This window comes from Macaca fascicularis, chromosome 1 (assembly GCF_037993035.2).
Source record: "Macaca fascicularis isolate 582-1 chromosome 1, T2T-MFA8v1.1".
Lineage (NCBI taxonomy): Eukaryota > Metazoa > Chordata > Mammalia > Primates > Cercopithecidae > Macaca > Macaca fascicularis.
In genome coordinates this window covers 63,312,318-63,596,085 of record NC_088375.1, presented here as the reverse complement: position 1 = coordinate 63,596,085, position 283,768 = coordinate 63,312,318, and the positions used below count along the sequence as shown (strand labels likewise).

The 283,768-nt window shown below is 47.6% G+C and overlaps 5 protein-coding genes, 1 long non-coding RNA gene, 2 other non-coding genes and 1 pseudogene across 65 annotated transcripts; 5 read left to right on the top strand and 4 right to left on the bottom strand.

Annotated features, from left to right (window-relative positions):
• The first annotated feature begins 4,299 nt into the window (after positions 1–4,299).
• Positions 4,300–41,244, top strand: NUCKS1 (nuclear casein kinase and cyclin dependent kinase substrate 1). Of its 2 annotated transcripts, none has more exons than XM_005540610.5 (7): positions 4,300–4,525; positions 24,511–24,560; positions 26,308–26,413; positions 30,093–30,148; positions 33,490–33,642; positions 34,770–34,916; positions 35,955–41,244. In XM_005540610.5, the coding sequence occupies exons 1-7, from the start codon at positions 4,509–4,511 to the stop codon at positions 36,152–36,154; spliced, it is 729 nt and encodes a 242-aa protein (XP_005540667.2). In that variant the 5' UTR covers positions 4,300–4,508; the 3' UTR covers positions 36,155–41,244. The 2 variants fall into 2 exon arrangements, with proteins under 2 accessions (XP_005540667.2, XP_045251801.1); XM_045395866.2 differs by having other exon boundaries at positions 34,767–34,916.
• Positions 22,791–22,919, top strand: LOC123571078 (small nucleolar RNA SNORA72). Its single transcript, XR_006695249.1, has one exon. It is a non-coding gene; the product is annotated as a small nucleolar RNA SNORA72 (small nucleolar RNA).
• A 32,160-nt stretch (positions 41,245–73,404) lies between the features above and the next one.
• On the top strand, positions 73,405–97,488 carry SLC45A3 (solute carrier family 45 member 3). Of its 39 annotated transcripts, none has more exons than XR_012432273.1 (8): positions 73,405–73,476; positions 79,607–79,730; positions 88,262–88,378; positions 90,489–90,890; positions 91,757–92,542; positions 92,987–93,093; positions 93,241–93,506; positions 95,682–97,488. XR_012432273.1 is itself a non-coding variant. In XM_074034506.1 (8 exons), exons 5-8 carry the CDS (start codon positions 90,719–90,721, stop codon positions 96,117–96,119), a joined length of 1,662 nt encoding a protein of 553 aa, XP_073890607.1. In that variant the 5' UTR covers positions 73,405–73,476; positions 79,607–79,730; positions 88,262–88,378; positions 89,694–89,901; positions 90,489–90,718; the 3' UTR covers positions 96,120–97,488. The 39 variants fall into 39 exon arrangements, 26 of the variants coding, with proteins under 26 accessions (XP_073890607.1, XP_065396762.1, XP_065396796.1 ...); XM_074034506.1 differs by lacking the exon at positions 92,987–93,093 and adding an exon at positions 89,694–89,901; XM_065540690.1 differs by lacking the exon at positions 92,987–93,093 and adding an exon at positions 75,750–75,899.
• A 25,170-nt stretch (positions 97,489–122,658) lies between these two features.
• On the top strand, positions 122,659–219,494 carry ELK4 (ETS transcription factor ELK4). 3 transcript variants are annotated; one of them, XR_012432182.1, is made up of 9 exons: positions 122,659–123,018; positions 130,686–130,901; positions 133,774–134,646; positions 135,850–135,966; positions 138,274–138,443; positions 168,917–184,769; positions 185,641–185,772; positions 186,898–186,955; positions 215,338–219,494. XR_012432182.1 is itself a non-coding variant. In XM_045395829.3 (5 exons), the coding sequence occupies exons 2-5, from the start codon at positions 130,695–130,697 to the stop codon at positions 138,370–138,372; spliced, it is 1,296 nt and encodes a 431-aa protein (XP_045251764.1). In that variant the 5' UTR covers positions 122,659–123,018; positions 130,686–130,694; the 3' UTR covers positions 138,373–146,941. The 3 variants fall into 3 exon arrangements, 2 of the variants coding, with proteins under 2 accessions (XP_045251764.1, XP_005540657.1); XM_045395829.3 differs by lacking the exons at positions 168,917–184,769; positions 185,641–185,772; positions 186,898–186,955; positions 215,338–219,494 and having other exon boundaries at positions 138,274–146,941; XM_005540600.4 differs by lacking the exons at positions 122,659–123,018; positions 168,917–184,769; positions 185,641–185,772; positions 186,898–186,955; positions 215,338–219,494 and adding an exon at positions 123,145–123,259 and having other exon boundaries at positions 138,274–146,941.
• Positions 128,126–128,780, bottom strand: LOC102114900 (gamma-aminobutyric acid receptor-associated protein-like; annotated as a pseudogene).
• MFSD4A (major facilitator superfamily domain containing 4A) lies at positions 151,266–184,884 on the bottom strand. 2 transcript variants are annotated; one of them, XM_005540599.4, is made up of 10 exons: positions 184,599–184,884; positions 173,915–174,113; positions 172,950–173,210; positions 169,821–169,989; positions 168,975–169,090; positions 167,751–167,924; positions 161,677–161,824; positions 156,334–156,404; positions 154,934–155,054; positions 151,266–153,772 (listed from the first exon to the last, which is right to left on the bottom strand). In XM_005540599.4, exons 1-10 carry the CDS (start codon positions 184,826–184,828, stop codon positions 153,717–153,719), a joined length of 1,545 nt encoding a protein of 514 aa, XP_005540656.2. In that variant the 5' UTR covers positions 184,829–184,884; the 3' UTR covers positions 151,266–153,716. The 2 variants fall into 2 exon arrangements, with proteins under 2 accessions (XP_005540656.2, XP_045251752.2); XM_045395817.3 differs by lacking the exon at positions 172,950–173,210.
• LOC123570888 (U6 spliceosomal RNA) lies at positions 159,000–159,106 on the bottom strand. The gene has a single exon (XR_006695103.1). It is a non-coding gene; the product is annotated as a U6 spliceosomal RNA (small nuclear RNA).
• Positions 219,495–220,905: 1,411 nt separating the features above from the next.
• Positions 220,906–222,283, top strand: LOC141409826 (uncharacterized). Its single transcript, XR_012432218.1, has 2 exons — positions 220,906–221,028; positions 221,346–222,283. It is a non-coding gene; the product is annotated as an uncharacterized lncRNA (long non-coding RNA).
• CDK18 (cyclin dependent kinase 18) lies at positions 222,246–251,116 on the bottom strand. 16 transcript variants are annotated; one of them, XR_012432177.1, is made up of 16 exons: positions 250,779–251,116; positions 231,630–231,780; positions 231,298–231,440; positions 230,566–230,691; positions 229,727–229,783; positions 228,769–228,883; positions 228,487–228,581; positions 228,121–228,183; positions 227,043–227,166; positions 226,792–226,912; positions 225,904–226,320; positions 225,569–225,674; positions 225,433–225,475; positions 224,650–224,740; positions 224,322–224,399; positions 222,246–223,687 (listed from the first exon to the last, which is right to left on the bottom strand). XR_012432177.1 is itself a non-coding variant. In XM_074034280.1 (16 exons), exons 2-16 carry the CDS (start codon positions 231,757–231,759, stop codon positions 223,653–223,655), a joined length of 1,515 nt encoding a protein of 504 aa, XP_073890381.1. In that variant the 5' UTR covers positions 231,760–231,780; positions 250,779–251,116; the 3' UTR covers positions 222,246–223,652. The 16 variants fall into 16 exon arrangements, 9 of the variants coding, with proteins under 9 accessions (XP_073890381.1, XP_073890391.1, XP_065396654.1 ...); XR_012432176.1 differs by having other exon boundaries at positions 250,860–251,116; XR_012432178.1 differs by lacking the exon at positions 250,779–251,116 and adding an exon at positions 249,098–250,727.
• Between the last annotated feature and the right edge of the window lie 32,652 nt (positions 251,117–283,768).

Here is a 283,768-nt window from a genome sequence, read left to right as displayed (position 1 = left end):
ATAGTACAAATTGACCTAAGCTTAGCTCTTAATATTCAAAGTAGAGAGGAAGATGGGAATCTGGAGCAAAGAAATATACACTTGAGAAAATGAAGACAAGGGAAAATTTCCTCTTTAATCATGGATCTATCTCCAAGCAGGCTACTCAGCCTCTGGGGTTGTAGAGAGACTGACCTAATACACACAGTTCTTCTATCCCATCCTGTCTTCTAGAGTGGTAGTACAGAGAGAGCCAGCAGGTTGGAGGTAGAAGATTTAAAAATAAAAAATTTTTAAAAAATAAGACTTGGAGAAGCTTTCTTTAACTTCCTGGCAGCATCTCCAAAGAGTGGTACCCTTCTGTGGTCCTGTGCTCAGTGGAAGCAGTGTCTGTCTTTAGACCTGGTTAGTTGACTTTCATGAGTTCACAGAACTGGAAGTGCCCAGCACACAATGCTGAAAAATTTTTATGAAGCTCTCAGCTGCTATAGTGTAGCCCTTGACGGAAATGGGGTTTTGTTGGGTATATGGAAAACTCATCAGTCTTACCATCCCAGCACTGCCAGTTCTTACCCTTTAACATATGTGAAGGAGAAGGAAAATGGTACTTCTCAAAACAACTAAAATCATAGGGGGAAATTAAACACTGTGTTTAAAAGGCCATGAGATTTCATTTCCAGGGAAAAGGACTAACTCTGCCTTTTCTGTCTCCTGAGGCTTTTCTGTTTTCATAGTTTCTCCTAGTTTTTTACACGTATTGTACCTTCAGGGTTATCAGATAGTGCTTCTAAAACCTGACCTATCCTATGATCAGCGTCCTTCTTCAGTTTCCAGCAAAATGGTGATGGTTAAGACAGGTACACAGGGCAGATCACTAGGGTACAGGTTAGAGGGAAATGACCTTGGAGACCACATTCCACATTCTTTTGGCACTACTGGCCACAGTTCTGTATTTGTCCACTAAAAAGTAAACTCGAAATTCAAGTCTTATTTCCTCCCTGAGAGACGATGTTGATTGAAATACTAAGTGAATAAATGAGCAAATGGAAGGAAGATGTTAGCTGAAGCTGCAGTGAAGAGAAAGGTAGGATATGAGCCTGACCTTGGAAGGGGGAGAGTCTTCATTCAGTGGCCATTTGTATATTGGCCTTGCACTGCACTGTCAGACCAACACCCTGAAGATCTATTCCAAACGTTCCACCTGCCTGCAAATGTTGACTATGGTCATTTCTGTCCACTACTTAATAAATGAGTAACAAGAATTCTTCTGCCCCATCTCACAATACCAAATAATGATGTTTACTAAAATAATAACAATTTGGCCTAATAAAAGAGCCTCCAACAAAGCCACTTGGTGATCACTCTGTCACCCAAGTTTCTGCCCTGGCATTCTGACAATAGTAGGGATGATAATACACTTAGTCAAAACATATATGGAGCCAGGCACGGTGGCTCACGCCTGTAATCCCAGCATTTTGGGAGGCTGAGGTGGGTGGATCACTTGAGGTCAGGAGTTTGAGACCAGCCTGGCAAACATAGTGAAACTCCATCTCTACTAAAAATACAAAAAGCCAGGTGCGGTGGTGCATGCCTGTAATCCCAACTACTCTGGAGGCTAAGGCAGGAGAATTGCTTGAACCCGGGGATGGAGGCTGCAGTGAGCCAAGATCATGCCACTCAGACTGGGTGAGAGAGCTAGACTCTGTCTAAAAAACAAACAAAAAAAAAACCCATACATGGACACTCATTAGGATGGCTATAATAATGTTGACAAGGACATGGGGAAATTGGAACACTTGTGCATTGCTGGTAGGTGTGTAAAATGATACAGCTGATAGGGAATCCATATGGCAGTTCTTTAAAATTAAACAGAATCACCATATGATCTAGCAATTCCCTTTCTGGGTATATATCCAGAAAGGAAAGCAGGTACTCAAACATACTTGTACCCCCACTTGCCCAGCAGCATCATTCACAATAGCCACAAGGTGGAAGCAACCCAAGTGTCCACTGATGGATGAATGGATAACCAAAATGTGGTATATACATACAATGGAATATTATTTGATCTTTAAGAGAAAAGAAATGTTGACGCTTGCTACAACATGGATAAACCTGGATGCCATTATGCTAAGTGAAATATGCCAATCACAATAGGATTAATACTGTATGATTACACAAACATGAGATTCCTAGAGCAGTCAGGTTCATACACACAGAAAGTAAAATGGTGGCTGCCAGGGGTTGTGGGGAAGGGGGAAAGTGGGGATTTAGTGTTTAATGGGTACAGAATTTCAGTCTGGGAAAGTTCTGGTGTTGAATCGTGGTGATGGTTGCATAACAATGTGAATGTACTTAATGCCACTTAACTGTACACTTAGAGACAGTTAAAATGGCATATTTATGTTATGTATTATGTATTTTTTTTTTAACCACAATTTTAAAAAAAATGTGGGGGACGGGTGCGGTGGCTCACGCCTGTAAATCCCAGCACTTTGGGAGGCCGAGGCAGGCAGATCACTTGAGGGCAAGAGTTCGAGACCAGCCTGGCCAACATGGTGAAATCCTGTCTTCACAAAAAAATACAAAAATTAGCCGGGCATCGTGGCACACACCTGTAATTGCAGCTACTTGGGAGGCTGCGGCAGGAGAATCGCTTGAACCCGGGAGGTGGAAGTTTCAGTGCGCAGAGATTGTGCCACTGCACTCCAGCCTGGGCAGCACAGTGAGTGACACTCCATCTCAAAAAAATAAAAATTAAAAATATGGGTGACAGAGGGTGGAATGACATGGAAGAGACAAAACATATTAACTTGTTTAATACTTCACTGGTGGACTGTGCTATTCTCTTCTTTTTGAGAAGCCAGATTTTACAAAGGGAGACTTTCAGGAGGCAGATGTGGTGTGTTTTTTTGTTGTTTGGAAAGTGTATCTTCAGTTGGTTATTAACTGACTGCTCATTGGAGACTTTTGCCAGATGCGCCCAGATCATTAGTCCGTTTGAATCATCACGTCTTCCAGGCCCCGCCCTGCTCTCTGATAGGCTCCACCTTCACCCTGGGATGCTGTTAGTCAAGATGCTCTGAGAGCGCATGGTCACAAAACAAAAATGGTGGGTTTGACGGTGGTAGGGATTGACGTCTATTTTCGATGGCAGACTCAGTCTTAGCCATTCATATAGGAATCCTGAGCTCTGCCTTTGAGAGTGTTGGGCATCCAGCAAATACTCACGGATTTAAGTGAAATGATGTGCATTACTTTCAGTTATATGACTTCGAAGAGTCTTTGTTTTGTTTTGTTTTTCAAAGTACAAGGGTAAATCAATAGAACTGAAAGGGTCTTGGGCCAGCTCCACCCATCTCTACCCAGGGATGGAATCATCTTTTAAAACTTGAATTTAACAGTTACATAGCACTTACTGTGAGCCAGAGACTATCCTAAAGGCTTTTGATAGGTATGTCAACTCATTTAATACTAATAAGCCTATGGGGTTAGGTACCCTTGTTTCCCATTTTACAGATGAGGAAACTGAGGCACAGAGAAGGAAAGTTATACCACTATTAAGTAATGGACCTGGGATTCCAACTGAAATACCTTGTAGCCCCTGAGCTCATGCTTTTAGTTACTGTACACCTGACTCTTAAAATAGTAATGTACCAGACTGGGACTTTAATGACCCTGAAGTGGATCTCAAGGTCCAGAATGGAGAATGGAAATTGGGGGTGAAGATATTCATTGATTATGATCCTGCCTCTTTACTCCAGCAGCCTGATTAGGTCCCTGAGGGCTAATGCTGAAGCCAGGGTAAGGGGCTTGCAGGTTTAAGGTCAAATTTTTTGAACCTAAGGAATTTCCCTCCAATTCTGTAGCAGCCCCTTAGTGACGAATCTGCTACCTACCCCACAGGTTTTGCTATTAGAGGATTTTCTAGGTTATCAAGGCGGACGAGATGAAACACCATTAAACTAACACTGAGCAACGCTGAACTCTATACAAATCTTTTTTTCTAGTCTTTCTAAGATACGACCCCAGACGAATCTGCAACTCTGGAGTGGAAGCCAGGGGGCGGGCTAAGCAGCGACCATTTTTGTTTTGCGGCCGTGCGCTCTCAGAGCATCTTGACTAACAGGACCCCACGGTGAAGGTGGAGCCTGTCAGAGAGTAGGGCGGGGCCTGGAAGACGTGATGATTCAAACGGACTAATGATCTGGGCGCATCTGGCAGAAGTCTCCAATGAGCAGGCGTGTTGGGGAGGAGCGCACAAACCCTAGTGGGTTTGGTTGCACGGCGGCTTTGGCGCATTTTCGGCTGGTTTGATTCATCCATTTTGAAGAGACGGGGGAGCGGGGGGCTCGTCTGTTCCAGGAGCCCTGAACCAAAGAGCAGCGGAGTTTGAGGAGCCAGCAGCTCGGGGTTCGGCAGCAGCGGTCCCATCGGCTGAAGTTCGGGGGGGGTGGGGCGCCGAGCGCGCGGGGTGGGGGGGGTCCTGGTCTTTGGCTTCTCGACTCGGTCCTGTTTCGACAGCGAACATGTCGCGGCCTGTCAGGTCAGTGCGGAGTCTGAGGCCTGGAGCGGGTTGGAGGGGGCTGGGGGCGAGTGGTGAAAAGAGTGGGGGACAGAAGGCTAGAGTCGGTCATCCCCGGTGCCACGCGCGGCCTCCTCCCTTTCGGGGCCCGCGCGCACCCTTACGCGTGGGGGGCCCTGCTGGCGCGCGGGGGTGGCGGCTGCGCGCCCGTGCGCGCGCCCCTCCCCGCCCCGCGCCGCTGCAGGGCTCCGGTCTGCTCAGCTGCCTCCCCCACCCACCGCACTGGAGCGGGCGGGGTGTCCCTGAACCGCCAGCGCCGGAGGGGGAGGGGTGTGAAGTCAGCGCCCCCAAGAGGCCCCACCTCCTCGGGGCCGTCCCCTTGGAGCCAGCGCTGGGAGGCGGGCGGACTCGAGCTCCACTCCCCACCTTCAGCGAGGAGGGGCGGAGGCACCCGTATTGCCCCTTCCCCCCGCTACTGGCGCGGGGGTGGGGGCCCTGAGCCCTTTTTCTCTAGCGGACGGGGGTGTTCCAGGCAAAGGGGGAGGGGCAGCACACCCAACCGGCCCCGCGTCTGTCCTTCGGGGTCGCTGCAGGCCCCGCCTCCCGGATCGGGCCGAGCGTGGGCGGGACCCGTTTTTTTCCCCCCGGGCAGAAGTGAGAGTTCGGGACTGGATCCTGGAAAATAATGGGCTGCTGCCTCTCTCCCCACCTCGGAGTTTTGAGAGAGTTAACCCCAAAGTTCGCTCTTTCTCTCCGACTAGAAATGTCCTTCCTCGGGGAAATGTCCGTACTCAGGGAGGTGCGGGTTAACAGCACAGCCCAAATCCCGTGTGGTTCTCGTTCCACTCTCACCCGCGTACGCGTCTCGGGATATTTTTGTAACCCTCTTGTCCCCGAGTGACTTTAGTAATAAAAGGGCTAGGTTCGGGTAACCATCAGACTCCATTCTCGGAATTTCAACAAGTTTGCTATTCCCCCAGCGGTCGGTGGAATCGTCCTATGCCATCCTCCAGGCTATTGTATGGAATGTGCCATTTATGGAGGGGTGTGGTTTAGTCCAATCTGTTGAGGCCTTGAAAAGGAGAGCTGTTGCAAATAAATATTTTTAATGTAAGGAATTGGCTTCTTTGCATAGTGTGTTTTCTAAATAAATAGATAAAGGCTTAGTTTTTAAATGTTTTTAACAGTTGTTGCTTCCTCTTCATTCCAAGTTGTATGAGAAACGGAAGTATCTTTAATTAGAGTTCTAAAGAGAGGTTTGGGACCGTGGAAAGGGTTTTGTTCTACACCGTTTTGTCTCCAGACTAGATCATCCTCCAACTGGTGGTGGCATGGGACTGCATACTCCTACACACGGGGTGGGAATGAGGAGAAAGAGCTGCTGTTAGCTCTGTTTCAATCAGCATCTGTGGTAACTCACGATCTCTACTCTGAAAGTTATGCTGGCCTTTTGGTAAGGAGTCTAGATAGCTCTTTCAGAGTTATAGTATGCATAATTTCTTGGCATAAAACTTGACCGATGTATCTCATCAACTCACGTAGAATATTTTCTTTAGGATCAGGTAAAATATACAATAAAATAAAGATTTATTTTACCTGGATTGGATCTTTTGTCTTCTGGAAGTAATTACTGTGTGGTCAAATTAGGTTATTTTTCTCTACCTTTTAAACTTTAATTCACTAAGTTTTGATGACTTTATTTTATTGTGGTGACATTCTTATCTCATCTGCCTGAATTTGTTTTCCCAGATTTAGGTATTGGAACATGAACAGAACATTTTTACTGGAAAACTTGGATTTTTTATGTTACCATGTGGGGATATATATATTAAGCACATTCTATCAGTTTTTTGGAGGCATTGGGACTTCACAACTTTTTTCTTACTCAGTATGTTGTTTAAACTAATTTTGACCTTGTTTATTGCCCCTAATTGAAGAGTGAAGTTAATATGTGTGGGCCGGTTTTTTTTTTTTTTTTTTTTTTTGCCATTTTCAAATTATTAATTTCAGAGCACGTTGGTTACCGAGTATATTTTAGTCATAAATTCTCTTTGTAATTATTTTTTAAAAGAAGTCTTTATTCATGACCAATAATAAAGCAGAAATAATTAAACTTGAGTTTGGTGGTTTGTTAAATTTTGCAATAAAAAAGTCCTGACTTAGGGAAATGCTGTTGTTTCAAAGTATAATTGAAGAATCTGTGTTAGTGCATTTAACATCAACAAAAAAAGTGATAGACTTGACCTGATTTCAGAATCATCAGCTTTGTTTTAAAAACAAAAAAGCAAAAGTTGGAAAATATTGTCACTGTGTAGTCTTTTGGGGTATTTTTGCCCTTAGGCCTGTGTATAATTTTGGAGCTTTTCTGGTTCTCATTTTACAATATCCATTTTTATTTTAATATGAACCTAAACATTTTAAGAGCATTTGGAAGTGTACCAGTGGCACCTTAACATCAGTTTCCAAATGAAGGGTGGTATGGTGGACCTTTTGGCTACTGCATGGCTTAGCATAGACCTCTGTCTAGCACGTTATGTTTAACTTTGTTCATACAAGATTGCTGTCTTTACCCTTTGCAGTGGCTGACTTCTAAATGAGAGCTCAAATATTTTAGACCTTGGATTCAAATTAATACCTTAAAATTAGTCTTGGAGCTAGGAAGAGGTTTAGGCAAACTCACTTTATTAAACCTAGTTTAATGGGGACCTGAATAAGTGAGGTGCCTTGCATCACGAACTAGCAGGTGCAAATGTTGGGCCGAGAACCTGGATTTCCCAATTCCCAGTTCTGCTGGTCCCCACCCGCATGATCACCGTACCTTCTGCCCGATCAATATTAATGTTATTAGTGCTGATTAAAGAACATAGTGTATAACATTTTTAACTTTAAAGTACTTTCATGAGTCAGCTTTGTGAGGAAGGAAGGAAAATGCCGTTACTTCTAAGGGGTGAGAAAGAAAGCTCAGATTTACTGACTTGCCCAAACTAGAAACCAGATTTCTTGAAATTCAGCTTTGTTACATTCTCCAGAGATCCTCCTCCCTTACTGAAAGTGATCCAGGTTGCTCAAATCAATCTTTTTGCTTCTCCTTGTAACCTAAGTGTGCTTGATACCTTGTCTTTTAACACTTGAGATTGTAAGGAACCTTACCATTGAAAATTTAGATGTGAAAACATAAGCTCTTACAAGTTGTTATAAAATTTATTTTATTGTTTGTCATGTTTACAAGTAATGTTGAGAATTAACTGCTTTGCCAGGATTCCAGTTTGCTTTCTATTCAGAGAGAATTGTTTGGGCCATGCCTGGATTCTAAAAATTAATATTCTCTCCCCCAAAACAGTTAGTTTCAAGAAGTCCTCAGCTAAAGAGAAAAACTAGAAACTTGAAAATTCAAGGTAATTCAAAATTTGTTATCAAATGTGCACACAAAGACACAAGTTTAATATAGTTGTAGATGAGACTGGCTCATTCTCTTCTGTAGTCTGTATGTGTGTGTGTGAAGTGTGAGTTTATTAACCTTGGATCTATACTTCTTAAAATTACATGTCACTTTCCTCTAAAAAGACATAATTCCTTCAAAGACACGCCATCAAAGATACCTTACATAATTTACAACACCTGAATAATGGGGGAGTTTTTTTTTTTTTTTTTTTTTTTTTTTTGAGACGGAGTCTCGCGCTGTCACCCAGGCTGGAGTGCAGTGGCCGGATCTCAGCTCACTGCAAGCTCCGCCTCCCGGGTTCACACCATTCTCCTGCCTCAGCCTCCCGAGTAGCTGGGACTACAGGCGCCCGCCACCTCACCTGGCTAATTTTTTGTATTTTTTAGTAGAGACGGGGTTTCACCGTGTTAACCAGCATGGTCTCGATCTCCTGACCTCGTGATCCGCCCGTCTCGGCCTCCCAAAGTGCTGGGATTACAGGCTTGAGCCACCGCGCCCGGCCGGGAGTTATTTATTTATTTGAGATAGGATTTCCCTCTTGTTGCCCAGGCTGGACTGTAATGGTGCTATCTCGGCTCCCTGCAACCTCTGCCTCCCAGATTCAAGTGATTCTCCTGCCTCAGCCTACAGAGTAGCTGGGATTACAGGCACCCACTACCACACTCAGCTAATTTCTGTTACTTTTAGGAGAGACAGGGTTTCACCATGTTGGTCAGGCTGGTCTCGAACTCCTGACCTCAAGTGATCCACCCACCTCAGCCTCCCAAAGTGCTGGGATTATAGGTATGAGCTACAGCACCGGCCCAGCCAGGAAGTTAATTTTATAAGAAAAGTATTCACTTTTGCTCAACATACATGTAATTAATTATCTGAAAATTACAATGTTTAAAATGTTTTCAGAGTAACTTAACAAACATTGAGAAAAAGTGCAGAGTCAGGAACTGTGCTAGAGGTTTTCACTTTGTTTTATCCTTACTACAACCCTGTAACAACCCTGTAACAAGTATTTTTCTTTATCACCATGTAACATGACAAAACAAGCTTAAAGAATATGTTACAGTTACAGAGCTATAATAGCAGAGCTAAGGTTTGAGCCCAGATCCGAATACAAAACTAGCATTTTTTTCCATGGTACTAATCTTTCTTGCCTAGTACTCAGTGTGAAGATGGTCAAGTTTTTTTATTTAGTATCTCCTCAATGGTGAATACATTCTATATACATTGATTTTTAGCTCTCTGTATAAAACATTTTAGGAAAAACAGCCAAAATGTTTAACATGAGCATTTTTGCTCAACTCAATATTTAAAATAATTTTCAGAGGTACTTTTTGTTTTGTTTTGTTTTTTGTTTTTTTGAGACAGGGTCTCACTGTCGCCCAGGCAGTAGTGCTGTGGTGTGATGACAGGCTCACTGCATCCTCCCACCTCAGACTTTCCGGTAGCTGGGACTATAGCTGTGGCCCACCATACCTGGCTAGTTTTTTGTAGACAGGGTTTCACCATGTTGTCCAGGCTGAGAGAATTAACAGTACTAAGTTAAAAAAATAAATAAGCTAGAAAGAACTTAAGTCCAGTTCCTTCAGTTTACTAGTGATGACTTTGAACCCAAGGAGTTAGTGTAGAGGTAATAGGCCAGATTTAGATGGCATAAATATCCTTTTTACTCTTTGTATTTACAGTATTTGATTGTACAGAGAATGTTTAGAAGTCCACATTCCTAGTTTGAAACCATTGGGGCCATATGTGGTTTTAAATTATTGAAAAATTTGGAATTCCCAAAAGGTAATAGGATGCGTGTACTGTATAGTAATGTACCATCACTAGTTTAGAATAGTACTCCTATAAACAATCACATTAGTATCTCTAGTGAGGGCCGGGCGCGGTGGCTCACGCCTGTAATCCTAGAACTTTGGGAGGCTGAGGCGGGCGGATCACCTGAGGCGTTTGAGACCAGCCTGGCCAACATGGAGAAACCCTGTCTCTACTAAAAATACAAAATGAGTCGGGCGTGGTGGCAGGCGCCTGTAATCCCAGCTACTTGGGAGGCTGAGGCAGGAAAATCGCTTGAACCCGGGAGGCGGAGGTTGCAGTGAGCTTGCACCATTGCACTCTAGCTTGCACCATTGCACTCGAGCCTGGGCCACAAGAGCTCCATCTCAAAAAACAAAACAAAACAAAAAAATCTCTAGTGAATTTAAGAATTTTCATACAGATATGAAAGGCCTCACATTTAGGTCGTCATGTTTTGCCACCATGTAAGTTATGAAAATACTTAATTTTCAGAACTTTTTGGATTTCGAAATTGTGGGTTGGTGATTGAGGACATTTAACAGCATGAGCTGAAAAATCACTTCTTCGCTTAATAGAATTATCAATTACTGAGCAACTCTTAGGTGCCAAATAATTCCACCAGATACTTTATACATATTTCAAAATCATGCACAACTCTTCAAGGCATATGTTATCCTCATTTCATATGTTAGGCCTGAGGCTAGGATAAATAAAGTAACTGACACAGTTCACCTAACTATTAAGAGATGAAGCAGGAATTTGAATCCTACTGTGAACAACCCAAAGCCAGTTCGTGATCTTTTCAATGTGACATTGTCACAGGGTACACTTTGTCACAGTGTTAGCACATTTTGTCTCCTTTGGAGCAAGTTACAGTTCATAATAGAACTTTAGTGGAGAGGCCTAATTTTCTAGGGAGGAAGAGGAGAAAATGTGAAGAGATTAACGGGAGATACACCTGACAGAAGGAAAAACCAGTGGAATGTTTAGTGTGAGCCTTTGCCTAGAAAATGTTAGGTGGCATTGTTTTAAGTTTATACATTTCAAAATATGAGGGCATTTCCCCTTGACTAGGTGATTCCAAAGCCACCTAAAGGACAAAAAGGAAATGAGGGACTCATTTTACATAAAAATATGGATGCAAAAAATGCTAAACAGACTATTAGCTAACTGAAACCAATGCGTACAATAACTCACTGTCATCAGTAGGCTCTTGGAAACTTCTAACTTTAAGCAAAAGGATATACAGTAGACAGGTTCTTGAATAATGTTTTGTTACAAGGTTGATGAGAAAACGGTCTTGTGCAACATTTCGCTTAAGGCCCGGGTTTCTAAGAGCCTGTCGGTGACATTAAGTGAGAACTTAACTGTATTAAAAATATATGTGATCAAGTAGGGTTTGTCCCAAGAACAAAACAATCTGTTTCTGTGAGTCAACATATTGAAAGACTAAAGGAAAAACCATTGCATTTGAAAAAGGTGTAATGCCTATTGTAAAACTTAATGCAAATGGAGATGTTGAACTCCATTGGAGTAATAGTATTTTGCAGTTAATAAAGCATTTTACAATTTTCAAAGCTTTTTCTCACTGGTTTCTTCTAGCCCAAAAAACACCATTAGTTAAATAAAGCTAATTTTGAATAAAGGTTTCTGCTTTTTGGGGTTTTTTGGCTTATTTTCCCCAAAAATGTAATAGTCACCATACTGTGTAACTCTGGGATACTGCACCTGTTATAATCTATGTGAATGTTGTCTCTCTAGAGTTGTGTGATTTACAATCTGCATAGCCAAATGGTTTACTTTGGAAACTTTGAACTTAAAAAGTATTGAGCATGCTGAAAAGTGTTTAATTTGCATTTTTAAAACAATTCCTAGCTGTAAAAGGAAAGTGACCGTATTACTCTAAATTCAGAAGTAGCTATTTGAATTGTTGAGACTGGAGACTGCACCTAGGAGACTCGCATGTTGTGGACAATAGGAGGAAAGCTTGATTTATTTGTTTGTTTACTTTTTATTTTATTTTATTTTTTGAGACAGAGTCTCGCTCTGTCGCCCAGGCTGGAGTGCAATGGTGCCATCTCAGCTCACTGCAAGCTCCGCCTCCCGGGTTCATGCCATTCTCCGGCCTCAGCCTCCTGAGTAGCTGGAACTACAGGCGCCCACCACCACGCCCAGCTAATTTTTTTGTATTTTTAGTAGAGACGGGGGTTTCACCGTGTTAACCAGGATGGTCTCGATCTCCTGACCTTGAGATCTGCCCACCTCGGCCTCCCAAAGTGCTGGAATTACAGGCTGAGCCACCACGCCCGGCCCCAAGAGGAAACCTTTTATTTTTTAGCACAAGACCACTTTGGTCAAACTGGGCATCCCTTTGTTTTGTTGGGAAAAAATTATTGCTGTCTAGATTCTAGGAAGTGAAACTAATCGTTATACAGTTATACTGCCATGTTGTAAAATAACTAAATGGTCTTAATTATAAGTCTTTGAAACACTTTAGATGAAGAGGCCACAGGCTGCTTAAGAGTGTTTCAACTAGGTATTGCAGTTTTCAGGTGCTTCTTGGTATTATCTATTATTTGAATTGTGTATCTGTTCAGTTCTGTGCTAAGCAAGGCGATCTTCAGGGAGATTTCCTTTCCAGCTACCTTTGGTTGGAGTGTTCTAGGTCACAATAAAATAACTTAGGAAATGAACTGCTGAAGAAACTAAATATTAGCTCCACTGAAAGAGTAAAAGTCGGTCCTGCTACCTCTTACGCTGGGATAACATACAGCTGCTTATCTTCCAAAGACTTGCTGCAGCTCTAGAGATTCATAACAACCCCTCTTCCTTGAGTGACTACTGCTTTCTTACAGAGAAACTTGGTTCTGTAAAATCAGAGACTATCAGAAACTTTACTGTTTGGAATTCTATCAGTAAAAATGAAACATCACACTTTGTCAGGAAGATCTAAGTCATTTTGACACAGAGAACTAGCTTTGATTTACAACTTCAGAGCTTTGGATAAAATTCTGCATCTACCCTAACTTCTTTCCCAGGAAATAGGACCCTAGTTCCACTCTGCAGTTCAGACCTGATATTGATCCCTTTAACACAGTTCTGTGCTTATAGTCTATCAAGATACTGCTTCATTTATCTTAGTTCTACACTTCTCCAAACTTCTGTAACTTTTTCTGTTATGTGAGATGCTTCACACTTCTCTGATGCGCTTGTCCTTCATTGTATTCAGTTAATAAACCTAACTTTGTCAGGCTACAGGTTTGTCCCTAGCGTTTGAGTTAGACAGTTTCGAAGATACCACCGAGGTTTCCAAGATGATGGGACTCTACTCAGTAATTGCGCATCTGAGACCCCTTCAGTCTCATACATTGGAGGTTTCTCTGTCTCCAGTTGCATAGGTTTTACACTAAGCTTCCATTAGGAAAAATCTAACCTAGCTGACTTCATTTATCAAATACTTTATCTTATGCTCATTGAAATTTGTGTGTGACTTTTTTTTTTTTTTTTTTTTGAGACGAGTCTTGCTCTGTCGCCCAGGCTGAAGTGCAGTGGCGCGATCTTGGCTCACTGCAAGCTCACTTCCCAGGTTCACGCCATTCTCCTGCCTCAGCCTGCCGAGTAGCTGGGACTACATGTGCCCGCCACCATGCCCGGCTAATTTTTTGTATTTTTAGTAGAGACAGGGTTTCACCATGTTAGCCAGGATGGTCTCGATCTCCTGACCTCAAGTGATCTGCCCGCCTCGGCCTCTGAAGGCAGGATTACAGGCGTGAGCCACCACGCCCAGCAGTGTGTGACTTTAAAAGAAAACATTTTCCTATACGGTGAAACTGAACCTGGTAAGTTGTGAAATAAAGTAACTTGAGTCTTGGGAATAAGGAGTGCCTTGTAAGAGTTAATACTTATTCATAGGGCTAACCCATTAACAAGTTGGTAAAATATATATATATATACTTAGTAGGAAATTGTGATCTAGTAAATGTGTCTGGCTTAGTCATTCAGAACACCTTTACCCACCTCCGTTTTCTGCAGAAATTAGAAACATCCGATTTGAAAAAATTAGGAACTCTTTTCTATAATGCTATTGGGGATTTTGTTTTTATTTTTGCTTTCTCATATCTTGTGGCTTTGTTGTGAATTTTATATTTGTTTTATTTTTTTGAGACGGGGTCTCAATCTGTCGCTCAGACTGGAATGCAGTGGCCTGATCTCATTGCAATATCAGCTTCCTGGGCTCAAGTGATCCTCCCACCTTTAGTCTCCCAAGTAGCTGGGACTACAGGCGCGTGCCATCACGACTGGCTGATTTTTTTTTTTTTTTTTAGAAAAGACAGGGTATTGCCGTGTGGTTCAGGCTGGTCTCGAACTCCTGGTACTTGAGCAATCCTGCCGTGTCCGCCTCCCAGAGTGCTGCGATTACAGGTGTGAGCTACCACAACCGGAGGAAATTTGATATTTTAAATTGTGAATAGGATGGGCCAGGTGTGGTGGTTTACGCCTATAATCCCAGCACTTTGGGAGACCAAGGTGGGTGGATTGCTTGAGTCCTGGAGTTTGAGGGCAGCCTGGCCAACATGGTGAAACCCCGTCTCTACTAAACATTAAAAAAAAAAAAAAAAATTAGCCGTCTGTGGTGGTGCACAACTGTAATCCCAGCTACTGGGGAGGCTGAGGCAGGAGAATCGCCGGAACTTGGGAGGCAGAGGTTGCAGTGAGCCATCATCATGCCACTGCACTGCATCCAGCCTGGACAACAGAGGGAGACACTCTCTCAAAACAAAAAAACCTAAAGTAAATAATTGGATGATGTAATATACAGTCAAAACAATGTATTTTAGGCCAAAAGGAACTTAAAGGTCAAGATAAGTGAAGCTATTGTAAGAAATTACCCGGAGGTGGCCAGTGCAGTGGCTCACACCTATAATCCTAACACTTTGGGAGGCCAAGGAGGGCATATCACTTGAGTCAAGGAATTCGAGACCAACCTGAGCAATGGGGAGACCTCATCTCTACAAAAAAAATAAACAAAATCAGCCAGACATGGCGTTGCACAACTGTAGTCCCAGCTACTTAAGATGCTGAGGCAGGAGGATTGCTTGAGCTCAGGAGTTTGAGACTAACCTGGGCAATATGCCGAAACTCCATCTCTACAAAAAAATTTAGCCAGTGTTTGTAGTCCCAGCTACTGGAGTAGGGGGTGAGGTGGGAAGATCGCTTGAGCCCAGGAGGTCCAGGCTGCTGTTAGCTGTCATTGCAGAGTGAGACCCTGTCTCAAAAAAAAAAAAAAAAATTTGAGTTCTGTTCAGGCATTCTGCCCTCAAATGTTTTTACATGCTGAGAAAATCTTGCATGTGAGATTTCTTAATCATCTTTGAGGTGGGAAGAGTGGAAAGAGGTAAATGTTCCAAATTTTAAAGGGAAGGTAGCAGTACTTGGTGTGCAGCAACTTTAATTGCATCAGTTATTTGGAAGAGTTAGATTTGTAAAGACTTAGGAAAGGAAGGCTTGAGAAGCTGCATCAACAGTGGCATGTGTGGATTATAGGTTTGGAAGGACTTGAGTTGGAAAATTGCTTTTACCACTTAATGGCTTGCAGTAAAGTTACTTGGCCTTTTGAGCATTAGTTTCCTCAGTTAATTAGCTCCTCTTGTGACATTAGGGTGAGAATTAAATGAGAATTTAGACAAAGTAACTAGTATATTTCAAATATCTGAAGTAACTGCTGTTATAATTACTACTAAAAGTCACCGTGGATTTACACACAAAAAGAATATCTTATAGATCAGTAGTCTTCATAATGTTTGCTTTTGGAGGTAACTTAAACATTTGATTCAAATTTTATGTAGTTGTTTATTTGAGACAGGTTCCCCCTCTGTCACCCAGGCCAGAGTGCAGTGTGGTGATCTCGGCTCACACGGCAACCTCCAGCCTCCCGGGCTCAAGCTATTCTCCCACCTCAGCCCCTGGAATGGCTGGGACTTCACAGGTGCGTGCCACCACACCCAGCTAATTTATTTGTATTTATTTTTGTAGAGATGAAGTTTCTTCATGATACCTAGGCTGATCTCTGATCTCGAATTTATGGGCTGAAGCAATCCGCCCACCTCGGCCTCCCACAGTGCTGGGATTACAGGTATGGGCTGTGGACCACCACACCTGGCTCAAATTTTAGTATATGTGCTACTGAAGTGAGCACGCCTGGTTCAAATTTTAAGTATAATTTTGGGCCAGGCGTAGTAGTTCCCGCCTGTAATCTCAGCATGGTGGGAGGATTGCATAAGCCCAGGAGTTGGAGACCAGCCTGGGCAACCTGTCTCTACAAAAAAAAAAAAAAAATTAGCTGGGCATGGTAGTGTCCACCTGTAGTCCTAGGTACTCTGGAGGCTACAGTGAGCCACAACAGTCCAGCCTGGGTGACAGTAAAAGCCTGTCTTTTAAAAATAAATAGGCTGGGCATGGTGGCTTATGCTTGTAATCCTAGCACTTTGGGAGGCCGAGGCGGGCAGATCACTTCAGGTCTGGAGTTTGAAACCAGCCTGGCCAACATGAGGGAACCCTGTCTCTACTAAAAATACAAAAAAGTTAGCCGGGCATCATGGCGGGCGCCAGTAATCTCAGCTACTGGGGAGGCTGAGGCAGGAGAATTGCTTGAACCTGGGAGGCGGAGGTTGCAGTGAGCCGAGATCACTCCATCTCAAAAAAAAAAATAGATAAATACAATTTTGGAAGTAAAGTTTAGTAGTTTTCTTTAATGTGGAACTTTCAGTTTTTCACATTAAAATTCATTTTGAATGCTTATTGGGGAGGTAATATTGATAAAATCCAATTGATAATTACCAGTAAATTCTTAGAAAACCTATTTTGGCAGAACACAGGTTGGGCAATTCTGTAATGAGATAATTTTTAAAATATGATACTATAAGACAAACGTATACTTTTAAAATACTTTTGATTAGCTGTGTTCGATTTTATGATTCCTGGGAAGATTTTGTTCGAACAAAAAGTATTTACTGCTCAAAAGTTTAACTGTCACTGATTTAAATGAACTAATTTCCTTTTTAAAAAATTTATTAGAGCAAAAGAATTCTGCGAAAATACCGTGGTTTTATTTCAACAAGGATTTTGACAGCTTCACGTAAGGTCCTTGTAAGATGGAGAAATACAGGCAGAATGATAGTTCAGTGTGAGGGACTTTGCCTGAGCAGCCTTACCCAGAGAGGGCTGGCAAATAAATAGTTACCCTGGAAGACTTTCCACTGATGCCTGAAAGGGTTCTGTTCTTGGTGTATCTTATAATTAATGATATGGATGAGGACACTGATGGTGTGCTGATTAAATTTGCAGTTGATAAGAAGTTGGGGAAGATAAATAATATGCTGAAATAGCAGGATCAGGATATCAAATGGTCTTAGATTATGGAAAAGGAGGTTTTAGTCATTGGAATTACGATATGTAGTCCACTGAATGATGGAACAGTCCAAAAGGGAACTGAAATCTTGGATTGCATTTAAGTATAGAGTAGAATAGAAAGAGGAGGGTCATAATCCTGATCTGCTCCGCTCCCCATTCCCCATCTTTTTATAACCATATTATGTTTCATCCTGGGCGCTGCTTTAATATTTACTAAATCCAAGGTGGTATGGAGGAAAGCAGCTAGAGCATGAAGAGAGTACTTGAAATATGAGGAAGTGTTAAAAAGGAACCCTAGTATTTAGCTTCAAAGAAAAAGTGGGAATAGTCATATAAATTTAAGGAATGCTCTGAAGAGGAGGGGTTAGATTTAGACCATGCTAATCCCAGGAGGTAGAACTAGATAGAACCAGTGAGTGGACATTAGAGGCAGATTCATCTCATTGTAAAGAACTATTTAATTATTGGAATTTTCTTTCTTTTTTTTGAGACAGAGTTTTGCTCTGTCGCCCAGACTGGAGTACAGTGGTGCAATCTCGGCTCGCTGCAACTTCTGTCCCTGGGTTCAAGCTATTCTCCTGCCTCAGTCTCCCAACTACCTGGGATTACAGGTGCCCACAAACACGCCTGGCTAATTTTTTAACTTTTTTTTTTAGTAGAGATGGGGTTTTATCATGTTGGCCAGGCTGGTATTGAACTCCTGACCTCAGGTGCTCCACACACCTCGACCTCCCAAAGTGCTGGGATTACAGGGGTGAGCCACTACGCCTGGCAATTACTGGAATTTTCTTAGCATAGGCTGCCTTGGAGATCACGAGAGGTTCTCAGTCATTCCCTTCTAGGGATATTTGTTAACAGGATACAAGCTAAAGGTTGAATTAGATTGTCCAGGAGCTCTACTACATATAATACTCTCGGCACCACCATATCTCCCACCCCATTACCATCAAGCTTTGATAGGCTTTATGAATGCTTTAAACTTAAAAAATGGTTTAAAAATTTTTAGTCTAAATGGTAACCTGAACTTTGCCATGAAGTCAGAAATAAAAATAGAGAAGGCTGGATGTGGTGGCTCATGCTTGTAATCCTAGCACTTTGAGAGGCCAAGGAGGGAGGATCACTTGAGGCCAGGAGTTCAAGACCACCAGCCTGGGAAACAGCAAAACTTGGTCTCTACAAAAAAAATTTTTTAATTAACTGGCCATTGTGACACACACCTGTAATCTCAACTCCCCAGGAGGCTGATTTGGGAGAATTGCTTGAGTCCAGGAGTTTGAGGCTGTCGTGAGCTATGATCACACCACTGCACTTCATGCACTCCAGCCTGGATGACAGAGCAGACCCTGTCTCCAAAAAAAAAAAGGATATTTTGGTATTACATTTTAGTGAAATGAACAGGAAAACAAAGACAATCTTTCTGAATGATACTAGAACCGATACTTTTAAAACTTACGTATTTTTCAACAAAGTGATTCATCATCATATCCAAATAAGAGTTAGTTATGCGTTCAAAATTACAGTGGTATTCTGGGTGGAATGAGTTAATACTTATAAGTAATAATAGCTATTTTTGATATTTATATACCTTGCATAAATGTTCTGAAATGTTCTCAACACTCTTGTTATTCCTATAACAGGTATTGTTATTCCTGTTTTACAGATGAGGAGACTAAAGTTCAGTGAGGGGAAGTAACTTGCTTGAGGATATACAACTAGTAAGAGTCAGGACGTAAATTCAAGAATCTGTGTTTTTAACCTCTATGCTATATTGAAATTTAATGCTATCCTCCAGTTCTAGTTATTGATACTCATTTTACATTGAAGAGTTAGTTTAGCTTGACATTTAACTTAATACAATCATGTGTCATATAGCACCAGGGATACATTCTGAGAACTGCATTTTTAGGCGATTTGCATGTATTTCCACAAAACCAAATGGTATAGTCTCCTGCACACCTAGGCTGTATGGTATAGCCTATTGCTCCTAGACTATAAACGTGTATAGCATGTTACTGTACTGAATATTGTAGGTAATTGTAACACAGTGGTAGGTATTTATATATCTAAACATAGAAAAAGTACAGTAAAAATATGGAACAATAATCTTATGAGACCGTTGTCATGTATGCAGTTCACCATAATGTCATGCAGCACATGATTGTATTGAAGAAATTAGAATGTTTCTTTGTTTTCACCTAGAAATAGAACCTCTCATGCCCTGGGACTTATAAAATTCTTAAGTGCTGGATTTCTGTCCTATCCTCTCATTAGGAACAAATTCATCAAAAATGCATTTCAAGCCTAGACAAAGCAAGCCTCTAAATGGTGGAAATAATGTTATTTATATTATTTTGAATAAGCATCTTTAGAAGACAGGACATTGTTTGGGAAATGAAACTTTTTGTTGTTGTTGTTTTTTGTTTTTGAGATGGAGTCTCACTCTATCACCCAGGCTGGAGTGCAGTGGCAGAGTCTTGGCGCACTGTAACCTCTGCCTCCCAGGTTCAAGCGATTCTCGTGCCTCAGCTTCCCAAGTAGCTGGGATTACAGGCGACCGCCACCACACCTGGTTAATTTTTTGTATTTTTAGTAGAGATGGGGTTTCTCCATGTTAGTCAGGCTGGTCTTGAACTCCTGACCTCAGGTGATCCATCCGCCTCGGCCTCCCAAAGTGCTGGGATTACAGGCGTGAGCCACTGAGCCCGGCCTGAACCAAATTATTATGAGTCATTATGAGTCATCATGAATGGCCCTTGTTATCACAGATCTTTTATTTATTTAAGTTATTTTATCTTTTCCCTCTTTAGCATTTATGGATGACTATATTTGTTTCTGACTGATTGTCCTTAATAAGGCAGAATTGCTTCTATATTCAGAATTTGCTTTACACTGATTTTATGGTTTTTGTGATAAATGGCATTGTATGAGATAATTCTGGCTGTTTTCAGATCATTGAAAGTTAAAATATTTTGTATTTCAATGGAAGGGGGATAGTCTTTCAATTTAATTTTGAAATTTAATTTTTTATATAATGTCAATATAGTCTACATGGCATTTCTGTAGTTCTGTTTGTTGAAAAGTAGGATAGAAAAAAAATGTACTAAATAAAAAGTATCCTTTTTAATGTCTTAGGTTTAAAGTAACAAGTTACAGGCCAGGCCTCACAGCTGTAATCCCAGCATTTTGGGAGATTAAGGCGAGATGATTGCTTGAGGCCAGGAGTTTGAGACCAGCCTGGGAAACATAGAAAGGCCCCGTCTCTCCAAAAAAAATTGTTTTTAAATTAGCCAGGCATGGTGGCTGTGTGCCTTTCTGTAGTTCCAGGAGCTGAGGTGGGAGGATCACTTGAGCTCAGGAGTTGGAGGCTACAGTGAGCTATGATTGTGCCACTGCACTCCAGCCTGGGTGACAGAACAAGACCCTGTCTCGATGGATGGATGGATGGATGGATGGATGGATGGATGGATGGATGGATGGAAGATAGGTAGGTAGGTCTGTCTAGATAGATAAGGAGATTAAGTTTTCTGTTGTGAAGGGCAGTTAATTTTTAATGACAGATACTATGAAAAACAGTATTGTGATCATAATGCAGTATGATCATTTGCAATGACCATTTTCTGTATTATATTTTAATATAATGCCAACCGTTATATTTATTAATTTAATATTTATTATTTAATTTATTATTTAAACTTATTTAATTGTGTAGAATATCTTTTAAATTTGTCAAGCAACTTAGGTTATCAGTTCCAACAGAGGAAGAACTAAGTAAGGCCCAGAGGAATTATATGATGTTCTTGACATTCTAGAACCAGAACCCAGGATTCCTAGTACAAAGATTCTGTATTAATACCTTTCTTGAGTGTTTCTAGTGATAGAGTAAGGAAGTAGCCATTGTTAGCAAACAGTTAAAGCTCTTTATGTCAAACCTACACTTAATGTGGATTGCTGAAGCTCAGCTGTACCTCTACTACTCCTTTCACATCAAAGCCCTAAAGTAGCTAACATGTTTTCCCATTTTACAAGTTAAATATTCTCAATTTATTCATTTGTACTTCATATATCATTTACCATTCTGATTGTCCATTCTTATATAGTTTCATAGGATATATCTATTGCTACGTTGTACCCAGAAACTGGGTAATACTGTTAGTTGCCACCCCACAAGCATGAGATAAGCTAGAATTATACCTACAAGTTCAGAACCTGTATGTTAATTATTAGAGGATAAGATGTAAGAGTTCCTCTTCTAGATACCGTCCTTCCCCTGTTTCCATGACCCTCCTTTTTTTTAATCCTAAATAATACAGAAAATGGTCATGTTTGCATTATCATCATCATGCTATTTTTCATGGCATTTGTCATTAAAAATCACTGTTTTGCCAGAACATGGCAGGCATTTCCATATTAGCCCAAAAATATTAGATTTTTTCATAGTCATATTTTTAAGAAAGAAAATATATTTTTATTGTAATAAAATATGCTTAGCAGAAAATTTACCATCTTAACCTTTTTTTTTTTTTTTTGGAGACAGAGTCTCGCTCTGTTGCCAGACTGGAGTGCAGTGGTGCGATCCCTGCTCACTGCAACCTCTGCCTCCTGGGTTCAAGCAATTCTCCTGCATCATGCTCCCGAGTAGATGGCACTTACAGGCACGCACCACCACACCCAGCTAATTTTTGTATTTTTAGTAGAGACGGATTTTCACCATGTTGGCCAGGATGGTCTTGATCTTTTGACCTTGTGATCCGCCTACCTTGGCCTCCCAAAGTGCTGGGATTACAGGCACGAGCCACCACGCCTGGCCCATCTTAACCATTTTTAAGTATATAGTTCGGTACTGTTAAGTATTTGACATTGTTGTAAAGAACTCTTAATCTTGCAAAACTGAAACTAAACCCACTAAACAATAGCTCCTCATCCCCACTCTTCTAGCCTCTGGCAACCACCACTCTACTTTGTGTCTCTAGAATTCATCTACTCTAGGTCCCTCATGTATATGGAATTAATGGTCATATTTAAAGTTAGCTTCCCTAATAATACGGTATCTTTGGTAATATAAACTCAGCTTCTTACAATAAAATATATAGTTGGAGTATATTTAATGGTTGTGATTAAACTAAAGAAAAACAGAAGGTGGAACTCCGTAAGAGCCTTGTTTTTTTCTCTTTCTAATGCTGAGTACGTAACTATATCTTCCTCTACATATAAGCCCAAGCCATTTTTTCCATAATTCACCTCCATCCATATCATCTCCACATACTGTACTAGAAGGTGGACCAGTGTTTGCATTCTGACCATCCTGTCTTTGAATTTAAATGATGTCTTAATCTGTACAACCAAGAATATCCCTCTGCTCAGGTTTAAGTATAGGTGGTAGCATATATTTCTCTTAATTTTTTAAATTCACTTGATTGAGTTAGGCCTACAGTAAAAGTACATTTTTTAATCTAAGGCTCTTTTGCCAGGCAGGCTGTTTGGGTACTAACATGGAAGCATATATCTATCTCTCTCTAGAGAAGGAGTATTAAACTTTTAGATTTAGAATGCAAAGTACAAAAATAGAAATGAAGCTTTGTTTGAGATGTTAAAGGTACCTTACTTGCTAGGGAGTACTTAAAATCATTTAGAGTCAAATAGATTGTGCAAATATTCTCACTGTTTTGATTTTATAATAGGACAGGCTAACCATTCACTTTATTAAGATCATGCATATATCCCCAGAACTAGTTATTTCCCTAGGTCTAGTTTTATAAAATGCTGCTGATAAACCAGGTCTGTAAAATTGGAAAAGGAAAAAAAAGTTTAGAAACAAAAGAATAAAGTCAAATACATAGATATACATAAATTTGTGAGGCTTTCATAGTTTTTTAAATAAAGCATCTTTTGACTGGACCAATTAATTTGTTTCCTTCCCCTTCTGTATAAGGCTTAACATTACCATAATTTTTGTGCATTATAATGTAACTGTACTATACCTAAAAATTGCCTTTGCCTTGAAAAGCTTAGTAATAACCTTGTTTATCAAGTATACATATATATGTGTGTAGCAGTAAGAGTAAGATATCATTTACAATGTTAGCTTATAAATATGGTATCTTTGTATATAATGAATATATAGGTACATGGTGATTTGGTTCATTTTGCTGTTTTATGTATATTTGTTTGGAGAGATGGGAGATTGTTTTGTAGAAAAGAATGGTATTTGAGGCCAGGCGCGATGGCTCATGCCTGTAATCCCAGCACTTTGGGAGGCCAACGCGGGCAGATCACGAGATCAGGGGTTCAAGACCAGCCTGGCCAACGTGGTGAAACCCTGTCTCTACTAAAGATACAAAAAATTAGCCGGGCATGGTGGCGGTTACCTGTAATCTCAGCTACTCGGGAGACTGAGACAGGAGAATCACTTGAACTTGGGAGGCAGAGGTTGCCGTGAGCTGAGATCTTGCCATTGCACTCCAGCCTGGGCGACAGGGCAAGACTTCATCTCAAAAAAAAAAAAAAAAGAGAAGAAAAGAATGGTATTGGAATTATCACTGAGATGAGCAGTATGAGAATTGTAGCTTGACATACTTGTGGTTTACACTAGGCTTTCTTGTAACAGAAAGTTAAGTATTTTGGCTTGAGAAGTGGGGGCCCTTAAAAAATACTTTTTGGCTGGGTGCAGTGGCTCGTGCCTGTAATCCCAGCACTTTCGGAGCTGAGGCAGGATGACTGCCTGAGCTTAGGAGTTTGAGACCAGCCTGGGCAATGCAGGGAGACCCTGTCTACAAAAAATGAAAAAAATTAGACAGCATGCATCTGTAGTCCCAGCTACTCAGGAGGCTGAGGCAGGCGGATTACTTGGGCCCAGTAGGTCAAGGCTGTCGTGAGCCATAATTGTGCCACTGCTCTCCAGCCTAGGCGACAGAGTGACACCCTGTCTCAAAAAATTAATTAAATAATTTTCTTTTTCTTTTTTTTGAGACGGAGTTTCACTCTTGTTGCCCAGGCTGGAGTGCAGTGGAGCTATCTCAGCTCACCACAACCTCCACCCCCTGGGTTCAAGCGATTCTCCTGCCTCAGCCTCCCAAGTAGCTGGCATTACAGACATGTGCCACCACGCTTGGCTAATTTTGTGTTTTTAGTAGAGATGAGGTTTCTCTGTGTTGGTCAGGCTCATCTCGAACTCCCGACCTCAGGTGATCCGCCCGCCTTGGCCTCCCAAAGTGCTGGGATTACAGGTGTGAGCCACCATGCCCGGCAATTAAATAGTTTTCAAAGAGCTACTTCAGTTCTGTTTATGAAAGAGAAATGTGTGTTCTGATGTCTTAGAAAAATCCTACAGTTTTATGATTTTAATTGGAGTCTCTTCTTTCTACAGAAATAGGAAGGTTGTTGATTACTCACAGTTTCAGGAATCCGATGATGCAGGTAAGTTTTATGGTTTCAACAAATTGTAAGTTGAACCAGTGGAGGTTACCAGCTTATATACTTTTATTATGCTTTTGGAATAAGTTTTACTTTTTTATTTTAGAGTATTTACCAAAACCATGTCATGATCTGTGTCAACCAAAGCAAAAGTTGAACTTACATGGATTTTAACTTTTCCATGGTAAATCATTTATAATAAACATTAAACCATTTTTTTCTTACTTGGTTTTGGAGTCCAAAGTTTAAATGTCCAGTAATTCTGATATAGTGTTCATTACTTAAAATATCTCCTGCTGTCAGCCAGGCGCCATGGCTCACGCCTGTAATCCCAGCACTTTGGGAGGCCAAGGTGGGCGGACCAGTTGAGGTCAGGAGTTCCAGACCATCCTGGCCAACATGGTGAAACCCCATCTCTGCTAAAAATATAGAAATTAGCCGGGAGTGGTGGCATGCGCCTGTAATCCCAGCTACTCTGGAGGCTGAGGCAGGAGAATCCCTTGAACTCAGGAGGCGGAGGTTGCAGTGAGACGAGATGGCACCACTGCACTCAAGCCTGGGCAACAGAGAGACCCTGTCTGAAAAAAAAAAAAAACATTATTCTACAAGCCAGGCACAGTGATTCACACCTATAATCCCAGCACTTTGCAGGGGGAAAAAAAGCTCCTGCTGTTATTACAATAAAACTTGTGCCTTGTATTATGTTTTTACATAATAAAGCAACTAAGATGAGAGTCTGTTTTGTGAAACAGCTTTGATTTGTGAACTAATTCATCACAGAATGAGTGTTGTAGCTAAGTGTTAGTCGTAAGAGGTTTTTTCAGAGTTGTCTCCTTAATCTCACTACTTTCCAGATATGTTTACTATTCTTTTTTCTTTCTTCTTATTCTAACTTTTATTTATAAAGATAATATGTGCCCTTTGGGAAGACTTAGAAAATACTGAAAGATACAAAGAAGAGTAAAAAAAAGTAATGTGTAGCACTAATATTTATTAAATGCTTGCTACATGTCAGGAATTGTTTCAAATGTTTGTATTTCATATTTACTTAGAATAATCCTGTTAATATGTGATATACTGTTATTTTTATTTTGAGTATTTTATGTTATTAAAAGGTATTTGGAAAATTCCTATCAATGGTTATATAATATCCCATAATGGAATTTATAATGTTTCTGACCACTTAATAATTGCTGATGCTCTGGACTGCTTCCAGCATCTCGCCATCGTGTGTGTGTGAGTGTGAATGGTGCAGTAAACAGTTTTGGAAATAATTTCCTTTTAAGGTAGAGTCATTTTCGTTAGTTTTATAGGGCTTTTGAAATTGGAAATATTTTCTTCAAATGCAAGATTATGTTGTATTTAATACTTTAGTTTAAAAGTAATTTGCTTAGTAATAGTAATTGTGTTTACTTCCTGAAATGTTGGTAATACAACCATATTACGATAATTTTCAAATAAGTGTGAAGGTGTTGAAATCAGAAGGGGAGGGTATAAAATGATAAGAGAGGCTTAGCTAAAAATAGATGAAATATATATCATAAGGACTAGAGGGTAATATGCAAAAATGAAGTTAAGGTGATAGGACTTGGTTTGGAAATAATTTAGTTTTTTAAAACTGAAAGAAACTATTTGGGAAATCCTGCTCCTCTCACCATTTAAACAGCATGAGATAATTGTGTCAGTAAATATAGTGGTGATTTTAACATGCAAAAATCATAGTTAATTAAGTTTGAAAAACACTGTTTAGATGAAGATTATGGAAGAGATTCGGGCCCTCCCACTAAGAAAATTCGATCATCTCCCCGAGAAGCTAAAAATAAGAGGCGATCTGGAAAGAATTCACAGGAAGATAGGTAAGAGGCATTGTTTTTCTGTTCCTGCTTGTCACCGCTCTGAGATGAGAGTAGTCTCTGATCTCTAAATTGTTGGAATCTCATACTTTTGAAAAGTACTTACTGTCCACTTAATATTTTGCATATTTCATATTATCTCAGGCTGTGCTTGAGTATGTAACTTGTTATCTAAGGTTAATATTGACACTTTCATTGTAGTGATAACAAAAAAGAAGTGGTATATCCCATTCAGTCACAAATCACTGGCACAATTATAACTAAAGCTTGTAGAATCTTAAGTTGTATAGCCTGCTGCATTTTGCTGTCTCATAATCAATTCTCCTTTGTTTAAATAATTTAACCATTTTGGAGAGTTTCTTTTCCCTTCATTTTACAAATGAGTTGTGATTTTAACTATAATTTTGCCTCATAAGACCAGGATATTAGGAGGACACGGTGGCTTATGCTTGTAATCCCAGGACTTTGGAAGGCCTAGGTAGCAGGATCGCTTGAGGCCGGGAGTTTGAGACTAGCCTGGGCAATATAAGGAGACCACGTCTCTACACAAAAATATAAAATTTGGCCGGGAATGGTGGCACTTGCCTGTAGTCCCAGCTACTCAGGAGTCCGAGGCAGGAGGATCCTTTGAGCGCAGGAGTTCAAGGCTGCAGTGAGCTATGATTGCACCACTGCACTCCAGCCCAGGTGACAGAGCCAAGACTGTCTCGGGGGGGGGTGGGGGGGCGGGGGGAACAGGATATTGTAATTTCTGTCCGCTTAGTAAAGGTATACACACTCTCAAACTCGGTATAATGTAACTTTAAGACCTTCTTGGTGATAATGGTGATTATAGTGATGATGATGGCTACTGTTTATGATTAGTATGTGACAATCTCTATTATGTGTTTTACATACACTATCATTTAATTCTCACAACATCTCTATTTGGGTAAATATTAACTTAGAGGGGTTCTGTGATTTAACCAAAGTTATCCAGCAAATGGACAAACAGGTTTTGAAACCATGTCTGTTGGACTCCAAAGTACATTTTTTAACCATTAGAGCTCTATACCGCTTCCAAATAATACTGTTACAAATGAGCAGTTCAAATAAATGAAATATTTCTCACTAGTTCTCCTAAGAATCTTGGAGCACCAAAATCATTATTAAATTCATATATTTACCTAGTAGTTTTATTTATGTTGACAACCTCTAATACTTTTTTTTGCTGGAGCATTTCAGAAATGTGCTTTTAAGGAAAAATAATACAGAATTATACTGTTTGGAAACAAGCCATCTAGAGCTTCTTGGTGTATGTCTAACATAGTTGTTGTTTGTTTTTAATAGAGATGGGCTCTGGCCATGTTGCCCAGGCTGGTCTCAAACTCCTGGGCTCAAACAATACTCCCATTTCAGCGTCCCAAAGTGCAGGGATTACAAGTGTGAGCCACCATGCCTAGCCTAAAATAGTTTTTTGTTTGTTTTTTGAGACAGTCTCACTCTGTCACCCAGGCTGGAGTGCAATGGTATGTATGGTCTCGGCTCACTGCAACCTCCGCCTCCCGGGTTCAAGTGATTCTCCTGCCTCAGCCTCCCGAGTAGCTGGGATTACAGGCGCCCGCCACCACACCCAGCTACTTTTTGTATTTTTAGTAGAGATGAGGTTTCACAGTGTTGGCCAGGCTGATCTTGAACTCCTGACCTCATGATCCACCCACCTCAGCCTCCCAAAGTGCTGGATTCCAGGCATGAGCCACCTCACCCGGCCAAACAGTTTTATATGGCAGCCCAACTCAGAACTATTTTTCATTATGTTCATTATCTTATTTCTCCTAGGAAAGACCTGCTTTGTGGCATGTTATAATGTCTCATTTACATAATTAACTTCTAGCTTACAGTTTTTCTTGTTGCAGTCATTTGATTTTATTATTCTAAGTGCTGGAAGGATTGAAATAAATATAGGTTTTATTCCTATCTGTATGCCTTGTGTATTTATTCTCAGACCAGCACTCTGTTGATTTTTCTGTTTTCAAAGTTCAGCCTTCACTTAATTTTGCTGTAGTGGTGCTCAAAGATTAATGTAGTCTATAAACTCAATAAAAGAGGTAGAAAAAATAATATAATTCATCATTGTGTTAGAATTATGAATTTGGTGCTTATTTTGCATAAAAAACATTTATACAGAACAGTCACAGATTTCAGAATTATAAAGTGTCTTGGATTCAAGTTGCTTAGTAAAGGAATATGTTTGATCATTCTCTTTGCTTAGGAATCATGGATTCAGTATTTTCTCATTTGAGTGTGGTCTAGAGTATGGGGAATACCAATAATTATAAGACCTGCTATTTGAGAAAGGAAAACTTTGAAGGCAGTTTTTATGTGCGAGTTTTTGGTTTTTGTTCTTCAGAATTTTGCATGGAATCATAAAATTGTAGCACTGAAGAATACTAAATGATTTGCCTAAGCTCATACAACTAACTAATGACAAAGAGATAGACTACTAGGGGCTGGGTATGGTGGCTCACACTTATAATCCCAGCACTTTGGGAGGCCAAGACAGGTGGATCACTTGAGCTCAGGAGTTTGACACCAGCCTGGGCAACATGGTGAAACCCCATCTCTATTTTTAAAAATACGTAAATTAACAGAGAGATAGGATACTAGAATCCAGATTCTGGAGTTAAGACTTATGAAGACATAATGTGTTAGGTTGTGACTAAAAATTGTTTTTAAAAACTTCCCATTGAGCTTTGAAGCTCCTTAACATCTTATTTTACTTTGGAGAGTGATTTTGAGCTCACTTTTATTTTCTCCATGGTACCACCAGGCAGGACTATATGTTGATGTTTCTGATGCAAAGAAATATTGGAAGGAAATATTAATAGGGGATAATTCAATCAATTTATTTTCCATTTTGTTTTAGGTACATTTTTAGGCATATTGTAAGTTAGATAACTGAACTACAATTCCTGTTTCTGGTTGGTTTTTGGTTTTTTTTTTTTTTTTGAGATGGAGTCTCGCTCTGTTTCCCAGGCTGGAGTGCAATGATGTGATCTCAGCTCACTGCAACCTCCACCTTCCGAGTTCAAGTGATTCTCCTGCCTCAGCCTCCTGAGTAGCTGAGATTACAACCATGTACCACCACACCCAGCTAATACTTGTATTTTTTAGTAGAGACAGAGTTTCACCATGTTGCCCAGGCTGGTCTTGAACTCCTGGCCTCAAGCGATCTGCCTACCTCAGGCACCCAAACTGCTGAGATTACAGGCATGAGCCACCATGCCCGGACTACAATTCCTTTTAATAATTTTAGATATTTTAGCAGTTTTTCACATGTATATTTAGTGATCTTTTAGTATTTTACTATTTTATACTCTGCCTCTATTCAATAAATATTTTTCTTATTAAATATTCTTGTGAACCAAGCTTTGTCCGTAGGTGAAAAAATTCCAGCCTGTGTTGAGACACCTTCTTTTTTTCCTTTGAGTCTTTGGAAGCAGTAGTTTGTAACGTAGATAAAATTGTGCCTGTTCACCAGCATCCCTGTAAAGTAAGGAAATAAAGTATTCCTTAGCATTTGTTTGAACATTTTATATAGAAGAGGTATTTTTCACTTCTCAAGTCAGAAATCAGAGATCTGTGTTCACTTAAATTTTGAGCTAAGACTTACATGCATTTGCTTTTTTGCCTCCCTTTATAGTGAGGACTCAGAAGACAAAGATGTGAAGACCAAGAAGGATGATTCTCACTCAGCAGGTAGTAAACTATTTTAAATGTAAGAGGTATAATGCTATTTATATATTATTTTATTAGATGTTTTAATAAGCGATTTGTATGCCAGGTACTGTTGCAAATCTGGGATTACAAAGATGTTTCCATCTTCAAAGAGCTCCTAATGATTCTCAGTCCTGGTGGCTTATTACAGTCATCTATGAATCTTTTTAAAAATGCATATTCTGGGTCCTGTCCCAAAATTTCTGATTAAATAGATCTCAGTGGGATGTTGGGGCTTGGTTTTCTTTAAGTATCTACACATTATTATGCATGGTCAATATTAGAAATCATTTACATAAACAAAAGACATCAGACTAAATAGAATAATATATAAATATAAAACTTGGTAAAATAGAGGCGTTAAAAAGGGGGAGTGGTGGACTCTGGGTGGAAAAGCAAATGAAAGTTTCATTCCCACTGTTTCTAGCGGAGACATAGTCTTTTGAAACAGTAGCCATAGAGAAAGCTTTTTTTGTAAAAATTTTAACTTAAAAGAATTAGTATGAATTAATGCGGAGTTTCCATGGCCAAATAAAATGTTCAGTCCTGATGATTCTACTTGCTCTTGGTATTTATTTTTAAATTTAATCTTGTAAGAATTGAGATTTTTAATCCATATTACTTCCAGCCATGTTAGTTTTCACTTGCATTCCCTTGCTGTTGTCTCCCTGGATCTCCCTTTAAATGAGACTGCTGTTTAGCTAATACAAAGGGGAGAGACAAAGTTCAGCTAAATTCACTCTGCTTGGCTGTTTTGCTTTCCCGTCTGTTCAAGTATACTATCTGGCTACCTAAGTTGAAAAGAAACTATATTAATCAATTTTGCACTATCTGGTGATCCTGTGATAATATAGTACATGCTTTCACTCATTTGCCTTGTAAATCCTAATTTGAATCTCTTACACTTGCTAGTTTATTGAGTACTTCTGGATAAATAACTCTGTACTAGTATTAAACTAAGCTTCTACCAAGTGGGTTTAGTTTTGGGTCTGCCATGTCAGCTTTATTCTGTTTGTCTCTAGATGAGATTTTTAAAAGTGAAAGAGATGACTTGAACACTGACCATGGCAAGGCTCATAGGACTAGAAGTGTTTTCAGAAGAGTGACCACTTAACCTTGACAGAATAAGGGAGCCTAAAACTTCAGGAGAAGGGCTGTAGGTAGAGACTAATGCAAATATGGTTTACTCCAGAGGCAATAGGCTGGCAGCCTACCCTTTAACCAAATTTATTCACAAACACAACTGTGTGTTAAAAAAGCTTTTTTTAGGCTGAGCATGGTGACTCATGCCCACCATTCCAGCACTTTGGGAGGCCAAGGCGGGTGGATCACCTGGGGTCAAGGGTTCAAGACCTGCCTGGCAAACATGGCAAAACCCTGTCTCTATCAAAAATACAAAAATATGGCTGAGCCCAGTGGCTCATGTCTGTAATCCCAGCACTTTGGGAGGCCAAGACCGGTAGATCACCTGAGGTCAGGAGTTCAAGACCAGCCTGGCCAACATGGCAAAACTCCTTCTATACTAAAACTTTAAAAAATTAGCCAGGCGTGGTGGCGGGTGCCTGTAATCCCAGTTACTCAGGAGACTGAGGCAGGAGAATCACTTGAACCTGGGAGGCAGAGGTTACAGCGAGCCAAGATCCCCCCATTGCACTCCAGCCTAAGCAAGAAGAGCGAAACTCCATCTTAAAAAACAAACAAACAACAACAACAGCAAGAAATTAGCCAGGCATGGCAGCACGTGCCTGTAGTCCCAGCTACTCAGGAGGCTGAGGCAGGAGAATAGCTTGAACCCAGGAGGCACAGGCTGCAGTGAGCCAAGATTGTGCCACTGCACTCCAATCTGGGTGACAGAGTGAGACTCCAAATTTAAAATATATATATATATTATTTTTAATTAATAGACTCTAAGAATATGTGAAAGTAAATTTTTTATAGGCTTCTCCAAACATCTTTCACTAGTTGATCTAAATATGTATTTTAAAGATTTTCCAGCCGGGCACAGTAGCTCACGCCTGTAATACTAGCTCTTTGGGAGGCCAAGGAGCGTGCATTACCTGAGGTCAGGAGTTTGAGACCAGCCTGACCAACATGGTGAAACCCCGTCTCTACTAAAAATACAAAATCAGCCGGGCATGGTGGCACGTACCTGTAATCCCAGTTACTCAGGAAGCTGAGGCAGGAGAATCGCTTGAACCCGGGAGGTGGAGGTTGCGGTGAGGCAAGATTGCGCCATTGCACTCCAGCCTGGGCAACAAGAGCAAAACTCTGTCTCCAAAAAAAAAAAAAAAAAAAGATTTTCCTCAATCCCCTCTAAATTGAAATGGTCACAAGCCATTCATTATAAAGGATAACAGTTTGACATTATTTTAGGGTTTTCATGTTTTATGTCTTAGAATAAAGATTATTGGAAGACATTCTTCTTTCCCTCTCATACTATGTTAAGATATTTTTCTAACTAGCTTTTAAAAACAGTGAACATAGATTTGAATGTAATTGATAATTTTAGAGCAAAGCAGTGATGTAACTTTAAAGTATAGGAGTTATGTGTTCACGCTTTAATTCAGCTTAGCTACTGCTTAAAATTACATGTCTTTGTTGCTTTATATGTATTAGTGGGTACATAGTCTTGTCCAAGCTCATTCTTTATGAATTTAGGTCCTCCTTTATATATTTTGTAGAATTTTTTTTTAATTTTTATTTTATGTTCTGGGATACATGTGCAGGATGTGCAGGTTTGTTACATAGGTAAATGTGTGCCATGGTGATTTGCTGCACCCATCAACCCATCACCTAGGTATTAAGTCCAGCATGCAGTAGCTATTTTTTAGTGCTCTCCCTCTCCATCCCCCTACCCTGCCCCCTCCCTCGCCACAGGCTCCAGTGTGTGTTGTTCCCCTCCCTGTGTCCATGTGTTCTCATTGTTCAGCTCTCGCTTTTAAGTGAGAACATGCAGTGTTTGGTCTTTTGTGCCTGCATTAGTTTGCTGAGGATGATGGCCTCCAGCTCCATCCATGTCCCTGCAAAGGACATGATCTCCTTCCCTTTTTATGACTGCATAGTATTCCATGGTGTGTATGTACCACATTTTATTTATCCAGTCTATCACTGATGGGCATTTGAGTTGATTCCATCATTTTGCAGAAATGAAGGATAGAATTTGCCCTTTTACAATGAAATAAAGCTGCAGATTATATCCTATATTGGCCACTATGTTGGCTTTTTCAGTCAGTTACATTTTCAGTCAATTATTAATCTTTTGCACTATCTTGTCAAATACAAAATTCTTTAATCATTATGTCATGGTAATTCTGATATTGCAGAGGATAGTGAAGATGAAAAAGAAGATCATAAAAACGTGCGCCAGCAACGGCAGGCGGCGTCTAAAGCAGCTTCTAAACAGAGGGAGATGCTCATGGAAGATGTGGGCAGTGAGGAAGAACAAGAAGAGGAGGATGAGGCACCGTTCCAAGAGAGTATGTGAAGTTGTTTTGTGTACTTTGGTCGTTTGATCATAATTGTAGTTTGTGACCTTGGTTACTTTGGCATTTTCTAGGATGCTAAATGTTACAACCAGTCCCTTAAATTGGATAGATACTCCCTGTTAAAAGAGATGACTGTGTTGGTTCCTGTTAATATTTTAAAGGTTCAGAGATTCTCACGATTGCCCACCATTTGTAATGGTTGCACTCTTTATTTAATGATGTTTGTGTTCAAACACTGAATGAACAGTTGCTTAAGTAACAGTCACATTAGGCACTGTGATAGAGATTTGTATTTTGCCCTGGTGGAGGAGGTTGTAGACCTCTTTTCACAGAAAAAAAAATGTTCATAACAAAAGTTAGGTGTTTCACAGGTTAGTCATATTAGTTCATTTTTTTTTTTTTTTTCTTTTGAGACAGTCTCGCTCTGTCGCCCAGGCTGGAGTGCAGTGGTGCTATCTTGGCTCACTGCAAGCTCCGCCTCCCAGGTTCACGCCATTCTCCTGCCTCAGCCTCCCGAGTAGCTGGGACTACAGGTGCCCGCCACCAGCCTGGCTAATTTTTTTGTATTTTTAGTAGAGAGGGGTTTCATTGTGGTCTCAATCTCCTGACCTTGTGATCCGCCCGCCTCGGCCTCCCAATCTCCTCGGCTGGGATTACAGACGTGAGCCACGGCACCCGGCCCAGATTAGTTAATTCTGTGTATTTTTGTTTCGTGTTTGGTTTTCTTGTTTCACTTATTCATAATTGGACCAAAAAGGCCCTGTCGGTTCAGTTTTGTTTCCCTGGTCTCAACCAGTACTACATGGAAATGATGGAACTACCAAAAGTTATTTGATAGTTTCAGTTTTGATTCAGATCAGCTCTTACTCTTCCTGTTTTCAGTCTACTTTTCAAACACATCACTCATGTAACTCTCTCATGTAAGGTGCATGCAAAATCCATTTGACAACTGAGGCTGGTGATGACTCCAGTCAAATTGGTGCTACAGCTCCAAATAGAATCCAAGGGTGTTTGACTCCTATCCCACCCTCTAGTCATTCTTAGTACTCTCTTCCTTTTTCACTTGGAAGGATACGTACATTAAGTTAGACGTTGAAATTCTTCTTTCTTCTCAGAAGATTCCGGCAGCGATGAAGATTTCCTAATGGAAGATGATGATGATAGTGACTATGGCAGTTCAAAAAAGAAAAACAAAAAGATGGTTAAGAAGTCCAAACCTGAAAGAAAAGAAAAGAAAATGCCGAAACCCAGGCTAAAGGCTACAGGTAAGTTCTGGAGAAGTGAAATTAAATGTACTGCTTTAAAAATTTTGAGAAACATTATTTTCAATACAGAAATTCTTCATTAGGATTTGGCATTGACCTGATGTTTAGCAGGAATACAAGAAATCTAAAAGGGTCTTGTATTCTGCAACTGGAAGTATCTCTTATTAATAAAGACACTAGCCTGTTTAAGAGTCTAGTGGGCTTAGCCATGTTCTTCAACTATTGCCAGTACTTGAGCAAGATTTCAGAGAATGATCTATTTGTTTCAGACACAGTGGTAGAAATGCTGTATCATCATAGCTGTTACTGCTCTTTTTTCCTCACTGGTATCACAGTCTCAGCAGCCAGCAAAGACTTAATTGTGAAAATGCACAAACCTAGAGTAATACATTTAAGTTCCATGTTCTGAACTCTGCCCCATCCTCTGTACTATCAGAATAAAACCACACTTGATGACATGAGTTAATTTTTTTCTGCGCCCTAATGGGTTCTCCTAGTTGGAACTAATTTGTTAACTAAATCAGAAATCAATTTGCTTTTTGTGTAGGTGGTTTTATTCTGTTAGGTAGAACTAGTCATTGTTAAACTTCTGTTTATCACTTCCTACTGTTAGGAATGATGGAACTATCAAATGTTTATTTGATAGCTTTAGTTTCTGAATCAGATTAATTCTTTTCCTTCCCTCTTTTTGACCTGCTTTTTATAAACAACTTTTAGCATAAACAACTGTTAGTTTACCAAGCAATTAAGGATGTTGTGCACGTGCTTCTTCATTACAGGTATTACTGTTAACATCATAGAGTGTTGGTAAAAACTGATGGGAAATACTGCAACATAGTATAGTAACTTATGAACAGTTTAGAAATTGAGATAGATTTACTTAGGGATATATGCGCTCCCTCGTGCCCACCTTGATTTTTAGTAAGTTGCGTATTGTCTTTATAGATTTTATTCTTACAGATTGTTTTATTTTGTAGCTGACTTGTATTAAAGACATTTTTTTCTCTTCCCTTCCCCAAATTATTTTTCTATTTTCAGTGACGCCAAGTCCAGTGAAAGGCAAAGGGAAAGTGGGTCGCCCCACAGCTTCAAAGGCATCAAAGGAAAAGACTCCTTCTCCCAAAGAAGAAGATGAGGAACCAGAAAGCCCGCCAGAAAAGAAAACATCTACAAGCCCCCCACCCGAGAAATCTGGGGATGAAGGGTCTGAAGATGAAGCCCCGTCTGGGGAGGATTAGAAGTGATGATGGTCTGGGGAGAGATTTTATTAAAAAAAAAGAAAAAAAAAAAAAAGAAAAAAGAGGGAGGAAAAAAAAGAACCTACTTAAGATAGAACATGGTTTTGGCTATGGCTTGACTCATGGGCTTTCAGTGCTTTTTTCCATTTGTTGAAAGTAACATTTCTCTCTCTCTTTTTTTTTTTTTTTTAAAAGCAAACCATTGTATGTTTAAGTGTTTAAGTCACCTTTTTGTCTATTGGTCTCTTTGCCAGCCCTCCCCTTTCCCAATGAAAGCCATGTCAAATTAATCACTGGATTGACTGCTTCATCTTTTTGTTTTTAATGAAAGGTATACCACAGTTGTAAAGCAATAAGATTTGAGATGAACATTATTGAAACTTTGCTTTTTGCTAAAAAATAGCAAGTTGAATAGTAATCAAAAAACATAGATTTTAGTTCAAAATGATTGCTCCTTTACCTAGACTTTTAAAAAATCAGTTGTCATCTAATAGAGTTTATTTGTCTATAGACACAAGTATCAATATCTAAAAAAAATCATGACCTTAAACTTCCACTGATGAGGCAGGTAGGAGATAAAGATGAATTCTGAACTGTTACTAAAAGTACTCATTTTTTTACCTTGTGGGGAGGGTGGGCAGTGGGGTTACCTGACTTTATTTGAGGGTGTGGGCTTTCTTTTTTATTTCATCACTTGTTATCTCAAAGAGACTCGGAGCCAGTGATCCTTTTATCCTGCTACAGTCTTTAGGGAGCTAAATAAATAAATAAATAAGCAAGGGCCTCCAAAACTGAAATCACTCTTGATTTCATATTTCCTTCTCTAAATATATATGTATCCTGTTTTTTGGATAAAATTTTACCAAGAATCAAAAAAAAAAAAAAATACTCTAGAATTTAATCGACGAGATCATTCTACACATCACAGTGGATTTCTTTTCAAACTGACAATGGGTTTTAAGCAAATAAAGTTCCAGTTAATGTGAAACTCAGTCACAAAGAGTTGAGATTTTTCCTTTATGAGATAGAATTGACATTCTTCTATGCTATAAATGTGCATTCAGGTCCCATTAACCATGTTCTGCTTTTATTTGGGGCTAGAACATTTTCTTTTTCATATCCCGATCTTCCCATTTCTTCATAGAAATGTGATAAGAAGTACATCCTTGTGATCCTGCTGCTTCGTAGGGCACCACTGCACACACTGCCCTGAGTGCCGACCACCTCTGCTATAGGACACTATTTTCCTGGCCCTATTCTTCACTTATTTCCCATCCTGTCCTTGACTAGGAATATGTTAAATGCTGCTCCCATACAATTCAAGTTAGCTCTTGTCTTTTTAGTTGGTCCAACCCCTGCTTTACTGCTATGCTGCTTAAAGCAGGAGGGACTAGAGAAACCAGGCATTTTAGCAGGCCTGTGTGCAGTTGATAATAGACTTTTTGCATGCCTTATAAAAGCAGTCAGGAGATAGATCCATAGGTTTGATCCTTCACATCTGATACCAGGCGCTAATGGGAACAAGGTTTAAAGGGTCCTGGTATGCTAATAAATTGAAAAATTAGTGAAATTTAACTTCTGCCTTTTTTTTCCTGCCTTTTAATCTAGATTTGCTTCCTCAATATCCTACTTTGTGGTTTACTAGGAACATGCTTACTCTGATTTTTTTTAAAAAACACACAGTGGCAGAGTCATTTCACTATTGCACTGTGTGTTAAAGAATGAATAAGGAGTTTTCAGTACATGGCCAAAAATACAGGACTTGAACATAAATAGCAGTTGGATCATTCTCTTTCATGATGGTTAAATTCAGAGTTGTGAACTTTGTAATGAGGGTGTTAAAGATTAATCTGTTTGCCTAAATGGGTTTGTTCAGGTATCCATTTTTAACAAAGAGGTTTGTGTTCATATAGTAAAAGACCGATCAGTGTTTCCACCATGCACTTCTATTTTTTAGGAGTTTATAATTTTAAGTCTTACATTCCTAGTAACATGTGGGCTTTTCTTAGGTTATGTTTCGTGAAGATTCGGGGGGAGGGCGCTTTTAAAACTTCAGCCTCAATTGTTTGTGTAACAGTCTGTTTAATATATTAATCTGCACTAACATCTCTGTGATATACGCACATATTTTAGAGGTAATCATGTCTTCTAGGTTACTTGTGTGCATTTGATTGGGCTTCTTGTTTAGAGTCCCTTTTAAAATTAATTCATTAGATTGAAAAATGTACTCTATATTTCTGATAGACTGGACAGAAGGATCTGTGTCCCCAAGTGAGACAGGCTCTGAATAACCTTTGTTTTCTCCACTTTTTATTGATGATTTAAAACACTTTAAAAGTCTTCCCCTCAAATCATGCATGCAAATTGGAGGACAGTGGTGGTGACTCAACTGGATACAGGTGCTCAATAGTCAGGCTTGATAGTGATGTCAGAATGCACTACAAGCTGTAAGCCGATACTGACTGGCCATTGGCACCACCCTTGACTAACCTTCCTCTTTTTCTCTAGTGTGCCTATGGTGAAATGGCAATAGCATTCACTGTCGTATTTTGCAGTGCTCAGGAAGTGGGACGTTAACTTTGAAGGTGCTTGTTTGTATTAGCTCTGCTAGGTTTACCTCTACAACGTAGATTTCGGCAGCTATGCTGACTGACACTACATTCTAGTTCTTAAGATTTTTTTTCCAGATCCCCCCTTCCCCAGCTAGACATACGTAGCATACTTACACCTTATTCAATCTATCTGTAACCTGCTGCTGCTTTTAGTCCTCCTCACCTCAGATCGGAATCAATGGAGTGGGCCCAGAGGATACATTTTAATTCCAGTAATGGTAGGTAGATTTGTCTTGCTTTCTAAAACATCTCCCCGTTTCATATTTCCACTCCATATTGATTCCATAAGGGAAAATTAAAGGGTGTTTCCTCCTGTAGGGAGGTAATGTAATGAGTGTGGACATCTTTTAATCTTGAGGAATAGTAGTTGATTTCCCTTGAAGGAGCTTACATACTGACTGTTTCCACAGTAACCTGTTTGCCCCAGTTCAATCCTCAGTTTAATACTTAATTTGGTACTGGCTCAAATAGCATTTTCTTATAGATAACAAATCAAGAGTGAAATTTGAGGTTATACACCAGTAAAGTTTTTAACACTTGTGAATATGGTCAGCTAGACTAAACTTGATTTTTTTTTTAATGATTTTTTTATCTGTGAACATTCAGATAAGTGGATTTTCAAGTACCGGTTGGGGAAGGGAATCGTGCTTTTCTTTAATTACTTTTACGAGATGCTTTGAGTGTAAGACAAAAGCAGAAATAAATATCAGGAGCAACGGGGAAAGCTTTATAAAAGATCATGGTGGCCATTGTTGCAGCTTTGTAGAATGAGTGCTGGTTTGAACAGATCTTTGCCTGCATCATTGGTAGCTGCACTGAAAAGAAAAAACTTTCACCTTAAGAATTTGAAAGGGAAGAAACCTGGGCTCTGGTCTTCATGGCATTTAGACTGAGATACTTAAACAGAACAGAAGTAATATGCATTTCCTGCCACAGGATAGAGAAAATGTAACAAGCTGGTTGCTCTTGAGGTTAGAAAATTGTCTGTTTCTCTGTGGATGAAGCTGGATTTACTTGAAAATGGAGAGGTGGTTTATTGTTTGAATATTGGGACATCAAGCTATAGCCAAGTTTCAGTTGCAACCAGTTTTCCCTTTGTCTGGGATAAATTCGATACAAATTATTCTTTTTGAATCCTGAATCCGTAAATTATACTTTTTTTTTTTTTTTTTTTTTTCAAATTCACAGAATTCACAGTGGTGCTGACTGTGTAATAACCACTATTGGGAAAAATCCCGTAAACCTGCCTGTTGCCATGCCAATGGAGTGACTGAACTGGTGACATCTGTTTGAGCATGCTTTGTGTGGCTGGTAGAATGCCACCGTTGTGCATACACTTTGTACATCAGGGGTGAAGGGAGGGTTTTCTAGATTACTGGGGGAGGGTGAAATTGGGATTTTTTGTTGTTCCTTTTTTGATGGGGTGTGGGGGTATAGTACTCAGCTTATGCCCTAAAATAACATGTATAAAAACCCCTGAAGTATTGTGTGGGTGTGTGTGTGTGAGTGTGTGTTTGTATACGTCTGGCAATTAAAGCTTTGTCTTCTGGAACTTAGTGAATTCTTTTCTCTTTTTCCTCCAGAAGTATTTGTTACCAGATTTGTAAATAAGAGCTCTACTTAGTTTGTTTACCATGAACATGTTGCAGCAAACCTTATGCATCTAATTCCTACAAGGTTAAAGAAAGACTTAGACTTGCCAGGTTAAGCAACAGCCAGGTTCTCAGTAATTGGTTGCCTTGATTTATCTTTTAGACTTCATTTTGCCAGCTCTAAAACTCCCAGTTGCTTGATTTTAGTCCTTAATCTTTTATGTTCTGAGCAGGAAGGGTAAAAGACAGGAACCTGCTTTACTGTATTAACTAGTCCATGGGCTGAGACCGGGGCATCTCTTTTCTTCATACTGCAATGTTGCTGGATACATGATCAGACACCAGAGGGTTGGGCGTTCTTGCAATACCTTAACAGTGCTGAAATCTGCAGCATGGTACTAAGGAAGTTAAAGTTTGAATGTAACCACTTTATTTAAAGGGTTTTTTTCTTTAATTTAAATGAAATGAGGTTGAAGTGAACATGATTTTGTTGACCATGTTCGTGAATTATAGATGCAACATGCATTGGTAGAATCGTGTGATGGTCTTTTGTGATCCTTAATTTTTACATATCCCAGTCTCTGTATGTATCTGCATAGACAAAGAAAAAACAAACTCCTGCTTTGCTTTTATTGAAGGGTTTCCAGGACTGCGTGTCTGCTCCTGAGCTCTGTTTTAAGTATGTGTATCCTTTGCTTGTATTTTGTATTAAAAAAAATAAGAAAAAGAACCCTTTATTGTTGAGCATGTTGGCATAGTCCCCTTTATTTTTTTCTCTTTTTGGGACATATGAAGCAAGTTATTCTTTTTCTGTATCTTTTTTCTTTTGTAAACTTTTTTTTTGTTTTGTTTAAAAATGGCTTTATAAAAGGGCTTTTATAACCCAGATGTGTGCTCTGTGTACTTCTTGTAATACTTTAAAGCAAACACACTAACTTACACAGCTTTGATGATCAGCTCTCAGTCCAGCCTGACTTTGGGGGAACTTATTTCCCTAATAAATTATTTAGAAACTTTGTGACCCTCCCTGTTGTTGGTAAAAGATAAGCATGTCTTGGTTCAAAAGTCAATACCTCAGGATGGAATCAAGAAGCAGTGGATTTACCAGTTTCTGATTGATTAAGGGAGCACTGGACTGGGTGCATAAGGATTCTTAATTAGCGTTTTTTCTCATGTTTACATCCAAGGTTATGAAGTGTTGTGGAAAGCAAAGTTTAACAATCATATATAATAAAAGATAATGTTTATACTCAAAAACACACTTGGATTCAATTCCAAATACCCATAAGAACTACACTGAATTTTGAATTAAAGATTACTCCTTAGGTGGAGAATGTGGTACAAGATCCCTCTTTAGAACAGGGCTGATATTGTAGCTATTAGGGCTTTTTTCTTTTCAACTTTTCCTCTTGTTTACATACTTGCCTTGTCAGCTAAATACTATAAATGTAAATTTGGCTTTGAAATTAAATGCTTCTAGCTAACTTTACTTTTTTTTTTTTTTTTTGAGACGGAGTCTTGCTTTTGTCGCCCAGGCTGGAGTGCAATGGCATGATCTCGGCTCACTGCAACCTCCGCCTCCTGGGTTCAAGCGATTCTTCTGCCTCAGCCTCCCAAGTATCTGGGATTACAGGCGCCCGCCACCACACCCGGCTAATTCTTGTATTTTTAGTAGAGATGGGGTTTCACCATGTTGGCCAGGCTGGTCTCTAACTCCTGGCCTCCCAAAGTGCTGGGATTACAGACGTTAGCCACTGCACCTGGCCTTATTTTTCATTTTTTATATTTTTTTGAAATGGAGTCTCACTCTGTCACCCAGGCTAGAGTGCAGTGGTGCAATCTCAGCTCACTGCAAACTCCACCTCCCAGGTTCAAGCAATTTTCCTGCCTCAGCCTCCCAAGTAGCTGGGATTACAGGCATATGCCACCACACCTGGCTAATTTTTGTACTTTTAGTAGAGACGGGGTTTCACTATGTTGGCCAGGCTGCTCTCGAACTCCTGACCTCAAGTGATCTGCCCACCTCGGCCTCCCAAAGTTCTAGGATTATAGGTGTTAGCCACCCCTCCCAGCCATTTTTTTCTTTTATAGAGATATGAGAGTCTTGCTATGTTGTCTGGGCTGGTCTCAAATTCCTGGGCTCAAGGTATCCTCCTGCTTCAGCTTCCCCAGTAGCTCAGATTATGAGTAGCTGAGATTACAGGTGCAAGCACCCTACCCACATACATTTATTTCAGTTGTCTCAGGTTAACGTTGACTTTGGATGAACATTAACCATCTACTTTTCCTCATAATCCTTAGGTATTTTATGGATGACATAGACAATTTTATGTTTCAGGACAGTGCTGAAGAAAAATGCAGTCTGATTTAAAGAATTTCAAAAACCAACAAGTGGATAAACAGATAAAGAGAGGTAAAACACAACTTGGAGCTACCTAGACTCCTATCCATGAACATTGGTATGGAGTACTACACTGTAGTTGTGCAACACATATTACATTTAATTTTTCCAACAGTGTGAGTTCAGCAAGTGTTTGTTCTTCCAATTTTGTAAAAAATAATCTGGTTCAGTTTGAGGTTTGATGTGGCACCTGATGTAGCTAGTATGTAGTACAACAAGGGTTTGAATCAGTTCTGTGTGCTTTAAGTTATCACAGTTGTTTGTTCTAAAGCCAGCTCCATTTGGTATAAATGGGTCTGTTAAACCTTCTTCCTGGTATTGAGCTTTTGAGCATTTTGCTGTTCTCTCACATCTCCCAGTAACAGTGATACTTGAACCAGTCCAATGAGTTACATCAAAGATTTAATGGGAAAAATCGGAAACCATTGAGTAAGGAGATTTCTCATTGAATATTTCAGTTTGCTTGAAAATCCTGGTAACCCCTAGTTACAAAACCTCAAATTATTTAAAAGCTTTTGTTTTCTGATTATGTCTCATGATAGTGACTGTTGAGGAAAATGTTCATCATATTGACTATATAGCAGTTACAGTCTGCCAGTAGAGGGCGGTGTTTGTCCTCCATAGATAGTGGAGTGCTTGCTCTTCCCATCTCATTTTTAGATACTATGGGCTAGGCTCAGGACATTTTTAGATACTGTCAGCTAGGCTCAGTTGATACTCTGCAAGTGTATCAACACCTTGCCACTTACTTGGGTTATCGAAGCTCTGATCAGTGTACCCAGTTAACAACCTAGTGTATGTAGCAACAATCTTTTCTGAATTTTAAATAGGAAATAGAATTTCTTGATTCATGCGCATCTGTCCTCTTGTGGTGTTCCGTCTTTACATCTCCTAAGCCTATATGGATAACATCCCGAAATAAAAGTGCACACTGAAATTTCAAAATGCAGCTGTGAACTCTTTGCCCTATTTTGAAACAGGTGTTGTCTTTTGAAATTGCCTTCCAGCTCAAAAGCCTTGTTTCTTGCACAAGCAACACTGATAATGTGTTCACACACAACAAATACTCAGATTTGTTTTCAAGGTAATGTGGTAGTTTGTGTTCCTTTATCTTGATGGCATGCTTCTCTTTTCCTCCATTATCTTAATAGAATAGATAGGTACTCATTTTGACATGCTCCGGCTGGGTCACCACCAAGAGAAATCAATGTTACTCATGGGTGTGTCCCCTGGTTCAATAAAGCCCTGCACAAATATTGTGAAATAAATGCTGTGTTAAATCTGGGGCCAGGGAGTGAGAGGGTACAGCCAGAGTTCCCATCCTAATAAAGCAAATAATTACTTTAAAATATGATAACAAAATGTTGGAAATAATTGTTTGCCTTGATTTAGCAGTAAGCTGGCACCCAGAAGGGATTTGTTTAAAAATCTAATGTTAAGGAATAGGTCGATCAAGGAAGAGTACACATATATATTATTATTGGTAATGTTTTAGCTATTAAGTTGAATACACAAACCCTTTTATTAGAATGTGTAAGACCACCTCCTTGGCTGATGTGCAATGCAATGTGTCTAATAGTTACACTTTTTCCATCTTGGGTAGAAACAGAAATACATAGTCTATATGTAGTCAGAGCTCTCCTGATTATAAGAGATTGGGTAGATGGGTAAAGTAAGGCTCTGAAGGAGATAGAAAGTCATTGATCCAAGAAAAATGATGGCCTAAATTTTAGGATATGATAACTACCAATTTGGTAGCCCTACCTGATTGGATATCCGGTAAGAAGTATCCATAATGAACTGAACATGTGTAGTAATATAATTAACAAAAAATAAGGTGCAATGGCTCACACCTGTAATCCCAACATTTTCAGAAGCTGAGGCAGGAGGATCGCTTGAGGCCAGGAGTTCAGACCAGCCTGGAAAACAGTGAGATCCCATCTCTACAAAAACAAAATAAACAAATTAGCTGGGTATGGTGGCATGCACCTGTAATCCCAGCTACTGGGGAGGCTTAGGAGGAAGAATCACCTGAACCCAGGAGCTCAAGGCTGCAGTGAGCTATGATCGCACCACTGCACTCCAGCCTGGGTGACAGAATGAGACCCTGTCTCTTAAAAGATTAATAAAATAATAATTAACAAAAAATAGATTGTGAAACACTGGTGTTTACTAAAAAGTGTGTAGACAGTGACCCACACTAGATCCTCATTTTGTGGCTATAAATTGGGTCTCTTGTAGTTTACTAATTCAGCCTAGAGGTATACAAATACTGAACACTTTAAAAATATCGTTTTACTTCTGAGGTAGTTAGGAATAATGATATAGCAAAGCTCTTTTATAAGGCATTAAATGTCTTTAGGAATCAAAGACTCAATGGACGTCCTGCTTAGACCTTGGAACATAACCTGGGGCTTCAGTAACCTGACTTCAAATCTAATGCATGCCACATCTCAGTTACAAACCCCAGGCTCCCCCTGTTTTGTCTTTTCCTCCTACCGCTGACCTAATTTGCCCCATCTTGATTTTCCTTCTTGTGTGTGCGTATGTGTGCATGAATGCGTGCGCGCGTGTGCGCGCGTGTGTGTGTAGATGAACAATTAGTTTCCATGGGGTTAGTGTTTTTGATGCAAAAATACTGTTTATACATGAACTAGGTAGCCCTCGAGGTGGATGGGGAACCAGCTGTTCAGTAGAGAGCCACACAGTTGGCCTGAGTACAAGATAAATAGCATTCCTAAGCTCTATTGTAGGGAATGCTGGTATGACTTGAAGTACACAGGATATACACAGTATCTAATTCAAAAGAGTGGTTTTTGTGCTAGACTTTATAAAATGGACCAGTGCTGGGCCATTGGCAAAGCAAGTCAGTCCTTTTATCACCTTGCTTTCCCTCTTTCTCTTGCCATGCACTTAAGGGAAGCAGTAAGACCTCTAATATTTGGCTCTTGGGCTACTCTTCTCTAGAAGTCAACACCATTACGCAGTCATTGAGAAGCAGATAGCTCTCTCTCTGGAAGAGCTAGGTCTAAGTAAGGACACACTAATAATGCCAGACAGTGGAAACAGGAGTTCTTAGAGCATGTGTTGCTTCCACAGGTCACCTCTGAATTAGCCAGCAGTATTTATTGACAGTGAAAATTACGGTGACTATATTCCAACCAAAAACTGGGACCTGTGCTACAGTGAAGAGTTCTTTCATACTCCTCAACAGGAAAAACAGTTTAAGATATAGTTTGGTCTCATAATATTGGCATGTCTGGATATTTCTAAGGTTTAAGGAACTGAAGCAGGCAATGTTGAAAACTGGAGTATTCCAGGTAATGCATGTGAATAGTATGAAAAGTACTACAGGTGTTCCACAGCAGAGTTCAGAACAGCACATAGTGCTAACTATAGCATGAGTAGTCATTTGTTTTATTTGAATCCCCAATCACTTTTCCTTGTCTGATGACCTGCTTTGGAGACGCTATGTGGCTGGTTGCAGATGAAGTCAGATCAATCAACAGGGTGATCTTGGGCAAGTCAACTTATCCGCCTACCTCCCACTCTGCTCGCTTCTTCTTTTTATGTAATGAGGATTATAAGGGACTGATTCTCCTCTGCTTCAAAGGGACATTATGGGGCCGGGCACTGTGGCTCATGCCTGTAATCGCAGCACTTTGGGAGACTAAGGCGGGCAGACCGCCTGAGATCAGGAGTTCGAGACCAGCCTGGCCAAGATGGTGAAACCCTGTCTCTACTAAAAATATAAAAAAGCTGGGTATGGTGGCAGGCGCCTGTAATCTCAACTACTTGGGAGGCTGAGGCATGAGAATTGCTTGAACCTAGGAGGTGGAAGTTGCAGTGAGCCAAGATTGCGCCATTGCACTCCAGCCTGGGTGACAGAGCAAGATTCCGTCTAAAAAAAAAAAAAAAAAACAAAGGGACATTATGAGAATGAGTGAAGCCATAGGTACTCAATGCCTGGAACACAGGCTGTCTATGCACATGTGTTGCTGTTGGCATTGTAGACCAACTAGCCTCAAACAAAAGCAGCGATGTACCTCCAGGCAAGGTTTATGGGGGCTGAAAACCTCATTCCTGCAGAACTGAAATCCTTTTAGTTTTGTCTGTGAAGTATAAATGAGTTATTTATTAGTAAGAACACTCTTGCAGAAAGGTAAACTTTAACCAACTCACAGTATAGGATGGTTTTAGAGGGGAGGGAAGAGTGACAGGAACTTCCAAGTCACCTGCACTAGTAAAAGTTTTGTTTTGTTTTGTTTCTTCCCAGTGTGCATACACAGAATTATTGATTGGATCTTGAATGCTTCTTTAGCTTCTCATAGGAAAAAAAGAATTTTATCCAATGGTTTCAAACTGTATTTCAAGTTATGGGATATATATTACAAGTGAGAGAACATTCATTTTGGACTGGAAACCTGATTAGAAATACTTGTCAATAGCATATTTTCAGTCTACGAAATCATCCTATTTTTGTGTCCTTGATCTTTCAAGTTCAATACCAGAAAGGAAGCCACAAAACTTATAGGAGCCATGATTGGGGACAGAACCCTGCGGCTCAGCTGGGCTGTTATACTGATGAAATGTGACATCCTGTGTTCTCACAATACTGAAGCCTCACTAGAATGTTTTTTGTGGATGGCCCCTATCATGACGCCCTTACATAGACTGATAACATTTTGGCAATGGAACCCCAGGGACAAGCTATAAGATAGACACCGCCCTCATCCCCTGCAAATTCTCTTCAATCTGTGGGGAAGACCCAATTTCAACACAGTGAAGAGGCCTTTTTTAAATGTTTGATTTATGTAAGTTGAGTAAGAGACTGTATAAATACTGAAATTTTGGTCAGGAGCCTGTTATCTTGTAATACCCACTTCCTCCAGATTGCTAAGATCATCATGTGTGCTGCTTGGATAGATAAGATAACTCTCAGAAGTCTGAAGTTTCTCTTGTCATGTTATCTTGCTGAAGGAGATAGAACTAGTCATTTGGCTTTGGTAAAATTTTCACTTGTCTCAACACAATTTCTATCACTGAGTTCTGTTAATGTGCGTGACGCATACTTCCCCCTCATTAGGCCTTTTGGACAAGTGTCAGCATTTAAGGTCGTGAGAACTGGATTTTGTTCCCTCTTAAGAGGATGGTATTAAGAAAACTTCACTGAAAACTGGGATAGCATTTTTTCCTGAGGCTTCGCTTTCACAACATTCTTGTGGAGTCAGAATACTAACTTAGTTGGAGATAAACATACACAAGGCCGGTTCTCAGTCTGAAGACGCTCAGTGGTGAAGGAGTAGAGTGAGAAATAAGCAGCTCTGCTTCCGGAGCCCCCGTGTCTACCTACTTGACAAGCCAAGTTAGTTCTTGTTATGTCAATCAGACTTGCAAAGGAAGTTTCTCGTTTTGGGTTTTTTGCTCTTGATTTTTCCTGTTTTACCATAAGATTCTTAATTGAGAACACACATATTCATTTTCAAATCATTGTGAATGAAGAGAGGAGAGAGGCTAATAAGTAAATGCAACTGTTATACATATTGAGTATCAAGGTATTAAGAATTCTACAATTTGAGGCTGGGCGCAGTGGCTCACGTCTGTAATCCCAGCACTTTGGGAGGCTGAGGTGGGCGGATCATGAGGTCAGGAGATCGAGACCATCCTGGCTAACACGGTGAAACCCCATCTCTACTAAAAACACAAAAACAAAATTAGCCGGGCGTGGTGGCGGGGGCCTGTAGTCCAAGTTACTCGGGAGGCTGAGGTGGGAAAATGGCGTGAACCCGGGATGCAGAGCTAGCACACAGCCGAGATCGCACCACTGCACTCCAGCCTGGGCGACAGAGCCAGACTCCGTCTCAAAAAAAAAAAAAAAAAAAAAAAAAAAGAATTCTGCGATTTGATATTCTTTGATTGCCCATAGAAACGTGCTTTAAATCAGTGGTTCTTCAAATGTGGTCCCTGGATGGACCAGCAGTCTCCACATCAGCTGGTAGCTTGTTCAAAATGCAAAATTCTGGGTCCCACCCCCAATCCATTAAATCAGAAATTCGGGATGAGACTTCGCAGTTTGGATTTAACAAGCCCTCCAGTTGATTCTGAGGCACACTAAGGTTTGACAACGACTGCTGGTTTAAATCATGCCGAAGGATCAGCTGGACTAAATCCTTATTCTTTCCTTCTTGGAAAAAGCAACTTGGCCGGAGTGATGTTATTGAGACAGACCCATTATTGCACCCTCTGGGTTTGGTTTAACAACAATAACTAAATTCTATGGTTCCATCCTCATTTGCCATTCCTGGAAATAATTTTCTTCATTCTTGGATGGTTTCATCCCTCTGTTAGAGTCACCAGAGATAGAGCTGACCTTTTCCTCTTCGATGAATTCCACTGTCAGATGCCTCTTCAAGCATCTCCACTTTTTATCTTGTGACTTAAGAATCCTGGGTGCATTTGGACTTCCTATAGATTCAGGCCTTGGGGTTTTTTTCCTTCCTCTTTTTGAAAAGAAAACTGGATCCTGAAAATGTCTTTGAGAAACCACAGATGTTCATGTTCAAGAGAGGAGCTAAGAGAACATATACAGTATCAGCCTTTAATAATCTATGTCTTACCCTGGAGAAACTGTGGCTCTTATACTTTCTCCAACACTGTCTTAGTAATAACCGCAGCTCCCCTTTATTGAGGGCTTACTATGTTCAAGGCATCATCTTGAGCACTTATCCTGCCTTTTATCATTGAATCTTCACCACTGACCCATGAGTTACAGGTAATATTACTGTCCTCAAACTACAGAGGAAGAAACAGAGGTCTAGGGATGGTTAAGCAGCAAAGCCTGACAACCACAACTCTCTGCAAGCTTTTTGTTGACTAAGGTCAGCACCGATCAGCTGTATTTTGCTTCCCTTCACTTGCTTCCCAGAATATCGAGCCTCCAGCAGAAGCATCAGGGAGCAGTGAATTGACCAAAAATAGATGAAAAGAGAGATAGAGTGGGAAAAACTCTAGACAGAAAGTTAGGGAGCTAGGTCTGAGTTCTGGCTCCCCACTAACCAGCTAGGTCTTTGGGAACACAATCTCTCTGAGTCTCAGTTTCTGAGACTGTTAACCAGGTCAGTAACATCTACTTTTCAGGGTTGTCATAAGGATCAAACATGAAACTGCCCGACAAAAGACCTTGCAGTAATATCTTCACCCTGGGAGATAAGAAGTTAAGTGGACATCAGTAGCAGAAACAAGGAGCAGCCTTGGTTGCTGAGCCACAGTACCTTTCATTCTTGCTGCCGAGGGAAGTTCCCTTTCTCCATGTTTTCTCTCAAGGGTGGGATGATGGCGCAAACTGGGTAAATAAGGGGAAGGGAGGGCGGGTTGGAATCCTACGGTCCACCATGTCTCAGCGCTCCTGACTCCCTCTGTGCCTCCCTGGCTGCCTTGCTGCAGACGCTATCTGTTTATTTATACTTGTTCTGTGAACTATCTGGCAAACAACACGCTTCTTATGTACATTCTGATACTTGTGGATGGAGCCAGACAGAGGTCTCTATTGGAATGCCCTAACTTTCAGAAGGGCACCAACCAGGCTGGCCTCATAACATTCTCTTGGCTGGTCAGATCTCCCTGGTTAGGTGATGGGTGGAAGGCATGATGGAAATAATATGTAACTGGTACCCCCTGTGAGACACTGAATGTGGAAGCTCTACCCTAGGAAATGGGACCATAATAATAAGAGCTGGGCAGTGGAGTGGGTTGGGAGTACTGTGAACTCGCTCTTACACCTCTCTCTCTAATGCTGCAGTGGATTCCTAAAAAGGAGGGAGGGGCCGGTGGTGGGCTGTTGAGATGCAGAATAACCCCACACAGCTCTCTTGTTCCTTTTCCCTTGCTCCCTTGGTGCACATGACTTGAGTTTATTTGAGCCTTGGAGAGGAAGACAGGCCACACTGGGTATTTCCCATCAGTCAGCTTTTGGCTCGCCTCTGCCTCCCTACAGGGGCTTAGCAGGGTCAGAGTGTGGTGGAGAGGCGGGGAATTCACATCCACACATAGGTGGATAGACTCTTATTGTCAGCTTTGTAGAACTGCGGGCTCTGGGTCTTGCTGGGAGGTAGAGAACAGCTGATGGTGAATAGAAGGTGAACAAGAAGCATGAAGCATGAAGAAAAGGACCACCTCCCTCTAGGAACTCAAGTTGCTCACGGCTGGGGGTGGTCCTGCACCCACCATTCTGAAGGGAAATGGTGGAGGCTGTGATCTGAAAGAGGGCTTTGCGCCTTCGTGGCCTAGAAACCTCTTCCCTCCAACCTAGCTGTCAGGCTCACTATTTGCTTAGTGTAGGCTTTCAGAATAAACAGTGGCAACTAGGTAAACAAGGCTGTACTCTTTACTTACGGAGATATTGTTTTATTATTTGGCTGTGTTTCTCCTTTTTTTAAATATATATAAATGTGCCACTGTGGAAGGGAATGAAAGCTGATCTGCCAGCTAAATGGAGGACACATTTTTTGTTAGTGGGGAGCTTTGCTTTCATTTTTTTTTTTTTTTTTCCTTGAGAGAAGAAAAATCGACCTGAAGTGATCAGGAAGTGATACCTTGTTAAGTGGACAGTTTTGTGGGGTTTTTTTTTTTCCTGTGGGATGGGGAGGAAGGAGAAATTTTTATCCTAAGGAGTCAGAGAAATATTGGATTATCTAAATCGGGATTTCCTTTTTTTTTGAGACGGAATTTCACTCTTGTCACCAAGGCTGGAGTGCAATGGAGTGAGCCACCACCCCTAGCCTAAATCAGGATTTCGTAACCTTAGCACAAATTGACAGATAAGTCTTTGTTTGGGGGAGCTGTCCTGTGCATTGTAGGATGTTTAGCAGCAGCCCTGGCCTCTATCTGTCAGATGCCAATAGCATTCTCTTCCCTAGTCATTTTTTTGTTTGTTTGTTTGTTTGTTTGTTGAGATGGAGTCTCACTCTTTTGCCCAGGCTGGAGTGCAGTGGCATGATCTTGGCTCACTGCAACCTCTGCCTTCTGGTTTCAAGCAATTCTCCTGCCTCAGCCTCTGGAGTAGCTGAGATTACAGGCGCACGCCACCACACCCCACTAATTTTTGTAATTTTAGTAGAGATGGGGTTTCACCATGTTGGCCAGGCTCGTCTCAAACTCCTGACCTCGTGATCTGCCTGCCTTGGCCTCCCAAAGTGCTGGGATTACAGCCATGAGCCATCGCACCCGGCCTCCCTAGTCATTATTAAAAAAATAAAAAGAAAAGTGTTCAGACACTGCCACGTGTCCGCTGGGGAACAAAATTGCCTCCAACTGAGAACTACTGATCTAAATGTTTCCTACATTTTTTTTCCTAGTGATTTGGTCTTGAGTTTTTCATTCTATGGGTCTTATCAAAGAGCAAGGGACAAAGCTGGCTTCAGGGGAAGAAGCCCAACCCTTGGCCCCACTTGCCCTGCCTGGCTTAGGGAGCCCCAAGAAAGCTCTGCTTTTTCACCTTGACCACTGCAATCCATCTGGCAACCCAGACCTGGACTAGAAGCAGAGACAAAAGGGTCACAAGGAGGCACAGCACCTCTAGGAACGCACAACTAGGACTTATAGCTGGGGCCGGGCTTGCATCTGCCTGCCTCCTGCGCACAGTGCTCCTAATGCAGCAAGATTTTAAGGGGCTTCTATGCACCCTAGGGCACACTTAGTGTTTCTTGTTTGTGTTTAGCCTGTTCATGTGTATGGTAGAGAAATAGAGGGGCAGAGTGTGGAATTTTTGTGTGTTTGGGAGGGTGGGGGGCTGGAACAGGGGCTTCTCATCTCTCTGGAGCCCCTGTCTTGTCAATGCAGCAAAGGATGTGTTCACTCTCCAGGGTCCTCCCATTTCCCCGGGCTAATTACATGCCTCTTTAATGAAAGGAAATAGTTTCTCAGCTGAGCTGGGAAACCCAAGTCCCTGGTGCCCCCTCGTCATGGGTATCTGGGAAGGACAAGAAAGGAAGCAGCTGCTCCTACTCCTTGCCTTCCCCACCCTCTCGAGGGGTGCCCGGCCCCACCTGGAGACAGGAACCATTTCCTTCTGCCAGCAGGAGCCTCCAGACCTGCCACTGGGCATGGCCAGGACATGGATACGTTGAGAAAACCCAAGCAAAGGATGGGATTAGATGGTGGATACAGGCTGGATGTCAACCAGACCCCTGAGGAAGTCAAGTTTTTTATTCATTATTCACAGCCCCTTAGCCGCAGCCTGGGAGTGAGGGAGTGTGACTGTACCCCACCCCTGCTGTGTACAGCTGCTGGGGACAGAGCCGGCTGCTCCAAGCTTGGCTGGGGTTGGGGGCAGGGACACAGTGGGGAGGCAGGGGAGATTGGCTGAAGTCCCAGGACAAGGCTGCGAGATCTTCCTCTCCCTCCAGAGCCTCCCTCAGTCAGCACAGTCTCTGGGAGGTGGTTTCAGAAAACAGTCAGTTGGGGACTATAGGTGAGGAGGGCTGGGGAGAGAAGTTACCAGTCCAGGAAACAGCTGGGCTGCTGTTTCCCTAGAGAGGTTACTCATGGAGCAGATTCCAGGATGTGAGGGTTCTGGGCACCTTTCCTCTTTCCACTACTGGAGAGAGAGAGAGACCCACAGCGGTTCCATGGTCTCTTCAATACCTACAGTGAGATGGAAGCTGGTCAGCTGGGAGCCTGGCAATGTGGGATTACACAAGAGAAAATCTCTGGCCTCTTCTCTTTCAGCCCCTAACCCTCCCAAATACACAAAAATTTCATACTTTGCCTCTATTTCTCTATCATACACATGAACAGGCCAAACACAAACAGGAAACACAGGGCTATCCCGAAGTTTCTAAGAGCTTCCCACCTCCCAATTCTCCTTTAAAAACATAACATGTCAAAGTTGAAGAGACTGGGATTGCGGAAACTGGGAAGAGGAGTGACCTGAATATATGGTCCTTCACCGATCATTTAGCAATGTCTTCCCAGAAGAAAATCAGGACAGTCACTTGTTGTGCACTGATGGCATTCAGCTAGATAAGAGAAACAGGCAGAGGAAAGAAACCAGGAACACAGTTGAGAGTACAAGCCCTTTGAGGGCAGGAGACCTTTCAAGTCTTTTATGTTTGGTTGTTTTTTGTTTTGTTTTGTTTTGTTTTTGAGATGGAGCCTTGCTCTGTCGCCCAGGCTGGAGTGCAGTGGCGTGATCTCTGCTCACTGCAACCTCTGCCTCCCAGGTTCAAGCAATTCTGCCTCAGCCTCCTGAGTAGCTGGGATTACAAGTGTGCACCACCACACCAGACTAATTTTTGTATTTTTAGTAGAGACAGGGTTTCACCATGTTGGCCAGGCTGATCTCAAACTCTTGACTTTAAGTGATCCGTCCACCTCGGCCTCCCAAGGATTACAGACATGAGCCACCGCGCCTGGCCTCAAGTCTTTTTTTGAATTAAACATTTTATTGAGATCATTGTAGATTCACATGCACTTATAAGAAATAATACTGAGATATTTCTTGTATACTTGCCCAGTTTCCCCCATTGATGATACTTTGCAAAACTACGGTAAAATATCACAACCAGGATATTGACACTGATACAATCCAACAACCTTATTCAGATTTCCTGTTTTATTTGTGTGTGTGTGTGTGTGTCTGTGTTGAGTTTTATACAATTTCATCACCCACATGTGAGTATCCACCACCTCAGTCTAGATTCTGAACAGTTACTACACGAAGGGGTCCCTCATGTTGCCCTCTTATAACCACACTTCCTCCCTTCCCATTCTCCTTTCTGTACCTAATTCCTGGCAACTACTATTCTGTCCTCCATTTCTAAATTTTCTTTTGAAAACGTTCTATAAAGGGAATCATATGGCATGTGACTTTTAGGGATTGGTTTTTCTCTTGGCATAATTCCCTACAGATCCATCCAAGTCATTGCATACATCAAAAGTTTAGTCCTGGCTGGGCACGGTGGTTCACTCCTGTAATCCCAGCACTTTGGGAGTCCAGGTGGGCAGAATGCTTGAGCTCAGGGGTTCAAGACCAGCCTGGGCAACATGGCAAAACCTCATCTCTACAAAATATACAAAAATTAGCCAGGCGTGGTGGTGTGTGCCTGTAGTCCCAGCCACTCGGGAGGCTGAGGCATGAGAATTGCTTAAACCCAGAAGGCAAAGGTTGCAGTGAGCCGAGATCGCACCACTGCACTCCAGCCTAGGAGACAGAGCGAGACTCTGTCCCAAAAAAAAAAAAAAAAAAGATAGTTCATTCCTTTTTATTGCTTAGCAATAATCTGTGGTATGTTAGTACCAGAGTTTGTTTGAACATTCACCTGTCGAAGGACATTTGAGTTGTTTTCCATTTGGGGCTATACAAATAAGGCTGCTATGGACATTCATGTGACAGTTCATTTTTATGTGAACATCAAGTTTTTAGGTGTTTGTCTATCCAGTGACAGTATCATGCCGGGCACACATCAGATCTTCAGTCAGCGTTCCTTGGAAATGACTCAGGACAATCTGCTCTAGCACTGCAGTCCAGGTGGGAGTAGGGAAGAAAGCAAGAATGATGGTGGGGGGTGGTCGTTTCCACGAACAATGAGCCAAAAATCAAGGCTCAGTCTGAGGAAAGGATTGATCAAAGGATGCGTGGTCATCATTAGTATTAAGCAGTTGAGACTACAGGAGGCCAAATTACATATAGGGAACAAATGGTGATATATGGGTGAGAGTGACAGTGGACATGGCATGGGACAGTGAGTGAAATGATATACATGCAGGTCACAGGAATCCTGAAGTAGCTCTAACAGTGATGACAGCAGGGGCTTTGGGAACACCTTATTCAAACCCTGCGTCCACCACTTTTTAGCTGTGTGTTCTGGGCAAGGTACTTAATCTCTCTAAGACTACATTTTCTATTCTGTAAAATGAAGATATAATAGTATTTTTCTCATAAGAGTCCTGAGGAATGAGTAAAATAGGATACATAAAGTTCTTGACTCACAGTAGTCCCTGAATGAATATTAGTTTCCTTTCTGCCTGCCCTCCCTAACGGGAAGTAAAGAAGTAATAGATATTAGGGGTGCAGTGACTCATGCCTGTAGTCCCAGCAGTTTAGGAGGCTGAGGCAGGAGGATCACTTGAGCCTGGGAGTTCAAGGCCGCAGTGAGTTGATTGTGCCACTGCACTCCAGCCTGGGTGACAGAGCAAGACGCTGTCTCAAACAAACAAACAAAAAAAATAAGGCTTGATGTCTCACGCCTGTAATCCTAGCACTTTGGGAGGCTGAGGCGGGCGGATCATCTGAGGTCAGGAGTTCGAGACCAGCCTGGCCAACATGGCGAAACCCTGTTTCTACTAAAAATACAAAAATTAGCCAGATGTGGTGGCAGGCACTTGTAGTCCAGCTACTGGGGAGGCTGAGGCAGGAGAATCACTTGAACCTAGGAGGCAGAGGTTGCAGTGAGCCAAGATTGTGCCACTGCACTCCTGCCTGGGCAACAGAGCAAGACTCCATCTCAAAAAAAAAAAAAAAAGAAAAAAAAGAAAAAGATATTGGGGCTGGCTAGTCAGGAAAGACCTCTGAAAAGGACTTTGGTTTAAAGAAAGCTTGTAGGGGGCATATGAGTAAGACAGAGGACAGATTGAACTCAGGTAGGGAGACTGGACTCAGCAGTGGACTGAATTAGATACAGGCCCCCTCTGGAGCATAGGGTTTGCCTCAAAGCAGAGCAGGAATTCACAAATAGGGTTTGGCCCAAGGAGTCACTAGCTCAGTTACTGCTTGGCTGGGTACTCCACACTCTGTTTTTTCTGCTTTCAAGGTGAGCTTCTCCTTGCTTTATTAAAGGCCTGACACAGACAGTGGGCATCCCTCTTTGGAGCAGCTACTAGGGTGTGTTGGACAAGATGCTCGCCTGCCCCTCTCCTCCAGCCTGGCACATGCAAACCATCCACTCAACCACCCCTTCTTCAGATTCCAAACCCCAAGCAGCCAAAGTCCTTGGTCCCTCCAACGCCTTCCAGAAAGTTCCTGGCCCTGCCAGCCCTCCTCCCATGGCTACCTTTGATCTCATGAAGACACTTGACCTTTTGATCCCATCGTGGGCCACTGGAATGAGGGGGAAATAGAACCCTCCTTTCCTTGTTCCCACTCTTGTTTCTTTGGGACATGGGTTACCTCCCTTCGGGTCTTTTGGAAGAGAAGGGGATCACAGGCTCTCGAGTCTCTGTTTCCTGCTCTCATCTACTCTTCCTGCCTCTGGCACCTCCCAGCTCCTGACTTCCTCCTGCTTCCCCCTGGAGCCAGAGATGTGGGTGGGAAGAGCCCCTGGCCTTTGAAGCCAATGGTGGTGGTGACCAGGGACAATAGGCCACTGCACTCCTGAATGCATGGTCTGCCAGTTCTCTCTCCCATCATCCTTTGGGCCTCTGGTCTTGCCTCCTCCAGAGTGGGCATGGGGTAGGGGAGATAGAAGGAGGAAGATAGAGATAGAGTTTGCTTTGTATATGGCCAGTTTAAAAGAGCCCTCCCACCTCATTCAAGACCCTCCCCGCCACTCTAGTGGTCACAGCACATTTTCTGTTCTATTCCAAACTTCTTTGTGGCAATCATTACTTTTTTCACTGGTTTTATTGATCCCTGCCAAATTTATACCTCCCAAAATGACCTTTAAAAATGTACATTATGGGGCTGGGCATGGTGGCTCATGCCTGTAATCCTTGCACTTTGGGAGGCCAAGGCGGGCAGATCCCCCTGAGGTCAGGAGTTCGAGACCAGCCTGGCCAACAGGACAAAACTCCGTCTCAACAACAAAATACAACAACAAAAAAATTAGCTGGGTATGGTGATGCATGCCAGCTGCTCGAGAGGCTGAGGCAGGATAATCTCTTGAACCCAGGAGGCAGAGGTTGCAGTGAGCCTAGATCGTGCCACTGCACCCCAGCATGGGCAATGGGCAACAAAGCGAGACTCCCTCTCAAAAAAAAAAAAGTACATTATGGGTAGACTGGGCACGGTGGCTCATGCCTGTAATCCCAGCACTTTGGGAGGCTGAGGCAGGCAGGTCATGAGGTCAGGAGTTCGAGACCAGCCTGGCCAGCATGGTGAAACCTTGTCTCTACTAAAAATACAAAAGATTAGCCGGGCATGTTGGCATGCGTCTGTAGTCCCAGCTACTCGGGAGGCTGAGGCAGGAGAATTGTTTGAACCCAGGAGGCAGAGGTTGCAGTGAGCCAAGATCACGCCCCTGCACTCCAGCCTGGGCAACAGAGACTCTGTCCCAAAAAAAAAAATAAATAAAACATAAAAATAAAAATGTACATTATGGCCAGGTGCAGTGGCTCCCACCTATAAGTCCCAGCACTTAGGGAGGCTAAGGCAGGAGACTTACTTAAGCCAGGAGGTTGAGGCTGCAGTGAGCCATGATGGCGCCAGCCTGGACAACAGAGCAAGCCACTGGCTCAAGAAACAAAAATTTTTAAGTCAATTACATCATGTTGCTCCTCTGCTTGACTCCTTTTAATGTCTTCCTGTTGCGTGAGAATGAAATTCATGTGGTCTGGTTTCTGCCCACTTATCTCACCCCATTTCTGCCTCTCTTACTCTGGCTTTTTATTTATTTATTTATTTATTTATTTATTTATTTATTTATTTATTTTGAGACGCAGTCTCACTCTGTCGCCCAGGCTGGAGTGCAGTGGCGCAATCTCGGCTCACTGCAATCTCCACCTCCCGGGTTCAAGCAACTCTTCTGCCTCAGCCTCCCGAGTAGCTGGGATTACAGGCGCACGCCACCATGCCTGGCTAATTTGTTTTGTATTTTATTAGAGGCGGGGTTTTCCATGTTGGTCAGTCTTGTCTTGAACTCCTGACCTTGTGATCTGCCCGCCTCAGCCTCCCAAAGTGCTGGGATTACAGGCGTGAGCCACCGCACCCAGCCAAATACTTCGTCGGGTGATAAATGAATCCCTCTGATGTTGCAGTGAGACTGGAGAAGGCCCATTTGTGGGCAGAACGCTGACCTCAGAGACTAGAAAACCAAGCATAGGAACAAAATAAACCAAACAAGTGTAGGTTTGCATCCTAGGTTTGCCATATATTAGCTGTGTAATCCCAGACAAGTTACTTTACTTCTTTGAATTTAATTTTCCCCATCTGTAAAACAGAAATGCTATCGCTTGGCTTCTAAGATTGCAGTGAGGATGAGAGAATTACATGAAAGTGCAAAATAGATATAGATTAAAAACAATCCACGTGGTTATCCAGAGATAGTAAAATAGAGTCTGGTTGCCGTTACACACTAATCTCACCTCCACTCCTTTAATTAACTGTATCATGCTCTTCATTTAAGGAGGCTGCAATACAAGGCAACCCTGATGGAGGGATAAACAGAATGCCGCCATCCACAGACCAAATCCAGACAACCGCTGGGTTTTGTTTTGTTTGTTTTTTGTTTGTTTGTTTTGTTTTGTTTTGTTTTAGACGGAGTCTTGCTGGAGTGCAGTGGCACGATCTTGGCTCATTGTGACCTCTGCTTCCTGGGTTCCAGCGATTCTCCTGCCTCAGCCTCCTGAGTAGCTTGGACTACAGGCGCATGCCACCATGCCCAGCTAATTTTTTTTTTTTTTTTTTGAGACGGAGTCTCACTCTGTCGCCCAGGCTGGAGTGCAGTGGCACAATCTCGGCTCACTGCAAGCTCCGCCTCATGGGTTCACGCCATTCTCCTGCCTCAACCTCCCGAGTAGCCAGGACGACAAACGCTCACCACCACGCCCGGCTAATTTTTTTGTATTTTTAGTAGAGATGGGGTTTCACCGTGTTAGCCAGGATGGTCTCGATCTCCTGACCTCAAGATCCGCCCGCCTTGGCCTCCCAAAGTGCCGGGATTACAGGTGTGAGCCACCGCACCCGGCCACACCACCGGGTTTTGTATGATCCCTGAGCAATCAATGGTTTTACATTTTTAAGTGGTTGAAAAAGATCAAGAGAAGAAGAATATTTCATGACACATGAAAATTGTATGAAATTCAAATTTCAGTGTGCATAAATAAAATTCCATTAGAATACAGCAACACCCAGTCATTTCTGTATTATCTATGGCTGCTCCGTGCTACAAGCACAGAGGTGAGTAGTTGTGATGGAGACTATATAGCCCCTGCAATATTTCCCATCTGACTCTTTACAGATTCTAATAAGGAGCTTGTCTAAGAGACTGTGTGGTGACAAGGAGAGGACAGGCCAATCTCAGGGGACTGTTTCTCTTGGGGCTCTCTGCTGCATGCTTCAGAAGATTCTGTTTTACCTCTGGCTGCAGAGGCACTGCCAGCCTCCTGGAGCCCAGAGAGAGCTTGAGGGAGCTGTCCGCCTCCTAAGTGTTTTAGGGAAGGAGCCCCAGAGGGAAGCCCCCCCAGGGAGAACCCCCCATCCCCGAGCCACTTGCCCTGTGGCAGCTCCTCTGACCTCCCTTTTTCCTGGGCTTAGTTTTCTCCAGAAGGTAGGGAGGGTGGCATGGTTAAAGTGGCTGGACTTCCGGACACCAGCTCTCCAAGACAGAGGCAACCCACCCCAAGTGGGAGCCCTGGGCACCCTCTCTCCTCCCAGAGGCTGTTGCACATCTGCACTGCAGGCCCTATGTAGGCGGGCAGTCTGCGAGAGCCCTGGTAGATTATTCTTAGGAAAAGCAGGAGAGCCAGCCGCTTCAGGGAGGTGGAAACTCTGCTCCTAATGACAGGCCTCTCTCTCTAGGGAGCTTATAATCACCGTGGGAGGCTCCCCCTTCGTGTGGCAGAGACACCAGGGCTGATGGAGCCAACGACATTGAAGAAGGCTGCTGTGTGGCCTTGGGGGTGGGGTATGTGTGCATATTCACAGGGCTGTGCAGAGAAGGGACAGGAATTTAAATGCAAACGCAAAGGCTCTGTCCTTGCAAAGGCTAGGGTACTGGGGATGAACAGGAAGTTGAGAGTAGGAGGAAACAGTGGCTGCCCTCCTGAGTGCAGGGGCAAGGGCACAGTGCAGTGCAGGAGTGTGGCCGTGCAGCCAGCCCACCCCTTGAATGCCTCCTTCTTTCCCCTTGTCCTTCCTCCACCATCTCTGGGAAGTCTGGAGGGCTGGGCCAACCCCCACCACTGCCCTGCGCCCTCCAGGGAAGAAAAGTCCTGTTTTACCAGACTTCTCAGGTAACAAAGGTAGAACATTGTCCTTTCTCAGCATCCCCAGTTTCAAGCATCTGGCAGCCTCTGCCCCCTTGGGTCACCTTCCTTAGGAGTAGATCTGGATGAAGAAGTAGAAGTTGAGGCCGTGCTCCAACACTCAGTGGCTTCGTGGGCGAGTCACTACTTCTCTAAGTTTACATTTCCTTCATATAATAACACCTGTCTCCCAAGGTCATTGTGAGGACAAAATGACATGCTGCACATGAAACCACTTTGAAAACTATAAAGCCCAGGAAGGAATATTCATGTGAACAAGCTACGATCTATGTGCGCACACCTAAGCATGGTCACCCAGGCTGGAGTGCAGTGGCACGATCATAGATCACTGCAGCCTCTAACTCCTGGGCTCAAGGGATCCTCCCATTTCAGCCTCCCGAGTAGTTGAGACTATAGGCATGCCACCACGCCCGGCTAATTTTCAAAAAATGTTTGTAGAGCTGGGGTCTCGCTATGTTATTGCTCAGGCTGATCTCGAACTTCTGGCCTCACAGTGTTGGGATTACAGACATGAACCACTGTGCCTGGCCACGGGATTGAGGCTTCTATCACCAAGATGTTGTATCCAACCTAGGAGAAGTGAGTGAGAAGAGGAAGGCCCTTCCAACAGCTAGGAGGCCTTGGAGATGCTATCACGCCTGTGGTCTGATCTCAGCGTCTCTGACAGGGCCCAGCCTTCCTGTTCGACCCTGGCAGTTGGACCGTGATAGTGGTCTGCTGCCCCCACTCTGGTGCTGCAGCTTCTCCAGGGTCTTGGCCCTCCTCTGCTGCTCAGCTGTTCAAGGCAGGAAGGGTGGAGGTGAGGTTCTGAATGTGGTGGACTTCAGGTGCCACTCCCTTTCTCCTCTTTTATCCTTGGAAGGGGAGCTCAGTGTGAAGGGGAGTAGGCCCCAAGCTCTAGTCCAGGCCTGCCACTCAGTAGCCATGGAGCTCTTGGAAGTCACTTAATCTTCACTGCTTGAACCTCCTCCCATAAACTGCAGAATCGATTCCCTTCCTGTCCACTCTCAGAGTGCTGAGGAGCAAATGTGAGGCGCTTACGGAAGTGCTTTGAAAATGGCTCCATTTCCATGCAAGGGACAGCGATTTTCGTGGAATGGGAAATGGGGAAGCGGACACAGACTGGCGGGATAATAGGGACAGAAACAGGCAGCAGGCCCGAGCCAGGAGCTGGGGGACAGAGGGGGAAAAGTGTGGAGGGCCTGGGGAGCAGGGGGAAATGATTATTTAGTGCTCTATGTCAGACACTAAACCAAGCATTCTCTGATCCTCTCACAGCCCGTGATATGGACACTGTAACACCCATTTTACAGAGGAGCAACCTAGGCTCAGTGAAGTTCAGCAATTTGCCCAAAGTTTATGGCTAGTAAGGGCAGAGTTGACCAGCAAGCCCAAATCTGTCTGACTCCAGAGTCTGTGACCTTTACACTCCACCAAGTTTCCAGAAAACCTATTCTGGGGGTAGGCATAAGAGTAAAATGGAGATAGGAGGAGAAGAATTCACTGGAATACAAGAAGTGAGAGACAGGAAGTATTTCTACATGCCTGGCACAATACCTGGCCCAAAGAAAGTGCCAGGGCTACTGCTGGTCCATATAGTGCTTTTATGCAACTTAGAACAAGGTAGATACAACCATGAGGCATGCCTATTTGTGCCTGGGAAGTGAATCACATATACAACTGTACATGGAAGCCCTGGGAGACACACTGAAATTAATTCATTTATTAATTAACTAATTAAAAGAAAAAGAAAAAAGTCTAGGAAAAGAGGGAGTTAAACAATAAAGAATAACAGAATGGGAAAGAAGAAGAAAAAAACATGGGAAAGAATATATAAATGGAGGCCGGGCGCGGTGGCTCCTGCCTGTAATCCCAGCACTTTGGGAGGCCGAGGCAGGCGGATCACGAGGTCAAGTGTTTGGGCCTGGCCAACATGGTGAAACCCTATCTCTACCAAAAATACAAAAATTAGCTGGGCGTGGTGGTGTGTACCTGTAGTCCAGGCTACTCAGGAGACTGAGGCAGAAGAATTGCTTGAACCCGGGAGGCAGAGGTTGCAGTGAGCAGAGATCGTGCCACTGCGCTCCAGCCTGGGCGACAGAGCAAGGCTCCATCTCAAAAAAAAAAAAAAAAAAAAAAAAGGATATGTAAATGGGAGGAGTGTCACCGGGGGAGGAGTGTCACGGGGGGGGGGGGGGGGGGGGGAGGAGTGTCACAGGGGGCGGGGTGTTGTGAAGAAGGGAGGTAGAGGGAGGGCGCTCTTTGCTCCAAATGCAGACCAGGTGCCTTCTGCAGGTCCTCTAGACTCAGTACCCATGGTAAGCACACCTCGGTGTGACTGCTTGCAAGTGCTGCTTCATCTGTGGCACCATCAGCTCTGGCCAGCCAGGAAACAAATGGATGATCTAGCATTCTTTTTTTTTTTTTTTTCTTTTTGAGACAGAGTCTCACTCTATCACCCAGGCTGGAGTGCAGTGGCGCGATCTCAGCTCACTGCAACCTCCACCTCCTGGGTTCAAGCAATTCTCCTGCCTCAGCCTCCCAAGTAGCTTGGATTACAGACATGCGCCACCACGTCTGGCTAATTTTTGTATTTTTATTAATAGTAGAGACACGGTTTCACCATGTTGGCCTGGCTGGTCTCTAACTCCTGACCTCAAGTGATCCACCCGCCTGGCCTCCCAAAGTGCTGTGATTAGAGGCGTGAGCCACCGCGCCCGGCTGAATGTTCTAGCATTCTATCTCTTCACTTCTTACTGAACAAAGGAGGCATTATCTGACCAACATGACTGGATGGTGCTCTGCCACTACTTATGTCTGTTCCTTCTCCCTTTCCTGGCCCTGAAGCCCAGCAGAGGGACCCTTCCCACCAACTCCTTCTGTTCTTCTGGAGCTTCTTTTGGAGTCTGGGGCTGGTGTTCCTGCTCAGACACCTGGACTCAGGCCAGTGTCTCTCCTTCCCGCAGGCCTGGGGATGGATTGTGCAAAACGGTACTATGCCTTGGAGCGAGAGGTTAGTTCACAACCTAGTTATTAATTACTCACTTGCTTTTTATCTTGAGCATTGCATCAGGACCGTGAGAATGACTTTATAGCCACTTGAAGTAGGCAGTATCAGCTTCTTGCTCCTCCCTCAACCCCAAAGGTCCAGATACAGTAGTAAATCCTGCCAAAAGTTACTGGAATCCCAGCCATCCCACACAACTCCTAGCACATTCAGGACATCCCTTCCAGAATGGGAAAAGCTACTCAGCCAGGAGGACCCCCATCATCAGAGCCCTGCAGTGGGGCCTCCATATGCCATCTCACCCATCTATCATATTCAGGCTGTATTGCACTGGATTCAGTTGTGGGGACATTTAGGGAGGAGAAGGTAGAGATTTTACACCTTGCCTCAGATGCCCTGGGAAGTCCCTCCCCTAGTGTGATTCCCATCCGTCTTGCTGCAGTTCTAGTATTTTTCCCCTTGTTTGGCGCTCCTTGTCACTGGTTGAATAAATACTGTGAGCACACTTAATGGTGGGTGTAGCAGACTCCTCCTCCTTTTATTCCTATCTCGAAGTCAGAGAGTCAGCCCTACAGGGGAGAATGGGAATGAGACCTCTCGGCCTCTCCCCTTGCGCCCTCCTGCCCCTTGTTTGACCCTTTTATATTCCCCACTCTGAAGATTGTGGAGTCACAGCCGGCAACCAAATCCCTTTTGAGCTCCTCAGCCTCCTGATCTGGGCTCTGTCTGAGCCTGCTGCTGCTGCCGCCGTAACACACTGCTGAGGTGCAGATCTAATTTAGTGACAGCCAAGCCCTCTCCTCTGCTGCCCCACAGAGAACTCAGGGCTCTCAGAGCACACCCAGCTGATGGGGCCTCAGCTCTCATTCTTCAGAGATGCCACCTTAGGCAAGTCACTTGACCTCAGTTTCCCCATCTGTAAAAGGAGGTGGCACCTGCCCACCTTAGAGGTACTTGTGAGAATCAAACCTGACGACGTTTATTAAAGTGCTTAGTAAAGCCCTTAAGTATAGCACAGGGCCGGGCGCGGTGGCTCAAGCCTGTAATCCCAGCACTTTGGGAGGCCAAGGCGGGTGGATCACGAGGTCAGGAGATCAAGACCATCCTGGCTAACATGGTGAAACCCCATCTCTACTAAAAATACAAAAAACTAGCCGGGCGTGGTGGCGGGCGCCTGTAGTCCCAGCTACTCGGAGGCTGAGGCAGGAGAATGGCGTGAACCTGGGACGCGGAGCTTGCAGTGAGCCGAGATCGCGCCACTGCACTCCAGCCTGGGTGACACAGCGCGAGACTCCGTCTCAAAAAAAAAAAAAAAAAAAAAAAGTATAGCACAGAAATAAGTAATTATCTTTCACCATCACCAGCCAACTGGCCTCAAAAACTCAGCTCAGAACTTCCCCCACTCCACCCTGCTTCCTTGGATTTATCCCACTTAACTCGAATCATTTTTACCCTCTGGAGTTGGTTTGCAGCCTTGAGATTTTTGCATTTGCTGCCATGTTGCTGGGTCACATTTGTGTACAACTTTCTATTTTCCAGAGAAGACTGTCATCTCCACAAGGACAGAAACTGTATCTTATATGATCATCTCCATTGCCACACAGCATCACATTTAGGATTCTATACAGACAGAAGAATGAACAAACATTCATTGTGACCAAGTAAGGTGGCTCCCATGCCTGTAATCCCAGCACTTTGGGAAGCTGAAGAGGATCGCTTAAGGTCAGGAGTTCAAGACAGCCTGGGAGACATAGTGAGTCCTTGTCTCCACAAAAAAATTTAAAAAATTTGTCAGGCATAGTGGCACACACTTGTGGTCCCAGCTACTTGGGAGCCTGAGGCAGGAGAATCACTTGAGCCGTGATGGCGCCATTGCACTCCAGCCCGGGCAACAGAGCAAGACCCTGTTTCAAAGAAGAAAAAAAAGCTTTCTGCATTAAAAAAAAAAAAAAAAAAGAAGCTCAGAAGTTAAATGACTTACTCACAGGCATAAGGTTACTAGATCCTAGCACTGAGCCTGATTTGTAATTGTTATTTCCTTAAATGGTCATCGAATGAGAAATGAATGACTGCATGCATGGTACATGGCACTGGGTCTGTCTGGTTCCAGAGCACACAGTTTCTCCAGTGTAGCACACAGCTTCTCAGTGATTTTAGCTGGGGAAAGATCTCCATGGGAGATGTGGAGCTGGCAGAGCTCTGTCGCCTCTGGCTGTCCCTCCCCAGTCTCAAACTCCACCCTGTAGTTAGCACCTCAGGCATCTGAGCTTGGGAGTAGAATCCCTGGTATTCACAGTGACATAATCACCTCCTCGCTCCAGGCTTTTCAGAAGCCAGTCCAGTCACCTTGGTGTCTTTGCTATTTAGAGATTTATTGGGAGGTTGTCTGGTTCTATCCTGAAACCCTCAGGGGGAAGGAGATAGCATTACCTTTTATGCCTCTGCCTCTCAGCCTTGACTGAGCTCCACCAAGCAGCCTAACCCCAATCCCAATCTGTCCTGTAATTTCCGTTTCTAAAATATGAGCCATCACAGCATTTTGCTGCTGCCTCTAAAACATGAGAGGCTGAGACCCAGCTACTTGGGTCTTTGAGAGGGGATTGTGACGGGCTTCATTGGATTTCAGAACTGAAAAGGACCATTGTGTTCATTCGGCCTCACCTCTTACCTGGTGCCTGAAAGTCTCACAATGTCTCCATCATGCTTAATCTCTGCTTAAAGCCACTTGGGACTTGCCCCTTTGGGAAACTCCCTTAGACCTCTTCTTCCCTAACTTGAGCTCTGATCTGGCTTCCGAACTGTCTCCTCTGATGGAGGTTTGCCCTGCGAAGCCATTTCTTTTCAGCGTGGACTTTGCCTGCAGAAGAGCCAATACGTTTCCATGGCAAGAATGGGTTCGGCATTTCCCCACCTCTGCTTTCTGCTCAGCTAAATCTTTCTGCTTTGGAGGCCCTTCTGGTCTCTTCTCTGACTTCCCGCGTAGGTCTGGGTGGGGAAGGGGAAGACGCAGAAGGAGGTTCAAATTGGGAGGAAAGATCCCTTTACAGAAGTGTTTCTGATGTTCATTTGTCAGGGGGATGTTTCCTGAAGAAAGCGCCCTTGAAGGCCATGTTTGTTGTTGTTTCAAAATCTTCCCTGCAGGGGCAACACTCAAATCTGAGCATCACCAGCTGTGTAGTGAGGGGCTCATCTGTCAGCAGCTCCAAGGCTCTGCCAGCCTGTGATGACAGTCAAGGTGGGGCACGGGTGACCTCCAGAACTAGAGGTCACGGTCATTCCTAAGCTTGGGATTTGAGAGGGAAGAAGCAGCTGTCCAACTCTCCTTTCAGTGGTTTTAATTTCGTCCTCCGGTCAGGCGGAGTGGCTCATGCCTGAAATCCCAGCACTTTGGGAGTCAGAGGTGGGAAGATCCCTTGAGTCCCGGAGTTTGAGGCCAGCCTGGGTAACACAGGGAGACCCCATCTCTTTAAAAAAAAAAAAACAAAAAGAAGTCCTGTCCTCACAAAGTATCCAAAAGCTCAGAGTGCTAGGTGCTGGTTCTTTCTTCACCCCTTTCCAAACTCTGTTCCATCTTACTTCTTTTCACCAGACCCTCCTAAGTGTTTCAGTTAAGGAGGCTCCTGGGGCTGGTTCTCCTGTTCAGGTTCCTGATCTCTCCATGACTCCAGTCCTTTGGATGGAAGTGGAGTTTAGCAGTCCACACAGGTGAACACCCGCCATGGTGATCTCTCATTCCTCTTGCTTCCTCCTACCTTCATGTTATTTTATTCCTGCCCTTTAAAAATATTTTTTATTGATTATTTTATATTTACAAAAGCAATTTTTGATGCACATAGAAGACTTAAAGACTCGAAAAAGTTCTCTTAGCACTCCCTCAAAATTAAAGTCATTCTTCCACTCAAAAAAAAACCAGTATCCGAGCTGGGCGTGGTGGCTCATACCGATAATCCCAGCACTTTAGGAGGCCGAGGTGGGTGGATCACAAGGTCAGGAGTTCAAGACCAGCCTGACCAACAAGGTGAAACCCCATCTCTTACTAAAAATACAAAAATTATCTGGGTGTGGTGGCGGGTATCTCTAATCCTAGCTACTCAAGAGGCTGAGGCTGAGGCAGGAGAATCACTTGAACCCGGGAGGCGGAAGTTGCAGTGAGCCGAAATGGCGCCACTGCATTCCAGCCTGACCAACATGGAGAAACCCCATCTCTACTAAAAATACAAAATTAGCCAGGCATGGTGGTGCATGCATGTAATCCCAGCTGCTTGGGAGGCTGATGCTGGAGAATCGCTTGAATACGGGAGGTGGAGGTTGTGGTGAGAGGAGATTGCACCACTGTACTCCAGCCTGGGCAACAAGAGCAAAAACACCATCTCAAAAAACAAACAAACAAAAAAACAGTATCCACATTATGGTTATGTCTGTCTTTTCTTATAATATCCTCTCTTTAGAGATATACCTAAACAACTTTTTATCTTGGAATCATTTTAGATTTATGGGAAAACTGCACAGATAATACTAAGTTCCCACATGCCCTTCAACCAGTTTCCCCTAATGTTAACATCTTACGATACCATATTACAATGATCAAAACTGCAAAATTGGCCAGGTGTGGTGGCTCACGCCTGTAATCCCAGCACTTTGGGAGGCTGAGGCAGGTGGATCGCTTGAGGCCACGAGTTCAAGACCAGCCTGGCCAACGTGGCAAAACCATCTCTACTAAAAATACAAACATTAGTCAGGCATGGTGGTGCATGCCTGTAATCCTACTCAGGAGGCTGAGGCACGAGACTTGCTTGAATCTGGAAGGTGGAGGTTGCAGTGATCCGAGAATATGCCACTGTACTACAGCCTAGGTGACGACAGAGTGAGACTCTGCTTCAAAAAACAAACAACAACAACAACAACAAAAACTGAGAAACTGGCCAGACCTGATGGCTCACATCTGTAATCCCGGCACTTTGGGAGGCCAAGGCAGGAGGATCACTTGAGCCCAGGAGTCTGAAACCAGCCCTGGCAACATAATGAGGCTCCGTTTGTACAAAAAATGCACACCTGTAGTCCCAGCTATTCAGGAGACTTGAGGTGGGAGGATCGCTTGAGCCTAGGAGGTTGAGGCTGCAGTGAGCTATGGTTGTGCCACGCCACTACACTCCAGCCTGGGTGACAGAGCAAGACCCTGTCTCAAAAACAAAAACAAAAACAATACTGAGAAATTAACACTGGTGGCACTATTTATTAAACTACAGACTTTATTCAGACTCCACCAGTTTTTCCACTAATATCCCTTTTCTGTTCTAAGATCCAATCTTGTTGCATTAGTATATATATAATTTAAAATAAAACGTATATCCCACTGTACACCATTTTGTTGCTGGCTTTTTCCACTTACTAGTATACCATAAGGCCAGGCGTGTAATCCCAGCACTTTCGGAGGGATGGGATCCCTGTAATCCCAGCAGTTTGGGAGGCTGAGGTGGGCAGATCATTTGAGGTCAGGAGTTCAAGACCAGCCTGGCCAATATAGAGAAACTCCATCTCTACTAAAAATACAAAACCTAGCTGTCCATGCTCCCTTGAACCCAGGAAGCGGAGGTTGCTGTCAGCTGAGATAGGTCACGATTGTGCCGAAAGCGAGACTCTCTCTCAAAACAAAAAAAAAACCATAAACATTTCCCCAGGCTGTTAAAATTATTATTATTGGGCCAGGCATGGTGACTCACACCTGTAATCCCAGCACTTTGGGAGGCTAGGGCGGGCGGATCATGAGGTCAGGAAATCGAGACCATCCTGGCTAACAGCTGAAACCCCATTTCTACTAAAAATACAAAAAAAAAGTTAGCTGGGTGTGGTGGCAGGTGCCTGTAGTCCCAGCTACTCGGGAGGCTGAGGCAAGAGAATGGCGTGAACCTGGGAGGCGGAGGTGGCAGTGAGCCAAGATCGTGCCATGCCACTGCACTCCAGCCTGGGCAACAGAGCGAGACTCTGTCTCAAAAATAAAAAAAAAATTTTATTTTTCTTGAGGTGGAGTCTCACTCTCCATCTCAAGAAAAATTGAGTGCAGGCTGGAGTGCAGTGGCACGTTCTTTGCTCACTTCAACCTCCGTCTCCCAGGTTCAAGCAATTCTCCTGCCTCAGCCTCCCAAACAGCTGGGATTACAGGCTCCCGCCACCATGCCTGGCTAATTTTTGTATATTTAGTAGAGGTGGGGTTTCGCCATGTTGGTCAGACTACTCTCGAACTCCTGACCTCAAATGATCCACCCACCTCTGCCTCCCAAAGTGCTGGGATTACAGGCGAGAGCCACCATGCCTAGCCTATTAAAATTATTCTATGCCATCATTTTTAATGGCAGCATAGTGTTCCATTGAGTGGATTTGCCATAAGTTGCTTAGCCAATGGCTTATTATTCTACATTTAAATTGTTTCTAATTTTTCACTATTATAAGGAATGATGAGATGAAAAACTCTTCCACACTTCTGATATACACATCTCTGATTATTCTGCCACCAGAGAAATTCCAGAAATGGAATTGCTGTGTCCCGGGGGGCTCATCCCTCCTCCTTCCAAGTCCACAGCCAGGATTTGGCCCTGCTGCTGGCCCTTATGCCTGAAGAGACTGCTCACCCTCATCCTGAGGCAGACAGAGGAAGGAGCACAGAGAGCTCAAAGTGGACCACCGGCCCTGGATGATGGAGATGGCAAGAGACGGGAACAGCGAGGGAACTCCAGGTCCTTCATGACCTCTCAGGCTTCCATGAGGCCAACCTGATGCAGCTGGGTATCTTGTCTCTGTGGAATGAGAAGGATGCTTGCTCTTAGCCCAAGGACAATGAGGAGGGGCTGTGTGTGGGGCCGGGGCAGAGACTGCTAATGCATTTTGCCAGCATCTTTGGTTTCTCCAATATCCAGCTAGACTATTAGCAGTTCCCCAAGGATGGCCTTGCTCCTCACGTCATCCCCCATTTCCTATAAATGGGAAGTGGCTGGGGAGTAGTGTGTGTGTGTGTGTGTGTGTGTGTGTGTGTGTGTGTGTGTGTGTGTGTGTGGTGGGGGAGGGAAGAGAGAGGAAGGGAAGGGGCCGTGGTGGTTTTCCTCCAGCTGACCTCATGGAGAAGTGAGGCCCAGAGAAGTTGTTATTTGCCCAGAATACCACAGCATCCTAGAGAGTAGTATGGGTTTTCTCTGAGGCTCTGAAGTCACTGGCCAGGCTTGCTGAGGGACTGCTGCCTCTGCCTTGTTTCTGGGGCCCAGAGACTGTTTTTTTCTGTGTAATCAGGGGCTGTCGGGGAAGTAACTGGCCTGAGGAATTGCCTTGTTTTTTTTTTTAGACGGAGTCTTGCTCTGTCACCCAGGCTGGTGTGCAGTGGCATGATCTCAGCTCACTGCAACCTCTGCCTCCTAAGTTCAAACCATTCCCCTGCCTCAGCCTCCCCAGTAGCTGGGATTACAGGTGTGCACCACCACACCCACCAAAGTTTGTATTTTTAGTAGAGACAGGGTTTCACCATGTTGGCCAGGCTGGTCTCAAACTCCTGACCTCGTGATCTGCCCACCTTGGCCTCCCAAAGTGCTGGGATTACAGGTGTGAGCCACCACACCTGGCCAATTGCCTCCATTTTATCTGAAAATGGTACCCATCTCTTGGGTTATCCTAAGGATTCAATGAGTTAATACGCACAAAGTATTTAGAAACAGTGCCTGGCACAATTAGTAATGGTTAACTATTATTATTATAACATGAGGCTACATCAGCAGAAAGAGGGGGATTTTCAGAGCAGAGAGCCCTACTGTACCCTGTATTGGGTGGGGCCTGGCCAGCGCATCCACCTGGTTTGGTTGGGGGGGTGATTGGGTAGGGCCCAGGATCACTATGGGATCCAGGCTGTGTGCTCACTTCCCTGAGCTCTCCTTCCTCATCCCCTTGTCACAAGGCATAAAGCACAAGGGCCCCTGGAAAGAAGTGGTGGGAGGCAGGAGGAAGAGGGGGGCTGTTACTTGTCTGTGGTGGGACAACTCTCTCATGTTCCCCGTGTTCTTTCCCAAGCCCGCAAAATAACACCGTCCACTCTCTCCTGGCTCTGTAATTTTCCAGCTGACCTGAAATTTCCCCTGACTCCTGACCTCTTTCCTGGAGGAGAGGGGACACCAGCTCAGAGACCCTGGACTCCACCCTGGTCTCTCTGCTGGCCATAAGAGGGTATGCCGAAGACTTTGGAAAGCCATCGCTAGGAGGGTCCCCAGGTAGAGGCGTGTGTGCTCCAGGGAGGCAACGCTGAGACAGTTTTCAAGTTAAACTTGTTTAGTGACTCAGAAGGTAAATTCTTGATTTTTCTCTTCTCAACTCTCTCTGGCACCTGCTCTCTGTTCCCCACTACCACCAGGGTGCCACTGTTTTCCTCTCCCTTCTCTATCTCCCTTTCTTCTCTGCCTCCCTCTACCTCTCAATGGAAGGTGCCCTTAGATCATTAGGCTAACTCACACTTACAGAGGCCCAGAACATGGAAGGGACTTGGCCCACATCACACAGCTGTTGACACAGGGCCAGCATTGGAACCCAGTGCCACAATGCCCAGTCCAGGGCTAAGGCCAACCAGGTCTTCCCCTTCAAAGGCATCTTCCTGGGACTTCGTAGTATTCAAGTCAACGATCCATCTAAATTGGATTTCTCTCCACCCAATAAAACTCCATGGAGGAAAAAAGACAAAACTGCCCCCCACCCCCACCCCCCACCCCCAGGGCCAGCCTGGGACTCCACTTCTCCGCCTTCACCTGCACGTTTCTATCAAAGGCATTCTGGAACAGGTGTCTGTTAGGACCTTGCTCAACAGCTGACAAAGAGAACATTTCATTGGCAATTTATCATCCATTCTTCCCCATACACACTCTTAAGGAGAAAAAAAAAAATGGAATTTGGTTTTTAGCGCAGAAAAAGGGATTGAGTTAGCTCTATCTGCGTTGGAGAATAGCAAAGAGCAGAAGGGTAATTCGGGAACAATGTGACCTCTCCTTTGAAGGGATGGTCCTGGACAGACAGGGTGCAGCTCTGCCTGGAGATCGGGTGGCCAGAAAGGCACGCCTGGGTAATGGTCGCAGCAGACTGGCTCCCAGGAGGGGAGAGGAGGTGCCCTGCGAAGCCGGGTAGCTTTCACCTAAATGTTTGGTGGCAAGCGACAGAGGGGGCGGTGCCCTGCCCTAGGTAATGATAGGGCAGTCTGGGAGCCACGCGGGGGCTGCCCGTCGCGGTGCGGCTACAAAGCCAGCTTGGAGACCTCCCGCTTTCTTCCCCTGGGTACCAGCCCCACCCCTCTATCCCCCCTCGCAGCACCCCCCACCTCCGTCCCGCCTCGCCCCGCCCCCCTCCTGGCAGTCCCAGCGCGCATGCTCTCTCCCCCCGCGGAGTAACCTGGAGATTTAAAAGCCGCCGGCTGGCGCGCGTGGGGGGCAAGGAAAAGAGGGGGGAAACCAGTCTGCACGCGCTGGCTCCGGGTGACAGCCGCGCGCCTAGGCCAGGTAGGAGCGCGGCCCCTCCTCTCCCAGGGGTGAGGGTCCCGGCGCCGGAAAGGGAGCAGCAGTGCGCGGCCGAGCTCCGCGGTGTCGCGTGTTTTGCGCCCCGCGGGATGGGGCCGCGCCGTGGCCGTCCGGGGCGCTGCGCGCCGAGCCCCGCGCGAATCCCAGAGAAGGGCGCGTCCCACGCGCTCTGCCGTGGCGGGTGCCGAGTGCCCGGCGCCTGCACGGGTCCCCGCTGAGCTGTGCTTTCTTCCGCGGAGGGCGGGCAGGCAGGAGGTGCCCGCGCTGTCCCAGGCCGGGGGGCGGTGTGGGCGGGGAGCGGCCCCTCCCCGGAGCCCCGGGCCGGGTCGGGCCGGGCCGACGGCTGGCTGACCGGCCGCTAGCTCCTGTTGCAGCCTCCCGCGTCAGACTTTTCTTTGGAAAGTTGCGTTTATTTTCTTCTCTTGTCTGGGCTTCACCGGAAAGGGGCAGGATGAGCCACTGTGGCGCGCACAGTCCGGGACTTGGGGGATTGGGGACGGGGGCCGACTGCCGCGGCGCCGCGGGGTGCTCAGGCCGGGTTCGGCTTTCTTGAGGAAGAGTGAGAGAGTTAAGAGAGGGAAAGGGGACGGAGCCCTCTTGGACTTTAGACCTGGGGCGAGCTCTGCATACAGAGTTGGGGCTGGACCGTGTGTGTGTGTGTGTGTGTGTGTGTGTGTGTGTGTGTGTGTGTGTGTGTGTGTGTTACTGTGTCCCTTTTTCAGCCTCAGTTTCCCCCTCTGTGGGGAGAGAAAGGCCGCTGTTTTTTTCCTCGCCTCCCTGGTCTCAGGTGGGGAAGGAGAGAGTGCTGCAAACGGCAAACAGGTGTGATGTGGTGGTACCTGGGCATCCCGTGCAGCTTCTCAGAGCTGTAGGCCTAAGCAGGCTTGCTGGAAAAGCCCCAGGGACCTGCAGGTTTTCTCCGGAGTGCGGGTCAGGCCTTCCTGTAGTCTTTCGCTCCCCCTAGGCACTGCAGTCCTGTGAGTTGCTCTTGCCCTTGACCTCTGAATCAGTCTCCATCTTCCTGACAGACACTCTTGACCTGCTCAGCTTTTCCCCACCCCAGGGCATGTTCCCTATGCTTCCTCTTTTTCCAAGGGGCCAGAGTTGTGGGTAGGGAGGGGTTTGGCATGGTGGGTACCTGGTGAGGACTCGCCCTTCAGCTGTTACACAGACCCGATCCCAGTGGAGCAGGGACTAAGAATAGCCCAGCTGCTGTCTTGCTGCCCTGGAGTCTGCAGCCGGGCATTGCCAGTTGACCGGGGCCCAGAGTGACCCTTGCTGGGTCCTGGAACCTTTGCTCAGGGGTGGGGTTGAGGTCTTAGGGGCTTCGGACTACCTTTCCTGATGCACTTAGCAGATCTCCGTTCAGAGCAGAGACCACTTTGGTGTGGACTCACCTGCCCGAGGGCTGGGGAACAGGCTGGCCTGTGGGCTGGGAGTGGGAAGGGCCTGGGAGGCCCAGGCTAGAATGGAAGCCTGAGGAAACCCATAGAGCAGCACATTGTAGGGGTAAGTGGGACGTAATTTGAGGTCGCAGGCCATTCTGTTGGATCAGTCCCATTCCCTCATTCCTCCCTTATCTCCTCCCACCAGGCCTGTCGTGGAGCCAGGACTCTGTTATTCTGAAAGTGCTCAGAAAATGGAGCTTGAGTCAGCAGAATGAGTTTGAAGATAAAAATACAGCTGTGGATGAATGTACAGCTGTGGACAGATAGGCCCCAATTTAGTGGGTGTGTGTTAGGGGGAGTTTTCCTATGTATTCATGGAGTGTGTGGTGAACTTCGCCGTCCCTCCTGGCTCCCTGAATAACCTTGAAGGAGGAGGAGGAGTAGACAGTGATCCCTGGTGGTCTCCTGAGCCCCTTCCAGGCCACTGGGTGGTGGAGGGATAGTGGAGGCCTCCCTCCCGCTCTCCCCTTACCCAAACTGGAGCTCTCAGCCTGGGCAGGGCTGGTCTGAAGACTCAAAGTAAAGTTAACTTGAAGACTTTAAGCACTATCATCTGGACGTCACAGCCTGATAAGTCAACATTATGGATAAAAACCCAGACTATCAGATAGTTTCTTTTCTTTCTTTCTTTTTTTTTTTTAGATGGAGTTTCACTCTTGTTGCCCAGGCTGGAGTGCAATGGCACGATCTCAGCTCCCTGCAGCCTCCCCTCCTGGGTTCAAGCGATTCTCATCCCTCAGCCTCCCAGGTAGCTGGGATTACAGGCGCCCACCACCACTATGCCTGGCTAATTTTTTGTATTTTTAGCAGAGACGGGGTTTCACCGCATTAACCAGGATGGTCTCAATCTCCTGACCTCGTGATCCGCCCGCCTCGGCCTCCCAAAGTGCTGGGATTACAGGCATGAGCCACTGTGCCCCTCCTGAAAGACAGTTATTATATTAGCTGCTTCGCTAGGTGAGCTCCACCAGCTTGGCAAGTTACTTAACCTCATCCAAGCCTCAGTATCCCTGGCTGCAAAATGGGGATAATACTTACTGTATAGCTTTGTTAAGTAGATTATAACAGACATAAAATTTATAAACATATAATTACGTAATATATAAAGTCTAAAAATTATAGTTTTATTCACTATTATATATAGAGTACTAAACTGTGTGTCTGACACATAGTAAGTGCTCAATAAATGTTAGTACCAACTATATATTATATCAATCATTTGGGACTGAATGGACAGCAGTGCCTAGCCTGGGACTCTCTTCTTGGGCCTTGCTCTTAAAAAACAAAACAAAACTCTGCTCTAGACCTTATTTCTTGGGTAGCAAGGTCTCCTGGACTTTGAGGAGTCCGTTGAGAGATTGAGCTTTGGCAAAATGATTTGAATCTGGTTTCCTCTTGTGCGAGTTATTTAAACTGTTTCAACTTCCTCCTCTGTAAAATGAGGATAATAGTACCTACCTCACAGTATTTCCAGGATTAAATAAGCTGATGTAGGTAAAGCTCTGAGCACAGCAGCTGCTTGTAAAAAGAGCTTGATAAATGTCAGCTGCTGTTATTTGGTGACAATGGAGCCAATCATTGTGGTTTACACTTAGAAACCAGAGTTTCTTAGCAAGGGAATTAGCCCATAGATAACTGTGTGTAAGCTACGAAGGACACATCTGCAGTTGAACTTGTGGTCCTGTGCGAAGATCACACCAAGATTGGATGTCCATGTCTCTCGTCTACTACTCTGCTACTGTGTGACTTGTATTTAATTAGTGCAGAAACCCCTACCCAGCCTACCTTCCCAGAGTATACCCCTCAGGCTGGAAAAGGGTACCATGGACATGAATGTATATCCTGAGAAGTTAAGAACCTTCTATGCAAACAGTTATTTGTTGTTGTTTTTAGGAAAACTGCATAGGGAGGGTGTCCTGAAATTGGGATTCTGCTCTGTCCTCCCTCCCCAACCCTTAGGATCTTTTGCACTGTTCTTTGGTGTCCAGAAAAAAAAAACCCAGCCTAGCTTTCTCTGAACAGTTAGTGGCCCTGTTTGCTGGGCAGCAGGGGTGGAGACTGGACCAGCTGGTACCAGGCCCAGTGTCTTGAACACTGATGCCACTCGACTCCCAGCAGTAGAGCTGGAGTGTTGAGCTTTGTCCAGTGTATTAAGTGTCCCTGCTTGGGCTAGGGAGGGGGGCAGCTGGTGACAGAGCCGTCATGGGATGCTCCTGATCCCTCGCCAGAACTTCCTGTTGAATCCTTTTTTCTACTACATGGTCTGTGTTTTCCCCTCCACGGGAAGAAATCCACAGTTTTGCCACCGGCCCTGACTGACTTGTGGAATCTCTTGCTTCTGAGGCTGGACATGGGCCTGCTTCCCCTGTTAGCCTCAACTTCATTGCCTGTAAAATGGAGATAAGATTCACCTTGCATCGTTATGGTGAGGATTAAATGTGATGTGCATATTCAGCCAAGCGCCTGCACATGCCAGGTGTCCCATAGATGTTTGTTCCTTTCCCCTTCTTTGTTACTTCTGGAGATCACTTTCTGGGGAGCGGGGACCAGCCAGCAAGAAGGGGTTTGGAGGCCACCTCCTGGCACTGTAGTCTACAATCCCCAGTCACCATATCCAGGATAGACAGGATGCCCAGCCAGAGAGGATACCCTCGGGAGTAGCCAGCTCACAACAGCAGTTCTTGTCTTTCCCCTGTGGTCGCTGTGTGCCCCCCTGCCCCCTGGCCTTGCTAATCTCAAGTGTACTTTGAGTTGGCAAATAGTGTTCAAGCTAGGAGTGCCTGGCCCATCCCTAGGGATGTGGCAATTTAGATTCCCACTCCTGGCTCCTGTCCTTAGTGACCGGAGCACCCAGGTAGCTTGAACGTGGCCCTGCCTGGATCCCAGGCACACTGGTAAAATCACATCCGACGGGAATCCTGATTCAGCCTTACCCATAGGCCTTCTATTGGGCACCAACTTTTCTCAGGGTCTGTGCTTCCTGCTTTCCAGGAGCTGAAGCACTAGTGGGAAGGACTGCAAATCCGAGACCCTGAGGACTGTGGGCAGCCTCCAACCCTGGGGACTGCCTGGTTAGAGCAGTTGAGATTTAGCGGGGAGAGGGGATACTTGACTGCTTGGTTTCCAGGGGGCTGTGGAGGAGGTGTGAGATTTGAGCTGGGCAGGGCTCAGGTGGAAGGGAGAGGCAGTCCAGAAAGGGGAAGAAACCAGAGCCTGGTGACCACGTTGGAAGCAAAAACAAGCCCAGTGCTAATGAATTCTCTTATTTGGGGGCCCATGGAGGTATGCTGAATCATCTAGTGACACACAGATAGCCAGCCCAGATCTGAGATCAAAACCCAGTCTCATGATTTTGAGTCCGGTATTGTTTCCAGCACACCTCACTGGGGAGAGGCCAAAAGGAGGGGTGGGAGTGATTAGAAGTCCCAGGCTCCAAGGGCCTTGGTTTACAGACATACACCCTTTTCTGCTGTTGGGGCTCAGAAAACAATACCCCAAAGTGAAGGCCTCAGAGGCAAAATTTCTGTCTGACCTCCTGTCTCTCACCCCTCATTATCTCCTGAGGCAGGCCAAAGTGAATCCCTCTTTTCCAAGGCAGGTCATAGAAACTAGAACCCTTCTCCCCAAAGCCAGCCATATAACTTAAAAATATTGCTCTTTCTCCTGGCTTTCTGGGTAAGAACCGGCGATAAATGATCTGAGCTACCTTGTTTGATAGTAGGTAGTAAGGCCCTCATTGCAGAGGGGTCTCACCCCATTCCTGGGAGGAAGAGATCCTGCAACAGAGAGGCCGAGAGCAATCTGGACAGGTCTGGCTGGGCTTCACCATTCAGTCTATTAGCATTAGCTCATACCCTTTTTGTCCGATCACATTTCTGCATCCTATGTGTGCTTCCTCAAACCTAAGCATAAAAATGGATACTTAGGCTGGGCGCAGTGGCTCATGCCTGTAATGTCAGCACTTTGGGAGGCTGAGTTGGGTGGATCACCTGAGGTCAGGAGTTCAAGACCAGCCTGCCCAACAGGGTGAAACCCCACCTCTACTAAAAATACAAAAATTAGCCGGGCGTGGTGACGCACACCTGTAGTCCCAGCTACTCGGGAGGCGGAGGCAGGACAATTGCTCAAATCCAGGAGGTGGAGGTTGCAGTGAGCTGAGATCGTGCCACTGCACACCAGCCTGGGCAACAACACGAGAGCTAGTCTCAAAAAAAAAAAAAAAAGATACTTCACCCTGGGTTTTTGGGTTTTCATTTCTTTTTTTTTTTTTTTTTTTGAGACGGAGTCTCACTCTGTCGCCCAGGCTGGAGTGCAGTGGCCGGATCTCAGCTCACTGCAAGCTCCGCCTCCCAGGTTTACGTCATTCTCCTGCCTCAGCCTCCGGAGTAGCTGGGACTACAGGCATCTGCCACCTCGCCCGGCTAGTTTTTTGTATTTTTTTAGTAGAGACGGGGTTTCACCGTGTTAGCCAGGATGGTCTTGATCTCCTGACCTTGTGATCCGCCCGTCTCGGCCTCCCAGAGTGCTGGGATTACAGGCGTGAGCCACCGTCCCCGACCTTGGGTTTTCATTTCTAAAGGCTCTTGTGTCATGTAAAATTATGATCAAATAAATTTGTATGCTTTTCTCTCTCTCACTCTTTTTTTTTTTTTTTTTGTAAACAGCGTCGATTTTGAGATGGCATCTCACTCTGTTGCCCTGCGCGATCTCGGCTCACTGCAACCTCCGCCTCCCAGGTTCAAGTGATTCTCATGCCTCAACCTCCTGAGTAACTGGGATTATAGGCACGTGCCACCACACCCAGCTAATTTTTGTATTTTTAGTAGAGACAAGGTTTTACCATGTTGCCCAGGCTGGTCCCAAACTCCTGACCTCAAGTCATCCTCCCACCTTGGCCTCCCAAAGTGCTGGGATTACAAGCGTGAGCCACTGCGACCAGCCTGTTATGCTTTTCTCTTGTTACCATATCTTTCGTTATAGAAGTGTCAGTTCTGACCTTTATGATGGGGAGGAAAAAAGGATCTCCCCCACCCCCACACCTATATTGCATAGTACCTACCTGCTTATCCCCCAAGGCTAAGCAACATGGCCATTCCCACTAGGAAGCCCTGGAAGAACTGCATGTGCCCCCCACATTGGGTCCCCCCCATGGATTTGTGTCTTCACACTTGTGCCACCTCATTGCACACCGATTGCATTTTATCCCTTTTGCCAAAGGGAGCTGTGATCAGTTGTTTCTGTGTCCCCAGCACCTTCACAGCGAGCTTACGCACAACTGAGGCTCTGTGGTGGTGGGGGGGTGGGTGGGTGGGTTTCAGTGCTGTTTGACATTCCCGTAGTGGAGGTTAGGTTGCATGCACTGAGGTATACTTCTAAGGGTCAGCAAGCTTGGGATCTTGAAATCAGAAAATGAGTTTCTTTGGGGGCCCACTCTTTCCTTGCCCACCACTGAGTGACTATTTTTGAGAACACACTTTCTGAGTACTGAGTCTGACTTGGAGCCCTCTGTTTATAAATGGGACTGATCACAGACTCTAGGACTCAGATCTAATAAAGCCTTACAGGCCACTGCGTTTGAAACCCTAGAGGTGGGACATGGCAGAAGTGGAACCAGCACCGTGGTCTGACTCTTGGTCCAGGGCGCTGCCCATCTGTAGGTTTGCACAGATCCTTAGTCTCCTGGCCTCTTTCCTGTATACCTCACCTCCTAAGGGAGGCCAGGCTAAAGGGAAGAGTAGGATTGGCTGTACATGGATAGGGAGAGCTGTCTAGCCTGGCTGACTGGCAAGGGTCAAGTTCAGTAGGAGGAAGGCCATTCAGGCTTCTCTTTTCAGGGGCTGTATGAAAAGGCAGGATTGCAGGGAGGGAAGTTCCAAGTGGCCTGGACGCTGTGCCAAGCTCCCTCTTACCCTCCCATGTTCCTATTCCCCTACCTTGGACCAAGGAATTTCTTGGTACTGCTGCCCCACCTTGTAGGGAAGCATTTATTGTGGCCCAAGGAGAGAATTCAGTTACTAATTTCTGCCAGGAACAGAGTCCAACTCTGGGAAGGACTAGGGAAGAGGGCAGTTCTGCCCCCAGATGTCCTGGTTACTCAGCTTACTTTCAGGTGACCGCTGACCCTTGGCACTCTGTTGGTGCCTGAGAGTGTGTGGGCAGGTAAAGGTTGGGGTAAGTGCAGTTGGGCATCCTTCTCCACCTCATTCCCCTTGACTCATTGGTAGGAGGCCATGAAAGTCCAAATACAAAGTAGGGATTTTATATTCCTATTTCACAAGGATGAACATGAATGCCTTCCTGAATGCCTGAATGTCAGTGAGCCCTTAGGGGGTAGCTGCTGGTGAAAAATCACCTACCGGGGGTAGGGGGTGCATGTGAGATCACCTGGCTGCACAGATGTAAAGAACCTTCGGCATTATCCAGATTAGCTCTAATTTTACGGATGTAGAAACTGAGTCCCAGAGAGGTGAGATGGCCTGTCTAGGGCACACAGCTCTTAAAAAAAAAAGTGGCTGAAACAGGACTGCTGTCTCCTGGCTCCCAGTTCAGAGCACCTTCCAGCATTTTCAAATGGTTCGAATTTTCTGTTCAACCACTGTTTATTTGTGCAACCTTAGGCATGTTACGTTCTGAGACTGAGCTGTTCATCCTTGAATATGAATATTAAATACCTACCTTGGATTTGGAGTGTATGAATTATGAGTTATTGGAGAGAAGGTACAATATATCAAGTACCTAGCACATGCTAGACGCCCCTGAGGCAGTTAGTAGGGGTCGGCCACTGTGTTCATTTTCCCTGTGGATGGAAATCGTGCTGTCTCATAACTATGGGATCTTTGTCCCACCTTCCACCTCCCTTCTCAGCCTTCCTCCAGCAGGCAGGTCTGCTGCAGTGACCTCTCCTCACCTGTTGGGGCCAGCACCTGGGGAGGCAGTTGCATTCTTGGCATTCCTCTTGCTGCTAGGGGCTGGAAGAGGCGCTGGTGCGGTGAGGGAGGCACATGGGTGAGAGGGGAATGGAAACCGAGAAGAAAATGTAGTTGGTTTCCCCTAACCACGGCTGCTCCTGTTTGGGAATGAGAAAGCCCTTCCTCCATTGAGGAGGCAACCAAAGAAGTGGCTGCCAGGAACTTTCATATCCTGTATCTCAAACACACTCCTCATCTATAAAGTTGGTGGTGTTAATCTAAGTTTCCGTGCCTGTAAAATGGGTATACTAATTGTACCCACCTCATCGGATGGTTGGAAGACCAAGACGCATGGCAGAGTGCCTGGCATGTATTACAACCTCAATGTTGGTTGTGCGTTTTCTTTTCTGTTTTGTGTGTTTGTGGTTTGTTTGTTTGAGACAGAGTCACCCTGTTGCCCAAGCTGGAGTGCAGTGTGGCACAATCTTGGTTCATTGCAACCTTGACCTCCCGGTTTCAAGCAATTCTCATGCCTCAGCCTCCCGAGTAGCTGGGATTACAGGTGTGTGCCACTATGCCTGGGCCTGGCTAATTTTTGTATTTTTAGTAGAGACGAGGTTTCACCATTTTGGCCAGGCTGATTTAGAACTTCTTGACCTCAGGTAATCCGCCTGCCTCGGTCTCCTAGAGTGCTGGGATTACAGGCATGAGCCACTGTGCCCGGCCTGCTATTATTCACTGTGGATGAGGAAACTGAGGCATGGGAGATGAAGTTACAGGCTCATGCAATTCTAATAAGTGGTGGAGCTGGCATGCAAACCCAGGTCGGGCAGACTCGCAAACCCAGGTCAACCTGCAGAATCTGCCAGGGTTTGGGGACGTCAGGATTCAGAGGGTTGTGGTCCCTCGGGTGGAAGAGAGCTCCAGGTTGAAGAGCCCTGCTGGTCCTGGTTTGGAGGGCATGTCCAGTGTGACCTTGGGTCGCAGCTGTTCTCAGAAACGAAGTGTGATCAGGAGGCCCAGGTGCCTGGAGTCAGACTGTGTCTATATTGACTGTCACCATGGGATTGCCAGGTGACCCTTGCATGCTTCAGCCCCAGCTTAGGCTGTCTAGGACTGACTCTGGCCAAGGTGAGGGTCAGGCCAGCCCCAGAATCCCTGTCACTGGGTAGGAGAGGGGAGGGGAGGGCAGTGCTGGCTCCAGGGACTGCCCCTCTGTCCCTTCCCCTCCCCTTCCCCCAATCTCCTCTGGCATTTGTTTCCTTTCCAAAGCTGGACTGGGGCTCTCAGACAGGGCAACAAAAGCCACTCTCCACCACGCCACTGCCACCTGTTGGGTTTTCACACATTGGGGGTGAGTGGGGGGAGGGAGCCGCTGCCCTTTTCCCAGTGTCTGTGGTGTGCCCCCTCTGCCCCCCTAGGGCCTGGGATTCTCTTTGCTGCCCGATGTGATGGGCTCAGGAGCCGGAGGGGGTGGGGGCCAGCAGCAGCTGGAAGGGGAATTGAGTGGGAAGGGGCTGGCGCTGGCAGCCGGAGAGAGTTTGATGGATTACTCTGCAGGCCGAGAGGTTTCTCCCTAATCCCCCTTTGTGTCCCGGCCTGCAGCCCCCTCACCCTCTCTGACAAGCTGCTAAGCAGAAGGCTTCCAGTCCCGGTGAAGAAAAGGCAGCTCAGCAGGGCGAACTCTAAATCCCTGGCCTCCAGGCCCTGGGGGAGGCCGGGAGCAAGTCTGGGGTGGGGCTGGGCTTCCCCGTCCCACTGCTGGCCCTTAGTCTTTCTTAGGAGTCCCTGAGGTGGGGGGGCTTCCTTCTGAGTGGGGTCCTTAGGTGCCCCTGGAAGCCCTGTGAGGTTGTGAGCCTCCGCTCTTTCTGCAAATCACTGTTTTTCTCTAGGGCAGGACTGGGGAAAGCAGAGACCCTCACTGCTTTGGGAATGTTTGGCCCCAGAGAATGAAAGACTGAGTGGGTTGGGAGTCACCAAAGCCGTGGTTGTCTCATGCCGTGTCCCTCCCGCCATCTCCGTGGCAGCCCAAGCACACAGCACCTCTCACAAGGGATCTGTCATGAGGAGCTCATTGTCTCACAAGAATGCTCATTTCCAGGTCTGGCTGGTACAGGCTGTTTCTCGGGTGTCCCCAAGGCTCCTGTGGAGCTGCTGTGAGGGTGGGGCTCATGTGGGGAGTGCAGTGTACCAGGTTTCATTAGGTAAGCTGACAGCATTGGTCCCCTGGGACTGGGGCGAGTTGGGGGTGGGTAGTGGGGATGAGGGCTGGGGAACCCCCAGACCTGAGAGGTCCGCTTCCTGTCCCCAACCTAGAGGACCCTGGAGAGCTCAGTTTGGAGCAAGGTGCTGGGGTCGCCCTTTTCTGCCATCTCACCGACCTGGGGCAGGGCAGCCTTGGTGGGGTGTGTGTCCGGGAGGTTGGCCCAGGGTGACCCCACCCGCTTTCCTCCGCTGAGTCATTATTCCTCGTGCCTCGCCAGCCCCCGGTTTCCCCTTCTGTGGGGAGGGCTGCGGGGTGGCTGTGAAGGGGAGAGGAGCTGCTTCTGAGGAGCCTGGGAGAAAGCAGCGGGTCTTTGTGAGTGTGCAGGGAACACGCAGGGTCGCCGAGCCTGCGGGGTCGGGGTGGGGGCTGCAGCCGTTTGATGTGCCTGGGTGGGGTTTGATGCTGGCCTGCATAAAGAAGCCTTAGAATTGCTGCCTGACACAGGCCCGGGGCGGGGGCTGCCCCCAGCCTGGGCTTCCACTGGCCTCTGTCTGTCAGCAGAGGGAATCTGCTCCCCTAGCTCCACCTCAGCCGTGCGGGGTGGCAGGATCCCCTTTGAAAGCCCTCAAAGGCCTCTTTATGCATCCCCCTCTGACCCTCCCTTCCCTTAGGGAGCTACCAGGGAGTGGGCTCGGGTCGGCTTTCCTCCTCCTCTGCCACTCTGGCTTCTGTATTTTGGACAAAGTTCAGGCCAAGTTTGTTCCTGTTGCTCAGTTTCATTTCCCCCAAAACTCCCTGCTCGGGGTCTGGTCTGAAGTGGGGGCTTTCCAATCCAGGAGGGTTTATCTGAGCCTCTCACCACCTTTGAGCCCGTAGGAGTTGCTCCCTCTGGAGTTGGGCCTGGAAAGTCCTCGGTGTGTGGGGAGCACGTGAGAGGAGGAGGACTGAAGCCCTCACCCTTGCTTCTACTGCCACCCCTTGCTCTTAGCCATTCATTCATTAGGTCCCTTTTCTTGCTGGGGCCGGAGCCAGCCCTGGGGGTGTTACATATTGGGGTGCATAGGGGCATGTATCTCCCAGTACCTAGAGGGGAGCAGTGAGGATCCAGGTTGACTAACCTTGCCCAGGGCCCTCAGTCTCTCTGGGTTTTGATTCTGTTCCCCCAAGGATGAGGAAGGATGACCTGGGGCAGAGCTCCAGAAAGGTTCCCAGAGGCCTTGGGTTTCCTCCAGCTTTCTTGCTCTCTTGCCATTGCTGGGCCCAGAGAGGAGGGGAGATGGTTGGAACTTGAGAAGGACTTGTCCTAGAAGGCTGCCTGTTCCTTGCCTTTCTGAGAGGTCAGCCCCTCCACTTCCTTCCTCTTCCTGCCCACTCCTTGCCAGGTGAACACTGTGAGGCTGGCTCTTCTGATTGATCTTGTCTTTGCCAGACAAAGTGTTCCAGGAGTAGTGGGGCAGGAGGATTTTAGAAGCGTCTCCAAGACTGGAGGGTGCAGGGGAGAATAGGACCCTGTCCCCAGGAGGACGGGGGAGTTCCGCAGACTTGGGGCAGGAGGCGGGGTTCCAACACTGATCTGTCACTTGCAAGCTTTGGCAAGAAGCTTGCCCTGGGGCTGCTGATGGGAGTGGTGGCCAGGAAAGTGGTACTGAAAGACTTCTTGTTCTCTGACCTCCCTGAGCCTGAGAACTGAGAAAGGCTGGGCTCCTCCATTTATGCTCCAGGGAAGGCGGCCCTGGAAGGGGGATGGCAAGCCACTGGACTTAGTGCTCAGGAGTCCTCTGTGGTCTCCTTAGCCCGAGGACCCTGGAGTAGGGATGAAATGACAGGGACCAAGGCACTGGAAAGGATGCAAGGATAAGAAAAGGGGGCTTTGGAGGGCAGAGTGTGCTTATGGGCTTGGAACTCCTCAGGCAATTCTGAGCTGGGAAGAGTAAAGTCTGGGGGTGTCAAGAGGACTCTGGACCCCTGGGCAGAGTAGAACTCAAACAAGGGAGGACGGGCTCTGCAACCAAATACAGGGGTGCTTGAAGCCTGCCCCCTTCCTAGTCAAATCCTTTCCCCACCTGGCCTAACCCCTAGTTACCAGGTAAAGAATCTCTGGGTGGGGGTGGGGGGCATTGGAGAAAGACAACCCAGGAAGGGGGAAGCTACTAATGAGCTCTCTGGGCTGTAGGAGGATGGTGGGGGGCACTCTTCTCTTTACCCCTTTCTTTTGTCTTTCCCATGTGGGCTAAGAAGGATCCTGCTAATTCCTGGGGGGGCTGGGAACTGGATTAAGGGAGGGGCAAGGCAGGTGGGGTGATTAATGGTTGCTGGACAGCTGTGGTTTATTTTTATTTATTTGTTTTTTAGAGATCAAGTCTCACTCTGTTGCCCAGGCTGGAGAACAGTGGCACGATCATAGCTCACTTGCAGCCTTGAACTCCTGGACTCAGGAGATCCTCCTACCTCAGCCTCCTGAGTGGCTTGGATTATAGGTGCATGCCACCATGCCCAGCTAATTTTTATTTTTTATTTTATTTATTTATTTATTATTTATTTTATTTTATTATTATTATTATTTTTTTGAGACGGAGTCTTGCTGTCTTGCCCAGGCTGGAGTGCAGTGGTGCGATCTCGGCTCACTGCAAGCTCCGCTGCCTCCTGGGTTCACACCATTCTCCTGCCTCAGCCTCCCGAGAAGCTGGGACTACAGGCGCCTGCCACCACACCCGGCTAATTTTTTTGTATTTTTAGTCGAGATGGGGTTTCACCGTGTTCGCCAGGATGGTCTCGATCTCCTGACCTCGTGATCCACCTGCCTCGGCCTCCCAGAGTGCTGGGATTACAGACGTAAGCCACCGTGCCCAGCCTATTTTTTATTTTATTTGAGATGGAGTCTTGCACTGTTGCAGGGGCTGAGGTGCAGTGGCACAATCTTGGCTCACTGCAACTTCTGCCTCCCGGGTTCAAGTGATTCTCCTGCCAGAGCCTCTTGAGTAGCTAGGATTACAGGTGCCCGCCACCATGCCCAGCTATTTTTGTATTTTTAGTAGAGATGGAGTTTCACTATGTTGGCCAGGCTGGTCTGGAACTCCTGACCTGGTGATCCGCCTGCCTCCGCCTCCCAAAGTGCTGGGATTATAGGCGTGAACCACCTATAATAGCCAGGTGTGGTAGTATGCCCAGCTATTCTATTTATTTTTCGAGACAGAATCTTGCTGTGTCACCCAGAGTGGAGTACAGTGGCATGATCTTGGCTCACTGCAACGTCCACCTCCCAGGTTCAAGTGATTCTCCTCCTTCAGCCTCCCAAGTAGCTGGGATTGTAGGCGCACGCCACCATGCCCAGCTAATTTTTGTATTTTTAGTAGAGATGGGGTTTCACCACGTTGGCCAGGCTGGTCTTGAACCTCCTGACCTCAGGTAATTTGCCTGCTTTGGCTTCCCAAAGTGCTGGGATTATAGGCATGAGCCACTGTGCCCTGCCTATTTTATTTTTATTTTTGTAGAAACAGGGTCTTGCTATGTTGCCCAGGCTGTTCTTAAGCTCCTGTCCTCAAGCCATCCTCCCACTCCAGCCTCCCAGAGTGCTGAGATTACACATGTGAGCCACTGTGTCTGGCCTGCAAATTATTTTAAACAATAGGGAGCAGCCAGGACTTAGAGAATGGGTGCAGGTTTTGGGCGAGGCTGGGTCTAACAAAGTCTCTGTTTGCTCAGGGAGGACCTGGTCTCCTGAAAACCCAGAGCAGGTTAGCATTCAGGGCCCTCCCAGAACAAGGGTGGGGAGTGGAATGGGCTGGAAGCCTTTGGCCACAGAATCCCTCCTCTTAGGCTGGATGGCACTGCCTCTTGGTCTCTGTGCTGTCTCCTGCTTTCCTTCTTGGGGGCACTGTGGAAATGCAGCAATGAGGGACTCAAGTTGAACCTACGACAGCTCAGCTAAGACTGAGGTCTGGCCTTCACCTTCCTTTTGAAGACAGTATGGGTCAGTATTTTACACACCTTCTCATGCCACCTCCATAGGAGGCCCTGTGCCCCATCCCAAAGGGTGAGTCTGACCAGGATTTAGGGGAGGAGGCTGCTGGTTGCCCAGCCTTATCTCAATTCCCTTCCTTCATGATCTGCCAGCTGCAAAGCCCCTGAAGGTGGTGGTGGAGTGAACAGACCTTACCCAGGATTGATAGCCATCTAATTTTTTTTTTTTTTTTTTTTTTAGGCAGCGTCTCCCTCTGTCACCCAGACTGGAGGCAATGTTCTGATCACTGCACACTGCACCCTTGACCTCCCAGACTCAAGCAATCCTCCCATCTCAGCCTCTTAAGTAGCTGGGACCACAGGTGCATACTACCACACCTGGCTAATTTTTAAATTTTTTGTAGAAGGGGGGTCTCGCTGTGTTGCCCAGGCTGGTCTTAAACTCCTGGGCTCAAGTGATCCTCCTGCCTTGGCCTCTCAAAGTTCTGAGATTACAGGCGTGAGCCACCACACTTGGTCCTGATTTCTCTGTGGCACAGCTCAGAGCACCCACAACACGCTTTGTAACATGCAAGGCCCCATGGGGCTTAGTATTACGTGAAAAGATAAGAGAAGTCGAAGTGCCTTTTATTATGAGGTGCTGAGATTGGCAGAGGGCATGAGTGGGGCCTGGGGGTGGTCTCTGGTGGAGGAGACTGGAGCCAGGCCCTCAGCCACTGTGGTCCTTGCACCAGAGTAGGTGCCCTTCAGTAGCATTTATGGGATTGAATTAGGGAGGAGAAGGAAGGTGCTCCAGCCACGAGTGCCAGGAAGCTCTGTCCCCTTCCTCTGTTTTGGGATGGATGACAGATAAGGAGCCTCCTGCCTTTCCTCACCAAGGCTCACCCTCTGTAGTATCTACTCTTGATGTGTGACTTGGTTCCCTCTTTTGTAGTCACTTTTTCTTTTTTTTTTGAGATGGAGTTTTGCTCTTGTTGCCCAGGCTGGAGTGCAAATGCGTGATCTCGGCTCACCACAACCTCTGCCTCCCAGGTTCAAGCGATTCTCCTGCCTCAACCTCCCAAGTAGCTGGGATTACAGGCATGAGCCACCACACCTGGCTAATTTTGTATTTTTAGTAGAGACGGGGTTTCACCATGTTGGTCAGGCTGGTTGCAAACTCTCGACCTTAGGTGATCTGCCCACCTTGGCTTCCCAAAATTTATTTTTTTTGAGACGGGAGTCTTGCTCTATTGCCCAGACTACAGTGCAGTGGCTCATTGCAACCTCCACCTACTGGGTTCAAGCAGTTCTGCCTCTGCTTCCTGATTAGCTGGGATTACAGGCACCTGCCACCACGCCCGGCTAATTTTTGTATTTTTAGCAGAGACAGGGTTTCACCATGTTGGCAAGGCTGGTCTTGAACTCCTGACCTCAAATGATCCGCCTGCCTCGGCCTCCCAAAGTGCTAGGATTACAGGCGTGTGCCACCACACCTGGCTTTTCATAGTCACTTCTAAGCAGAGGTGACTGCAATGGGTGTATTGTCAGGGAGTAAGACTTGGAGGCCACTTGCTTGGCGGGGGAGATACAGGATGGTTCTCTTTGCACAGGAGGCAGGTATAGCAGGAAGGGGTGTGGGACTTCTCTGCTGAAAATTGAAAGGAGCACAGAAAAATTTCTTTCTCTGCCATTTAGGGAGCACAGAAGGGCTGCCCTGGAAGTGGCTGGGCATCCTGCCAGCTTGGGGGAGTCCCTGGTATCATTACAGGTGTTGCCAGGTGGTGTGGTTTCATGCCCCTGTGAGCTAGAGCCTGGGGACGGCTCCACTCTCCCATGACAGTTGGACAGTCACGTGTGGGATTGTTTCTTCCCCTTGAACATTCACCTCAGGGAGGAACTCAAGGTAGAGATTTTCAGGCCTCGGCTCATCCCAGGGAGCCTTCTCTAAGTTAAAACCCAACGTAACAAAACAGCCTCTCCTCCCTTTCCCCTTCATCCTGGTCTTTGGGGTTAGGGGTTGTGGTGCAGTGTGGCTCATGGCCAAGCAATGTGGAATAGGAAGTGTTACTCTAAACAAATGAGAATTGAACACCCCAGGTTTGGGGAGTAGAAAGAGAAAGGCAAACAAACCAGGCCTGGCAGAGGGTCTCCGGGGGCACCTTGCTAGCTGGTTTGATTGCTACCCCCTCCCCTCCCCAATACTAACAGGGAAGGGCAATTGTAGATTTTTCAAAACAGAGAACAACCAACATCTGTTTGGCTCTGGAGAGTGCTGAGGTTTAAAAAATCATATTTACCTTATTAATTATGTCAGCCTTAGGCTAATATTAACATGCATTTCCTGACTGGGCAGCAGGGGGTGGCACCTTGGTGGCAGGGCCAATCGCCAGCCTGTGAATGATCAGGATCCAGACAATTTAGAGCAAATCCTGGAGACCTGGCTCCCAGAACTTAACACCCTGTGTGCTTGTGATTGCCCCGCCCTTTTAGGATCTGAGTGATGAGATGTGTCCCCACTGAGGTGCCCCACAGCAGCAGGTGTTGAGCATGGGCTGAGAAGCTGGACCGGCACCAAAGGGCTGGCGGAAATGGGCGCCTGGCTGATTCCTAGGCAGTTGGCGGCAGCAAGGAGGAGAGGCCGTGGCTTCTGGAGCAGAGCGGAGACGAAGCAGTTCTGGAGTGCTTAAACGGCCCCCTGAGCCCTACCCGCCTGGCCCACTATGGTCCAGAGGCTGTGGGTGAGCCGCCTGCTGCGGCACCGGAAAGCCCAGCTCTTGTTGATCAACCTGCTAACCTTTGGCCTGGAAGTGTGTTTGGCCGCAGGCATCACCTATGTGCCGCCTCTGCTGCTGGAAGTGGGGGTAGAAGAGAAGTTCATGACCATGGTGCTGGGTGAGTCACAACATCCTCCTTCCTTCCTGTTCCAGATACGTGCCACCTGGGATGTGGGGCAGGCGTACCTCTGCCCTGGGAGCTGCTTGGAGGGAGAGGTGGTCTGCTGGGAAGGCATTGCTAGGCAGGAGGGTGACCCTGGGCTGAGGGGGCACACCAAGAGAAAGAAGAGAATATCAAGGACATACCCTAGTCACCTCTGGATCCCTGGTCCTGCACAGTGCCTGGCTCATAGGAGACACTGGAGAAAGGCTCCTAACCTTTGGCTAGCCCTTTTATAATTTACAGCGATTATCTCATTCAATGTTTACAACTACCATTTGAGGTGATCCATTTTACAGAGAAGGAAGCAGAGGCTTTTAAGAGGTTAGGTAAGCCTTAGCCGAAGCCAAATAGCAGCTGAACAGTAGAGCTGGGACTCCATCAAGGTCTCCCAGCTGGGGCTTGCTCCTACCCCTAGGACAAGGGGCAAGCTTCTGACTCTGCAGATAAATTCTGCAAAAGCCACAGAAGGCAAGTAGTCACCATTGTGTGACAACCCCTCACCCCCAGGGAGAGGTGTCCCTCTGAGGATTGCAGGCTCTGGAGTCACACTGCTTGTTGAAACACTGCCTCTTACCTTCCCTAGGTCTGTGCCTTTGAATAAGTATCACTTCTTAGTTGCTCCATGCCTCAGTTTGTCCATCGGAAAATGGGGGCATCTGTAATGCCTGTGTTATGAGGAGTAAATTACAGCATCCCTGGGAAGATGTAGCACAGTGTCGAGTACGGAATGTTACTTCCATCCTTCTCACAGAGCTTGGGTCCCCTTCCCCTTGCCCTTTACTTGTCCCAGCCATTGACTCATATTACTTCCCTTCTTGCAGGCATCGGTCCAGTGCTGGGCCTGGTCTCTGTCCCACTCCTAGGCTCAGCCAGTGACCACTGGCGCGGACGCTATGGCCGCCGGCGGCCCTTCATCTGGGCGCTGTCCTTGGGCATCCTGCTGAGCCTCTTTCTCATCCCAAGGGCTGGCTGGCTGGCAGGGCTGCTGTGCCCGGATCCCAGGCCCCTGGAGCTGGCACTGCTCATCCTGGGCGTGGGGCTGCTGGACTTCTGTGGCCAGGTGTGCTTCACTCCACTGGAGGCCCTGCTCTCTGACCTGTTCCGGGACCCGGACCACTGTCGCCAGGCCTACTCCGTCTATGCCTTCATGATCAGTCTTGGGGGCTGCCTGGGCTACCTCCTGCCTGCCATTGACTGGGACACCAGTGCCCTGGCCCCCTACCTGGGCACCCAGGAGGAGTGCCTCTTTGGCCTGCTCACCCTCATCTTCCTCACCTGCGTAGCAGCCACACTGCTGGTGGCCGAGGAGGCAGCACTGGGCCCCGCCGAGCCAGCGGAAGGGCTGTCTGCCCCCTCCCTGCCGTCCCACTGCTGTCCGTGCTGGGCCCGCCTGGCTTTCCGGAACCTGGGCGCCCTGCTTCCCCGGCTGCACCAGCTGTGCTGCCGCATGCCCCGCACCCTGCGCCGGCTCTTCGTGGCTGAGCTGTGCAGCTGGATGGCACTCATGACCTTCACGCTGTTTTACACGGATTTCGTGGGCGAGGGGCTATACCAGGGCGTGCCCAGAGCTGAGCTGGGCACCGAGGCCCGGAGACACTATGATGAAGGTAAGGCCTCAGCAGCCAGCAGAGGCTGGTGTGGGAGCCGCCCACCAGAGACGACACTTGGGGTTGTGTCTGGGCTGATGCCTCTCCATCCTGGCCCTTCTCTGTCAGGAAAGTGGGGATGGACCCAGTCTGCACACACAGCTCCTCACGGGTGTGGAACATCTCTGCCTGCAGTTTCAGGAGGGCCTCTGGCTGCTCTAGGAGTTTGATCAGAGTCATTGCCCCAGTTTGACAGAAGGAAAGGTGGAGCTTATTCAAAGTCTTGAGGGAGTGGAGGAGTCAGGGCTGGATTTTAGACCTGCCTGGTTCCAGCCGCAGTGTTGCCTCTCCTCCCCCTGACGACTTTCCAAATAATCTCACCAGTGCCTTCCAGGTGTCCTAGAATCGTCTTGAAGCCTATGGCCATCTGTCTTTGTGTTCCCTCTCACCCTCCTGTCCCCACAGCTGAGACTCCCAAGAAACCTTCGGACCACCTTCCTCTGCCTTCAGCGAGGGGCTTTGCCCACATTCTCTGAGGGTCAGGGGAAGAACCTGGACTCCCATTGCTACAGGTAGAAAGGGGAAGGGTGCTGGGGAGCAGGGCTGGTCCACAGCAGGTCTTGTGCAGCAGGTGCCTGTGGTCCCGCCTTCTCATCTCCTCAAGACTGCGCGTACCCTTCCCTGCCAGGCCCTGTCTGATGGCCTCTCTCCCTCTGCAGGCGTTCGGATGGGCAGTCTGGGGCTGTTCCTGCAGTGCGCCATCTCCCTGGTCTTCTCTCTGGTCATGGACCGGCTGGTGCAGCGATTCGGCACTCGAGCAGTCTATCTGGCCAGTGTGGCAGCTTTCCCTGTGGCTGCCGGTGCCACGTGCCTGTCCCACAGTGTGGCTGTGGTGACGGCTTCAGCCGCCCTCACTGGGTTCACCTTCTCAGCCCTGCAGATCCTGCCCTACACACTGGCCTCCCTCTACCACCGGGAGAGGCAGGTACTCATTGGCTGGTGGGTGGAGTCAGGGTGGGAGGAGTGGTCTGGGTTTTTGGGAGGCCCACTAGCCCAGAACCTGATACCTGGCAAGGAACTTGGGAGAAGGCTTCTTTGAATCAGAGAGGAAGCTCATCCTAGCCCCAGGGCCAGAGGCTTGGTCTGCAGAAGAGTGTAGATTAGATTCTGGGAATGACTTCCTGGGGTCAGGACTGTGTAGCACTTGAATGGATGATTGCAGGAAATGCAAAACCATTAGTGGGAATCCCGAAGAGTCAGGCCAGCAGGAGCTATAGGTTTCTAGGCTGGTTGTTCTATGAAGAGGCAGGGCGCTAGATCGGATGACCCCTGTCAGCCTCAGCAGATGGGAGTGGGAATGGTCCGTCCTTAGCAACACCTCTTTCTTCAGGGAGCAGCAACCTGACTTAGCCTGTGTCCTACTCTGGTCTGTAGATAGGGCGGGCTCCTTCCTACCCACTTCCTTTCTGGCTTTTCTAATTCCCTTTTCTTTTCCTGCCTCCCTCCTTTGTTCTTCCCTTTCCCCTTCCCCTTCCCCCATGGCAGATATCTGAGCTTGACACCTGACCCACTCACTTGGGGACTGTGTGAGTCGTGGGGACCTCCTGCTTGGTTGGCCCTACACTAACCAGCCCTCCAGGGGCTCCCTTCCTTGGGAAGCTACCTAACCCAGGCAGTGTGGTCACCCTGTCCCCTCCAGTGACCTCACTGAGCTACAACCCTGGGTGCTGGACTCTGCCTTGAAGGGCATGCAGTTGGGGTGTCCCAAGGGAGGAGGAGATGCAGGCCTGCTCTCAGAGAGCTCTCAGACTGTAGGGAAGACCTGCCCCTGCCTCTCACAGCACTTGAGGAGGAGTAGGTAAGTTTGTAGCTGAGAGGCTGGTTAACTAAGCAGGTAGCTGCAGGGGTGAGAGGTATGGAGGGGAGGGGCTAAGGTTTTGGTTGGGGGAGCCTGGTCCCTGAGACCCCTGTTAGCCCACTGATAACCTTCAACCTTCACTCTTCTGCTTGCCTGGGCTGGGGGCAGGGGGCTGGCATCAGCAGCCAGGCCTGAGTGTGTGCCATCGTGCCAGGGAACGTTCTGGGGCTAGCCATCTTTTCCAGATGCAGCAGCATGTCCATCCTCGGACCACTCCAGACTCCAGCCTTAGCAGACATTCCTGGGGTGGCAGGCAGGGAGGAGAAGTCCTGGGAAGCCCCTTCCTAACAGCAGCTGATGGCAGACTTGGCACTGCACGCTGTCTGCCTGTTCCTTTACCCACTTGCTGAGCTGTATGGTGAGCTGTGGGCTTCCCTGGTGTCAGGTTTGAGCTTTGCCATGGCTCCTAGCTCGCAAATGCAGCCAACTCAACTCTTCTGGCATGGAGACAATGTTGGATAAGACCTGGCCTTGTCCTTAAATAGGAGGCTCTGGGCCATCAAGGGCAGGGGTTGTGGGGATGCTGGTCGACCAGTCACTCTGATCTAAGTCAGACAGGAAGGAAGTAGGAAGCCTTCAACATTAGCACAGCTGGGGCTGGAGGAGGTGGGAAGAGGGGCATTCCTCCTGCTTGAGGTCTACTGGATTCTCCCTGCCCCAAGGCTGGGGACAAGGGAGCGCATGGCAGGGCAGCTACCCTAGTGGCATCTGGGATGCCAGAGAGGCAGAGCTTCTATGCACAGGGCAATGAGGATTTCCAGATGTCAAAGCGGAGGGCAGGCAGGAAGGAAGGTTAGGAGAGCCGCGTGGCGTTTGGGCTATCAGGGGCCCTGCCTTGGCTTTTGTTCCTCTATTCTGTGCATCTCCTCCCACCATCTTCATTCCCCCTGTGTCTTTTCCTTACCTTGGAGCTCTGTTCTCTCTTTGACTTGTGGTATTGAGTTTGTCTGCCTCTTACCTGTTCTAAGAGGCTAGAGGAGACCTAGACTTTGGGGTTCACATTTTGTCCCCGCCCCACCCATTACCCTTCTCCCACTCCTGAGGAAGGGTCCTGGTTAGACCTGCACCAAGTAAGGTCTTCATCTTCTCTCCTGCTCCTGATTCTCATGAAGCCCCATTGCCTGTGTTTTTCCGGCCCCTGGGGTGGAGGTGAGGGTCCAGTCTCACAGCTGGGGGGCATGGGGGGCCCAGTGCTGGGTACACACCTGTCCTCTTCCCCTTTCCTTCACCCCTCCGCCTTAGGTGTTCCTGCCCAAATACCGAGGGGACGCTGGAGGCACTAGCAGTGAGGACAGCCTGATGACCAGCTTCCTGCCAGGCCCTAAGCCTGGAGCTCCCTTCCCTAATGGACACGTGGGTGCTGGAGGCAGTGGCCTGCTTCCGCCTCCACCCGCGCTCTGCGGGGCCTCTGCCTGCGATGTCTCTGTACGTGTGGTGGTGGGTGAGCCCACCGAGGCCAGGGTGGTTCCGGGCCGGGGCATCTGCCTGGACCTCGCCATCCTGGATAGTGCCTTCCTGCTGTCCCAGGTGGCCCCGTCCCTGTTCATGGGCTCCATCGTCCAGCTCAGCCAGTCTGTCACTGCCTATATGGTGTCTGCTGCAGGCCTGGGTCTGGTTGCCATTTACTTTGCTACACAGGTAGTATTTGACAAGAGCGACTTGGCCAAATACTCGGTGTAGAAAACTTCCAGCACATTGGGGTGGAGGGCCTGCCTCACTGGGTCCCAGCTCCCCACTCTTTGTTAGCCCCATGGGGCTGCTGGGCTGGCCGCCAGTTTCTGTTGCTGCCAAAGTAATGTGGCTCTCTGCTGCCACCCTGTGCTGCTGAGGTGCGTAGCTGCACAGCTGGGGGCTGGGGCATCCCTCTCCCTCCTCCCCAGTCTCTAGGGCTGCCTGACTGGAAGCCTTCCAAGGGGGTTTCAGTCTGGACTTCTACAGGGAGGCTAGAAGGGCAGGGCATTTGATTCGCTCCATGCACTGGAATGTGGGGACTCTGCAGGTGGATTACCCAGGCTCAGGGTTAACAGCTAGCCTCCTGGCTGAGACATACCTAGAGAAGGGGTTTTGGGAGCTGAGTAAACTCAGTCACCTGGTTTCCCACCTCTAAGCCCCCTTAACCTGCAGCTTCATTTAATGTAGCTCTTGCATGGGAGTTTCTAGGATGAAACACTCCTCCGTGGGATTTGAACGTATGAAAGTTATTTGTAGGGGAAGAGTCCTGAGGGGCAACACACCAGGTCCCCTCAGCCCACAGCACTGCCTTTTTGCTGATCCCCTGACTCTTACCTTTTATCAGGACGTGGCCTATTGGTCCCTTTGTTGCCATCATAGGGACACAGGCATTTAAATATTTAACTTATTTATTTAACAAAGTAGAAGGGAATCCATTGCTAGCTTTTGTGTGTTGGTGTCTAAGATTTGGGTAGGGTGGGATCCCCAACAATCAGGTCCACTGAGATCACTGGTCATTGGGCTGATCATTGCCAGAATCTTCTTCTCCTGGGGTCTGGCTCCTCAAAATGCCTAACCCAGGACCTTGGAAATTTTACTCATCCCGACTGATAATTCCAAATGCTGTTACCCAAGGTTAGGGGGTTGAAGGAAGGTGGAGGGTGGGGCTTCAGGTCTCAACAGCTTCCCTAACCACCCCTTTTCTCTTGGCCCAGCCTGGTTCCCCCCACTTCTACTCCCCTCTACTGTCTCTAGGACTGGGCTGATGAAGGCACTGCCTGAAATTTCCCTCACCCCCAACTTTCCCCACTGGCTCCACAACCCTGTTTGGAGCTGTTGCAGGACCAGAAGCACAAAGTGTGGTTTCCCAGGCCTTTGTCCATCTCAGCCCCCCAGAGTATATCTGTGCTTGGGGAATCTCACACAGAAACTCAGGAGCACCCCCTGCCTGAGCTAAGGAGGTCTTATCTCTCAGGGGGGTTTAAGTGCCGTTTGCAATAATGTCTTATTTATTTAGCGGGGCAAATATTTTATACTGTAAGTGAGCAATCAGTATAATGTTTATGGTGATGAAATTAAAGGCTTTCTTATATGTTTATTGGCATGTGTTTCTTTTATGAGGGAAAGACCAGATCTTTCTTCAACATTCTTAACTCCCTGTTCAGGGGGCCCTTTGGCTTTTGGCAGGTTCACTTCCCAGTAGCCACCAGCAGGTGGAGGCATAGACCAGCATTCTTTGTGTCAGTTGCCAACTGGGTGGGGCCGTGCTGCACCTTGGACTGGGGGGTTTGGGAGTTGGGGAGAGGGGGTCTGGAAGAGTCTGAAGTGTGGGACAATGGTGGCATTTTTCATCGAAAAGACCCCAGAGTAGGGCTGGGTATGATGACTCACGCCTGTAGTCCCAGCACTTTGGGAGGCTGAGGCAGGTGGATCACTTGAGGTCAGGAGTTTGAGACCAGCCTGGCCAACATGATGAAACCCCGTCTCTACTGAAAATATAAAAAATTAGCCAGGTGTGGTGGTGTGTGCCTGTGATCCCAGCTACTCGGGCGGCTGAGACACGAGAATTGCTTGAACCCAGGAGGTGGAGGTTGCAGTGAGCCTAGATCGTGCCATTGCACTCCAGCCTCGGAAACAAGAGTGAAACTCTGTCTCAAAAAATGAAAAAAAAATAAAGGCTCCATAGTGTGGCCAGGAGATGGAACAAGCACCCATCACCCACAGCATGGGAACAGGGAATGCACTTGGCATGTGCACGATGAGGCTTTTGACCCTACTATGCATTGGTTCATGCCCCTTCCCCTCTCTTCCACCATCATGCCAGGCCCAGGTCAAACTCAGAGTCTTCCCTGCCCTGCCATCTCCCCAACGCCTCCAGCCTTGACTGGCTTTCCAGTTCCTTAAATTTCCAAGAGTTCAGTTCCGTGAATACCTGTGCAAGGGCTTGTTTTGCTTATTTTTTAAAAAGGTTCTACATTTAACTTTTTTGTTATGGCGAATTTTAAATGTACACAAGTAAGGAGCCAGAATATAAAGAACCAAGCTGCAACAGTTATTAACATTCTGCCCCTTTGTTTCATCTATCTGCCTTCCCTCCAATCCCCTAGGGTATTTTTAAAGCATGTGTCAGACAATTTAGTTTCACCTGTATATACTTTGTATGTGTCTCTAAGAAATAGGACTAAATTTTTAACAACTTGATCACAATACCATGATATCCCACAAAGTATACAGTAATTCCTTATCAATTATCCAGTCCATGGACAGTTTTCTCCAATTGCCTCAAAAATTATTTGGTTGGTTTGAGTCAGGAATCAACTGAGATAAACAAATTGTATTTAGTTGCTGTGTCTCTCAGGTTTCTTTTAATCTCTAACAGCTCTTCTATTCTTTCTTTCTTTTTTTTTTTTGAGGCGGAGTCTCGCTCTGTCGCCCAGGCTGGAGTGCAGTGGCGCGATCTCGGCTCACTGCAAGCTCCGCCTCCCGGGTTCCCGCCATTCTCCTGCCTCAGCCTCCCGAGTAGCTGGGACTACAGGCGCCCGCCACATCGCCCGGCTAGTTTTTTGTATTTTTTAGTAGAGACGGGGTTTCCCCGTGTTAGCCAGGATGGTCTCGATCTCCTGACCTCGTGATCCACCCGTCTCGGCCTCCCAAAGTGCTGGGATTACAGGCTTGAGCCACCGCGCCCGGCCAGCTCTTCTATTCTTTCAATGCTACTTATTGATGAACAATAATTTTTCCTACAGAATTGCCCCCATTCTATATTTGGCTAACTGTATCCTCAGAGTGGTGTCTAAGATGGTCCTCTTTTTTTTTTTTTTTTTTTTTGAGACGGAGTCTCGCTCTGTCCCCCAGGCTAGAGTGCAGTGGCGCGATCTTGGCTCACTGCAAGCTCCGCCTCCCGGGTTCACGCCATTCTCCTGCCTGAGTAACTGGGACTACAGGCTCCCGCCCGTGGTCTCGATCTCCTGACCTTGTGATCCGCCCGCCTCAGCCTCCCAAAGTGCTGGGATTACAGGCGTGAGCCACCGCGTCCTGCCGAGATGCTCCTCTTGAGCCAGGCACTGATTCCTCATGTCTGTGGTCCCAGCACTATATGGGAGGCTGAGGCAGGCAGATAACTCGAGCCCAAGAGTTTGAGACCAGCCTAGGCAACACGGTGAAACCCCATCTGTGCAAAAAATAAAAAGATACTCCTCTTTGTCCTCTTTTTTTTTTTTTTCTGTAAGATAATAAGAGCTAGGAGGTTGAATAAATTTAGATTTATTTATTTATTTATTTATTTATTTTTGAGACAGAGTCTTGCTCTGTTGCCCAGGCTGGAGTGTGGTGGTGTGATGTCAGTTCACTGTAACCTCCGCCTCCCAGGTTCAAGCAAATTCTTGTGCCTCATCCTCCCAAGTAGCTGGGATTATAGGCACGCACCACTATGCCTGGCTAATTTTTTTGTATTTTTTGGTGCAGACAGGGTTTTACCATGTTGGTCTCAAATTCCTGACCTTAGGTGATCACCTGCCTTGGCCTCCCAAACTGCTGGGATTACAGGCGTGAGCCACCGCACCCAGCCAGATTTTTTTTTATTTTTTGACAGGACTGTTTCATAAGTGGAGCTGGCATCATCTCATGTGGCACATAATGCCTTGCTGTTCCACTTTCAGTGGGTTCAGGTGATACCAGACTGATCTATTATACAGTTCGTTGGTTTATTTGGAGACAGGGTCTTACTCTGTCACCCACGCTGAGTGCAGTGATGCAATCATAGTTCACGGCAGCCTTCACCTCCTGAGCTCAAGCAATACTCCTGCCTCAGCCTCCCAAGTAGCTAGGACTACAGTGCGTACCACCACACCAGCTAGTTTTTATCTTTGTAGAGATGTTGCCCACGTTGGCCATTATAAAGTTTCTCGTTAATCTTTTTCCTAAACCATTGATGATCATTGCCTAGATTCTATTGCATTAGATATTGCAAAGTTATGATTTTCTAGTTCTATCACTCCTTAATTACTTAATTGGGTATGAGTCTTCCATAAAGAAAATGTTTTCCTTATTCATTATTTGATTATGCTAAAATATGGTTTGTATGGGAAAAGTATGATAAACGCTTGATACTTTCCCATCACTTACCAATTTTTGGAATAATCAGATGATGCTCTAACAGCTACTAAAGGTGATCAATGAGGTTATTGTTTTAAATTAATTATCATTACAAACTTGTGGATTTCATGCATTTGTGTTTCAATCCATTGCAGTTGGTATTGTTGAGGCTCAAGCTGTCCATCTGGGACCTCCTTCTGGATGTTTCCTGTGTTCTTTCAACCACTCCAGTAGCCTTTGATGTTTCCTTGATTTTAGGCACAAGATAGCTCAAGTTCAACTTGTCCATTTCCTGCCCTAGACATGGACTCGGCCATTTCTCAGTCTCTGGTGCATGTCAGAGACCACATTCTGAGTCCTAGGATTGCTACTAGTTTTTTTTTTTTTTTTTAAAGGTCTTTTTCAGTGGGCATAGCCAGGAGATGTTTATCTTTCAGAAACAACAAGAAGTAAGTTAATACTGATGTTCCAAGTCAAATTAAATATTGCAGGGTGGCTGGGCATGGTGGCTCACACCTGGATCCCAGCACTTTGGGAGGCTGAGGCAGGTGGATCACCTGAGGTCTGGAGTTCAAGACCAGACTGACCAACACAGAGAAACCCCATCTCTACTAAAAATACAAAATTAGCCAGGTGTGGCGGCACATGCCTGTAATCCAAGCTACTTGGGAGGCTGAGGCAGGAGAATTGCTTGAACCCGGAGGTGGAGGTTGCAGTGAGCCGAGATCGTGTCATTGGGCTCCAGCCTGGGCGACAAGAGCTAAACTCCATCTCAAAAATATATATATTTTGCAGGGGCCAGGCGCTGTGGCTCACGTCTATAATCCCAGCACTTTGGGAGGCTGAGGCGGGCAGATCACGAGGTTAAGATCATCCTGGCCAACATGGAGAAACCCCGTCTCTATTAAAAATACAAAAATAGCCATTAAAAATACAAAAATAGGGCATGGTGGCACACACCTCTAGTCCCAGCTACTCGGGGGGCTGAGGCAGGAGAATCGCTTGAACCTGGGAGGCGGAGGTTGCAGTGAGCCAAGATTGTGCCACTGCACTCCAGCCTGGCGACAGTGGGAGACTCCATCTCAAAAATATATATATGTGTGTGTGTGTGTGTGTGTGTGTGTATATGTGTGTGTATATATATATATATATATATATTTGCAGGGTTTGTATTTATTTCATTTGTATCAATTGTCTTGAAATTTTAGGTTCCTAGTCATATTAACATAATTACTTATATGCTTTATCATTCAGTCTACAGAAGTTTCCAAAGTGACAATATGAATATATTGCTGACAATAACACTAGATGGAGTCTTGCTCTGTTGCCCAGGCTGGAGTACAGTGGTGCCATCTCAGCTCACTGCAACCTCCACCTCCCGAGTTCCAGCGATTTTCCCACCTCAGCCTCCTGAGTAGCTGGGACTACAGGCACATGCCACCACACCTGGTTAAATTTTTTTTTTTTTTTTTTGTATTTTTAGTGGAGACGGGGTTTTGCCACGTTGGCCAGGCTGGTCTCGAACTCCCGACCTCAAGTGATCTGCCTGCCTTGGCCTTGCAAAGTGCTGGGATTATAGGCATGAGCCACCACGCCTGGCCTGTTTTAAACTTCTTATCATGGAAGATGTTAAAGATGTTAAATACCTACAAAAGCAGAGAGAAGAGTATAAAGAATGCCAATGTACCCATCATTCAGCTTCAGCAATTACCAGTTCATGGTCAACATTGTTCCATCAATACTTCCATACATTCCTCTTACATAACATTGAAGCAAATCTCAGCTATCATATTTCTTTAGGAAATAATTCAGAATATATCTCTAAAAGATAAGGACTTTTTTTCTTTTTCTTTCTTTCTTTTTTTTTTTTGAGACATAGTTTCGCTCTTGTCGCCCAGGCTGGAGTGCAATGGCACGATCTTGGCTCACTGCAACCTATACCTCCTGGGTTCAAGCGATTTTCCTGTCTCAGCCTCCCAAGTAGCTGGGATTACAGGCATGAGCAACCATGCCCGACTAATTTTTGTACTTTTAGTAGAGATAGGGTTTCACCATGTTGGCCAGGCTGGTCTGGAATTCCTAACCTCAGGTGATGTGCCCACCTCAGCCTCCCAAAGTGCTGGAATTACAGGCGTGAGCCACCGCGCCCGGCCAGGACTGCTTTTTTAAGTAGTCACACTACCATTGTCATACCTAAGAGTAGTAATTCTTTAAGGTAAGTAAATATCCAGTCACTGTTTACATTTCCCAGCCTCATAAATGTTTGGGGGTATAGTTTTTTTCAAATTGGAATCTAAGTAAATTCCATACATTGCAATGGGCTGATATGTCTCTAAAATTCTCTTGTAATCTTTTTTTGTTTGTTTTGAGAAAGAGTCTCACTCTGTCACCCAGGCTGGAATGAAGTGACGTGATCTCGGTCACTGCAACCTCTGTCTCCTGGGTTCAAGCGATTCTCCTGCCTCAGCCTCCTGAGTAGCTGGGATTACAGGTGCCTGCCAGCACGCCTGGCTAATTTTTTTGCATTTTTAGTAGAGGCGGGATTTCACCATGTTGGCCAGGATGGTCTTGACCTCATGATCTGCCCGCCTCGGCCTCCCAAAGTGCTGGGATTATAGACGTGAGCCACAGCGCCTGTTTCTCTTGTAACCTTGTAATCCAAAGTATGTCTTTGATTATTTTTTCTGTATTTGTTAAACTTGGAGTTTCTGTTAGACCATCTGCATTCCCATGGTAATTTTTTTTTACTGCCCCTGTATTTTCTGTAAACTAGTAATTAAAGTCAGAGACAACAGATTTGGTTTGCTTGTTTTTGCAAGAATACTTAATAGATTTGTACTTCTATATAAGGGAGCATATACTGTCTGGCTTTTTTTTCTTTTATTGAGACAGGGTCTCGCTCTGTCACCTAGGTTGGAGTGGTGGCTTACTGCAGCCTGACCTCCTGGGCTCAGGTGCTTCTCCCATTTCAGCCTTCTGAGTAGGTGGGACTGCAGGTGTGCACCACCACACTTGGCTTTTTTTTTTTTTTTTTTTTTTGAGACAGAGTTTCGCTCTTGTTGCCCAGGGTGGAGTGCAATGGCATGATCTCGGCTCAGTGCAACCTCCGCCTTCTATTATTTCTATCTGTCTATCATAGGATATTCTATCATTTCTATCTATCTATCATAGGATATTCTATCATTTGTATCTATCATAGGCTATTCTATCATTTCTATCTATCATAGGATATTCTCTCATTTCTATCTATCATAGGCTAGTCTATCATTCCTATCATAGGATATTCTATCATTTATATCTATCATAGATATTCTATCTATCTGTCATAGGATATTCTATCATTTCTATCATAGGCTATTCTATAATTTCTATTTATCATAGGATATTCTATCATTTGTATCTATCATAGGCTATTCTATCATTTCTGTCTATCATAGGATATTCTATCATTTCTATCCATCTATCATGGGATATTCTATCATTTGTATCTATCTATCATAGGCTATTCTATCATTTCTATCTATCACAGGATATTCTGTCATTTCTATCTGTCATAGGATATTCTATCATTTATATCTATCAGGATATTCTATCATTTCTGTCTATCACAGGATATTCTATCATTTCTATCATAGGATATTCTATCATTTCTATCTATCATAGGATATTCTATCATTTCTATCATAGGATAGTCTATCATTTCTATCTATCATAGGATATTCTATCATTTCTATCTATCATTGGATATTCTATCATTTCTATCATAGGATACTCTATCATTTCTATCATAGGATATTCTATCATTTCTATTTATCATAGGATATTCTATCATTTCTATTTATCATAGGATATTCTATCATTTCTATCTATCATAGGATATTCTATCATTTCTATCTATCATAGGATATTCTATCATTTCTATCATAGGATATTCTATCATTCCTATGTATCATAGGATATTCTATCATTTCTATCTATCATGGGATATTCTATCATAGGATATTCTATCATTTCTATCTATCATAGGATATTCTATCATTTCTGTCTATCATAGGATATTCTATCATTTTTATCTATCATAGGATATTCTATCATTTCTATCTACCACAGGGTATTCTATGATTTCTTCAACAAGTTCTTACCTTCTTCCTTGTACTCACCAGTTTTCAAAATAATGAATTGATTCCCTAGCATCCCCTGATGATGGCAGAGGTTTCTTCCTTAGTTTATGATGTATTCATGGATTTAAACATATTTGTTGTGTTTAAGTCCTTTGCAGTTGTTATCCCTATTCATGTTCAAATTGTCCCCATCTCTGGCCAGTGGGAGCCTCTTCAAGTTGATTTGAGTCCTTTTGACACAATCCTAAATGGTCTTTGTTTTGTTGTGTTTTGAAGTCAGTCTTGCTCTGTTGCCCAGACTGGAGTGCAGTGGTGCGTTCATGGCTCACTGCAGTCTTGACTAAGTGGTCTTTGAAAGCTTCTTTGCTTTCTAGCATGACTGGACGTGCAGGATTAGCTTGTATTTTTGCTGCCACAGACCTGGAATGAGCTATTTCTTTAAGGGTCTTTAGTTGCTTCTTGTGGAAATGGGATTTAGAGACCATAAATACCATGACCATCAGAAGTGTTTGTTGTTACTGAGTTGGTCATTGGTTTTAGGCTTTTTCTGTTGACAAAGCTAGGAAATGTGTGATTTTGTGTGTAAGGATCATGGCCTGTGACACAGGCTCAGGAGGCCCTGAGAACATGTGCCCAGGAAATGTTTTTTATTTTCTTTTTTCTTTCCTTTTTTTTTTTTTTTAAATAGAGGTGGGGTCTCACTATATTGCCCAGGCTGGTCTCGGTATCTTGGGCTTAAGCGATCCTCCTACTTCGGCCTCCCAAAGTGCTGGGATTACAGGCTCCAGCCACAGTGCAAGGCTGAAAAATGTAACTACATTGTGAGTTTGTATCGATATTTCCAATGTAAGTTCAGAACTGTGTATCTTCTATATACATGCAACTTCTCTAATCTCTCCCCCATTGAAACAGAGTTAAAGGCCTGGCCCAGAGGCTTTTGGTGTGGAGGTGGGTGTTAAGGGTGATGTGAGAAGTAAGAAGAACCACCAGTCAATCATCAGTGTCAGCCTTAATGTGGTAACAACACCTAGAACCTGGTCCACAGGCGCATTCATCCTTTCTCCCTGGGAACAGGAGCTGTCCTCACGTGTGGATGGTTTCAGTCCTGACACTCAACAGGGCACACAAAAGGAGCCTGGAAGTCCTTAAGGAACAGGAAGTTCGGGGGCACAGAGGAGCGTTTCTAGCACACGTTTTAAACAACTGAGACCAAAGCCAAGCACAGTGGCGAAACCCCATCACCACAAAAAAATTATCTGGGCTTGGTTGTGTGCACCTGTGGTCCTAGCCACTCAGGAGGCTGAGGCAGGAGAATCACTTGAACCCAGGAGGCAGGGGTTGCAGTGAGCCAGGATCACGCCACTACACTCCATCCTGGATGAGAGAGCGAAACTTGTCTCAAAAAAATAAATAAATATCCAGGACCGCTAAACCAGTTCAGAGGCAATTGGGACCTTGTATTGGTAGTTTCTTGATTTTAAATCACATTCCTCACAGAAACATCAACTTGCTAAGAAGTACAGAAGCGAGGAGAGAATCAGGAAGAAGAAAAAGACTTTAGAAACTGCAAGTAGCCTCAGAAATGTCACGTTTACTGAGGTCTCTCCACCTGGGGTCTAAGACAAGTGCAATCTGGCCCTTGCCCTTAAGGACCACTTAATTTAGGTGGAAAGGAAAAAGCATGTGTGAGTCAAATGTGCATAGATGTGTCAGGGAGGATGAAAGCAGAACATGCAGAACATGAGCCACAAATAGAGTTTAGAGGAGGGAGGTGCATGATTACTCCTGGTGGGGAGGAGGAGGGAGCAGCCCTCACTGCCCCATCATGCTGGGTCCTGCCCATCTCCCACAGGGGGGTGGAGCCCTGGGTTCTGGCCTGCATTTGAGGCTGGGAATTGGAGAGAGTGGGGCTGGAGGGGTACTGGATGGGCAATGCCCCATCCTTTGCACATTTCATGGGTCTTCCCTTCTGGCCTGGGATATCCCTCCCTGCAGAACCAGTTACAGAGAGATGGGGCAGTGGGCAGCCAGCGTAGGGGTGGGGAATCTCTCTCAGGGGAGCTTGGATCTAAGGTTACTCCTGGTGCTGCTGGGGAAAAAGCCCTTGGTTTCCAGGGTCAGATTTGATTACAGCAGCCTGACGGTTTTATCACCCTTGGCAGAAGGGCTGTTTAGAGCTGGGACTTTCTGGCACCCAACACTGTCACTAGATCTCCATGCACATTAGGGGCAGCTCGCCCTGTGACAGAAGCACTTGGCCCCATTCTGCCCCTGACTAGCATATGACCTTGGACAGTTACTCTACTACTGTGTGAACAAGTGAGGGTGTTAGCAGATCATTTTATTTTATTTTATTTTATTTTATTTATTTAATTAATTTATTTTTTGAGACAGAGTCTTGTTCTGTCACCCAGGCTGGAGTGCAGTGGTGCAATCTTGGCTCACTGCAAGCTCCACCTCCTGGGTTCATGCCATTCTCCTGCCTCCTGAGTAGCTGGGACTACAGGCGCCCGCCACCACGCCCAGTTAATTTTTTGTATTTTTCATTGAGACGGGGTTTCACTGTGTTAGCCAGGATGGTCTCCATCTCCTGACCTCGTGATCCGCCCGCCTCGGCCTCCCAAAGTGCTGGGATTACAGACCCAACTCTAGAATTCCAGGACCTCACTCTATACTCCCCTCCCCCAATTGACCGTTTAGCATTTTACAGTCCCTAGTTAATGCACTGTCCTTCTTTCCATCCAGTAATATCTGTCTACCTTCCTGTATGCTGAGCCTCATGTTAGTTCTGGGGCTGTGGCAATGAAAGACACACTGGCAGCCCAGATTCGGCTCTGAGGAGGCAGACAGGGAGCAGCTGCCTGCCTGCCAAGGGACCTGATCCTGGAGAGGCTCTAGACCCAGAGAACACGGCACTGGCTGGCCTCTTCTCAGTGATTTTATTGCAGTGATGGGTGAATAGTGTGCAGGCGGCTGCTACAGAGTGTACTCCTCCCCAGATTATGCTGAAACCTAACCCACAGTGTGATGGCATTGGAGGTGGAGCCTTTGGGAGGCGATTAGGTCATGAGGGTGGAAGCCTCATCAATAGGATTGGTGCCCTTTTAAAAGAGTTCCCTTACCCCTTCTGCCATGTGAAGACACAGTGAGAAGATGGCCTCAGCCTGCCTCAGCCTCCCAAAGTGCTGGGATTACAGGTGTGAGCCACCGCGCCTGGCCCAGTTATTTTTTTTAAAGTGGAGGACTTCTGACCCATCTCATCACCTTCTGATACACACCAACCAACCAGTCAACCAGCCATTGCTGTTTACTGGTTGATCCTTTCTCCCTGGGAACCTCCCTTTATACCTCCTAGGTATAAAGCACCACAGTATGTACAACTATGGGGTGAGTATGAAGATGTCTAAAACGCTGGCCTTGCTCTCTTTGAGTTCTCAGTTTTCCCTGTGGGAAAATAACACATGTTCAAGTGAAAAGTCCTTTATTTTTTTATAATTTTTATTTTATGATTATTATTCTTTTATTTATTAGAGATGGGGTCTCACTATGTTGCCCAGGCTGGTCTCAAACTCCTGGCCTCAAGTCATCCTCCGGCCTCGGCCTGCCAGGGTTTTAGGATTACAGGCATGAGCCACCGAGCCTGGCCAGAAAAGTTATTTCTAACAGCACAAGACTGTTTGATAAGTGCCAATAGTACACTGAGGTACAAAGTTGGGGGAAGTGGAGAGAAATTACCACTAGAAGGTTTTTAAAATAGGGATAAAAATGATTTCCTGGCCGGGTGCGGTGGCTCATGCCTGTAATCCCAGCACTTTGGGAGGCTGAGGCAGGTGGATCACCTGGGGTCAGGAGTTCAAGACCAGCCTGGCCAACATGGTGAAACCCTGTCTCTATTAAAAATACAAAAAAAAAAAAAAATTAGCTGGGTGTGGTGGCGGGCACCTGTAATCCCAGCTACTCAGGAGGCTGACGCAGGAGAATGGCTTGAACCCAGAAGGCGGAGGTTGCAGTGAGCTATGATGGCACCACTGCACTTCAACCTGGGTAACAGAGCAAGACTCCATCTCAAAAAAAAAAAAAAAAGATTTCCTTGTATGAAACAGCTGCAGAATGTTTTTGACATAATGAACTCTTTTGAAAGACATGAGCACTTCAATTGATTGTACATATATTTTCCTAGTCTTCATGCATTAGTCATTAAAAAAAAACCTCACCAAGTCTTATTGATTTTATCTCCTACATATCCCTCACATTGATTGTCTCATTGCCATCCTCACTGCTACTGTCATGGTTGGGCCCTTAGCATCTCTTTCTGGACTCACATATGAACCCATCCCTCTTCCTTTCTCCAGTAACACCTGTCCCTCCGCTGGGTCCACACCTGTACTACAGCCTGGGTTATCTGGCCGGAGCACTGAGGTGACTACAGCATGCTTGGGCTGGCAGAGGACCCTCAGGAAACTCATGTTTCTGCATGTGGCAAACAAGCCCTTCACGTGTGGCTTTGTACACCTCTTTATCTCCTTTGCCCACCACTCCAGCTCTCCCAGCCCCTCAAATTCTGCTTCAGCCATGAGGACCTGCTTCCCTCCATTCAAGCAAACTTTGCTCTTTTGAGCCTCAGTGTCTTTGCTGTTGGCTGCATTCTTTTCATGGAGAGGTCTCTGCCTACTGAATTTGTATTTATTCTCCAACCCTCAGCTTAAACATTTCCTTCTATGGCCTCTGAAGTTAATCACTCCCGCCTCAGTCTCCCCGTAGCATACTGCTACTGTGGTCCTCATGTTCACTGGGCAGAAATTTATTTGACTTCATCATCTGCTAAGTCTTTTTACAAACATTTATTAAGCAACTACCACATGCTAGGGCTGTGACAGGGTAAAGAGACAGATGCAGTCCCTGTCCTCTTGGATGTCCCCAAGCAGTGAGGGGGTTGGAGATATGCAGAGGCAATTATAGAATGTGTGACAGTGTTGTGATGGGGGTGCAGGCCTGGGGAAGTGGCTGCAGGGGCCCAGTCTCAGAGGGGTCCTGGGGGATCAAAGAGGGCTTCCCAGGAGAAACGATGCTTTTTTTTTTTTTTTTTTTAAGGCAGAGTCTTGCTCTTTTGCCCAGGCTGGGGTGAAGTGACTCGATGTCAGCTCACTGCAACCTCAGCTCCCCACCCCGGGTTCAAGCAGTTCTCCTGCCTCAGCCTTCCCAATACCTGGGATTATAGGCACGTGCCACCACGCCCAGCTGATTTTTGTATTTTTTTTTAGTAGAGATGTGGTTTCACCATGTTGGCCAGACTGATCTCAAACTTCTGACCTCAGGTAATCTGCCCACCTCAGCCTCCCGAAGTGCTAGCATTACAGGTGTGAGCCACTACGCCCAGCCATGACACTAAATTGATTTCTGAAGCCCAGGCAAGAATTTGCAATCTGGTCCTCCACCAAGATCTTCCGGGGAAAAGCTGTATCTTATTCATTGTTGTGTTGCCCCCAGTCTAGCTCTGTATTTACACATAGTAGGTGCTCATTACATTTGCTTGTTTAGTTAAATGAATTATTGGGCAAACAAAATGAATGGGCAAATGAAAACTGTATTACTTTTGAGCAAGTGGACAACCTCAGCTTAATGCTCTGGTTTCTAATATCAGGTGGCTGTGCCTAAGATAAAAGTTGTGTTTTACTTTTGCATATCATGTGGTTTACTGCAGTACTTTTTTGTGACCTTTAGATTCAGTTTAGTAATACTCTATGAATGATGAGTGGTTTCACAGTTTTTCAGATGAGTTTGTGGCTTTTGTTTCCGTGTGCTATAAAAAGCATAATTTTATTTAATTTATGAATATCTAGAAATTTTATAAGTGATATTTTCCTAAACATCCTTTACATTTTTCTTTCTTTTTTTCTTTTTTTTGAGACAGAGTTTTCACTCTGTCACCCAGGCTGGAATGCAGTGGTGTGATCTGGGCTCACTGCAATCTCTGCCTCCTGGGTTCAAGCCATTCTCTGGCCTCAGCCTCCCGAATAGCTGGGATTACAGGCATGCACCACCACGCCCAGCTAATTTTTGTATTTTTAGTAGAGACGGGGTTTCACCAAGTTGTTCAGGATTGTCTCAAACTCCTGACCTGAAGTGATCTGCCTGCCTCGGCCTCCCAAAGTGCTGGGATTGCAGGCATGAGCCACCGCGCCTGGCTTAAAATTTTCTTAATGTAGAAAAAAAAAAAAAAAAAAAGTAGCTGGGTGCAGTGGCTCATGCCTGTAATCCCAGTACTTTGGGAGGCCAAGGCAGGTGGATCACCTGAGGCCAGGAGTTCGAGACCAGCCTGGCCAACAATGGTGAAACTCCGTCTCTACTAAAAATACAAAAATTAGCTGGGTGTGGTGGCAGGTGCCTGTTATCCCAGCTACTCAGGAGACTGAGGCAAGAGAATCGCTTGAACCTGGGAGGTGGAAGTTGCAGTGAGCCGAGATCACACCATTGCACTCCAGCCTGGGCGACAAGAGTGAAACTCCGTCTCAAAAAAAAAAAGGGTGTGAATGGCAGTAGAAAGAAAGTGTAGGAATGGTGGGCAGGGGTGTTGGGGGAAGAGGTGGAGTCGGAGATCAAGGATGGGCCTTACCTTTCTTTATATCCAGGAGTTCAAAGAATTTGCCTGTCTGATGTCTCTTGTTCATGACAGGGCCAGGCCTTTTGAGTGGCTGTTACCTACCTCTAAGGGTATGATGATGAATTTTATGTGTCCACTTGACTGGGCCACAGGATGTTTAGATATTTGGTCAAATGTTATTCCGGATGTTTTTGGATGGGATGAACATTTAATCGGCTGACTGAGTAAAGCAGTTTGCCTTCCATAATGTGGGTGGGCCTCATCTAATCAGTAAAGTCCTGAACAGAACAAAACAGATCCTTGTGCTGAGTAAGAGAGAATTCCTCTTGCCTGACTGCATTTAAACTGGGACATTGACTTTTTCCTGTCTATGGACTTAAAGTATTGACTCTTCCTGGGTCTGTAACTGCTGGCCTTTGGACTGGAACTACACTATGGGCTTTCCTGGGTCTCTAGCTTGCTGATTTACCCTGCAGATCTTGGGGCTTGGGACTTGTCAGCCTCCAATAAGCATAGCCAATTCACTTTAATAAATCTCTTTACACATACACACACACACACACACACGGTTCTATTTATCTGGAGACTCTGCCTAATACAAGGTGACAGTGTTGTGATGGGGGCACAGGGGTTTGGGAATGCACAGAGGGCCCCTAGGCTTATTTACTAATATCAAATAAATCATCAATCCATAGATAGCAGAGCTGGGGATCAAAGCACTCTCTGAGTTTACAGATGAGGAAATTGAGGCCCAATGAGGAAAGTTCTTCCCACTGCACAATCCACTAATCTTACCTGTTAGCTGAGGATGGAATCCCCTTAATTGGAGACCATAATTAGAAATAAGACTTAAAATGGGAAAATTTTCATATGAAATAAATTCATATGAAAATATAAACAATTGGATGAATTTTGTTTTCGGAAGAGCAAGGTGCAATGGGGGAAGGCAGGGGCACAGGGTGAAAAGAGGACAGTCCCTATCCTCTCAGAGATCCCTGATCAATGAGTTTCAAAGATGCACAGAAGCAAACTATCCACAGTGAGCACAGTTTGGTTCTTGGAAGTGAGCATTCAAGACAATGAGAGACGGGGTACGGGAGGCGCAGGCCAGGCCCAAAGACCTTGCCTCTTTGTTACTCTGTTGAGAGCTGTCCCAGACCACTGTAGTCTATGTTACGCTGGGAAACTAAATCAACAGTACATATCCAGAGGGATGAATGGCTGGAGCTGGCCCAATGCTTAATTTCAGTGAGCTGGTAGAAGATTTCTGCAAACAGTCTAGCAGTAGCACTGCATTGCGTCTTCTTTACAATGGCATTTTTAGGCATGCCACCCCTTTCCTGGTTGTGTTATGGAAGTGGGGATCAAACCACTCCCTCAGTTTACAGATGAGGAAACTGAGGCCCAACGAGGAAGGCTCTTCCCACTGTACAACCCACTAATCTCACCTGCTAGCTGGTGGCAAAGTGGGCAGCAGGGTGTTTGGAGCAGTGAGGCAGCTGGTAGCCTATTTTCAAACCTGATGTAAAACTTTTTTTCTTTTTGCTTATATAAAGCTTATGACTGTTCATTTGGGGTCAATAGCTTGCAACAGAAAACCCATGCTGTGCCCAATCTGGCCATTATTGTCATTTTACCTCTTATTTAGAGCAAGGGCAATGGGCAAGATAGTAAAGATTCTTGAAATCCACTAGAGGATGGAGATATATTTAGTCTGGCAAAGAGATTCCTCAGGAGACTCAAGAGCAGTCTTCAGCTATTGAAAAGGCTGCTCTGAGGAGGAAGGGATGGAGTTGTTCTCTGTTCCCCAGAGATCAGAATGGGGCCAGGAGAGGTTACAGGAATACAGGTTTTGGTAGGCAAAGGGTCAAGGGCTCTGCCTTGGAGGTTTTGGAACATGGGCTGGATAATTGCTTGGTGCAGGGCTGTGAAGGAGATTGAAGCATTAAGGGATGCTTGGGCTACATTATTTTTAAGTACCTTCTAACCTTGAGATTCTCTGATTTGAGGCTGTGGACAATGGTAAATTGCTATGAATAGTGGCATCTGAAGAGGTTGAATATGACCGTTCATCCAACCAAACGGGTTGGTCTGTTGTGTATAAAGCACTCTGTTCAGCAAGAGACACTAAGGTCCCCATCTCAAGTACACACATGGCTATAATACAAAACAGAATGTTACGCAGGCTATAAAGAGGCATATACACCTCTCTTCCTCCTCTGTTAGATACAGAAGAGATGGTAATAATACACAGTTTGGAGAGCAAGGAAAGCTGTCATGTAAGAGGTGACTATTGCATCATTAATGCACCGTTTAAAAAAATTTAGGCAGAACAGCCTGGGTGCAGTGGCTCACACCTGTAATCCTAGCACTTTGGGAGACCGAGGAGGGTGGATCACCTGAGGTCAGGAGTTCAAGACCAGCTTGGCCAACATGGCGAAACCCCGTCTCTACTAAAAATACAAAAATTAACCGTGCGCGGTGGTGGGCACCTGTAATTCCAGCTACTTGGGAGGCTGAGGTAGAAGAATTGCTTGAGCCCAGGAGGCAGAGGTTGCAGTGAGCCAAGATCGTGCCACTGCACTCCAGCTGGGATGACAGAGACTCCATTAAAAAAAATTAGAACAAACGGATATGCTATAAAAGTGAGTCTCTAGTATTATTCAGGAAATTCTAACATGGATGGACCTTGAGGACATTTATGCCAAGTGAAATGAACCAGTCACAAAAAGACAAATACTAATGATTCCACTTATATGAGGTTCCTAGAGAAGTCAAATTCATACAGTGCTATAATTGGTTACTTATCAGTCTATTAACCTTAACTGAAAATGTCTTGTTCTTTTTTGTTTTGTTTTTTGTTTTTTGTTTTTTTTTTTGAGTCAGGGTCTCGCTCTGTCACCGAAGCTGGAGTGCAGTGGTGCTATCATAGCTCACTGCAGCCTCCACCTCCTGGGCTCAGGTGATCCTCATCCTCTTACCTCAGCCTCCCAAGTAGCTGGGACTACAGTCACATGCCACCATGCCCAACTAAGTTTTGTATTTTTTTATAGAAATGGGGTTTTGCCGTGTTGCCCAGGCAGGTCTTGAACTCCTGGGCTCAACTGATCTGCCCACCTCGGCCTCCCAAAGTGCTGGGATTACCTGTGTGAGCCATTGTGCCTGGCCCTGAAAGCATCTTATATTCCTCTTTCTTAGCACAGTGCCCGGTGTATGGCAGGAACTCATGAAATATTTGTTAAATACATAGGAACATTCACACGGGAGGAACAATCACATCTCATAGGGTAGAGGTGGGCAGTGGTCAGGGGAAGCAGGGAAGAAATAACATTTGAGAGCTGAGTCTTCCTTGAAGTGGGAATTAATCATTCAATATTTACTAAGTCCCTATTTTATGCCAGGCATTGGGCAAGGACCCACTGGATATACAGAGATGACTGACACAGCATTTATTTTTTCGGAATCCCATGGGATAGAGGAGACAATCTAGGCTGAGAGCACTATACAAACAAAAGGCTGGAGTCCTAAAAACACTTGATGTGTTTGCAGAGGATACAGTTTATGAGGGAGGGGATTAGGCTTAAAAAGGGCTAGACAGTAAAAGGTGAAAGTAGGGAACAGTGGAAGGTGATATGGCCTTTAAACTTTGCTGCTTTCAGGTCTTTCAGGTTACAGTTTGAACTTGATTCTGGAAGCAGCAGAGAAATCAATCACTGGCTACTCTTAAACAGCTGAGTGACACAATCAAATGTGTACTTCAGAAATTTTCCATGTGGCAATGTGGAGGATGGACTGGATTGCCTTGTTATTGGGCGACAAGTTAGAAGGCTACTGCAATAGTCCTAGCAAGAGATGATGAGAGGCTGGGCATGGTGGCTCACACCTGTAATCCCAACACTTTGGGAAGCTTGAGGCCAGGAGTTCAAGACCAGCCTGGCCAACATGGTGAAATCCTGTCTCTACAAAAAAAAAAAAAAAAGCAAAAATTAGCTGGGAGTGGTGGCACACACCTGTAATCCCAGCTACTTGGGAGGCTGAGGCATGAGACTCACTTGAACCTGGGAGGCGGAGGTTGCAGTAAGCCAAGACAGCACCACTGCACTCCAGCCTGGGCAAAAAGAGCGAGACTCTGTCTCAACAAAGAAAAAAAAAAAGAGAGAGAGAGAGAGAGAGATGATGATGAGAGCCTTGGGGACAGGCATGAGGAACAGATTAATGTGAGATATTCTAAAGGTACATACATCATCAGGCCATGGTGACCAACTGTCTGTGGAGGGTAAGGCAGAAGGAATTGTTGGGGATGACTGAGGTGTCTGGGTAACACTTTCAACTGAAACTGGGAAAGGGGATCTAGTTTGGTGTGGCAGGTATAGGTAATGAGTTCAAGTTGTATATTCTGAGATGGAGGTGTCATGAGGACATTCAGATGGAGAAATCCTGTAGGACACTGGAAACTTGGATCCAGAGTTCACAGGAGAAGTCAGGATAAAGGTTAGGGCTCATTAGCATCTGGGTGATGAATGAAGGCTTGGAGAGAATGGGGTCCCTTACGGGGAGTGTGTTGAAGGACAACAGGCCGAAGATAGAAACCTGAAGCAAGGACAGAACCTTCTTTCAGAGCTGGTAGAAGAGAAGTCCCAAAAGAGAGATAAAAACTGGTCAGGGAGATAGAAGAATCACGGAGGCCAAGAGAAGAGAGTGTTTCCAGGAGGGTGCCAGGAAGGGACAGCTAAGTCTGCTCTGGAGGTCAGGGGATGTGTACCTAAGGAGGCGACATCTAAACTGGTCTTGAGGAACAGCCGAAGACGGCGAACGGGACAGTGCCTGAAAAGGGAATGTGAGATTTGGCAATCAGGGTAGCTGTAGCCTTTACTAGGGAAAAGTCAGTGGTAGAAACAGCAGACAGATTCAGCGGGTTGAAGAGTGAGCAGAAGGTGAGGATGGGTAGGCAGGAGATACAAACCATTATTTTTTGAGGTTTGATACTAAAGAGAAGGAAAGGCTGATAATTGAAGGGGGAAGTTTTCTGAGAATGGGTGGGACTTGAGCATGTTTACTAGCAGAAGGAGAAGGAGGTGAGAGGCCAAAGGTGAGAGAGACAATAGTGGGTGAAGCAAAGGCCATGGAGAGGCAGAGGAAACGGGCTCCAGTGCAAGCCATGCTGCAATTCTCTATGCCAGGCAGTTTGTGCCTCTGAGCTCTGCCATGCCATTCCCTTCGCCTGGATGATCTCTTCAATAAACCTTTACTGAGCCACTCCTGGGGCAGGGATTATTCTGGAGCTGTGCTGCAAAGCTAAACAACCGGGGCTCTCTTCTCCAGAACTCATTTCAAAGGCTTGAAGAGACAAGCAAGAAACTTCAAGTCAGTGTGGACACTGCTGCAAGAAGGACCAGTACTGGACATGACGCGAGACACTGGAAAGTCCCAAAGCCAGTTTAGGGTGTTGGGGGACTTCCTGGAATAGGGGACATCTAAGCTGAGACCTAAAGTAGGAGACAGTCAGATGGGAGAGAGTAAAGGAGAAGACATTTAGGCCAAATGCCTGAAGACCATACCCTGGAGTGGTCAGGTTTGTTCTCTGGTGGGAACACGAAGATTGTCCTGATCTTCTCCTCCCTACTCTCAACATTCGTAGTTTTTACCTCCACTAAATACTCTTTCCTATATTATAGTGATTTTACCCCTTTATCTACTACTGGAAACTTCTGAAGAGACTGATCTTATTTTTGAATCTCCCAAAATATCCAGCACAGAGCTCAGCATACGGTTAATGCTTTAAAAATATTTTTTGATAAGAAATCTCAGGCCTAAGAATCCCTGTCATGGCTAATAAATTTTCAGAGGGCCATTGGTAGGATTAAGACATAGAGGTTAAAAAGGGAAAGGAAAAAGTATGCATAGGAATAAAAAGGGTTCAGAGAACGAGAGAGAGAGAGAGAGAGAGAGAGCTGGGAAAGGGGGTGGGGAAGAAGCAAAGACACAAAGATAGTGTACATACAGTGGGGAGGGATCCACTTACAAACCAAATCTAGCCAGAATTCTTTGCTCCATAAAACCTTGTCTTTGGGTATTTTCCATCATGGGGAGAACCCCTTATTCTCCCTCTACTTTAGGGGTCTCCCATTGGAATCTGATTCATAGATAAATTTGGTAAGTTACAGGCATCACAACTGCATCTTCTGAGAAGCAGGGAGAAGCTGAGAAAAGGAAAGAAGGGAAAAAAAGCCTACAAAACCAGCAAGTTTCCCACTTTACAGAGCAAGCCTAGATGGAACTTGAATTTTCTTCCCTTGAGTTAGAAGGAGGAAAGCTGGTAGCTGTGTCACACTCCTGAGTTGTGTACACAACTCACAAGCCAAATTCTCTAGCACAGCAGAACAATTTTGTTTTGCTGCTGGATATATAAAGCAAGGAAGAAAAAAGATGGCATTCCACCTCTTTGAATTAGCACCAAGTCTTTCAAACTCCACCTTTTCCAGGAAATGTTCTTTAATGCAGTAGGAGGTGGCAATTTTCCTCTCTCCAAACCCTCACTTTCCTTCCCTCACAGCAACACAAAACCCTGCTCAGAGCTGCACTTACATCTTCGTTTGTCAGCCTGCCTGCCTCTCCCATCATTTCTGGATCCTTAGCTGAATTCTTTGTTCATGTGAATGGGATAGCAAAAGAATTCTGAAAATGCTGAAGTCGTGGATAGCAATGATGGTCCCTGAGAGTGTCAGTGTTGCCAATGTAAGACTCAAAATTCCTAGAAGAGCAAATGCTCTTTGCGTTTCTTCTGCAATAACAGCATAGTTATCATATACTGGTGGTTCCTTAATTAATTTTAATTGAAGAATTTTTTTTCAGACAGTGATTATAAAATACACCAGGGAGGAAAAATTCTTTTGGCTTAAAATTCAGAGCAATATGTATTCTGCAGGGAGCTGGTCCAAACACCAGAATCTTAATATAAGAGACAGATTTCATGAGCTTTTATCAGTTAAGGAACACCTTTTCCAAAGGTGGCTCACGCCTGTAATCCCAACACTTTAGGAGGTCAAGGCAGGTGGCTCACCTGAGGTCAGGAGTTCGAGACCAGCCTGGCTAACATGGCAAAACCCCATCTCTACTAAAAATACAAAAATTAGCAAGGTGTGGTGGCACACACCCGTAATCCCAGCTACTCAGGTGCCTGAGGCAGGAGAATCGCTTGAACCCGGCAGGCAGAGGTTGCAATGAGTCAAGATCACATCACTGCACTCCAGCCTGGGTGGCAGAGTGAGATTTTGTCTCAGAAACAAAAATTGATATATTCTCTCTTCTTTCTCTATTATATATTCCATATCGATTTTTATAGGCCTAGAAATAATACATTTATCAAAGACCAGTAAAATTGAGGTTAAAAATGTTAAAAGAAAATAAGTAGACTGGGTATAGAGATCAAGAATGAAAATTATATGAAGCTATTTTCTGAGCTGTGTTTGTGACAGGTCATCAAACATATTACATAGTTGCTATGCCCCAGGGAGTAATTGCAATAACATGTCTTGTCATGCCCTCTCTGAGAAAACAATGTACTGTGTGGAGGTTACAGCAAGTCCTGAAAGATGGTGCCATGAGTTTACTTCAGTCTATACAGACCACAGGTACCTTGTTCAAGGACCTTCTGATTGGGTTTTCTCTGGGCCCTGAATACCTTCTGATTAAAAGCCTTATTATTGGGGATGAAACTTTTACTGGTTATATTTGGTAAAGTTTAGGACCTTAACAGGTAGTAGGGGTTGCCAGTGCTGCCAGATTCAATATACAGCTAGTCAGAGTTTTCTTTTCAAAGATAACTTTCCCTCTATCTAAGATCTCAGTCCACACAAATATAATAGCAATAGGGCCATTTACCAAGAGTTCAAAGCATCATTTCATCATCTGCCTTTTTTTTTTTTTGAGACACAGTTTCGATCCTGTCGCCCAGGCTGGAGTGCAGTTACGTGGTATCAGCTCACTGAAGCCTTCACCTCCCGGGTCCAAGCCATTCTTCTGCCTCAGCCTCCTGAGTAGCTGGGATAACAGGTGCCTGCCACCACACCTGGCGAATTTTTTTGGTATTTTAACAGAGACGGGGTTTCGCCATGTTGACCAGGCTGGTCTTGAACTCCGGACCTCAGGTGATCCACCCGCCTCGGCCCCCCAAAGTGCTGGGATTACAGGCATGAGCCACCGCAACCAGCCTACTACCTTTTTCTTTTAGTCTATCCATCACAGGCATGAAGTGAAAAGTATGTCTCTTTTATTTCTAAAGACATTGAAAGTGAAACCCAGAAAGGGTAACTTTCAAGCTTTGAGTTTAGGGAGACTCAAAGGCTAGAACCCAGATATCCCAGATTTTTTTTCTTTCTTCTCAGTCATGTTGCAATTTGCTCCACACTTATCCCCACCTGGGGTTGTGGGTGCTCTCTTTGACTTAAAAGATATCTCCTCTTGACGTCACGTGCAAGACATTGCTTGAAAGACGTAACAGGCAACTGGATGGCTCCATGCTTGCTTAGTCAGTCATAATCTGTGAAAACACTTCTTTAGGAAAAAGGGATAGTGACTGGGAGTAATGATGAAGCAGTGAAATAAAAGAGAGGGAAGAAGAAGTTGTCTTGAGAAGTAATTATCATAACTATGTGTTATAGGGATAGGAAATGTAATTAAATTAGGGGGAAGGGGTTGCAGAGCTGAGATAACTGCAATGATTAAGAAACAAAATCTAGGCCAGGCACGGTGGCTCACGCCTGTAATCCCAACACTCTAGGAAGCCGAGGCGGGCGGATCATGAGGTTAGGAGTTTGAGACCGGCCTGGCCAACATGGTAAAACCCCATCTCTACTAAAAATACAAAAATGAGCCGGACGTAGTGGTGCACGCCTGTAGTCCCAGCTACTCAGGAGACTGAGGCAGAAGAATTGCTTGAACCTGGGAGGCAGAGGTTGCAGTGAGCCAAGATTGTGCCACTGTACTCCAGCCTGGGTGACAGAGTAAGACTCCGTCTCAAAAAAAAAAAAAAAGAAAAAGAAACAAAATCTCGGGCAGACCAGGTAGAAAATACATATTTAAACATTTTAAGCCAGGCATAGTGGCTCACACCTGTAATCCCAGCACTTTGGGAGGCCGAGGCAGGCGGATCACCTGAGGTTGGGAGTTCAAGACCAGCCTGACCAACACGGAGAAACTCCATCTCTACTAAAAATACAAAAAAATTTAGCCAGGCATGGTGGCGCATGCCTGTAATCCCACCTACTTGGGAGGCTGAGGCAGGAGACTCACTTGAACCCAGAAGGCGGAGGTTGCAGTGAGCCGAGATTGCCCCATTGCACTCCAGCCTGAGCAGGAAGAGCGAAACTGCGTCTCAAAAAAACAAATAAACATTTTAATAAAACCTACAAATGTTCTTTGGGATGGCCCTGAGTAACTAAGGCTAAGATTAGGAATCCATGTATCTGGTGGGAAAGTGACCAAACAAGATAACGAAAAAGAGCACGGTCTTTTTGGTTGACTCTTTTTGGTTGACCAACGTAACTACCATGGAGTTTGCACAAACAGAACCATCTGTTGTGTGAGGAACCATGGAGAGAGATTGCGTATTTATAGAATCTTGAGTGGGAAAACCAGGCACATTAATTAACTTTTCCCCTCAAGTTCTCTAGTTAGAAATCCACTTTTCTTCCTTTCTCTTCTGTCAACATGTACTGCCTTAAAGAAAAAAAAAGTCAATTTAAAAGCAGACAGACTTGCTATGACTAATTTAAGAACTCCCAAAGCAGGCTGTTTTCCAAAAATACACTGCAATTGACAATGCTGTAAGCTCAGTCTAAAAGGGGTATGACACAACTACTGACCCTAAGGCTGAATCAGATGTTTACTGCCAGTTTGAACACAGCAGGGTAGTCTGCAAATCTCCACAACCCTTAACTGTTCTTGGTAGGAGGCTTTAAAATGAAATCTTTCTATAAACAAATGTTTCCAATAGGCATATCTTAAACAGCCTACTTTAATAATTTTTTTTTTCTTGGTTTTCAAGATGGAAGTTGTTGCAAGGAAAATTTTATGTTAGGGGCCAAGACTGCTAGGGCTTTTCAGATACCGTATGTTCCTTATAAAACATATGTCTTAATACGTTTGCATGCTTTGGTAAAATTTATTTTGGAAAGCTAACATCTTTTGGTAGAGTTGTTTTTTACAGGAATAAGCTACCTTTGTGGATTATAATTACTCTGCATTATGGAGGAGGAGGCCGGAAATCAAGGAAGTGATGATTCTCTTCCAAAAGCCTACAAAAGGATGACAGAATCACATTTCAGTGAGTTCAATTAACTATAAATTCAATTGTGGCGGCAAAAATAAATGACACCACTATTTACTGGGTATCTACTATATGCTAGGTACATAAGTACATTACGCCCTATATTTCATTTAATCCTCTCAGCAATGCTGCTTATTATCGTCATTTTACATGAAGAAACCGAGGTTCAGAGAGGTTAAGCAACTCACTACAGGTCACACAGCTAGTAAATGGTCACGAATAACCAGTAACTCAGACACTGACCTGGCTTTGGTTTCTTGTTAAACAAACATGTAATCTATTTCTTGGAGGTTTTGTTCAGCTGTCCTAATTTATGACTTTACATTCCTTCTGGTGCTAAACTGCTCAAGTAGCTTCTTGTACCAAGTATGACCTGATTCCTTAAGAATTTTACTTAATGAGAACCTCTAAGCGAGAAACTCTTGCTAGGTGTTTCATGCACCTTAGCTTCTTTAATCGTTACAACAACTCTGAGAGACTGGGTTCTCTCCATCCTTGTTTTAGAGAGGTTAAGGTTGCTTAAAATTGGTGAGTTAGTGAGGGGTAGAGCCACGAATGGATTTCTGGTCACTGCCTCCATCGCCATGGCAAACTTTTCCCACGACTCCAGCGCTCCCATTTGTTAGTCCCCAGGCTAGAAAGCCACAGTGCTAATTTAGTATTTATCAAGCGTTTGTAATGTCCTGGTATCTGGCACTTCGGTGAGAAAGCTGTAGCGACCCCAACTTCTAATAGCGAGTGGTAAGGCAGACGAGCAACACAGGAGGGAGGAGCCTCTTGCCAGAGCTTAACACCAACAGAAGTGGTCCCCAGCAGGTTGCTCCGCGAGCGCCACCTCTTCCCTCCAACCGAGGAGAACGTGGCGCGCCCCTGAGTAGTCCAACGTCCCGGCCCAGGCGGTAGCTTGGGTGCTGGCGCGTCCCGGACGGGCGCCTAAGGGAACTGGAAGCAACTGCACCGAACGCCGCTAACGGCGGCGAGACGACTCCAGGAGGCGCCCTAGCTGCATCCCCTAGCCACACCAAACCCGGGTTTGCGGGCAGCCGCGGCTCACAACACCCTTTCGGAATCGCGGCCCCTCCCCCCGGAAGTGACGTTGGCGACTACGGCGTCTGGGAGGGACCCAGGCGCAGCCGGGGGGTTTGAGAGTGGCGGCGGCCGCGGAGCGCCTGGCAGGCCCCGCCGCTGCGAGGAACGCCCCGAGCGCGCGCGCCCGGCGTGTAGCGGCCCCAAGACCCGCGCCGCCGCTGCCGCGTGCGGGGGCGGGGTGGGCGGGGCGCGAGGAGCCGCGGCGGCGGGAGATGCGGGCGGCTGCGGGCACCCGGCGGGCTCGGCTGGGCCGCCGCCGCGTTCTCCGGCTCCGCCGCGGGGGTCGCAGCGGCTGCCGCGCCGTCCTCGAGTTTCCAGCGTGAGGAGGAGGCTGAGGGCGGAGAGGCGCATCGTGTTCGAGGCGGAGACCGAGGGGGAGCCCCGCGCGTGGCGTCGGTGAGCGGCCAGCCCCGCGCACCCCCTCGGGATCTCGCGGCCGCAGCCTCACCGGCCGGGAGCTGGGACGGGGGCCGAGGGGTGCGCGGCACAACAGGAAGTGGGGGCGGGGGCCGGGCGCGCGCTCCTCTTGGGTCCGCCCCCGGCCGGCCGGGCACCGCGGCGCGCAGGTGGACGCCGGAGCGCACCGCTCAGCTTTCGTCGCCTCTTATTTGGTCCCCCGAGGTCCCGTGGGCGAAAGGTGGCGGCGATTTTTTCGGCGTGGGTGGGGAGGAGGGGAGCAATTCTGACTTTCTGTAGTGACAGGAAGTTGGAAAATGAAAGTACAGTAACTCAGTGCTTACCAAGGCCCGGTGAGGTTGCACCTCTTCCCCTGGACTTTGATCTCCTGTGGGGCACGCGCGGCCGTCCGTGTTTCTTCCTCTCCCCAAGCTCGCTAGTCATCCGGTGTCGAGTTTCATTTCTTTTGCTATTTCGCTCCAGCGGCCCCCCGCCCCTCTTTACTTTCCGCCTTGTGCACAGCTGCATCAAGGCTGGTAGCTTCGTTCCTGGGAAGATCAATTGGAAACATCTTTCGGGGCGGGATAGTAACTGGCCTTGGAAGGAAATAGGGATGTTGTTGACTGAAGTAGTCAAAAGTACACACTTGACTTTTTCTCCAGCTATTGCTCTTTGAAATTTGGGGAATTTAAATAAAGATTCTGGAGTTTTATGCCTCATCAGAATGGTCTGCCCATCTCTTTGGTTGATAGATAAGATCCTGTGTCCTCTTCCCACCCCCTGGCTTGGAAAACGGTGCTTCAATATTTAGGCTTGGCAGCGGTGTTTTCATTAAAATGTAGTATGATTCAATATTTTCCCTTCAGGAACACTCTTCTCTTTGATTTTACTTAAACATTAAAACTGCGTAAGTGGAATCTGTTCACTCCTAGTGAAATAGTGTCTTCAAGTTTTATTGTAAGAATATTGTAAGGACTGCAGGATCCTATACAAAGAGAATATTTTTTAGGAGCCTGTGTAGTTAAAAACGTCTGGTTACTTTTGGTTACTTTTTGACAACCGTGAGTATTTTGATTCGATACTAGGCTTGATACTTGGTTTTAAGTAGCAGGCTGAAGAAAATTTGGAGACTTTGTGTTTTTTTGGGTCTTAGCTACTGTCTCTGAAAAATAGTTGGGCTATGGGTCACCACAGCAACTGGACTGTGTGTATTATAAACACGTTTAGGGTGGAAAAGGTTTTATTTAATAGAGACTTCCTTTCCTTAATACATTACTTCAACATGCTCACTTCTTTCAATTTAGCACAGGGATTGGTCTATCTTTGAAGTGTTAAAATAGAATCAATTATGTTTTCAGCCTTTACCACCTCAAAAATCAAACTCCTTCATTTGGACCAGTTAAGTGTTTTCTTCCTTTGTTATAATTTTAAACTTTAAAAATTGCAATTGTAGAAAACTCGAGATTCTTGTGAGAAGGAAAATCAAGTAATTCTCCTTTTTTTTTTTTTTTTTTTTTGATAAGAATAAAAGGTTTTGTTGTGTTGTGTTGTGTTTTTGTTTTTGTTTGAGACAAGATCTCACTCTGTTGCCCAGGCTGGAGTGCAGTGATGTGATCTCTGCTCACTGCAACCTCCATCTCCCAGGCTGAAGCCATTCTCCCACCTCAGCCTCCCGAGTAGTCACGCACCACCATGCCCGGCTAATTTTTTGTTTTTTAGGTAGAGACAGGGTGTCAACATGTTGTCCAGGCCGGTCGTGAACTCCTGAGCTCGAGCTCCCTCCTTGGCCTCCCATAGTGCTGGGATTACAGGCATGAAGCCACCACGTAGTTTTTAATAACTGTCTTAGGGAATTTTTTTCTCCAGCCTTTTTTTTTTTTTTTTTTTTTTTTTTTGAGACAGGGTCTTGCTCTGTCTCCCAGGCTGGAGTGCAGTGGCGTGATTTCAGCTCCCTGTGGAGTCCGCCTCCCGGGTTCAAATGTTTCTCCTGCCTCAGCCTCCCGAGTAGCTGGGATTACAGGTGCCCACCACCATGCCCAGATAATTTTTGTATTTTTAGTGGAGACAGGGTTTCACCATGTTGGCCAAGGCTGGTCTAGAACCGCTGACCTCAAGTGATCTGCCCTCCTTGGCCTCCCATAGTGCTGGGATGATAGACGTATGCCTGGCCAGCTCTCTTTTATATCTGATGAAATCATTGAAGATCATAGTTAATACCACACTTTTTGAAACTAACATGAAGAGTTTTGACTTAACTATATACGAAGACGTTAGGTGCTTTTCAATCAAAAGAGTAACAATATCATAATTGAATTAAAATATTCCTTTAAAGTACCCACTGAAAATGTCCATTTTATATCTTTGTTTTTCTCAAAATCATTTCTAATACTTCAGTCTAAAACCTCAAAGCCATTTTTTCTTTTTTCTTTTTTTTAAGAGGGAGTCTCTGTTGCCCAGGCTTGAGTGCAGTGGCGCGATCTCGGCTCACTGCAAGCTCCGCCTCCCAGGTTCAAGGGATTCTTCTGCCTCAGCCTCCCGAGTAGCTGGGACTACAGGCGCCCACCACCACTCCCGGCTAATTTTTTGTATTTTTAATAGACACGGGTTTCACCTTGTTAGCCAGGATGGTCTCCATCTCCTGACCTCGTGATCTACCCGCCTCTGCCTCCCAAAGTGCTGAGATTACAGGCGTGAGCTACTATACCTGGCCAAAGCCATTTTTCTTTTGCTGTCCACAACCTTCTATCGTAGACACACTAGATGCTAAAGAAGCATCAGCATTTTCCACAACAGCTCAGTTCTACCCTAAAGCAGCCAACAGCTCACCAGCGTTTGACTGAATACATGCTGCTCCACTGATAACCAACAGGGAAGGTGCAAGTTAACTGTACCATCTGGGGAACACCTGTATTTTGGGGAATCTCCTTGAGTGCTCATTATGGGGACATTAATTTGTTGTTTTTGTCTTTTTAGATGTATAGCCGAGGCTTTAAACTTACAGGGCTCAAATGTTATCTACATGATAGGTATTAAGACTCTAGGATTCGGGTGTTGGAATTTTTTCAAAAACAAATGGAGTAATAGGCACCCCATTTGTGTAGGCTAGAGACTCCCATTCTCTTGTCTTTCCTTCATCTTCTCACAAATGGATTCATACTCCACCCCTAAAAGCAGTCTTATATGAAGGTGATGTCTGGAAATGTGGAAATTGAGTTCTTGGCTTAAGATAATATTTACTAGAAAGTAGTTTTAACAGGATTATATTAGAAATAATTGTTTAAGTGGGAAAACTGTGTTGTAGAACAGTAACTTGCCATCATTAGGCATCAGAAGGAAGGCCTATCAGGTAAACTCAGAGACATAACAGGGAACCCCTACCTGCCTCCACCATGCTTAACGGGTATAGTATAAAACCACTATTTTAGCCCCGCTTAAGTGAGGCTATGGGGAACTATGATTTCCAGTGGGCACGGTTATTTGGCATTAAGGTAGCACTTCATATTTGTGGATTATTATCGGTATCTAATATGTAATGCTTTTTTTTTAACAATCAGTCAATGATGTGAGTGCTTTTATCCATTGGGAAAGTGGTTTCCCTAATGGATAGAGTATGTGACTGTGATAAAAGAGACTTGGGACTCATGGCCTCAGCTTTTCCATGAATTCTCACTGTGGGCAGCATCTCTCCCTTTCTATCCTTTATTATTTTTGCATCGTTACTTTTAGATGACTATCTCTGTACAACCAGCTTCAAAGTGATAATCATGAGGATTATTGGAGGACATTCTCAGTGTTTCAGAAAAGTTATGGAAACTCAACTATTTTCCACTGCAGTTTCTTATCTCTGCCCTTTTTGGAAGTAGGCATAGTTGACCCGTAAGGATCCCATCTTCTGTGACGTTGTTGTTAGAATTAGTCTTCCCAGACCTAACTTTTGTAATGTTTGTTGTGTTGTTTTAAACATCTTTATTGAGATATAATTCACATACCATAAAATTCATCTCCTTAGGTGTAATATGCTGTGGGTTTTGTTCAAGCATCAACACAATCTAAGTTTAGAATATTTTCATCACCCCCAAAAGAAACCCTGTACCCATTATATGTCATTCTCCACTTCTCTTCCCCCTGCTTTTTGGCCCCCAGTCCTAAAGAATTACTCATCTATTTTCTATGTCTATGGATTTTCCTATTCTGGACATTTCATATAAGTGGAACCATACAATATGTGGTCTTCTGTGGACTGGCTTCTATTAGTCACTTGCATAATGTTTTCAAGGTTCTTCCTTGTGTGTGTGTGTGTGTGTGTCTGTACCTCATTCCTTTCTGTGGCTGGATTATACCCCATTATGAATGTGCCACATTTTATTCATTCATCAGTTGACGGACTTTTAGTTTGTTTCTACTTTTAGATGTTATGAATAATTCTGCTAAGAACATTACTGTGTAAGTTTTTGTATGGACATATTTTTCATTTCTTTTGGGTATATACCTAGGAGTAGAATTGTTGGGTCATGTGGTAAATGTGTCCAAAGTGTCTACACCATTTTACATTCCCACCAGCAATGTACAAGGGCTTCGATTTCTCTACATCGTTGCCAATATTTGTTATTGTCTATCTTCTTGATTATAGCCTTCCAAGTAGGCATGAGGTGGTTTCTTAGGTGGTTTTGATTTTTAGTTCCCTAATAACTGTGTGGAGCATTTTTTTTTTTGGTGGTCCCGTCACAATTTCAGTCCCTTCCAACTACCCCCCAAAAAGAAGGTAGTAAGAGGAAGGGATTGCTGGGGTTCTGAGCCCCTTGGGCGATCAGAAAAGGAACAGAAACCAAAACAACCACTGGATGTTACAGAGACTGACAATCAAGAAGTCTAAAGCAGAGTGGGAAAGGCAGGCAGAGAAAGGGGAAGAAAGGAGAAAGGAGAGGTACGAGATGCCAACTCCACCATTACCCATCCTAAGAGAGGCTGGAGAGAAAGCCTCAAACATTAAGAAGTGCCGGTCCTGAATGAGGGAGGTGGTGTTTGAGCTTGGAGGAGGAGGTCAAGAAAGGGAGGCCACCTCTCTTTGCAGAATGAGACCCCCACCTTCAGCTCAGGGGCAGCAGCATCACAGACCGTAGACACTTTCATCACTGTAGGCAACGTAGAGAAAGAAGTCTTCATGGTGTTCCTGGTAGAGCTGACCCATTGTGGCACTGGTGGGCAGAATGACATTGTTGACAGAGAAAAGCAAGGCATCCTCAGCTCGGAGATGAATTCGCTTCCGGATCAAAAAGTAGAACTGGGCCGGGTGCGGTGGCTCACACCTGTAATCCCAGCACTTCCGGAGGCTGAGGCAGGCAGATCATGAGGGCAGTAGTTTGAGACCAGTCTGACCAACATGGTGAAACCCTGCCTCTACTAAAAATACAAAAATTAGCTGGGCGTGGTGGTGGGTGCCTGTAATCCCAGCTACTCAGGAGGCTGAGACAGGAGAATCGCTTGAACCCAGGAGGTGGAGGTTGCAGTGAGTCAAGATTGCGCCACTGCACTCCAGCCTGGGTGACAGAGTGGGGCTCCATCTCAAAAAAAAAAGAAGTAGAACTGACCAACTGTGAGATCAGAAAGCACCAGGTATTTCTTTTTGTCCAGGTCTCCTATCCAAGCTTTGGGAGCTTTTTCTACTATCACTGGCACCCAGTCTGGGTATTTCGTTCCAATCTTCTCGCTCTGGGAGCAGCGTGTTTCTTGAACGGATGCTCTTCTTTGTACACGAACTTCATCCTCCCGGTAACCAGGCTGAACTAGGCTGGGCTGAGGGAACCTGGGGGAGCCAGGATGGGGGTGGTGGTGATAGTGGTGACATGTGGGCAGATTCAGCCAATGTAGAACATTTTTTTGTGTGTTTATTGGCTATTTGTATATCTTCTTTGCTATGATGTCTTTTCAAATTCTTTACTTTTTTTTAAAGTTGTAGGCGTTTTTTATGTATTTTGGATACAGGTTCCTTTTGTGATACATGGTTTGAAAATATTCTCCCATTTGGGGGATTGTCTTCTCACTTGATGGCATTATTTGTAGCACAATGGTTTTAAATTTTGATGCAGTCCAATTTTGATCTATTCTTGTAGTGTTTTTTTGTTTTTTGTTTTTTGTTTTTTTTTTGAGACTCAGTCTGGCTCTGTCGCCCAGGCTGGAGTGCAGTGGCCGGATCTCAGCTCACTGCAAGCTCCACCTCCCGGGTTTTTACGCCATTCTCCTGCCTCAGCCTCCCGAGTAGCTGGGACCACAGGCGCCCGCCACTTCGCCCGGCTAGTTTTTTGTATTTTTTAGTAGAGATGGGGTTTCACCGTGTTAGCCAGGATGGTCTCGATCTCCTGACCCCGTGATCCGCCCGTCTCGGCCTCCCAAAGTGCTAGGATTACAGGCTTGAGCCACCGCCCCCGGCCTCTTGTAGTGTTTTAATGGTATTGATTTAATTTGTTTTCAAACTCTATTCTAACCCATTGAGATCTTATTACTAGAGAAAGGAAGGTTTTCTGTTTTTGTTTTGTTGTATTGTGAAGTATTCAATCATAGGATTCTTAGGACACACTTACATGGATTTGGCCAGAGTTTCTGCCCTAAAGAATTCTTCCTAATAGAAAGGTGTTTTGAAATTCTATGAGGAAAATACCTTTATGAGAGAGCATTCCTTGCTGCTCCTTTGCCTAAACCAATGGTTATCTGCCAGGATGATTTTGACCCGTAGGGGAATATTTGGTAATGTCTGGAGATATTTTTGATGGTCTCAGTGGGGCAGGGGGTACTACTGGCATCTAGTGGGTAGAGGCCAGGTATGCTGTTAGACAAACTGCAGTATACAGGACAACTTCCCACAACAAAGAATTATCTGGCCCCCAAAACCAATAATGCCAAAATCGAGAAACTGTGGCCTAAATAGGGAGATCCTGAAACTTAAGATACTAAAAGATTTTTCTTCAACCCATGTCTTGATAATCACATAAAGGTTGCTAATGAAAGGAGAATCTTTGCAGATGGAATCCCTGTGGACAGAACAGTGACAGAGAAATTAAGAGAACACTTTGTTGAATTCAAAATGCTGCCAATTTGTATGTAAATGACATTTATGGTGATGGAAACCAGTTGGAGCAAAAGTAGGTTATTCCCTACACCTCAGCCCCTGCGCCATCCTGAGATAGACACAAACACACTCGCAGGCAAATAACCAAATCGGGTTGATTTAGACAGATGCTGGAATGGTGGTCTCCTGAGAGAATACAGCAATGAGATTTTAGGATTCAAATTTAACAACAGTGATTGACAGTCACTAGTGATTGACAATCATTGTCTTTTGCTATAATTTAGGGAACTAGCTTCTCCTCCTTGCAAGTTGCTTGTTGCTTAAGGCATTTCTTAAGCAGCGTGGCATCCTTAAGAGTTTGGACTCTGGGTCCAGATTGCCTGGGCTTAGATCTTAGCTTCACCATTTCCTTGTGTGATGTTGGACAAGTTACTTAACCCGCTTATGAGTCAGTTTTTTCTTATGTAAAATGAGGATGCAGTAGTATCTACCTTATAGAAATGTGGGGATGAATTCATATGTTTAGAGCACTTAAAACAGTGCTTGACATACAGTGTTAAATAGGCTGTTAATATTATCACATATCTTATCTATATTGTTTCAGCTCATTGCTATGGACAGTGCTATCACCCTGTGGCAGTTCCTTCTTCAGCTCCTGCAGAAGCCTCAGAACAAGCACATGATCTGTTGGACCTCTAATGATGGGCAGTTTAAGCTTTTGCAGGCAGAAGAGGTGGCTCGTCTCTGGGGGATTCGCAAGAACAAACCTAACATGAATTATGACAAACTCAGCCGAGCCCTCAGATACTATTATGTAAAGGTAGTACACATCCTGATCTTACACTATACAGAGAACCTCAAGACAAAAATGATTCCTTCTTGGCTGGTTGCGGTGGCTCACGCCTGTAATCTCAGCACTTTGGGAGGCCAAGGAGGGTGGATCACCTGAGGTCAGGAGTTCAAGACCAGCCTGACCAACATGGTGAAACCCCGTATCTACTAAAAATACAAAAATAAGTTAGCTGGCCGTGGTGGTGGGTGCCTGTAATCCCAGCTACTCAGGAGGCTGAGGCAGGAGAATCATTTGAACCCTGGAGGCGGAGGTTGCAGTGAGCCGAGATCGCGCCATTGCACTCCAGCCTGGGCAACAGAGAGACTCCATCTCAAAAAAAAAAAAGAATGATTCCTTCTTTTCTGTTGAGGTTATAGATACCAATGTCCTAGTTTATTTTAATCCAGTGTATTTTGTAGCAGCAGTTTGGAATTAGGATACAAGGTATAAATGTTCAGGCTGTATTTCTACCAAATCTTTCTTTTCTTTTCTTTTCTTTTTTTTTTTCCTTTTTTTGAGACAGAATCTCTCTCTGTCGCCCAGGCTGGAGTGCAGTGGTGCAATCTTGGCTCACTGCAACCTCTGCCTCCAGGGTTCAAACTATTCTGCTGTCTCAGCCTCCCAAGTAGCTGGGATAACAGGTGGCCACCAACATGCCCGGCTAATTTTTTATTATTTATTTATTTATTTCCTTAGTAGAGGTGGGATTTCACCATGTTGGCCAAGCTCGTCTCGAACTCCTGACTTCAGGTTATCTACCTGCGTTGGCCTCCCAAAGTGCTGGGATTGCAAGTGTGAGCCACCACACCCAGCCACCCCAGATCTTATTTATTAACTTATTCCCATTACACATATTTTATTCCTAATTACAGTTGTCTTTGAAAGAAAAAGTATGTACAGAATTGGAATATGACAAAAGCAATTTGAGATTCTTGAGGATACATAAATATTCTCGTGTGTGTCATAATTTACTTTAAAAATTGTGAAGCCTGGAGTAGTAGCTCATGCCTGTAATGCCAGCACTTTGGGAGGCTGCAGCAGGAGGATCACTTGAGCCCAGGAATTTGAGACCAGCCTGGGCAACACAGGGAGACCCCGTCTCTACAAAAAATAAAACAGCCTGGCGTGGTGGTGGTGTACACCTGTAGTCCCAGTGCTCAGGAGGCTGAGGCAGGAGGATCGCTTAAGCTCAAGTGGTCGAGGCTGCAGTGAACCATGATCACACACCGCTGCACTCCAGCCTGAGTGACAAGTAACCCTGACTTGGGGGAGGGGGGGCGTCATATATGTATATATACACACACATATATATCTACATATATATACTTGTTTTATATCTTAATTTTTAGTTTTAGTTTAACCCAGGGAATACAAATTAACACCTTATACCTTAAGTAGTAGTTGTTTATACACAGAGTTGGTTTTTTAGTTAAAATTGCTGAGATCTTAATTTCTTTCACTTTTTTTTTTTTTTTTTTTTTTTTTTTGAGACAGAGTCCCGCTCTGTCACCTGGGCTGGAGCGTAGTGGCGTGATCTTAGCTGACTTTAGCTTCTGCCTCCAGGTTCAAGTGATTCTCCTGCCTCAGCCTCCCAAGTAGCTGGGATTACAGGCATGCACCACCACAGCTGGCTACTTTTTGTATTTTTAGTAGAGATGGGGTTTCACAATCTTTACAGGAGGCTGGTCTTGAACTCCTGATCTCAGGCAGTCCACCCGCCTGGTCTCCCAGAGTGCTGGGATTTTAGGCGTGAGCCACCATGCTGGGCTCTTTCACAGTTAAGTGGTTGATCTTATCAGCTTTCCTGTCTGGAGATAAACTGGAATTTCTGAAGGAAGTAAGAACCTTAACAGATATTATGTTCTAAATTCCTTTTTTGCAGCTGGGCACAGTGGCTCACGCCTGTAATCCCAACACTTTGGAAGGCCGAGGTGGGTGATCAGTTGAGGTCAGGAGTTCAAGACCAGCCTGGCCAGCATGGCAAAACCCCATCTCTACTAAAAATACAAAATTAGCCAGGCGTGGTGATGTGTGCCTATAATCCCACCTACTTGAGAGGCTGAGGCAGGAGAATTGCTTGAACCTGGGAACCAGAGGTTGCAGTGAGCTGAATCGCACCACTACACTCCAGCGTGGGTGACAGAGCGAGACCTCATCTCAAAAAAATAAATAAGTAAATAAATTCCTTTTTGCTGACTCAGGCTGTGTATGGGTTATACCTTTGGAATTGTTTGAGATTGCAGTTCAGGGACTTCTCACCTGTACACATACTTGGTTGAGAGTAGTAAGCAATTAAAATTCTTCAGCTTTTATGTAACATACTCGGTTTTGTTAATAAGACATTGAAGTGTTCTTGCCTTAACTTCTCCATAATAGTAGGGACTGTGTTTGGTATGGCTAGATGAATTTAGGTGATTTTGAAAGTTTTAAGTAAGTGACGTCTAATTCTAAAATGGCAAACCTTATTACACCAGCTTTTTCTTTTTTTTTTCTTTTTTTTAGACCGAGTCTTGCTCTGTCCCCAGGCTGGAGTGCAGTGGCTTGATCTTGGCTCACTGCAACCTCCGCCTCCTGGGTTCAAATGATTCCTCTGCCTCAGCCTCTTGAGTAGCTGGGACTACAGGCGCACGCCACCATACCCTGCAAATTTTTTCTGTTTTAGTAGAGACGGGGTTTCACTATGTTGTCCAGGCTGGTCTTGATCTCCTGACCTCGTGATCCGCCTGCCTTGGCCTCCCAAAGTGCTGGGATTACAGGCGTGAGCCACTGCGCCTGGCCGACGCCAGCTTTTTCATGAACTATGGGATAAAATTTGTAAGAAAGGATAAGAATGCTGGTTTTTTTTTTTTTAAACCTACAGAATATCATCAAAAAAGTGAATGGTCAGAAGTTTGTGTACAAGTTTGTCTCTTATCCAGAGATTTTGAACATGGATCCTATGACAGTGGGCAGGATTGAAGGTGACTGTGAAAGTTTAAACTTCAGTGAAGTCAGCAGCAGTTCCAAAGATGTGGAGAATGGAGGGAAAGAGAAACCACCTCAGCCTGGTGCCAAGACCTCTAGCCGCAATGACTACATACACTCTGGCTTATATTCTTCATTTACTCTCAACTCTTTGAACTCCTCCAATGTAAAGCTTTTCAAATTGATAAAGACTGAGAATCCAGCCGAGAAACTGGCAGAGAAAAAATCTCCTCAGGAGCCCACACCATCTGTCATCAAATTTGTCACGACACCTTCCAAAAAGCCACCGGTTGAACCTGTTGTTGCTACTATTTCAACCAGCCCAAGTATTTCTCCATCTTCAGAAGAAACTATCCAAGCATTGGAGACATTGGTTTCCCCAAAACTTCCTTCCCTGGAAGCCCCAACTTCTGCATCTAACGTAACAACTGTTTTTGCCACCACACCACCCATTTCGTCTATACCCCCTTTGCAGGAACCTCCCAGAACACCTTCACCACCACTGAGTTCTCACCCAGACATCGACACAGACATTGATTCAGTGGCTTCTCAGCCAATGGAACTTGCAGAGAACTTGTCACTGGAGCCTAAAGACCAGGATTCAGTCTTGCCAGAAAAGGACAAAGCAAATAATTCATCAAGATCCAAGAAACCCAAAGGGTTAGAACTGGCACCCACCCTTGTGATCACAAGCAGTGATCCAAGCCCACTGGGAATACTGAGCCCATCTCTCCCTACAGCTTCTCTTACACCAGCATTTTTTTCACAGGTAACTCGCTCTTTATGGTATCACCATTGCTTTCATTTATTTGCCCTTTTAAGCAAATCCAGAATTTATACACTCAAGTTTGCTTTCTTTTACTTAGGTTTGTCTTAGAAAGGTTACGTGTGACTATCATGTGAAAGTTACCCCATTTCTCATCTTAATTAGGATTGCTAAAATAGAAAGTTTGGAGTATTTTCTTAAAAAATTCATTGTTCTACAATTAAATAAATATTTTGATTTTTCTATTTCCTCCTAAAGAAAGTACACACGCTCTCTCGCTGTCTCTCAGTCTTATAAAACTCGTTGGTACCTTATAAAACAGTGATAATCTCAAGTTAGAAAACAGTAGGTCCTGAGAACCGTAAGAAAAATGACCAGTGTGACGTTGAGTAACAAGTTGGTACAGTTACTTTAGCTATTTATTAACCTGCTCATCTCATAGAACATTTTAATAGATTTTTCCCAGGCCTCATTATTAAAAAAAAAAAAACATGTTGGTGTCTTGGTTACCCATTATTCCTCTGTACCTGAATTCCGGTTGGTTTTTCTTTTTTTTTTTTTTTTTTTTTGAGACGGAGTCTTGCTCTGTCGCCCAGGCTGGAGTGCAGTGGCCGGATCTCAGCTCACTGCAAGCTCCGCCTCCCGGGTCTACGCCATTCTCCTGCCTCAGCCTCCCGAGTAGCTGGGACTACAGGCGCCCACCACCTCGTCCGGCTAGTATTTTTTTGTATTTTTTTGGTAGAGACGGGGTTTTGCCGTGTTAGCCAGGCTGGTCTCGATCTCCTGACCTCGTGATCCGCCCATCTCGGCCTCCCAAAGTGCTGGGATTACAGGCTTGAGCCACCGTGCCCGGCCCCGGTTGGTTTTTCTATTTGGAAAAGACTTTATAAATGTTGACTTAAAAAGAGGTTAAGCACCAGAATCTCAGAATTTACCACCAAATAACTCATCCATGTAACCAAAAACCACTTGTACCCCTAAAAACTATTGAAATAAAAATTTAAAAATTTTTAAGTAGTTATTATCACCTTTATCTTTCTTAGCTTGTAAAAATCATTTATGAGTTGTCATGATAAAATTTCAGACTTGGAGATACTTGGAGTGGAGGATAGGGCAATATTTAGGTTTGGGTTATTTGTATGCTATTTCAAGGATAAAACATCCTGGTAAGTCATTCAGTGAATATTTTTGCTTTGTGTATTACAGACACCCATCATACTGACTCCAAGCCCCTTGCTCTCCAGTATCCACTTTTGGAGTACTCTCAGTCCCGTTGCTCCCCTAAGTCCAGCCAGACTGCAAGGTGCTAACACACTTTTCCAGGTAATTTTGTAAAAGTCTGTCTTCTGTAGTTGGAGCATGTTAAATGAAGAAAGAGGCAAAAAGGCAGGGTCCCACTATTCAGTTTAATCATTACAAAACTTCTATTTAATAAATATTCCTTTTTTATTTTTTGGGATGGCGTCCTCACCATGTCGCCCAGGCTGGAGTGCAGTGGCATATCTCAGCTCACTGCAACCTGCACTTCCCAGGTTTAAGCGATTCTCCTGCCTCAGCCTCCGGAGTAGCTAAGATTACAGGTGTGCACCACCACACCTGGCTAATTTTTGTGTTTTTAGTAGAGACCGAGTTTCACCACGTTGGCCAGACTGGTCTCCAACTCCTGACCTCAGGTGATCCACACACCTTGGCCTCCCAAAGTGTTGGGATTACAGGCGTGAGCCATTGTGCCCTGCCCAATAAATATTCTTTAGATTTATTTTTGAATTTCCAAATGTTAATTTTCTAGCTGGCAAACAGCTTGGATAAATACAGCAAAGTTTCATTTTCATTATTTACTATTACATTTGAGTTAGACCAAGAATTGTTCTATACTGTAGGAGATTTAGAGCCCACCCCATCTTTTTGTTGCTAGAAATTCTCTATTAAAAAAAAATTAAAAAAAAAAAAAAAAAATGGGCCAGGCACTGTGTGGCTCATGCCTGTAATCCCAGCATTTTGGGAGGCTGAGGCAGGAAGATCGCTTGACCTCAGGAGTTTGAGACCAGCCTGGACAACCTAAGGAGACCTTGTCTGTACTAAAAATTAAAAAAAAAAATTAAATTAGGCATGGTAGCACGTGCCTGTGGTCCCAGCTACTTGGGAGGCTGAGGTGGGAGGACCGCTTGAGCCCAATAGATCAAGGCTGCAATGAGCTATAATGGCACCACTGCACTCCAGCCTGGGTGACACAATGAGACCTTGTCTCAAAAAAAACAAAATCCTCTCTCTCTCTCTCTCTCTCTCTCTCACTCCCTGTCTCTCCCTCTGTCACACACACAAACACACACACACATTCACACATACACATACGGGGAAACTCTGCACATAGGTTCCTTCTTTTATTTAAGGATTTTTTTTGCTGGAATGCAATGGCGCTATCTCAGCTCACCGCAACCTCTGCCTCCCGGGTTCAAGCGATTCTCCTGCCTCAGCCTCCTGAGTAGCTGGGATTATAGGCATGCCCACCACACTAGGCTAATTTTGTATTTTTAGTAGAGACGAGGTTTCTCCATGGTGATCACTCTTGACCTCAGGTGATCCGCCCGCCTCGGCCTGCCTCCCAAAGTGCTGGGGTTACAGGCGTGAGCCATTGCGCCTGGCCCAATAATTTTTTTTTTTTTAATAGAGAAAGGTGTTGAAAATGGTACATCAAACACTCCCGTTTCTCCCTCACTCAGAATTGATAATCAACATTTTATATATACGGTTTTTAAAAAGTGAATATTGTATTATCTCTTCACCAAGGTGTTAGGAAAATTCTTGCCATTCCTAATAGGTTTAGCCATTATTTTGCCCAAAACACCTAGACGTTATAACTTAAAGACTTTCTTGGAGCCAATTCATTTACTTATTCAGGGTTGACTATCTCTGATTTTCTTATATTTTGTAATTTAACTTCTCATTCTTTTAGAAATGGAATGATAGGGAAAAAGAAGAAAATTAAAAATCTACTTCTGCTTTTTTTTTTTTTGCAAACATTTAAAATTATTGAATAGGAAAAAAAGTTGAGAATTTTTCATATGTTTTTTCATTGCCGCTCGTGAGCAGATTGAGTTATAGAGTCAGGTGAGACCTTAAGCAAAGTCTAGTGCTCCTATAGCTTCAGCCTGGAATCTCCCTATAGAGCTGGCCTCAGAATACTTGATGGGGAACCTTTTTCTATTACGAACACCCTCTAACTGTTCGTACCTTTCTGGATCTCTTTTTGAGGGTTTATGATTTGCTTCATAATTGAATTACACTCTATAGTGCATATTGTCATTTTCTCGAACTTTCTAAAACCTTCATTTGAGGTTAATTGTAAACCTGTGTACCTTAGGATGTGAAGGGGAAGGTACAGGTTGTTCTTTGTTTCTACTCCATCGAGGTAAGTTGGAGAATGTTAATATTTAATATGTTAGGACAAACGATTTTTGTTTTTAGTTTTTGTTATGACATCATTATTCTTTCATGATAAACAGCCACTGCCTTTGTCCTGTAAGCCGTTGCAGAAGGCTGTTGTGTTTTGCCTCGGGTAATAAAGTAGGACAGAAAGTAAAAGCTGGGGTTGAGTAATAGGATGATAACGTGTTTTATTTTATTTCTCAGTTTCCTTCTGTACTGAACAGTCATGGGCCATTCACTCTGTCTGGGCTGGATGGACCTTCCACCCCTGGCCCATTTTCCCCAGACCTACAGAAGACATAACCTATGCACTTGTGGAATGAGTGAACCGAGGAACAAAGAACAGAGAGACATTCAACATGATTGCATTTGAAGTGAGCAATTGATAGTTCTACAATGTTAATAATAGACTGTTGTGATTTTTGCCATTCCCCATTGAAAGCATCTTTTTAGGATTGTCTTTGAATAGGACTCAAGTTGGACTATATGTATAAAAATGCCTTAATTGGAGTCCAAACTCCACCTCCCTCTGTCTTTTCCTTTTCTTTTTCTTTCGTTCTTTTCCTTCCTTTCTTTTCTTTTCTCCTTTCAAAATGTTTTGAGCTTTGTGCTGAAGAAATTTGTGGTGGGGTTTAGTGGTTGTGCTTTGCAAGAGCAATGAAGAACAAAGTTACTCCTTCTGTCTGTTGGGACCCTTTGGCTAGGAAAAATTATGCTTAGAATCTGTTATTTAAAGAAATATTTGTGAAATGAATTGGTATCTTTAGGACTAAGTGTGCTCTGTAGAATGGCTTAAAATGAGCTGTTCCTAAGCAGGGGAAAAAGAAGGATCATTCCTATTCATACAAAGTAAGATTGGAGCAGTCATACTGGGGAGATTGTTTTGTGTGAACTATAACATGTGTAAGCAACTCCATGAAAAGGCATCTTGTTTACATTTATTCAGGGTGGGTCTCATAGCATATGTATGATCCTGTCTGAACCTGTCAACAGAGCATGGAGCTAGTCTATTTCACTGTAGAAAGATTTTTAGACCTGGGGTTTAAGACAGTTTTTGGAACACCTTGTGAGAATGTGGGACTTCACATCTAGCACAGAAATGCTGTTTGCCCTCTGGGTGGTATGATTATATGCCCATGGAATACAGCATGGGCAAGGATCACTTTTAGGAGGATGAACTTGGATTTTGAATATTTGAAACATCTCTGAGTAAAAGATTTGATCAAATAACTTGAAACAACATGTAGGGGTTTTCTCAATTAGAAGATAACCAAGTGAAGGACCCTGTGTTTTTCCTGTTCATTTTACCTCATTTTCTGCTAAATATTTATCACCTTTCCTTTATGTTTAAGGTTGTTAGAGGTTATGATAGTTTTAAAGATGCAATTAGGAAGGTAGAATTCAAAGCGAAGCCTCCCCAGTCAGTAGCGAAGTAAAGATGTGCTTATTTCTTTCAACTTTTTTGTTTTTTAAATGCTAAAGAACAGAGTTCATTTAGGAATGCTTATACATAGGGATTGGATTGTTCATATTAGTAGTAAAAAATGTAGGCCTTCTTCTCTACATTACCAAATTTTAAAAATATTACCATATGGTAATCAATGCCAGGTACAAATTTGTTGGTTCTCCAAACTGAATTGATATCAGTTCACAGTGGAGTCTTTTGAAAAATTTGGCATTAAAGTCCAGGATTAAATTATATGTTGTCACCATTTACCACCACTACTACCCTCCCCCACCAACCTCTCCCACTGGTTAAACTCGTCTTCTAACCCTGTAGAATCACATGAACTAAATGGAATGAAGGAGTAAGGACTTGAAGGCTCAAACTGACACTGTTACAAACTAGCATCTTCAGATGCATGGTATTTACTTTAAATGTGCTTATATACGTGTAGAGAAGCTCTTGTATAAGAAGACATCTATGCTAGCTAACTTAGTAGAGGGAACATATTCAGTGAGCTGCCTTTGTATCTGTAGTGTCGGAGACTTGTTACTGGTTCATTTGTGGTTATCAGCTGAAGGTTCTGTTCCTGAGATGTGCAATAGTAGTGTTGAAAGGTAGCGTTTAATAGTGATGGGGAACAGACATATTGGACTTTTTTTCCATATTGAATTATTTAGTTTGCATGCCTGTTTGAAATTGGACCTCTCAGCAGCACTTTGGAATAGTTTTATTAGGTTAACATTTTGTACATTAAATAAGTAGATATAGATGGTTGATTTAACTAGATGTGTTAAATTTTGAAAGCACAAAGGTATTTTATCTTTTTGAATTAAAGGAGAAAAGCCATTGATTTGTTTTCACAGATGGTATTTTTCATAATTAACTGTCTCAGCACAGAAGTACCTTGGAACCAAGGGCACCATTGAAACTCAGTTGAAGCAACTTCCTAGCAAACCATTTTAGTGAGTCCTTTTTGCATAAACCTATAGCCTCTGAGAGGTGTAAGGCTGTCACAGATTGGTGATCTGCTATCTCTTTGAGATCAACTAATTTGGAGAAATGTATGTGTGCGTATCGTTTTTTAAGTCAAAGTTTACAACCTTACTGCAGGTGTATGAGGCAGACAGTTCAGTTTATAGACTACCTCCTTCCTGGAAAAGTCTCAGCTTCATATTCTGTTGAATATGCGCAGAATTCTTAGTGTGAAAGGTGATGTACCACTTCAGATCAGTTTTCACTGGAGAGACTTGTATTCGGTAGCTGTAGCTCGTATCCATCCCTAGTCACTTTGCCAGGATGAATGCTGTTGGGCAGCAGTAGCCTAAGTTACAGAAGGGGAACAGATTGAATGGGGTTTTGAGACATCTCTGATATCTTAGCTTTCCTTCTGCTCCGGCCACTATCCACTCAGTCGTGTGCTAGAAAATGTTTAACAACCAGGATCTCTGGGGTGGTGGTGGGGGAAGCCCTGAATTTGTAGCATTTGCTGATTTCTTTGATATAAATTAATTACTCCCCCTGTGGCTGATTTCAAGCCTACCACCTTAGAGTTGAGAAGGGATGTGCACAGTTGGCTCAGAGCCAGTGCTGGCAAACCATTGCATTTACTCCACCCAAGAGTGGATTTTCACATAATTTCTAAAATAATTTTTCTTGTTTATATACTGACTTTTAAAAATACAAAATTAAAATCTCATGTCTGACTTCAGTGATCTTTTTCTTTTTCTTTTTTTTAGAAATGAGATCTTTCAGTAATCCTTTAATTTAATTTTTTAGAGATGGAGTCTTGGTGTGTTACCCAGGGTGGACTCAAACTCCCGGGCTCAAGTGATCCTCCTGCCTCAGCCTCCCGCATAGCTGGGCTACAGGCATGCACCACCACACCTGGCTTAGTCATCCTTCTTTATTAATGGTTTGTCACAGTATGTTTGTGATGTTGTATTGCTCATGGCATACTTTATGTGTTTGAACAAAGGTGGAAATTTTCATTGATTTTTTTTTTTTTTTTTAATTTATGCACAAAGAATCTAGATTTTGAGGACTACGGTAAGAAAAAAAAAGAATTAGAGGCCCTTAAAAGGTCAACTGTAAGCTTTTTAGAGTTAAAATATGAGTTTAATTTTTTCCCACATTTTGACAGTTGAAATTTTGATAGGGACAGTAAGCCCATGAGCTTCTATTAGGCTACTGGATTTTTTTTAACTGGAAAATTCCTTGAAGATTTACATACTATATTATAGACTTTAAAAGTCAAGACTGACTGAAGTAAATCAGAGGTTTGGAATTCTGGAGCTGTAACTCCAGGCTGTTGATAGTATCACTTCAGTTCCATTCACCCCTGCATTGTGTGATGTCCAGTCTGACAGCATTGTTTCATCCTGATCTCAGACTTTCTACCGTGATTCTCAAGTTCTTACAAGTGTCTCTTTATGTTTTTGGTGAATGTGAGCACAGTTAGAGCCACTCAGTACCACTTCTCAATACCTCTGAAGCAGTGGTTCAGAAAAGGAGTGTCCAGCCTTTTTGAACACACAAATTGATCTGTAAAAGTTATCAAACATAAAAACTTTCCCTATTAAGAATTCATATGGGTATATGTTAAACTATATACCGCTATACCAAAGTAATATGTCTGTTATAAAAAATACACAAAAATTGAAATGAAGGATGGCATAAAGAGTAAATCTTGAGGAGCAGTTATAATACTTTCTTTCCACACCCCAGTTCGTTGTCTTGTGCGTCCTCCAGAAGCATACGCTTTACCTAAAGACTGCTGACTCAGCACATTCCCAGTCCGATCTCCAAACATGTATGATGTTCCTCTTATGATATATGGAGAAATCCTAGAGATTTGGAGTTTTTCAGGAGAGCTTATTGTCCGCTTTTGAAATTTCACATTAATTCTTTTTGATAAATTCCCAGATAATCATCCATTACCATATGTATTCCACGGCTTCATTCATATTACTTTCGTCAGTCTGTTGTCTCTTATCTTCATGTTAGGTATGACTCTTTTTATTTTACTAGTCTGCTCACAAACTTGTTTGGGCCTTATGTTGTATTTTACCAACAAATTTAGAATTATTTCAAGTTGTTTTATGTTAAAATATATAACAAGTTACATTTTCTTGCTGCATTAATACGTTTTTTATTTTTAAAATCTGATATTGGCCGGGTACGGTGGCTCAAGCCTGTAATCCCAGCACTTTGGGAGGCCGAGACGGGTGGATCACGAGGTCAGGAGATCGAGACCATCCTGGCTAACACGGCGAAACCCCGTCTCTACTAAAAACACAAAAAATTAGCCGGGCGAGGTGGCGGCGCCTGTGGTCCCAGCTACTCGGGAGGCTGAGGCAGGAGAATGGCGGGAACCCGGGAGGCGGAGCTTGCAGTGAGCTGAGATCTGGCCACTGCACTCCAGCCTGGGTGACAGAGCGAGACTCCGTCTCAAAAAAAAAAAAAAAAAATCTGATATTTCAGCAACTGAAGGAATACTTTTCTTCATAGGTCTGTTCTGTTTTTAACCTCACTGACTGTATATGTTTTATTTACCCGTGCCAGGAATCTAGAATCGTGCTTAGGTGCCATTCTTAGGTGTGAAAACAAGTTTGGAGACCAATGCAGGTCTCTGTGCAGAAACCTGGGGCTCTAAATGAATTTACCAAACCAGTAGGAAAGTTAAAAAGACTACTCATGATGTAGTGTGTCATCTGAAGCTATGATAGAATATATTATTTCTAAAATAGTATTGAGAAGTTAATTATTCAGTCCATTGTAGTGTAGGTGAAGTGTGGAGGTCAGCCATAATTATCTTTCTTCAGCAGATACTCTGACGAGAGACCGGGTTCTATGGAAAATAGAATTATATTCTTGGTTTGGGATCAACAAATGTTGTGTTACTGTTTTAATTTTGCTGGCATTGCCTGAAACAAAGTACCCTGTTATTCCTCTTATGTCATCAGAACTCTGCTTACTGAATTTGAAGTTTTAATCTTAGAATCTAGAATTCTTGTGGCTGGTGGTATATTAAGAAAAGAAGGTGGTTTGATTTTATTTCTTGTACTTGGTGGAACCTTTTACTATAGGAGTCATGTTTTGACCTGTAAGCCGAGCAAATCTGAAAGGTGAATCATTAATGGTAGTATAATTGTTTCATTTGAAGCTGTCAGTTTCTTCAAGTCACTTCTCTGAAAAAAGTTGTGATAGATGGATAGCCTGCCAGAAAATAGCAATTTCTAAGGTGCTGCCATCCACACTTACTTATTGTGAAATATGAAAATCCAGAGTGGTTTGTGTGAGAGGGGAAATACTGGCTGTAAGCTTTCTACAGAAAACAGGAAATTCATGCTGTTATTGACATAATTTTAAAGGAAACTTTTAACAAGAATATTCATGAGGGATACAGTCAACATAGTTAATCTCTTGAGTGCTAACCATTTGAGTATAGTCCACATCAGGAAGTTTTATGAGGTTGAAAACTTTACTTTGAAATATTTAATTGGGAGACTAGACCATTTCTTTCCAAGTCATTCTGATTTATTGTCCTAGTAAATGTATGTGTATGCGTATATACTGATGTGTTGACTGAATGTGTGTGTGTGTGTAAATCTGTTTTCAGAGGGAACATACATTGATGGCTCCTAGTCTATTTTATACTAAAACTTAAAAAAATTTTGCTGCACTTTGCAGTTGCCACTTTTTAAAAGATTAATGCTTTGCACATTTCAGTAGGCCTTAAAGACGAATTGCTTGCCAACATTTTAGAAATACATTGCTTACATGTGACATACTCTAAACAAAGTCATCGTAAACTGTTCTCTTAGGTTCATGTATTATTGAGCAAATAAGGATGTCCTTTCTTAAAATTTCTACATTTATGTTTGCTTTTGTGTAAAATCTTTATTAGTTTGTGTTATAAGTTTCTCCAAGAGGAGGTTTATACTGGAAGCAGTATTTCTAAAGTACAGGGATTTGACCATGGATTGAATACAGTAGTGGAGGAATGCTGGCATTGTGGCCTAATTTATCCTTTTAAACTGTATGTCATTAGTATTAGCCAAAACCTCCGAGTAGAGTGTCTTGGGCTGAATGATCTTCTCAACTTCGCCTTGTTTCCCATCTCATAAAGGCTCCTTCTGGTTGTTTTCCCTTGCAGGGATTGTGAGTCATGCTCACACAGGCCTGGTGTCTTCTGGATGGGGTCAGGGAGGAGGTGGGGGTTTCCTGTGGCTAGCCCAGAGTTCTAGCCAATGGAATCATTCAAGAAGAATGCCTAAAGTTCAGGGGTGGGAATGCCATATATTGGTGTTAATCACTTGGCACTTTCTTGGGCACCAATATTAGCACTGTTTGATTTTTAATAACTGGAAGCACTTAATTATTTTTGTTTAATTTCAACTTAAGGATATTGAGGGTCAGGGAAGTAAGGTTTATTTCTTGTTTATGTTTTCTGGAATTTATAGGGTGTTTGTAGAAGGGATAAATGGGTTACCTAATGAGCCGTTCCTCTGGGCTCTCTAAGGTATGCCCTTTTGGCTAGGATATTTTACAATAATTTGCAAGCTTTTAATATTGTGCTTTGTAAAAATTAACGATTTTTTAAAATAATTTGCAATTGATAGATTACACTTAAATTTTTAAAGTATCCAATTTTAAGTTTCTTTTCCATTTGGTCATTGTTGCTTATTGTCTATTGTGTAGGGGACACAATCCTAAGATATTTCATTGTTTTGTTTCTTGGGGCAGTATTAACCAGTGGCCTTTGTATGTACATTCATTGCTTACATTTATTGTTTATGTGGTAGAGTAGCATTTTTATGAACTTCCCTGTTCAGTATTAGTGAAATTAACAGATGCATATATGTAAAGATAGAAAAGAAATGAATACAATTAATTTTTTATTTGTTGAGTCCTATTTATTTGTTTTGGCCCTGGATCTTTTCTAATCACAATTATATTTCTTTACTTTTGCCTTTGAGCATTTTCATTTATCTTTATGGGCAGGGAAGATTAAATATGAATTCAGTCCAGTCATTTTGTTACCGGTTGGTGTTAGTTTGAGGCAAGTAAAAATTTTTGATTAAAACTTAGAATTACGCCCTTGCTTTATCAAATAATCAAATTGGCTAAAAAATAAGGGTATGTAACTTTTCATTTTGAAGAACAAACCAGTAATTTTTCATGAGCCCTACTCGATCTTCTTTTAAGAAGACCTTCCTAAGAGACAATTAGGGATGAGTTTGATTAATGGGAAATAACTCTAGGTTAGATTATTTTAAATTTCATACACCCAGTGATTTAAACACAGTGGCAGTGGCAGTTTGTGAACCATCAAGTATGGACGTCACTTAAAAATTAAAAGATGTTTAATAATAAACTCTTAATTTTCATTCCACCAATCTGTAATTCAGAAGAAAAGCATATGTCTGCCATGGGACTATTGCAGTGCGTTCCATCAGTGTTAACACAGGACAGATGTGTTATTTTATGTATATGTCTTAGTTTGGGATATGTGGTAGTAAGAATATGTCAAGAGTGCTTTCTTCAAACCTGTCAGCTCAACTGAGAAGACAATTACTTCATTGTTTATTTTTTCCCTTGTTTTATTGAAATCTATATCTCATATCCAGTATCTAACACTTTGTAGAGATACTTACATATAATGTAAGTGCATACCTACCCAAAGGAATGGATAAGTGTTAAAGTGTTACTAATAGCTTATCTTAGTTAATTTCAGCACAATTTACATTAGGGACACCTAAAAAGCACCTTCAGAGTATTAGAAGCACCTTTTTTTTTTTCTTTTTCCTAAAAAAGCAATTAAAATGGTCACTGCTAACATTTATTAAAATTCATATTAGTTGATGAAACAGCTGGAGGGAAGCTGCCATATCACCTAGCTAAGCAGTCTGACTTACCTGTTGGGAAACAAAGAGATACTGCTCTAAGATTGAGTAGGATGATTGTAGCTAGAGTCTTGAATTCTATCTGTATGTGGCAGAGAAACTTTATAGAGAGTGTAGAGGTGAGCAAAAGGATGCGAAAGCACTTTGAGGGCTTTATAATAATATGCTGCTTGAAAAATAAATGTGTAGTTGATACTCAAGTGCATCTCCAGACATAGTAAGGGGTTGCTCTGACCAATCAGGTGATCATTTTTTCTATCACTTCCCAGGTTTTATGCAAAAATTTTGTTAAATTCTATAATGGTGATATTATGCATCTTTTAGGAAAGATATACATTTTTAAAAATCTATTTTATGTAAACTGACAGAGGAATTTGCTTTGTATAATGCAAGCTGGCTTTACAAAAGCACTGTAGCAAATTTACTACAAGTCTAAAAGTATACAGATATGTTAATAGATATATGTGCAACTAGATATGGACAGCAATTGTATTTTTTTAAATAAATATTTTTAACAAAATGATTTTCTGAATTGATTATTTATTTCCCTTCTCTCACATTCATTGAAGTGGTCTCTTTGCAGTCTCTGTATTACATTTTCATCCGTGCTAACTGTGGGTCAGGAAAGAGTTGTTTTCCCAATGGTTATCATTAAGATCTGGCCTTCAACAATTTGGTATGTATCTGCATTAAAATATTTAAAGTCTAGATTCAGATAGGTGGTGAACACGGGAGATTGTAAAATGATTGTAGACATAAAAGGAATTAAGAGAGAACTGAGTGGCTAGAAAAAATATTCACTATGCGAAATCTCTTATTTTACTTGAAAAATTTGTTTACATTCAAAAAGAGTTTTTAAAAATTTAATCAGCTGGGTGCAGTGGCTCACACCTGTAATCCCAGCACTTTGGGAGGCCAAGGCGGGTGGATCACCTGAGGTCAGGAGTTTGAGACCAGCCTGGCCAACATGGTGAAACCCCATTTCTACTAAAAATCCTCCCAAAATTAGCCAGACGTGGTGGGGTGTGCCTGTAGTCCCAGCTATTTGAGAAGCTGAAGCAGAAGAATCACTTGAATCTGGGAGGCAGAGGTTGCAGGGAGTTGAGATCACACCACTGCACTCCAGCAGGGGTGACAGAGCAAGACCCTATCTCAAAAAAAAAAAAAAAAAAAAAAAAATTAGAGGCTTTTATCTAGCCCTTGTAAAAAGCAATTTAGACTTCACTTAGCAAATTAAATTAGGCTTTTTCAGAATTGGGTCAAAATAATATACGTAAGGGAAAGTGGGTTGTTTTGTTTTGAGACGGAGTTTTGCTCTTGTTGCCCAGGCTGGAGTGCAGTGGCACGATCTCGGCTTGCCGCAACCTCCACCTCCTGGCTTCAAGCGATTCTCCTGCCTCAGCCTCCTGAGTAGCTGGGATTACAGGCATGTGCTACCACACCCAGCTAATTTTGTATTTTTAGTAGAGACGGGGTTTCACTATGTTGGTCAGGCTGGTCTCAAACTCCTGACCTCAGGTGATCTGTCCGCTTCGGCCTTCCTAAGTGCTAGGATTACAGATGTGAGCCACCGCACCCAGCCCAAAAGTGGGGTGTATAGGTGGCAAAATGACAGCAGAGAGAGCTGTTTCATATCTCTAAATGAAAATCACAGGAGGATAGAGTGACAGATTGTTCTGGGGCAAAGGGGGCAGTTCACTACCCTGGTGAAATGGGTGCAACGTCCCTTTGGTTGGTGGGTCAGTCAGCATGTGGGGCACAGTGAGGAGTGCTGCATGCTCCTAACACACTGCTCTCAGAGTATCACCTGCGACGGCAGCCCCATGAGGCAAAATCAGTTTGGGAAATGGGTTCTTCACAGAAGTTCAAAAGGGATTTCAGAATATAAAGAGTGCCAAGCCCTTCAGTTAAAAAGTCTGTTTAGGCTGTGCGCGGTGGCTCATGCCTGTAATCCTAGCCCTTTGGGAGGCCAAGGCAGGTGGATCACGAGTTCAGGAGATCGAAACCATCCTGGCTAACACAGCGAAACCCCGTCTCTACTAAAAATACAAAAAATTAGCTAGGCGTGGTGGTGGGTGCCTGCAGTCCCAGCTACTCGGGAGGCTGAGGCAGGAGAATAGCGTGAACCCAGGAGCCGGAGCTTGCAGTGAGCCAAGATCGTGCCACTGTACTCCAGCCTGGGCGACAGAGCGAGACTCCATCTCAAACAAAAAAAAGCCTGTTTAAGTCACCACCATTTTCTAACCTTTCTGACTGTTGACACTTCTTTTGAGAAGCCTACCTGTTTTGCAAGCACTTTCTGTGTTTCATAGTTGCAGTTAATGACAAACTAATACCCTAATATTGGGTAATTTCCCAGGGTTGGCATTATCAGGTAGGAGATAATAAGTAACAGTTATATGATTTTACACTGATTGTTGCTACAAAACACTGTACTTACTGGAGGACATCTTGTAACTGCAGGGGGTCAATGAAAATGACTTCATTTTATTAAATGAAACAGAAGTGGGCCGGGTACAGTGGCTCATGCCTGTAATCCCAGCACTTTGGGAGGCTGAGGCGGGCAGATCACTGGAGGTCAGGAGTTGGAGACTAGCCTGACCAACAGGTGAAACCCTGTCTCTACTAAAAATACAAAATTAGCTGGGCATGGTGGTGCATGCCTGTAATCCCAGCTACTTGGGAGGCTAAGACAGGAGAATCGCTTGAACCCGGGAGGCGGAGGTTGCAGTGAGCCAAGATCACGCCATTGCACTCCAACCTGGGCAATGTGACCACAAAATTTATATCTTCAGCCTTGACTTCTCTTTTAAACTCTAGACTTCTATATCTAACAGCCTTCTTGACATCCAAGATTGCATCATAAGATGATCATGTCCAAAATAGAACTCTAAATGTCTCCCCATGGCATTCCAGAGTTAAATGGCTTCATCATGTATCCAGTTACTTAGGTCAGATTCCTTCAGGTCATCCTTGATTCTTTTTTTGTTGGTTTGAGACGGAGTTTCACTCTTGTCACCCAGGCTGGTGCGCAATGGCGTGATCTTGCCTCACCGCAACCTCTGCCTCCCAGGTTAAACCGGTTCTCCCACCTCAGCCTCCCAAGTAGTTGGGATTACAGGCGCCTGCCACCACACCCGGCTAATTTTTGTATTTTTAGTAGAGACAGGGTTTTGCCATGTTAGCCAGGCTGGTCTCGAACTCCTGACCTTAGATGATCCATCTGATTCGGCCTCCCAAAGTGCTGGGATTACAGGCATGAGCCACCGTGCCTGGCTCATCCTTGATTCTTATCTTTCTCACCCTACACCCAATCCATCAGCAAATTCTGTCAGTTTCACCTTCAAAATATTGCTTGAATCCAGTCACTTTCACCACTTCCGTTGCTATCTACATTTCCAAGCCACCATTATTTTTTCGGTCTATTGCAGTTCCATGCTTGCCCCACAGTCTCTTTTCCATAGCAATCAGTGATACTTCACATATGTAAATCAGATCGTGTCATTTGCCTGCTCACAACTCTCCCAGTCATCTTATATCACTCAAAAAAACCTCTACACATACCATGACTTATCTGGCCTGTAGCAACCACTCCCACTTGTTCTGTGTGACTCTTCCTCACTGCAGTTGAGCCATACCAGCCTACTTGCTGTTCCTCCAGTACCATAAGCATATTCCAGCCTAAGGCTCTTGTACTTACTGTGTCCCCTGCCTGATAGGATGTTTTCACATACTTGGATAGCTTGGTCTTACATATCATTTAGTTTTCTACACAAATAGGACCTCCTTAGAAAGGCCTTCCAGAGCATCTCTCTCTCCTTTTTTTTTTTTTTTTTTTTTTGAGACAGAGCCTCACCCTGTCACCCAGGCTGGAGTGCAGTGGCACAATCTCAGCTCACTGTAACCTCCACCTCCCGGGTTCAAATAATTCTCGCACTTCAGCCTCCCCAGTAGCTGGGATTACAGACTACAGGTGTGCGCCACCACACCCAGCTAAATTTTGCATTTTTAGTAGAGATAGGGCTTTGCCATGTTTGCCAGGCTGGTCTTGAACTCCTGATCTCAGGTGATCTGGCCGCCTCAGCCTCCCAAAGTGTTGGGATTACAGGTGTGAGCCACTGCGCCTGGCCCCAGAGCATCTCTTGACATTCCCTATTCCTGCCCCCCTTCCCTGCTGTATGTTTCTTTGTGGTGCTACATTACCCCTCACCCTGTGGCATGTTACATAATTTGTTTGCTGTCTGTATGTCTTCACCTGCGGTATAATCCCTGTGAGGCAGGGACTTCTGTCTCAGTCACCACTGTATGTCTGTACCTAGATTAGTGCGTTGAACATAGCAGGTGCTTAACAAATCCTTTTTGACTGAATAAATGAAATTCACTCTAAAAGAACTCTATGTCACTGTGTCTTCTTTTAGTGAATCAGATGTGCCTGATGGGTTAGATTTCCATACACAAGTAGCAGAGGGAAATCTGAAAACGTTGATTCCACAGGATTCTGAAATGTCCAAATTCCTGAAAGGAAGTTGAGGAAGAAAGTCCTACTTGTGTAACTGATTGAGAAGTGTGTGGTGTAAGAATCAGTGTGCCTTTTCCTTATTCTGATTTTATGTAATAGGGAATAGTAGCACTCAGCCCTGCTATGAGAGGTTCTTCTTTTATTTAATTTTTTTTTCTTTTTTAAAAAAAATCAGTTTCCCTTGTGAGACAGTTTTCTTTCTTCTAAAATATAAGCCATATTAACTTATAGTATGAGAGAGACCTGTCTTTGGGAACATCAGGCCATTTGTTTCTGAGTTTATACAAGAGGATCAATTGTTCTTTGTAATGGATAACACACTTAGTAAGTTGAAATGTTTTATTTTAGGAAAGGTACTCTTAGATTTGTTTTAATGTTGTTTTCTGTATTAACAAATTAGTCACAATCAACTTCGATATAGCCATTGATTCTTCTTTCTAAGTCTGTATAAAAAGGATATTTTCTTGAAAAACCGCAAGAAAAATACAACTGCTTTTTCATTGCCCAGGTCAGTCACTCGCTACAGTCAGACTGCATTTAAATTAGACTGGCATCTAATACTTCTGAGTATTTACAAACATAATTAAAACTATACTCCTAGACCACCAGCTTTCAAAAAAGTTGGATCTGCTTGACTTGCAATAAATATGTACCAAACATGAATAATTTCTAAGCTGCTTATGAAGAGGTTTTAAAAATTACTAACATTTATTAAGCAGTTTCTGTGTCAGGCATATTGTGAGTGCTTTATACAAATTCGCTTAATTTTTTCAGAATTCCATTGAGGTAGGGTAGGTACTTTTAGAAATGCCATTTTACATGTGAAAAGTGAGGTTGGAAGAGCCTCAGTAACCTGCCCAGGGCCACACAGCTAGAAGGTGAGCCAGTGCTTGAGCCACGTTTCTCTTTCCAGCCAGATTCTCAGCACTCAGCTGTGCTGCTGTTGGTCACAGCTGGCTGACTGGACCAGGAAGAACCTTTTAGTGTCAGGCATGTGAATCACAGCACTTGGGACAGGTTACCAAGAACCATGATCACTTAATTTTTATATTTATACATGTACATTTGTATATACATAGAGAAGGTGCAGGCAAAACCATTTTACAGTTACTCTAACAGCCATTTGCTACTGCCAACAGTCTCAGGACTGATCCCTGTCTAAAGCTGGCAAGTTTACATTCTCCTTGTATCACTGCAGGATTTGCTCTGGACAGAAGCGGTAACTCCTGAACAAATTCTGCTTTCAGTCTACTACTGCACAGCTTGAATTGTTCAGTACGCCCAGCTTTTTGTGAAAGAAAAGGCCTTGCCATGGTATAAAGAGGTTTTTTTCCCCCTATAAAAGATGTAATATTTTTGGCTGGGTGCAGTGGCTCACGCCTGTAATCCCAGCACTTTGGGAGGCCGAGGCGGGCAGATCATGAGGTCAGTGAGATAGAGACCATCCTGGCTAACATGGCGAAACCCCGTCTCTACTAAAAATACAAAAAATTAGCTGTGCGTGGTGGCATGTGCCTGTAGTCCCAGCTACTCGGGAGGCTGAGGCAGGAGAATCGCTTGAAACTGGGAGGCAGAGGTTGCAGTGAGCTGAGATCACGCCACTGCATTCCAGCCTGGGCGACAGAGTGAGACTCCGTCTCAAAAAAAAAAAAAAAAAAAAAAAAAGATGTATCATTTTCATTAGGTATTTTCAGAAATTCTTAGTGCTGTTTCTATATCTTTTATATGCTAGTCAGTGTCAGTAAAGAAAAATGGAACATCCATCTCCTTCTCCCGGGCGATTTCTGGACCAGTTAGCCTTGATTACTAGCAGTGGTATGCTGGTAAATGTTTAAACACTGGCTCTCTGGGATCTGTAGCTTTTGCCAGTGTCCATGCTAACACTCCCACCTGGCTGATTGCAGGCTACCAACATGCTATCACCAAGAGTGGGGTTGGACAAGGTGCACAGTAGCACACCATCATACATCGTAATTCCACCACACAGGTACCATGGACAGAAATTACCTCAAGAGCAGCAAGATAAAATTAGGAAGTGATATGCTTTGAATATTTATTACCTTTGTTTTAAATGTAATTGATTTAATTATAAGTTTGTATGATTTGATTTTTAATAATGGCTGCATTTAATAACCAGCTGTCAACATGAAAATTTTACAATCAGCTTTTCTAAGCTGGTATGAGCTAGCTTAGCATACCACTACATTAGTATACCAAAGAGAGCAAGATTCAACTTCTCCTTTTAGTGTCTGAGAATATAGATAAGCTATTGATGTCTGCAGCGGGAATTTAAGGGACTTTGGACTATTAAGTGAAAAGCACAAAAATCCTTTGAGCATGCCAGAGAATAACTTGCAGCTTGTTTTGCTTAAATTGAAATATATCTACATATAGCAATGATCGTGGAGCTTTACAATTTCAACCTATTTTTACAAACTTCAATGAAGAATGATCTCAAACCCAGAGTATGGTCCATGCATGAGGTGACAAATGGAGTGAAGCACACGGCTGTCTCCTTCCTTCCCATCTGGGTATCTGGACAGCTCTTACCAACAGTCTGAACCAGGGAAGAAGGTAACTTGAGAAGCCAGGTAAATTTCTAATGATTTTGACCAGGTACCAGGACCCAATTTAATTTCCTCTACCCAACCAAGTTTTAGTGGAGAAGACTAACGGTCATTGAGAGCGCCTCCACCACCACCCAGCTTTCTGAAACAGTATGGTCGTGCTGGTGATCAAGAGGCTGAAAGTCTTCTCTTGCCTCCTTCACCCAGTTTTACCTCTGGTAGCACTCAGAGTTTTCCATTGCAATTGATCTGTCTTGGGTAGGAACTACAAAAGAAAAACAAAACAAACAGGTAGCATGTTTCAGCAGCTCTGATGAGATGCAGCGATGATTCATTCTGAGAACTTACCCAGTCTGTTTGTTTCTCTGCCATTCTGTGGCTCTAGAGGGAGCAAAGTGAAAAGTCAGACCCCCTAGTTCTGGCGAACAGTTGGTGGAGGCAGTTTCCTGAGACTACTGTCTAGGGCTTGGGGAATGTGTCTGTCTCCCATGAGTAAGGAACCCATTAAGTGTTACTCATTTAATATTCAGTAAATATTAATTGAATGTAGGTCTTCAATGAAACTCTGCACTGTGGGAACCAGTACTGCTGTCTCAGAAGTGAGGCTCTAGTTAGTGCTGTTTTGGGGGCCACCTTTCCTTCTGGGCCTTTGTACTGAGTGTTTAGAGGATGGATATGTTAACCTACTGAGAGCAGATGGTGGATGCCTGTTCCTTTAGTCTTTTCATGATTATTTTGCTTTTTATAGAGAGGACAAAGTCTCTGCCTGGGCACCTTCTCTTTAAGAACTGGCTTTGCACACAGCCGATACAGTCCCTGGGCACTTTGAAAGCAGTGGGCAAAAGGGCAGGTAAGGGCTCAGGGTTATGAAAATAGCTTTGGGACTCCCCCTGCCTGGGGTCTCTAGAAGGGAGACTATTCTTAGGAGTTGTCTCTGCCCTGAAGGAGGCTTTCTTTGCTACTTGGCCTGAAGGACTTCTTTTTGAAAAAAACATTTGGACTAGAATCAAAATCCTGAACTGCAAAGAGATGGCCAATTAGGCCGTTGGGCTGAGTTCCAGCCAAGGAGTCAGGCTCTGCCTTTCAGTGCCCTGAACAGGCTGGAAAGAGATTCTTGGCTCATGGTTCCGTGGTATGGTGGGATGCAGGAAGCCAAGTTCCCAATCCATGCCCCTCTGCTAATGGAGAAACCATGAGTCAGCTGACCCAGCTCTCGCCTATCTTAAGAGTCCAGCGCAGACAATCGTATGGAAAGCAGGAAGAGGGGAAAAGGAAGCTGTAGAAAAATAAACATTTCCTTGCATTTTACTTGGAACAGAGCAGCGTTTCTGGCACGTTAAGATCCATAGCATGTCCCCTGTTTCCCCCCACCCCCCGCCCCCGCTCTGTTTTCCTCCTCTTGTGTAGAAACAGATTCTTTCCTTACCTGATGGGAGTCCAGGGTGCATCCTGTGGAAAAACAGGAGCAAGATATAGAAGGTAAAAGCCAGGCAACCAAAGATCACGCCACAGACCAGGAAACTATAGCTGCCCTGAGCCTGGAATATCTGCCAAAGGGGAAAACACAGAGACACAGACCATTAAAACTTCATGTGGAAGGCGTATTGGAGGAAGCAGCCTTCTCCATCCTTGGCTGGTTTTTCAGTCAAGTTGAGGCCCGTCACACCAAGAGATGGAATCACGGGGAGGAGGGAGACCGTGGCCTTATTTCAAGTTATGTGTCTGGAGAAGGCAGAAGTCTTGCTCTAAGGCAGGGGCTGGACCTCGTGACCCCCTGCAGTCCCTTGGCAGCTCTGTGTTCTGGAACCTTCTGACAATCTCTATCATCACTGAAATTTCAGTCATACTAGGGTACTTCTATACCCATAAGCCCTAACCAGAACTTTGCAAAGGATATATTGTTTTAATCTTTTATTATGAGAATTTAAAACATGTTAAAGTAGTATATGGAGCTCCAAAGAACCCATCACTCAACTTTAGCAGTCAGCACCAGTTTCATCTGTGGCCTTGCGCTTCTTTTCTGCACTAGGTTACACTAAAGCAAGTCCCAGACATCATGTCATTTCAATGAGGAGGGTATGGTGAGATGTAGCTCTTTCTCTCCCTCCAGCAGGGCAAAAGAGGAGGAAAGGAGAATTGAGTCACGATGAGGGAGATTTTGGAGGCTGAAAGATCTAGATGTGAGGTCCTCTCTGTCAGTTACTAGAAGTGTGATTCACCTAGGGCAAGTTGCTAAATTCATCTGAGTTTCCATATCCTCTGTTGTAAAAAGGGGAATAATCTACATTATAGTATTCAATAAAAAGTAGATGTTAGGTTTTTTGTTTTTTTTTTCCTGGTGAACAAATGAAACATGGGTAGATTTGAAGAGAACTGGAAGAGTTGGCCTTCTCGGTCAGGGCCGGAGTTGGGCAGGAAGCCGGGCCCTCTGCAGTGCGGCCAGAGGCTGTGAGAGGTGGGGTAGGGAGTGGTGGGTTCCGAAGGGATGGAAAAAGAACTCTGACTGCAGTTCCAACCCATCTCAGGCTCTGAGAGCTAAATAGCATTCCCACGGGCCACCTCTGGCTCCGCTCCCAGACATGGCTTGTGTTTGCTTTGGACTTTTCCATGCATCCGTTCACATCTCCAGATCCCACATATGGAGACTCAGCTCTCGGGGCTGGCTTGGAAACGGAAACAGGTAACGCCGGCACAGGGGCCCTGCTGGCTTTGCAGGAGACTCAGGAAAGGGACAGTTTGAGTTCAGAAGGCGGCTATTTGCATCTTCTCACCTGTCAGAGGAGTGCTCCCCAAATGCTCCCCTCGCCCTTAAAGGTCCCCACATACCGAACCAACCAGCATCTGTAGCACCATCTCGCCAACTCCTGCCCCTGTCACCAGCACTGTGGTTGCACAGCCTAACAAAAAGAGAAGGTTTGGTTTGGTAAAGGCAAGTTAAGGAGACAGAAGTCAGTGTTACAGTCCAGGTTCTTGGCCAGGCGCAGTGGCGTATGCATTTTGGGAGGCACATCCTAGCACTTTAGGAGTCAGAAGTGAGAGGATCTTTTGAGGCCAGGAGTTCAAGACCAGTCTGAGCAACATCACAAGACTTCGTCTCTACAAAAAGTAACTTTTTAAAAAATTAGCCAGGAATGGTGGTGTGCACCTGTAGTCCCAGCTACTTGGGAGGCTATGGTGGGAGGATCCCTTGAGCCCATGAGCTGGAGGCTGCAGTGAGCCATGATCGCACCACTGCATTCCAGCCTGGGTGACAGAGTGAGACCCTCTCAAAAAAGGGGGAGGAAAAAAAAAAGCAAACTTAGGTTGCTTCTGGGAAACCTCTGGAAGATGGCATGGTGGAAAGGACTACTTTGGATTTCTCAGACATGAGCCTGTAACTTTGCTTTGGGAATGCCGAGGTCTTACTGTCATTTTGTCCCTTCCTTGTTCTGAAACCTTCAATTGCTCATCACTCTCTCAGGGTAGATCCCATCTTGCTTAGCCCTGGCATTCAGCACCATTCCCATTCTGACTGCTACCTACCTTTCTAGAAAGATTTCTTGATATCCTGAGACTCGCCCTCTGGTGCAGGCAGACTGGTGTCTTCGCTGTCCTGGCATTGCACTGACCAGCCATACGCTTTCATGAGTCTGGCAGCATGGCGCAGACCTTCAGAGCCCAAGCTTCAGAGTCAGATGGGTTCAAAGTCACATAGCCATGTGACCTTAAACAAGTTCCCTAACTTCTCTAGGCCTTGGTTTCCTTCTCGGTAAGATGGGCTTCACACATCCTTCACAGAGTTACTGTGTGGGTAACTCTGATGTAAGACATGCCAAGAGCCCGGCATAGGACTGGCACACAGTAAACTCAAAACCAGCCCAACTCTCTGCCCAAGCCCTTCAGCACTGCCTTCAGGATGAAGGCCAAGGGCTTTCATGTGGTTGCAGGGCCCTTTAGACTCTGCCCCTGCTGACGGCTCAGGCTTCTCTCTCCCCCTGCAACCCCCATACTCTCACCTCCAGGCCAACACACACTTTTACTCCCCACTGAACATTCCTCCTCCTCCTGTTTTCTGGTAAATTATCATTCACCTTTTTTTTTTTTTTTTTTTTTGAGACAGAGTCTTGCTCTGTCACCCAGGCTGGAGTACAGTGCCTTAGCCTCCCAAGAAGCTGGGATTATAGGCATGCACCACCACACCTGGCTAAGTTTTGTATTTTTAGTAGAGATGGGGTTCCATCATGTTGGCCAGCTGGTTCCCATTCATCTTTTAGGTCCTAGTTTTGACTTCCATCAGTAATGTTCCTCCCTGGTCCCCAAGCCTGGATGGGTTGCTTCTCTGTGCTGTGCTATCACCCTACACCTGCTCTCACCACACTGTGTTGACCAGCCAGCCCTCCCCACAAGGCTGGAAGCCCAGGAGAGGATGGCCATGCCTTGTCATATAGATCACTGGCATAAACCAGTGCTTGTTAGTAGCACAGCAGCTAACACATAGTCGACACTTTTTTTTTTTTTTAATAAAATGGTTGTCATCATTGTCTACTCTGGACTTCATGTTCCTTTTAGCTCGTTCAGTCTCACTTATGTTCAGACTTGTCTCTGTGCCTTTGCTCTCATTCTGTTCACTGCCCCACCCTGCCCAGGAATGCCTTTCCATTTTCCTCTCTGCTTTTCTAGATTCTGGGCCAGCTCACATCCCATCCCCTCTATGAAGCTACTTTTATTTAAATCAACACTGCCCCCTCACTCCCTTCCCTGAATTCCAGTAGCACCCAACTGTCTGTTCCACTCATTTGTTTAAGAAACTGAGGACCACTGGGTTCTGTGCTAACCACTGAGGATGCTCAGGTGAATACTAAGAGTTAACAAGACATTGAGTGCCTGTGAGCCAGCTTCGATGCTAAGTCAAAAGCTTTACATTTTTTCTGATTCACAAAACAATCATAAAAGGCAGGTATTTGCATCCTTATTTTACAGATGAGAAAACTGAGGCTCAGAGAGGGGAAGGAAGTGAAACTGCACAAGGTCATAAAGCCGGTAACTCTGGAGGCAGGACTGCCAGGTGTGCAGTTGCCTGCACAGCCCATGCTCTTACCCTTGTCCCTTGCTGGGGTCATGTTGTCTAGGAGAAGAAGCAGATAACATAGGTACAAAAGTCTTGAGATGGGTCAAACATGAGAGACAGGAGCAACGTCAAAGGGCACAAAGGGGAGGCACACCTTTCCAGTGGGGATCAGAGGAGCTTCCTGGAGGGGGATGCTTCCTGCAGTTGGGTCTGGAAGGAAGAGCAGGCAGATAAAGGGGCGAGATGGAGCGGGGAGGACGTTCCAGGCAGAGGGTTCACCACGTGCCAAAGCAGGCAGGTACAGAGCAGTTTTTGTGCTATCAGGGAATAGCATGTAATTTGTGGCTAGGATGCAGGTTTCGAGGGGAAGCAGGGAGAGAGAAGGTTGGAGAGAAAGACGCTCCATAGGTAGATCTGGAGGTTGTGATCAGCTCTATTTTCTGGGTTTTTTGGGGAACACTTCACATATTTGCATGTCATCCTTGAACAGGGGCCATGCTAATCATCTCTGTGTTGGTCCAAGTTTAGTACATGTGCTGCTGAAGTAAGCACAGCCCTGTTTTACCGTGTGGAGGGTGGCTTAGTACATGGTCCTCACCTCTGGCTGCACAGTAGAATCACCCAGCAGCTCTGGGTCAGTTGCATCAGACTCAGAGGTAAGGCCCAGTCACTGGGTTTTGGTACCAGAGCTCCAGGTGATTTTAACGTTCAGCCAGCTGGGTTAGATGGAGGCAAGACTGAAGACAAGGAGACAAGTCAAGACCCATCAAAGAAGGGATGGAGGTGATTAGAACTTGGAAAAAGCTGGGTACCATTAACTAGTCCAAGCAGGTCAATGAAGATAAAGCCCTTAAATTAGGCAGGGACAGTAAGAAATGAAGAGAATGGATTTGAGTGATCATTTGCAGGTGAATCAATCAATATCACTTTTTTTTTTTTTTTTTTTTTTTTTTTTTGAGACGGAGTCTTGCTCTGTCATCCAGGCTGGAGTGCAATCTCAGCTCTCTGCAACCTCCACCTCCCGGGTTCAAGCGATTCTCCTGCCTCAGCCTCCCAAGTAGCTGGGATTACAGGTGCCCGCCACCGCACCTAACTAATTTTTGTATTTTTAGTAGAGACGGGGTTTCACCATGTTGGCCAGGCTGGTCCCAAATTCCTGACTTCAAGTGATCTTCACGCCTCAGCCTCCCAAAGTGCTGGGATTACAGGCGTGAGCCACCGCACCCGGCCTCATTTATCATTATTAAGCTCTAACATTTGTTGATCACCTAATAACTCTTGAGTTTTGCTGTGTGACATGTGATAGCTACCTTATTTCATTACTTCATTTATTCCCTTGATTCTTGGAGACTGACGGGCGAGGGAGGAGTCTGAGGGCTCCTGGGCCCTAGCCCGTGGGAGCTGGGTGCGTGGCTGTCCTGTTGTTAGGACAAGCGGCAGGGAGAGGCTGTGTTTCCTTGGCCATGTCCCGTAGCGCCCAGCATGATGTCCTGAGTAGCAGAAAGACGGGTGAGTGAGGGGCTGCCTGGATGATGACTGGCTGATGCATTTTCTGCCCTCAGTTTTCACCATGGCCAGGATCTCTTCAGAGTCACGATGCAATGGAATTTATACCAGGTGTGCCCTGATTTGGGGGTGTTTCTCAGATGATGTATAGTACCCCCACTCAGAGGAGCCAGAAGCCAAAGAAACTCAGATGCACTTGAATCTCTAATTCACTCTCTCACAGGAATTGTCTTCTAAACTACAAATTAAACAGCGCAGAGAATGGTCTCACAAGCTCAGAAGGGATCTGGGAGGAAATGAACTGCTAAGAGGGTTATTTTCAGTTACTTTCACTTACTGCTTTAAACTATGCTTCTATTGTTTGAGGTTTTAGCAGTGAGCACATACGACTTATATAATTAAAAAAAATTCCATTTTGAAAACAAAAAGTGTGCAGCTTTATCATAGAAAAGATTTTATTCCTAACGACTGATGGTGATGTTATGTGCTAAAATTATCTGGGGCTTATCCCTCGATTTCAAGGATCCAGGCTGTGGATGACAGCTGGGTGCAGCTCTAACTGCCCTGACTCTCCCTGTACACCAACTTCCCCCACTCCTCTCTAAAGAAATTGCTCATCTTTTTTTTTTTTTTTTTTTTTTTTTTTGAGACAGTCTCACTCTGTCGCCCAGGCTGGACTGCAGTGGCGCAATCTCAGCTCACTGCAACCTCCGCCTCCGGGGTTCACGCCATTCTCCTGCCTCAGCCTCCGAAGTAGCTGGAACTACAGGCACCCACCACCACGCCCGGCTAATTTTTTGTATTTTTAGTAGAGACGGGGTTTCACCGTGTTAGCCAGGATGGTCTCGATCTCCTGACCTGGTGATCTGCCCGCCTTGGCCTCCCAAAGTGCTGGGATTACAGGCGTGAGTCACCACGCCTGGCCAGAAATTGCTCATCTTAATGCTGGTTTTCCAGCTTCTAGTGCGTCTCTGGTGATGTTCAAAACATAATTATTTTTAATTAACTCATTAAAAAAGAGATCTTTGCTATAGGCACTTGGGAGGCTAGGGAAAGGGGAGGGAGATTAGTAGAGAGAATTCGAGATTTCTGACATCAAAGAGGCTGTGTCACTCCTGAAACCAGATGTGGAGTCAGTGTTCTAATCCTCCATGTTTTTAACAACATCCACCACAGCCACGAGGCAGGCACGTACTGTTACTGAAAATTAGGTTACAAAATGCCTTTCCTATGCCATAACTTCTCCTGTGCATCTTTGCTTCTCTTTGAACTTGGCATTTCCAGCACATGCATATCGCACAAAATGTCAGCTGCAGGTCAGCAGACGTTACAATGGGCACAAAGCAGATAGAAAAAAGAAGCTTAACTGCTCTCTGTGGCCTGCAATCCCATCATTACGGGGATAATTTTGAATGGAGGGAGCCCAGCGGGTCAGAACGACCCCCGCTGTGAGCCTGCTCCCGCCAGAGTCAGGAGCGGGGCATTCATTTCTCCAGGGAGCTAGGGCAGCGTTCTCGCTGGGAGATGGTGCTGGCCTAGAAGAGCACAGAGAGGGCGCAGAGCGAGGCGGCGGCGCCCAGCTAGAGCGCGCCTCCTGGCTCGGGCCCGGCCCTCACCTTTGTACTGCAGCGAGTCCTCGGTGTAGGCCAGCATGCTGGGGAAGGTGCTGCTGAGAAACAGGCCCAGGCTTGCCGTCCCCACGAACAGAAAGACGACGTTGTAGGAGAAAATAAGCAGCACCAGGAACGTCACCACCACGCCGACCTGTCGCGGCAGAGGGGGAGGCGGTTAGGAATTGCGAAAAGCCGAGCATCCGTGCTGAGGAACCGCCAGGAGTCGGCGTCTCTTGACTCGGCGTTTCCTCTCTGGCCCCAGGAGCCCAGCTGTGTGACCCGCGCGCCACCCCGTGGACCGGGCGGGAACCGCAGTGTTCCCGGGACCGTTCTGACATCCGGAAGCAAGCGTGGAAAGGAGACTCCGCCTAGACATCTCCCCACCTAGACATCTCCCCACCTAGACATCTCCCCACCTAGACATCTCCCCTAACAGCTACGGCACACTCTGCGTAAGCGTTTGGCGACTGAGGACTACCTGTCCCCAAGGTCTCATCTGTAACCACGGGAACTCCACCCAAGCCAGTTTCATCAGCTCTCTCTGCCCTGCCAGCCCTGGGGGTAGGAGAGTCCTCTGTTTCTTTGTGAGAAGCTGCTTCTCTTCTGAAGGCCAAGAGTGCACAGACAGGAAGCCATCAGATAGCAGGGAAAAAGGGATGGTGGCAGCAGGGTCCCATCCTCTGGGAATCCTAGCCAGCTTCCCAGGGAGAGGGTCAGTGGCTCAGCTTGGCACCCTCAGATTTGACTCAGATTCCCATGGCAGATGCTAACCTATGATTGGAGACCCAGAAATCTTTTTTCTTTTCTTACCTTTTTTTTTTTTTTTTTTTTTTTTTTTTTTTTTTTTTTTTTTTTTTAGAGAGAGAGGGTCTCACTCTGTTGCCCAGGTTGGAGTACAGTGGTGCGATCTCAGCTCACTGCAGCCTCGACCTACAGGGCTCAAGCGTTCCTCCCACCTCAGCCTCCTGAGTAGCTGAGACTACAGGCACGTGCCACCACGCCTGCTAATTTTCTGTATTTTTAGTAGAGAAAGGATTTTGACATGTTGCCCAGGCTGGTCTTGAACTCCTGGGCTCAAGCAATCCATCTGCTTCAGCTTCCCAAAGTGTTGGGATTACAAGCATGAGCCCCCATGCCCGGACAAATCTTTCTAGTTCAGTCAAGGTCTCTGTCACTCAAGCATATTTTTGTTTATATAACCATATTTCTAAGTTCTTTAAACACGTTTTTATGTCTGCATTGAGTCACTTCTATGCAAGATGTATCTGGGAATAAACCCAGGCAGCACAAGATTTGGGGTCAGAAGACCCAGGTGGAAGTCCCGATGGTGTTTTTTACAGCTGTGGAACCCGGAAGTAGTTGATTGCTCTGATTCTTAACTTCCTAATCTGCAAAATAGGAATAGTTACAAAAGCCACACTAAAGAGTGGTGGTGAAATAATATAAATGAAGGGGCTCTGTAAACTGTGGTGCATCAGACAAATATGAGTCCTAGTGTTTCTCTGTGGGCTTTTCTTAGACATCTCAGGAGATAAGGATCTTCTATAGCAGCCTATGGCTTTGAGGTAAAAATCTCCTGGATGAGGACATCTGTTTATTTAAAAAGTAAGTACGGACTATAGAGCTAGGCAAGAAATCTCATCCAGCTCCCAACCCCTCCACTTCTGGGCATGCAGAAAGGAAAAGACTTTCAGAGAGTTGGGAGCCGATCCTGGGAGAGTTGCTCCAATTGGGAAATCAAAGGCGGTGCTCCTAATCCTTGAGGCTTTTACACTCCTCTAGCAGCCCTTTGGTCTCTGCCACAGGATCTGTTAGGTGGAAGGTGTTCTCGAGGCTCAGAGGCCTTACCCAGACAGACTTCCTGCCCTGGGGAGGGATCAACCACAAAACAGTGGCTGAAAGAGAGAAACACCTTCCCTTCACAATGGAAATGGAAAGACAAAAGACTTCTTTCATGCAGTAAAAATATGAAAGTAATAGCCTATCTGTGGTTCCAAAGGTCATGTCTTTCTTTGGCATGGAACATGGTCCCTGAGATCCATTTGTTCTTGCTGCCCCCTTTGCTCACTCTCTCAATGTTGAGGTGGCCCAGGATTCTATTCTGGCTCTTCCATATCCACAGTGCCCTGCTCCACGTTTCACCTGCCTCTACAGCAGGCGTGCTTACATCTATCCCTCTAGCCATGAGCTGTGTCCAGGACTCCGGACTTGCACCTAAAGTTGCCCCTTGGATATAGTCAGTCCCTGGATGACTAACCATGTGGCCCAAACTGGACTTTTAATTTCCTCTGCCAATCCTGTGACAGCATCCCAGTCATGCAGTTGCTCAAGTCCTGTGTCTAAGGTCCTTGATTCCTCCCACACCTGGGTCAGCAGCAAGTCCTGTCCATACCACCTCAAAAAACATGTTCAATCTTTGCACCGCTCCAGATCCATCCAGACTACCCGCAACCCAACCGCCTCCCTCTTGTGCCTGGACTACAATAACAGACAGTGCATGCTTAACTCTTGCCAGCTACAGTCTGTTCTTCCACATAGAGTACACTTTTAAAATGCAGTGCAAGAGGCTGGAGATGGTGGTTCCTGTCTAATTCTACCACTTCGGTAGGCTGAGGCAGGAAGGATCGCTTGAGCCTAGGAGTTCGAGACCAGCCTGGGCAACATAGTGAGACCCTGTCTCTATAAAAAATAAATAAATAAATAAATTTTAAAAATGCAATGCAAGCTATGTTAGATGGAAATGTGAAACATCATGGGACGCTTGTATAAGTGCCGTTTACTTCATAGCATGAATAAATGTATCTGTGAGATGCAAAAAAAATAAAAAGAAAATGCAATACAGACCTTTTTAAAACCTTCTATTGGCTTCCTGCCCACTTAGAATAAAATTCAAAGCCCGGCTTACAAAACTCTGAGGATGTAGCCCCTGTCTACTTCCCATCCTCATCTCTTTCTGCTCCCCATCCCCCACCCTGCCTACCATGCTTCCCCGAAGTTAGCCTCCTACCCGCTAACCCAGGCCTTTGAACGTGGGCCTTTGAACCTCAGCCAGGCCTGCTCACGTCCTGCCTTCAGGGGCTGGCACCTTCTTGATATTCAGTGTTCAACTTAGGAGCCTGGGACAGATGCCGGGGTTTGGAAGCCACCACTCCTGCTCCTCTTCCTCCACCTGCCTATCCCATGTACAAACTACATGCATTTCCAGCCAAGCCTCAAAGACTGTCACCCTGAAAATCCCCAGATTTGGGGACATTTTAAAGACACCCAAGTCTTATTTTAGCCTTGGTGATAGAAGACTAAATACAACCAGGGCGAACTATCAGCTCCACCAACTCTCTTCCCACGCGGTGTGGCCCCTACCTCAGCCAGTGACTCAGTCTGGCACTGAGCCTGCATCCCCACTGCCTACACCCCCTCACCCTCCATCTGTGCCAGGGCACACTGCCCTCCTCTGGCCGGCCATAAGTTCTCTGAAAGTAAGAACCTTGTCTTCCAGAACTTGGCGGCCTGCAGTTTGCAGCAAGGCTTTGCACACAGCACAAACATACTAAGTCAGGAAGTAGCTGTTGAGCTCCAGGAGAACGCTAAGAACAGGTGGCCATTAATTTAACCTAGAGAGGAATACTCAGAAATAGTCACAGTGAATATGACACAGGCACTTCGCATCTACACGGGAGAGGCTTGCTCAGGGCCACTCAGCTGCAGTTCCCAAACAGGGTGCCCACAAAAGCACCTGGAAAGCTTCCAAAACAACCCAGAGGCCCAGGCTCCTCTCCACACCTCCTAAATTAGAATCTCTGGGGTACAGGGTCCATGATCCTATTTTCTCTCTCTTTTTTTTTTTTTTTTTTTTTTTGAGATGAAGTCTCGCTCTGTCACCAGGCTGGAGTGCAGTAGCGCCATCTCGGCTCACTGCAACCTCCACCTGCTGGGTTCGAGCGATTCTCCTACCTCAGCCTCCTGAGTAGCTGGGACTACAGGCACATGCCACCACACCCGGCTAATTTTTGTATTTTTAGTAGAGATGGGGTATCACTATGTTGGTCAGGCTGGTCTTGAACTCCTGACCTCGTGATCCGCCCGCCTCGGCCTCCCAGAGTTCTGGGATTATAGGTGTGAGCCACTGCACCTGGCCTTTTCATGATCCTATTTTCAAAAAGCAGCTCCAGTGAATCTAATGTATTTGGGAGTCACTTGTTCTAGGACAGTGTTTTCCTAAGCTTGCTGGATGATGTAATTCCCATGGGGCATTTGTTTAATACATAGATTGCTATGCCTCCTCCTGGACATTCGGATTTAGTCAGTCTGGGTTGGGCCCAGGAACCTGATTTTCCTTTTTAAAACCCAGCACCCCAGGTGAGTATCTATGGGCAATGCCTAACACATGTGGATGCTTCAGACCTTTATTTTCCCAAACTCAGATTTCCACCCACTCTCCTCTGTCTTAGCAATTGGCCTTGTGTCTGACCCAGACAAGGAAGCCAGGGCTGGTCACCATGTCTGTGCCCTTCTTCTTCTGGAACCTTTCCCCTTTGACATCATTTTGCCCCCGCTCCATGGACAGGGGCCTTCCTCCTTGCTGAGCTTAGCGCTTCCTCCACTCCCACTCTCCATCCCACCTCCCCTCTCTCAGGGCCTTCCTCATTCAGTTACTCTCCCACAATGGTATTTTCACAGACCCCTCTTCCTAATAGGTGTCCTCCCTGTATCCTCTACTATAAACAGGCCCATGTCACCCCGAGTCCTGCAGAACACAACTCCCTTCAACTCAAAAATATTGACAAAGAGAAATGCAAATTCCTCCACTGCTCATCTCCCTCTCACCCTCAACCTCCTGAGTTTGGGTTTACCCACCCACCTCCCATCTACATTGAACTGAAATTTCTCTCTTGAGGGTCAACTGGCACAAGGTCAAATCCAAAGGCCTTTCTCAGGGATCATGATCTTTGTCTCTGAAACTGCAACATTATGTCCAAACCCCTTATCTGCTAGAAATTCAACAAAGGAAATGCTTTCTTTCCTGGGCTTAGTACCCTCATTGGGCTACTTGGAAAGGTAGTGAGTTGCAGTTACTAGAGGTGTTTAAGCAGACAGCGGACCCTTTGGAAGGGATGTTATAGAGGTGGCTCAGCCTGATGGGAGGTTGGACTAGACGATTTGGCAGGAGTCTGTAATGTGGACCCCTGTGTCATGGATGGTGATGTGTATGGACACCAAGGCAAGAGTCTTAACCCACTGCTCAGGCCCAGACCTCCTGCCTCCCAGGCAGATCGGTTCCTTGAAGGCCATCCTCCATGCCCTTCTGCCTACTTAAGAATCACCTAGGGCTGGGTAGAGTGGCTTACTCCTGTAATCCCAGCACTTTGGGAGGCCAAGGCGGGTGGATCATTGGAGAGGTCAGGAGTTCAAGACCAGTCTGGCCAACATGGTGAAACCCCATCACCACTAAAAATACAAAAATTAGCCAGGCATGGTGGTAGGCTCCTGTAATCCCAGCTACTTGGGAGGCTGAGGCAGGAGAATCACTTGAACCTGGGAGACAGAGGTTGCAGTGAGCTGAGATTACACCACTGAGCTCTAGTCTGGGTGACAGAGTGAGATCCTATCTCAAAAAAAAAAAAAAAATCCCCTAGGAGAGCTACAGAATGCAAATCCCCAGGCCCCAGCCCAAGGTGGTGACTCCAAAGGCTGCAGGATCCCTGGCCTCCATAGCTTTCCACTGACTGGAGGTCTCTAAGCAGCTGGGCACCAAGGTAAACCCAGGAGGACCAGGGCCAGCACTGGCTTTCCTCATCCTCGTGGCCGGTTGTCGGCTGGGAGGGGCTCCACACACTGCAGCCAGCACCTCCTACAGACCTTCCCTTTTATGTTTTAATGGTATAAGATCACAGGCCTAGAGAGGGGAAGAGACTTTTCGTGGTCACACAGGTAGGCTCCACCTCCCAGGCTCCCACCCCTTCCTCGTCATCCTCTCTCTCCTGTCTTCCCTCTACTCCTGAGTTCCCATCCTGCTGGCAGAGTGCAGGCCTCGGGTAGGGCCAGGAGGGGAAGTGAGAGGAGGCTATTCAGCTGCTTACCACGTTGATGAAAACCATGGTGGCTGGCTTCATTCTTGAGGAGATGGGAATGGAGAGGAGCCGGCCCAGTGTGATGAAGCCCCAGAAGAGGCTGGGGAGGTAGCCGGCCACCTTGTGTCCCACAGACAGGGGCTTCTCCACAGCATAGCTGTACACGAAGGCAGAATAGGCACCCTGTGGAGAGACCGGGTGCCGCTGAGCACACCTGCAGCCCAGCCAGACGACGACCCTCACAAAGGGAGCCCAGGCTGGCCACGTGTGGTGAGGGCAGAGGGAGGTCTGCCTGTTCCCGCTCCCAGAGGCTCAGCCAGTGCTGGGCTTTAAGCTAAGGCCACAGAGCACACTTTGCCAAAGTTGAGGACAGAACCCGGGGTGCCTTAGCTTACAGACTGCACCGCGGAGACCTAGGGGTTCCAGAGAGGTGGCTCTGGATCTCCATGGGAGTGCCTGCAGGGCCTGGGCAGACAGGCACTGCTCCCCACTTCAACCAGAGTAGAACACCAATTAAAAAAAAAAAAAAAAAAAGGTGTGTGCAAGCATCTGGTTTTACAGATGAGAAAGTAGACAGAAGTGACTTGCCCAAGGTCACACCAAGTGCTAGACGCCAACCAGTACTGGCACGAATACTTTCCATCAGGTCATCTAAGTTCTTAGGGCTTTTTTCTCTGGAGAGGCCATCATATGGCAATCAGTTGGTCAGCCATTTACGACTGCCCTAATATAATCCTAAGAAGTTTCTGGAAAAAGGTGCTGACTAACGTAACAGAGGTCACTAGTGGAATGAACAGCTGAGCCTAAATTCCACCTGAAGCTTGTTTACAACAATGGCTCAAGACACCCAGGTTTGTAATGTATTCCAGGAAGCAAAGTGCCCTAGCGTTTATATAGCATGACCTCTAATTGGGGAATAGGGCACCACCCTTTTAAAAAATGCAGGTAGCCTGTCCTTGACAACAAACCAGTTAGGCCCCTACCTATAGCACTAACAAAAATAAAACAAAAATAAAAAACAATTGGCCAAGACAGAAGCCTATAGTACCAACGCGCTGTGACTGATTCTGGAGACAGTCTCCCTAGGGCTTTAGATTAAATTTTTGAATCAACTGTACTCCAGGAGAGGTCTCCAGGAAACCTTCATGCTCCTCTCTTTCTCTTGCCTTTCCCAGACTGGAGTCTTGGGGTGAAGGGTCCCCCAATAGGGGGCGCCCTCTGAGGCAGGCTCACCGTCAACCCATCCGTCATGAACAGGACCAGGGCGGCCGTGATGTGGATGGCAAAGAAGGAATAAGGGGCTCCTCTGAGGTTCTTCCTTTGGCAGCAGCTGAACAGGTCCTCATGCCCTGCAGGAGGCACAGGAAAAACAGGGGTGAGTCTCAGCTTCTGCTCCCTCCCTCTGCACGTCCCAGGGCCATGGCTGGCAGTCAGAAGAGCCCTACAGGATGGGGCCCACTTACTACCTCCACTTTCACCACCTTTCTGTTAGGGACAACCCCTGTCCATCTCCCAGTCTGGGTGGAAGCAAGGCTCAGAGAGGTCAGGTGACTTGCCCAACATAACAAAAGGCAAAGCTGAGCAGAATGGAGGGTGGAGCCAGAAGTTTGCCTTCCTCATTCTCTTGGCCAGGTTGCACCATAAAAAAAAAAAAAAAAAAAAAAAGACTATCACCTGTGGCCAGGCATGGTGGCTCACACCTGTAATCCCAGCACTTTGGGAGGCTGAGGCAGATGGATCACCTGAGGTCAGGAGTTTGAGACCAGCCTGGCCAACGAGGTGAAACTCCGTCTCTACTTTAAAAATACAAAAATTAGCCAGGTGTGGTGATGTGCGACCGTAATCCCTGCTATTTGGGAGGCTGAGGCAGGAGAATCGCTTGAACCTGGGAGGCGGAGGTTGCAGTGAGCCAAGATCACACCACTATACTCCAGCCTGGGTGACGAGAGTGAAACTCTGTCTCAAAAAAAAAAAAAAAAAAAATCACCTGTGATTCTAGATTCCTTCTCTCTGGGAGAGGGGTTACCAAGGAAGCCTCAACATGAGGCTGTGAGGATGCAAATTCATCTTAGCCCCTACCTGGGTGTGACTGAAACTTTGGGGGCAGTGAGGAGGCATCTTCCTTCTCAGGAGGCTGTGTCTCCAAGGCAAGCTCATCAGCAGACAGAAGCAGGGGCCTCCTCTGGGGGCAGCAGGTCAGCAGCCGCTCCTTGGACAGCAGCATCAGCACAGCCATGGGCACTGGAAGCTGGGGAGCAGGCAGAGGGTCAGGAGAAGGCTCCCCCTTCCCACGCCTGACCTCTGCACACACTGCATGTGCATAGTCCTGGGACAAGACAGCTCTTTTCCAAGGGTGCCCAGCTAAGAGCTGAGCCATCCCTACCTAAGAAGCCAGGTGCCTTGACCAAGGTAGGAGTGGGGAAGCTTGGTGTAATTCCTGCCTGATCAACATACTCACTGCCCTGAAAAGACAGGTATTTGTCACATGCAAAGCTTAGACTCAAACTCTCTGCCGGCCCAGGAGAGGTGCTGGGGGTGAGCCTGCCGGAGCATCACACCTCACTCTCCTTCATGCTGGTGGGTCACATGATGCTTTACAAAGCAGCTTTGCTTTTGGGCATCACATCTCCACAAAATATGCTGGGGGATGTTATCACTTCGTCATAACCTGTTAGAACTGGAAGAGATCCGAGGGATAAACTAGAGACTGAGAGACTGCCCTGGTCACACAGTGGACTCAGGGCAAAGCCAGAACAGAGCCTGACATCCTGATTCTTCCAGCGCTGTCTCCACCTGAGGAGCCGCCTTGGTGATGTGTATCCTAGCAGGGCACAGAGGCTCTCCTCAGGGGCTTGAAAACAAAAACGTGGTCTCCTTTTGATTGAAAAATGCATGTTTACGAGCAGCCCATACACATAAGCCCAATGTTCGTCTGCTGCTATTTGTGCTAAATCAGAACTCCTTCAGAGCAGTGGGAAATGGCTCCTGCTTCTGAAGTTGCCTGGGGAAGCCTCCACCACCTCCCTCAGAGGCCCCTGCCTGTGTCTCACCACCCTGGCTGCCAGGAAGTACCACTTCAAGTCTAACTACTGTCCTTCCTGCTGCAGCTTCAGCCCAGTTCCTTTTGCTTAGGAAAGAGAAGAAGCCCAGGGAGCTGCGGATGTGTCCTAGAGGCTGGTGAGAACGCCCAGCTACTGGGGTCTGCACGGCCCATGGGAGAGGCCGGCAGGGTAGAGATGGAAGACCGGCAGACTGCCAGCCCTTGTCTGGTGCTGTTCTCGGGGAGCCCTTCCCTGCCCCTGGAGGCAGGCTGGCTCTCACCAGTATTTCCCAAAGTCACCTAACAGGAGTGAAAGACAAAAACCACCCCTGTGTTGGCACCTCCCTATGGTGACCTTGGGAGCCTTTCTGCACACTCAAAAAGACGTCAAGGTCAGATGTGGCCCCTGGCAGTCAGGCCTGAGTGGGGAGAGAACAGCCCCTGCTGAGCCCTAATGGGGGAGACACAGCCCTCCCTCCAGTGTGAGGGGGAAACAGGAAACCCACCCACAGAGGCCTGCAGTGGCGGAGTGCCTGAGTGAAGGCCAAGGGGAAACAGCTGTACAAGAGGCGTGATCACTCAGGTGGGGCTTTCCAGGGAGGTGGGTGCTGGGAAGGGCTTCACAGAGGATTGGCTGGCATTGCTGGCAGGAACACGCCTGATGTTATAAGAATTCCATTCAGGGAAGGCAGCCCCACCTTAAGTCAGAGAAGGACAGGTGGGGTGTGCATGTGTGTGTGTGTGTGCGCACCCTCATGAGTGTATGCACAGCCCCATCTTCCTCTGTGCTGGACTGTTTATTTTCAGACACAAACCAACAGAAAAAGTCCGGAAATCCTGCAGCAAACAAAGTCCCTCCAGTCTGCACCTCGTGGGGCAAGAGAGAACAAACCTCGGGCTTAAGCCGGACCTTCCGGCTTCCTGGTCTGGGAGTCCCAGCCTAGAGGTTCTACTGACACTGCTCCTTCCCTTCGCAGGTCCCTCCTGGAAGGACTGGATGGGCATGGGCTGGAAAGGGAAGGAGCAGAGGGAGAGGGTGCATTTATGAGAGCCCCTAGAGGAGATTCCTACAAAGGAAAGGAAGGAAAAGGACTGGTGATGAGGGGGCAGCCAGTAGATGGTCTATGCTGAGGGTCAGGGCTTCCAGCCGGGCTCAGCCCCCTACCAGTCCCTTGTCAAGGCTTTGAGTTGGTGATGGCATGACACCCCCCGCCGCCCTGCTGCTCATTGGAATGGTGGTCTCAAAGGCTCCCTTCAGTGCTATGTGTGTGGCATATTCTGAGGCTCAGCAGCAGCTGGGCCACTGCTCTAGTGCCTGAGTCCAGCCTACCTGCCCCAGGAGAGCTGAGAAGTCCACCTACTGCAAAGAGAGGCTCTAAGCCACCATGACAAGCAGCACGGTGCCTCCACCCCACAGCCAGGACAGTGGCCACTGGAGTCTTTCCACCCCCAGCCCCGGAGCCAGGGCTTCTCTGGTGTTCCCGACAGTCCTCCCCAAGCCAGGCGGATGTGGGTAGAGGGTCTCCCCACCTGACACTCTGGCTCCAGTATGGGTTAACATGAGAGATCCCAACTTGGGTTTGCAGAGCACCAGAGGAGGTTTCCAGCCAGAGGCCTGAGTCAGTGCTCACTTGGCAGGGGTGTACAAAGCGGGCCTCGGTATCTGACGCAGTCATGGAGTGAAGTGGTCTCTCACTGTTCCCACCACAGGCTGCCTTGGCAGGCAGGGCCCTTCAGAGGCCATCTTGTCTGTCCCCTAGCCTCCACAGGAGCCCCTGACAGCAGGGTACAAGAGAATCCCACCGTCGATGAAAGGCCCCAGAGAAAAACCTGCCACTTCCTGCCAGGGTCTGTCCAGGGCCCACTTTATCTGGCCTTGGAGAAAAAAACTAGTTTCCCACAGAGCCTCCGATAATTCGACAGTTGACCCTGATTTTCACTGCACTCAGCCTGCTCATTGTTTTACCTTCGTCGAGAACTGCAATCACAGGTGGAGTAGTGTGGGGGATCCCGGGGAGGATTAGTCCTCCAAACCTCCTGCCTCTGGGATGCACACCTCAGCCCCAGCACACTCTCAGCATCTGAAGAATCTGCACTGGGTGTGGGGTGGACTGGGATGTGTGGACTGTCCACTAGCTCCCTACCCGGCCCGCCCCAGGGACACTCACATTGATGAGGGCCATGATCCAGAAGGCATAGGACACTCGGGTCCCTGCCCCATCCTTTGGAGTCAGCCCCGGGAACGTCTGGTTGGACCAAGGCTTGGCCTCTACGTGGTGCTGGGCCAGCACCCTGGAGACATGGAACAGGTGGCCTCGGGAGGTGGTGTTGGCTGTGCTATTGGCAGGCAAGCAGTTGGCCTCAGACAGGAAAGGGTCAGCAATAAGGGGGCTCAGCAGAGCGCCAAAGCCCACGAAGAAATGGAGCACCTGGGGACAGAGGAGAGGTGGCGGGTGGGGACGTGGCTCAGTCTTCAGGCCAGGGAAGCAGTGGCCTGGCCTCCAGCCCAGAGTACCCACACTGAGCCTCCTCCCCCAGTTCCACCCTCTGCCCCATCTGGGGGCTACTGCCCAGCCCTGGAGTAGGGAGCCATGGGGGTAGGAAGCAGGAAAGGTGAGGAGAGGTGAGGAGTGACACTCCTTTCTCAACCACGCTGCCGGCCTGGGATGACTCGGGTGACAGTGCCCAGTTCCCTCCCCATCTCTATCAATCCCCAGCTGGGACTGATCCCCATGGTAGCATCCACCAGCTAACACCCTAAAGGGAAGGGGGCACAAAAAGGGAAAGGCTGGCTGAATCCCAGGCACAAAAAGGGAAGGACTGGCTGAATCCTGGGGGGAGAAGGAAGAAGAAAGGAGAGAGAGGGAAGGAGGGGAAGGAGAGGGGAGGCAAGCCCTGAGTCATACCCTCTTTCCAGTTCACAAAGAATTTTCTTTCCTGAGCGCTGAGGCTCCTGGGACACCCTGCAGTGAGGGCAGGGATCACTGCTCTGCTTTAGAGATGGGAGTCCAGAACTTACTAACCCTGCTGGTAAATGGCTCCCTGGGGGAGCAGGCTGAGAGAGACTGAGGGGGCCTAGGGAGCTCCCACACCTTCCCCAGCTCCCAGTCCTGTGCCTGCTGGCAGGGCTCACCTGGAGGAAGACGGCTGAGTCCTTCTGGTACATCCTCACCAGCTGCATGTTGGCCACGGTGTCGATGCAGCCCATGGCCAAGCCCGCCAGCGCCATAACTGAGGCCAGCACCTTCACATCGCGGCAGAAGGGAATGACGGCAAACACCAGGGAGATGGCCAGAGAGGAGGTGAACAGGGCCCATAGGGACTGGGCCAGGCTGCAGGAGGGAAGGGTGATGTCAGGGGAGGGGGCTGGAAGCATCCCCTCCCGCTTCTCCTCCATTCACTGGGTGGTCTGGGCAGCCAAGACATTTCTCCCCCTCTGGCAGAAAAGGAAGAGAGCTGAGGAAGAAGCTGCTCACTTATTAGCTGTGGGCAAGTTGTCAACATCTGCTCAGATAACAATCTACCTCACAAGGTGGCTGCAGGACAATTCACAAAGCCTAGCCACTATTATTCTATTGACAAACAATTGTATGTTATTTCCTTAAATCCTAAATGGTTTACTTAAAAGCAATTAAATGCAAAAATATTTCCCACCCTTTTCAGGGAACCTGCTTTGAGCATCCAAGAGAGCTGTGCCACAGGCATGCAACCGCAGGTGGGACCCGATGGAACCTGAGCCCAGAAGTCCCTGAGCTGGGCATTTCCTCCTGTGCAGGCATTGGCACTGGCTGCCCTGTGCCCTCCCCACACAGGAATGGTGAGGCAGCCACTACTTCACAGGCACCTGGCCTGAGCCACCCGCACCAGCGCCCACAGCCCAGGTATTCAGGTGATTTTGTGACCCCTGTAGCAGGCAGAGGTCTCAGGCTCCGTACCTGGCAAATGTGCAGAAGTGGGGAAAGGAGGCGCTGCGGCCATCCCCACTGAGAGGTGACTGTGTTGATCTTCCCCTTCTTCAGATAATAGAAATGCCCACAGGAGGCAGGGGGAGGGCCTGCTACCCTACCAGTGAATGAATGAATGAGTGAATGAGTGGATGAAGTGTCTCAGGCTCTGTCAAGGTCTTTTTAGGACACTCTGCGCAATAACCAGACTCTCAGAGAAAGGATTAAGCCTTGTATTTTCTGAGACCAGTCTGAAAGTCTAATGTCAGAGAGGAGAGATTGGGCAGCAGGAAGGTTCTGGAGGTTGTAGAGGAACTTTCTCAGATTATGAAAAGTGAGAGAGCCCCTGCATCAGCCTCCACTGTGGCTGCTGGACCTGGAAAGGTGGGAGCTGAGAGACGGAGGGGGAAAGGCCTCTCGGAGTTTCACACTGAAAAAAAAAAGGGGAGGGCCTCAGGCTGTCTTTCCAGAGCTTCTACCCCGACCCTCTTGGCTCTTGGCCTTGGTCCTCAGCCACCTCATCTTGCCCCATCTTTGATTAAATCCTCTATCAGAACGGCTCTGCTGATAGCAGCAGTTCGTTATTTTCTCTTTTCTTGTTTCCAGGCTGATCTGCTGGGGAGATTACCGATCATGACAGTCATGACCCCAGTGTGTTCCCAACTCAGAACTCATGCGGGAGGGGAAGGGGACCAACCTCAAGGCCAGCTGTTAGAAGGAGATGGAGGGAGAGTGCGTCATGGGGAGACAATGCTAACACACACCATGGGGCTGATGAAACAGCAGGCTGCTCATCATAGTTCTCTCTCTTTCCCCTCCCTTTCCCTGGACAAGACAGACTAGGCAGCCTCCTGGGTGGCCTGACTTCAGGGATAGCAAGAGGGTCACCTGTCTGCACTCTCAGAGGTCCCCCCACTGACGCTAGTACCAGGACACGACATTTTTACCACCTCACTTTGCGGTAAGCAGGGATGCCACAAGGCAAGTGCAAAAACTCCCTTGAAGAACTAGCCCATTATCATTATTGCCTTTCAGTCCTGCAGGGAAGTGGTGAAATCATGCATCCTGCAGCAAAGTCCTGAGGGGAACGGGATCTGGGATCAGTAAACTGACATGGGCAGGGGCTGCGCAGAGGTATGGGAAAGGAAACCAGGATAACATCGAGTGCTACTGTGGTCTGCTGACAACTGCTAACGTTTGTCATTTGGTGCATATGACAAGGCTGTGAGGCAGGCTTTGTCGTTGTGCCTATTTGACCCATGAGTAAACTTGGGCTGAGAAAGGCTAAGATAGCAGCAGACAGAGCCTGAACTCTAACCAAGGTCTTCTGGCTTGATAGTCCCTATGCTATGCTGCTTTTCCAAGGAGGAGTGTGTGTGTGCACATGTGGGTGCATGTGTATGGGTATGTGACCGAGTTACTCACTAATGGCTCCACTCAGAAGGTGCAAATACAGGAGGGGAGGGGAGGGAGCCACAGACCCAGCCAGGCTGGAGAGGGGAGCGCCAGCCGAGAATAGGAGGCCAGATTCTGCAGAGCGTTGAATGGCAGGGCTAGGAAGCACTGGAGAGCAGCTGCAGTCTCTAGAACATGCGCCGCTAACACCCCTCTGCGGGGGTTAGCAGAGCTCCACATGCTCTCGAGCATCACTGCTGGCTCCACCACCAGCTTCCCCAGGCATCTGCCTCCGCCTGTTCATTGTGGAAGCCATGCCTGGCCCTAAGTTCGGCCCTGCAGATGCTCAACCCAGGTTCCTGGACATGGCTAGTGACTGGCGCAGTGCTTGGGGAATGCTTGTCTTGCCACCCCACACAGGATGGCCTGGTAGAAGGGACTAGGCACTGCTGGGAGGCTGATGTGCGAGTTTTGCTAGTTTATCTGATAGGGGTGACAGAGATAGAGGCAGAGAAAGAATCATGTAGGGATGGGTTGCCAGGAAGGTGCCAGGTGCACAGTGGGGGATCAGGAAAAGGGGAAGGGGTCAGGAAGGACTGGAACGGGTCAGGAAGCCCTGTCCAGGTCTCATCTCTGTCCTGTTCGCTGCTCTTTGTCTCCTCTCACCTGTCATTCTTGAGAAGGACACTAGGTGCCCACTGGGGACATGGTCTGTCCCAGGCTCAGCCATAGGCAGGAGGGAGGAATAAAGAGAGAAAAGACGGAAAAGGGAGGCTGGAGAGAACCACGCCTGGGAAATCCCCTCCCTGCATCTCCCTGGGCTGTGATTTTAGCTTGATAGGCCCAGAGGTTAGGGCGATGGAGACCTGTTCCCAATAAATGGGGACATCTGTACCACAGGAAATCTTGTCTGTAGATCCCAGGCTGCCCACCCTCCCTAAATGCTTCCACAGGGCTGTGCCTGGGCATTCCAAACATCAGCCTGAACAAATTTCTTTAGAATGATATGCTGTTGCCAAGGAAAAGGAAGTTCCAGACACATCCCAGAGCCAGACTGAAATACATTTATTGCCTGTTTTAAATGGCTTGGTCAATAGCCCCTTCTAGGAATGTGGATCATTAAAAATTAGGGAATAACCATGTCAAAACAGTTTTGGCATCCAGGATGGAGTGGGATCTGGAATCAGAATACTGGGTTCTAGGCCCACCTCGGCCACTTCCCAGTCGTGTGGCTTGGGCAAGCCACTTACGCTTAGCCCCTCTGAGCCTCGCTTTCCTCTGCTGTAAAATGGGGATAACAAGCTCTGCATGAGGTTGAGGCTGCCAGGAGGAGTCCATGTGATGTGACATTTCATCCTCCTTTGCTCACTCTCTGGGATTTTCCCCTGGCCACCTGCCACCCCTCCCAGGTGCTCACTGCCTCCCTGCTGGCCCTGACTTCCCCAAAGAGCAATGTTGGGCCCAGAGAACTGCACTGAGCTGACAGGGTACAGAGACCAGTGCCAGCTCCCAGATTCCACCCTCCCAGGCCTGCCCCTATTCCTGCTGCAATGCCCTTTGGGGTGACCCTGGGAGGCTGGCCCAGGAACTGTTGGAGAGAGGTACCCCTGCTCCTGCCCCTTGTCCCCTGTCCCACTAACTCCCCACCCTGGGCAGCATCCCAGCTAAGGTGGCAGCAATGACATGAGTTCTGTCCCTCATTTTACAGATCAGAAAACTGAGGCCCAGATAGGGGAAAAGAGAGCAGTAGAACTAAGCCAGGATCCAAAGTCTGGGCTCCCAACCCAGGCAAAGCCAGCAGAGTGGAAGAGTAGCAGAGTGGCATTGATCTTCCCTCCCCTGGTCCTGGGCTCACAGGTTAATTCAGTCCAATTAGAGAAACAGCCTCACTTTCCCCAAGGCCCAGAGAGACCCAAGAAATAGCCTGGACAGTCTGGAAAACCTACTTCAGGAAGTCTCAGAAATGACCAAGTTACTTATTAATGGCTCCACACAGAAGGTCTAAGTGGGAGAGGGAAGAGGAGTGGAGCCAGATCTCCCCCAGGTGAGCTGTGGCTCTGCTGGAGTCGCCTGCCCAGCCCCTCTTGCTGGGTGACCTTGAGCTGCTGCTACCCCCTTCAGCCCCATGCTCTGCCTTTCCCACAGGGGACACATGATCACTTTGACCTGGCTCTGCCTTGGGCACCTGTTCTTGCCCTCCTGGTTCTGTGAAAAGAGGAGGGAATGGTTGGCTCCCAAACAGGGGAAGGTCTTGAGAAGTAAGATGCCAAGCAGCCCACTCCTGCCTGCCACCCCAGGGGTGGGGAAGAATGCTGCTGAGGCCCATCCCCCATGCCACCTTGGGTAGGGCCTGATGGCATTGACATTCTCTTCACATTTTTGTCCCAGGTGATCCCTCTGCCCAGCAGGGACGCTCAGGATATCTTCCTCCTGCCTCTCCCCTCCTAGCCTGGATAATCTCCTTCCTCAAAGGACCAGGGGAGAGGTGCAGAGAGCAGAACTGTGGAAGAGTCACAGATGGAAGTGTCCCTAGCCCCTATCCACGCCCAAAGGGGCAGCAGCCCAGAAGGAGATGGTTTGGGGACCTAGGACAAGAAACCAGGTGACAAGGGTCCCCCTGGGAGCTAGGGCAGGCGGGTGACTCTATCTCAGGCCAGGCTGATGGGGAAGGGGCCGCTGAGACTGAGGGTAAGGCCAGGAGTAAAAAGGCCCCCCTCTAACTTGGTCACCCCAGCCTTCACACTGATACCCCAGTTGTTCAGGACCCCATGTTAAAGCTGGAGAGATCCAAAGGGAGGGGCAGACAAACTGGTCTATGGGGAGATTCCAAGGTACGGCAGGACCACCCTGTTAGACTCTGAGGTTGGGAGCTGTAACTTGTGCATGACGGCATCCCTTGGGGCCCGCCTTGGTGCTGGGCACACAGGGCGTGCTCCTTAGATGTTGGCTGAGCTTGAACTTGCAGTCTGTTCAGTTGGAACACCTCTCCTTCAATTTCTTTGCATGCCTGGCTCTCTCCTGTCATGCAAGAGCCAGTTTTAATATCACCTCCCCAGAAACGGCTTCCTTGAGCACCTAGCTAAGTAGCCCCCAAAATGTGCCACTCTCCATGCTACCCTGCTTGATTGCCTCCATTTCACAATGTAAAATTCTCCAGAGTGTGGGCTCCATGAGTGCAGTGACTTTTACCTTGTCTGTTGTATTCACCCTTAAAACAAGTGAATACAACAGACCCTCCGGCTCAAGAGGTATTTGTTGAATGAGTGAATTAATGGGTGGGATAAGTTTTGAGATTTTTATTTTGGTTTTTGAGATAGGATCTCGCTCTGTTGCTCAGGTAGGAGTGCAGTGGTACAGTCACAGCTCACTGCAGCCTCAACCTCCAGGCTCAAGTGACCCTCCCACTCCCGCCTCCTTAGTAGCTGGGACTACAGGTGTGCACCACCATGCCCAGCTAATTTTAAAAATTTTTTAGAGACAAGGTATCACTTTGTTGCCCAGGCTGGTCTTGAACTCCTGCCCTCAAGTGATCCTCCTACCTTGGCCTCCCAAAGTGCTGGAATTACAGGTGTGAGCCACCGAACCTAGCTCTGAGGTTTTTTTAACTTAAAAAAATTGACATATAAATTATATACTATAAAATTCACATATTTAAGCATACAATTTAATGGTTTTTAGAATATTTGGAGTTGTAAAACCATCACTACAATCTACCTTTAGAGCATTTCTATCACCCCAAAAAGAGATCTTATATCCAGGCTGGGCGCAGTGGCTCACACCTGTAATCCCAGCACTTTGGGAGGCCAAGGGAGGTGGACTGCTTGAGGTCAGGAGTTCGAGACCAGCCTGGCCAACATGGTGAAACCTGTCTCCACTAAAAATACAAAAATTAGCCGGGTGTGGCAGCACATGCCTGTAATCTCAGCTTCTAGGGAGGCCTGAGGCATGGGAATTGCTTGAAGAAGAACCCGGGAGGCGGAGTTTGCAGTGTACCGAGATCGCGCCACTTCACTTCAGCTTGGGCAACAGAATAAGACTATGTCTCAAAAAAGAAAAAGAAAAAAGAAATCTTATATTCATTAGTAGTCACTCTCCATTCATCTCCACACCCTACCCTTAGCCCCAGGCAACTACTAACTTAGTTTCTGTATCTGTAGATTTCCTTATTCTGAACTTTTATATAAATAAAATCATATAATATGTGATCTCTTGTGTCGGTCTTCTTTCACTTAGCATAATGTTTTCCAGATCATCTGTGGTATAGCATGTGTCAGTACCTCATCCCTTTTTATGGCTGAATGATATTCCATTGCATGGATATACCACTTTTTTTTTTTCTTTTTTTGAGACATAGTTTCACTGTTGTCACCCAAGCTGGAGTGTAATGGCACAATCTCAGCTCACTGCAACCTCTGCCTCCTGGGTTCCAGCGATACTCCTGCCACAACCTCCCGAGTAGCTGGGATTACAGGCATGCACCACCATGCCTAGTTAACTTTTGTGTGTGTGGGTTTTTTTTGTTTTTTTTTTTTAGTAGAGACAGGGTTTCACCATGTTGGCCAGGCTGGTCTTAAACTCCTAACCTCAGGTGATCTACCCGCCTCAGCCTTCCAAAGTGCTGGGATCACAGGAGTGAGCCAACGCGTCCGGCCAATACACCACATTTTTGTTTTGTTTTCTTTTGACACTGGAGTCTCACTATGCTGCCCAGGTTGGCTTTGAACTCCTGGACTCAAGCGAGCATCCCACCTCAGCCTCTCAGGTAGCTGGAACAACAAGGCATCCACCACCACACCTGGCTGAATAGACCACGTTTTTGTCTGTCCATCCATCCGCTGATGGACATTTGGTTTGTTTCTACTTTTTGACGGGGATGAATAATGCTGCCATGAACATTCACGTACACGTTTAGTGTGTGGACATACATTTTCAGTTCTTTGGGGATCATACTTGGGAGTTGGGACCATATGACAGTCCCATGTTGAGACTGATTTTTAAAACAAGGACAATGTCTGGTGCTGGACACTCAGTAGGCTTTTGGCACAGGTTTGTTGCATGCTGATTGGTAGACAAGGTGCTGGAGGGAGAGGCAGAGGCTTTCTGGATAGGAGACCAACCAGGGCCCAGCTCAGGGGGAGAAGCTGGTTTGTCCTGTGTTCCAGGGACTGGAGGGGGCCAGCGTGTCTGGGGGTGGCCTGTACAACTGGTGTATGGAAGACAGGGTTTGATGCAATGGCCAGGAGCGAGTCATAGCTAAGTCTGGGGCAGGGTAGGATTGCATATTAGAAGGAATTTGAGGGAGAAAAAAAGAGAGAAAAAGAGAAAGAGAACAGGGCAAAGAGAGGAAGAACTTAACAGAGGAAGAACTCTGACAAACCCTCTGTGAAGAGAGCATAGGCTGGGGAGAGGCCAAGGTGAGGCTGTGAGAAGCCTGGGGAAGCTCTGAAAGTTGTTTACCTACGCTGATGCCTCCGAGATAAAGGGGTCTCCCAACTGCCTAGGGTGGTTAGACAGGTCCCCAAGAAACCAGGAAAAATCCCAATCTTTAATCTAAATACCCCTTCCCCTTTCCTGCCTGACAAAGCACATACCTACACACCCTTGCCAAACAGGTGGCTTTTAGTTTTTCTCTGAAAGAGTAAGCAAGTTGGTGCTGCCCTGAGCTCAAGTCTTCCCCTGCACCCACTCCAATAACCAAGGCTCTCCACCTTCCACATGTAGTCCTCCCAAAGTACATCCCTATGGAGGCATCCACAAGCCCCAATCAGCCTGCGCCCTCAGTCTGGGCCCAGCAGTAGGCAGGACCTGAGTAGGAACCCACGAGAAAGACACTGCCCCCAACTCTCCTCTCCCATGTGTCATCCTAAACTTTCCCCCACTCCCCCGCAACAGCTGGCTCTCACAGATTTGTTAAAGCAATCCCCCACTCACAAGTATAAACCAAGCGAGAGCGCTAGCTGCTAATCACTTAAGCTGCAAAGCACTTGCTTGCAGGGGTATTGCATTTTAACTGAGACATGGTCCCACAGAATCCAGCTTTAAAGCTTTGTTGCAGGGCTGGTGGAGCTTCTGTCGGCGGGGATGGGAGACTGTGATGAGAGCTGCCCAGAGTCAGCGAGGTGGAGGGAGACTGTCGCCTACACTCAAGGCCACCCCTGGACATCCCTCTGTTTCCACTGTATATCTGCTCTTCTCTTAACCAAAGGCAAGAGTTCTTCATGGCATTTTGTCTTGGGGGTGGGAGGACTGAGGTTCAGAATTTAAACCTCAACCACTGATAGGATCTACCCCACCCCCCAAAGATCTCAGCAGGAAGCCCCAGAGGGTCACCATTACATTCCTAGAAGTTGTCAGAGCTCAGGAACACCCAGCCCAAGAGCATCCTCAGGGCTACTCATCCCAAACCTGTGCCTGATCCGCAGAGTTTACACTGATTACTCACAAAACAAGAGGCATTGCCTAAGTATCTGTTTTACAGACAACGCCTGCGTTCAAATTCTGGCTAGGCCTCTTCTTAACAACCATGCGCTGTGGGCCAAGTTTCTTAACCTCTCTGTGCCTCCACTTCCTTATGCATAAAATGGAGATAACAGTACTACTTTGCAAGGTGGTTGTGAAGATTAAATGGGCTGATACATGTGAAGTACTATGAATAGTGCCTGGCACACAGTAAGTGCAGAATAAAGTTAGTTATCATTGTTACCATGATTTTTTTTCTCTTCTGTGAGCCAGTTCCTGCTGCAGGGTTCTCTCTGCTGCCTGTTCAGAGCCCCCTGTTGGGTAAGCAGTGCTGAGGGAGACACAAAGCTACCCCCGGAGAGATGGCCCAGCTGGGTGGGTGTGCATCTCTGCTGGTTTCACAAACCCTGCCCTGCCAACGTGTCATTTCAAATTATCCTCATTCCCCTTGGTGTTCTTTGCACTACATATGTTCTTTAAAAGTTCTAGGTAAAGGAGCTTTTGTAAGTCAAAGTACTTAAAACCAAAAAACCTCTGCTAGCCATGGATCCTTTACCTTAGTTTCTAATTAAACCTCTAGGCAGAATGAATCTTGAGCTTTTTCTTAAGATTTTCTGAATCTTCTGTATATTCCAATCCTGTACCACACCCACAAAACACTGGTGTACACAAGGAGACTTGCTTTTTAAGAGGAGAATAATTTGGTTTACAAGAGGATTTGGGGAAAATGGGGATAATCACTTCCAAAATTGGTCATGTTTTTAAGGCTTAAAGTGGGGTCCATCTGTACTGACACCTGTGCTCCCTCCACCAGCTCTGGAAGCGAGGTGGATGGATGGAAACACCTGCCCTCACGAACACCTCTAGGCGTGAGCCAAAGGGCATGACCACAGCCCATTACAGCCCCTCCAGAGGTTTCTCTGGGATAGCCCAACTGCGGTTTTGTCTCCAGGCCGGCTGCTTGCTCGACTGAGTCCATGGGATCTGGGAAACCACTCAGCCAGGAGCTGGGGACTGGGGAAATCACGCAACAGCCTCTGGTTTGCAAGTCATCTATTCCCTATTCTATTATGGGTCTCTGTTTTCCATGCTGCACTGGGAGAGTGAATCTTGCTGTCTTTCCACAAGGGCCCCCGGAGGTGGCCCTGTTCAATTTAAGTCGAGAGAATAAGGCTCTGCAATGGTATCAAAGGGGGATTTCTGGGGGTGGTGCCAGGGAGAGTCCAGAGCCCTGTCCTGGGGCAGAGGCCAAGCAGGAGTAGCATGAGGTTGGGGGGGAGTGGAGGGGAACCTTGGCACCAGGCTGGAGTGTCACCTTACCAAGCTATGGGTAAAGTGCCCTGCCCCTCCCAACCTGGCCTCAACGGTGAGGTTCTGTGTGTCTCGGAGGCCAACGCAGGAACCATGTTCTGGCTGCCTCAGGAGGAGGGCTACACAGGACCCACCAACTCCGTGGCTACCCAGGGGAAGGGACAGCCTGTGTTAGCTGATGTGGAGCTGCCTACAGTGGAGCCCGGCCCTGGGAATCAGTCAAGCCGCAGGCCACCTCCAGCACCCTGCACCGCCACAGAGCTGGCCCTCCCAGGGTCCTTCCACCTCACTGCCAATCCCGCCCCCGGCAGCCGGGGCTACTGATAAACGCCAGAGGAGCTGTGTAAGAGGGGCACCCTCCCCACCTCTGCAAACTCTATCACTCCTCTCCCCATGGGGCGGTGGGTGGGGGAAGCAGGTGGGAACTGGTTTTATCCTCTCACAGGGATAAGTGATGACAAATAAATAAGCCAGAAGTCACCTTCAGTCTCTGGAGAGAGTTTTCCAGGGAGAGCTGCGGGGGAGGAAGGGAGGCAGCTCTTCGGTCAAGGCGGAGCTGGGAGGGGTGGTCGCAGCCGGGAGGCGGGGGCGACGGGCAGCCCCACGGGGCTGGGGCAGAGGCCGGGTCGCTGGGCAGGAGGGAAGGGTCGGCCCGGCGAGGGTGGGTGCCGGGGGCCGCGGGGCGGGGGCGCAGGGTGCGGCACTCACGTCCTCTTGAAGACGCCCCCGAGGGCGCTGCCCAGCAGGAGGCAGAGCTGCTGCGAGAAGAAGACCCAGGAGATCTGGGGCAGCGAGCTGTGCGTCTGGCAGCGCAGGTCCAGCAGCGTGGGCCCCAGGAAGGCGATGCACAGGCCGAAGCTGAAGAAGACGCTCCAGTAGGTGAGCGTGGGCTGCAGGTTGCGGCGGAGCAGCCCCGACACGCGGCCGTCGCAGCCCATGGCGCCGGCTGGCGGGCTCGCGGCTCTGGTCCCGGCGAGCCCGGTGCCCGAGTGCCGCCCGCGGGAGGGCCGGCCGGGCTGGGGAGGCCCGCGGCCGGGAGGGAGGGGCGGGGAGGGGCCGCCCCAGCGAGGGGCCCCGCCCTCGGGCCTGGGCGGCGGCGGGGGCGCCTCTGCGGCGGGTGGGCAGCGCGTCCGCTCCCGCGCCTTCCCCGTGCGGTGCCAGGCGCCGGCCTCCCCCTCCTACCCGAGCGCACATGCTCGCCCTCCCCCGGCTGCGGAGACCAACCGGAGCCGCGCTGCCCCCCGCCCGCTCTCCCTCGACCAGTCCCACCAGCCTCCGGATGCAGCCCCCAGGGACCGAGGGGCCCAAGCGCCCATTTTAGAGCCCGCCAGATGTAGAGCCCGCGACATCCTGTATCTCCAGAGAGAGGCTAGGGGCCCTCTCCCCGCATCCGGGCTGTGGCAGTGGAGGAAACCCGGACCCCTTTAAACCTAGGCGCTTCACAGATGGACTTCGAGGGTCTAACGGCACCCCCTTTTCCCCCAGAACAGAAGGCAAAATCTTGTTGTACATACGTTTCTTCTTGGGAGAGTATTCGTGCATGGCTTTCATTAGAACCCCAAGAGGTTAATCACAGTGCCCTTTGGAAGGAGAACCCTAGAAACTTAACATCTTCCTCACACTAAGCTCCCTGGAAGGGCCTGAGATGAGGCCCTTCCCAGCCTCATCCCATCCCTGCCCTGGCCAGGTGCGGCAGGGAGGAGGATGACGCTGGTCTATGCTGACTCTCTGTCTCTCTCCTTTTAACTAGTTGGAGGAGGGCAGAGGGGGAAGGACCATGTCCTGGAGGAACCCCGGGAGGAATTCTGAAATAATCTCCTGGAAAAAAAAATTAAAAAGACTTCTGGGGAAAATCCTTTCTTCGATGGATAAAGCCTTGGCAGTGAGTAAGGGTTGATTAGTCTCTAGACTGGGTGTCCTTCCAGGAGCCTGCAGCTGACCTAGGTTGTCCCTTCATCAGGTAGCCTCTAGCTCCTGGTGGGTTCTGTGTGGTCCCGCTCCTAAGGGAGCCAGGATCTGGTTCCTAGAGGCAGAACAGTAAGGCCCTGCGGTGTCACCTCTGCCCAGGTGTTCTAGTAGTGACAGGAGCCATGACACCATGTCCACTGGCCCACCAGGGGGACCAGAGCTGAAAAGACTGAGGAGGTATGTGGGCGGGTGTCCCCAAGACAACTTGGCATGAGGTGGGGCAACCAATTGATCTTGCAGGTACTGGTCCCATCTCACAGTGGCACCCCTGTATCTGCCCCATCCCTCCTTGGACAGTGAGCCCCAGAGAGGGGGGAGTCCCAGGGTCCCTCTGGCTCATCACTCTGTGAGTAATGACAAGTACTTATTTGATAGTGATGATGGGGGGCCTGCACAGTAATAATAAACTAAAAAGCTACCCTCTGGGGGAAAAAAAAAAACACTAAACAAATCATAACCACAAGTTTTTGACTGAGTCTTCTCTGCCACTATCACAGAACTCCAGGAACCATAGAAGCTCAGAGTTGGAAGGAATAGCCTCCAACTGAGTCCCCTGTCCCCTCCCCATAACTGCCTTTGAATGCTTGCCAGTCCTGTTCTTGACTGACACCTCTAGTGCTGGGGACCTTGCATATTCCCGGGGCTCTGCTTGCAGTGTGGATGAGCTCTGGTTGTAGAAAGGGTCTCAGGCAAAATTGAAAATCTCCACCCTGTAACTGCTCCCCACGGCCCCACACAGAACAAATCTAATCGCTCTGTCGTGTAAGTCCTTGACACCCAAAATGACCTTGCTCTAGTGATTTTGCTTCTCTAGCCCAAACACCTGAAATCCTTCCATAATTTCCCTAAATGGCGCTCCCCAACTACAGTACCTTGCTGTATACGTTAAATAATCTCTGGATTACTTATAATATCTAATACACTGTCAATGCTATGTAAATAGTTGTTATACTGTATTTTTTAGGGAATAATGACAAGAAAAAAGTCTGAACATGTTCAGTACAGATGAATTTTTTTCCGAAATATTTTTGATTTGCAGTTGGTTGAATTTACGGATGCAGAACCCACAGAGACAAGGGCCACTGTACAGCAGTGAGGTACGTTCTGTAATGGGGCGGTTTGAGGGCCTGGAGAGATAAGTGTCTAATTCTGCCTGGGAAGGCTTCATGGAAGCGGTGACTTTTGAGCGGGGTCTGAAAGACAAGTCTATATGTGAAAAGGTTTTACTTATTATTGCTTTCTTCATCCCTTTCTCTGTCTCTTCTATTTTCCAGCATCACACACTGTCCACCTCCTCTAAGCATCTTTTCCAGATGAATTAATTCTATTAAATTCTCATTTCCAGCAAGACTCTCATCTACTCCTGTACTTCTACCCCATCTTCACAGGGCCAGGTATTACATTCCACGGACTGTTCCTCCAGCCCCTACCAGGAGCCAGTTAAATCATGAGTTCCTAACGGCTGGTAGCATATTTACCTGTGTTCTAACTCCACCCCTTCTCATGTGCCTCACATAAAAGAATGCCTTGCAGATAGCAAGTCCTGGATAAATAGCTGGTGAGGTGAATTGTTTGCACAAAAATTATATAATTACTTTTGGCTTTACATTTACATGTCCTATCTCCAAGTTACAAGTTCCCCAAGGGCAGAGGCTATCCAGTCTTTCCTTTGTGCTGTGTATTCAAATGTCGGTTCTTAGTTGGGCACCTTGTGGTTACTCTTAAATTTGAAGGGCAAAACTTTGCATCCTTCTTTAACTACTCTCTGATTTCGCCCTTATAAATTAGAAGGGAATTATCCCCCACCCTCACAAGCCATGGAAAGTGATCTGAGACTCCCAAATATGGAAATGTTGCATTAATTGGAATAAAGGATCTGTGGGAGTAAAGGGTTCTTAAGCTCTTGGAGACTGAAATCTATTTATTGCCTCAAGGGTTGGCTCTCCAGAAGCCTTTTTCTGACCTTCCTAGGCTCCCTCTTTGGGGCTCCCAATCTATCCTGGTGCTCATTCTCTGTTTAGTGCCGCCCTTCCAAGGCAAGGACCACAGGATTGGTTCATCACTGGGTGCCTGGATTTCTGACTCCTTGGTGAGAGGTGTTTATACTATGCTGAACTCTTGTGCTTTTTTTTTTTTTTTTTGGGGGGGATGGAGTCTTGCTCTGTTGCCCAGGCTGGAGTGCAGTGGCATGATCTTGGCTCACTGCAAGCTCCGCCTCCCAGGTTCACATCATTCTTCTGCCTCAGCCTCCCAAGTAGCTGGGACTACAGGCGCCCACCATCACGCCTGGCTAATTTTTTTATATTTTTAGTAGAGACGGAGTTTCACTGTATTAGCCAGGATGGTCTCGATCTCCTGACCTCATAATCCACCCGCCTCGGCCTCCCAAAGTGCTGGGATTATAGGCATGAGCCACCGCGCCCGACCTTTTATTTATTCTTTTATTTTTAATTTATTATTATTATTATTGGAGATGGAGTGTTGCTCTGTCACCCAGGCTGGAGTGCAATGGCGCAATCTCAGCTCACTGCAACCTCTGCCTCCCAGTTTAAAGTGATTCTCTTGCCTCAGCCTTCCAAGTGGCTGGGATTACAGGTGCATGCCACCAAACCTGGCTAATTTTTGTATTTTTAGTACAGACAGGGTTTCACTATGTTGGCCCATGGTGATCTGCCCATCTCAGTCTCCCAAAGTGCTGGGATTACAGGTGTGAGCCACCACACCCGGCTGAACTCCTATGCTTTATACTTGGAAGTTGAGAAGCAATAAATCACCTGCAGATCTTGGACCATCTATAGGTAATCTATGTCGTGGAAACACACAGGAGAAAGTAAGCAAACAATGAAATAAGATTTAGATACCCTTACCACTATCCTTTTACATGCATTACAGCTGCAGAAATTCCTTAGTGTATAAACCCATGTAGTGTATTTTGTTTTTGTTACTGTTTCTGTTAGAATTGAAAACCTTAAATATTTAAACAAGATATAAAGAGAAGAGGCCTGATTCTCATCAGCCTAGTGGGGAGTCACTGGGACTTGGGCTTGATTTCATGCTTAGCAGGAGCCTCTTAGTGACCTGGGGCTGCCCTCTGTCCCTAGGGCCTTCTGGTTTCTGCTTCGCAGATTCTGCAGAGGCCAGGCAGGAGCAGTAGAGTGAAGTCTCCAGCTCAAGGTCATTAAGCACATCCTGCAGTTCCTCTGGCCATTCAGGGTCATGAAGCCAACCCTCCCCCATCTCCGGATTTTGTCTTGTCACTCCCTGTATGGTTGTTCTGCTGGCCAGAGTGTGGGGGTGGATTGGAAGGCTCTGTCTGAGGTTGGCATGGGGCAGATGGCAGATAGTTTGGTGCCAAGGACTATACCTGCATGGCCCAGCCATCCTAAGGCACATGAATGCAAATACAGCAGAGGTGGGTGTGTGTACAAAGAGCCTCCTTTACCAAATATCCGGATGAGCTACTTAGTGCTAGCCTGCCTGGAGGGTAAAGGGAGTGGTCACACAAGTGCCAAGAAAGGGAGGGACAGGAGGAGGTGAGATGACCCGGAAACATCTTAGAGTTAGACCAGTGGCCATAAACACCCTGGAGAAGTGTTGCCTAGTGTCTGGCATTTAGTTGGGGCTTACTAGGTGCTAGTGCTTAAAAGTGCTAGTTGAAGCTAGTCTAACAGACAGTTGGAAGGACCCCCTGAAATTAGTGCAACCAGCCAGGCATGGTGGCTCACGCCTGTAATCCCAGCACTTTGGGAGGCCGAGGAGGGCAGATCACCTGAGGTCAGGAGTTCAAGACCAGCCTGACCAACATGGAGAAACCCCGTCTCTACTAAAAATACAAAATTAGCTGGGCATGGTGGCACATGCCTGTAATCCCAGCTACTCAGGAGGCTGAGGCAGGAGAATCACTTGAACCCAGGAGGCAGAGGTTGCAGTGAGCCGAGATCACACCATTGCACTCCATCCTGGGCAACAAGAGTAAAACTCTGTCTCAAAAATAAATAAATAAATAAATAAATAAATAAATGAATAAATAAATAAAATAAAGAAATTAGTGCAACTTCCTACTCAGAAATGGGATTCCACTTATAGCATCCCTGCAGGTAGCCACCTGGCCTCAGCTTGAGCACACCTAGGCTTGGAATCAGAGAATCTAGCCCAGGCTGTGAAATCAGTGAGAAGCCAACCCTCGGTTTCTTCGTTGCTTAAATGGGGTGAATAAGAACCCCCTTACTGTGAGAAAATGTAGACAGTATGTAACACAGGAGCTAGTACACCAAGTTCCCAATACATTCTCACGGTTATTATTATTATTAACAACAACACAAACTGCCATCCTCATTTTGTGCACTAGAACAGTGGCTGGCAAAGCGTGTCCCTGGACCACCAGCAGCAGCATGTCTGGGGAACTTGTTAGAAATTCAGACTCTTGGTCTTGCCCCAGACTAGCTGAATTAGAAACTCTAGGGGTGAGGCTCAGTAACCTGTTTTGTTTTTGTTTTTGTTTGAGACAGAGTCTAGCTCTATCGCCTAGGCTGGAGTGCAGTGGTGTGATCTTGGCTCACTGCAGCCTCTGCCTCCTGGGTTCAAGCGATTCTCCTTCCTCAGCCTCCTGAGTAGCTGGGATTACAGGCGTGTGCCACCACGCCTGGCTAACTTTTCTATTTTTAGTAGAGAGGGGTTTTCTTTTTTCTTTTTTTTTTTTTTTTTGAGACGGAGTCTTGCTCTGTCACCCAGGCTGGAGTGCAGTGGCCGGATCTCAGCTCACTGCAAGCTCCTCCTCTCGGGTTCATGCCATTCTCCTGCCTCAGCCTCCCGAGTAGCTGGGACTACAGGCACCCGCCACTTCGCCCGGCTAGTTTTTTGTATTTTTTAGTAGAGACGGGGTTTCACCGTATTAGCCAGGATGGTCTCGATCTCCTGACCTCATGATCCGCCCGTCTCGGCCTCCCAAAGTGCTGGGATTACAGGCTTGAGCCACCGCGCCCGGCCGAGATGGGTTTTCACCATGTTGGCAAGGCTGGTCTTGAAACTCCTGCCTTCAAGTGATCCATCCGACTTGGCCTCCCAAAGTGCTGGGATTACAGGTGTGAGCCACCATGCCCGCCAGTAATCTGTGTTTTAACAAGCCCTCCAGGGGATTGAGATGCAACTACAGTTTGAGAATCACTGCTTTAGAGCCACAAAGCAGAAGTCTAATTCCCATTCTACAGAGAGCCATTCACTATTGGAATACACTCTATGTTCTTCTCAAGTCTTATTCCTGACATCATCGTCTCTGCTTCCTTCAGCCATCTCTCATTTACCAAGTACTCCCTTGCTATTCTTATTGCACTGTCATGCCATGCTCTCATGGTCAGCGACCCTCTCAAATAGGATGGCTCCCAGCACTGCACCCAGGGCTCCCCAATGGTCTGAGCAGTGCACAGGGCAATGGGCTTGCTGCCTCCTCTTCTCTACAAATCCTGACAGCTATTTATTCAGTGTCCACTGCATGCCAAGCACATGACATACAGTATTTTTTAGTTTACTGTTTTGATTGAGGTTAAACTTACATGTATTAAAGTGCACAAGTCTTAAATAGCTTGATGAATTTTTATATGTGTACACATCTATGTGACCACCATCCACCTCAAGATATAGAACATTTCCAGCACCCATGCCAGAAACAGTAGTGTACTTGCTCCACATTATGTATGTGAGAGCAGTAGTTCATTCTTTTCATTGCTATGTAGTATTCCATTACATGGATATACCACAATATATTTTTCTCATCTACTGTTGATGGACATTCAGACTGTTTTCAGTTTGCAGCTACAATAAAGCTACTCTAAACATTTGTATGCTTATTTTTTGGTGGACAGAAGCTCCAATTCTATTCAGTTTATGTCCAGAAGTGAAATTACTATGTCACAGATAGGTTTGGTTTTAGCAGATGCAGCAAGACAGTTTTTCTTTTTTTATTTTTATTTTTTTTTTTTGAGACGGAGTCTCGCACTGTCGCCCAGGCTGGAGTGCAGTGGCCGCATCTCAGCTCACTGCAAGCTCTGCCTCCCGGGTCTACGCCATTCTCCTGCCTCAGCCTCCCGAGTAGCTGGGACTACAGGCGCTCACCACCACACCCGGCTAGTTTTTTGTATTTTTTAGTAGAGACGGGGTTTCACCGTATTAGCCAGGCTGGTCTCGATCTCCTGACCTTGTGATCCGCCCGTCTCGGCCTCCCAAAGTGCTGGGATTACAGGCTTGAGCCACCGCGCCCGGCGACAGTTTTTCAAAGTGGTTGTTCCAGTGTACACTCCTACTAGAGTTTTAGTTCCTCATCCTTGTCAACACTTGGCATTGTCAGTCCTTCCCTCCCCTCTGCTCCTCTCCCCTCCCCTCCTCTCCGTTCCCCTGTAAGGGTACTAGTATCTCAAAGGTTTTCATTTGCATTTCCCTCATGACAAATATGGTTCAGTATCTCATCATATGCTTATTGGCAATTTGCACATCCTCTTTTTTGAAATATTCCTTTGAGTCTTCAGCCTACTTTTAAAATCGGGTTGTCTATCTCTTTGAAATTTATTTAGGAGTTCTTGATATATGCTGGATGTGAGTTCTTTGTCGGTTACATGTATTGTAAATACCTTTTCCTTGCCTGCACATACATTATTTTTTCCTTTTATCTTTAGTTTACACAGAATAATTGTACATACTTATGGGGTACAGAGTATTTTTTTTTATCTGCACAGTCTGAGGACAGGGGGTGATGTTCTGATACAGGTATAATGTATGTAATGTATGTAATGATCAAATTGGGGCAATAAGCATATCTATCATCTCAAATATTTATCATTTTTTTGTGTTGTGAACATTCAAAATCCTCTCTTCTAACTATTCAAAGATATACACTAAATTATTGTAAGCCATGTTCACCCTACAGTGCTACAGAACACTAGAACCTATTCCTCCCATCGAGCTGTAACTTTGTATCTATTAACCATCCTCACCCTATCCTCCCCATCCCCCTACCCTTATAAATCTCTAATAACCACAGTCTTATCTCTATCTACTTCTATGAGCTCAATTTTTTAAGCTCCCACACATGAATGTAATCATGCTACATTTATGTTTCTGTGCCTGAACTTATTTCACTTACTAGAATGCTTTCCAGACTTATCATGTTTCTGTGAATAACAGAATTTCATTATTTTTCATGTTTGAATAGTATTCCATTGTGTATATAAACCACATTTTCTTTATTCATTCATCTGTTGATGTTCATTTAGGTTGAATCCATATCTTGGCTATTGTGAATAGAGCTTCAATAAACATGAGGATTCAGATAGCTCTTTGATGTACTGATTTTCTTTTCTTTGGATAAATACTCAGTAGTGGAATTGCTGGATTGTATGGTAGGTAGATCTATTTTTAGTTTTTTAAGGAACCTTCATACTATTTTCTATAATGGTTTTACTAATTTGCATTCTCACCCATAGTGTATAAGAGTTCCCTTTTTTCTGCCTTCTTACCAGCATTGATTTTTTTTTTATCATTTTAATGACAGCCATTCTAGCTGGGGTGAGATTATATCTTATTGCAGTTTTGATTTACATTTCCTTGATAATTAGTGATGCTGAGCATTTTTCCCTATATTTGTTTGGCCATTTTTATGTATCCTTCTGAGAAATGTCTATTTTTTTTTTATCCTTTGCCCACTTTTTAATTTTTTTTTTTCTGTCAAGTTGTTTGAGTTTCTTATATATTCTAGATATTAGTCCCTTGTTGGTGAATACTTTGCAAACGTTTTCCCCCTTTTTACAGGTTGTCTCTTCACTCTGTTGATTGTTTCTTTCACTATGCAGAAGCTTTTTCATTTTATATAGTCCCATTTGTCTATTTTTGTCTTTGTTCCCTATGCTTTTGAAGTCTTATGGATAAAATCATTGCCTAGACCAATGTCCTGAAGCATTTCCCCTATGTTTCCTTCTAGTAGTTTTGGATCTTATGTTTGAGTCTGTAATCCATTGAGTTGACTTTTATACATAGTGCAAGATGAGGGTCTAATTTCATTATTCTGCATATGAATATCTGATTTTCCCAGCACCATTTATTCTAGAGACTATCCTTTCCCAGGGTATGTTTATGGCAACTTTGTTGAAAATCAGTTGGCTGAAAATACATGGATTTATTTCTGGGTTTTCTATTCTGTTTCATTGGTCTATGTGTCTATTTTTATACCAATACCATGCTGTTTTGGTCACTATAGCTCTGTAGTATATTTTGAAGTCAGTGTCATGCCTCCAGCTTTCTTTCTTTTCTTTTTTTTTTTTTTTTTTTTTTTTTTGCTCAGGATTGCTTTGGCTATTCAGGGTCTTTTGTGGTTCCATATGAATTTTAAGATTGTTTTTCTATTTCAGTGAAGAAGTCATTGGTATTTTGATACAGATTGTACTGGGTTTGTAGATTGCTTTGGGTAGTATGTTCATTTTACAATATTAATTCTTCTAATCCATGAGCATGAGATGTCTTCATTTTTTTGTGTCTCTAATTTCTTTCGGCAGTGTTTATGGTTTTCATTGTAGAGATCTTTCACTTCCTTGGTTAAATTTATTTCTAGGTATTTTATTTTATTGTAGCTACTATAAGTGAGATTGCTTTCTTGATTTCTTTTTCAGCTAGTTAATTATTGGCATATAGAAATACTACTGATTTTTGTATGTCGATTTTGTATCTGCAACTTTACTCAATTTATCTATCAGTTCCAAGAGGGTGTGTGTGTGTGTGTGTGTGTGTGTGTGTAGTCTTTTAGATTTTTCTCTATGTAAAATCCTGTTGTCTGCAAAGGGACAATTTGACTCCTGTTTTTCAATTTGGATACCCTTTGTTCCTTTCTCTTGCCTAACTGCTCTGGCTAGGACTTCCAGTACTAGTTGAATAAAAGTGATGAGGATAGACATCTTTATTTTGTTTTAGTTGTTAGAGGAAAGGGTGTCAGCTTTTCTTCATTCAGTATGATGTGAGCTGTGGATTTGTCATATATGGCCTTTATTGTATTGAGGTATGTTTCTTCTAAATCTAATTTGTTGAGAGTTTTTATCATGAGAATATGTAGAGTTTTTTAAATCCTGTTTCTGTACCTATCATCACATGGTTTTTGTCCTTTATTCTGTTGAAGTGATGTATCATGTTTATTGAATTGCAAATGTTGAACCTTTCTTGCATTCCTGGAATAAATCTCACATGATCATGGTGTATTATTACCTTTATGATGTGTTGTTGGATTCTGTTTGCTAATATTTTGTTGAGGATTTTTGCATCTATGTTCATCAGAGATATTGGCCCATAGTTGTCTTTTTCTGTTTTGTCCTTGTCTGGTTTTTGATATTAGGTAGGTATCAAATGCTGTCCTCGTAGAATGAGTTTGGAAGAATTCCTTCCTCTTTAATTATTTTGGAATAATTTGAGAAGAATTTGTGTAAGACCCCTCTCCCCTCTCCTTTTTTGACAGGATGTGGCTCTGTAACCCAGGTTTGAATGCAGTGGCATGATTGGTGCAGTCTTGCAATCTTGTTACCTATTATTGGTCTCTTCAGGTTTTCTTTTTGGCTCAATCTTGGTGGTTTATATATATTCAAGAATTTATCCATTTCCTCTAGGTTTTCCAATTTGTTGGCATATAGATGTTCATAATAGTTTCTAATGATTCTTTGTATTTCTGTGGTGTCAATTATGTCTCCCTTTTCATTTCTGATTTTTTTTTTTTTTTTTAAGAGATGGAGGCTCGTTTTGTTGCCCAGACTGGAGTGCAGTGACTATTCACAGGCACGATCATCACACACTGTAGCCTCGAACTCCTGGCCTCAAGCGTTTTCGTGTCTCAGCCTACAAAGTTGTGGAACTATAGGCATGTGCCACCGTGCCTGGCTTCTGATTTTATTTATTTGGGTGTCTCTTTTTCTTAGTCTAGCTAATGATTTGTCAATTTTGTTTATCTTTAGAAAAAACAAGTTTTCATGTTTTTCATCTTTTGGTACTATTTTTAGTCTCTATTTTGTTTAGTTCTGCCCTGATCTTTATTATTTCTTTGCTTCTACTAATTTTGGGTTCAATTTGTTTTTGCTTTTCTGGTTCCATGAGGAGCATCATGGGGTTGTTTATTTGAAACCTTTCTACTATTTAGATATAAGCATTTATTGCTATAAACATCTCTCCTAGTATTGCTTTTACTGCATCCTGTGGGTATTGGTATGTTGTGTTTCCATTTTCATGTTTCAAGACTTTTTTTATTTCCTTTTTAATTTCTTCATTGACCCAGTGATTGTTCAAGTATGTATTATTTAATTTCCATGTATTTGTATAGTTTCCAGGGGTCCTTTTGTTATTGATTTCTAGTTTCACTCCATTGTAGTTTGAGAAAATACTTGGTATGGTTTCAATTTCTTTCTTTTTTTTTTTTTTTCATGGAGCTGGGGTCTCACTCTATGTTGTCCAGGCTGGTCTTGAGCTCCTGGGCTCAGGCAATCCTCTTGCCCCCCAAAGTGCTGGGATTACAGACATGAACCACCGTAGCTAGCCTGATATATATATATATTTTAGATGGAGACTTTCTCTGTTGCCCAAGCTAGAGTGCAGTTGCACGATCTTGGCTCACTGCAACCTCTGCCTCCCGGGTTCAAGCGATTCTCCTGCCTCAGCCTCCTGAGTAGCTGGGATTACATACGTACACCACCACACCCGGCTAATTTTTGTATTTTTAGTACAGATGGAGTTTCACCATGTTTGCCAGGCTGGTCTTGAACTCTAGACCTCAAGTGATCTGCCCGCCTTGGCCTCCCAAAGTGCTGGAATTACAGGCGTGAACCATCATGCCCAGCCTAGCCAGTCTGATTGTTTAATATTTATTGGACTTTATTTTGTGGCCTAACATATGGTCTATCTTGGAAAACATTCCCATGCATATACATTAACTTTAATCTTCACAATGGTCCTGTGAGGTAGGCATTATTATCCCTATTTTATGGAGAAGAAGACTGTGAGGCTCAGGAAAGCAGAGTAACTTCCCTAAAGTCACACAGCATAAGTAGCAAAGCTAAGTTTTGAGCCTGCGTTGCCTGACTCGAAAGTCTGGATCCTTCCCACGAGAATGTTCTGCCTCTCACATTCAACTCCAATACACACATCTAAGACTATTGCATAAGCTGATAGCTGTTAACATTTTCCCCCACAGAAAATGCAGTTGAACCAAGACTTCCTAACTTGTCTATGAGCAGTTGATTCTTTGAATCTAAGTACAGGACTTGATACATGTGGAATAACAGAAAGAACCTGGACCGTGGAGTGAGACAGGGTTAGACTTGAGTTCTGGCTACACACTTGGCTGTGCCAACTCAAGGCAGCTACCTTGACATTATAAGGCTGATTTTCTTCAACTGTAAAATGTCAATGTAGGATTACACGATAACACATGTGAAGCCTCTGTTAAAACACTCAGGGTGGCACTGCTCACACTTCTTAGTTGCCTTCCCCTGATCCAGAGTGTCAATTTTGGTTTGAGTTCCTCTCGTCCACGGGTGCACTTTTGTCTCCCATTCAGTCACGTAGCAAGGGGCTAGTCCTCCAGATGTTCTTGAGTAATCATGGCACCTCACATTCATATAGAATGGTTACTAATAGTCATCCAAATTATTATTTATTTTATTTTATTTTATTTTATTTTTTTTGAGACGGAGTCTGGCTCTGTGGTCCAGACTGGAGTGCAGTGGCGTGATCTTGGCTCACTGCAAGCTCCGCCTCCTAGTCATCCAAATTATTGAGAAAAATATTGACCACAATGTACCAGTCTCCCACCCCACTTTTTCGTAATTAGTCTTTCCTTTGGAACTCAGCTAAGTTGTTCATTCTTCTGGGAGTGCTCCGCCCACCCAGAGCTGCCCCGGGTGCCTGCCTTTTGTTCTCTGCATCTCCTCACCACCTTCCCTTATGAAGAGCAGCTGAGGTGTCTGTAACCCGAATCAATACTGTATCAGCTCCTTGAGGATAGAGATTAGGTCACACAATTATCCTTACATCTTAGAGCGCAGCACCTGCCTGGTACATAGCTGGCATTCAGAAAATATTAGCTACATAAAAATGTGTTTAAGTATTATAACCTTGAGTTGATGAAACTCCGAGGCAAGAAATAGTATTTATTATAGAGGATTTCATGAAAAATGTACAATGTATCGATCTCCAGTTCTCAGATTTGGCTATATATTAAAATCCCCTGGAAACATAGAAAAAGTCAGAATCGCCGGGCGTGGTGGCTCAAGCCTGTAATCCCAGCACTTTGGGAGGCCGAGACGGGCGGATCACGAGGTCAGGAGTTCGAGACCATCCTGGCTAACACGGTGAAACCCCGTCTCTACTAAAAAATACAAAAAACTAGCCGGGCGAGGTGGCGGGCGCCTGTAGTCCCGGCTACTCGGGAGGCTGAGGCAGGAGAATGGCGTAAAAACCCGGGAGGCAGAGCTTGCAGTGAGCTGAGATCCGGCCACTGCACTCCAGCCTGGGCGACACAGCGAGACTCCGTCTCAAAAAAAAAAAAAAAAAAAAGAAAAAAAGAAAAAGTCAGAATCTCTGGTTGGTGGAGTCCTGTGTTGGTATTTTGCAAAAGTTCCCAGGGCTTCCTAATGTGCAGCTAGGGTTGGAAACCACTGCTCCAGAAAATCCACATTTTACCACTGAAGAACTGCCTGCATATCCTGTACCATTTAGGCCCTGCACTAAAGTGCGTTTATTGAATTATACTTGGGCTTTGTGTCCAATTTGAGTAACCCTAGGATATAACTGTGTGACTCTTGTCACTGGAGGTATGGAGAGATGTTGTTGTCAATGGGTCCTCTTTATGAAGACACAACGAAGAGATACCTATTGGGCATCAGCACCAAAAAAAGGCCATGATCCTCCTGACCAACCAGTTCATGTTTATCTTATGGATTCCAGGAATCATTTAATTAACACTATTTTCCAGGTTTGTGGTAGCTGCTGCAAATCTCAAGATCAAAGCCATGGTCCATCTTTATCACTCATAAAGAATTTTGTGGTGTATGTGTTACACATTGACTTGGTTCCACTTTATTTTTTGTCTTTTTCTCTTCACCCTCTGATATGGTTGGGTCTGTGTCCCTACCCAAATCTCATGTCATATTATAATTCTCAATGTTGGAGGAGGGGCCTGATGGGAGGTGATTGGATCATGGGGGCAGACATCCCCCTTGCTGTTCTCTCAAGAGTGAGTTTTTATGAGATCTGGTTGTTTGAAAGTGTGTAGCACCTCCTCCTTTGCTCTCTTTTTCCTGCTGGCCATATGAAGATGTGCCTGCTTCCCCTTTGCCTTCCACCATGATTGTTTTCTGAGGCCTCCCCAGAAGCAGAAGCCTGTATAGCCCACAAAACTGAGTCAATTAAACCTCTTTTCTTTATAAGTTACCCAGTCTCAGGTATGTCTTTATATCAGTGTGAGAATGGACGAACACACCCTCCTTTCCTGAACTTTTTCTACAATAAAGCTTTTTAATTGAGGTAATTCACATATCATAATATTCACCCTTTTAAAGTATACAGTGTACAGTGGTTTTTAGTGTATTTACAAGATTGTATAACCATCATTACTAATTCCAGAACATTTCCATCACCCTAAAAAGAAACTCCATACCCATTAGCAGTCACTTCTCATTCTGTCTTCCCCTCAACCTACTTTCTGTCTTTGTGGATTTGCCTGTTCTAGATATTTCATATCAATGGAATCATACAGTATGTGGCTTTCTGTGTCTGGTTTCCTGTACTTAGCATAATGTTTTCAAGGTTCATGCATGGTGTAGCACGTATCGGTACTTTATTCCTTTTTTATGACTGAATAGTATTCTACTGTATGGACATACCACATTTTGTTTATACATTCATCAGCTGTTGGACATTTGGGTTTCTACTTTTTGGCTGTTATGAATTATGCTGCTGAGAATATTCATGCACAAGTTTTTATGTGAATATGCTTTAGTTCTCTTGGGTACATACTAGTGGGGTGGTTCGCTGTGTCAGATAGTAACTCTGTGTTTAACTTTTTGAGACCCTTTCCTCATTTAAAGAAATGTTTTTATCTTGTAGTATAGTATGTATTTCTGTAAGCCACTACAGGTTCCTTTTTTTGGAATGAGGTGGCATATAAATAAATAAATAAAAAGTCACAAAGCACTCCCAAGCCATCTGTTTAATAATCTGTGCTTGAATGTTGCCAGGATTCTATATTGAGCCGTTTGGTCTATAGTTTCCAGAAATACCTTCTGTCTCCTGGTAAAAATCGGAATGTTTTCCTATCTCCAGTGTCCTCATGTATCTAGGTTGTTTTTCAGTCCTACCTGCAAGGGATTTCATGACTCCAGTGTCTCACCTGAATCGGGCCCCCAGAACTCATCTATGGCCACAAAAGCTCTCACCCTCCACCTTTGTAACTGTCTTGTGACACACTTAAAATTTTTTATATCAAAGTAATTCATGCACATGGTTAAAAATAAACTAGATCAGAAGAGCTTACAGTCCCCTACCTCATCCCTCCCACCTCTAGTCTTGCTCCCCAGAGGCAACTGCTTCTAACTCTTTTAGCTCTTTATTCTGGGAGTAACTTCCATATCTCTAAATAATATGCTAATGCCACTGTTCCTTGGTTTTTCAAGTTTAAACATCCTCTATTAATTTATAACTATCACAAATGAGGCGGGGCACGGTGGCTCATGCCTGTAATCCTAGCACTTTGGGAGGGTGAGGCAGGTGGATTGCCTGAGCTCAGGAGTTCGAGACCAGCCAGAGCAACGTGGTGAAACTGTCTCTACTAAAATACAAAAAATTAGCTGGGTGTGATGGCACGTGCCTGTAATCCCAGCTACTTGGGAGGCTGAGACAGGAGAATCCCTTGGACCCCAGAGGTGGAGGTTGCAGCCTAGGTGACAAAGCCAGACCCTGTCTCACACACACAAAACAATGATAATAATAATAATAATTTATAAAAAATGAGGATTTAGTTCACATATCTAATCCAAACAACCCTCCCCCCACCCTACTGTCAGTATATATAACTGTTCTTATTTAATTCCTCTAAATAAAATAAAAATAAATCTGTCAATTACCTCTGTTGCTTTAAGTGACTACATCTTTATTTTTCATCCCACTAGCTGTTGATAGTAGTTTTGACTCACTGTTTATAGGATAAAGATATCATCATTCCTACCTTTCCCTTTAGGCTGCCCTTCCCAACTTCTGTCTCCTGAACATTTACTTTTTTTCTTTTTTTTTTTTTTTTTGAGACAGAGTCTTGCTCTGTCACCCAGGCTAGAGTGCTGTGGCATGGTCTTGGCTCACTGCAACCTCCACCTCCTGGGTTCAAGTGATCCTTCTGCCTTAGTCTCCCAACTAGCTGGGATTACAAGCATGCACAATCACGCCCCGGTAATTTTTGTATTTTTAGTAGAGATAGGGTTTGGCCATGTTGGCCAGGCTGGTCTCGAACTCCTAACCTCAAGTGATCCACCAACCTCGGCCTCCCAAAGTGTTGGGATTACAGGAATGAGCCATCGCGCCCGGCACATTTACTTTAAATGTTCAATGTTGACAACATTTATGTTCTAATTTTCTCACCATAATTAGGTCTTCTGTGCTTTGCTTATCGGTTGTTTGTAATGTTTAAATCCAATAAATAGTGTTCACATTTTGTGACAATGTAAATATTGTTTATTACAGAGCCACACAATGTCCTGTGATGAATTTTCTTTCATTTCTTCTAGTTTTTCATAAGAGTTTCGAATTGCCTTTTTTCTTTCTTCTTCTTTCCCTTCTCTTTTTTCTCTCTCTCTGTCTCTCTCTCTTTCTTAGACAGAGTCTCACCATGTCACCCAGGCTGGACTCAAGCCATCTTTCTAAGTAGCTGGGATTACAGACAGGTGCCACCATGCCAGGCTTATTCTTTAATAATGCCCTTGTTATTTATTCAAGTCTGCTCCCGCCTTTCCATCTAATGAGTAGAGGTGCCTTATTTCTCAGGACTGGTTACACAGAGCCCTCTGTCCTTCCGCCACACAGGTGTAGGTGTTGGCCTGGGGCAGCCCTCCCTCTTTCCCTCCTTTTCTTCCTTTCTTCTACTTGTTTCTTCTTTGTTTATGCTCTCATTTTGCTGCACCACATCTTTAATTTCTCAAGGAGTGTGTGGTATATAGGTTTACTGAGTCCCTCGTGTCTGAAAGTATCATTGCTCCACCCTCACACTTGAATAGTAATTTGGACAGATATAGAATTCTTGGTTGAAAATTGCTTTGGTCATCGAATATTGAAGGCATAGTTCTAGCCTTTGCTGGTGAGAATTTTGAGGCCAGTCTGATGCATATATATATATAGATATATATACAGAGAGAGAGAGGCAAATATATATACACGCACATATATATATATATATTTTGTTGTTGTTGTTGTTGTTTTTTTTTGAGACGGAGTTTTGCTTTTGTTGCCCAGGCTGGAGTGCAATGGTGAGATCTCAATTCACCACAACGTCTGCCTCCCAGGTTCAAGTGATTCTCCTGCCTCAGCCTCCTGAGTATCTGGGACTACAGGCATGTGCCACCATGCTCAGCTAATTTTGTATTTTTAGTAGAGATGGGGTTTCTCCATGTTGGTCAGGCTGGTCTCGAACTCCTGATCTCAGGTGAAACACCCTCCTTGGCCTCCCAAAGTGCTGGGATTAAAGGCATGAGCCACCATGCCCAGCCTCTGATGCCTATATTTTTAGAGGTACCCTTTCTTTTTTCTTTCTTTTGTTACCTCTAAGGAAATTTTTAGGTAACCTTTCTTTCTTTCTTTTTTTACCTCTAAGGAAATTTTTAGGATCTAGATATACTATCATTTAGATATACAACTAATTCTCTTACCTTCCAACACCTTCTAATGACTTTTTTATTTCTGTGATCCTATCTTTAATTTCCAGTAGTTCACACTTACTCTCTGATTACTCCTTTTCATAGTATCCTGTCCTTGTTTAGGGATGTAACACCTCTCCAATCTATCTGAGAATGCCTGAAATATTTAAAATGTTCTTTTGTCTTCCGTTTCCTAAATTATTTCTCTTTCTTATGGAGCACTGCCCTGACCACCACCGCCATTTATCCTTGTCTCTTTTTCATGTTAAGGTCATTTTTCAATGTCTGACGATCTTTGTCTTTTCATATTTAAGAGTGAGCCAGCCTGGTCAGCTGGCAGATTTCATTTTATTTTCTTTCTTTCTTTCTTTCTTTCTTTCTTTTTCTTTCTTTCTTTCTTTCTTTCTTTCTTTCTTTCTTTCTTTCTTTCTTTCTTCTTTTCTTTTCTTTTCTTTTCTTTTCTTTTCTTTTCTTTTCTTTTCTTTTCTTTTCTTTCTTTTTTGGAGTCTCACTCTGTTGCCCAGGCTGGAGTGCAGTGGTGCGATATTGGCTCATTGCAAACTCTGCCTCCTGGGTTCAAGCGATTCTCCTGCCTCAGCCTCTCGAGTAGCTGGGATTACAGGCGTGCACCACCACACCTGGCTAATTTTTTGTATTTTTTTTGTAGAGACAGTGTTCCACCATGTTGGCCAGGCTGCTCTCGACCCCCTGACCTCAGGTGATCCACCTGCCTTGGCCTCCCAAAGTGCTGGGATTGCAGGTGTGAGCTACTGTGCCCGGCCCATGAATGGAAAATTTCAATTCCCTTTTAATGTGTATGTTTTATCTTTTTCAGAATGGTCATTCTCCTAACATAGGAGAATGAAACAAATTGAGAGTTTCATCGTCATAATGAATATCTCTCCCTGTGTGAAACAGAGGTTCCTGAAATCTGAGAGCCTCCTTCCTTCTCTGTTGCGCTCTTTTTTTGTTTGTTTGTTTTGTTTGAGAAAGTGTTTTGCTTTGTTGCCTGGGCTGGGGTGCAGTGGCGTGACCACTGCTTACTACACCCTCCACCTCCCTGGCTCAGGTGATCTTCCAGCCTCAGTCTCCTGTGTGGCTGGGACCACAGGCACCGCACCACCACACCTGGCTAAATTTTGTATTTTTTATACAGACAGGGATCGCCTTTTTTGCCCAGGCTGTTCTTGAACTCCTGGGCCCAAGCAATCCTCCTGTCTTGGCCACCCAAAGTGCTGGGATAACCGATGTGAGCCACCACGCCCAGCTTGTTGGGCTACTTTAGTTTCTGACTTCAGATGCAGCTTCCCACTCGTCCGTGTCAGAGACCTTTGCTTCCTCATCTCCAAATGCCAATTATGTCTGTGTCCTGTCAGTTCTAAGTCTGGCATGTTCCTTGGATTCAGGGCTCCAGCTTCTTCTACTGCCTTAGTCCAGTGGTTCTGGCCCACAGTTCAGTTCCAGGCGATTTATCCTGTACGACTGTAGCAGCTTCCTAGCTGGTCCCTGCCGACCCTCCCCTAATCCAGCCTTACTGCCTCTAAATTCAGACTTGCTTGTGACCCTCATTTACAGCAAAAGAAGGACATTTTAAAGCAATTAACATCACTTCTATGGAGAGCTATTTGGCAATATCCACCAAAATTATAACTGTCCCTGCCCTTTGACCTGCAATTTCACTTCCAGGAAGTTATCCGGCATACAGAGTTGTACATGTAAAACATGACATATGTACCAAGTTATTTATTGCAGCACTGTTTATAAAAGCAAGAGATTATAGAGTGGGCGTGGTGGCGTGATCACAGCTCACTGCAGCTTCCATCTTGCTGGAAGATGGAAGGTGATCCTCCTACCTCAGCCTCCCAAGTAGCTGGGACCACAGGCATGTGCCATTATGCCCAGCTAATTTTTGTATATTTTGTAGAAATTAGGTTTTGCCAGGTTGCTCAGGCTGGTCTCGAACTCCTGAGCTCAAATGATCTACCTGCCTTGGCCTCCCAAAGTGCTAGGATTACAGCTTGAGCCACCATGCTGGCCCCTATGTTTATTTTATCTTATGTAAAAATGCAGATTCGCTGAGCTAGATGAGTGCATAGGTGACTCTACCCACCTCTACCCACCTCTCACACGTGAAGCGCTGATCAAAGACTCAAAAGAATGCAACCATTCGCCTTTTATCTCCCCATGCCTTTTAAAAATTTCTTCCTCTTTCGCCAACATCCACCCTTTCTTCTTTAAATATTGAAGCCCTCAAAATCATCTTTGGAGACAGGCACAGATCTGTCTTCTGGGCATGCATCCTTAACCTGGCGAAAATAAACCTCTAAATTAATTGACACCTGCCCTAGAAAATTCTTGGTTCACAAAAGCATTAAAATATTAACTAGCAGTGGTTATTTATAGGTAGTTGGCATACGAGTGATTTTAATTTTCTTTATCCTATTTCTGTTTCTCCCTCAATTTTTGTATGATAAACATATCAATTCTAATAATCAGAAAAAAAAATAATGGATGCTGCCCTTCTCCACATGGTGCACAGGACCAAGCTCAGTGTCTTCAATGCATTTCCATCCTCCTCCCCTATCATTTCCCAACCTCCCCCAGCACAGCAGGATCGGTGGTTTCTGAACATGGCCCCTTGGTTGTTCTCCTCTGTCCTGCAGAAATGCGAACTAGCCTCCACTGTGCAGCTCGTATGTCACCCCCTTCCAGATAGAATCAGCGGCTCCTTCCTTTGTGCCCATGTAGCCAACTGTTTCCCAATGACCTGGCTTCCTGGTGGGTGTGGACCTTGTCTTCTTTGCCACCTGGGATGGCCCCCGCCTTGACTCATGGGGTGTGCCAAGTGCTGGCAAATGCAGGCCGAATGACCACAAGCCCTTGTTGCTTCCTCCACCTTCTGTGAGACAGCTGGGTTACAAGAGTCCGAGTTGGCCACAGGCGTCTCTTCACCACGGTGTCTCCTTTCTGTGCATCACTGTTTTCAGGGTGTTCTGCCAGACGTGCTGTGGTGCTTATTCTCCACTTGGGGGGCCCTCGACTCAGCAGCATCCTTCAGACAGAGCTGCATCTTCCAAACCAAGGATGGGTACTGACCAACCCCCAGAGGTCTAGCTGGAGGAGAAGGGGCTCCCGGGACGGCTGGTTGGCCTCAGGAGAGGGGCAGGAGGAGGGCTTTTTCTCACATCCCATCAGTAATCTTGGAGAAAGTGGGGCTGGGAGCCCAGGTAACACGTTTGTCCTGACACTTCCACTCCCTCCTGGGAACCTTCCAAGTCTCCTTGCCTGCACCTGTCCAGAAGAAAATTGGGCAGGAGGGGAGGAGACAGGAGCAGGGGAGTGACTGAAGCAGGGCCCAACCCCAATCTGTCTCTTTTCCTCTCAGAGGATTTGAGATGTTTCCTTGCCTTTTAGCAGATTCATGGAGAAGAGCATAGCTGGCCGAGAATCCCATTCCTTCCCAGTTTCTCAGCATGCAAAGATCCCGTAATTCACAGACTGCCTGCACCCATCTCTTACCCAAGCCCTGCCCCCAGTCCACATGGAAGTTGAACCTAAAGGAAATATTGGGGTGTTTTGTTTTGTTTTGTTTTGTGTTTGTTTTTGAGATGGAGTCTCACTCTGTTGCCAGGCTGCAGTGCAGTGGCATCATCTTGGCTCACTGCAACTTCTGACTCCCTAGTTCAAGGGATTCTCCTGCCACAGCCTCCCAAATAGTTGGGATTACAGGCACGTGCCACCACGCCCAGCTAATTTTTGTATTTTTAGTAGAGATGGGGTTTCACCACGTTGGCCAGGATGGTCTTGAACTTCTGACCTCAGGTGATCTGCCCACCTTGGCCTCCCAAAGTGCTGGGATTACAGGTGTGAGCCACCGCACCTGGCCGGTTTCTTTCTTTTTTTTTTTTTTGAGATGGAGTCTTGCTCTGTCACCCAGGCTGAAGTGCAGTGGCATGATCTTGGCTCACTGCAACCTCCATCTCCTGGGTTCAAGTAATTCTCATGCCTCAGCCTCCCGAGTAGCTGGGATTACAGGTGTGCACCATCACGCTTAGCTAATTTTTGTATTTTTAATAGAGGCGGGGTTTCACCATGTTGGCCAGGCTGGCCTTGAACCGATCTCAAGTGCTCTACCCACCTTGGCCTCCCAAAGTGCTGGGATTACAGGTGTGAGCCACAATGCCCTGGCTGAACCTAAAGGAAATGGAAGAGAAGAGCAAGCCGTGTGCAGTGGCTCATACCTGTAATCCCAGCACTGTGGGAGGCCAAGGCAGAAGGATTCCTTGAGCCCAGGAGTTAGAGAGTAACCTGAGCAATATATTGAGATCCCGTCTCTACAAGTAGTAAAATAATTGGCCAGGCATGCTGGGGCACACCTGTAGTTGTAACTATTCAGGAGGCTGGGGTGGGAGGATGGCTTGAGCCCGGGATGTCAAGGCTGCAGTGAGCCAGGATTTCGCTACTGCACTCCAGCCTGGGCAATAGAGTGAGGCTCTGCCTCAAAAAAAAAAAAAAGAGAAGAGCAAGTGTTGAATTTCTTTTATGTCCATCTATGCTTTCTCTTAAGCCTTGGTTTAAGAGATACTAATAAAGATGCTTCCTAATCTGGCTGCCGTTGCTTTCATCCTCATCCTTATATCCTAGCAGATTTACCAAGAGGATAAATCCCAGCTGGAAGACTTGGACGTCTGGCTCCATTTTCGCCATCATCTCCAGATTAGGGCAGCCAGGGGGAAACTTGGACGTGGAGGGCACACAGCCCTCCACAGACACAGACAACTATGAAGTCAACTATTAAAAGACTCCCCATGCATAAAATCCTTCCATTAATAGTCAATAATGGCTTAATATGTGTGACATATTTTGAGGGCTTTTCCCCTGTGTCAGGGAAGTGGGTACGTTTTTTATATCTCCATATTACACATAAGAAAACTGAGGCACAGAGAGGTGAAGTAAGTGGCCCAAGGTCGCTCAGCTAGCAAGTACTCTAGCCAGGATTTGAGCCCTCTGGCTCTAGAACCTATGCCCTTAACCACAAGGCTATCCTGCCAGGGCTATACTGTCTTCTTCAGGGTCTTGTGAGGCACAGCTTGAGCTCTGACCCTCTTTGGGTACCCTGGGCCACCCCATGAGTCCAGAGTCTGATTTTGAACTCTAACCAGCCACCCCACCCCAGGCCTTGGCTCCCCAGCAAAGTGATGTGGGTCTGCTCCAGCTCGAGGCTACTAGGAGCCCATTGATGGCATTGCCTAGAGCCACATCATGCAGAATGAGCTCCTTCCAGCACAAGCCCGCGCTGTTCATTTGGAGCTGCGGCATGTCACTAGGTCCTCGTGGTGATGCTGGGAAGTGGACTAGAGTATCCCATTTGGCATGTGAGGAATTGAGCTCCGTGAGGTTAAGTCACTGGCCCAGAATCACAGAGTAGCCAAGCCAGGATTCAAACCCAGACCTCCACATGCCACATGCAGCTCTCCTTTCACAAATCCGCAGCTGCACCCCAGGGATTCCTGGCTGACAAATGTAGTTTGGGTGTCTTACCATGGTTTTTAACCCGCAGGACCCAAAGCTACAGCGTTCCCAGTTCCTTTCCTTCCCAGACTCTCAGGAAACCGCTTCTCAAACTTCTACTTGCTACAAAATTGCTTGAGGAGAGTATTTAAAATGCAGATTCCCAGAGTTCATCCCCCAGGGATTCTGACTTTGGAGGTCTGGGTAGGGTCCAGGACTCTGCATTCTTAGCAAACCCTCAGATAATTCTGAAACAGGAGGGTCCTGATGCACCCATCTCTGAGAAACTTGCTTTACCCATCTGAGCGGTATCTGTCCCAACCCCTTACTCATCGCAAGGGGCCCATAAACCTCTGAGGGATGAATAAATGTTCCGGTGTGTTTCAGGTTTCTCTTTTGGGGGTTGAAAATGTTATAAAGTGCAATGGGAGATTTTCTAGGCAGAAGATGGGTCCTTTGCCTTCTGAGAGCCTGGGCTACTTCTCCTGGGTTTCACTCCATAGGCGAAGGTGGAGTGAGGGGTGAGGGCCACCCCTTGAGGGCTCCGCAGGGCCCTGGGCTGCGCCTGTGTTTTCAGACCAGGTTGTTGCTCTTTTGGCTGAAGTCATAAAACAGAGTCCCGGGTGGGTGCACTGGCTCATGCCTGTAATCTTAGCACTTTGGAAGCTGAGGCAGCCAGATCACCTGAGGTCAGGAGTTCAAGACCAGCCTGGTCAACACGGTGAAACCCCGTCTCTATTAAAAATACAAAAATTGGCCAGGCGTCAAACGAGGAGCACCTCTCTCTGGCCGCCACCCTGTCTGGGAAGTGAGGAGCGCCTCTGCCCCGCTGCCCACCGTCTGGGAAGTGAGGAGCGCCTCTGCCCCGCTGCCCACCGTCTGGGAAGTGAGGAGCGCCTCTGCCCCGCTGCCCACCGTCTGGGAAGTGAGGAGCACCTCTGCCTGGTTGCCACCCTGTCTGGGAAGTGAGGAGCGCCTCTGCCCCGCTGCCCACTGTCTGGGAAGTGAGGAGCGCCTCTGCCCCGCTGCCCACTGTCTGGGAAGTGAGGAGTTCCTCTGCCCCGCTGCCCACTGTCTGGGAAGTGAGGAGTTCCTCTGCCTGGCTGCCACCCTGTCTGGGAAGTGAGGAGCGCCTCTGCCCCGCTGCCCACTGTCTGGGAAGTGAGGAGCGCCTCTGCCCCGCTGCCCACTGTCTGGGAAGTGAGGAGTTCCTCTGCCTGGTCGCCACCCTGTCTGGGAAGTGAGGAGCGCCTCTGCCCCGCTGCCCACTGTCTGGGAAGTGAGGAGTTCCTCTGCCCCGCTGCCCACCGTCTGGGAAGTGAGGAGCGCCTCTGCCCCGCTGCCCACTGTCTGGGAAGTGAGGAGCGCCTCTGCCCCGCTGCCCACTGTCTGGGAAGTGAGGAGCGCCTCTGCCCCGCTGCCCACTGTCTGGGAAGTGAGGAGCGCCTCTGCCCCGCTGCCCACTGTCTGGGAAGTGAGGAGCGCCTCTGCCCGGCCCCCGCATCGTCTGGGATGTGAGGAGCACCTCTGCCCAGTCTGCTGTGCAACCCTCCAAGTGTGACATGACAGCCTTGTGTGTGATACTTCTGCCCTCCCCAAATTTGCATTTTTGACATTAAAGTTTACTTTTTAATTAAAAGTTTTAAATTGGAGAATAAAAACAAAAAATTAGCCGGGTGTGGTAGCACATGCCTGTAATCCCAGCTAACTGGGAGGCTGAGGCAGGAGAATTGCTTGAACCTGGGAGATGGAGGTTGCAGTGAGCCAAGATCACGCCACTGCACTCCAGCCTGGGTGACAGAGCAAGACTCTGTCTCAAAAAACAACAGAGCCCCAAGGCAGTGTTTCTCAACCTGTGCCCCAGCAGCTTCCGAGTCACCTGTTATTTGTCAAAGATACAGATCCCTGCCCCCAACTCTGATTTGTTAAATTAGGATGAGGAAGAGGGGACAGGGCTCAGAAATCTGCACTCTCAGCTGGCACCCCAGTCATCACTTATGCACATGAATACTTGAGAAATTCTGTCATAGAACATGGACTTTGGAGTGTCACAGACCTGGGTTCCAGTCCCAGCTCTGCCACAAAGTAGCTGTGTGGTCTGGAGCAATCTCAGCCTCTGTGAAACTCAGTTTCCTCATCTATAAGAAATGGGTTACTACACAAGCTTATTGGTCTTGCTGTGAGTTGATCCTCACAAGACCAATCAAACCATGAGGAAATGTACGCAAAGCACCTCGGAGAGATGGCGTCCCCGGTCTAGTGGTAAAGAGAGGGATGCATAGAGGAATACTTTCCCTGGGAGGAAAGAGCTGGGAGCGCTGAGCATTGCCCACCCACTGGCAAACACTGACCTGCTCCAAAACAATTCTGACTTTCCATTTCCTCTGTGGGGAGCTCAGTGAAGCTTTCAAAGGTGACTAGGTCCTTTCCCATACTCAGGTGTGAGCCATCCCAAGTTCCAAGTTGGGGTCAGGTGTTGTAAACAAACTATAATACAATTTTGACTCCCTCCACACTTCCAGCTGAGCCCTCCATCCACTGCCCCACCTGCCATTTCCCCTCCACGTGACATTTCCAGATCCCTCACTGGGTGGCAGGCCCAGTCTGAACGGCCCTCTTGGCAAACCATGGGTCTGCCAAGGTCCCTGGGACCTTTAGCCTCAAAGTCAGGAGTTTCCAAGTCCTTCCTTCTCTTTGGCTCTCCCAGTCTGGCCATCCTAAGAAATGCCAGCGCTTTTAAAAAGTTTCGGCCATTCGTAACGGGTTAGTCCACTCCGGAAACATTCCCCAGCTCTGCTGACAGCTTGCCAGGCGACTTGGTGACGTGCTGCTCTCAGCGCATACAATGGGCATGGGAGAACAATGCCGAGGAGAAAAACATCCCGCCCGCGCGGCCCTGGGCTCACATCCTCCTAGGACCCCGCCCCTACATGGGGGGGTGGGGAGGGTAGAGAGAGGGGCTAGAGGACAACTCTGAGAGCAAGCAAGGGAGGGGAAGAGGAGGAGCTCACCCAAATTTCCCCGCTTGGCTGCATTCTGAACCAGTTGGGTGAGTCAGATTAGAAGTCAAATCTGCTTATTCTGGCTCTCCTGCCAGCCCTGGGGCCACTGCTCACTGCCCTGATGCTGAAACGGATTAAAACCTGAGCTGGCAAATAAAGCAGTTCAGAGTCACTGACCTATGGTGCACAGGGTTGGGGCAGGGGTGTGCCTGATAGGAGGCCAACTGTTGCCACTTAACCAACCATGTGCAAGGAGTTCAAAATCCCAAAGCCTCAGTTTCCCCATCCACTGAATTGGGGAAATCGTGCATGCTCTGTCTCCCTCACAGAAGGTGAGGCAACAAGGGCTACTGGGCATGAAAGCATTTTCGTAATTACTAAAAATATTAGCCAGGTGCGGTGGCTCATGCCTATAATTGCAGCACTTTGGGAGGCTGAGGCAGGTGGATCACTTGAGGTCAGGAGTTCGAGACCAGGCTGACCAACATGGTGAATCCCTGTTTCTACTAAAAATGCAAAATTGGCCAGGCGTGGTGACATGCACCTGTAATCCCAGCTACTTGGGAGGCTGAGGCAGGAGAATTGCTTGAACCTGGGAGGCGGAGGTTACAGTGAGCTGAGTTTGTACCATTGCATTCCAGCCCAGGCAACAAGAGTGAAACTCCATCTCAAAAAATAAAAACAAACAAACAAAAACCCAAATAATTATTTTAAAAATTACTTGGTCACCAAGTGGTGTCATTACCCTGACAAAGCCACTGGGGGAGGTCACAGTCAGGAATTAGAAAGCATGGCCGTTTTCAACCCAGGCAGCTTACAACTTAAACCTCAAAAAGACTTAAGACACTGAAAACCTAGATACAAGAGTGTAGCCTAGGCTGGGTGTGGTGGCTCACGCCTGTAATCCTTTCACTTTGGGAGGCCAAGGCGGGTGGATTGCCTGAGTTAAGGAGTTCAAGACTAGCCTGGGCAACATGGTGAAACCTCGTCTCTACTAAAATACAAAAAATTAGCTGGGTGTGGTGGCGGGTGCCTGTAAGTCCTACCTACTTGAGAGGCTGAGGCAGAAGATGGAGATGGAGGTGGCAGTGAGCCAACATAACACCACCACACTCCAGCCTGGGTGACAGAGTGAGACTCTGTCTCCAAAAAAAAAAAAAAAAAAAAGAGTGTAGACTATAGACAGCTAGAATTTCTAGACTGTCTGGCTTGGGGTAAGTCTGGTTGGGGATTGGGAGAATGTTTGGGAAATTTACTGAGAAGTGGTCACTGTTCCTATGCTAAGCTCTGTTTTTTACTTAGGTTGTAGGTATTCGGGTGGCCTTTCAGGCAATGGAGGTTATGAGGGAGCTAAGGCCCCTGTGGACCCCTTGGCACCAGCATTGGCATAGACCCACTTGCTACCACAGAAGTGAGCGCATATGGGAGTATTCACAGGGCTGATCAAGGAAGGCTTCCTGGAGGAAGGGAGTTGGAGGCATGTTTGAAAGAAGAAGAGGGGGGATTATAAAACACAAAAGTGACAGCAGACACGTTTATGTAAAATCCAGGAGCAAGAATGAGATTCTGAGGGCATCCAGGGCCCACCTTCACTGTAGGGACAGAAGCACCAAGGTCTCAGCCGAGTGAGGGAGTTTGCCCAAGGCGCAGTGACTGAAACTGGAACTGGTGCTGCAGGGAACTGGAAGGAAAGAAGGAAGTCCAAACAGAGGGAACGTGGACAGACTCAGGCACAAGGGCTTGAGAAAAGAGGTGCCCTCAGGGAAAATGGGTCCTTGGTCTAGTAGCAAGACTGTAGAGTATGCAGAGAAGTCAGAGCCAGGGTCCAAGGGGCTTAGGCACCTTGCTGGCGAGGAGGCTCAACCCTTAGTGGTTACAGTGGGACAGTCAGCGGGATGTCCTGAAGCCTCTCTGGAGCCCCTCTGCAGCCCAGGAACACCTAGGGGTGGAGGTTGGGGAGTAGAGTTTGGAATCACCTTGGAAACAAGATTGGCTGTACCCCGTGACTGTAAATGAGCACTTGAGTCTGAAGTCTAAGCTCAAGGCAGCAGAGGTAGCCCTGAGGTGCCTGCTGCTGCATGGAAGGGAAGGGGGAGAGCTGATCAGGCAAGAGTGGGTTCCAGCAAGTTCCTGACGCAGCAGACATTTCATGTTCATATTTTCATTCACCGCTATGAGCCTAGCAGTGAGGCCCAACTCAGTTTATGAGGCTTGCAAACCAGGTAGGTACTGCAGGGGCTGAGGAAGGGCAGTGGAGGGAGGTGGAAGGAGCAAGTCATCTGGGCAGCTGTTTACAATCTCTGGGATAATCTCTACCACATCTGTGAAATGCAGATACCAAAGCCCACTTCAAAGCCATTGTTATTTCTGCAACCGATGTCTCTCTCCTTTACCAGGCTGTGAATTCCTTGAGGATAGAACACTCTATTTATTTCTGAATCTCTAGTGTTTCACAGAGTGGTCTAAGCCAAGGAGACTTTTTTTTTTTTTTGAGACAAGGTTTGCTCTGTCGCCTAGGCTCGAGTGCAGTGGTGCAATTAGAGCTAAACTGCAGCCCAAACTCGTGGGCTCAAGCACTCTTCCTGCCTCAGCTTCCAGAGTAGCTGGGACTACAGGCATGCACCACCATGCCCGGCTACTTTTTAAGTATTTTGTAGAAACAAGGTCTTGCTATATTGCCCAGCCTGGTTTCGAACCCCTTGCCTCAAGTAATCCTCCCGCTTTAGCCTCCCAAAGCACTGGGATTACAGGTGTGAGTCACTGGACCTGGACCCAAGGAGTTTTTTTTTTCTTTGTTTTTTGAGACAGTCTCACTCTGTTGCCCAGGCTAGAGGGCAGTGGCTAGAGCTCACTGCAACCTCTGCCTCCCGGTTCACGCAATTCTCATGCCTCAGCCTCCTGAGTAGCTGGGATTACAGGTGCATGCCACCACGCCCAGCTAATTTTTGTATTTTTAATAGAAACGGGGTTTTACCATGTTGGCCAGACTGGTCTTGAACTCCTGACCTCAGGTGATCCACCTGCCTCGGCCTCTCAAAGTGCTGAGATTACAGGCGTGAGCCACCGTGCCTGGCTCCCAAAAGTTTTAATAAATGTCTCTTAACTTTTAAAAAGTTTTAAAATTTAGGTAATGTTTGTTAAGTTCATCGCCTTTTGCCTAACATCTATCTGTTAGAATAAGTGACACCAGAATTCCCAAACTCTAATGGCATTTTGGGAAGATAGGTAGTTCTCCATACACAGAAAGGGTTTCATTCACTTGTGTGCCCCACGGAACCATTCCTCCTTTTAGTAAGAAACCTCTGGCTCCTGGTCACAGCCCTCACAGTGACACAGAGAAGGCAGGTGATGCCTGCTTCTACCCTCAGGGAAAGATGACATAACAACAGCTTACACTGTGTAGTGCTTTCTACATGACCAGGAAATTATTCTTCTTCTTCCTCTTCCTCTTCTTCCTCCTCTTTCTCTACCTCTTCTTCCTCTCCTTCCTCTTCTTCCTCTTTTTTCCTCTTCTTCTCTTCTCCTTCCTCTTTTTTTTTTTTTTTTGTTTGAGATAGAGTCTTGCTCTGTTGCTTAAGCTGGAGTGCAGTGGCACAATCTCGGCTCACCACAACCTCCGCCTCCCAGGTTCAAGTGATTCTCCTGCCTCAGCCTCCTGGGTAGCTGGGATTACAGGCATGCACCACCATGCCTGGCTAATTTTTGTATTTTTAGTAGAGACAGCATTTCACTATGTTGGCCAGGCTGCTCTCGAATTCCTGACCTCATGAGCTGCTCACCTTGACCTCCCAAAGTGCTAGGATTACAGGCATGAGCCACCGTGCCTGGGCTCTGTGTGCTTTTCATATACTAATTCATTTAATCCACACTCATCCTATGATCACCCCATTTTGCACGTGGGGAAACTGAGGCAGAGAGAAGCCATGCTATGTGGCTAAGGTCATACAACTAGGATGCGGTGGTGCCAGGATTCAGGCTGAGGCAGCCTGGCACAGGACTGCCTCTATTGCTTGTAAATCTCAACCTTGTCTCACCCCCACTCTTCTTCTTCTACAGAGAAGCCAGGCAGTAAATTCCATTATCAAGTGGAACATTGGCCAGAGGTGTGGAATCACAGGTGGCTGAAGGCACCCACTCAAGCCATCCGCCCAAGGCAGGAAACAGTACTGAGCCCTAACCTCTGGCCCCATCCCCTGTTCTCCGAGGTGGCCCTCCTACTCTCATCAACTCCAACGTTAAGAATCCCAGATTGAGGGCTGGGCATGGTGGCTCATGACTGTAATCCCAGCACTTTGGGAGGCCGAGGCAGGTGGATCACTTGAGGCCAGGAGTTCAAGGCCAACCTGGTCAACATGGCAAAACCCCATCTCCACTAAAAATACAAAAATTGGCCGGGCGCGGTGGCTCAAGCCTGTAATCCCAGCACTTTGGGAGGCCGAGACGGGAGAATCACGAGGTCAGGAGTTCGAGACCATCCTGGCTAAACCGGTGAAACCCCTTCTCTATTAAAAAATACAAAAAACTAGCCGGGCGAGGTGGCAGGCACCTGTAGTCCCAGCTACTCGGGAGGCTGAGGCAGGAGAATGGCGTAAACCCGGGAGGCGGAGCGTGCAGTGAGCTGAGATCTGGCCACTGCACTACAGCCTGGGCGACAGAGCGAGATTCCGTCTCAAAAAAAAAAAAAAAAAAATACAAAAATTAACTGGATGTGGTGGCACATGCCTATAATCCCAGCTACTTGAGAGGCTGAGGCATGAGAATCGCTTGAATCCAGAAGGCAGAGGTTGTAGTGAGCCAAGATCATACCACTGCACTCCAGCCTAGGCAACAAAGTGAGACTGTGTCTCAAAAAAAAAAAAAAAAAAAAAAAAAAAAAAAAAAATCCCAGATTAGTTCATTCCCACACCCCAGAATCAGTCCTAGGTCCTGAAAAGCCAAGTCTGGCCTCAAAGCCAGTGACAGGACTGAGAGGATACCCCTGGCATCCTGCAATCCAAGGAGAATGGTGTTTGTCTAGCCCAGAATCATGCTTTGCCACATTCATCTGGCTTCTCTGAGGAATGTCTCATCTGCCAGTTACACTTTGCTACTCCACACAACAAAAAAGAAAGATCCAAGGAATAGGGTCAGGCCGGGTGCAGATCTGGCCGCTGCCTCCTCAGGAACCTGGCAAGACGTACCAGAGGCAGTGGTGCCCCTGGAATTCCCAAGTGGTTTCCCAGTCTGGGGAACAAAGCATTTACTACCTCAAGAGGCAGCAGATTTCACTTTGAGTGACACTGACCCAGTGCCTTTTATCATAAATTCTCTTTCCATGTTTACTTTCCCAGCTACGTTTAAAGCTCCCATGGAGAAAAACTCTGGGTTGAGGTCATTTTAAAAGTCTTGCAAAATATTTTAAGTAGGATGTTCTTAATACATTCTTGCTGATTGAGATCTTATCAAGAGTGAAGAATGCAAGAAATAAAAGCATATGATCTTCCGCTTTACTTCCAGGAGGGAGACAGCTGGAATTCCTGCTTGTGGAGAAGTGGGTGGAAGTGTGCAGAGTGAGGATGTGAAACTTACTTACCTAGCACTCTGGGTCAGGCCCCTCCTGAATATTCTTTCTTTTTTTTTTTTTTGAGACAGGGTCTCACTCTGTCACCCAGGCTGGAGTGCAGTGGCGCGATCTCGGCTCACTGCAGCCTCTGCCTCCTGGGTTCAAACAATTCTCCTGTCTCAGCCTCCCAAGTAGCTGGGATTACAAGTGTCCACCACCACACTCGGCTAATTTTTGTATTTTTAGTAGAGACGGGGCTTCACCATGTTGGCCAGGCTGGTCTCGAACTCCTGGCCTCAAGTGATTCACCCGCCTTGGCCTCCAAAAGGGCTGGGATTACAGGTATGAGCCACCGCGCCCGGCCTGAATATTCATTCTTAAATCCTCACAACCTTGTGAAACAGGTGTTATCACTATCTCCATTTTACAGAAAGGGAAACTGAGGCACAAAGCAGTTAAGGAACGTTCCCAACTTGACACAGCTTGCAAGCCGTAGAGCTGGGATTTGAATCCAAGTCTGTGTGATTTTGGAGCCTGTGTGATATTTCCCTGGTTGTGGAAGATTCCTTCTCCCCAGGAACCCAGGACTCAGCCAATCCCTCCTCCAGGGAAAACATGAGGACATTAAAACATTTTATTGTTCTCGAAGAAAAAAAAAAAAACTTGGCAAATTTTAATAGAATGACTAATGGACAACTGTCTTTCCCCCAAGTAGCTGAGACCTTAAGAAGCTGAGAGGAATAAAAGATTACATCCTAGCCGCCTCTGAGACGCTGAGCTACTAGGAGTGGGGTCTAAGTCAGAGTCAAGTTTGTATCCTGGGTACTGAAAACAGAGCCCGGCACAGAGTCTGGAACCATCTGGTGGATAATGAGTAAATTAGGGAGGGAGGAGCTCTGGAGAAGACAGGAAGATGAGGAACTGGGCTAGAAGTTTCTAGCCCAGAAAGGGGCAAGCAGGAGTGCTGACCACACGCAGGAGGGCAGCGGGGATCCTCCCAGCCACGCCCTGTCCATGCTTCAGCTCTCCATGTTTGCGTCACATCGCCAGGAAGGGCCCACGGGTGCAGGAGCAAGGGTTGATGCTTGGCATTGAGAACACACCTCAGGATCTGGAAGCTTGGGTGATTCAAGGGAGAGGCTAAAAATCTCCTTCCTTAGAGAAGAGGCTGGGTCAGATTATTGATCTCTGGATTTCAGTTACTCAGGGCCGCCCACTGAGTAATATCTAGTGCCCCCAAGGGGCACTGAGAGAAGGAAAAAGAAGCAGGAGGAAGGGAGAGGCGAAAGCAAGGGAGGAAGTGGAAGTGGCCATGTGGCACCTGCAATCTCATCAGAGCTACCCTTGGCCCCACCCGTCCTGTCTGGGAGAATTGGCACACACTCGCCTGGAGTCTGGGCACTGACCATCAGCAATGACGCCAGCCACCGGGCCTCCACAGCTAGGGTGGGAGCAGGGCCCCGGCACCCAATGATGCCTTTAGTTGGCAGATGGCAGGAGGTTCTGAGGGTCCAGAAGAGGGGCTGGGTGATGGCAGGGGGCACTTGGTGGGGTGGGGGACAGTGACTTTTGCCCAACTCCCAGGTGCCTACTGGCTGCCTGTCAGACAATGCTTTTAGGTGACCAGAAGGCAAAGATTTCCCAGTCCCTGGAAACCAGATGCCCATTCTCCATGCAAACAACTGAGGTGGGATGTCCGTGCCAGCGCTGACACCTGCCCAGAGGCAGCTGCTCAGGTAGGCTGACCTGGGTTGGAACTGACAGTCCACCTTACTCCCTGTGTGGCCACGCAGGTTACCTAACCGTAGAGCCTCTGTGGCCCTCCCTGGGACTAGGATGACAGTCCCTCTCACAGCAACACAGGAGAGCAGGTGCTTCCCTTCCCCCTTCCCACCACACCTGCTGCTGCTCTACTACCACACGGGAGACCCTTCCTCTCCTTGCCCCAGCATCGTCCTCATAGGGACTGACATCTCCTATTAGACCCTCTGAGCCTTTAAAAACACAGGCCAGTGGCTTCCCATCTCAGAATAAAATCCAGAACCCCCACCACAGCCCACAAGCCCCCGCAAGAGTGAGCGGTTCTCAACCCTGGCTACATGTTAGGGTCATCTGAATCAATCTGAGCTGGGGCCGGATGGCAGCGCATCTTAAACACTTCCCAGGTGGATCTAATGGGCAGAGCCACTGCCCCATGTGATCCAGCCCTCCTGCCATGCTGCCTGGCTCACTCTGCCCTGGCCTCACTGCCTCTCACTCGTTCTCAAGCATGTTCACCTCAGGGCCTTTGTTGGAATACTCTGTCCCTGACAGTCCACCTGGCCCCCTTACACAACTTAGCTCACTTTTTTTTTTTTTTTTTTTTTGTACAGGGTCTTACTCTATTGCCCAGGCTGGACGGTAGTGGCATGATCACTGCTCACTGCAGCTCGACCTGGGTTCAGGTGATCCTCCTACCTCAGCCTCCTGAGTAGCTGAGACTACAGGCATAAGCCATCATGCCCAGCTAATTTTTTTTTTTTAATAGAGATAGGGTCTCGATATGTTGCCCAGGCTGATCTCAAACTCTTGGGCTCAAGCGATCTGCCTGCCTTGGCTTCCCAAAGTGCCGGAATTACAGGTGTGAGCCACCATGCCCAGCCCATAGCTCACTTCCGATGGAGAGGTCCCTCCCTGACCAGGCAGTTCCCCACCCTATGCTATCACATTCTTCCCCCTCAACCCTGCCCCTGCTTTATTTTGTCTCATCACACTTATGACCCCCTTGATATGCCTGTTGATTTGGATAACGTCTTATAACCTCCACTGGAACATAAGCTCTATGGGAATAGGGGTTGTCCATCTTGTTCACAGATGTATGTCAGTGCCTAGCACAGCACTGGATGCACAGCAGGTTCTTGGTAAAACCTGTTGTAATCAAGGCCATCTCTGCCGGCAGGTCTGAGCTTCTGGAAGGTGGGGGTGGAATGTCATGTATCTTGATGTCCTGGCATCTACCACAGGGCGAGGCATGGAGGCGGCTGTGGCCAATTCATGGTGCTGATGGTTTGCTTCTGGAGATAAAGGGGCTCAATGGGGGTGCTGTAGAGTGTCACGGCCAAAAGCAAGGGTCTGAGCAGAGATAGAGGTGGGGAGATGGCCCAAAGGAGGCTGGGATGCTTCAAGGAGGGAGGAAAGGAGCAGGCCTGCAACAGTGCCTGACACTTGGCTGGCCCAGGGGGCCTAGCAGGGTAGAGGAGTGGTAGCCTATTAGACATCAGCCCTGACCACTGGACCCAGACAGTAGGGGAACGGTGAGTGGGAGCCCACAGGAGGGTGAGGCAGGGGACAGCCAGCTCCAGATCCCACCGGGGTATAGGATGATGTGGGCAGTGCCAAGCATGGGAGCTGATATCACCCCCACCCTGTAGAGTTCAGCAAATAGGACATTTTGTCTGAAGCTGCAGGGCTGCTGCATGCCTCAAATGCCCCTGCCAAGTTGCCATGGTGGAGGGGAAGGCATCTGCACCCTGGATATTCCTGACCTGTCCCAGAAGCAGGCAGATGGCAAAAGTGAGGCCAGAGGGGGAAATGACTTGCAAAGGGCTGCTTTGGGCCGGGAATTCCTGCAGAATGGGGCAGGCTCCTGTTTTTGAGAGTCACTAGCATAAGGAAATGATTGCAGGGGTGCCCAGGAAACCGACACTCCAGGACATTGGGTTGTGTTGTAGCTCAGCCTGGTCCCTGGGAACCCAGTAGCAGCTCATGGCCAAAATCACTCAGCCCCTCTTCATGCCCGAACCCAGCTTCCTTCTCCGGAGCCATCACTTTTTGAGCACCAACCATATCCAAGGCCTGGTGTGGGCCTGTCCAGCTGAGTTCCACAACCCCAGGCTGGCCCGCATCCCCAGCCCTGGCAGCTTTCTAGGGCAGAAGCTCAGAGTGCCTGATGTCAGAAGTGTGTGTGCCTCCACCGCAGGGCCACAGCTGCAGCAGCAAGAATGGCTGCCCCCAGCGACTCCTAAAGATGCAGCCTCGCCGGGCCACCTCTGCCTGCCACAAGGATGGCCTTGCAAAGTGCTCCTTAAGGCAGCATCTGCCCATGTCCTTCCTTGTGTGTTTTCCTCCCTCCAGGGCCTCTGCACTGTCTCCACCTAACCCTCCTCACGCCTGCCACTCCTTGAAGACCACAGGGCTGGGGGGCAGACATCTGGGATTCTAATTTGGTATGTGACCCCAGGCTACCCCTGGGAGGCTCATGTCCTCATCTGCAAAGTGGGGAGAAAGGGGGGTTTCCACGAGGATTCAGTGAGATAATGCCTGGGCACAGGGCTGCCTGGCACCCAGCAGGGAGCTTAATAAATGTCTGGTTTCCAATTCCCACCACTGCATTTCCCAGCCCTTCTCCTCCCCTCAAGCACTAATTGTCTGAGTTACAATCCTACTTTGGTGTCTGGCTGCCTACAAGCAAAGTGAGGAGGTCTCGTTGGGTAGAACTGGTGCTGGGCTGAGAATGGAGCCCTGGCCCGCCCCTTATTTCCAGAGCCTTGGGAGACATCATCAGCCTCAGCATGAGCTTCCTCCTCTGGAAAGCAGCCACCCTCTCCAGTAACTGCAAACCATGCCGGCAAACTGCAAAGTGCTTAAGGCCAGGCATGAGGACAGGTCACGAGGCAGGGATTGGGGCCTGGTATTCTCAGAGTGGTCTCGGGAAGAACAAACCTGGACACTGAATTGGACAACAGCAGGATTCTGAGCACTTTGGGAGCTGTGTGTGATGTGGGCAGGGGTTGCGTCCAGATCAAAGATGGGGAGGTGGTCTAGGCAACAGCAGGAGGTGTATCCGAGGTCTGCAGTAATGCTTGCAGGGCCTGAATTACAGCAAGGCTCACACCCTCATCCTGCTGCCCTGGTCTTGGCCATCTCCCATGTCAACCCCATCTTGATCCTGCCTCCTCCCTCCCCAGAAGCCAGGGGGCCATTTGGTGCTGGGAACACAGGCATCATCTGCACGGCCAGACCCCAGACCCCTGCCCAGGAGTCCTTCTTTGCTCTCCTGGCCAGCCCCACCCCACAGGCACCAACTTGGGCCAATGCCAGGCCACAGGTCAGACTCCCAGGCCTGGGGCTCCTCTGCCTACCCACAACCACCAGTGATGCTCCTCAGCAAAAGCCAACTTCTCGCTCCAAACGCAGCAGCACCCAGGATACAGCAGGGGGAATGCTAGGCACCTGTCCCACAGCCTGGGGTGAGGCGGAGGTCAGAGATACACACAAATCAAACTCTCTCCTCATTTTATATATATATATACAACACACACACACACACATGCACACAAGCACGACCCACCCACACTCATTAGGCCTGGAGAGGGGCCTTCGGTTCTCCATCTTTGGCATCAATCTATCAAAATCAGCTTTTCTGTATGAGACCGCTCGCTCCTTTCTGTACAACATGAATTAAATATATTATCCGTCTCTGCGCTGAGTCACAGGATGTTCACAGTACCGTGGGGAGGAGTGGAGGGTGGGGGCCTGAGGTGGGCAGGGCAGGGGCCCTGGGTAGAAAGGTGAGGCTAGCCTCCCCTTGGCCTGTGCCATTCAGGATCAGTCCAGTGTTGAGGACACCTGGGGGATACAGAGGGGAGCCTTCTTCAGGGGCCCTGGCCCCCCAGGCTCCCGGCCCCCCGAGGCAAGTGTCTCAGCATCACAGCCTGCTCCTGGTCCACATTCCTCTACCTCAGATGGTGGCATCTATACCTCTCCCTGTCGTGGCTGCCCTCTGGGGTGGCAGGGGCTCGGGAAAGCTGGTATTGGGATCAGGTGGACACGAGCCACAAGGGCCGGGAAGGAGGGATGGGGAGGCTGTGCGACCCTCCGGGAGCTGAGGTCAGCCCGGTACCAGCGTCAGGGTGATTCTGCATATCTGGGTGCTGTCCCCAGGACCCTGACCAGGCCTGGCTAATCGGAGCCCCAGGATGATAAGATAAGCAGAAGCCACCTGGGGAAGGGGTGGACAGGCAGGAGCCGGTCACAGCTCCAAGGGCAGTGAGCACGCTACCACCTGCCAATTTAAGGCAACTCCATTCAGACTGGTGAGCTGGGTGGGGGCTGGCTGAGGTGGCAGGCGTGCAACTGGCGGACCCAGGCCACCTCTGGACATAGCTGGGCATCCAAGCATGCCGGCGCTGCTCAGCCACGGTTCAAGCCAGAGGGTGTCGGGGGAATGAGGGTGGGGTAGGGCTGATGGAAAGAAAGGGGACTACTACTCCTTTTGTTGCTGTGGGACACCTGCCAGGTAGGGCAGGCTTTGGCACACATGTGGTTACCTAGGATTCCAGGGTCCCAGAAAGCATGCCATGTCTCTTCTTGCTCTCAGAAGGGAAAAAGATGAAACATCTGTGGGCTCCAAGGGACCAGAAAAGGGGACTACCAAACTGGCCCTAGGCAGGCCCCTGGGGGAGGAGGGTAAAGCCTGTATCCAGGGCACAGTGCCCATCCTGGCGCCTTAATTCTCTCTCCCATGTGCATCCCACGCAGGTGCCCAAACACTTCAGGGTGGGAGAGGGTACAAGGTCCCCCCTCCCTCTCATGTCTTCTCAGGGAAGCAGCTCATGCCAGCCCCAACGTGGGTAATGGAGGGGTTGGTATGCAGGTGAGGACTACTGGGGAGGCACGTGGGAAGCACAGAGAAGAAACAGCCGTGGCCAGCAGGGCTGCCAAACGGTCTTCTGGGCTGGCTGTCAGTCTTCGTTCTTCAGTCTTCCGAGGGCCACACAGGTTCCATCCTACCCGAATTTGTGGTCCATGTGATCTCTTGTCCTTTGGGCCACGGCAGGGTGGGCGCGGCTCAGAAGATGCTCTGCCGCCTGTTCTTCCCTCGTCCTGGAGAATGGAGGAGGTGGGGCTGCAGCGAAGAGGCTGGGCCAAGGCATACCCCAGACCAGCAGGGACAGTCACTGTCCCCCAGAGCTGCTCTGACAGAGCAAGCAAGGGCATGCACGCAGGAGCGGGTCCGACCTGGTGTCAAATCCCATCTCTGCTACTTACTAGCTGCATGTCTTGTGATTTAACCTCCCAGAGCCTCAGTTTCATTGACTATGAAATGGGGAACAGTAGTAGTACCAACTTCAAGGGGTGTTTTAAGGATTAAAGGACAGGATGCATGGGAAGCATTTGTCAATGTCCAAGGCCATTGACTGTTCTAGGAACAAAGGACCGTTCTCCCAGGATGGAATCTGATTAGAGAGCTCAGAGTTTGCAAAGAGAATGCACCAGAGACAGCATGCCTCTTTGCCAGGGCTACTGTCAAACACAATGTCCTGTCTGGGGTGAGGGTTGAAGAGGGAAGAGCTGGACGAGGAAGCCTAGGCAGGAGAAACCAACCCCTTCTCTGCTCCCTGAAGACTCCAAAGGGAAGAAAGTGGCGGAGGGACCATGGGATTCCCCACTGGGGAGGGGTAGCCTGTCCTGGCTTCCACTAACAAGGGAAGGGCTCCAGGAGAGCACAAGCCCCTACCTGGCTGCTGGAAGGCCAAGCCTCGGTAGCCTGGGTCCTTCTGGAGCTGGATCTCTTTCAGGGAGAAGATGGAGGCAGCTGGGGGAGAGGACATGGTGGAGAGAGAGCTGGGTGGAGCGGGACCAACTGAGCCCTGGAGGCAGCGTCTCATTTCCACTGTTTGCCCCCTCAGTTTGTAGTGAGAACCCCAGCAGGGGAGGCCAGGTGCCCAGGGCTGCTCAGCTGGGCCTGGGGCTTCTGGCCTCTTTGTTCTGGTTCTTCTACCCACACTCACCACCCCCTTTCCTTGGTTCTGGGTGGCCCTGCTCCCTGCCCGGACAACACTCACTGTCTTCAAGCTGGTGCACACGCTCTCCCAAAGATCGGAAGTAGGGGTGACTCAGGGCAGCCTCTGCTGACATGCGACTCTTGGATTCATACTGAAAGGCACAGGGTGGGGCTATTGGGCCCTGGCTGGGGGGCTGCAGGGAACCCTCTGAGCAGCAGGACTCTTGTGCTGGTTAGAGCACCAAGGTGGGTGGGGCTTGAGACTAACAGGAGAAGCCCTAGGTCAGCCTCCAGCCCCTACCACAAATCCAACCTCAAGCTATCTCAAGACTCAGGGGAAGGCTCCTTGGTCTCCAGCCACCAGAAAAAACCAGAAATGAAACTTGAGGACAGTGACCTTCTCTTGAGATAGAAATACAGATGCAAACCAACCATGATTAGAAGGAGAACATAGCGTTGTGCCGATAACGACCCTTCATCGTGTGCCTTAGAAGACAGGCACCACACTAAGTGTGTCCTGTCATCTCAATGTATCCTCACTGCCAGCTTATAAAATAGGAATTAATCCCACTTTGCAGTGGAGGAAACGGAGACATGGAGGAGCTCTGTAACTTGCCCAGAGCTACACAGCTAGCAACGGTTTGGGCTCGCAGTGCAGAGACTCCAGAGGATGTGTATGGAGGCCAGCGCTCCCCTGGGCCTTGGGGGTGGAGAGTACAGGGAAGATGTTTCAAAGACGTGTGAACACACGAGCCACAGAAGTTGGGACGTAGGCCTAGCATGGGGCACGGGGACTTCGGCTCTTTGGCTGCCTCTCCCTGGGCCCCGCCGGGAGGTCACTCACCGGGAGCAGGCTGCTTAGGAGGTGGATGCCATCCGTATCCAACCTGCAAGGAGAAGGCGCGGACACAGGCTGTGCCTGAGCGGGGGTGGGAGAGCCAGGGCCACAGCAGGAGGGGCGGTGCGGGCGCCGGGGCTACCTGGGCGCGTGGTTGATGAGCGGCTGCGGGAGGTAGCGGGGGAAGCTGTAGGTGCGGAACTCGGAGAAGGCGGTCACGCCCGGCCACGTCTCTTCTGTGGGGGTCCCTGGGGAGACGAGAGAAGGTGGGGAGGGCCTGAGTGAGGCCCAGGGCCAAGGCCGACTTGAAAGGAATGCAACGTAGCAGGTGGGAGCAAAGATGGCCGAGGCCACAGGGGGGTCCCCGCCCGGGAGAGAACTAGGCGAGCCGCTCCTCCCCGTCCCGCTCGGCGCCTGGGCTGGACGGAGTTCCGGCGCCCCCTGGTGGTGAGAGGGGCGGAGCAGCTGGAGACTGACCGAGGAGGCGGAAGATGAGGTGCAGCTCCTCCTTGACTGTGGAGCCCGGGAAGAGGGGCCTCCCTGTGGCCATCTCGTAGTGGATGCAGCCCACGCCCCTGCGGGGAGCAAGGGGCAGGGGCGGCATCAGGCAGGGGCGGCCGCCCTTCCTAGGGCTGCTCCACCAGGGCACCAACGACGACCTGCCACAGCTGGCTGCAGGGGTCGTGGCTCTGGCGGCGGAGGGGTGGCCCAGGGCAGTGGAGGCTCCTAGAACTGCCCAGCCCCCACTACAGCCCCTCTCTGGGGGCTTCCCTGGGCTCGGGAAAGCTGCGACCTCTCCCCTTTCGCTCTGTGAGGTTTGGGTCTGTGCAGCCAGCGCCCATGTGGCAATTCTCTCAGCAGTGTTGTCTCAAACTCTCTCCACTGTGTGCCCCACTGGAAGAGAGAAGTACATAAATCCGTTCTCCGGGGGAACCTCGGGGCGGAGTCACAGCAGCCATTCATCACCACTGGCAGTTCGGCTTGCAATTTGGGCTGATTTTTCATTTTACACCAAATCATACGCTTGTTCATTTTAACATAAAAATAGTACTTCTCTTTCAAAATTTTCACTGGGACTGATGCTTGCGGAAGATTCATCGTATTTACTATAGGGGCCCTCCTGGACTCTCTGGGTCTCTGGTAACCTCCCACAGGCCCCTGGGGGAGGGTCTATTTAAGCCAGGGAAACCCTAACCGATTATATTTCAGACTTAATTTTTTAACATCTAGTTCAGCAGGATGTCACATGGCTTTTAGGCAAAGGAAGTTAGGAAGTTCTTCCCCGAGGCCCTTGGGGCAGCAAGAGAGTCTGGAGGTGTGGCCAGGCCTGTCCTCCCCTCCTCGGTCCCGACAGCGCTCACTCACCACATATCAATGGGGGTGGAGTACTCTGTGGATCCCAGCAGCACATCGGGGGGCCTGTACCACAGGGTCACCACCTCATTGGAGTAGGTCTTTGTGGGCACTGACTTGGCCCTGGCCAGTCCTGGGGGCAGACATGTCACTGGACCTCTGTCCACAGGTGCTGTGGGGTTGACTGCTATGCCCTCCCCCACTGCACCCACACCTTGAGGCACCCCAGTGGCATCAGACCCCGGCCCTAGCCCCAGCCTCACCGAAGTCGGCCAGCTTCAGCTCCCCCTTCTCGTTGATGAGCAGGTTCTGGGGCTTCAGGTCCCGGTGCAGGATCTTGCGGTGGTGACAGTAGGCGAGGCCCCGGAGCAGCTGGAACATGAAAATCTGGGAGAGGGGGAAGAGAAATGTGAGGTGGAAGGTGGTCCTAAGCCTCTGCTCCAAGGCTGGGACCGGGATGGGGGCAGGGGTTTGGCAGTGAGGTCAGCACAAGCCCCTCATTCTCCTGCCCACCCTGCAGCCCCCATCCTGGGCCCAACCCACACCAGGGAGTCCCATCCAGAGGGGAGGACACCAGGGATGCAGAAGAGGCAGTGAGTGTGGGGGAGGCCAGAGAAGTCTCAGTCAGGAGCACGGGGGTCAGGATGCCTGCCTATGTGGAGACATATGTGCTTGATTTTTTTTTTTTTTTTTCCTTTTTGAGACAGCGTTTTACTCTGTCACCCAGGCTGGAATGCAGTGGCGTGATCATGGCTCACTGCGGCCTCAACCTCCCGGGTTCAAGTGGTCCTCCTGCCTCAGCCTCTCAAGCAGCTGGGACTATGGGTGCACACTACTGTGCCAGGCTAATTTTTCAATTTTTAGTAGAGATGAGGTCTTGCCATGTTGCCCAGGCTGGTCTCAAACTCCTGGGTTCAAGCCATCTTCCTGCCCTGGCCTCCCAGTGCTGGGATTGCAGGCATGGGCCAACACACCCAGCCTTGATTCTTTAACAAACACCAGAAGAGGTCATTCATAACCCCCAGTTTCCCCAGAAGCCTCCCTGCATTCTGGCAGGTAGCTCACACTCCCATTTGACAGATGGGGAAACTGATGTTCAGAGTTGGGAGTGGATTTTATACCAACAGCTAGACAGTGGCAGAGAGTGTGTGTCTGTTCCTGGGGTAAAGTGCTCAACCCAGTTCCTAGACTTGTTGATGGCACTGCCCTCTCTCTCTTTCCCAGGTGAGAAGGTCTGAGCCACCCCAGCAGCCGGATCCCTGGAGGTGAGAGTGGGTCCCCGCACTGGGCTTCTGAACAGGTGGCTGCCAAGATGGGGGGACCCTGCCCCTGAGGCCTCACCTTGACGTTGTGCATGCTCATGAGGTTCCCACAGTGATCCAGATACTGCTTCAGGTCACTGTCCTGGAACACAGAGCGTGACTCAGTCCTGCCCCATGGCCAGAAGCCCGGACACAGGCTGAGGAGAGGAAGCCCCTCCCTGGGAAGGGCCCACGCCCACTAGTGGGACAGGTCCCTGGCTTGAGCCACCCCTAAGCCTGAGCTCTTGGCCCACTCCTGCACGGGAACATCTGAGAACCTGATTCCAGAACAAGGCCTGGTTCGCCCTCATCCCACCTCTCCCACTTCCTCAGCTTCCCACTCCCCTACCCACACCCTGTTTCTACCACAAGAGGGAGAGGCTGCCAGCCCCAGCCCGACTCTCACCAGGTACTCAAACACCAGGGTGAGGGACCGATCTGTGTGGATGAGGTCATGCAGGGTCACAATATTGGCGTGCTTCAGGTTCTTCAGCAGAGACACTGCGGGGAGACGGGCCTGCCTGGGTCCCCAGGATGCCATGTGTCCCCATACCCTCTTTTCTTGGGGTCAGCTCCAGGAGTCCCACTCCAGCAATGACCCTCCACCCCCAGCTCCTACCAGGGCGCAGGCTGGTGAACCCCTCCTCCTGAAGCCCCAGGGGGAGTGTGGGAGCCTAGGACGCTGTACCCTCTCGGATGGCAGTGCAGGGCGCTCCCTCCTCATGCTCCAGCCGGATCTCTTTCAGGGCCACGAGGTTCTCCGTCAGTTTGCTGCGCCCTTTGAAGACTGTGGCATAGGTGCCCTGGGATGGAGGGCCGCAGCGGTCCCAGGCACATTCAGGTGCTGCTGGCCTCTGCCCAGTGTCTCCCCATTTGTGCCTCTGCCTGGGCTATGACTGGGGCCTGAGTGCCCTTCCTCCCTTCACTGACATGCTGTTTCCTCCAAAGCCTACTTCCTCCAGGAAGCATCCCTAATGACCCCCAGTTGGAGTGAATCCGTCTTCCTCTAAGCCCCAGCACGCCGTGTGCCCCTCTATGATAACACCAGGTTTTTTCTTCCCTATATGATGCTGATGTTTACACAGAGGTCACCTCTTTGGGCTCCTGGAGGGAAAGGGCTGTGTGTTGCCCTCTCTGTAAACCTTCACCCACCCCAGGCCTCTGCACAGTGACGACAGAAATACTTAAGTGATACAGCACTTCCTATGTGCCAGGCATTGTCTGCGTGCTGTACATAACCTGCCCAATCCTCGCAATAACCTTATGTGATAGGACAGTTACTATCTCATTGGACAGAGGAAGAAACTGAGGCACACAGAGAGGTCATGTAACTCACCAAAGGTCACAGAGCTAGTAAATGGCGGAGGTAGGTTTTGAACCCAGGCAAGAAGGACTTGAAGAAAAAAAAAAAAAAAGACTGGATTCTGCCCAGGGCCATGGCTACTCTATCCTCACGCCCTCCTTCAGGATCTGAGCCCACTTCAACCCCTGCCAAAGGCTGGGCCAGAGTGCACGGCCAAGACTGTGCACCTCTATGGGGCAGGGGCCATGAGAGGGCCAACCAGAGAGGGCCGACCAGGGAGGTCTGCCCCTCCTCCAAGCCATCCTGCCTGGCTATTTGGAGAAGACCATACCCAGCCTCTTACCTCTCCCAGTTTGTCCAGTTTCACGTATGTTTCCAGTTTCCCAAAGCCAATGTCTGACTGAGAGGGAGAGACACAGAATGCCATGAGCTTGAAGCCCTTAGCTCCACAGACATGACAACTCCCCCAACTCCAGCCTCTGGGAGGGAAGGGATGAGACCCCATGGTGGAAGGGGCTCGTTTTCCCTTTATCCCTGTGATAAAGGACAGAGCTCATGGAAGTGTGAGTTTCTTCCTCTCAGGACAGCCGAGAGTGTGGAGCCCAGGGCTGTGGCACCTGGGATTGTTGCACATCTTGGCTACCTGTGTCTCCGACTGAGACCACAAGCTCCTCCAGAGTGAACGCTGCCTTTTTTCCCATTTTACCTTGAGTGTCCAGTTCAGAACCCACCTACCTGACGGTGTGTCTCATCAGCACACTTCTAGCTCAGGTGTATCCAACCCTTAACAAGACGGATTCCCGGACCCCCTAGCCGGAGAGGCTGATTCTATAGGCGTCTGGAGGGGTCTTAGAGTCTGTGTTTTGTAAGATGTCCCAAACAGCTCTGATAGGCAGCTAGGACTGGAAGGCACATGCCAGCTGGCCTATTGATCTTAACCATGTGGAGAGATCGTGGGACCTGGTGTGGGCTTAGAGTCCCATTCTAGCCCAAGTGGGACCCATCTAGGAAATGGATGATGTAGGAGGACGATCTAGTTGAATGCACTCAAGCCAGCAGGTGGCGCCAGAGGCCCAGGAATCTTCCTGGAAACACCATATAGGCCTCAGCTGGGACTGATATGCCTGTGCTGGGAAGGGCATATCACCCCACCTTGTGTCCTCTGACCCTCTTGGGACTCACCAGGGAGGCCCGGCGGGACATGCGGCTGGGCGGCTTGGGCAGATCTGGGCTCTCCATCTGTAGCTTCTGTAGGAATTCCTGGGGCAGGCGGATATCCATGGGCAGAGAGAGCCTCTTGCTGACGTCCTGTGGTGACAGGGATGAGATGGGGACACCACTGTTGGCTTCAGGGTAGCTAGGGCTGTGGGGCCCCAGACGCTCACTCTGGACCTAGTGTTCCCTGCAGAACAACCATTCAGAGCCCAATCACAGGCTGTGACCCCAAGCTCACAGCTGCTCCCAGTGTGTGCTCAAGACATACACATGAACACCCGGGGCTGCTGTGTGACCTTAGCACAACCAGGTCACTCTCCGCCTCTCTGGGCCACAGTATCACCGTCTGTGCAACATCAATCTCATGCCCTTACAGGCACTGATTCTGTAAGTATATTTTTTCATATATTTGGGCCTATGTGTGTGGATCAAATAGTCAAATTGTCTAGCCCTTGCTAAGTTCAGGAATGTTCTAAGCACTTGGCATAGATTAACCCATTTAATCCATGATGACCATTTTAAAGACAAGGAGACCATGGTGCACAGAGGTTGAGTAACTTGCTCAAAGTCACAGAGCTAATGAATGGCAGAGCTGGAATTTGAACTCACAAAGTCTGGCTGTAAGGCAGCTGCCCTCCTGTGCACACCCCTGTGCGTGCATCCTGCCACCTTCCGGGGCAGAGCTCCAGAGGCCCTCACCTCCATGGAGAAGCGGCGCTGGTTCTGCCGCCGCTGGAACTGCACGCCAGGGGACAGCTGCCCCAGCTCCTCCCCGCTGTCCGTTGGGGAGAAGGTGCTGCACTCCTGCGGGGGGTCTCTGCCAAGAGGACCGAGCTGCAAGTCTAAGAGGGACAGGCATCAGCTCCCCTCCCTGCCTCTCTGCCCTGAGGGAGAGGAGGGTAGCCCCCCCTCCCCCAGCCCTGTGCTCCTCTCCTAAGGCCAGTGGGGAGGGGGTGGGCGGGGAAGGGAAGGAGGTGCCTGGGGAGTGTCTGGTAAGTGGGAGAGGTGCTGGGTGGACCCAGACCTCTCACCCTCGTTCCGCCGGTTGTGGAGCTGGTTGAATTGCTCTGTGAATTCAGCCAAGGATTCTTCGATGGTCTCAGTGCGGGGCACTGACAGGGAGAAACGGCGCTTAAAGTTCTTCATCTTGTTCATGATCATGAGGGACCGGGCAGCCAGGTCCTGAGATGGGAGGTGTGAGAAGAGCAGGTGAAATGAACAAGGCATACCAGTCTGGGTCTCCACCAACTGGGAGTTCAGCTGTCTCTTTCCATCAAGTTCTGTCGACCTGTATGCCACCATCACTGGGAGCCAGGGTTGTGTCTTCTCCAAAGTTTGACCCCCCTGAGGGTGGGTGTTCACCCTCTTCTTCCCAGTTACCCTCTTCCTCTCAGCAACTCTCAGCACTGCCCCCATCTCCCGCCAACAACCCACCCGGCCACACCCCGTGCAGTTCTCTATGGACCACTTAGTCCAGCAAAGTACTGGTCATAATAGCAGGCATGATGTGCAAAGAGGATCCTGAAGACCCCCCAGACCTGAGCCCTTTAGCTGCTAGAGGTCTAGAGAGTTCTGGGGGAAGGGCTGGGGTGGCAGGGAGGGTGCCAGAACCGGGCAGTCGTTGGGCCAGGAGAAATTTACTAACTTGTGTCCAAGGGCTTGAATGTGTCAACGGCCAGTAAATCTTACTGACCAAGGCCCATAAACTGAATGTCAGCTTGGCCAACACCCTTGGGACATGATTGGGTCCAAACCTCATTTCACCTCTGATACTGACACATGAAGGTCCCTGCTCTGGCACGCCCCAGGAGGCAAGAGGGGAAAAGGAGGAGGGAGGGGAAGAGTGCATCAGAGCTGGCCAGCTGCATCTCCTCTCCAGCTGAAATATGGGAGGTCAAGAACAGTGGAAGGTCTCAGGGCAAACACAGAGGCTTGCCAGGAATACAGTCGAGCCCTAGGGAAGATGAGGCCTGATCTCTGCTGGCCTCTTCCCAGGCCGGAGCCCTCCAGGCAGGCAGGTATCCCCTACTGAGAACACCATGCAGGAGCAGTGTGAGCTTTCTGCCCACCCCCACGGCCCTGTCCCCAACCATGAAAGCTTTCTTCTTCAGGCTCTCCAGCTCCTCGTGCCCTCTGGTCTTAGGGGAGGAGCACAGGGCTGGGGGAGGGGGGCTACCCTCCTCTCCCTCAGGACAGAGAGGCAGGGAGGGGAGCTGATGCCTGTCCCTCTTAGACTTGCAGCTCTATCCTCTTGGCAGAGACACCCCCATAGAGGATGCCCTGCTGGCCACCCAATGAGACCCATGCAACTGCTTTTTCCTGCAGACCCTCCTTTCTCCCTCCTGCCCTGAAAACCCAGAGCAGCACTATCCCACCTCCCCTCCACTTCCCTTCATGGTTTCCTACATGCTCAGTGCAGCCCCCCGTCATCCTGCTCTGCACACATTGCCCTTGAGGCCTCACAAGGGCTTCTGCCCATGCCAGCAAGAAGGCACCACGGGGTGAGCCCTATGATGGGCTGCGCTGCACCCGCTCCCAGCTGTTACCCATGCATCAGGCACAGCCCACTCCTGGAGGATGCTCTCAGCCCTGCCACTGGCCAGCACCTGGTTGCCAAGGCGACCAGGCCTTTCCCGAATCCTCCTGGTTTAAGGGATTATGGATCAGTAACATGTTGGCTTTGCTTAATGATCACATCCTTCTGTCCTCAGCCAGCCTGCAAAGGGTCCTCTGTCTGGCAGCGCATGCTCCTGGCTGCCCCCAAACACAGCTCAGTGGTGGCCCTCCAGCCACCCTGATCCCAGCCGAGATTCATGGCTGGGTATGAACAGGCTCTCCTTCATTCCTTCAGCAGGCTGGCACCTCTCAGAGTGGAGGCCTCGGGTTTGCAGTGCTAGGAAGGTCCATCTCTGTCAGTGGGCCCTGAAGTCTCACTCAGTTCCACTCAACAAACAAACTGGCCGGGCATGGTGGCTCACGCCTATAATCCCAGCACTTTGGGAGGCTGAGGCAGGTGGATCACTTGAGGTCAGGAGTTCGAGACCAGCCTGGCCAAACATGGCGAAATCCTGTCTCTACTAAAAATACAAAAAAAATTAGTGGGGCGTGGTGGCACATGCCTGTGATCCCAGTTACTTGGGAGACTGAGGCAGGAGAATCGCTTGAACCCTGGAGGTGGAGGTTGCAGTGAGTGGAGATTGCGCCATTGCACTCCAGCCTGGGTGACAGAGCAAGACTCTGTCTCAAAAAACAAACAAACAACAAAAAAAAACTGAACACCTAATATGCGCCAGCATTGTGCCAGGCATGAGGGTTTCAGAGGCAAGTAAAGGGTGGTCCCTATTCTCAAGGAACTCAGGGGCTGGTGATGCCTCCTTTGATGAGAAGGTAGCTGAAAGTGCTTCCTCTTTGGCTTCCTTGGCAAAGCCCACCAGCCTTGGACTTTCCTGATTCCCCATCCCTAAACTCCTTCCTGTCAGTCATCTTCAGCTGCTCCTCCATGGCTCTGTGCAATGTCTCAGGTCTGCTGTCTGCAGGACTCTTGCAGACAGGAAGCTTCCAGAGGGCAGCCACCAAGCCTCACACTTGTGTATAGCATCCAGGCCACTGGAGGCTTCGTGATGGTGGCAGGAGGTATGGGTCCCAGTGACAAGAGGACCCAGACACTCCTACCTGGTGACTCCCATTTCCAAGTAAGATAGGAGAGTGGAGATGGCCCCCTTTACAGATCAATTATTTTCTTTTTTTCTTTCTTTCTTTCTTTCTTTTTTTTTTTTTTTTTTTGAGATGGAGTCTCACTGTCACCCAAGCTGGAGTGCAGTGGTGTGATCTTGGCTCACTGCAACCTTCCGGGCTCAGGCAATTATCATGCCTCAGCCTCCCGAGTAGCTGGGATTACAGGCCTGCACCACCACACCCAGCTAATTTTTGTGTTTTCAGTAGAGACAGGGTTTCACCATGTTGGCTAGGCTGGTCTCGAACTCCTGACCTCAAGTGATCTGCCTGCCTCGACCTCCCAAAATGCTGGGATTACAGGCATGAGCCACTGCACTCAGCCAACTATTTTCAAAGACAGCTGAGCATTAGAATCACCAGGGAGCATTGTAAAAAAATTCAGATTCCTAGGTCTTACCCTGAGATTCTGGAACTGAGGTTCTGAGAATGGTGTCTGGGAAAATGCATTTGAAAAAACATCTCCAATGATGTACACCTGGAGCCGTGACCAGGAAACATCTAAGGTCCAGGTCAGGGACAGTTATCTGCCCAGGCTTCCAGACTACCCTCCTGTGCTGAGGCAGGGGATCTTCAGAGCAGGAGGCCCCCCACAGGAGAGAAAGTCTCTCTGTCCTGGAAGCCGGCGCATCTGCACCAACCGATGTCCCCGTGCTTTGTCATGGTTGTTCTCTGGGGGTGGGGAGAGGCGGGCACTTGGCTCCCTGGGGTCTGAGCTCTGCCAGGAGGGAGACCAGCCACACCCCTTTCTAAAAACAGGGCTTCCCCATAAAACTGTCCTGCAGTCTGGGATTTATGGGATGGCCTGTTGGATTTGCAGCTCAGGAATCTGCAAGTAGCAGCCATAAATCTCACACCCTTGCTCTCGATTGTAGGCTGAGGGGAGGGGAGCTCATTAAAAGCCTCCGGGAAGGAGGCCCCCCATTTCTGCAAGACAAAGGAGATTCAGCCCTGAGTCACACCTGCTCTCCCCAAGGTTCAGTGAGGAGCAAGGAGCCACCAGCCTGTGCCTGGGGTGGGGTGAACGCAGGGAGACGGAGGGAGGGTGAGGCCAGAGGCAGCTGAGTGGAGCAAGAATGTGGGGCCAAGCAGTGCAGGCGATGCAGACCAGCTGTTCTCCACCCGCAGGAGAGGAGCCCGAGAGGAAGTGTCTGTCAGTAGCAGGAGGGATGGGGGTCAGATGTAGGATGGACTTCCTGATGGAGGGATGGAGGTCAGATGTAGGATGGACTTCCTGATGGAGGGATGGAGGTCAGATGTAGGATGGACTTCCTGATGGAGGGATGGAGGTCAGATGTAGGATGGACTTCCTGATGGTGACAGGGGAGCAGGCGGTGGGGGTGGTGACCACAGCAGAGTGGATGTCTCTCTCTGCTGGGGACAATCGGGGCATTGAACCCAGCAGGGTCTTGGGTGTGACAGGGCAGACTGGGCAGTGAATAGTCTGTTGTTCCCTAGGTCAAGACACAAGATGCCTCTGTCATTTTTCCCTTGGGAGAGTCAGCTCCTCAGATTTGGGGGTTGAGGGGGAAGGGAGACAGGAAAAAGGCCTGTCACCTTAGTGCTGTCTGCCCCTCACCCCCAAGTGGGGACAGAAGGACTCAGTATGACCAGCCTGAGGCCAGCCCAGGGCCAGGCACAGCACAGCCTTTGTCCTCAGGCCAAGGAGCCATCTGGGGCTGTCCCCGTGCAACTGGTGCCAGGGGAAGAGGGCAATGGGCATCCAGGGATGCTGGCCTGGCAGTGGGGGGTGGGGGAAGTTGAAGGAGCAGAGTCCCACTGAGGAGCTGCAGGGTGGGCAGGCAGACCCCAGCCAGCCTCCCCTCCCACCTCCCTGCCCAGGTAAGTCATAAAGCTCTCAGCCCGCTCCAGTTGCTTCCTTCCAGGGACACAGCAGCCGGCCCAGAACTTCCTGCTGGTGCCAGAGCCATGAGTGGCACAGAAGGAGGAAGGAGGAGCCAGGCTGGGAGGAAAGCCAGCACTTGCCAGAGGCCACTGTGCACCCAGTGAGCAGGGCTGGCCTCCCAGAATGTTAGCAGGGGAAGATGCTCACACACCCTCCATCCCCATCCCTTGCCCAGTGAAGATGCTGAGGCTCCAAGAAGGGAAATGACTTGCTCGAGATCATGCAGCAGTTTCCTGGTTGTTGCGAAGTGCACAAACGTGACCATATTGCTCCTTTCTTCTCCTGCCTGGAGCCCTCCCTGCCCTTGCCCCTTCCCTGTGGCCTAGGCTTGACTGTTTTCTCCCACTCTGAATTGCATGCCAAACAAACCCAAACTCTGGTGCTACCACTAGCGGGCTGTGGAATCGCAATAACGTTATAAAACCCCTCTCACTCCTGGCTCCAATCATTCATTCAACAATCATTGAACACCTGCTGCATGCCAGGCACTGTTGCAGACCCTGAGAATCACAGATGAATGAAACAGATATTAATTCCTTTCCTAATACCTTCCATCAGGGGCAGGGAGGTGCAGACAATACACAGAATGAATACACAGTATGATGGATGGTGACAAGTGCAATGATGGGAATTCATGCAGGAAAGAGGGAAGGTGTGGGAAGTGCAGTTGCAAGTTTAAGCAGGGTGGTCAGGAAGGCCTCCCCGAGAAGCAGGTGACATCTCAGGAGAAATCCAGAGTAGGTATAAGGTGAGGGGGTCAGTCTTGCAGGGTCTGGGAGAAGCAGGTCAGCCAGGGAACAGCAGGGGCAAAGGTCCTGAGGCAGAAGTGAGTCTGGTTCACTGCAGGATGATGATGCGGCTGGAGAGGATGCTGGATGGGAGCGCGGAGCAGCTGTGTTGGGCCTCGAGGGGTAAGGAGGGCTTGATCAGATGACTGACATGATCTCACTGAGGCTTTAACACGCTGCTGTGTTGAGAACAGACAAGGGGAGCAATGGGAGAGCAGGGAGCCCGGGCAGGAGGCTGCTGCTGAGGCCCAGGGGAGAGAGCTTGGTGGTGGCTGGGACCAGTGTGGAGCAGCGGAGGTGGTGAGAAGTGGCTGGATTCAGGCTATGTTTTGAAGGTGGAGCCAAAGAGCTTTGCAGATGGATTGCATGTTGTGGGTGAGAAAAGAGTCAAGCATGACTCTGCAGGGTTTTGGCCAAGCAGCCGGAGTGGAGGGATGGAACAGTCACTGGAGGAGACAAGGCATTCTGGGAGTAGTGGTTTCAGTGGGAAGACCACGAGTTGGATGTTGAGCAGGTGACATTTTCAATGTCCAGTGGTATCTGAGTGGACATGCTGGGGGAGCCAACACAACACACCGCTGGCACAGGGAAGATGTCCAGCAAAGCTTGGCTCTCGTCTCTCAAGTTCCTGCCCAGACAAAAAGAGTCCTCATATAAACTTCATCAAACATCCACGCAGACTTCCTTATTGAAAAGTGCTTTCGGATTCCAGGATAGAAGAGGGCCAGGAGACAGGGAGCAGGATCATCTCTTGGCAGATGTGAGGGGGAGAAGGGCCAGGGAGGCAGGGTCCCCCCTCCTTAGACAACTGCAGGGCCACTCAGGGTGGGGCCCGTGCAAGGCAGGGAACCCTGGCTCCTGGCAGACAATCTCCATCTTCTATCTTAGGAGGAAAGAAAGCTCCACAGAGCAGGCCCGGCCAGCCCCAGGGCCCCAGTGTCCAGACAGGGCAGATTCCCAGCCCACTGACTGCTGGGACAACCTGTCCCAGGCCCCAGACCTAACACCTGCCCTGGGGCCGGACCCCTGAGAGACCTTGACCTAGAGACCATGGAGGTGGAGAAGGAGGTTGGTGGAGCATCCTGGGAATCTGGGATGCTGTACACTGGAGAGCGGGAAAGCCAGCTTCACTTCTTTTTTTTTTTTTTTGAGACGGAGTCTCGCTCTGCCGCCCAGGTTGGAGTACAGTGGCCGGATCTCAGCTCACTGCAAGCTCCGCCTCCCCGGTTTAAGCCATTCTCCTGCCTCAGTCTCCCGAGTAGCTGGGACTACAGGCGCCCGCCACCTCGCCCGGCTAGTTTTTTGTATTTTTAGTAGAGACGAGGTTTCACCGTGTTAACCAGGATGGTCTCGATCTCCTGACCTCGTGATCCGCCCGTCTCGGCCTCCCAAAGTGCTGGGATTACAGGCTTGAGCCACCGCGCCCGGCCCAGCTTCACTTCTTAAGCTCCTGGGGCCAGGACTGGAGTCTCCTCCCAGCAAACCCCTTCAAGATGCCTCTTTGCCCTCCTCTTGAACAAAGCCCCGATTCCCCAGCCTGCACCTAAAGGCCCTTCAAGATCTGGGGCCCCTTCCTCGCTGGCTTTGCCCCTCCTCGTTGTCCCCTGCATGCTGTATAAGTCCATGGGGCCTTCAGGAGCTTCCCGGAACTCACCCCACACCCCCAGGACCACCAGGTGCCCCTCCTTCAATGGGGCATGACTTTTCACCTGTCTCCCTCACCTGGAGCACATTGGTCTCTATGCCTGGTGCTGGTGGCATACAGCAGGCACATGTCTGCTTTACAGGCACATATGGAGCATCTGCTGTGTTCCAGGCACATGTTAGATGCATCCCCAAGTCCCTCTTTTTGTTTTGTTTGCTTTTCTTTTCAATCTTGGTCTCTGTGGGCCCGGGGGCAGGGGTTGGGGGATGTAACTTGCGGCTGCCCACTATCTGAAGCCCATAGGGTCTGCCCCTCAGTCACGAAGGCTGACCACCAGCCAGGATCCCTATGACACCCTGTCTCCCAGTCCCTGCCCCCGCCTCGGTCACTCAGCCACTTTGGGCTTTGGGTGAATTTCAAATAACTAGAGGCCATGGCTGACCAAGTTTGCAGTCGTCATGAGCTAGGACTCAGAGACATTCCCTCCTCCCAGGGAGAACTGTGCCTGCTGGGAGCCTGCAGATACCATCTCTTCCTTCATCCTCCAGCTGACCCTGTTCTGCACAGCTGGAGGCCTTAGTCTCCAAGAGCCTGGGACAAACCTCAGGGGAAGCCAGTCACCGCTTAGGTGCCTGCAGCTGTGGTGGCATCAGCAGCAGAAGCCTTGGGGCCTCCTCACAACCTTGCCCTGCCCCAGCCTAGATGAGAGAGGCTGCAGGCCTGAAATCTTCAGTGTGGTCAGAAATGAGCATAGCCAGGCCTGCAGTCACCCTGCCAATGAACAGATGCTCTGGACAGTCCCGGAGCTCCAGGAGGATTCCCACAGCCTCTGTTTGGAATGCAGGAAGTAGGCGGGGAAGGCCTTCCGGGAGCAATTTGGGCAAACCTGTCGGATGTCTACTCAGGAGGCAAAGTGGGGATCAGGGTCACCTCTGCTCCAGACAAATGCACCGTTGTCTCCTAAAGTCTCACTCCAACCAGAAATGTCCTGCAGTGAGGAACACACGGTGTCTAGCCCTGCTCTCCAAAATTCTCTGCAGTTTGGGGTCATGGAAGAAACCCCACTTAGTAGCTGTGACCTGGGAAGACACCCTATGCCTCAGTTTCCTTGCTGCTAACTGAGAATAATACTTGGCCTCCAATCCAACCGCCATAAGCATCCTAGACTTAACTTTTTCAACTGCTTTCTGATGGTGTCGTTTGCCCATTTAAAATCCTTCGCCGGGCGCGGTGGCTCAAGCCTGTAATCCCAGCACTTTGGGAGGTCGAGACTGGCGGATCATGAGGTCAGGAGATCGAGACCATCCTGGCTAACACGCTGAAACCCCGTCTCTACTAAAAAATACAAAAAACTAGCCGGGCGACGTGGAAGGCACCTGTAGTCCCAGCTACACAGAAAGCTGAGGCAGGAGAATGGTGTGAACCCGGGAGGCGGAGCTTGCAGTGAGCTGAGATCACGCCACTGCACTCCAGCCTGGGCGACAGAGTGAGACTCCGTCTCAAAAAAAAAAAATCCTTCAAAGCAGCTGGGGTGGTGGCTCACGCCTGTAATCCCAGCACTTTGGGAGGTCGAGGCGGGCAGATCACCTGAGGTATGGAGTTCAAGACCAACCTGGCCAATATAGTGAAACCCTGTCTCTACTAAAAATACAAAAATCAGCTGGGCATGGAGGTGCACGCCTGTAATCCCAGCTACTTGGGAGGCTGAGGCAGGAGTATTGCTTGAACCCAGAAGGCAGAGTTTGCAGTGAGCTGAGATGGCACTACTGCACTCCAGCCTGGGTGTTGCAGCGAGACTCCATCTCAAAAAAAAAAAAAAAAAAAAAAAAAATCCTTCAAAGCTAACACTGCCTTCAGGAAAAAGTCCAAACTCCAGGGGCTGGCAGACCAGGCCTTTGTATTTGGATCCCTGTCTTCTTGAGTCTCAGCTGTCGCCCCTCCCCAAAGGGTCTGGTTTTATCAGATGTACCTGGCATTCCCAGAGCAAACTCCACTCACACCCCACGGCTTTGCAATCATTTGGCCTGGGATGCCCTTCCTCAATTTTCCCCTCGGTAAAACCACTCCCAAACTCAACTCACGGGTCACTTCCCCTGGGAGGCTGTGCGTGACCACACCTTCTTCCTCTAGGTAGAGTGAGATCCTTCCTCCTTGTCCCTTCCAGAGCAGCCAGCACACACTCATAACTACACTGTGAGATCCTTCAGGACAAGAACAGGGCCTTAACATTTTTGCTTCCCTGGTGCCTTACACAGAGTAAGGAGCCCACCAGGTACTCAGCATTTGTGGAACGCATGGACAAGTGACTGAATGAGGCCATCGAGCCACTGTTTCATGATGACTTGTTTAAGCCTCTTTCCTCTACAGAGATAGACACATGAGATCCCTCAAGGACAAAGACCGTATCTTAATCACCTTTAAGATCCAGGACACACTGCCACGTGCAATAAATGTTGGTGCCTTTCCTTCCACTTTCAGGCAGGCCAGGGACCTGTTTCTAGATGTATCTTCTCATCAGGCCAGCTCCTGTCCTAGTTGGGACTTGAGCATGAACGGGGTGGGCCTGGCCCTGTCCTCTTTCTGGCCACACTAGAGCAAGCCTAGACTGTCTAATCACCCAGCCCCAGACGCCCCAGGACATGCTTCCTCCTCAGTTCTCTTGGGTCTCAGAGGGAACAGGAATACAGGGATTGGTACCCAAGCAGATGGAGGGGGGACTAGGGACAGATCAACAACGTGCTACTCATCCTGCCATGGGGACCTCTGCATCTCCTCTAGCCTGAAACTCCACTGTCCCCAGCCAGGTGATGGTCCCTATTCCGTGTTCCCACAGCTTTCTGACGTCCCAAGACAGGGCACTTGGCTCCCTGTCCTATAACTGTTTACTTGTCATTTCCCTAGTTTGCCTGTGAGCTTTTTAAGGGCAAGCACTGTGGCGTGACTCGTCACTGCACCCCCAGAGCCTGACCCAAGGCCCAAGACAGAGTGAGCCCTCAAATGACTAGCAAATGATACATGAAAGCTGGACTCTAGGCCTCAGCTGAAACCTGACCCTCCTCCTCTAGCCAGCATGTGGCCCGACAGCAGTGGGAGATGGGCTGGGGCAGTGGGAGCAGTGTCCTGCCCAGCAATTACTCCCCCAGTGAGGTCTGTGGAGGTTTTGGGGCTGGAGGCGTCATCCTACATTGAGGAGTGGACTGGAATGAGAAAAACCCGAATGAGAAGTTCCTCCTGCAACATGCATTGAGCTAGGGCCTCCAGAGCTGTGGGGATGGGGTTTGGAGGGGCCTGTGGCCCTCTTCCTGGCTCTGTCACTCAGGGAAGATTCTCAGAGCCTTGCAGGGCAGGTGCACTACTCAGGCTCAGATGTTGGCCTTGACTCCTACAGATGACCCTTCCTGACCCCACACGACCTCGCGTCTAGCCCCTCTGTGTGGCTCCATTTCAGTCCTACTGATGTCCACCCTGCTGCTGTCTGGCTTCCTGAGGCTCAAGGAATAGAGGTATATTGCATCTTCTGGTATTTTCCTTTTGACCCTTTTTGGGGGCCCAGCTAAAGCTGGTCTGCACTCTCTGAGGAGGCTCAGGATGTCCAAGTGATAAGATGGGACAAGGAGCCCTTCTGTCAGTTCTGGTCCTGGGCGTACAGACATCCCAGATCAGAGACTAGAGAAGGGGCAAGGGGCCAGGATAGGCCTGGCCTCCATCTCCCACATCCTCCTGCCTCCAGAGAAAGCCCGCCTTACTCTCCCAGCCAGAGGAGCCCTCTCTGCTCCTTTTAGCAGCCCTCTTTAAAGACCCTTGAGGAAGGTCCTTCCCCAATTGTCTTGTGTTTTTGAGATCCCAAAGTCTGGAACCTTTCCTTAGGTCTTCCTTAAATCCCAGAGGAAACAGCTTCTGTTTCCTCTCCACTTGCTCTGGCACAGAAACTGACGCCTACCATCTTTTATACAATAAATTGGAGAAGAAATGAAGAGTGTCAAATCCACCCACCCAGTAGCCCTCTCTCAGCCAGACATCCCGCATCCAGCTCTCCTGCTGGCCTGTCATGGGACCTTCAGTCATGTCTCTGGGTTTCTCTCCATGCCCAACTTTGGCAACAGAGCTGCAGGGGCCTTTGAGCCTGGCATCCCTGGGGACCTCTCAGTCTCATGAGGAGGGAGGGAAGGGGGAGGATTTCCCAGCATCTCTAAACCGTATTCCTATTTATACTCCACCCCCACCAGGCTGGCCCACGCCACCCAGTGCCCACATTCTGACAGGAACCCCTGGCTGGTCATCTCCAACCTTCCTCATTCCAATCTGAGAGACTGGCTTTAAAAAGCAGCTTCATGTCACTGCCAAGAACTCCACTGACCAGCTCCCAGTTTCTGGTCACTTGGATTGCCCCGCGTCTCCCTCCCACCAGGCCGGGCCCAGGAGGCCTCCTTGGCCTGCATGGCCTCCTCCAGGCCTCTGAACATCTCATAGTTGTTCAGTTGTTCTCTAAATGTCCTTTTTCAGTGTCACTCACTCACTCACCAGGGTTCAGCCCCCTCAAAGTCACTCACTCATTTCACAAGCACCTGCTCAGCGCCAGGCACTGTCCTGGGCCCTGGGCCTCGGATTCCACTCCCTTGGCAGCCTGGGTCTCCTCCTGCTTCTTCCTTCCTCCTGGGTCTGGTGGACTCACTTCCTCTACCTGTCTCTTGAATGTCAACACTCCCACAATTCCCTCTTTGGCCCTTTGCTCTTCCCCTCTGGGCATGCTTCCTGGGTGACCTCATCGCCTCCCGAAGTGGAAACCACCACCCGCGTGCTGATGACTCCAGATCTGTAGCCGTGGCCCCACCAAGCCCCTCAGCTCCAGATGCTTGGGTCCAGCTGCCTGCTGGGCACCCTGCCTGGGTGTCCCCCAAGGGTTCAGTTTGAGATGTGTGTGTGTGTGTGTGTGTGTGTGTGTATGTGTTTTCTTTTGGAGACGGAATCACCCAGGCTGGAGTGCAGTAGCGCGATATTGGCTCACTGCAACTTCTGCCTTCTGGGTTCAAGCAATTCTCCTGCCTCAGCTTCCCGAGTAGCTGGGACTACAGGCGGATGACACCACATCCAGCTAATTTTTTGTATTTTAGTAGAGACGGGGTTTCACCATATTACCCAGGCTGGTCTCGAACTCCTGAGCTCAGGTAATCTGCCCGTCTCGGCATCCCAAAGTGCTAGGATTATAGGTGTGAGCCACCACACCTGGCCGAGATGTGTTTTTAAGTGAAGAGGACAGATGTGTACAGTTTGTAAAAGCTGTATGTATGCAGGATATACACATGTGTCACAGGCATGCACATATAAACACAGCACACTGATAACCCAGAAAGCGGTAAGTCAAAACACCAGCAGTAGTTATTCCTGGGTGGTAGAATTATGGGTGATTTTAATGTCTTCTTTTTGCTTATCTGCATCTTCTAATATTTCTATAATGAACATTTATTGCTTACATAAGAAGAAAAGAGCAACACTTATTTTTAAATGAAAAGAAAGTACTTTTAGATTGAGATCCTGGAGCAGTTTAGTGCAAAGTCTGGAGAGAGCTATGATTATCTTGAGCAGGGGTCAGCAAACCTTTTCTGTAAGAGGCCAGACAGCCACTATTTTAGGCTTTGCGGGCCATAGTCTCTGTTGCAACTCTGCAACTCTGCTTTTGTAGCACAAAAGCACCCATGGGCAAGATGGAAATGAATGAATTTGGCCTCGCACCAGTAAAACTTTACTATGAACACTAACATTTGAATTTTATAAAATTTTTAAGGGTCACAAAACTTTATTTTCTTCTTTTGACTTTTTGTCGACCACTTAAAAATGTAAGAATCATTCTTAGCTCATGGGCCATACACAAACAGGCAGGACTTGGCCAAGAGCTATGGTTTGCCAACCCTTGGCCTTGAGCATCCCGTGCCTATGTAGTGTTTGAATCCAGCATCCATTTCTCTGAGAGGTACTTCTTCTCCTCCTAGTTGACAGGGCTGAGGCATTCCAGGATTTCCTTGCCCATCTGAGCACGGCAGGGACCAGGTACCCAGATATCAGCTGGGGGAAGCCCCTGGCTCTACAGTTTGGAGGAACAGGAGGCTGAGCCCCTCTTGGGGCCCCAGCACACAGCTTGCCTCATTAGCAGCACTGGCAAAAGTCGGAGACTCAGACCAGCAGCCTCCGAAGGGGCTTTGGAAATCCCCTGGTCTGCGCTCTGTTTCAGGCAAAGAAGGCAAGGCTCAGAAAGGTGAGCGATCTGCCCGAGGCCACTGAGAGTGATGGGGCAGAGCTGGAACCACATTGTGGGCTTCTGACTTTGTACAGGGTTGGAAGGGACTGCATGGGTCTGTGTAGAGATGGCACTCTCTTTTTTTTTTTTTTTTTTGAGACGGAGTCTCGCTCTGTCGCCCAGGCTGGAGTGCAGTGGCTGGATCTCAGCTCACTGCAAGCTCCGCTTCCCGGGTTTACGCCATTCTCCTGCCTCAGCCTCCCAGGTAGCTGGGACTACAGGCGCCCGCCACCTCGCCCGGCTAGTTTTTTGTATTTTTAGTAGAGACGGGGTTTCACCATGTTAGCCAGGATGGTCTCAATCTCCTGACCTTGTGATCCGCCCATCTCGGCCTCCCAAAGTGCTGGGATTACAGGCTTGAGCCACCGCGCCCGGCCGGCACTCTCTTTACTGGGTACCACAGCCAAGAAAGTCACAGCCTCCCCAAGGGCCACCTTCCTTGGGGAAGGAGCCATGCCAGGTTTGGCATCCACACAGAACACGGCGCCCAGCCCAGCCACAGCAGAGGATGCTGCCAGCCGGGCTCCATGGCAAGATCAGGGAGGGGCTCTGTGACCCCTTTCCTGGGCTCATCCCATGCTGCAGGCAGAGTTGGGAGCCAGCGCTGCTTCTGTCAAGAGTGATGCCCTCTAGCATAACACCTACCGCCCACCTGCTTCATGTGGGAAGGACAGCCCTGTCCCCTCCTGGGCTGGTCACCCCACATCCTGGGGTGCTGGATGGCTGGGGCCAGAGAAGAGAAGAAGGTCTGGTTCCTGAGAAGACTCCCCAGGCAGAAAAGGGCAGGCTTCTTTAGGGAAGCAAGTCGTGAGGGCAGTAATCATTCCAGAGCTCTGTCTGAATTTCCCTCAATAATGATAAGATGGGGAACAGTGCTCAGAGTGAGGGAGGGTAGACTTTTTTTTTTTTTTTTGAGACAAAGTCTCGCTCTGTCACCCAGACTGGAACGCAGTGGTGTAATCTTGGCTCACTGCAACCTCTGCCTCCCCTGGTTCAAGCGATTCTCGTGCCTCAGCCTCTGGAGTAGCTGGGATTACAGGTGCCTGCCACCACGCCTGGCTAATTTTTGTATTTTTAGTAGAGATGGGGTTTCACCATGTTGGCCAGGCTGGTCTTGAACTCCTGACCTCAGGTGATCCACCCACCTCGGCCTCCCAAATTTCTGGGATTACAGGCGTGAGCCTCCATACCTGGCCAGAAACATTTTAAGAATAGAGTTATCTTCCCAATTTGGGGGCCGAGTCCTGATGTTTGCAGGGACCCTGACTTCAGAAAAAATATCAAGTGGGCCAAAGGCACTGAGAACTACCAAATGTAGCCCACTAACTCTGCCACCACTCCTCGATAATGACATCAGGCAAAGCAAAGAGCTACTGGGCGGACATTATCTCACTGGAGTCCTCGTAAGCACATGAGATAATAGTATTATCCTCCCATTTTATAAAAGAGGAAACTGAAACCTGGATGAGCAAATTACTTAACCTAAGGCAACCAGTTACTGAGTGGAGGAGGTAGAATTTGAACTGACCCCAAAGTCCATAAACTGCCTCCACCCATCGTGGACAGGAGACATACACTCAACATATAAATAATCATGAGTACATCAGCCAGCCATTATTGGGTCATCTTGTCTACCCCGACCCCACCATTTCTAGGGAAGACATTTATTTAATGGTGGGGGTAGGGAGGCTCAGAGGGTGGGATCATTATCAAGAGTTTCAGGGAAGAGGATCTCATCACAGTCCTTTCAAAAGTTCTGGCCCATGTCTCCCAGAGCAAGCTGTCCAGTCTCTCCAGGTTACTCATGCTGTTAGGGAGCTTTGCTTCAAGACCCGTTTTTTTTTGTTTTTTGTTTTTTTGTTTTTCTGGTTTTTTGGCCCAGGCTGGAGTGCAGTGGTGCGATCTTGGCTCACTGCAACCTCCACCTCCTGGGTTCAAGCAATCCTCCTACCTCAGTCTCCCGAGTAGCTGGGATTACAGGCACATGTCACCACGCCCAGTTAATTGTTGTATTTTTAGGAGAAACAGGGTTTCACCATGTTGGCCAGGCTGGTCTCGAACTCCTGGCCTCAAGTGATCTGCCTGCCTTGACCTCCCAAAGTGCTGGGATTACAGGTGTGAGCACCACACCCAGCCTAAGACCCTTTTCAAAATTTTTTTTGTGACAAGTTCTCATTCTGTTGCCCAGTCTGGAATGCAGTGATGCAGTCATGGATCACTGCAGCCTCAATCTCCTAGGCTCAAGCGATTCTCCCCTCTCAGCCTCCCGAGTAGCTGGGACTACAGGCATGTGCCACCACACCTGGCTAATTTTTGTATTTTTTTGTAGGGGTGGGGTTTTGCCATGTTGCCCAGTCTGGTTTCGAACTCCTGGGCTCAAGCAATCCACCCACCTCCCTTTTTAGTTTAAAACCAAACCTCACACTTGCCTCACTACCCCTCCTCCTCTGCAGATGTAGCTGTGGAGATTCTAGGAGCAGATGGGCTCTCTTTCAGACAGGAGGTCTGGCGGAGATGCGCCCACGGCTTTTCCTCTTCCGGACTTGCTGCTGATCCACTGGCCAGCTCCAGCCAGGCCCAGCTACCAGCTCTGTAGTGTTCCTGGGTCCCAGACCCTCGGCCTGAGCTATTGTGAGCCCAGCCGGTGTGTGCATGTGCATGCACGTGTGTGTGTATAAGCAGCTGTGGGAGCCAGGACAAGATTAACCTTGGTCTGCTCCCACCCTCTGGATATGGGAAAGTGCCCACTCAGCAGGGAATGCCTGGAGGGCAAAGGTGAAAAGTCCAGGGAAGGGGACGGAAGGGGTTATGGTGGGACACAGGGCTGAGGAAGAGAAATGTGACTTATTCCCAAAGGTGCCCTAATCAGGTGGACCTGGAACCAGGCTAGCCACTCACTTTGAACAACAGAGCAGAACAGGGACTGCAATTAATTAAGTACCAGGGGAGGGTCCTCCTACCTCAGGGGAATAAGGCGCTGCCAGAGGCCCCTCAGAGCAGGAGGCTGCTGCCTCTCCAGCTCCCAGTGCCTGTCTCATTCATACCTGCTAGAAGGTAGGGCCCCCACAGCACAGATTCCTGGCCGCTCCTGGAAGATTTCCATCCAACCCATTGCCCTACCACCACCACCATTCTTACACAGAGCCCTCCTCCCTAACCTAGAAGAGCAGTAAAGATTCTGTCTAACTAAGAGCTTGGCGTGATGGGGCTGGGAAAATCTACCTTGGTCTCTAGACCAGCCCTGGTACAATCACTAGGAAATTCCCTTGCCAAACAAGCACCACCAACCACTATAGCTACCGGTTATTTAGCCTCTGCTACATGCCAGGCACTGTGCATTATTTCATTTAAATCTTATAACAGCCCTCTCTGTTATGATCCTCATTTTACAGATGAGGGAACAGATGCTGGGAGAAGTTCATGAGTGTGCTAGTGAAGGGAAGGTCACATAGCTACTATATGCTGGAGCTGGATTCCACCAAGGCCAGAGGTTTGCCCTCCCCTTTAGGTCTCCAGCTCAGTTAGAGAAGAACAGAAGGAATCAGAGGACAAGTAGATGGAGATGCCGGACAAAAGTCCCAACAGGGTGATCCCAGAAAGTAGAGGCTTGGTTAGGGTAGGAACTGGGAAGAGTCAAGCTGGGCTCTGCCCTACCGTGTGGGACGCATTCCCCTGAGTGCAGGACGGCCCAAGTAGGCAGAGGACAGAGTCCGGGTCTGTAGAGGAAGCAAATGCACCCTGAAAGGCAGCTCCATGTCCTCTAGATCCGAGTGGGGGTTTGCAGGGCTGGCAGCCTGATCCCACGAGATCTCAGAACAAGAACCTACCTGCTCCTCCGATCTGGTGCCTTCTCTCCTGTGCCCCATGAAGAAGCCTGGCTCTGCCTAGTGCAGGACAGACAGATGGGAGCCTCAATACTTGGAGCACCACCCCCATTCTTCCTTCTCCCGAGGACTGATGCAGACCAGAGAACCCCAGAGTGGGCCGCAACCTCCCCATAATGGGGCAGGGGTTGACAGCAGAGGCTTGGGGTCAGAAGGAAGTGGGCTGGATCCCACCTCTGTGTGACCTTGGAAAAGCTGGTCTCAGAGACTCAGTTTCTTCACCTGTAAAATGGGGATGATAATAATACCTACTTCATAAAGTTGTGACACACTGCTTGGCACACAGTAGATATTCAACAAATGGTGGCCACTAAGGCTTGTCTACTCTGCCTCTGGCACACGATAAGTCTGGGAAGAACTTCTTCTGGCATGCGTGGAGAGCTTCTTCCATTCTCCTGGCAGGGTATGGGGAGAGTCCTGGAGACCCAGTGGGGAGAGTCCTGGGAACCTAATGGTCAGGTATACCCCAGATTAAGGGTGGGGGAGATCAGCCCCACAGGCTCCTCAGCTGCGCAGGAGGTGGCTGGGACAGGGTAACCCGAGATAGTAGCTTTGCTGTGGCAAGGTGACCCTCTCTCTGGAACGCCTTCAGGATGCAAACTCAGACCTGGAGCCAGTGTCACCCTGTACTCCACCGACCCTCAGCACCCTCAGCACCATTTTCTCAGGCCCCTCCCAAGGCCAGGCTAAAGGCAGAGGATCTCTGAGGACATGCCAGTCCACCAGGCGCTCCAGGCATCCTCTCAGGACAGTGTCCAGGAATGTGCCGCGTGCCCATGCCCGGGTGGGGAATGCCACGCGAACATGCCAAAGCTCACCGGGTGCTGACACAGGAGGGGCAAGCCGGTGGTGTCAGTGAGTCACAGGGCCCAGGCCACAGTTGGGTAACTGCTGAGGGCTGGGCTGGGGTGGAGAGGAAGGGGAAACAGTAGCAGACAGCGCAGAAGAGGTTCCAGGGCCTCCCACTCCCACAGTGTCAATCCTCCCACCCCGACTGCCAGGAGGTGCCCAGAGAGAAGGAAGAGAGGCGGTGCCTAAGAGGGCGCTGACCCTGCAGCACAGAAAACCCCTCACTGTCTCTGTAGCCCAACTCCCACCCAGCACAAGGTCTGCAGACACCTTCAGGGAATCCCCGCCCCCAACAGGGCGAAAACAGAGGCCTCCAGTCCAGACCCGATTTTGGATTTCAGATTCCTGATGGTCTCCCCCAACTACAGCAGAATCCTCAAGGCACATCTCCTTAGCCCAACAGGTCACCGCCCACTACTCCCCCCCTCTCCCCTGCCCCCGCCTCTTTTCCCACTGCTGCATTAACCCTCTGGCGCCTGCCGATGAGGGGTGGAGGGGGCACTGCCCCTTTGGTCTTCCGGGGTGGAATGAGAGAAGAGGCAGCATTCCCCAGACCCCTGCCTGCCCCAGAACTGGGACCTGCAGGGCTTCACGTGTCCTTCCACGTTCTTCCCAGGGCTCCGGCCTCCCACCCGCTGCCTGCCGCTCTGGAAAGTTCACCAGAGCCCAGGAAGCCCTTCAAGGCGGCGATGTGGCCCCACACTCTCGGGTCCTCTGGTGTCTGGAGACTCCTGCCCCTTGCCCTTCCCAGAATGAAGGGAGCTTAGAAAGCGCCTGGTTCGGGACTGGGTGGAAAACTTTGCTTTGTAGGGTTCAGACAGGAGCCCAGGGGCCAAAGTGATCCCAGATGGAGACTCCCTGAGGGGGCGCAGGGTCTTAGACTGCAAAATAGCCCTCCCTCTCCAGCACCTGGAACTTAGGAGTGGTCTTTCCAGGGTACCCCCCACCCCTCAACACACAACACAGTATCACACAGATCACGCCTCGTGATCCTCTGCTGTCCTCTCGCCGCTCCGGTATTTCCCTCCAACCTCCCGCCCCAGGGCAAAAGCAAAACTGCGCCTTTAAGAGCCGTTCCGCTTACCTTTGCTCCGTACACCCGGCGCCGCGGTGCCCCCTCCTCCGACCTCCCCTTCCTCCCCGGCGCACGGCCCGCGGGACTCACCGCGCGTGTCCTGGGGGCTGCAGTGCGCCCGCTCCCTCCCGCGACGGCCGGGGTGCCGCGGGGTTAGGTGCCGTGCCTTGCGCCCTGCTGGGGTCTCCGCCCGGGCACGGGGCAGCTTCCCCTGCTCTGGAAAGGTGAGCAGTTCCCCAGAGAAGCTGCAACCTGAGCTGGCCGAGGAGGAGGTAGAAGGGGAGGGGAAGGGAGGGAGTGGAGGAAGGTGGGGAAGAGGAGGGAGGAGGAGGAGGAGGAGGAGGAAGGAAAATGCCCGGCCCCCGCCAGAGTTTTTCACATGTACAAGTTGACTCCGCCCCCGGCCCTCCCGCCCTGCCCACAGCCGCTACCAATCCCCAGGGCTCCCTCTGCCCGGGTGCCCACCCCTTTCTCCCACTCTGGGAACCAGGGCCCAAGTGCCTCTTCTTGTTTCGTTTCTAAAGCCGGCCCTGAGAGCCTTGGCTAGGGGATGAGGCCTTCTGGACTGGATCACCCCAGGACACCAAGGCGCCAGGGGTACACTGACAGTGCCTGCCTATCTCTAAAGCAGTGTTCCTACCTCTTCTAGGTACCTCCCAGTACCTAGCGCCCTAGGAACGAATGTGCATGGACAAATTTTGATGGTCATTTTCTTGACAATAGTAGCCCTCGGGCTCCCCTTCTACTCTATCCAGTGGGACTTGTCACTTACCTTTCCAGACAAAGTTCCCACCTCTCCGGGACCTGAATGAAGCCCTTGCTACCAGCCATCATTCCCATTTTCCTCCCCGAAGGATAATTCAACGTGTCCTTTTGGAATTAAATTCCACAGGATATTTGAGAATCACCCAATAAAAGTTACAGAATGGCTGGTTCAGCTAGTGGCACTCTCATTTTACAGAAGGGGAAACAGGCCCAGCAAAGCAATTGAACTGGCCCAAAGTGCCACCAGAATTAATGGTGAGCCATGATTAGAACTCAGACCAATGGCCATTGCACCCACATCATCTGACTTCAAGGATCACAAAAACAAAACAAAAATCTGGGGATGGAGGTGCAGGGCACAGTCCCCACTGCCAGGCCCCTCTCATCTCTGCTTCCTCCTGAGGGCTGTGAGGAGAGGAGATGTGTCTTGGCTCTACCGCACCTCATCAAGGAGGTCTGTGTCCCCTGCCCTCCCAGCGGGCTTGGCTACTTCAGTCTGGGGTCTCCAACAGGGAAGGTCTCCTTAGGAGGGGGTGCTCCACAGTGTACATGTGCTTCTACCCGAACCCTTTCCCTGGGGACCGTGAGTTGTTGAGAATAGAACAGTTTCCTTCTGGAAGACATGGGCCTGAGGTCCCCCTCTCAGCAGGAGACAGGAGAATGGAGGAAGACACTGGGCCCATGCATGAAAGTGACCTGTGGGTAATTGACATCTCACAGGGGGCCTCCCAACTCTTTTTTTAACCTCTGCTTTCTCTGCTAGGGCATGCAGATTTCCTGGGTACAAGCACTTCCTAAAAATGAAACCGCCAATTGTTATTGGGGTGCATGGATCCAGAGCCTTTAGGTGTGCAGCAACCTGCCTGGCTCCATAGTCCAGTGGGTGGTGGGAAGACTGGGGAGCAGGAGGCCATGAAGAGGTTTGGAAGGGGCAGGGAGGGAAAGGGAGAAGGACTACAGCTAAGGAACTGTTTACTAGCTTTACTAGCAGATTAAAGAGAGTGGGGCCAAAGGGTAGAGTTTCAGGGAACTAAGGGGGTGAAGTCAAGAGGTCCCCACAAACACTTTCTCAACATCTCTTATATGCCAAATGATAGCCAGGACTCTGGGCACATAAGATGAATATAACCCAGTCCCTGCCCACAAGAAGCTCATGGTGTAATGGGGCAGGGAAGCAAACAGTTAGGATGCTATAGGAGGGAACTTAGTGTTATGGATGCCTGGGAGGAGCTGTTCTGCTTGAGGTGAGGGTTACAGGATGAGGGGACAAGAGAGGGGAGGAAGGGTTTTACCTGTTTTTCCAGGAGGGATAATCCCTTGTGCAGAGTGCAGGGGTGAAAGAATATGGACCCACAGTTCTATGAGGTCAGAGCTTAAAGTCTGGGGTGGAGGTGACACTGTAGAGGCAGGCAGGTGCTGGGTCCTGAAGACCCCCAATTTGGAGGCTGATCCTAGTGGAAAATGAGAATGAGTTTAGACCACACAGCGGCATCAGGGAGGAGAGGAGAGAACTGATTTGAGAGATAGGTAGGAGAAAGGGTCATAGAGCCTTGTGACTATTGGATTCTAGAAGATAAGGGAGCCAAGAGTGTCAAGATTGGAAGCACTGATGTGATAGGCTGAGTGGAACCTTGGAGCTTCTTAAGTGAGCCTTGATTCCCAGCACCTCCTTAGGTTGCTCTCTGAACTTGGGCAAGCGAACTAACCTTTCTGAGGCCATCTGTAGAACAAAGTTGCTAAAATCAATCTTGTATGGTTGTTGTGAATATTAGGGTAATGTATGCTAAGGGCCTAGCATAGGACTTGGCTCATAATGCAGAACTCAATAGATAATAAATATAATTACCATCATTCATCCATTCAACAAACATTTATTGAGCACCTGCTCTGTGACAAGGACTATACTGAATCCTTGCATTGGATAGATTATTTTAAGTCTGAGCTCCTATTCTCATGCGGCTCACTATTCAGGGGGAGAAAGATGTTCAGAGCAACAGTCAACTACCAAAGCAATATGGGCTGAGCAGAGGAAGAAGCCCTTAACTCTGCCCAAGAGAATTTGGGACAGCTCCACAGAGGAGAGATGGCACTGAAATGATGTAGGGCCAGCCACCTGCTCGGAGCCTGTCACGTCACCCCCTGCCCCCCCCCCCCCCCCGCCACCACATGAGATTGCTTCAGAACCTCTGAAAGCTTCAGTTTTGAAGCATCATCTTGCTTCTCAGGGTTGAAGGAAGAGGATGAACTGCAGGTGGGCATCTATATGAAGCCTGGAGAATGGCACGTCAAGCTTTGGCCACCTCAGGAAAGGGGAAGTGCAGATGGGCAGGTGGGAGGGGGGAACTAGGTAAGAGTGACCCTGGGCAGGGCTTCCTAGCTGGATAGGGAGCCCGTAATATGCGGTCATACACATCAGTGGCCTGTGTATGTGTGCTCTTTGGGTCATCCTAATTTTTCTGCTTCTCATCTGTATCATTCCAAAAATTCCCTCTTTGGACACCCTTGGTGTCCCCTGCCCTCCGATGCCAACTTTCTTTCTGTGCATCTCGCAATAAGCCCAAAACAGTCGAAGCAGCACTACCTAGGTCTTCCACTAAGGAGGGACTCCTTCCCTGCTACCTTACCAAGCAATACTTTGAGCTTTAAAGCCACATAAACTGTGTGACCTTGGGCAGTTACTGACGTATCTGACTTCCTTTCCTGTCCCTAACATGGAGATGGTAACAGTCCCTATCTCATGGGGCTGTTGTGAGGTTTTAATAAGATGTAAACTTGGCACCCAATCAATGCTGTTTCTCTTTTCTGCAGCCCATTAACTCCCTCCTTGCAGAGGGACAGACAACAGACTCTCAGCTGGGGGTTTCCCTGGCACCCCAGTCCCTGGGGCCCATCCCCTGTGGGCCCTGCAGCCCCCTTCCCCTCTGCTAGTCTAATGGATCTGTGGCATCCCTGGGAGGCCCTGGTCACCCTAGCCGTGAAGCAGTGTAATGCTGGCAGGCCTGAGCAGCATGACAATGGTGGCCCCAGCGGCAGCTCAGCCCACTCCCCGCTCTGCTCCTGTCTCTCCTTCCCACTGCCAGTGACATGCCACTGCTCTGCAGATAGGACAGGCGTCCCTGGGTGCCTGAGGGCTGAGCAGGGAAACTGGAAACAGCTCTCCCTCACAGACTGTGTGGGCAGTGCATTTGAATAGCTTTTGAAAAACCAAAGTTCACGCCCACCCCACTTTCCCCTGGGAGGCACAGCATCCAGACAAGGAGAGTTCAGCCAACAGAGAATCTCCTTTCTGCACATTGTCACGGACTCCCTTCCCCTCTGGCCCTGCATCCAAGCAGGCACAATCTCTGAAAGCCCTGCAGGGACCTTTAGGAAGCCGGAGACTTGACTCTGCCCCTAAGGTGCAGAAATCACTTTGTTTATCTGGGCTTCTGTTTTCCTCTATAGCAAAATGGGAATAGTGTGAATACCTGCCTTTCAGAATGTGAGAATTAAATGCAAAGGTGACCGTCAAAGTGCTTTGCACACTGTAGAATGATCTGCATGTGTATGAGATCATTAGTGTTTGGCCAAAGGGCCCTTCTTAGGGTTCCAGGAATCAAGTGAAGACATGAGAAATGAGAAGCCAAGTGAGAACAGAGAAACTCACCTCAACAGCCTGCCTTTGGCAGGCAGGAGGGAGATTGGCAGCAGAGACCTGAAGATGGACTGACCCATTATGGCCTAGCTAGTTAGAGGTCTGTGAGTCATTGGGACAGCAGGACTTGGCTAGACTGAGCCAACTCTTACTCCTCCTCTGGCTAAACCTAGGCCATTGTTTCCCAGTGATTTATGAGAAGTGGGGATGATTAGGAGAAGAATATCATTTACCTCATTGCAGTGTGATTCCAGCAGAGAGCCTGGGACTTTCTGCTTTATCACTACACCAAGTGTCATATCCTTCCTTCACTATTTGTGGTGAAAGTACAGGCATGTGTGCACTCATGCATGTGTTTACACATATGCACGCATGCGTGCACACACGCACACACCATTCTAGATTTCAGATGAGGCAACAGCTGCATCCCCAGAGGGTTCTAGGACAGGGTGGACACATAAATAGAGTCAGCCAATCACAGACCAGTTGACCCTAGCAACTATCAAACCAATTAGAACCCCACCACTGCATCCAGTGGTGCCTTCCAAACTTACACACACACACACACACACACACACACACACACACTCCCTTCAGGTTGACGCATTGCCATGACAACAGAATCACCACACAAAGCTGGTGTAAATGGGAAAGTGGTCCTTAGGAACAAGACTGGAAGTCTTTGGGGTGAGGCTGCAGGCCACACTGGCTGGGGTGGGCCACTGAGAGGATCTCTATGCAGGGTGGGGGAGGAGAGACAGCTGGTTTACCTGGGCTTTCTAAGCCTATTCTTTACCCCTAGAGAATGGGGTCAAAGGCTTCTACTTGGATTATAGTGAAATATAATGAAATTATTTCTCAACTGATAAGGATAGGAACCATAGATTTTCTTTTCAGCAAACCTTAAGAATTTTGAGACTTTTGGACACAAGAGAGTTGATTGATCCCCAGGAGGACCTAAAACCAAACCCTAAAACCCAGCTCATGAGTTCATTGGACAGCTGGATCTCAGTTCAGTTCGAAAGCAGTTACTCAATATCTGCCATGGGCCAAGCACAGGTGCTGATTTTAGCCGTAGCCAGGTAGAACTTGAGAAGTCAGTTGAACATATTGGTGAAAGCTTTTAGAAATGCTCCGGAGGCCTGTCGGATGGTGCTCTGGAGGTGGCTGACTGGGAAAGATTTTGCTCAGGGCCAAGGAAGAAGGCCGAGGTTCGAACCCTGCCCGCCCCACCGGCCCAGCTGGCCTTTAGCTTCCAAGCTCCACACCCCTCCTTCAGACAGATGCCAGAGAGGCCTTAACCTTAGCCATTAACCAGTCTGCCAGTGGCTCCTCCTCTGCCCAGTTGCTTCCAATAACTCCTCAACAGGGGGCCTTTGGGTCCCCAACCCCTCTTTCAGAATCTGATGAAATCTGAGGAGTCAAAACACATATGCACAATATTTTCCATTCATTTTCAGGAGCTATGGGCCTCCTTGTGCTCATTCACAGACTCCTTTGTGGCATATGGATCTCCTGCAACCCAGCCCTGCCTCCCTCGTCAACTCATCTTGATTTTCTCCCTCTCTTGTTGTGTCCGGCCACATAAAACTATGAGTACTTCTCTTGTACATGCCACTGTGTTTCACTCCTTCCTGCCTTGGTACATGTTCCCACCTACAGGAGAGGTTCTCTCCTTCACCACTTACCTAGTAAACTCCTATTCATTCTTCAAAACCCAGCTCAAGAGTCACTGCCTCCTTGGCACACACAGGCTCAATGTTGTCTACGCAGGCTTGATCACTCCCCAGTCGAAAGCATGTCTGTTCTATATACTTCTCTCACTGTGTGCCTCCCGGTGCATGGGGGCTCCATGTCTTCCTCCTTTACTGGGCTGAGAGCTTCCTGAGACTGTAGACCACATCTTTAGCCTTTGTATGCCCAGGACTAGTATATATGAGGTGCTCACTGGGGTCTAGGACAGAGGTCCCCAACTATTGGCGGCCTGTTAGGAACTGGGCTACACAGCAGGAGGTGAGCAGCAGGCAAGCAAGCAAAGCTTCATCTGTATTTACAGCCGCTCCCAGTTACTCACATTCCCACCTGAGCTCTGCCTCCTATCATATTAGTGGCAGCATTAGATTCTCAGAGGCGCACGAAGCCTGTTGTGAACTGCGTATGTGAGGGATCTGGGTTGTGCGCTCCTTATGAGAATCTAATGCCTGATGATCTGTCATTGTCTCCGATCACCCCCAGATGGGACCATCTAGTTGCGGGAAAACAAGCTCAGGGCTCCCACTGATTCTACATGATGGTGAGTTGTATAATTATTTCATTGTATATTACAATGTAATAATCATAGAAATAGAGTGCACACTAAATGTAACGTGCTTTAACCATCCTGAAACCATCTCCCTGCCCGGTCCGTGAAAAAACTGTCTTCCATGAAACTGGTCCCTGGTGCCAAAAAGGTTGGGGACCACTGGTCTAGAGAACCAACATGGCAGACCTGAATTGGCCGAGGAAGCAAAACTGATGAAGGAAGAAGAGAACAAGCAGACCAGAAGTTAGGACAGGAGCAAGGGGAAGAGAGGTGTCGGAAAGGAAAGGGGAGTCAGGAGGTGCCCACAGAGCAAGATTGAAAGACATCATTGAATTTGGCAACTAGGAAGCCATTGGTAGGGTGGCCACAGGCCCAGTTTGCATAGGATTCTCCCAGTTCTAGCATTGAAAGTCCTGGGCAAACAGAGATGGTTGGTAACCCTGGATTGGTGACCTTGACAAGGGCAATTCTGGAGATGGGAGTAGGGCAGAGGCCTGAATGTGGTGGGCTGAGGGGTGAATGGAAGGCGGGAGAGGGAGACTGGGAGAATTGGTGGCTGCTGAGCTGTTTGGCTGAGCTGAAATGAGACAGGAGCTAAGGACTGTGCCAGTCTCCTGGCCCTTCTCTCCTGCCCACCGCCAACCCCCACCCTGGAGAGAAAGCAAACACAGCTGCTGTCAGGAACACCGTGTACACCCTTAATGAATTCTTCTTGAAAAGCTCCAAGCCCACCACCTGGGTCGCCCAACTAGTCCCCTGCCACCCCAATCCCCGCTAGACCAGCGGTTCTCTGTTGTCTGACTTCCTGTGGTAAGTATTCGGGGGTTTTATCCAGTTGGCGCAATGGATCCTGCTTGGACTGGAGGGATGGCTCTTCTCTTCTTTTGAACTGTTATTTACAAGTCTCATTTGTCTTTGCATATTAATAGACTGTCTGACTAATTCGATTCTGAACGTTTTCTTTTTGAGACCGAGTCTTGCTCTGTTGCTCAGGCTGGAGTACAGTGGCGCCATCTCATCTCGCTGCAACCTCTGCCTCCTGGGTTCAAGCAATTCTCGTGTCTCGGCCTCCCAAGTACCTGGTATTATAGGCGCCCGCCACCACATCCAGCTAATTTTTGTATTTTTAGTAGAGATGGGGTTTCACCATGTTGCCCAAGCTGGTCTTGAACTTCTGACCTCAGGTGATCCATCCACCTTGGCCTCCCCAAGTGGTAGGATTACAGGCATAAGCACCTTGCGGCCAGACCTCTGAACTTCTTGAAGGCAGGGATCGTGCCCGCCCTCACTGCTTCCCTTTTTCTCTCTCCTTCCCCTTTCCTTGCTTCAGTAAACACTAATTAAGTGGCATTTGAATTCAGTAGTCCTGGTGATTTCCACAGTTCCTGCCCTCAGGCACCTCATAGTCTGGATTCCAGCCTTCTAAATAGGAGAGTTCTATATACCTATTTGTATCCCTATTATATCCCTGAGCAGTAGAAGAGGGTCCTTGCAGGGCTTTAGTGAGTCTGAAAACCCATAACATTATATATGCCAACATTGTGAGTGTAAGTGTATGTGTGTGTTATGTGAGATAGAGAAACAGAGACTGTATGTTTCTAAAGAGAGAATCTCAGCTGGGTGCAGTGGCTTATGCCTGTAATACCAGCACTTTGGGAGGCAGAGGCAGGTGGATGGCTTGAGATCAGGAGTTCGAGACCAATCTGGCCAACACAACATGGTGACACCCTATCGCTACAAAAAAAAATGCAAAACTTAGCCCAGCATAGGGGTGCATGCCTGTAGTCCCAGGTACTCGGGAGGCTGAGTTGGGAGAATCACTTGAACCTGAGAGGCGGAGGTTGCAGTGAGCTGAGATTGTACCTCTGCACTCCAGCCTGGGTGACAAGCGAGACCCTGTCGAGAGGTGGGGAGAGAGAGAGAGAGAATCTCTACAAATTAACATGTTCAAGTGGAATCAATCTGCCATATTCAAGTCCTGTCTATGTGATATGAGGAAATTATTTGGTACTCTGTACCTCCATTTCCTCATCTGTAAAATGGGGGTATAGCACCCTTCTCATAGGGCCATGATGAGGGTTAGATGGGATAAGTACGTACATTTAACATAGATCTTGGAACATACTAAGAGGACAATTAACACTAGTTATTGTTCTTTTTGAGAGAGAGAGGAACTTTTGTGAAATTCTCAAAAGGTTCCAAGAGCCACTGGTCCAGTGAGTGAGCAACCTGAGTGCTGAACGTGGCATCCCACTGGGACAGATGCTAAGAGGAGTTAGTCTGAGGTGCACTTAAGGCACCTTGAACTTCCCCTCTGCATCTCCCAACCCCCAAGTAGCTCAGGACCCTGCCCTAAACAGCTACTCAGGAGGAAAGAGCATTTGAATGGACTGTCCCAGTGCCACTGAATAGCATGTCCAGGTTAAAACACGTTAGGAGAGAAACCAGAACTCTGCTTCCCCCAGGGGAATGGATTTTAAAAGAAAAAGAAAAGAAAAGAAGGCCTTTGCTCTTGATCATATTAAAAGCAATAGCCTCCACAGCAATTAGGCACCCGTAAATTACACAGCCTGCCTCTGTCAGCTGGCTCCACACTATCTCATTAGCCTGGGTGCCGGCAGACACTGCACACCCTGCTGGGAGCCGCCTCATTGCCAAGTTCCTGCTCCATAATTAAACACAAAATCCCAACCTCATGGAGGCACCCGCCACCCCTCCTGTCGGGGACAGAGGCAGTGAGGGAGGGACAGAGCCAAGGTGAGGCCTTGCTTCTAGGAGTGAGCTGTGAGCAGACAGCCCAGGGCTCTCCCATGACCTTGGGAGGGGATTTGGGACAGGAAGTGAAAGGGCATGGAATGAGAGGAGGGAGTCCCACCTTCTTCCTACCTGAACGCCTGGGACCAAGAGAGCAAATGGGCCACGCTGGCTTCTGCAGGATATTCTGAGGTTCAACTTTAGGAAATGAAGTCCTAGAAAGAGGGGGATTGTCTGAGAACATCTACTCACTCCACCACCCACATCTGAGCACACCCACGTAGACTCCATTGGTTTGGAGCCAGACAAAGGCTGATGAGGTGCATGCTGGGGCACTGTCAGGTTGCTAGACAAGGTGGACCCCAAAGGGCCTTGTAGCCAGAACTGGAGTAAGGAGTGTCCAGCTGGCAGGTCCACAGAATGCCCTTGGAAAGTATCAAGATGTGTGGTTAGAGAAATTGTTTGGGGCCGGGTGCAGTGGCTCATGCCTATAATCCCAGCACTTTGGGAGGCTGAGGCAGGAGGACTGCTTGAGTCTAGGAGTTTGTGATCAGCCTGGGCAACATAGTGAGACATAGTGTCCCTCCCCCACTGCCTCCCTGCCAGCCCCCCAACCCCCTTTCTACCAAAAGTTAAAAAAAAATTAGGCCGGTGCAGTGGCTCACACCTGTAATCCCAGCATTTTGGGAGGCTGAGGCGGGTGGATCGTTTGAGGCCAGGAGTTCGAGACCAGCCTGGCCAACATGGCAGAACCCCATCTCTACTGAAAATACAAAACTTAGCCAGGCTTGGTGGCACAAGCCTGTAATCCCAGCTACTCGGGAGGGTGAGGCAGGAGAATTGCTTGAACCTGGGATGCTGAGGTTGCAGTGAGCTGAGATCACACCACTGCACTCCAGCCTGGGTGACAGAGTGAGACCCTGACTCAAAAAAAAAAAAAAAAAAAAAATTAGCCAGGCATGGTGGCGTGTGCCTGTGGTCCTAACTGCTGGGGAGGCGGAGGTGGGAAGATTACATGAGCCCAGGAGGTCAAGGGTGCAGTGAGCTGTGACCGCACCACTGCACTCCAGTCTGGGTGACAGAATAAGAACCCATCTCTAAAAAAAGAAAAAGAAAGGAAAAAACAAATTGTTTGACAAGTGTGTAAGCTGTAAGTGAGCCCCTCACTATGGTGACTTCTCTAATGACAAGCTGGTGGGACTGGCTGCACAGCAGGGCTCTTACTTGCTGGGTGAAGAACACAGACCAGATTGGGGAGGGGAGAGGGACAAAGGCTGGCCCCAGCAGTTCTTCGCTGCCCACCCCACAAAGCCCTTGGCATCTCTTCTAAACCTACTTTGAACAAATATTTAAAAGATGTCCCCATGAAGAGGTGGCAAGTGACTAGCCTGCCCTGCTCGCCCACTTGTCTCCTGCCAACCGTGACCACCAGGGGGGATGGAGAAGTTGCTCCAGGCTTCTAAATCCTACCCAACTGCTGCTGCCCAGGGAGAGCCAGGATGGGAGCAAACACAGAGGAGAGAGGGCAGCTGCCTGGAGCCTGGGGAGGGGAGCACTCCCACCTGCATCCCCACCTCTGGGTTCTCTGGTCGCCCCGCCTGGGCAGCTTGGGCCGGGATGACTCCAGGCTCCAGCTCCAGCCACTGGATCTTGATAGGGAAGGACAGAGCCTGAGAGAAAATCGTGCAACACAGGGAAGCAGGCGAGTTTACTGGAGACAGAGATGGGGGACGCAGAGGCCAGAGCCTCTGAAACCAGGGCATGGGTAGAAGATGTGGATGCTATTTGGCAGAGATTTGCATGGCATTTTATGTTAAAACTGAGTCGCTGCATTGGTGCCAGCATTCAGCTAGAGCCCAGGGAACTAACTCTGCTGACAGCATCAGAAAAGTGCACAGAAATTCCCCCAGCCCCTGCTCTTCTCCCCTGGTGGTTCTTCTGGCTCCAATTGGCCCCAGCCCAACACTGTGATTTTTGGCCCCAGACCTTGCCTCCTCTGCTCACTCCTTGCCTCCCTCCATCTTAGGGGCAGGGGTGAGGACAGCCTTGTGGTGGTGACTCACAGTGTTGTCCTCTGAGGTTAGCACAGCCCAGAGAAATGCCCGGGCAGGCTGTGCTCCTCTCACTCCTCACGCAGAAGCTCAATTTGAGAAGCAGCCCTTGACCAGGCTTGGGGCCTGTGCCCAAGACTGAGGAGAAACAGCTGTCATGCCCCCACCTCAGCCTGGAGGCACCCAGTTCCCTTGCCTGTGGGACCAGCACAGAGTCCTGAGCCCAGTCCTGGGGATATTGTTTCCTGGAGTTGCAGCTAATTTCCCTAATTTCCTCCCAGACCAGGTTCCCCTTTCCCTGCAGCCTGGGAGGGGCTGGGGCCCACAGAGCAGCCAGGTGTGGCCCCAGGGATGGGAGTGGGGCCTGGCAGAACAGGGAGGGGTCAGGACCTGGGAACAGTCTGGACAGGCGCAAGGTGGGAACCACATCAGGACCAGCGAGGAAGAGGTCAGGGTTTAAACTCACACTTCCTTTTCCTCTCGGCTGAGCCCCGGGAGGTTCGCGTTACCAGGGCTTCCCGGGCATGCAAGCGGAGTGATGGGGCAGATATCAAGCCTGTTCAGCTCAGACATCCTGAATGATCAGCGAGACTCAGGGGCCTGCACCCACATGAACAGGTATATCCAACCAAAATGCACCTGAGTGTGTAGGTTACTACCAGGTGCCACTACCTAAGTGGCCAGGCAGTGGTACCTGGTAAGTTTACCTGGTATAATACCTGAATATGTCAAACTGCCTCCAAATCAGACCATTATGCCAAATGTCCTGGCAAGAAAGACCTACGTCAGGGGGCCAGCTCCTCCAGGGCCAGCCTAGCTCTGCAGGTTGGTATCTGGCAGTACCTGGTGTAGCCAGGGAAACAAAGGGATTTGTCAGCCGGAATCTGTACTTCCCCAGGCCTACTGTTTGCTCCAGGAGCTCTCCTGTGGGTCCCCTGGGGCACTGATATTTCTCAGCATGTCTTCCCTGAGATCCCAGCCATTCATGATCCCACAACTGACTTTGCTCTTAGTCGAACAGCTGGTGACTGAACCTGATCCAATATTTACTCCTGGAAAGAGGGCAAAGGGGCAGGTGTCACTCCAGGCAGCCTGGAGTTGCAGTTGGCTGGGTCTGGGGGAGGGGAAGGGAGGATTTGCTGTTTTCTCTGGTGCCAGAGGCTTTCTCAGACCTTAGGTATTCCCCATCTAACCATCTGCCTCCTCTTCCTGACATGGGCTGGGGAGGGGACTGGAAGGGGAACTTTGTCCCCAGGGGACTGTCCCTGAGAGGAGTGAAGCCAAGTAGATGAGGAACCTCAGCCGGGAGGTGAGAAACCCAGACCACCAGCTTGAGAGGAGAAGGAGCCTCCCCAGTCGGAGGCTTCCAGGGAAAGGAGGCTGTCCTGCAGGAAGCGGCCTTTCCCTGAAAAGGGATGGGGAGGAGGAAAGACCAGGGACTGGAGTGAGACCCTCAGTGAGGAATGGCAGTGGGTGGTCCATGAGTACCAGGGCCGGGGCTGCCACCTCAGAAAGCGGTCAGGCCACAGCCACTCCAGAAACCTGGTGAATCCAGAAACTTGGTGATTTCCCCACCCTTGGCCTTGTAATTGAATTCTCCCTGGTGTGATTAGCAATGAATCTTGGAACCCAAAGGGCGATTTCAGGGAGAGGCAGCCAGGAGCTCTCCCTTACCAGTGCGGCCTCGGGGAGAAGCCCTAGGGACAGTGAATTTGGGGTGCTTCAAAAGCAGCAGGAGCAGGTGGGGTGGGGCTTGCTGAGGAGAGAGGGCGGGGGCAGGGAAGGGGCAGTGGGGTGCTGTCCTGGGGAGAACAGGCTTTGCCACGCACCTACCGTGTGTCAGACACCCTATACACCAGACTACAGTGAATCTTCAGGACAGCACGAAGTCACTGTGGTTAGCCAATCTTACAGACGAGCAAACTGAGGCTCACAGGGGTTATCTGACTTTCCTAGTCACTCAGTATGAGGCAGAGCACCCAGGTCTGAGTCCCAAGCATGTGTGCCTTTTGTAACAGCTCCAGACCCAGGGAGGGACGCCAGCAGCCCAGCACAGGGCAGGTCAGACTCGGGAGGGCGTCTCTGCCACACCTCAGTGTGCCCATATTCTGGTGCACGCCTGCTTCCTGGCAGCCCCCTAAAGACTCTGAATCAGAGGCAGCGCCACTCAAGAGAGGACATAGGCTCGGACCTCAGAAGACTCTGGATTCCGATGCCACTCATGAGCAGATGTGACCTTGGGCGAGCCATTTAACTTCTCTATGTTTCCACATCCACAAAGAGAACCTCGTCATGCCTTTGTCTAAGGTTGTTTGATAATTAAATGAGATAATGCATATAAAACATCTGGCATGGACCACGTGTGGTGGCTCACGCCTATAATCCCAGCACTTTGGGAAGCTAAGCAGGGAAGGATCACTTGAGCCCAGGAATTCAGGACCAGCCTGGGCAATATGATGAGACTCTGTCCCTACAAAAAATTTAAAAATTAGCCAAGCATGGTGGCACGTGTCTGTAGTCCCAGCTACACAGGAGGCTGAGGTGGGAGGATCACTTGAGCCTGGGAGGTCAAGGCTGCAGTGAGCTGTGATTGTGCCACTGAACTCCAGCCTGGGTAACAGAATGAGATTCTGTCTCAAAAAATTAATTAATTAATTAATTTAATTAAATAAAAACATGGCACATAGTAGGTGCTTAAGAAATGATAGTTCTCTGCAGGGCTGGCTTCAATGGGCACGCATCATGCAGTCTGTCAGGGCCTGTGCTCAGAAAGGCCCCACACTCAGAGGGCCTCCTGCTTGCTTTAATGCTTTATTGTTCTGTTTAAATTCTTAATACTTTTTGAACAAGGAGGCTTGCATTTTCATTTTGCATCAGATCCTGCAAATTATCTAGCCCATCTGCGTTATTGGTGTGGGTTTAGTTCCTTGAATCCAGAAAGGACTACCTGTGACCCACACTATGAAACAAGCCACCATTTCATCATTTCATGATTTTGTCTGCCCAGGAAATGCTTCTCTGCTTATCCTCCGTGCATCTTGCTGTTGCTTATAAGAAATCAGAGTGAGCCAGACAGAACCACAACTCTCCTTCGCTCTCTGGCACCTCAGGGAGATGAAAACAGATCATACCCCTGCTTGTTCTGAGGAGAGGGATTTTTGAGGGAGAATCTTGAGCCCTGGTTTCTGGCAACAAAGGGTGGTCTCCCTGATGCCACCAGCCCAACAGCAAGATATTAAATGCCTCGAAAGGTTAGAGGCCCCTAGCTTCCAGGGACTCACGTCTTCCACCGGGGCCCAGCAGTGTGCTGGCGCCCCTCCCCACCCACTAGGGTGAGGGCTATAGGCCCGGGGCAGACACAGAGCTCTGAGCAGCAAGGTCAGGAAGTGATCACCTGGGCAGGTGTTCCAGGAGCCGGAGCTCAGCCCACCACCTCCCTCCATTGCATCCTGTGTGGAAGCATCTGACCACCACAGTGCCTGCACCTTAGCTGTTCTCAGACTCCTGTTCCCAGGGGCCCAGGCGTTTGCTAAATTGGCAGTCTTGACCCATCTACTGACCCCTGAGAAGCACGGCTGTAGGGGAAATGAAAATCGGGAGGCTGTCTGTCTGCTCTTTCTTTCTCTCTGTCTCTCGAAAGACAATTTAAGCCATTTCTAGATCTAGCAGCCTTTTGCAAGGACACTGGAGTTGTGGGGGTGGTGATGAGGGAGAGGACAATGGAAGAGGAGTCTGAAGTGCAGCTGCAGGACTTGGGGAGGAGAATCATAGGCGGACTCAAAGATTATGAAATATCTCAGCTAGAAGGGAACTTTGAGAAACTGAGGTCAGAGAGGGAAAGTAAGTTGCCCAAAGTCACAGAGCCAGGACTGGAACACGGGTGACCTAATGCCCAGCCCAGGGGTCTTTCTGCTTCACCATTTGACTTCAGGATCAGGGACAAACTGGAGTGGTCAGAGAAGAGGAGAGATTTCACCCCTGTCCACCTGCACCCCCCACCCACACACACACATTTAGGTTTATTCTAGATCCAGTTCCTCCTGGACACTGGAGAAAGGGAGGTGTTAAACCCCGGTCAAGTAAAAAACAAATCAAGGTAAGGAGGTATGTGGCCTCTGACCCTACCCTTCCATTGGCATGGCCTCTGAAGTCTGAGGCTCCTAGAATGGCATGGTGTGGTACCTGTCTGCTAGGACCCTTCTCCCAATAGCTGATCTTACATGACTGGTACCTTTCTGAGTCCCAGACTTAGATCTTGGGCCCTCTTCATAGGAAAGGGGGACTTGAAGGGTTTCCCATTCAGGGATGATTTTAAAGATAATAACATTAATCGCTAATATTTATAAGCACATTATATGTGCCAAGTGCTGTTCTAAAAACTTTTCATATGTCAACTCATCTAATACACAGCCCTATGGAGATAGATACTATCATTGTCCCTATTTTATGGTCAAAGAAACTGAAACATAGACAGGTTAGATAGATTGCCCAAGGCCACACAGCTAGTAAACAGTAGAACTCGGATTTGAACCTAGATACCCTACCCTTTGGGCTCCTAGTTAAGTGCTTCTCGCAATGTAACATCTTGATCCCCATCCAGTGAGGTTTGTGTTTTTGCTTTTGTTTGGAGACAGGAGATCTGTTGCCCAGGCTGGAGTGCAGTGGTGCGAACACGGCTCACTGTAACCTCACCCTCCTGGGCTCAAGCGATCCTCCTGACTCAGCCTCCCAACTCCCAAGTAGCTGGGACCACAGGTGCACACCACCCACACCTGGCTAATTTTTTAAAAATTTTTTTGTAGAGACATGGTCTCACCATGTTGCCCAGGCAGGTCTTGAACTCCTGGAATCAAGTAATCTGCCCATCTCAGCCTCTCAAATTGCTGGGATTACAGGTGTGAGCCACAGCGCCTAGCCTCCAGTGAGTTTTTAGTTGGAAAAAGCTACATATACTTCTACTTCCCTCTGATTCATCTCCACCTGCTTCGTCCCCCACTCACCACATCACCTGGGTGCCAGGCACCACTGCCCAGCTAGCAGGTAAATCTAAAGTTTGGGACACCTGCTTCTCTCTCCTGAGTGCCCCTTTCCTGCCCCTCAGAACACCCCTTAATGGCATATACTGCCACCTCCTGGCCACTGAGGGTTAAGACTGACCCTATGTGCGTATTTCAGGACTCTGTCCCTGGTACTCAACTTCTCTCTGGGTGATGACATCCTCGCCACAGCTACGTGACCATCTGTAGCATGCTTATCCAGTCTGCAGCCTGTGGCCCAGGACGGCCTGGAATGTGGCCCAATATAAATTCGTAAGCTTTCTTAAAACATCATGAGATTTTTAAAACCTCATCAGCTATTGTTAGTGTATTTTATGTGGAGCCCAAGACAGTTCTTCCAATATGGCCCAGGGAAGTCAAAAGATTGGATAACCCTGATCTATAAGCTGTCGATTCCCAAATGTTTATCTCTTTCTTTTTTAAGAGTCTCTCTCTGTTGCCCAGGTTGGAGAGCAGTGGCACAATCTCAGCTCACTGCAACCTCCACCTCCCAGGTTCAAGTGATTCTCGTGCCTCAGCCTCCCGAGTAGCCAGGATTACAGGTGCGCGGCACCACGCCCGGCTAATTTTTGTATTTTTTAGTAGAGACGGATATCACCACGTTCACCAGGCTAGTCTCAAACTCCTGACCTCAAGTGATCTGCCTGCCTCGGCCTCCCAATGTACTGGGATTACAGGTGTGAGCCACCGTGCCTGGCCCCAAATGTTGATCTCTTTTGAGATCCAGGTCTATCCTGATGCAAATGGCTTGAGCCCTCCAGCACCTTGTAAATTCTCTCAAGTCACAGGGCTACAAAATGCAGAACTGGAACCAGACCCCGGGGCACCTGACTCCTTACTCAGTGCTCACATCACAGCATCACACTACTTCTCCAATACTAGCATAAAACATGGACACAGTGAGTGCCCAGAGAGGGAAAGGATAAAGATCGCATGCTGGCTGATGGGAGAGTCAGGATTTAGATCCAAGTTAGAGTGGTGGCAAAACCAGTCTGCTTTCTCTAGCGTGCCATGCCTCTCCTCAGGATTTGGAGAAGGCAAATGGCTCTTTTTTTTTTTTTTTTTTTTTTTTGAGACAGAGTGACAGACTCTTACTCTGTCACCCAGGCTGAATGGCACAATCCCGGCTCACTGCAGCCTCCACCTCCCGGGTTCAAGGGAGTCTCATGCCTCAGCCTCCTAAGTAACTGGGATTATAGGCACCCACCACGAGGCCTGGCTAATTTTTTTTTTTTTTTTTTTTTGTATTTTTAGTAGAGATGGGGTTTCACCATGTTGGCCAGGCTGGTCTTGAACTCCTGACCTCAAAGTGATCCACCTGCTTTGGCCTCCCAAAGTGTTGGGATTACAGGTGTGAGCCACTGTTTTAAGAGCAAATGGCTCTTAAAACACACAGATGTTGAGGTGAGGTGTGAGGCAAGCTGAAGGATGGGTGAGCTGTCGGTGGTCAGAAAAGGCTTTGTGGCTGAGGAGTGAGGGCAAAGGGGCATACGCTGGCACTTCCTGTAGCTGACTGTGACAATGGAATGAAAAGTCCCCTGGAAGGGAGGACAGAGAGTTGAGGGCAGGACCTTGGATTCTGACATCACTGAGGGCACTGGAAGAAGAAATGGAACAAGGGAAAGGGACTTGGAACAGTTACACAAGAGGAGCTGAAGCATCAATACTTTAGAGATGGACTCCTGCATCTTAGGGCAGAGATCGGGAAATCACGGCCTGCCTCTGTTTTTGGACTGCCTGAAAGCTAAGAATGGTTTTTACTTTCTTACATGGCTGAAAAAAAAAGCCAAAATGAAAAACAGTCTTTCATGACACATGACAATTATACAAAAACTCGAATTCTAGTGTCTATAAATAAAGTTTTATTGGAACACTGCCGTGCTCATTCACTTATGCATTGTCTATGACTGCTTTCTGCTACAATAGCAGAGTCGAGTAGCTGCAACAGAAACCACGGGGCCCACAAAGCTTAAAATGTTTATCATCCGGCCCTTTACAGAAAAGCTTGTCAACCCCACCTCAGAGGATGAGGGTCGTGGGCCACAGGTTCGGCCCTCGTATTGGAAGGGAAGTCCAAGCTGCAGACAGAGACGGGGGGAAGGGGGTGGGCTTTCAGGGGGTCTTTGCCAGAACACCAGCTGTCCTGATTTTCTTTTCTTTCTTTCTTTTTTCTTTTTTTTTTTTTTGAGATGGGGTCTCACTATGTTGCCCAGGCTGGTCTTGAATTCCTGGGCATGAGCGATTCTCCTGAGTCGGCTTCACCTCTCAAAGTGCTAGGATTATAGGCATCAGCCACCATGCCTGGCTTTCCTGACAATGAGCCCACATCCTTCCCACTCCCAGCTCCATAAGACCTGGCCTAGAGGGACTCAGACCACCCTCCACACACCCTCTGGTGCGGAGAGGAAGCCCAGCCCCACCATTATGGCTTTGAGTGATTCCATACCCTCTGAGCCTTAGGATCTACCTCTGTAAGAGGAGAATAATAATGCGAACCTTGAAAGGCTGTTGAGAATTCCAAAAGATAACAAAGTTCATGCCACAGTTGTTGGTGCCAGATGGCATTCTGCAATCTGTAGATCTTGCTGCTGTTAGGCCAGGCAGCCCGCAGGCCGCTGAGCTTCAGAAGTGGGCGCACCTCCTAACTATGTCCACTAGAGGGCAGGAAGGCCCTGCTGGCGGCTGGGAGGGTGTCAGATGGAGCTGGTCTGCAGGTCCCCCTGCCTGGGGAGAGGTGCCCTCCCCTGCTGTTTACAACCCTGGCCTTTGATCAGCTCCTGTTCTCCCCATGGCCTGCTGAGGGCCAGACGGGCGCAGAGCCTCCCGCTGGGGGCAGGACAGGCTTCCTTCTTGCCCTTTCTCCTCTCCCACTGGCAGGCCAGACTGAGGCCAGGCCACTGGGTAAACACTCCTTGGCCAGTCTATTTGCAGAGTTTTGCAAAGCCCTTCCGTGCACATTGCCTTACATGCTCCTCCAACAGCCCAGGGATATAGGCAGAGCACACGACATGATACCCCTTCATCCAGGTGAGGAAACCAAAACTCAGAGAGGCTAAGTGACTTCTCCAAGATCCCACGGCTGGTGAGCAGCGTGGCTAGGATCGTAGGTCGTGTCTTCTTCTTCTCCTTCTCCTTCTCCTTCTCCTTCCTCTTCCTCTTCCTCTTCCTCCTCTTCTTCTTCTTCTTCTTCTTCTTCTTCTTCTTCTTCTTCTTCTTCTTCTTCTTCTTCTTCTTCTTCTTCTTTTTGAGACAGAGTTTCACTCTTGTTGCCCAGGCTGGAGTGCAATGGCCTGATCTTGGCTCACTGCAACCTCCGCTCCCGGGTTCAAGTGATTCTCCTGCCTCAGCCTCCTGAGTAGCTGGGATTACAGGCATGCGCCACCACACCTGGCTAATTTTGTATTTTTAATAGAGATGGGGTTTCTCTATGTTGGCCAGGTTGGTCTCGAACTCCAGACCTCAGGTGATCCGCCCGCCTCAGCCTCCCAAAGTGGTGGGATTACAGGCGTGAGCCACCGCGCCCATGCACCATGCCGGTCGTAGTTGGTGTCTTCTGAAGCCAGGATGTGGCTCTCTCCTGTAAGCAGGCTGCCCTTAACAACTGCACCCTCCCTGAGGAGACTCTAATATCTGCAGTTTCTTTCAATGGTCCTGCTCCTGACCTCCTCCCTGGTAAAACACCAAACCTCCCTTTCTGCCCTCTCAGAACTCAGAATGGTACAAGGTGCTTCCATGCACAGGAGCTCATTTCTATCAAGAACAGGCTCCCCAGGGCATTTGAGGACAGCACTCTTACCTCAAGGGGCTTTGGATGCAGTTGGGAATACAAAGGCAGATGGTTCTACACACACAAAAATGGGAGGCTGGGCAGTGAGTCTGAGGGCCAGGCAACTGACCCAGACAGTGACAGAGAGATTGTGGGGCTGTGGTGGTCAGGGAAGGCTGCCAGCAGCATGGGGGCCTTTGGGAAACTACAGGGGAGTGAAGAGGCAGGAACGCTCAGGGTCTTTCCAGGTATATGGTGAACCAGACAGACATCTGTACCAGACGGCAGAGCGAAGTCCATCAAGTTAGAGGAGGCTGGTTCTCAAAGAGCTTCAAATGCCAGGCGAAGGGAGGTGAATGTAGTCATGTGGGAGATGGGGAGTCATTGAAGGTGTTTGAGGGAGGCGGGACAGGAAGCAGTGGCATTTCAGGAAGGCTGACACCAAGGGAGGAGGAGACTGGGAGGATGTCTGGGACGGAAGGGTAACTTTTGTAGACTAGGGGAGTATGTTTCTATGGCCCAGGCTTAAGATAACTAACTGTAGACGCAATGGAGAACTGCCAGGGTGTCATGTAGGATGTGATGTTGGGGGTAAAGGAGAAGGACTAGCCCAACATGGGAATAACTGGAGAGCCAAGCAGTGTGTGTGTGTGTGTGTGTGTGTGTGTGTGTGTTGGGGGCGGGTGTGTGATGTCAGGGAAAGGATCATTAGTTCTTTTCATATGAGCGTGAATTTGAGGACATCAAGTAGAAATGCTTTGTGAACAGATCAAGATACAGGACGGGATGTTGGAAGAGAGTCAGGGCTTCAATGTGGATGAGGAGGGAGTCAGCCACAGGGGCATGGTTGTGCAGCTGGGGAGGGACTCTGGACGCCGGGGGAACCAGTGTGGAGAGGGAGGCTGAGGCCGGCAGGAAGAGAACTAGAGGCGGGAGGGGTCAGGGCAAGGGTATGTGTTGAGGTCTCCCCAGTGGCCGGTCCCCTTCCCCACCCCAGCAGCTCCTATTTTCATTTGGAACATCCTGGCAACTCTGGGGACTGGAGGCATCTCTGGCTCTGGAGTGGAGCACATGGTATCATGATTGATTCGAGGGGGACATGTCTTCTAAGTCTTGCCAACCAGAGACTTACAGGGCTTTTGAATGACATCCTGGGACAAGAAGCTCTTTCTGTCACAAGTGTGTGAAGGAAGAGGCAGGTGGCACCAAGAGCACCAGCCTAGGAGGGAGGCTGAGGCTGAGGAAGACAGAGGGGCAGAAAGAAAGAACTGGCCCGATGTGACATCCCTGAGTTGCTCCATCAGTCCTTGCCGGAACCGTTTGTGAATGAATAGATGTCCTTTATTGTTTAGCCTGTTAGGAAGAGAGGTCTGTTTCCTGCAAATAGAAGATTCCTAATTCCTATGGAAGATGGAGGAGAGCCTGAAGAATGTTGCTTTCAATAATTAAGGAAGAACATTTCAAAATGGAAGGAGGGGTGAATAGTATCAAACGCTGTGTCAGATCAGATACTTTTCTGAGGGGGAGTGGTGAGGGAGAACAGGGTCTTGCTCTGTTGCCCAGGCTGGAGTGTAGTGGTGTGATCGCAGCTCACTGCAGCCTTGAACTCCTAGGCTCAAGCGATCCTCCCCACTCAGCCTCCCAAATAGCTGGGACAGATGTGTACCACTATGCCTGACTAACATTTTTTAAAAAAAAAAATTGTAGAGATGGGGTCTTGCTATGTTGCCCAGGCTGGTCTCAAACTCCTGGGTTTAAGCGATCCTCCTACCTCAGCCTCCCAAAGTGCTAGGATTACAAGCGTGAGCCACCGCACCTAGCCCAGAGATGTTTTATAGTTACTCAAAAACTGTGTGACAGAAGAGCAACCTGGGAGTCAGAGAGGCTTATAGAATCTGGCAGCCCTTACAGCCGGGACTCAGAACTCACAGTCTGATCAGTTACCTCGAGGGGGAAGGGGAGCTGTGTCTTGGGAAGCTATTTCCAGAGCTCCTCCTCACCCATGTCTTTGCTGTAGCCCTCCCACCCCCAAACCCAGCCCCACTCAACTCTTTTCCAGGGGCTTAGTGGCCATCTCCCTGTCCCCAGGCCAAATGCACCTGATTGTACCTCAGATAGAAGAATAGCTACTGTTTTAAAAACTGTTTAGGGAAAAAGAAGCCACCTTCCTCTTTACTCACCATCCCAACACTGGGACAGTTCTTCCTCGTGTCTAACCTAATTCCCTTCAGCTGGGAGGGACCCATCGGTGCTCCCACTGACCCGCCCTTGTTGGGGGGCCTGTAGGGCATCTGAAGGTGACACACTGGACAAGGGAAAAGAGGCAGGCAGGCAATAGGAGTGGCTGCAGAGGCAGGCGGGCGCTCTGCCCCAAATACGGCCCCCCGGGCTGCTGCGGCGAGGGCCGGGCTCTTCCTGAGCGGATTACCGCTGTGGTCTAAGTGACTGAAGCTGCTGAGAATGCTATTGTAGCAAGAGGCTTACCGAAATGTAGACACCCAGCCCTGGCATGTCTCGACACACAGATGGGAAAATAAGCAGAATAAGCTCCCAGCGCTAAGCCGCTCTATTGTCCTGTTGCTGCTAAAACACCTTGCTGGGTTTTCTGCCAAGTGCCCACCCCTCCAGCGCTGCTCACTGTGGCTCTGTGGGCTTCCTCTCTCCTGATGGCCGAGAAGCCGCCCTGCAGGAAGGTGAGACAGGGAGGTCCAGAGCCCAGGTGTATGGCTGCCAGGCTATGCTGTTTAGCCTGTGTATGACAGAGGAGATGCATGCGGTTGGGTAACATGCCCAAGGTCACACAGCAGCGCAGTAGCAGGGCCAGGGTTAGCATCTAGATTCCTGACCTCTGGTGAGAGGTCTCCCCCAGGCACACTGGGTCCCATCCCATCCCAAGCTCTGTCTGCCACATGTCCCCCTTCCTGATTCCCCTACCCACCCAGTCCTTTCCCCTGCCACAGCGCAGGTGGCTGCCTCTAGGATCCCTGATGAGCAGACTTGCGCTATCAGTGTGCAGATTGGCACGGAATCTTCCTCAGTTCGGTGTTGGTTCACTTAACAGGGATGGAGTCACGGGCTGTGGCCACATGATGTGGAGGGAGATCAAGTCCCTACTGCTGCCAGGGGAAAACAGACTGGAAAAGTCCCATCCCAGCAACTGAGGACATTAAGGGCAGGCAGGAAATGGGTGCAGATCTGCAATGCCCACTCCACAGGAGGCGAACTGTTGCTGCAGGGAGGAGGCCCTGGTGTCACACAGGTGCAGGGCCTTGGAACCCAGACGAAGCACTGGGACTTTCCAGGAATCTGGAAGGAGGGATTCCTAGGGTGGAGGGAGGAGGGGGGTGAGAAAGATGGGGCTGGGGGAAGGGGCGGGGTGGGTGGGGAGAAGGTGGGTCCGGTGTAGCAGCAGGGCTGTGAGGTTCTCCTGACTGCTGTGCACCTCCATCTGGGCGTCCCGCAAATACTTCCAAGACAACACACCCCAACCTCAACTCAGCGTCACTCCGACAGCCTTTCTCCTGTGTTCGGTGGCCTGGCCGGTGGTGCACCCTCCCCCAAGCACCCAGCCAGAGATCGGAAAGCCCCTCTACACACCTCCCTCTTCACAAGCTTTCATTTCCTGTCAGTCACACATTTGGCCAAGTTTACCTTCTTGGTTTTTCTCAAATTCATCCTGTCCTCTCCCACCGCTGCCTTGGCCCTCTTCTCACCTGGCTGTAGCAACAGCCTCCTGGCTGCCCTCACGCCTCACCCCTGAAACCCATCCTCCAGTCTCATCCCTCTTTCCCGTTCAAACTTCCAGGGTCTCCCCATCCCCTGGGAGAGCATTTTAGGCTCCTTAGTATGACCAAAAGGGTGGCTATGGTTTGACTCCTGCTTGCCACAGCGGTGCAGTATGGTGGTTAGAAGCACAGATGCTGGAGCCGGATTTCCTGGGTTCAAATCCTATTTGTGGCTCGGCGTGGTGTCTCACACCTGTAATCCCTGCATTTTGGGAGGCCAAGGCGGGCAGATCACTTGAGGTCAGGAGTTTGAGACCAGCCTGGCCAACTTGGTAAAACTCTACCTCTACTAAAAATACAAAAAATTAGCCCAGTGTGGTGGTGCACGCCTGTAATCCTAGCTACTCAGGAAACTGAGACAGGAGAATAGCTTGAACCTAGGAGGTGGAGGTTGCAGTGAGCTGAGATCACATCACTCCACTCCAGCCTGGGTGACAGAGCAAGACTCTCTCAAAAAGAAAAACAAAAAACAACAACAAAAAAACTACCTGTTACTTTCTAGCTGTGTGTCCAAGGGCAAGTTACTGAACCTCTCTGTGCCATGGTTTTCTCACCTATGAAATCGGTATTTTAAGATTACCTGCCTCATAGACTTGTTGTGAAGACTGAATTAGTTTTTCTGTGTAGAAGCAGTTAGAACTGGGATTATTACCCCCCTACTCCTGCCAACCTGGCTTCTTCTCCTGCCCCTCTCTGTCTCACATGTTTGCGTCTGTGGCTCAGCTTTTCTTGTAATTCTCTCTCTAGCAATTGTGCCATTTCTCAGCTCGGTGTCTGGGCCCCTCAAAGGGATAATTTCACCCTGCAGTCTTCAGTCCACCCCCAAGAGTCAGCTACTGGTCTCCCCCGTGCCTTGGCTCTCCCTAGTGTGTGGCTGCCTGCTTTCTTCTTTATCTCCCCTGCTGCACTAGAGCTCCTTGAGGGCAGATCTGGGTTCCTGGTACCTAAATCCTGCATGGTACACAGTAGGCCCTTGATAAATATGTGTTGAATGAATGGATGCAACATTGTTCCCGGAGAGTTCTGGGAGCTCCCTGAGAGTTTGTAGTGGGGGTGCTTATGTCGATGTAGGAGGATTTTTCCCAGGTGTCACAATGGTCCTGGGGATACATGTTAACATTCATGCCCTGGCCAGGTTTGATGGCTCATGCCTGTACTCCCAGCACTTTGGGAGGTCGAGGTGGGAGGATTGCTTGAGCCCAGGAGCTCCAGACTAGCCTGGGAAACATAGCAAGCCCCCATCTCTACAAAAATAGTCCTGGCTATGCCAGAGGCTGAGGTGAGAGGATCACTTGAGCCTGGGAGGTCGAGGCTGCCGTGAGCCATGATTGCGCCACTGCACTACAGCCTGGACGACAGAGTGAGAACTTGTCTCAAAACAAAAAACAGGGCCAGGTGTAGTGCCTCATGCCTGTAATCCCAGCACTTTGGGAGGCCCAGGCAGGCGGATCACGAGGTCAGGAGTTCAAGACTAGCCTGGCCAACATGGTGACACCTCGTCTCCACTAAAAATACAAAAAATTAGCAGGGCGTGGTGGCAGGCACCTGTAATCCCAGCTACTCGGGAGGCTGAGGCAGGAGAATCCCTTGAACCCGGGAGGCAGAGGTTGCAGTGAGCTGAAACCACACCACTGCACTCCAACCTGGGCAACAGAGCGAAACTCCATCTCTAAAAAACAAAAAACAACCCCACATTTGTGTCCCCCAGGCCATGTGTCTGCTCCACTACTATGGGTTTCAAGCACACAGTGACGGGCCAGGTCAGGGAAAGGGACTACGGCCTCCTGGGGGACCCAGCAGAGGGAGGGGGCGAAAGGGAAGGAAAGTGGGAGCTGTCATAGTGAGAGGTCTCCACCCCCAACTTTGTTTGGGCCTTCACTGGTTCCTATGACCGTAGGGACCTGCCCCCAGAGTGACCCAACAATGTTTCCTGGACTGGAGTCAGAACAGGGATCTGGTCCCACAGCTCTGCCATGCCACTGCCCAGGGCCCATGACATGGGGATAACAATACCTACTCCGCTTCCCAGGATGATTGGAAGGCTCACGTTCATCTACTCGTCCATTCTTCACCCATCCATCCATTCATTCGGCAGCTTCATTAAGTCATTATCTTCTATGCCAAGCATGGTACTAGTTGCAGGGGACACGACCTTGGTTAATACACACACAGCCCCTGGTCCCGGAGAACTTGGAGACTTAGGAGATAGACAGGCAATGAAATAAGTGTGGCGAGTTATGATCAAGAAAGTATAGAGTGTAATGGAATGAATAAAATAAATGAGGGAGAGGCCTCATTAGGACCCCCAGGACTGCCCTCTGCTCATGTGGTGATATTGGTGCCAAAGACAGGGTGTCTTAGCCAGGAGTAGTGGCTCACTCCTGTCATCCCAGCACTTTGGCAGGCTGAGGTGGGAGGATTGCTTGAGCCCGGAGTTCAAGACCAGCCTGGGCAACATAGCAAGACTCCACCTCTGCAAAAAATTAAAAAATTAGACTGGCATGGTGGCACACACCTGTAGTCCCAGCTACTTGGGAGGCTGAGGTGGAAGGACAGCTTAAGTCCAGGAGTTTGAGGCTGCAGTGGGCCCAGCCTGTGCCACTGCATTCCAGCCTGGGCAACAGAGCAAGATCCTGTCTCTAAAAAAAAATTTTTTTTAAAGACATGATGTCTTGTGGTTACAGATTCTTGGCACCATGGCCCTCCTCCTTCCCTGCCCTCCCATGCCAAGGGCCAACTTTGCTGCCCTTTAGTACCTGGAAGGGCTTTACATCATTAAGGGCTTAATACTGTGAGGCCCCAAGGCCCCTGCCAGCTCACTGTGTTTAGAGCCATATTTAAATCAGTTCAATGTCTCTGGGAAGAGAAAGCCAGCTGCCCAGCGATCCCTCATGACCTCTCCAGGCAGCTGAGATGCCCTCTGAGCTTCTTCCTCCTGGGTTCATCTGGAAGCAGTCTAACGTTGTTTAAAAGCTAGGCTCAACTGGCAGATCACTTGAGGTCAGGAGTTTGAGACCAGCGTGGCCAACATGGTGAAACCCTGCCTCTACTGAAAAATACAATAACTAGCCGGGTGTGGTGGTGCATGCCTGTAATCCCAGCTACTCTGGAGGCTGAGGCACAAGAATCACTTGAACCCAGGAGGCAGAGGTTGCAGTGAGTCAAGATAGCGCCACTGCACTCCAGCCTGGGTGATAGAGTGAGACTCAGTCTCAAATAAATAAATAAATAAATAAATAAATGCTAGGCTCGAGCTGGACAGCTGGACAGCCTGGGTTTGAATCTCACCTCAACCCTGTAGTAGCTGGGTGGCCCTGGACAAATGTCCTCACCTCTCCGAGCCTCAGCTTCTGTATTTATAATGAGACTCGCACCATGGAGCTGTGCAACTACATGACCTAATGTACATAAAGTGCTTACAGCAGTGCCTGCGCGTGGTTAGCTCTGTTTTATGAACAATGCCCTTGCTTTTACTACATTGCGTTCTGTGTTACTTGCATTCCTCTCCCGAGTCCTTGTGGGCAGTACCCTCTAGCTTCCTCATTCATCTTGGTATCCCCAGGGCCTGGCACAGTGCCTGGTTCAGAGCAGGAAGGCCAAAAATATTTGTGGAGTGACGTCTGACTTAACCGTCAGAATGAGCACTGGGATGGGCTGGGGCCGAGAGCCAGTGCTGCCCAGAGGTAGGCGGGGGGCACGCTGCCTGGGGAGGGGTCTGAGGGAAGCAGGCCAGGGCCAAGGGAGGCCCAGTCAGGGGATGCTTGGTGCTGCTTTTCCTGCTTGCAGATCCCAAGGCGCAGGGGCCATCTGCCGGGGTGGGAAAGGCAGGCCCGTCCTCCGAAGCAGGTGCCCAGGCAGGTAGAGTCTGGAGCCAGCCTAGAGGATTTACAGTTCTGCCACTGAGCGCCTGGACCAGGGACAGCTAGAGGGAGTCCACATGGCCCTGCAGAATGGAGGGGGCAGCTGGCCAGGCCAGGCCTGGGGCGGAGGGCACCCCTGGAACTGCCAGGGTTTGAGGAACAGGGGCAGTCCTGATGGCTACCCCCTCACGGGGAAGGGCAGAGGATGTACCCTGTTGGAAGGACTCAGAGTGTCAGCAGACGGCCAGCCCCGTGCCTCACCACACGCCGAGGAGACCGGGGCCAAGGTGGGAAGGAGCCTGCTCTGCACCTTACGGGGCCTCTACAGGCCCAGGGCTCACACCCTGCTCACCAGCGCACTCCTCACCCCACATACAGCCTCGTAGGGCACACATGGGGCCACGTGGTCTTCACCCTTGGAGCTCAGCTAGGCCATGGCGGGTAGGGGTAGAGGATGGGGGCAGGGACCTGACAGCCTCACTCTGTTGAGGGGGATGTTGAGTGACAGATGTTGGGAAGCACATTCTAACGGTGACTGGAGTGTTCTAAGTCCCTCAAGGACTGGCTTTCTTGCTAACAGATGAGAAAGGGTCTGGCATGTTGGATCATGGGTGAGGGGTGTCCTCTGCTCTAAACCTGTTCAGAGTCGGGCTCCATTTTCTCTTCTCAGCCTTTGAACCCCGAAAAATGGGACTGGCCAACCAATGGACGACTGAGGATGTCGGCCAAACCCCTGCGGGTGGGGACATCCTGCAGAGTGACAGTGACCTGCTGCAGGGGCCCCATACCACACACATATAAACACACTACATGAATACACACCACACATACACCACACGTGCATATGTACAGCATCATATATACACACCATACACACTATATATACACACTCTACACATACGTGCACACACACACCACACCGCACACATATATACACACTACACATATACACACACAACATTCACACCACACACACCACACACACAGCACACACACACATCCTCAACCCCATACACAGCACACACATCCCTTTCCCTCCCTCAGCATCTCACTAACACACAAACACACCACTCCGCTCCTTTCGCAAGCGAACATAATTCCAAACAGACATGCCTGCAGACTTGATGTTTCCAGTAGGGAATGAGGTGGCAGTCGAGGCCTGGCTTATGGGAATGGAGGTATGGTTCTATTAGCAGTTGTGTGTGTGTGACGTATTAAACCTGAGTTTGCTGTTGTTCAATATTCAGTCAGTCATTCAACATGTATTTCCACGTTGATTAAACACCTACTATGTGCTAGTCACAATTCTAGGTTCTAGGGAATCCTAGTTTAGGTTTCCCAAGAAGTGAACCTTGAGACAAGGGCTTTTAAAAAATTAAAAAGCTGGCCGGGCACAGTGGCTTATGCCTGTAATCCCCGCACTTTGCAAGGCTGAGGCGGGCAGATCACTTGAGGTCAGGAGTTTGAGACCAGCCTAGCCAACATGGTGAAACCCAATCTCTACTAAAAATACAAAAAATTAGCCGGGTGTGGTGGTGGGCATCTGTAATCCCAGCTACTTAGGAGGCTGCAGCAGGAGAATCACTTGAACCTGGGAGGTGGAGGTGGCAGTGAGCTGAGATCGCGCCATTGCACTCCAGCCTGGGAGACACAGTGAGACTCTGTCTCAAAAAAAAAAAAAAAAGGCCGGGCGCGGTGGCTCACGCCTGTAATCCCAGCACTTTGGGAGGCCGAGGCGGGCGGATCACAAGGTCAGAGATCGAGACCACGGTGAAACCCCGTCTGTACTAAAAATACAAAAAAAAAAATTAGCCGGGCGCGGTGGCGGGCACCTGTAGTCCCAGCTGCTTGGGAGGCTGAGGCAGGAGAATGGCGTGAGCCCGGGAGGTGGAGCTTGCAGTGAGCCGAGATCACGCCACTGCACTCCAGCCTGGGCGGCAGAGCGAGACTCCGTCTCAAAAAAAAAAAAAAAAAAATTTAAAAAACTTTATGAGCTATAACTCACATACTATATAATTTACCCCTTCAAAGTGTATAATGTGGTGATTTTTAGTATATTAAGAGTTGTGCAACCATCACCACAATTTTAGAACACTTTCATCACCATATAAAGAAACCTCATACACATTAGCAGCTAGTCCCATTCTCCTCTTCCCCTGACCGCTAGCAATCACAAATATACTTTTCATCTCTATAGATTTCCCTATTCTGGACTTTCATATCAATGGAATCATGCAATATGTGGCCCTTTGTGACTAGTTTCATTCATCTAGCATAATGTTTTCAAAGTTCATCCATGTTGTAGCACATATCAGCACTTCATTCCTTTTTGTGGCTGAATACTATTCCATTGTATGGATGTACTACATTTAGCTTATTCATTCACCATTTGATGGACATTTGGGTGGTTTCCACTTTTTTGCTATTATGGATTATGCTGCTCTAAATATTTATGTACAGGTTTTTGTGTGGACATATGTTTTCTTTTTTTTTTTTTTTTTTTTTTTGAGACGGAGTCTCACGCTGTTGCCCAGGCTGGAGTGCAGTGGCGGGATCTCGGCTCACTGCAAGCTCCGCCTCCCGGGTTCCCGCCATTCTCCTGCCTCAGCCTCCTGAGTAGCTGGGACCACAGGCGCCCGCCACCGCGCCCGGCTAATTTTTTTGTATTTTTAGTAGAGACGGGGTTTCACTGTGGTCTCGATCTCCTGACCTTGTGATCCGCCCGCCTCGGCCTCCCAAAGTGCTGGGATTACAGGCTTGAGCCACCGCACCCGGCCGGACATATGTTTTCAATTCTTTCAGGTATAGATACCTAGTAGAAATGTTGGGTCATATGGTAGTTCCATATTTAACATTTTGGGAACCTGCCAAACTATTTTTCAAAGCAGCTGCACCATTTTACATTTCCACCAGCAATGTATGAAGCATTCCAATTTGAAATAAAGTTTTAACTGTAGAATTTTACTTAGGAAGTGATCCCAGGAACTACCAGGAGTGGAATAGGGAAGGGAAACTGGGAAGGGAAGGCAGCCAATAAAGGATCATTATCAGGCAAATTACCCTTGGGAGTCATCAAAGCTCAAGGTCACTGAGTAACTCTGGGAGCCAGGTTAGAACTTGCACCACAGAGTCATTTTACCTGGGAAGCAAAGGGGCAGAGGTATGTTATACACCAGCTCCCAGCAATGATTAGTTTCTACCCTAATCATCATCACCCACTGAGGCAACCAACGAGAACACCTCAATCCAAGCTCATACTTCTTATTTTACACACTAATAGGATCCTTTCCTCTACTTGTAACACTTGTTTGTACTCAAAATACCTCAGGTTCACGAAATATGCTATTAATAATACTTGCTACCCAAGAGCTATTAACCACCATTGGTTGAGAGTTTCTGGGGTGTGTGTTAGTTTCCTGAGAATTAACTTTTGCTGGATGCAAGGTGTATTAGTCCGTTTTCACACTGCTATAAAGAACTGCCTGAGACTGGGTAATTTAAAAAGGGAAGAGGTTTAATTGACTCACAGTTCCGCAGGACTTGGGAGACCTCAGGAAACTTACAATCATGGCAGAAGGGGAAACAAACATGTTCTTCTTCACGTGGCGGCAGGAAGGAGAAGAATGAGAGCTGAGCAAGGGAGGAAGCCCCTTATAAAACCATCAGAGCTCTGGTGAGAACTCACTCGCTATCATGAAAACAGTATGGGGGAAACCACCCCCATGATTTGATTATCTCCACCTGGTCCAGCCATTGACACATGCGGATTATTACAAGTCGAGGTGAGATTTCAGTAGGAACACAGAGCCAAACCATATCACAAGGCAAGCAAAGCAGGCACAGCAGGAGAAAGCCATCTGGCAAAGAAATGCAGATGCTGGTGGATGGTTAAGCACAGCTCTGTAGTTAGAGCAAAGGAGGTGAGCAGATTACCAACAGCACCTACTATCTGGGGTGAACCAAAGCTCCTGCCCTCATGGAGCTTACATTCTAATGAAAGAGCCATAAACAAACATAAGTACTATATAGTCAGGTAGCCCCAGAAGGGAAAAAGCAGGTCAGGGGATGGAGAGGGATGGGGGCTACTGTGTTAGCTCAGGTGGTCAGGGCAGGCATCTCTGAGGAGGTGAGATTCTAGCTGAGACCTAAATAGAATGAGGGACAGGCTATCTGAAGCCAGTTGCCTGCCTGTATTTTTTTTTTTTTTTTGAGACGGAGTGGAGTCTCACTCTGTCGCCCAGGCTAGAGTGCAGTGGCACAATGCCAGCTCACTACAACTTCCACCTCCTGGGTTCCAGCAATTCTCCTGCCTCAGCCTCCCAAGTAGCTGGGATTACAGGCGTGCACCACCATGTCCGGCCAAAACAGGGCTCCCAAACAGGGACTTGAACCCTGGACCTTCAGATTAAAAGCCTGATGCTCTACTGACTGAACTCTCCGGGCTCACCTGCCTGTATTAAAGTCTGGGCTGTGGTGCTAAAACACTGAGTGGGGAATAACCTTGGTAGGTTGGGACAAGGGTTGGAGAAGCTGCAAGAGGTCCACAGTGGCTTCTGCAGAGTGAAAGAGGCAGAGCTTAGTAGGAAATGAGATGAAAAATGCAGCCAGGGGCCTCATCAAGTTAGGCCAGGTTGGGAAATAGTTTGAGTTTTACTCTAAAGGTAACAGAGGCCACTGGATGGGTGAGAATCAGAGGAATTTTTAAATCTGGTTTCTGCTTTTGTTTCTTGGTAATGAAGCCATTGGATCTCAGTACTGAAACTTCCCTATCCCAGTCTTTAGTGAGCCTGTTAGGCACCCATAAGGTGCCAACACTTCGCTGCTGGGCGTCCAAACCCAACACTGCAACACTCATTCATTCTACTTATGTTCCCAGCACTGTCCTAGGCGTGGGTATGCAGCAGTGAGCACATCTGACACAAGCCCTGCCCTCTCAGAGTATTTTACAAGGAGGAGACGAATAAACAACATAAATACGCATTATAGGCAATACATACAGAGCCCATACTAGAAAATGGGCAAGGG

What these genes read in the sequence shown, in the direction of transcription:
- NUCKS1 (XM_045395866.2), top strand. An exon ending in TCAGGAATCCGATGATGCAG is followed by an intron (nt 24,561 to 26,307) that starts GTAAGTTTTATG and finishes AACACTGTTTAG; the next exon opens with ATGAAGATTATGGAAGAGAT. An exon ending in GGATGATTCTCACTCAGCAG is followed by an intron (nt 30,149 to 33,489) that starts GTAGTAAACTAT and finishes CTGATATTGCAG; the next exon opens with AGGATAGTGAAGATGAAAAA.
- SLC45A3 (XM_005540601.4), top strand. Translation starts at nt 90,719, where the DNA reads ATGGTCCAGAGGCTGTGGGTGAGCCGCCTGCTGCGGCACCGGAAAGCC. An exon ending in CCGGAGACACTATGATGAAG is followed by an intron (nt 92,543 to 93,240) that starts GTAAGGCCTCAG and finishes CTCCCTCTGCAG; the next exon opens with GCGTTCGGATGGGCAGTCTG. An exon ending in TCTACCACCGGGAGAGGCAG is followed by an intron (nt 93,507 to 95,681) that starts GTACTCATTGGC and finishes CCTCCGCCTTAG; the next exon opens with GTGTTCCTGCCCAAATACCG.
- MFSD4A (XM_005540599.4), bottom strand. Translation starts at nt 184,828, where the DNA reads ATGGGCTGCGACGGCCGCGTGTCGGGGCTGCTCCGCCGCAACCTGCAG. An exon ending in GGATCATGGCCCTCATCAAT is followed by an intron (nt 169,990 to 172,949) that starts GTGAGTGTCCCT and finishes CCTGCTCCCCAG; the next exon opens with CTTCCAGTGCCCATGGCTGT. An exon ending in GCACCCTGGACTCCCATCAG is followed by an intron (nt 153,773 to 154,933) that starts GTAAGGAAAGAA and finishes TTTCTTTTGTAG; the next exon opens with TTCCTACCCAAGACAGATCA.
- ELK4 (XM_045395829.3), top strand. Translation starts at nt 130,695, where the DNA reads ATGGACAGTGCTATCACCCTGTGGCAGTTCCTTCTTCAGCTCCTGCAG. An exon ending in CACCAGCATTTTTTTCACAG is followed by an intron (nt 134,647 to 135,849) that starts GTAACTCGCTCT and finishes TGTGTATTACAG; the next exon opens with ACACCCATCATACTGACTCC. An exon ending in GTGCTAACACACTTTTCCAG is followed by an intron (nt 135,967 to 138,273) that starts GTAATTTTGTAA and finishes TTTATTTCTCAG; the next exon opens with TTTCCTTCTGTACTGAACAG.
- CDK18 (XM_074034280.1), bottom strand. Translation starts at nt 231,759, where the DNA reads ATGATCATGAACAAGATGAAGAACTTTAAGCGCCGTTTCTCCCTGTCA. An exon ending in TGAGCATGCACAACGTCAAG is followed by an intron (nt 227,167 to 228,120) that starts GTGAGGCCTCAG and finishes CCCCTCTCCCAG; the next exon opens with ATTTTCATGTTCCAGCTGCT. An exon ending in CTCATCAACCACGCGCCCAG is followed by an intron (nt 225,476 to 225,568) that starts GTAGCCCCGGCG and finishes TTCTCCTTGCAG; the next exon opens with GTTGGATACGGATGGCATCC.